Genomic DNA, 280164 nt, shown 5'->3' on the forward strand with positions numbered 1-280164 from the left:
GTCACCATTGGAAATGTCTCTTCACAGAAACAAAACCTTTCCCCATGTGTTGCACCACTGTGTTTATACGTAGGCTATACAAGATGTAGAGGGGGTTTGATTTCGTTGTACAAAACCTTTGTGCAGGACCCAGCTAGCTAACACCAGAACAAAGCCCCAGAAATCTTTAATTTAGCAGTCTCCAAAAACCAAGGGAAATGATTCTCAAGTTTCAAGCTCTCTGAACTGCTCTTTGATTGCTAATTGACTTTAGTGGGGCTAAACCCAAGCAAATACTCAAAGATTTTGCTGAATAAGAGTCTGAGGAATGTTAAACTACCAGCTGGTTCTAATCTGAATTACTGTCTTAATTAGTGACTTTTGGTACATCTAAAAGGTGTCCCCACTCCAAGTAAGCTTTCACTTTCTTCTGACTGGCCTCCGTTTCTCAGTCCTCCTCCACAATTTAGCCTGTTCTTCAAACAGCAGTATTAGCACAAGAATGAAGAATGCTCTGCCCTTATCAAGACTGAACTCTGTATTATTTTCCTCCTTTCCTGAATCATTTGTTAGAAGGATGCAAATCTAGGAAGTTATTTTTAAAATGTTGTATCCGTGATGGAATATGGCATCTTTGATGTGGGTGACCCATTCAAAAAATACATTCTGCTGGGAGATTTCAAGCCTTTTATTAAAGTTTAATCGTGACTTCCTGATATAGATGTCAATACACTTTATTTTAACTTAAATGTCATAGATGGTTTAGAGTTAGAAAAGTAGCTGACATTTCAATGGTCACATGTAACTGTTCTGGGAGAATAAAGCTCCAATATTTTATTCTGCCACTGTGCAAGACTGTGGCATAACTTCTGGCTCCTGTTCCCCAAAACTCTGCATGTACTTATGTTCCCTGATGATGGGAGAATCTATGTTTTGTTCTCTTGCTACCCTGGTGAAAATTCTATGTGATTCTTTCTGAGTTTATTTTAATTTTGTGTTTTGTGAGCTCTCTTATGTCCCTGAAAATTTCAAAAGGCAATGAAATAAATGGGATTTATTCTGGAGTTAGACGAACCTGTTCAGAAGACAAGGTATAGGAGAGATGAAGCCAACCTCTAGCACTTTTTCTCAACTGTTTGTGTCTCAAAAAATCATAGCACATCCATGATCTTTAATAAATTCATGATGACCATATGTGACCTCCTACTTAGCACAAGTCACAGGATTTAACCAATCCACTTCTGTCTTCAGCATGCAACTTCTGTTTCAACTTGGTTGTACCTGTCTGAAGGACCCTGGTGAAAAACTTCAAGTAACATAGAAACCAGTATTCCTACAGAAATTGTTCAGGGAGTTAACTACAACTGCTGTTTTGGCTAAACTCCCATAGTTAACTTTGAGGAGATATTTTTCTGTTATTAGATATGTTGTGAACAGTAGGCTGACAAGACCATGGTTGAGTTTCCAATACTGTGTGGTCTTCCCTGTGTTGCCTGACCTGCTAGACTATTTTGAAGCCACCTTTTTAGTTTCACTCAGTAAATCCTCTAGGTGAAGTACATGGTTACAATTCATTACTAGATTAACTTCATACAAGTAAATAGAACTACACTATGAATAAATTCTAGCCATTGTTTAGTTTTTAAAAACTTTACTCCTCTTTTGGTTAAGCACAAAGTTCACAAGGTTGCATCACCTCCAGAAAGAGCAGAGCCTGAGATTCCTTACATTGTCAAGTGCCAAGGACCCTGCAATGGGAGACAGCTTAATAATATATATGTTTTCCAAAAATCCATTTGTTAACTCATTTATCATCGGTTGATCTCTACTCCAATTTGACTGAGTCCTAACTGAAACACTTTCCTAATGTTCCCTTATCTCCATGAGCTTTGGACTTTTAGCCTATGTGGCCAAATTTAAACAGAGAAGCTCGAAAGGAAAATAGTTTAGTTAGTAGATTAAGTTAACATGCAAGAGTAGGAAGAAGCTGTCATTTTATTTTGTATTTTTAATTTATAGCCATATTCCCAAGAATAAAACCTAGGTTTCACCAATAAACTCATCTGGGGTACATGTGTAAGCAGTTAAAAAAGAATGCTGGACTTTGGCAGCACATCTGTCCTAAGTAGTCAAGCAACAGACTGGGAGTTGCTTTTTATTCCTTTCACTACAAAACTTGTGGTCTCAGAAGCCAGAGGAACAGTCAGAATATAAATCACTTTAAATCTCCTTTTCCCTCTAGTCGCACTGACAGTATGATTTCCAAAAAGTCACCTCCAAATGCACCATTTGAAGTAAAATTGTGTTTACCAGATTCTTAGGTATTGGGAGTTGTCCTACTGAATTTCAAGAAAATGATGGTTTTGGTTTTAGGTTTTGTGGTTTGGTTTTTTTTTTTTTTGTTTTGTTTTTTTGTTTTTTTTTTTTATTGTTGTTGTTGTTGTATTTTTCTGATGAGTTTATTATTGCAATATACTTCAAAGAATAAAATGTACTTGATCCTGTGATCAAGGTGAATCTACTAGTGTGAACTAGGTATCCACATTGAAAGACAGAAGTTTAGTGAATTCAGATCACGTTTGTTTTGTCCTTTCTTACTCCAGTGGAGTAAGACCAAGCTGTGCAAGCTGCAATGTATTCTCATGGACTTTTAATGAAAAAAATAGTTTTTTACGAAAGACATATGATAGTTCTCTTTGCATTTCTGCTAATGCTTGGTAATTAATGCTTTCTATTCCATTAATCTGTCTAGTGTTTGTATAGCCTGTGTTTTCTAATGCTGGCTTTGATCATGCACCCCAGTAAGGAATAGTTACAATAGGAAATATAACTAGTTTGGGGCAGGGGATATTGTGCTTTTCATACGATTTTAGAAACTTTAATCCACAGAAATAAAAAAAATTACATTGGCAATTCTGAAAAAAATTAATACACAAATCATATGGCGATCATTCACTATAATATGTATTAAAACATTGGTAAACATGAGCCAGTGCCATATAAAAGGTGGTTTTAGGGCTTGACAGACCTCCTTATGGCTCACTGAGCCACCAGTTTTCATTTGTGCCTGCCTAGTCCTAGGTGTGCCACCATGTTTTGGGAACAAGAGAGATGCTTGGGAGACTCCTCCATCCTACTTATTGTTGAAGCCGGTTTTTAAAACAGGCATCTGAATATTACAAGTGCTTACATCAAAGCAGCCTGCTGGGTCCCTGGGTTGGAAGGCAAATTAGAAGGAGGTGACAGTGCCTTTGCCTCATCCTTTGTGAATTCGGAAGGTTGTCACTGTGCTTCCCTCGAGGTGGGTGAGGCCAGGTATTGTCTGGAACAAAGGAAAAGTGTTTAAATGGCCAAACCCTTTAAAGCATGGACACTGAAGTCACATGTGAGATAACAGCAGTTACCTCCGTGCTTTTAGTTCTGTTAAGTGAAATTCTAAAGATTTTGGCTTTGATGCATGCTGCCTTTAATGAAGATTTCCCTCTAACAAGTGCTCTGTGATAGGGATGTCTTGGGAAGGACTGTCATTAAAATCTCAGTACCATGCTGAAAAGACCTGGGTGTAATTTCTGAAGATCTGATAGCAGACACCTGATCTCTAGCTACTGCTGGATCAGTTGCCCCACTGAGAAAACTTTTATCACTGACATCTATAACATTTCTTTTCAAGACTGAATACTTTGCAGGCTGCCTTAAATAGCAAGTAGCTTAAAAGCAGATACTTGCGATTGCATATAGGTACAAGGTCTTTCAAGCCTCTACAGGCTCAGCATCGAACAAGTCAGACTGTTACGCATATTGCTACAAGTAGCAATATTTTTGGACGGGATGCTTAACAGGAATGCGTTTGTCAATGGGTTCTGGTTCTTGTTTTACCTAAAAGGAAGCTACTGCCTTTTTTTTTTTCTTTTTTTTTTTTTTTTTAATGGGACGAAACAACATGAGGAGGCACCCTTTGCAACTTCTGCTTGTCTAGATAAACATCTCTGTGACTGAGGCTGCTTCTGCCCCTTCTGTCGGGCCTCTGCTGCCACCCACCGTGGGTTGTGGCAGTGAAGCTCCAGGCGCGTGGTCAGCTGGAAGTCTTTTGCATCCGTTACCCAGACAAATTGCAAAATGAATCACTAAACGGTATGATTTACTCAATATGCAGGATTTTGCAATGGAAAATTCGTTTTTCTATAAACAAGTAAATCTTCAAATCTTTTTTTTTTTTTTTTTTTTTTTTTTTTTTTTTTTTAAAGGGCTATTTGCATTCAGAGGAGTTGCTGGATAATAATGCTTAAATCCTGTAGAAACAGAATTTGAAACCTGCTAAACTGAGCTTGAATGGTGATATCTAGAAATATAGAGTAACCGGGTACAACTTTTTCTTACTTTAGTCTCTGAAATAGTGTAGGCACCTTTGTATAATCATTCTGTGTTAAACTTCCATCAGCTGTCCCTGCTTGTTGGAGGGCTGATGCAAGTCACCACTCTGCTGTGATAGGACTCAGGACTTTCCAACTTGAAGCATCACATTTGGATAATGACTTAAAATCATTCATGTCCAATAGTACTCAGCCAATTACGTTAGTTACTTAATTATTAACCCAGCAGTTGATCCCAGCCTGTTCCTCAAAAGCAGCACCTTGTTTTTTACAGGCAGGACACTGCCTGCACCCAGCAGAGGCAGGAAGCAGTTGTCATCCTGTCTGCAGTGAGCCTTGGTGAGCTTCCAGGCTGGGGCAGGGCCTCTGCACTGCTTCTGGGGGCACCACTCTCATGAGCAGGTCTCTCCAGAGCTGATTTCCCAAACAGTAAATTCTTCTGATATAAACCAGTGCCCTGCAAATTTTATTATCTTATGTCACTAGTACATGCCAAAATGGTGTTAGTGATGAATCAGTTAACAAAATCCTTCACCCTGTCCTTTTAGCATCCCATCTTACATGTGATGTTTGGTTATATGGGCTTTTTAAAGGCTCCAGTGATAACTCTCATGAGCAAAGACTTGTGTGGAGCCTTAGATATGTGTAGGCAAGAGAAGGTCACTGACATGCTGGGAAAATCTGCTGTCTCTTCACAGAGGGCTGTGCAAAAATAGCATCCTAACTGGTCTGTATTAACTCTTTCATGTCCTCATCCCTTCTCTTGTGCATATGCTTGGACTGCCTGTTTCAAGTGAGTGAACATCCCATTTTCCCTTTGAACATCCCAGAAATGTGTGATCTCATGGATTTTAGCATCTTTAGTTGTGCATTGAAGTGCAACACTTGATAAAGAGCTGTCACGGATGTTACTGGAAAAGATGGGTTCTGAACTATTCATGTTTCAAGTTCAAACACCCCCATCAAAATAAGCTGTGGTCAGAGTCCTTCAATGCCCAGAAACATGACAAGGAGAGGAGAGGAGAGTGGAGAGGTGAGTCTCCTTCTCTCTGCTAGAGGACTGCTGGGTAAAGGCAGGGCTTTTGGGCAACCTCTCTTGCACCCCAATGGCTTCCACACCCATAGCTAGGGCAGAGGAACAGCAGTACAGCTGCACACCATAAAGGTCCTGCTGGGAGGTGATGGTACACAACAAACATCCTATTGAGGTTGGCAGAACTCCACTCTTTGACTGGAGTTCACCTTAGACAAACATGACCCTGGTGTCAGGGAATGGAGCTGTGCCAGGCCATGCAGGGCAGGAGTGTCACACTGCAAGCTTTTCTCAGGGTGATCAGCAAGCACTTGGTTCTGCCCCACGGTGCCTTTCTGGCCTGCATCCTAGCTGCATCCACTTCAGCCTCTACAGCACAAAGCAAGAAAAAAGAACATGATCCACAAGGAAACGACATGATCACATATTTCTCAGATTGCTTCTAACAACAGTTTTATTAAACAACAGATACATCTTGCAGCACAAGGCATTACTGTGCATACTGAACTGAGAGTATGAAGGTCACTTGTATGAAAAATGGATAATAAATACTTATTGATAGGTTGCAGGCAACCACAGAGAAGAGTGAAAAGCTCTCTGTGCTACTAGCATAAAACAGAGTTTTCAATCCAGTGACAGCATTAACTCTTTTGAAACCCCTCAGGGTCAATCCTGTAAATGTGTCCTCATATGCCCGGGATTCATGTGTCTCTCTCCATCTGGCTCTTCTCTCAAAACAGTTTTATATTGTTCTACTGACTGCAGTGCATGTATCTCCCTGCTCAGATCTGCATAAGAGTAGAACTGAGTCAAGGGACTTGAAGATGAACTTAGTAAAGTTTTGAGTGAGACCAGGTGACAGGAAAGCATCTGAAAATGAGCGTTTTAAAGGGAGTTAGGGAAGAAGTTTGGGCAGAGAGGAAAACATTAGCAGGGCAGAGAAAAATGAAAGTTGTTTTCAGGATCCAGAATTAAGCCAGTATAGAGAAAGGTAAAATTACATCCTTCAAAATGATGCAGAGCATAAAAGCAAGTGCTTGTGGTTTACAAGTTCTAGATAGGGAAAGGGGAGAAGGCAAGTGATTTATCTAGAATTGCTAGTGGGCTACTAACTGTGATCTTTGAAAATGAGCTACTATTGATCATTTTAAAAGCTGGATGGGCTTTCTGGAGATGTAATGCGGCTTAGAGCTTAAGGAGAGTTTAAGACCTGTCATATAGCAAGACAGTAGGAAGTGGAAAGGGGCCATAAAAACCCGAGGAATCTGTGTTATATTCATTTAATATACCTGGGAAGCATTTTGATACAGCTCTGCTGTACTATGTCTGTATACATAGATCAGCAATGCTGAGCTCCAATGTTTAAAAGAAAAGGCCTTTTGTCCTAATGAGAAGCCACCCAAATTCTGCGCCAAGAGTCAGAACCTCTTCATCTCTCCTGGCTGAAACTCAATTTTTGGGTTTTAAGGGAGGAGTCCACAAGGCCAGATCACCAGTCATGACATTGTTATTTTGCCTGTGGATGGGCAGAGCTGGCTTCCTCAGGCAGGGCTGAGCAAATCCTGAGGAGCAGAGGATGTGGGCTTTGACGTGTTGGAGAAGGGCACCAGAGCTATTCTTCCTTGAGAATCAGACCTCTGCAAGTCTGAGCAAGAGCTGCTTTTCAACTATCTGGGTTATTAATAATTGGTGACAGGTAGTTGAGTGTGCTGTTCGTATTTCTCCTCCCTTTCTTTATCTATTTACCTATTACCCTATTACCTATTACCGTTACCTATTACCCTCTACTCTGCCCTGGTGAGGCCACAACTGGAATATTGTGTTCTGGGCCCCTCAGTTCAAGGACAAGGAACTGCTTGAGAGAGTCCAGCGCAGGGCCACAAAGATGATTAAGGGAGTGGAGCATCTCCCTTATGAGGAAAGGCTGAAGGAGCTGGGTCTCTTTAGCTTGGAGAAGAGGAGACTGAGGGGGCATCTCATTAATATTTATAAATATGTAAAGGGTGACTGTCATGAGGATGGAACCAGGTTCTTCTCAGTGGCATCCAATGATAGGACAAGGGGAAATGGATATAAGCTGGAACCTAAGAAGTTCCGCTTAAACATGAGGAAGAACTTCTTCCCAGTAAGGATAACAGAACACTGGAACAGGCTGCCCAGAGAGGTTGTGGAGTCTCCTTCTCTGGAGATGTTCAAAACCCGCCTGGATGCGTTCTTGTGTCATCTGATCTGGGTGGTCCTGCTCGGGCAGGGGGATTGGACTAGATGATCCTTTGAGGTCCCTTTCAATCCCTAACATTCTGTGATTCTGTGATTATTTGGCCTTAATGAAGGAGTGCTTATCCTCTATTGGCTCTTTGGTCTTTATCTGACCATTCCTATCTTCCATATGGTAAGGAGCCCCTCACAACTGTTGTATTTCACTCCCTTTGGGGAGTTCTCCTTTTCCTCAAGAGAAGGCACATCCCTGTCCTACAGAGAAACGATGCTACATAGGAGACATGCACAGGGCCATCATGGTGCCACAGAAATGAACTCTCATGTTTGTTCATCCTTTTTGTAATAAGCAAATTCTATTTGACTTTTGTAGCAGCGGTGCTGTGTTCTCACTGCCTCCCACTTGAACATAGCAATTCTCAGTTGGGTACAGCATCAGATTGCAGCGGGGTTAGCATGTGGTAGCAAGAATGATGCTGGGGGGCCTGAAGGAGGGAGAGCATTGCTCTAATATTAAATCACTGAACTGGCAGCTTCATCTTAGATCAGCTTACCCAGACTCAAAGGATATTGCTATGATCTATTTAACTGAAATTAACCTCTACTGATACAAGGCAATTACATTCCAATATCAGCAGCGAACTTCTGCTAATCAGTCCCTGTTTGACACTATCCCTAGGTTTAACAGCATTACTTTCTAGCTGTGAGAACAGGTTTTTAAACCCAGCTTTGGGACTTCTTGAGTCTCAGCCAATGTGTGGGCAGCTGAGTGTGTGTTGCACAGTTTTTTAACTGGATATTTTCTGCCACAAGATGGTTCGCAAAGCAGACTGAGCCTGGCTTGTGACTGAGCACACCTGGCTCATGGGCACCCTTGTCCTCAGGAGGGAAGAGTAAGGTAAGAAGCCTTCTTGTGTGTCCTCTTCCTGTGTGCAGTGAGATCACCCACCTCCCAGAACCTCTTCCCTGTGTCATGCCAGTGCTAGCATGGCCTCCAAGGTCCTGGTCCAAAAAAAGGCAGGAAGAGACTGGGAGAGGCCAGCACAGGGGACACCTATTTCTGGAAAAGGGCTGAATCAGCCATCAAAGCAATTCATGTTCATGGGTCATGAAGAAGGACAGAAATAGGAAGCCACCTTGTTCACGTCTTCATTTAACAATGACTTATGGACACAGGAGAGGAAACAGTTATTGAACTGCAACAGCAGATGCCAAGTCAGGTTACTCTGCTGAATGAACAGGTGAAACCCAGTGGTTTCATTCAGAGGGTGGTAGAGTGTCCTAGAGAAAGGACATGTGGAGGAGAAGAGTAAGCAGCTCTGCTTCTCACCCCACACCCTTTCCCACAAGCCTCTGTAAAGAGACCTTCCTAAAGAGTGACATTTGGACATTAAGATGTCTGGTCACTTAGAATCTTGTGAATTTGAGAAATCAGCCAAACTTATTGATATCTAACTATATCTAGTTATCTAGCTCCACAGTTAGACAGTCATCTGGGTACAGAGATGAGTCGGTGTTTGCATGGTCTCCTGTTTTATTTTAATGATTTTCCTGACTGGCAGGTCTTCTGAAGATACTTTTGGATTGAAGCTATATTTCCCTTTGCTAATGTTTACACTGCTGTCCTTTTGCTTCTTTTAATATCCTGTGACAATTTACAAACTTCTCGGTTTTCTTTATGTGGCCCCGGAGTCCGCGTAGATTTCTTGTTGTATCTTGTTTTCTGATTCTCATAAGTAGTGTTTCTTAAACTGTATTTACTGAGGGCTTAGTGCTACAAACTCTACTGTACTTTCAAGTGAGGACCCTGCATGACTATAACGGAAGGTAAGTGAGAAGAGAAGGTAAGTATTGACTAATAAAACTTCAAGTTGCTAAGCTGCCTCCATTTCACCTCCATGCCCATCACCTTGACTCACTGTCAGACCTCACAGGTGCTGGCAGTGGTGAGTGCTTTGCAGGCTTCTCTCTGGGCTGCTTCAGAACACTTGCTTTTCTCTTTGAAGTTTCCTTGGAAGTCCCCTTACAAAGCGAGCCTCAACAAATCTGCTTCTGCTTGCGTCATCTTGAGTCCAGGTTCAAATTCTGTCCAGAAGCAACTCAGCATTGCATCTGCCTCAGCCCATTTAGGTAGAGCAAAGCAGCTTTCTGAAGTCAAGACCAATAACCAGACTTCTGCATTTCTACCGAAAAAGAAATGCTGTAAGAAAAGATCAGGCTTTGTTTATTGAGGGCAGAGAAACGATCCTGTTATTGCTGAGACAAAAGGCAGCAGGATATATACATCTAAATGTAATGCTACTAAGGTGCTTGTAGAAGCTCAGAACTGCCAAGCGTGCTGATTGCGTTCTAGTGCCTAAACCAAACACAGTGGAATAGTGCCTCTGTGCTTTAGTGACCTTTCCTGGGATCACACTCTAGTCCCATTCGTTTGGGGATTGAATCTTTTTTTTCTTTCTCCTTTCAGCAAATGTTTTGATGTCAAAATTCATCATGACTCTTAGATGAATTTCTGTGCCCTTCCCAAAACCCTTTGCAGCACTCCCACTTCTCTGCTCCCTGTCTGCTGATGCTGACCTGCTACCTACCTTATTTTTTGTGAATTCTCAATTAATGACTGTTTTGAGCTGTTGCTGCTTTAAAAATCACAAGAGCCTGGGTAGTTATTGCTCTTGTAGGACGAGACTCCTGTGTTCTCAGCCTAGTTTGCTTATTGACTCATTGAATGACCTCGGAGAAAGTGTACTGGAACAGGGATTGACTTCATCAGGCTGGTGACTAACTCATCTCAGCCTTGTACTGGTAAAAGGGCTTCTGTGTCAAAGAGATACCCCCACCCAGGCCCTATTCAGCTCTTTTCACTGTTCATTGGACTTTGAGTTTTCTTTGAAGAAAACAATACCATCTTTTATGGATGAGAGGAGCAGAGTTTGTCAGAATGGAGTGATATAACAGAGAGGCTTGCATCTGCCAAAGATTCAGTCTAACATTGATGGGAAGATCTAAAAGAAGCTCCTCCAAATGTTACTGATTCATGCTGTAATATTATTTGAAACCAGAAATATCTGCATGTTCATCTCTTGTTCATGTTCATGACAGACTACCCTGAAAGTTCACATCTCTTATCCTCGATTACGAAAGAAATATCAAGTAGCTCTTTTCTATGCCATATTTTGATAGAGAGCTTGGAGAATGCTTGCATTGGAAAACTGCCCAGAGAGCATTTTATTGGTCACATTCAATTTTAAAATGGTTTATATCTCCCAAAACCCCAGGTTTACAGTATTTAATATTACTAATGGGATGGTAAGATTGCCAAGCATTTATCAGCGTAGAGATATCAGAATGGAAATAGTAAAACGACACATTAATCTTTGAGCTCTCAATATGTCGCCACAGAAACATCCACTGCCCATTATCCAGTTGTTATGAAAATACGAAGTTCATAATAACAGACACATTGGAAGAGAGGTAGAAGTGCTGGGGAATGAATATTGCAGTTGGCTCAATCATCCCTTTCCTTGTTCAGCTTCAGTCACAACCAGTTTCATCTTGCAGGCAGCACTGCCTGCCTCCCATGGAGCTAGATCATTGCCAGGCTGTATTTAAAAGGGAAGATAAGAGATAGTTTGTTTCCTTTTTTTTTTTTATTTCTTTTGCCTTTTTTTTTTAAAAAAAAAAAAAAAAAAAGCCACACTCATTACTCTTATGCAGGGCACTTGGTCTGTAATGGCAGCAGAGGTCCCACTGACTTCACTGGTGTTAGTTGAAACTCTAAGGGACTTTACATTTATTGCACGCACTGGTTACAATTTTAAGGGTGTGCAGGGGACCAAATTGTGAGCTGCTCAGTGGAAGGGCTGTGATTTTGCAGCTAACACTACTTCCAGGCTTAGAAGCCCCGCATCACGCCAGGTCCTAACAGTAACCATAGCCTGTTCTCCAGGGTATGAATTGAAAAATGGAGAAACCACACATTTGACATTCCTGGCTGCCATCTTTATCTGATGAGAGAAGAGTTAGCATCAGCACCATTTGGACCTCAGCCTGTATGAGCCTAAATCCTCCTTCTTGCTCAAGCTGCTTCCCACAGCCATTATTGGGTAAATAAAGTTTAGTTAACTGTCACCTCATTAAACAGCCAGCTTCTCTCTGGATGGTAAAGGAACTGGAACTAAATAATACATGTGTGATGGTGCCTTTTACTATAAGCAAAAATAAGTGGTCTTTTTGTAATAAGCAAACTCAAAGGAAATTTTTTCCCTTATGACTGGGAAGGTGGAAAGTCTGTTTGGCACCAAATCTTTTTGGATATACTAGGGTGATAATCTTGCCTTGGAAAGAAGGCCTCTCTGGTACATTCTCTGGCGTACTCAGGAACAGGCAGTCCAACCTGAGTAGCTCAGCTGTTTTGTGCTCCATTTACTCCTTCAAACTAACCTCTAGTGAAGGAGAAGAAACAACTATTCCCCAGCTGGGATCAACCTACTGCCCTTGCTTGGACCATAAACCGTTCTGGAAAGAGCAGTGCATTGTGCAGGCTGATGGCTCTGGGTAGAAGCAGAATCTTATCCACAGGTTATGGTACCAGTATTTTCAAGAGGGTCTTAATGAGCAAAGAAACTGCTGCTTTATAACTTATCTTCACACAAGTGTTGATGATTTAATTTGTGGAATAAGCAATGGGATAAAACAGGTATTCTCTTTTTTAATCCAAATGTTCTCAGGAATAGAGAGCAAAGGAAGCTATATGTGGGTTTTGTCTCCTTTAATATGCAGCCCTGCTTTTCTCTGAAGAGTGCACACAGGCACTTTCCCTAATCAACAAGAGATTTGATGTTAACTGGTAACTATTCAAGCTTACAGTTCTTTGGCATGTCTCTCTAATGGCACTGTTGGCCCATCTCTTCCAAAATCAGATCCCCTCCACAAAAGCATATTTAAGCCAAACTTTCTCTGAGACATTTATTTTAAGCTCCACAGAGGCTTTGCAGGTGTGTCAGAAACAACCAGAGCTCACATAGCTGCAGGGAAAATAAAAAGCTTTGTTCATTCACTTAGTGATTTGGCTGCTTGTGTCATCCACAATGTCAGACAAAAAGTCAACACCTCTGATATCCTTAAGTAGAACTGAAATCTGCTGTACACCTTACAAAGAGTCAGGAGGCTTGTCTGAAAATCACAGCAGCCGTTCTATAAGAGATCTAAGTGTTCATTCAATGCCTGTGTTGGGGTCTATCCCACGTAAGCACGTGTACAGATAGTAACGATCTTTTGGATGCATTTTAGAATGGAAAAAAGCCCCAACTACCAACCTTGTAGATTCTTTGATGTTACTTGCCCAGAGCATTTTATTCAACCAGAACAAACACTGTGCTAGGATGATGACCTAGTGGAGCACACTGCAGGGGAAATCGTTAATGTCCACACATCTGTTCTGTTGGGCACCATGGCCTAAGAATAAAAAGTCATCCATAGTGATGCATGTGCACTTTGCAGGGATTAGTCCATCTGTATCTTTCCATTTTTTAATAAAATGCCAGCTACGTAAGTGTTTCAGCACTCGTGATGATTACTATGTTGTGCATCTGCTAAAACTAATGATGCAAGGAATTTCCAAAGTTCAAACACTTTCTTCATTTCCTAAAGCTCAAAGCTAGAACACTTCTGGGAACTGAATGCAAATTTCTGAATTGAATTAGGAGAAAAAAATGGATTAGGAAGGTTTTTTTTTTTTTGTGTTCTAAGAAATGAGAGTTAAATGTCCTACCACAGTAAGTCTACACACTGTAGACAACACATAGTAATAATTCAGAACTAGATAAACAAAAGGCTTGATTTATATTTATTTTTAGATGCACAGAATGAGTTAGAGCCTCATCTTCTCACTGAAATGAATAGAGGTTTTTTGGGGGTTTGTTTGTTTGTTTGTTTGGTTTGGTTTGTTGTTTTTTGGTTTTCTTTTTATACTGTGGCTATGGTACCTGTTTTTCTCTCAAATAATCCAGTCTGTTGTTGTGTATGTATATATGTATTTATTTAATAAGGATTAACCTTGCATTTTAAGCATACATCCCTGTCTAGACCTGTCTCTAGCCGAGGACTAGGCTGCTCTTGCCAGCTCTGTAGTCAGTCCTACAAATCAAACAAACAAATCAGTTTGTTTTCCTGACCTGATCACCTTTTCTAACATAAGCTAACTGCTGAGGCTGACTGCAGCAAGGCATCCATTTCAGGTCCAGGCAAGAGAGATACTGTGTATTGCAGTAGTGTGTGATTTATGCTGCATTCCTGCTCTGCATTAGCTGTCCATGGAAACGTGCTTAGTGAGTGTATGGTGTGGAGAAAATCTCCACTCTGAAAGTGCCAAACATCATCTGGCTTTGAAAGAGAAGGAATTTCCTTGTGTTGACAACTGCAAGGTTGCACTAGGGCTGATTTTTTCCTTGGTAAGAAAAAAGTAACTGTTCCCTGTCACAGTACCCTAAAGCAAACTCTCACCCATCCATCAGCTGACAATTCCTCTGTGATGTCCAATAATAGCTGTTATGGCCCAAAGATCTCAGACCCTATAGCTGCTTGACTGTTTTCAGAATCAAACTCCTAGTCCAGAAGATCTCCTAGTCCTGACTTACTCTTAGGAAAGATTAAATTTTGGGATTGCTCCAGCTGTTAAAGGAAGATAGTGTTCCAGACAGCTGAGGCTTAGACCAAGCTGGATGGACAGGTTCAAAGGAGCACCTTGCATACCTGCACAAAGGAAGTAATGTCAGCCCCTGCGATTGCAGTAATGTGATCCTCCCCAGTTAATACCATCTTACTGACGTTCAGACACAGCTGGATGAAAAGAAATTTTGGCTAGATATAGCATTTGAAACTTTAGGAACAGTTGCTGACTAAAAGACATCCTAAAATACTTTGCTTCCCTCCAGTGAGTGCAGCCCAGGTTCAGTAATCCTCAGAGTTGACTTCCTGATGTCCTCAACTCCTCTCTGCTTTCTTATTCTCCTTCTGCTTTCAGCTTTCCTCTCCCTATCCCCATCTCTACTATGGCCAGAGCTAAAAAACCTGCTTACTTGTCTCTGGGAATGGTGGAATCACAGCATTAAGTAATTGAAGGTAAAACCTGCTCATTTTGGAAGCACATATAGTTTCATATTCATTTCCCTTCCAACAGAGTGGTGCAAACTACAATGTAGGGTGAATGAAGCTGGACAAAAAATTTAATCATTGTCTTACAGTATTCACTTTTCTGAAACATAAGTCCTAACTAAAGAGAGTCCTGCAAACTTCTTTGATAGGAATATATTCCTAATGATGTGGATTTTCCACTTAGGTTCAGAAGTGCACCCAGATGTAGCACGCACAAAGCCAAGTAATAACACACTTTTAGATCATGCCCTAATGTAGAGAACAAGTTTGCCCTACATTTGGGAACATCTGGAATGATGCGGTGAGACTGTCACAGTACACCCATGTCTCTAAGGAAACAGGTCTTCCAGTTCTCTTGGCAGAAGGAATATCTGAAGGATATGAAGGCAGGAAGCTGCATGCCTGTGGCATAGCTTCCCCTTGCTCAGCGGTGTTTCCCCACCACAGCTTTACTCTGCCCTGGCAGGCAGGAGCACAGCAATTCTAAACAATGTTTTATAAAGCAGCCCCTGGGGTCCCGGGACGGCTTGAGAAGGAAACTAGGATTTACAAGATCTAACTAGGACTATGAATGCAGATTAGCTATGGCTCTTTCAGCCTTGCAGGCATTGCTGCAGAGAATTTGTTCATCTGCATTTCTGAGCTTGTGGTGCACATGTTTTTAATGGTCTGAGTTGCATTATAGACTGGACATCTAAACAGAGGCCCGGACTGGCACATCTGACTGCATAACAACAGACAGATGTGCACCAGTTCCAGAGGGCACATTGTCCTGTGCTTGGAGGTGGCTGCCATGTCTCTACAGGCCACCTCGGTAGCAGGCGGCCACGTGGGCAGAACAGGTGGTTGTGGGTGGCAGTATCATTTACCCACTGCCATCAGGATGGAGTCACCACACCATACAGTGAACAGTGTCAGTAGCAGTTGTCTGCCCAAGATTATGACCCACACAGGCACGGGATTAGGGCAGATTGCTGGTCACAGCCACCTGAGTCCATTAGCTGCTCAAACGTGAGTGTGCCAGGAAGTCGGCTGCTGGTTTTGCCTTCCCTCTAAAAATAGTTATATTTAGTACGCTTCACTTAGCACAGCACAGCAGAATACAAGCTGGCAGTGATGAAGAAACCTAAGGAAATGCTTTTAGGGTGCTAATAAATACATACACACTAAAGAGGAAACAAAAGACATTTCAGGGCCAGCAAAGATTGCTCTGCAAACATCTTTAAGAAAACCAAATCCAAAAATATTTTCCATATAAAATTCTTTAAAGATGGAAGGGAATAAATTGAATACATCTTTCCTGCAGGAAAGAGCTCTGTTGCACGTATTTCAGCACAGTGCAATATTCTATTGACTGCAGATGTAAAAGCAAAGCTGGTGGCTGGGATGTACCAAGCTCTGGAGCTGTACTGGACAGACATAAAGGTACCCCAAGAGCTAGCAAGTGACAGCAAGAAGAGGCAGTACTGCCAGGCCCTCAGTGTGAGCGCCACCACTGTAACTCCAGGACCACGAGACTAGGGATTTCCGTGAGGTTAAATCTTCTGCTCGCATGACTTCACAGAAAATCTGGGTTTAGCTAAATCTGACAACTTGTAAACTCATTATTTCATCTGTCAGAGTGCTGGGGACACTCTTTCAGTTTGAATCCTATAAACGTAACCCATCGAGTGATGGTCACTGGGAAAAGCCAATGCTCAGTAATCAGCCTACATGTGTTTGCTATGAACATCAACAGAAATGTTACAAGTACAGGATGTTGTAGTACCAACCTGCTTTTCCTCTTAACCATGTTTCTCTCCATCTTGGGACTGACAGTATGTAACTTTCATTAGGAACCATGTGATAAGACGCAAACCACTGCTTTTAAAGTTTTAAATGGAATTTAAAAGTGTCTGTACAAAAGCCCGGTATAACTTTCATTATCCTTGAGTAGTACAACAGTGATTTCAGTTCACAGGTTTAACTTAACTGAATAATTTTCCATGATGCTTTATGGAGGAGCCACTTTTGACTGATTAATTCAGCTTTTCTTTGTTTCATTTTTATAAAGCGATCAGCACTTGAAGTGCTTTTCATAGAAGCTCAATTTTACAAGGGGCCAAGTATCTCCAGCAGGCTACTGAATACTATCAACTCTGTGTTTTAACTATAGGTTTCCAGTAAATAGTACCTTGCAGAATCGAGTTCGAAATGAATCTTATCAGGGAACACAGCATGTTGGCTCTGAACCTGTAATTTATGTGAATTTTTGCTACTTTCAGTGAACAGAAGGGTGCTCCGTACCTTCCAGTATTGAACATTCAAGAAGAGTCTGGACAATCCTGTCAAAAGTGTTTCATTATGACAGTCTTTCTCTATCAGAGGTTAAGGATACTGAGTAAATTGCAGAACTGACCCTGAACGTGGATTTATTTCAGAGTCTTAAAAGAGATCGGTGACACTTAACAGCCTTGTTTACTGCAAAAACTGTTTCAAATGAACACTTATCTAAATGCATTTGTTCCTGAAGGTCAGCACAGAGAAAGGAACAATATGTCCACTAATGACATCTCTCAGATATGGTTTCTGCTGTTGATTTTTGCCTCATCCAGACACTGTGCCTTCTATTAGTGGTGAACCACAAGAGAAAAGTTTTTCAGAAGCAGTGAGCAGTCTAGCAGTCTCCCTCACTGTTCTAGGACTGCATGGCCAGTTGATGGTGCTGACATAGGTATCTGCAAAGACCATCACAGGGTTAAATTCTACCCTTGGATAAATAGTCTAAAAACCAAGACAGTGATAGAACCACTTGACATTCAGCAGAGCTTCCACAGTTAAGCTAAAAGATTTTAGCTCTTTTATTTGTGGTAGGTAGTAGAGCTTGAGGATAACTACAAAGCAGCCCCAGCTGTCAGCAAAATGAACACTGTCATTTAAATGCAGTTTGGATCTGCCTTCAAACTCTGGCCCAGGTGAAAAGCAGGTGTGCTATCTCAGTATTCATGGCTTAACAGCAGCAGAAACGTAGGTAATGCACAGAAACCTGTTAGTTATGCCATGTATTGCAAGAGTTGCGTCAATTTTGAAGGCATTGAGGATTCATTCATTCATAGATTCATAGATTTCTAGGTTGGAAAAGACCTTAGAGATCATCGAGTCCAACCATCCCTGATCCCCATTAAACCATATCCTCAAGTAGATCATCCACCCTATTCTTAAACACATCCAGGGATGGGGACTCAACCACCTCCCTGGGCAGCCTATTCCAGTGGCTGACAACCCTTTCAGAGAAGAAATACTTCCTAACATCCAACCTGAATCTCCCCTGACTAAGCTTATGCCCATTTCCTCTTGTTCTATCACCCATCACTAATGTAAAGAGCCCTTCCCCCACCTCCCCACCATCTTTTCTCAAGTATTTCTAGGCCGTAATCAGGTCTCCCCTCAGCCTCCTCTTCTCCAAGAACTTCCTGAGAACTACCAAAAGTTAAGTGCTTCAGACTCCAAACTGCTGCACTTCCTCTTCATTTATCATATATGCAGGGGACCTGATTCGAAACTGGTGCAAGTCTCTTGATTTTTTGGGATGTAGCTGACATACACTTTGCCTTTTCTACTCTTGTTTTCGTTCCAAGCTATATTGAAATAATTTGGTCCTGTGTAGTTTTTTGTTACAAGGAAAACATACTTGCTCTGCACCTCTTCGTGTCACCGTTTTGATATACCAACCCTGTCTTTTCTCTCCAGGCAGTCTCTGGAGAGCCTGGAAGAGCGTCACAGCTCATTGACTTGCAATGTGATTAATCCTTGGATTAGTCAAAATATGATGCAAACAGATCCTGACCCAATGCCGAATGCTGTTCTTGCCTGTGCATGCAGTGTTAGGTACCTTACAACTGTCTCGAATTGATCAGGACATCCGGATTTTGTAACCTCATTTTATAACTGTTCCTCTCTCTCTAATTCCATCCTGTGAAGTTCTGAGGATATGTAACAAGAAGCCACCCAGTTACTATTCCCTGCAGCTATCTGCCAGTGTCACCTGCTTCTCTGGCATCATCATGCAAGCATGCACTGTCACACTCCCCACTGGAATCTCAGCTCGCGGGTTGAGATTCACACCATCACTCAGCCTGACAAGAGTGTTGACTCCTGGAGCCAGGGCTGTGTTTGGGAGCACATAAAAGCACCGGAGTCCCCTACGTCTTGGCAGGACTTCAAGGACTATCCCAACGAAGAGATCTTGACAGCATAGTTGTAAACTCCACAGGCCCCAAGGGCTCAGACACCATGATATTTATGCTGCAGACTGGATTGCCAAGATAGTATCGCTGTTATGCAGACATTGGTCTCCGGGTAAGAAGTAGCATTTCTCACACCTGTTAATTGGCATTTGAAAAAATTGAGACTGACTGGAGTGGGCAGTGTGGCTGAGAAAGACAATGCATGCAAAGGCTGTATCCGGTGTTTCTTCTGTTCTCTGTTCAAAGAGCCTTCAACTGCATGGGTACCACAAATATTTGTGAAAGCCAGTATTAACTGAAGGGATTGCATTCTGCATTATTGACATTCCAGATGTATTTAGGACTGTGCTTTTATGCTCCTTTCAGTCTTTATTACAACCTCAATCTCTGCAAAAAGGTAAGAAGTCCAGAGCTCTTAAATTAGAAACGGGTTTAGGAAGCACCTAATTGTACAATAAACTACTGTGAGATTATATGCAGGCTTTCAAATTAAGCATAATCCTTCATATTTTGCTCAGCTCTATCCCTGACGGAAATATTGCATCCAGGGAGGTAGGTTCTCCACATTTCACCAGACTGGTCTGATTGTCAGGTATTTTTGTATTAGAGGCAGTAACTATAACATCGAAGATCGAGAGGTGAAGTTGGACATGTTTTGGGAGCTAGTGCTTCCGGCACTTCAGCCAGTGTGAGGTACTTGCAGTTGCTGACTATTTCTTCTAAAACAGCCAGCACTGAAATTAGTTCATGAAGCCAAGTTTTGACAGCAGATTTCAGACTCAGCCTGTTGAAGTAAATAGACCAATTAACACCTTTGATAACTAATTTTTACGTCAATTGTGGGGAAAAATCCTTAAGAACTTCTGAAGACATCATTGCGTTACTCAGCTCTGAACGTCAGTATCTTTCCTGTGAATTGCAAGGATTATATGTTAATGTAACACTTAAAAAACATTGGACCATGGAGAGCATAATTCTATGACCCAGACAAACTGCTCCATAAGCAGAACAACTGAACAGAATGCACAAAATCCTGCTAATAAATTTTAACTCTATTTTTCTGGTCTAAAGACCTGATTTTCTTTCTGAACAAACTCATTTTAATTTGGAACAATTCCATTCATTTCAAACAAGCTATAATGAAAATAAGGCCCATGTTGGTAATATGAGAATCTTGACCATGTGAAGTCAAACCCCAAACCATCTTGAAATTATTCTGCCTCATGTAAAATATCTGGAAAGTGCTCCCATCTAATAGTCAGAAGCAATTCATCAAATTCTTAAGAAAAAAATCTCTCCTAACGAATGTAAGAAAAACGAGAACAAAGGGTAAAATTTTTACAAGTAGCTAAAAACAGGCATCCTAAAACTTAACATCTGCAGGAACTCTGTAATGGTACTCCTGCTTAGATTTTCTCCTAGTTTTGTCTGTATTTCTAATGAAAGTGGAGAAAACAGCATTGAAAGTGCTGTGTATATATATAGAGAGAGATATAAACTGTTCACCCCTCACCCCTGTTCGGGATGTGCCCTCAGACCCATCGCTCTTTGCGACTGTTTTATTTCAGGGTCTTCCACCTTTCTACTTTCTTCACATCGCCTTTTTTTTTTTTTTTTTTTTTTTTTTTTTTTTTTTTAGTGGCTTCTCCCACCTCATGTAGCCCTCTGGTTTTCGAGGGTACGTCCCAGCAGTTGAAACCTGCACAAACAGACCCTCCCTGGACTTTGAGGGGGGAAAAAACGAGCCTGAGCACGGGGAGGGGTCGTGGAAAGGGGAGGACCGACCCGGCGCCGGCGGGGAGCGCGGGCCAGCGGCGCTCTCTGGCGGCCGCCGCCCGCCGCCCGCCGCCCGCCGCTCACGCACCGTGCAGGCACGAAGGCCGACCTGGAGCCGCCTCTGCTCGCCGAGCTGGGTGCTGCGGACCCCGCGGTGGTTGCCGTCACTCGGTGCTATAAAGCTGCGTGGGCGCAAACCTGCTTACGCGTCTCTCTTTTTTTGAGTCTTCCATCTAACAGTTTTCCGTTTCAAACTCGTTTTCCGTTTCTTTGCCAAGTCCGGTGCTTCTCCTGGGTTATATAAGTGGCTTCGGAAAATGTTGGCTCTGTTAGTGGCCAAATGCCTGACGTCAGAATTTAGAGTGCAAAAACGTTTACCTGATGCTAGCCTACTATTTCAGCTGGTGCTATTTTAAACTTAGAAATCCCCGTTTATTGACTGAATATTCTTGCCATAGCATGCTTGCATAGATTTTCACAGTGAGGGGAAGTACTGAGAGCGTCTCTGGCCAAAGCTGTACTCAGTGCAAGCCAAATTCTCAATGCTGATTTCAATTTCTTGGGCAGCTCAAATCTTCAGCAGTTGCTGCAAGTTTGTATTGAGCCAAAACTTGGGATACTGAACACAGGAAATGTTGACCTCGATCTGAATTTTTGTTCCTGGGCTACTTTGTCTGGTAATATATTAACACGGGTGTTTTCAGCCTTTTCTGATATGTGGAACTTCTCACTTGCAACTCAAACCCACCAGCAACAGGCCGGCTTTCCTTAGTGGTCTTTCAACAAAATGCAAGTCTGGAATGCTGCACTTGCTGTGATTAAAGTTATCATATTGTACAGGTCGGTCTTGTTACTTCTCCAAATCGTACAGTTTGTAAATTTAAAAGTTTTGATATCATAGTAGTGCATAAAACCATCTCAGTTTTTTCCAAAGCATTGTAAGAGAGCTCTGATTTTCCATTCTTGCTTAAGCTTTATCAGCAAGAATTGTCCTCTGCACAGGGCTCTACACAAGGACCTCGTCATAGTTATTTGAATTCATCTCAGAGTTGAACATAAAATATTAGACAGATTCCTTTAGCAGTGCTGAAATAGCATAAGTGGGCATATCTGATGCTGACCATGCATGTGATATTCCCAGCAACTGACTGACATGCCTTCAAAAGATCAAATTCAGCCTTCGTTGCATGGTATGAGATAAAAATCTGGCTTAGGTTTTAACTGTACCTGGTAATTAAGTTTAAAGAACAATAATGCCTCACAAACCTCTCCAGGCCTACAGCAAGCATGCTGGAATCTTGGTTGCCATTTCTGCAAACTGTTTACAATACACATACCTCTGCAAATTCAATCCCGATCTCAAATTGCTGCTCATAAACAACATAGCAGAGATTTGATGTACGAGGGCATGTTCTGAATTCCCCTTCACTAGCAGTATCGTGGCTAACTTCTAGCATTAAAAAGCCCTCTTATGTCTCTTCTTCTTACAAGCAGTGCTCTGTTAACTACTTGAATACATCTCTCAGCCTTTTTTTTTTTTTTTTTTTGCGACTGGTTGCAAGAAGGCAGATATAACATGCTTTATTCTCCTCTTCTTCTGCTAGCTGTCTGTAAATGAATATTTTTCACAATTGGAGGCAGGGCAGCCTCTGTTAACTGTCCCAGAATTTCTCTGGCAGTCCATCAAAGCCAGATGTTGTTAACCTTCAAAGCATGATACAAAGCTCATCTTTCAGGCTGTGCTCTTAACACATCAGATGTTTATTAGTGAACCTCAGTAGTGCAGTGGTAATTAAAAATGAGGTAAACTCTCCTGTTTCATGAACTGTATTGTTAAGGGGAGGACAAAAGTCTTTGCAGGGCATATTGTTCAAATAAGAAAGAAATAAATTACTTGCCTGCATTTACTTAACAATATACACAAAAATAAGGGTCTATTCCCAATTATTAGCTGTTTCATGAAGAGAGGTGAGCATCCCAACACATAGGTTACCCTGGGAAATTCGAGAAATTTTGCAGAAGTTCTAAAAGAATTGTGTTCAAAGAGAGATTTAGGGGCAGGAGAACTGTGCGAGAACCGGAATATGCAAGACTGAAAGGAGAATTGTGCAACATCAAGAACAGAAACAGGGCTCCCTCATTTTACCTTGCTCTCTTTCACCTGTGTTTAACCTGATATATGTTTTATGAGCTCACTGAAATCATGGGAAAGGCTCCTGTCCTGAGCTGGGATTGTTCCCAGTGGTCATTGATTTAATGGTAAGTAAGAGACAAGTGATGGGGGCATTAAAAGAACCAGAGGTATATAAAGGATGCATTCAGACAGGAATACCAACCTTTAATGCAGTCCAGTCTCAGTGCTGTAGAAGCTGGTTGTTGTTGATCCTCTATTCTTGGATTCTTATGTCCCCCAAGGGTGGGTTTGCCCTTGCCTGGGGCAACCACTGTAGATGAGGGATGACACAAAAGAGTGTGACAGAACAGAGAGCGCAGGGGAGTTTGGTCCAGCCTCCACAGCACAACTGCAAAATGTCCTTCATGTTATTTCTTCTTCACAAGAACGATGTTGTAAAGGCAGGACTTCTTCATCTTCATTATGTCTCTCATGTTCATGTCAAACTCATTTTAGCATAAAAGACATGAAGCTTAAACTTGCATGCCCTTGGGAAGTGAGTAATTAACCACACTTCATGGGATACGTGCATCTGGCATTTGGGAAGCAAGTTAGCTGCATGGCACAGAAACCAAGCAGCTAACAGAGCACTGAGTCTTAATAAGTCTTATCGAAAAAGTTGGTAGACCCTGAGTTAAAAAATTAGATCTGGTAGAGACGTGGATTTACATGTGATAGTGGAGAAGGACAAGTGTGACTTTAAAGGAAGAAGTTAACAGCTCAGGAAAGTGTTGGAAGTCTTTGAAGAAGCTCTTGGTTATGTGATATGTGCTCATCTCCAGAATACTTTTGACAAGATCCCTCAGAGTATGAAAAACCACCCTAATCTATGACAGAATGAGATTAAAGGTCCTTCATGGATTAATAACTGGTTACAGGTAGAAATAAAGAGTAGGAATAAAAAAGTTATTTCAGTCATCAGAGGATCTGTCCTAAGACCTGTACAATTTGAAATATTCATAAGAGAGTGAGAAGGGGATGACAAATTTTGCATATGATAATAAACTACTCAGGACAGTAAACCCGAGAGTGAGCTATGACGGATTATTTGCTTTGCAGAAAGATCTCATGCTGTTGGTAAACTGGAGGATACAATACCTAGTGAAATCCAGTGCAGCCAAACATGAAACGATGCATTTGGAAAAAAAAAAACACCAGGCACAATGATGGATTCAGCACTAGTTATTATCTCCCAGGAAGGAGATTCATAACATATTTCTGTGAAATATGTCAGCTCACTTTACAGAGGTAGTTAAGCATATAATAGTAAGAGTTACTAGGAAATAAAAGGTAAGCAAAAAACAAAATACTATTATGCTACTATGGAAATTCATGGTGTGAATGTATCCTGACCACTGTTTCCGGTTTAGAATTCCTGTCGCTGAGAGGGCACAGCAGAACTGAAAAAAGGTATTTTTAAGGGTGGCAAAGATGAGCAAAGATTTGCAACAGCATCTGAACAAGGATCAACTAAACAGCCACGGATTCTGCTGCCTGTGAAAAAGATACATTAGAGAGGAGAACAGGAGAGATGGCTATAAAACTGTGAGCGATGCAGAGAAGGTATATAGACAGGGAGCCCGCTCTTTTTCATGATAAAGCCGGAACTGGGAGACGTTTGTTGAAACAAAGTAGCGCCAGACTTGAAGTCAGAAGGAGGTATTTTATCACAGGCACTGACGTGTGGAAAAATTGGCATAGGTTTGTGAACACCAAAAGTTAGCATGGGTTAAAAAATATGATTAATAACTTGAATGGAGAAAAATGCTGCCTGACACAAAGATAACATTTCTGACAGAGGGGGTTCTGGGCCAGAAACTACTGGAGGCTGGGAAAGTACTCTTGGAAGGCCTATAACTCTTCAGGGACTGTTTCCGGAGAGGAATGCTGAGCTGAGTAAATCTATAGTGTGACTCACTATAGCTTACTTACATCCTTAAGGCCAGGATAAGTAGCAACGGGAACAAAGAGGAAAAGGTGAGCACAGACTATGAGCTGTAGAAGACTCTGGTAACATGCTGGAGTCGTCAGCCCATGCTGGCATTTGGGCTGCTCTACCTTCACCACTGTTTTTACCCTGTCACAACGTGCAAGATCACAGCTAGCAAAGGGAATGCCTCTTCTACTGCACCTGGGCTGCCTGACTGCAGCAGAAGGGCAGAAAGAGTTTGTGCTCTGGGTAACACACTCGAAGCAGCAGATGACTTTTCTCCCGGGCACTCAGGTGCAAGGACCCTTGTGTTTCTCACAACAGTTTTGCTTAGTGTTATTCTGTTTGTATGATTTTCTACCCCTTTGTATTTGTGTGTGTCTGAGTAGCTGAACACCCATGACAATGGCCTTTTTTTTCCACTAGATGTCTCACAAAGCCGGCTAATGCAGTCGTTCTGCTCAACAGACTCTTTCACCTACAAAAGTTTGTTGTCTTTAAAGTAAAGGGTTTTACTGAATATAAATGCTTTATTCATCTGTATGCTGATGCTTGAGATGATACTGTATAGTAAATTTAGTATCCCAAAACACAGTTATTAACCTAGATTTCAGTGGGAATTTATTGTTGCAAGCTGGACTTTGAGGATCCGAGTCAAGCAAATTCTATCTAACTGGTCTGCAGGGGACATGAGTGAACAAAGCAGTTTAGGAGCTGGTCCTTCTTGGGCTGTAACATGATTCTGCACAGCTCACAACACGACTTTTCAGAGTCAGTCACAAAATCTTGTTATTGATGATGTTTGGGGTTTTTTGTGGGTTTTTTTGGGAAACTGCCTCGGTAAGGAAGGCTCTTGCTTTCAAACTTCCAACTCTTCTCTCTTTACTTAAGGTAGAAAGATGTGCGTATTAACCCTTCCACTGAGGATGTGGAGATTTTGTTGTCTGAGTAGCAGTATCTTTTCATTATTCTACCCATAGCCAAGAGCTGCTGCTCCTGCTTCAGGAGAGATGACAGTGCTGGATGCATGAGCTAAAAGGTGTTGCAGTTACTGACTCTACAGCTAACACAATGACCTTGAATTCCCTTCCTGTGGTATCTAGGCAACTAAATTTGGGAGCCCCTGCTCTAAAAGTTGATAAACTACCTTTATAGTGAAAAGATAGATTTTTTATTTTTGCAGTAGGAATAATGCTCAAGAATTGGCTTAATAAGAGTGGGGTTTTTTTTTGTTTGTTTGTTTGTTTTTTGGTTTTTTTTATAAATGCAAAGAGCCAAAAGACCATTTTATCTGACATCCTTTACAATACAGACCAGATATACAGCCCATACAGTTGCTAATGCACATATTCAGAAAGGTCTCTAGAGCTGTTGAGTAGAATGCTTGTTTGGCCAGAGCGGCATAGTTTCTAGAAAGATACCCAATCTTCAGTGAAAGACTGCAAAATCCACTATGATCATAGATGTGTTGCTTAGACAACTGATTACTCTCATTGTTAAAAACCTGTGGGCTTCTCCGCATTGAATTCATCCAGCTTTACTTAGACACTGAATCTGATTATACTTTTCCATGTCAGGCTAAAGACTACCAGAACCGATACCAAGGCCTAAGAACAAGGTTACTGTATTTGCTGTACATGGTGACACACTTTAAGACCCACCATAGTATCTACGTGGTACAAGTTCATAAAGAGATGTAGAAAAGAGACTGCAGCAATCAGATTTAGATTACTAGGAAGAAACTTATGTTCAAGTATCTTGACTATCACATTCTTCGGAATGGTTGTCCCTCCAAGTATCTGTCCAGTTGAAGCTTGAGAAAATAATATAAAAAAAAAAATTTAGAGTAGCATGTTTTAGAAATACATTTTGCTGGGAGGGGAAGCCTCTGTGTTTTCACAGCCCTGGCTGGTAGAGCCTTCAGTAAATTTCAAATGAAGAGTGAAGGTTGTCTTCTCCAGTCAATGTTTCTCTGAAATCACAGTCTCCTTTTTGGGGGTGGCTGGCTGTGTAAACCCAGATAAACAGTTAAATCCAGATTTAACTGTTCAGCCTGGAGAAGAGAAGGCTCCGGGCTGATCTTATACCAGCTTTCCAGTACCTAAAGGGGGCCTACAGGAAAGCTGGACAGGGACTTTTTACAAGGGTGTGTAGTGATAGGACAAGGGGCAATGGATTTAAACTGAAAGAGGGCAGATTTAGGTTAGATATAAGAAAGAAATTCTTTACATTGAGGGTGGTGAGGTACTGGAACAGGTTGCCCAGTGAAGTTGTGGCTGCCCCATCCCTGGAAGTGTTCAAGGCCAGGTTGGATGAGGCTTTGAACAGCCTGGTCTAGTGCAAGGTGTCCCTGCCCATGGCAGGGGGGTTGGAACTAGATGATCTTTGAGGTTCCTTCCAACTCAAACCATTTTGTGATTCTATGATCCAGATGATTCAAAATAACTGCCAAAGAACTTCTATGGCTGTTGCAGTGTTAAAATAAAATAGACTAACCAAGCTTGTCTTCCTTGTTGGTAAAAAGATTTTCAGTGCTCTCTTTTTTTCTCCAAGCCTATCACAACATTGTTTTTCCTCTGGAGAATGAAAATCCTTTCATATTTTCAGCATGTTCTCAGCAGTTACTGCCAAAACCTGGGGTTCTTTGACTTCATATTTCTACTTGCTCCATGTCTCAGGGGAGACTTTCTAGCAGACCCAGGGTGAAAGAGGCACTAAAGACTTTGGCTACACAACACGTACTGAAAGGATATTTGCTGTGTAGTGATAAGAAATCAGTTGAGGAAGTTGTTTAGATACTGACCTTCAACTCAGAATGAAGGAAAATCTGGGACAGCAAAAGGAAATTCGGGAAACAGATGGAATAAAAGATCTTGTGAAAGATGGTTGAGACAGGAATGGAAAGACAATTTTCTTGAAGTTGGGAATGTTTTGGATAGACCCAGGTGGGCTAGTTAGTTCAGCAGTATTTTAAGAAGATGGGACGATGGCAGGAAGGGGTTTTATAGGGCAGTAGTTCTGGCCTCCGATGAGACACCATCTCACCTAGACCCAGTCCAGATTTATTCTTGCCCTGTGATTGGTCCTGTTAGAGGACTTGCTCAGATATTAACTCCTTTGGTGATTACTAGTGTTCTGATTTTCAGATTAAATTTGCTCTGACGCTATTTGCAACCATTTTTTCTTTCCCTCATTTTTGCCATCAGAATATATTCATGGACAAAAATAATTCCCTCAGCCATCATTTTCTTAGTTTTTAGTTCACTCCTGTAATGTAATCTCTCTCTCTTTTTTTTTTTTTTTAATCAAAAATGTCTCTTCCTTATACATTTTCTGTTTAAATCTAGTACATTCATAAATGTTTGGAAACCATTGTTGATTATATATGAAACCATCATAACAAGTTTAAAAAGAAATGCATTTATATTACTGTAATTTTCTTTTAAGTATCTGTAAACATACCTGTTCTGTCAGCTAGCAAACAGAGTCTATCTCATGCCTCTGTGCAGTAGATTTGCAGCTGAAATATGTTAGTTTAAGGATAATACTTCCACCACTTGTTTTTATTCTGCATTCTGCTCTGGTGTCTCTCTATGCAAGTATTTTGTTTGTTGTTTTCCTCCATAACAAATAGATCTTTTCCCATTGTATGTGGAAGACTTGAACTTCTGTATCAGAAAAAAAACATTGCCTAATGGAAGTAATGCGTCAGTTAGTCAACTACCTCAGTTACTGCATTTTGCATTTCAGAAGAACCTAATAGTTTCCTTTTTTTTCTTCTTTTTCTGAGTTTCTTTTTTTTCTTTTTTCTTTTTTTTTTTTAACTAAGTTTATTTTACAGTTTGAAACCCCATTTTCTTTCAAGTATCTCATGAAATCACACCTGAGTAAAAAGTGCTAGAAAGGTATCAAGTTTGCAGAGTTAAAAGAGTTTTTCTCTTCCTTTGTTGATTTGTTGTCATTGTTGAAAAAGACCTTTTGGGGTTTTGGTTTTTTGATATAGAGATCTAGATGAAAAAAGGAAATTTATATTACTGGTTTAATAAGTACACTCAAATCTGATCCAATACACAGTGAAAGCAAAAGACTTCCATTAGCTTTTATGGGCCTGACTTGATACCCTTTAAACATCAGAATATCCTCCAGTGCAGCAGTTGATAAACTGCTGCTGATTGTGGCCTTTGAAAATAGAGTATGTTGGGGGTTTTACCACTTCCAACAGCATCCCACCAAGTTAATCATTATGTACCAACATCTTTTTATAAAGCTAAGTAAGAGAAACATTTTCTCTATAGCATATTAGTTATGTTTTTCCCCTTACCAGTATGTCTTTAATTGCACTCTCCCTTTATTATTTATCTCTGTAATTTTATTCTATTGGGATACAGTTGGTATGAAAGGTACCACAGGAAATAAAGCTTTATAGCACAAAGCATTGTTTTAAAATGTTGGACATATTGGCCATTGATTTCATTTTTATTGTGTTCCAAAATCATAAGCCATTTCAACAGCAAACTCTCATATTCTGAACAGCAAATAAGCAAGGAAGAAATGAATAATACATTTTATTTATGTTGCTTCCTGCAAGTTCTATCTAAGCCCATCGGGCGAAGATTTAATTTTCATTGCACTGTGTAGCTAGCAGTCGCACATCCATAATCTACCACAAAGTAAATAATATATTTTTATTGCTGCATTAAAAAAAAAAGAAAAGTGAGGAACTGTGCTCTCATTGAATAAGCCCCTTCTTTTTGTTTTTGAGTTCAGTTTTTACCCAAAAGTCCTGCTATGGACAGGTATGACGAGTTATGTTCAAGTGGAGGGGAGTGAAATTACATTATATTTAGGCATCCAAGAAAATGGTTTTGAATAGCTAGACAATTAATTTATGTATCCAGCTTAACTAGATTTGACAATGAGGCTTAATGTGACTTCTTCACAGATGACACACAAGTGTTAGAACAGCCTCTTTCTTACTTCTACCTCAGTCATCGGGTATATGTACCTCATAAGCCTTAAGAATTCAATTTGAGTGTCTTGCCAGCACTTAGATAGCTATCTGAATGTTAGTAAATGAGGTATCATTCTCCAGCACACTCCCTTTCTAATCCATCCTTCTTTTCCATGACTTGCTTCCTCTTTGTTGTTAGCAAAATGACCTGGGGATAATTTGAGCTGTTTTTTTGGTTTTTTGTTTTTTTTTTAATTCTTCTAAATCTTCTTGTACATCTACTCCTTGGAAGGGGGTGAACTTTGCATCTTGTACAGCACTCTGCCACTGACGAGCTCTTACACCATTGGGGATTTATTGCCAGGTTCCCTCGCTGACATACATGTTTCGCTTGCATGTTGTAGCAGAAGTTAGGATACAGCTTTGCTGATCGAGCAGTGATATTGAAGAACAACAGCACTATACATGATCAGAAGTATTTTTCCAACCAGCAGCTCTTGGCAGCACAATGCCCCCTCTCATCAGGCAATGCCTATGGATGTGCAGAATACAAAGTCAGACTGTGTGCAGGCACTGTTTAATAGAACAACGCTATGCACTTTACCAACTATAGGCGACAGCGGAAAGGGGAGCAGGGCATGGAAAGTCAGACTGAGAACAAAACTTAGTTCCTAGATACAGAGTTCAAATCTCATAACAGCTAAGCTCATCACGCAAAGACCCATTTAGAAAGAGCACTCCCCTGAAAATGCATGACAGGAGGTGTTCTGACACAGAAAAGATATTTATCTATCCTATCTACCCCATAGTAAAGTGGATACAGCACAGCTTTTGATCCTTCTGCAGGAGGGAGGCCCTGTACTATAGCAGAAAAGATCATCAAGTAGTGCCTGTGCAGAGATTTCTGAGAAACCAGCTCTGGAGTGATGGAAGGTTATAGAGTGGCTCCGAAGTGCCTTTCTTGGCAAAGGCAATCGGTCCCTGGGATACACAGGGATATAATATAATATAATGCCATATTCAACAGCAGGTTTCCACACATACCCCGCAGAAATCTCATTTGCCTCTACACCAGAGCTACATAAACTGTATGAGAAAGGTGATATATTTGGGAGCCTCCTTGTTTTTTCTCTAAGTCTGGGCAGGTGTCTGAGACTAAAGACCTCAGAGGCACCATCCTTCACAACAAATGGTCCTAAATTCCTGTTATTATTTAACAATTTGCTTTCCACATGAGAATCAGTCTATTAGATCCCATGCCCCTCCTCTTTCTCCCAAAGCTGGACTAGTTATCCAAAGGGCCCAAGGCGAGAGGTGATGTGCAGAGCTGTTGTGAGATGTTCTCTGATGATGATGGAAGCACACCTAGCTGAGTAACATGGGGATTTCTCTGCCCTGCACGGTTGTATTTCAATGATGATGAGATAACACATTCATGTGTTCTATTTCCCCACAGGCATTAGATGAGATGAGCACCCAGCGGGGAGTTAACATGAGATAACCAAGACACTGCAATTTCCTCACCAGGTAGTGACCCTCCTGGGCAGACAAACCTTCCTCACAGTGTGGTCTTAAACCAGGGCAGTGAAAAGTTTGTGTAGGACTGCATTGCTTTAAACCAGCTGTGTCCGCTCTGCCAGTAAATGAGGACTGCTTTAACAGCTTGTGTGGAACAAGCCTATCCTAGACTGAAATACGAATGTCCACAGAGTACTTTGCTTGAGTGTGGCTGAGAAGGGCCTGTGTCTGTACAAATCCTGGCAGCAAAGGACCGCTTCTTGGAGTCCTGGTGTGGTGTGGCTGTGCAGTGTCTTTGCTCAGCTGTAACAGCTGGGGTCATCTGGGCAGAAAAGAGCCACATCTGTGAGTCTAAAACCCCACCGGTACTCCAATTTTTTCAGCCCCTAAAACAATTTTTTTTTTCTAGAGCTCATGAACAATGGATTTGCAAATAGCAGGAGAAGTGGTTACAGCATGTGATTGTAACCAGCAGCTGAGCATGTCTGGAAGGATTGTCGCAGCCATCGTGACACTGAGTCTTTTGTACTCGAAGGTGACAGAACTGCCAATGGGGTTCAGATGCCCGTGTTGTCACAACTGCTTCAAAGTTAGGGGCCTGATCACAGAACAGTTTGCTATGTGTGGGAGTGTTTGCATGCAAGCTGTGGATTGTCTGGTGTGGGCTTTGGGCTTTGGCAGCAAGTGGTGCTGCAGCGCGGCTGTGAGCCACAGCCTGAGCATCCTGGGGAGATCAGGTACTCCAGGTCTGTGAAGGAAACTTCCATTTCTATATGCTGGGCTTAACATGCAGGTTTTTCTTTGTTGCTCATCATTACAGCACAGAAACAGCTGCACATAGCAACAAATTCAGCCACCCAGCACCTGTGTACAGAAGGGCAGGACCTTTTTGATGCAGTACAGACATGCAGCCCCAGGCTCATGCCCTGTGTCTTTAGGAGAGCAGCAGAGAGAGGAGAGAGAACAGATGTTTCCCCAAGTACTGAAGATGCTTTTCACATGCATTTTCCAGTAGTAACATTACCTGTTAGCTTAGTGTATTTAAATTACTAGAAATTCAAAGAATATAACAATGATGCACTGACAAAAACAATGACCCAAGAGAAGGTGAGTCAGCTGGAGCTGGTACTGCTAATGCAGGAAAGTATTTTCATCCTTTATTGTTATCATAGGCTGTTGTGTATGTTTGTGTGTGTGTGCATTTTCAACAGCTTGGGGGTAGAATAAAACTAACTTCATTCCTTTGAAGAAAAATATTAACCATCTGTGACAGAAAGTATATGTTCAGCAGTTGCATTCCACATCTATTTTCTTTGCTTTTTAAATTATTTATACAATTACACCACCCACAGCTTCATGACCCTTTGCACTCAATGAAAAAGTTTATCTGTGGCTAGAATTCACTCTTTTCTCTCTGTCTCACCTAATGTATGTGGGAATCGAAGAATCTAGCATATAAATACAGTGCAGTAACAAAAGAAATGACAATTGATGGTATGAGACAGATGAGATTTATATGACACGAATACCTCCGAAGGAAAAAGAAAAGAGTTTATCTTGAGAGGAAGGTTAAACAAAGAAACAGAGAACAATAATACAAATGCAGAAATAAAATGCAGAAATAAATCATACTCCTAGACTCACTCTTCTGATTAATTCCTAATAAGAAAAAACGTAAGTTTTTCTAGTGATTTAAATCCAGTAAAAATAGTAGTTGTTTCTCATTAATGAATTCACAGTTTGATGGCCTGAATTTAAGAGAATAGTGGAATCTGTATATCTGGTGCCATCAGCTTGTGAGTCAGATTATGTTCAAACACTTGGCTGAACCACACTGGCAAAGTAAAAATATAAAGCCAATGAACCTGAGGCTGCTCCTTGTCTTATCAATACTGACAGCAAACTCCCCACTGGCTTTAATCTAAATCTGTGTTTCTGTGTTGAGTTGGAGAAATTATTATTAACTTTATAACTGTGTAATAAAAATGTTAGAAGGGAATAAAGAAATAGCAAGGACACAAATTTTAACATGAAATCTATTTATTATGTATTACAAAAACAATAAGTAAGTGTTCTTAAAATGTAGAATATTCCTGTAGTTCACTCTTTAGCACATTTCTGTAAAATCGAAGATCGAGGAAAGATTTTCATTTTCTTTGCTGAAATTTCCTTGTTGCATTAAAGAAACTTAAGACAGATGAATGATATGATTTTGAGTCTTGAAAGATTTCCAGGGTTTGCAACAATACAGTCAAATTTTAGACTGATGCTGAGAAATATGTCCTTTGAAGAGTATGTGTTTCCCTCTAGTTGCTACCAACCCTCCTCCAGAAATGTTACTTTGGACTGAAAACTTTTACTTTAAATTGGTATTTCCTTGCACAGTGATATTTAGATGACAGTCTGAGTCAAAACAGCAATTCAAAACTATGCATTGACATTTAGAAATTAAGGACTTCAGTTAGTTTCAAAATGTTGTTTTGGAAAATAGAAATATTTTCTATTTCTAGAGGTGGATGAGACTCTCTAAAATGAAAACGCAGGAAACTTTTCTCCTATGCTAATTCATTTACTTGACTTTGGAATTTGAGAATGAAGCTGAGGCAGATCGTTGAAAGAAAACTTAGGGGCTAGAAAGAAGAATAAACTGCAGTGTATCTCTCCATCTGCACAATGTTATTTCATATTGCACATTTTCAGCATTTTGCAACATTTTTCAGAGTAGAAATGGAAGCAGACTATATGTGTGCAGTGTTAAGCATAAAGATATCCTAATTTCTGCCACAGTACAAACAAGAATCAGAACAGCTTTGTCCAATTCATTGAGCATTTAATGAGCCAGCATACAGGGCTTCCACCCGTGTCCAGGTGGCTTAAAACACTCATTCCAGCCTCTACAATTTTTTTCTGAATACTTCTTAAGAAAGTACTAGTAGCTCCTGCTGCTCTGTAGCATGTTCCAGGCTGCTGCAGTTGTAGCTGTGTCACTCATCCGTCTCAGAGTACTGATAGGTCTAACAGGTTTCAGCTCTTCCTTCAAGACCATCACTCCACTGCACTGAGTCTGATTTTATGGAAGGTTTCTTGAGGTGGAAAGAAAGCTCCAGACAAACTCAGCCCCCTTCTGTTGGATTCAGAGCTGATACCAATCTTGCTAATCTTAGAAGCTCAGCTCTGCCTGATATGGAAAGTCAGTCTCATCCTGCTCCAGTTTCACAGCTAAAGATATGATATTTACCCTTACATGATGGTTTTCACAGAATCATAGAATCACAAAATGGTTTGAGTTGGAAGGAACCTCAAAGATCATCTAGTTCCAACCCCCCTGCCATGGGCAGGGACACCTTGCACTAGACCAGGCTGTTCAAAGCCTCATCCAACCTGGCCTTGAACACTTGCAGGTATGGGGCACGCTCATTTTCTCTGGGCAACCTGTTCCACTGCCTCACCACCCTCAATGTAAAAAATTTCTTCCTTATATCTAATCTAAATCTACACTCTTTCAGTTTAAAGCCATTGCCCCTTGTCCTATCACTACATGCCCTTGTAAAAAGTCCCTCTCCAGCTTACTTGTAGGCCCCCTTTCATCTGGAGGAGCCACTTGTTTCGTCTGGACACACTGAAGACACGTCTGAGATGAGCAAAAGCACTGAGACAAGGTTAATAATGACTGGCAGTCAGAGCTGTGCTATGCTTAAACTCACTGTCCCAGCCTCAATGCTGACAGTAAAACACTATGGCACCAATCATTCTTATCCAGCTGGACTGAGTTGAGATAATGAACTCCTAATTAACTACTCAACTCAAGGTATCTATCCTGCCCACAAGAGGCAGGCCATTTCCTCCTGGCTGCGGAGGATGCAACAGCGTCCCTGGTGCCGCAGCCCAGGCTGGTGAGCAACAAGACACAGAGATTATCCTTGTAGTAAGGACTCCACAAGGGCTGACTGTTTAAAAAAAAACCCAATAAATGACAAGCTAACTCAGCCCTTCCTTAACTACACTGCTTCGTGTCTCTCCTCTTCCTAGTCTTGCCCTAGCAAAGAGATGCAGGTAGCCTTCAAATTTGGCTTTCTGGCCTGCTCCAGTGCTCTCCCCACCACGCTGCAACATGATCTGCACCAGGCTAAGCCCACAGCACAAGCAACATGCGCTCTTGCTCATTCTGCTGCTCTTCATCTCCCTGTTCCCTACACCTGAGCACGCTAGTAGGAAAGAACGGTATGTTTCAGTATGTTATGGTTTGCTGTGCTTCAGATTCTGCTGCAGCCAAGAAGCCAGTACTGACTCTGGTGCACAGAAGCACCCAGATTTCCCCTGGGATCGTGTGCCTCTTCCCTTCAGGTGCTAGCTTGCAATATTTGCACTGTCACAGCACAAAATCACAGTCTGGACCTTACTTCGATTTTTCATTAGTAGCTAGCCAATGCTGGTAGCCAAGTAGAAAATAAGACTTATCCTGGAATACACGGAAAAGTAAATTGAATTGACAGGTGTTGCAGATACCTTGAGTTAGCTTCTCATTTTCTCAGGGAATGGGAGAAAGTTCATTTTTCAGGACTTTGCTGTCATCTTGCCCTGTGAGCAAAGGCAGAGTGGTGCATCCACCTCCAGCTGTACAGGTGCCAGACAGAGTACTCCAGTTCACAGGGCTCCCTTGCATGAGCCAAGTACAGTACCTGAATATCTCTTTCTTAATCACTCATTCTCTTTCAGTGATTTTGTTATAGCACAAACACCTCCTTGTAAAGCCGTAAGGCTTCCTGACTTGCTGGTCAGATTGTACTGGATAAGGGAGAACCCAACATTTGTAGAACTCCTCACTTCAACTCCCAGGTTTCAAAGTCGTGTGTGTGAGAGGTTCTGTTATGGTACTCCCTCCCCTCACACTGAACAAGTGGGAAAACCTCAGGAATATAAGTTCACACACAGATGCTATAAAATCATAAAATCATAGAATGTTCCAAGACTTTTCATTTTGCTCTTCTCATGAGGAACTTCTCACTGTCAGCATGCTGAAAAGGCTTTTCAAATACAGGTGGCACAAGAAAGATCAATTTCTTGTTTTACATGTTTAAGGATGGGACTTTACACATTTAAGGTTACCCCGTAGTACTTATTGCTTCAAAAAGTAATTTAGAAAGTGAAATTCTTTAAACATCTTGAGAAATACATGTAATAGCAAGTAGGGTGGTTCATCAGAGAATCAATAGGCAACCCTCCACACTCTGCAATTTTAGGGGCATTTTAAAATTTACAAATATGCATGAAATTTGGGGATTATCTATCTGTATAGATTTTATATTTCATTTGCAGTAAGAGAAAGCCAGCTGTCAGAAGTTACCAGGATAAGCAACCTGAGACTGGCCTTGCAGATAACATCCAAATAAACTTCTTGCTGGGTGTTCTACTTGATCAAAGATGAAGAACTTGATGTCTTGGTTTACTTTAAGATAGCTCCAATGTTGAGCTCAGCCAATTACACTCCCCTTCAAATGGCATTTCTTATATGGTTTCCCCGCCCATGGCAGGGGGATTGGAACTAGATGATCTTTGAGGTCCCTTCCAACTCTAACCATTCTATGATTCTATATGTCTTACAAAACAGACAACCAGTGAGTGTTTTCCAATAGAAGTGATATGTCCTGAAAAAAAAAAAAAAAAACAACAAACAAACAGAAAACCAAAAACCATACCAAAAAAGAAACCAAATTTATCAACTCAACATAGTTTTTATAGGTGCTATTTTTCTAGTTGGTGTTGTGGCCCTTCAGCATATCCAATATTTTTACCAAGATAATTCCTTTAACATATATATTTTCTGGTTCCAGTGTAAAACACCATAACACTTATCCTTACAACATCAGGTGAGACTGTCTCAGTCATTGCTGGGCTGTGAGGGGATATAAACAGGACTGGAGAGATTTCTTCTGACTCCTCTGAATGGCTGTCCTCAAAGTGAGACTGGGGAGGCAGGGAGAAATAATAATAATAATGTTCAGAAATAATATTATTGGCTTGAAAATCATGTAAAAAATACCCAGAATAATAAATTTGCTTCTCACTGATTGCCTTTTGCTGTTGGATTCCTTAGGATTTGTGCAGAACACTTTTTCTCCAATTTAAACCACAGAAAATGTGTTTTAAAGTGAAATCCTTAATTCTTCACATGATCATGTAACTCCAGGAGCTGAAGCTTTACAGTGCACATGAACAAGGGGGGTAAGCTGACAAACACACAAGGCATACTTCATTTTAAAAACCAGGAAAATCTCTTCCCTCCTCTCCAGACCACGCAGCCGCAGAATTGGGACTCAGCCTTGGGTAATGAGTTGGTCTCCACTTTGTTCTTAGAGCAGAACAGCTGTCTCATGCTTCCTACAAAGGAAAGAGGGATAGTGAACGAGTAGCCCAGAAAATGGTGGGTGAAGAATGCTGTTATTAGGTCAAGGCATGAGGAATGTTAGAAAAGGTTCCCACAGAGTCTGTTGCCTCTCTACCTGAGTATTGCAGTGTGGATTGGCATTGAGCCTTTCGCTGTACCAAAACAGTTATCTCTCAGGTAGTTAATGCCCACCCTCCTGTGCCAAACGTGCTATTTTCTCTTCCCATCCAGATCGATCTCAGGTCAACTGCTGAATGCTGCTCTCCTTAGGAAGCAGGAAAATAAAATCACTTAAAATCTTTCATAGAAAGTGAGGAAAACACTAATTCACTGCACTGCATGTGCTCCTTTCCTTTGCTGAAATATGTATTAAATCCACACCTTGAATCACTTTGATACTCAGGCTTTATGGTGACCTCAAATATTTCCTTTAAAAATTGGGAGATCCAGAGTTTCTCCAGCTTTTCAAGAGAACTGCAGTTCTGAGCTGGTTGCTTTACCTTTGTCTTTGACTTCCTATCTTCAGCACTCTCCCAAATCTTGCTCCATGTCCTCTGACCTTATGTACCCTACATGCTTGCAGACTTGGCTCTAGTTTTTCCCCCTGGAGTTTGCTCTTCACTGGTCCTGCTCCATCTAGCATTCGCTTCCTCTGTCTATCAAGACGTATCCTCTCTTTTAATGCTCCTCTCAAATCTTCCTGTTTGCAGTTACGCTAAGCTAATTTCAGGTCTATATTCACGTACTTTCATCTTTGCCTTGCAAACGAAGTGGATTTTATCTTCTCTGTTAGTTTATATTTTCTTTTATCCTCTGTATTTGTACAATTTCTCTGTTTATATTCAGGGCTGCACTAAACTCTGACCAAGCACTTCTCTCTGACCAAGCATTTTCTGACTCTTTGGGTGATAAAGCCATATTATTACGTTGTGAATGCTAGTACCACTTTCTTGCATGCGACCCTCACTAATATTCTTTTTTGTTGTTCTTTCCTCCTAGTGATTCATGTTAGGTAATTATCTTGATTAGGCATTGACCATGCACATGGCTAATTAAGCATATTTGCATGCACCATTTTGGCAACTGCACAGTATTAATCTTGCTTTGAAATGATGGCTCTTGCTATTTAATAGATTAACTCATTCCACTGAAGATCATGTCATTCAGTCACTAGAAGTTATCTATTTCACATTCACCAACTGGAAATATATCCATTTTTACCAAACAGAAGTTACTGAGCTACACAGACTTGCAAGGGAAGAAATGGAGAGCTGGGTCATGTGGGTGAGGTCAAGGACATCTCATAGACCTAATACCCTACGAGCATGGCAAAATTTTGCAAGAGTCTATGTCTAGTCTGAGTCATGATTCTCCCCTGTTCTGGGGAGAAATGAAGGAACAATACAGCCACTGCTGGTAGAGAGGCCTTTCTCTTTAGAGCTTCCTTAAGTTCAAAGGGGAAAAAGTTAGCTGTGGTACCCTGTCTCTGCCCATCCTTTCTCTGTCCAGTTACATAGAAGGAGAAGCAACCGTCCTAGGGAGTAGTTTTATGTGTCAGACGGGGCTTTAGTGCACCAAGGTGGAGGTCAGGAAGGACAGTAACAGCTATGCCTACCAGATAATGCCAGACCATGAGGGAGGGGGAGAACTATAGCCTCCCCTTTGGTTTATTTACATAGGTAGGTTTGAGCAGAAGATTTCGGTCCCTTTGTTTATGAGAACTGTTCTTGAAAAGGCAAATGTCCCAGTTGCTTGCAGCTGTCCTTCAATTCTGCTGATTATCCACGTGCATTTTTCCTTTCTGTGCCAGTCATTTTCCAGGGGTTATTTCCTGAGTTTTCCAGCCATTTTATCTTCTCCAAGATATTCCAAGACAAAGCGTAACTGACTCATCAAACCTTGGGAAAGAGAGCAGTCCCCTAGGGTAAGCAGAGGTGGACAGGAGAAGCAGGATCACCTTGGGTGGAGATCAAAGGGTAGGATTTAGCCTTACCTCCTGCCCCTTCCCTTGCTCTGGAAAAGCTCATATCTCTAGCCTACCTAACTTCCCCCTATTTGCTATCAGCCCCCAACAGCGTCTGGCTTCCACAGGAACAGGGCAAACTTGTTTTTCTCCACTCTACCACTGCCCGTTTCCTTATGTAAGTAAGGCACCGCTTTTCTTCTCATGGTACATGGAGAACGAAAGTCTTTATTTCCTTTGCCCAGTAAGTTGGAGCAGTGTCAATTGAGTTCTCAGACAGCATGTCACACCAGCAAATAAATAAATAAACCCCAATGATCCCGTACAGCTTTCACAGGACTGCACTTTAACATTTGATTTCTGAGGCTCCTGCTGTAGCTAATTGAAAAGGTCTGCTTACATGCTGTTTCTAAGTGCTCTGCATGACATACATACTGTCTTGTGTGCTTACAACATGGCTAGGTACTCATAAGTGTTTAAACAGAAATAGAGTCCCTGAGCCCAAGCCCCCAGTGCATGGTTGCATTTCTGAGTCCCATTTTTTGTTTGAAATCTTCTTGTTCATAAGAAGACAATTAGACAATTTTTTCAGCCCCTAAAACAATTTTTTTTTTCTAGAGCTCATGAACAATGGATTTGCAAATAGCAGGAGAAGTGGTTACAGCATGTGATTGTAACCAGCAGCTGAGCACGTCTGGAAGGATTGTCGCAGCCATCGTGACACTGAGTCTTTTGTACTCGAAGGTGACAGAACTGCCAATGGGGTTCAGATGCCCGTGTTGTCACAACTGCTTCAAAGTTAGGGGCCTGATCACAGAACAGTTTGCTATGTGTGGGAGTGTTTGCATGCAAGCTGTGGATTGTCTGGTGTGGGCTTTGGGCTTTGGCAGCAAGTGGTGCTGCAGCGCGGCTGTGAGCCACAGCCTGAGCATCCTGGGGAGATCAGAGGAGGCAGGGCACTGCAGACACCCTCTTCCTGCTGGGGCTTCTTGTCTGTGCTGGACAGAGAAAATAGTAGTTATTTAAGAATTAAAGTCTGCGTCCAGTCAGTGTCACTTCAATGGTGAGAGGAAAGGTTACAGTATTGGTTTTCAGCAGTAAATATTGATGTAAAACCTCTAGAAATGAAGATAAAACCATTTTAGGCTTCTAACTGTGCTCCACACAGACATCATGCAATAGATTTGGTTAATCAAGATCTCGATGAACTGACAGGCTATGGAAGAGGGAAGCGGTTTATTGGACGGGAAGGTTTACAGAGTGAACCTGGAATAACTGGAATTTTACTGCATGCAAAAAAAACAGCATTAGACGGATCCAAGTGACTCTCAACAGAAAACAGCATGGCTTACGTCTGGGATTGGTACAGGGATAGAAATAAATCAAAGAAAAATTATTCCCAGAAAGCGACAGAACAATATTCTTGGGGAAAGAGACCTAAATATGACACCAGCAAAGCAGGGTTCAGTACATTTTAAATTGTCTTAATCCAAGAAGCATCATGATGTCTCACAGATCTGACGTAACAGATGCAAGCTTCTGTTATTTCTGTTAACAAAGTGCATCTGGAAGGCTGTAAAGATCTGACAAGTTTTTATGAGCTTAAGTTTACTCTATACTTCTTTCTTTTGAAAATATTTTTTTTTTTTCTGAAGGTAGCCAAAGGGCAAACAAACACATATGTATCTTCTCTGTGTAAAATAAAAAAAGAAAAAATAATTTGTAGTGTTAAATATCATGTTAGAACACTTTTACTTAATAGGAACACTTGATCATCATTGCCTTTTATCTGGATGAGGTGAGAAAAAAAGCCTTGAAGATGTTTAGAAAGAGTTTGGAAAACTTAAGCAACATTAACACTGGAATCTTATTTCATGAGTAGGCTGTTTGTCTCCACTCCCCATGCTGCCAGACCCTCAGTGACTGTAGGAGGCTGTGTTTTTCTGAAGCTGATACAGTCTTCAGGGAGGTGTCCTGATTTAAACCCACAGTGAATCTTACCTAAAATATTTCAAAAGATAATATGGTTGATGTAAAGAGGACATAAATTTACATTATTATTGGCCATCTGTCTGCTTGGCACCAGCAATGTTAACATCAGGAAAGGTGGCTGCAAAACAAGGACATTGGTGGCATTTGTCACTATGGCAGGTCCAGTTAAAGCCATGAGTTTAGAGTTACGTACCAAAAGATGACTCAGTATCTCCTCTTTATAACATCCTTGGATTTCCTCCATCCCATGGCTATGAGCTTTGACTCTTTTATGTGGAACATCCTCTTGTGAAAAAATAAAAGTAAAAAAAAAATATATAATACTCTACTTTGTAACTAGGATACTGAAAAATAGTCCGGTTCATTCCACTTAATATGTAGTTATTTATATACCCTTTATCACTGCTCTGTCTTGAGCCTGATTCTGAACTGAAAAATGGTAGTATAAATGCAGAATAACTCCACTTATATGGGAAGAGATGAATAGATTACTCTGAGTATAAGCTGGTTGTATTTTCATTTTTCAAGCTGTGTAAAGGTCAGTATTTACTTCCTTCTCCAAAGAAGGTCATTTATCTGATTTTTGATAGAAGTCATCACTTACTAGAACATAAATGTGAAGTAAGCTGCTATTCGACATAGTTAGAGCTATTTGTCTGGGTTTTCTTGGGTCTGGAAATTTTGTCTGGACAGAAGTTAAGAACTTTTGCACTTTTGCTAGGATTTCTGGATATCAGCCTTAATGCAGCAGCATGTCTGATGATGCTGATTAAATATTCACATCCCACCAAGTACACATGGTCTTTATACAAGCAGAGCAGGCACTACGCAATGCACACGCAGATGTGTTACTGAAAGGAAAATCTGGACAAAACCACAGTAGTACTAATGAAATTACAGTATTACAGAGTACCGTAATCCAAAATAGCTTTAAAAAGATGTGGCATATTGTAAAAAAGTCCCTCAAAAATGTGAAGTCCTTAATTCTTATAATATAGAACCTTTAAAAAAAACAAGCTTAATATTTCATTTTTTCATTTAGCTCTTTATTTTCAGTTTTACAGCTGATTTAGTTCAGCCTTAACTTTATCATCCTTCTTGCATCATATCTGTGCAGATATTAACACTATATAGGAAATCCTATTAATCTGTAGCTTGTGCACCTGAAAAACTAAAGAGAGGAGTCTCCAGGGGCCTGGGTCAATGTCTTACTCACTCTCCTGCCTTGGTAAGCCAAAGCATAATTTGTTGCTTCTTAACTTTTCATTAGAAAGTAAATTTGATGGGTTCTTCTTCCAGTGTCCACATGAGATTTCTGGACTCACTAAGACTATACAGAGTTTTGCAACTTGCTGTGTTGAGAGCGGTGTAGCTCAGAGGCCTTCATATGGTTCGTAGCTGAATAGAAAGTCCTACATATGTGCATATATCAGAATACAGGAAGGGAAGTTTCCTAACTACAGCAGCCAGCCTGTCTGCCTTGAGTTCAACTGCAATAGGAACAGAGTGGTTGCAGCTCATGTAGCCCCAGGCAGACTGGTGTTACAAATTATGCCTAAACCCCTCAACGTTCACCTGACAAATGCAAAGTCCACTGAAGTCACTAGAAGTCTTTCTGTTCACTTTAACAGCTTTGCATCAAGCCTAGTAAGGCAGTCGCATTAATAAGGTTTGCAGAACTATGTGCTCCAAGTTACAAACAATGTGTCTTAGTCATTTCAGATCGATAATAACAAATGTTAACTCAGATAAGGGAAGAACTCACATTCAAATTGCAAGCTGAATATACCTTTCTTTTCACTTTCTCTGACAGAAGTAAATCAGCAGGTCCATGGCAAGGAGACAGCTGGCTCATTGTGGCCCTCTTCATATCCTTACCAGATGAAGAGGTCTTCAGCTGTGCTTGGTGGCATCACACTCTGCTGTGCAGGATGAGGATGGACAGCAGGTTGATACTGGAAGGAGACAGCATGGTCTTCTCCAGGAATTTCATACATAACTTTGAGCCCAAAACTACTGTCTCACAGTAACTTCATTGCTCCACTTGGGATGCCATGTTTCTCAGCAGTGAGTAGCAGAGAAGCCAAGGGCAAGATGGTCAGCATTGAAAATGAGTGTTAATTTTGGGAAAATGAGCTCCACATGGATCAGGGGCAGTAGCACACTGTCCTACACTCCACCCACTCCACACCATGACGGGAACACTGGGTGGAAATGTGTGTGTCAAAACTAATCCTTGGCATTGGGCCACTACGCTGGAAAACATCTGGCCTTGTATTTCAAAGTCAAAGGAAGCTGAGATGCACGAACAAGCCAGAGGGTAGCACAGCCAACTGACACTTGAGGTAGCTTGAAATACACTAGCATGGATATCACACGTGAGGTGTGTACAGCTGCCCTGTACAAAAGCCATCAGCCACCTTCAAATTTAGGATTAAATTAACAGAATGATACCCTCATCTTCTGAAACTTTATTACAGATCATCACCATTTTCCTTGTAGTGTTTTGCAACCTGTCAAAAGAACAGCCGAGACCTGAAATATGAATCCGCTAATCATCATTATGAATAAAAGTGAAGCTGGATTGTGACTTTTCCTAGGCCATAAAATCTGCTGCTCTGTGACTACTCAAAAGTTCATTGGGTCTTGTGCTCTCTGGGAAACAAGAGTCTCCCAGCTCACGTATATTAACACGTGCTAGCAGTTGCCTCCAAACAATCATGCTTAACAACCACAGATAAACTTGTCCCTCAAGAATTTGGTGGGACCTTGGTATTACTCTATGCAGATCAAGCAAAGGGAAATTGCTACATTTTGTAAAACATCTTTCAGCCTAAAGTATAAGAATCATGGTTTTATAACAAAATGAATGCCTCACTAACCCACTAGTTTCATATTTATGCAAGCAGGGTGTTTCTCTGATGACTACAAAGAGGTAAGATTATTACAAGTTATGCTTATGAAATAAATAATGCAAATGTCTTGTGTTTTCTTGACCAAAAAAGAAAAAGTTAAAGGTTTCACAATTTCTTCACCACGTAATCCTATCTTGGTGTCATCAGTATCTTAACAGTGTATTGATTTGAACTTGCCACCTGCTATTTTTCAAGAAGTATTATTACTGTGTTAGGGAAAACATGAAAACCTGCCTTTAAAGATCTTTTAAAAGTTTTATGATTTTTCAAAAGCTTCTTAAAAGCTTATCAAGCTCAAAGACAGCTGGAATTAACTTGACAGTACTCTCTCTGAGTTTCTGAGACAGTCAATCTGTGGCAAATGAAGTTTTCAGTGATCTTTGGAAAGAAACAGAGGAGGAACATCTTAGATAAATCAGTGCACAAAGTTAGTTTGAAACCTCTTATCTTTTACATTCATCCCAACTGGGAGACCACGTGATGCCTACAAAGTGGCTTTTCTAATGTTAAGTTCCTGAGGTGAACTGGTATGTGACGGAGTGTGTTGTATCCAGGGTGATCAGTTGAAAAAATGAGACTTCAAGAATATGATTGGGCTCCTGCAAGGTATGTAGTTCTCATTCTGTGATTTTCTCCTTGATCCTCTGACTCAGGAAGAAAAATTCAACTTCTTAACACTTTTGCCATTTCCTCCAGTGCTTACATATCCCGATGGAAGGAGCAAAAAAGCCTGAGTCAACTAGCAGATCTTATGATTTTCCACTTCTCCCTCAATAGCCTTCCCAGAAGTGTCATTCCTTCTACAAACCAGCCTTTACTGCTCTTTCCTGCAAGTAGGGAGGGTGGTGGAATTAATGGAGAGTCAGGTAATTTACTGGGGCACAATGACTAGGTATTAGTGAGCAGGTCCCACAAATGACTAAAGGAAATGAAGATACATATGTTCCTTCTCCCTGCCATTTGCCTCACAGGAGTGTCACCAACATGAGGGCGAAGTGGTAAAATGGGAGCAGTATCCTCCCCTTCAGACTTCACTTTTCCCTAGCAAGAGGTCAATGGGAATCATGTTTCTTCTGCACATAGAACAGAAGCAGACAATTGTGTACTCGCCTCTAGTGTATGGATATTTCTTCCAACAGAATGAAAATTAACAGCAAATTTGAAAAAGCCATGAATTGTGGTACTTTTAAAGTGTTATTTCTGCAGAATTCATCCCTTCTTCCCCTTATTTATTGTAAATGATTGATACAAGTCCAAAGATGCATGGAGTTCGCTGTAAAATCTTGATGGTTCTTTGTGATCTTTTTCCTTATTCTGAAATCCTGACCAGGAAAGCGGAGGAAATACCCCAGGAGATTATATCACAAGCAGGAGCAATGTACCAGTCTGTGAGACTAATAAATGAGAGAATGGGAAGAGATACATATTACATTAAATAGAAAAACAATGAAAGTCAATCTTTAAAGCCACACTTTTTTGAAAACAGCAGAAAAAACAAAATGGGAAAACAAATATGAAGATGGTGTCCTGAATGACCCAAAGCACTGTGGATCATTCGTTTCTCTTTATATCGTCATCATCATAAACTTAAAAGAAAGAAGAAAATAAGTCTTCATTGGGCAATATATTGTTTCCCCATTGCCTCCTGCACTTGCAAATACCGAAGATGTAATATTTGGTGCAAGCAAATTTTATGAGTGTCTAAAACAACACCTTGGTTTTTAAAGGAACTCACTTCTTCCTTCTGCTGATTTTCCTTACATTTAACATAGGTCTGAAGTCTGACAAGAATGGACTTGTTAACAAGAAGCAAAGAATGTGCTTCATTAACTCATCAGGAATAAAACTGGTAAATATTGACCTATCTGAGACGACACAAGAGGTGAGAGAGATGCATAGCAGTATACTTGGATTCTTAGCTGGCATTTTTTTTGAATTTGGTTCTTCATGCTTACGCTGTTTCTTTGTGAGGTGAGTAAGGGACGATGTAAAGAACTGAACTCAAAACAATGCTTTCTTCACCTTATCAAAATCTCGTCATAGAAGATAAGAGGAGAAGGAAAATAAAGTTATTAAAACTGGAGCCTATAAATCCTCAAACAACTCTTATAGAAAGAATAACTAAACAACTTTCTCATAAACCGTGAGTGTAAGGTTTGGTTTTGACAAGCTACCACTCATGTTGCTAGCCCTATTTCCAAGGGGCTTCTCGTGCTTATAAATCTGCCCATCTTGAGGTTAAATTTACTCAGATTGAATGATCTTTGGAGTTTACCCTGGGCATTTGTAGCATACTGGCATCCTAATCCATGACCAAAATACTGTAAAATTATTTGCTATACAAGTAATAAACAGTACTACTTACAAAAAGAAGCTTTCAGGATACAATTTTTGGATTTGAACACAGACTACCACATCCGTTTTGAAGTCCTGGCACAAAGGATGATTGTGCTCATTGCTAATCACATTTATTTTAAATTTTAAACAAAGTAATTAAGTTGGCCCACAAGTGGAAGAAAGGTACATTAAATGTTTATCCAGTATAATCCTATTGTTTTAACAGTGTAATGCATGCTAATTCTTAATTATAAATATACTGCTGATGCTTGGCAAAGTGTCATCCCATGACTAATAAAAATGTATAGTGTGTTAGGAAAAAGCACTTTATAACACGATAAATACTAATGTGACATAAAAAAAGTGAAAATGAATAAGCAAAAAGAGTGAGACAACAATGAGGAATGTAATGGTTTATACCGGCCAAGTGTCTGCAAGGCTATGGCTATTACGTATTTGGTTGCTCATAATCCCCCCATTCCTCCCTTTTGTTTGCAGCATTTCCTAGCAGCATGGTTCAAAGTTTTGGGCACAGCAAGGATTTCTATGTTATCTATTTGTCTCTGTGTGTAAAACTAGGAGTCATGACTGGGGGTTCTAAGTCCTGATATAGTACTTAGATAAGTACTTAGATAAGCACTTAGATAGTACTCCTGATAAGTAACTGGTGAAACGTAATTAACAAAAATAGGCTGGGAAACAGTAGGAAACAGGGAGATTGGGAGACAGAGTTGACAGCATGAAGAAAGAAGACTGTAAAGACTCTCATCTGGTGCAGATTTGGTCAGTAGAGGCCCTTCGTTCCATCACCGTTGTCGCTTGCGGATGTATGGGCTACTTACATGTATTGACTCTCTGGCTATGCCATAGCCGATTCATAGAAGAGAAAGTCTGTAAGTCCTTGGAAAGGATCATGGCCTTACATATTAATTGCTGTGACAAGACAGAAAACTGATGCTGCAGTGTTTGGTTTGTATTTTCAGCATTAATATGCGTAAATGTGTAGCATGTCTCTGACGTATAGTTGTTTCTATATTAAAATATGAGTAAACGGCAAGCAGAGTTTGTTTCAGTTTTTTTCCTCAAATGAATTAAATCTAGGCTCTGTGGACCGTCTGATGGAAAACAGGGAGAGGACAAAGGCCTTGAAGGCTCAGTTCAGACCCAGATCTAAAATAAGTAGATGGTGTCAGAAGTTAAGAACCTAATAGGATAAACTCATCCCTTTACCATTTCAGGGTAGCTTAAATTTACATTAACCTTCATGCGTTTCCTACTGATACCCTAAAGAAGAAACCCTGCCAACTCTGCAGTGAAACTAGAGTTTCCATGACCCTTGCTTCTCAAGTTTGTTGGACAGCCTGAACTCCCTTCCTGATCTGTTCAGATGTACGCTGGCCGTAGGGCCACTTTTTCAAGTGGATAAAGCGGAATTTTGAGGGTACTCTAAGTATGTGTTGTTAACATCCCTGGTGCCTTAGGCAACAAAATGCTCGATTACCATCTTCTGTGCAAATCCAAAACACATCTATCTGAGACAGGCTACTCAGTTAAGCCAGAGGGAAACAGCATATGCAGAAGAGTTACGACTTTAGATGGCAGATTGTAATACACACTCTATGTACATCCACAACATTTTGTAAGTGATAAATGAAATAATAAATGTGAACAGCTATTATATTGCAAGGTAATTAATTATTTTTCTAGCAGTTAGACAATTATTTATTATAATGATTAGTAGAAGCAACAAATATATACATTCATGAAGCATTACTGTTTCCTAATTAAATTATAATAAGATATAAATTACTGTGATTTGTTTGTTATTGCTATAAAACTAAACATGGCCTGCTAAAATAAAGTTTGTTGGTTTTAAGTGACACTTACATTTATGAGGTTTGTATTTGAAAACTGGTGAGTTAATGAACCTTCTCTTTTCCAAAAATTTATGAAGTTACTAACATAATAAAAAGATTCTCACTTCTATATAATTCTGTATATCACATATATGGATTGGTATAACTCATAGTCAATATCTCATATTGGAATTAATATCAGGATGGTAAAATAGGTATAACGGCCTTGGTATATTTAGGGGACTTTAAAAGGTCAATGGTTTATGCACTTCTTTCAAGAGGAACATATGAAAAATTCCAAACAAATAACTATAGCGGATTATGGATGAATTGACGCCATGCCATATATTCATAGATTTCATAGATTTCATAGATTTCTAGGTTGGAAAAGACCTTAGAGATCATCCAGTCCAACCGTCCCTAATCCCCATTAAACCATATCCCTAAGTAGATCATCCACCCTATTCTTAAACACATCCAGGGATGGGGACTCAACCACCTCCCTGGGCAGCCTATTCCAGTGGCTGACAACCCTTTCAGTGAAGAAATACTTCCTAACATCCAACCTGAATCTCCCCTGACTAAGCTTATACCCATTTCCTCTTGTTCTATCACCCATCACTAATGTAAAGAGCCCTTCCCCCACCTCCCCACCATCCCTTCTCAAGTATTTGTAGGCTGTAATCAGGTCTCCCCTCAGCCTCCTCTTCTCCAGGCTAAACAGCCCCAACTCCCTCAGCTGCTCCTCGTAAGTTTTATTTTCCAGCCCCTTGACCAGTTTAGTTGCCCTTCTCCGGACCCGCTCCAGGAGCTCAATATCTGTCTTAAAGCGAGGGGCCCAAAACTGGACACAATATTCCAGGTGCGGCCTCACAAGTGCCGAGTACAGGGGCAGGATCACTTCCCTGTTCCTGCTGCTCACACTATTCTTGATACACGCCAGTATCCCATTGGCCTTTTTGGCCACCTGGGCACACTGCTGGCTCATATCAAGCCGGTAGTCAACCAACACCCCCAGGTCCTTCTCCACCAGGCAGCTCTCCAGCCACTCTTCCCCGAGCCTATAGCGATGCTTGGGGTTTTTATACCCCAAGTGAAGGACTCTGCACTTGGCCTTCTTAAAGCTCATGCCATTGGCCTCAGCCCAACGATCCAGTCTGTTCAAATCCCTCTGAAGGGCCTCCCTACCCTTGAGCAGATCGACACAGCCTCCCAGCTTGGTGTCATCCGCAAATTTACTGAGGGTACATTCAATCCCCTCATCCAGGTCATTGATAAAGATGTTAAACAGAACTGGACCCAGCACTGAGCCCTGGGGAACCCCACTGGTGACCAGCCTCCAGCCGGATTTAGCCCCATTTACCACCACTCTTTGGGCCCGGCCATCCAGCCAGTTTTTAACCCAAAGGAGGGTGTGCCTATCCAGGCCAGCAGTTACCGGTTTCTCAACCAGAACATTATGAGAAACTGTATCAAAGGCTTTTCTGAGGTCAAGGAAAACTACATCCACAGCCCTTTCCTCATCAACCAGGCGGGTCACCCCATCACAGAAGGTGATCAGGTTTGATTGGCAAGACCTGCCTTTCATAAACCCATGTTGACTGGGCCTGATCACCCGGTTAACCTGTATGTGCTCATTAATAGCACTCAAGATAACCTGTTCCATGACTTTGCCCATCACCGAGGTCAGACTGACAGGCCTGTAGTCCCCCGGATCCTCCTTCCGCCCTTTTTTTTCAGAATTTGTCTTTTTAAAAGTTGCAGATTATTAAGGAAAAAAAGAAGAAGAACAACAAAATTTTTGAGGCTTTAGTCAAAGAGAGAAAAATCTTTTTCATAATTTTGAAAATGTACAGATTCCTAATTTCCTGAACTGACCCCCACACTGTCATCATAAAAAGAACTATAAAGGCATAAAATATCCCATTTCATCATAGATGCCTCCATTTTTATACTTCTACCTCAAAAGTCTTCTTAACTCATTTTCTTTTAATCTTATTCTGGAATAAATGTGTCCACATGTGGAGTTACTCTGGAAAATGCCATAAATTCACACGCCCCTTTTATCTCAAATATCTTTCAAGTGAGGACAAGCCCCAAGGCAAGATGTGGCTTCTTCTCTCCCCCTGAATCACAGTGGAAAAGCCTGCTAACCCCGCTGGCCAGACTCCTATGCTTTCCAGTCTCTCCATCTGCTCACTTAACTGCCCACAGAGAAAGGCTTCCTCACTTTTACCAAACAGTTTGGGTTAAACATCCTGCTTTAGCTCCTTAAATTGCAAACTGCTTCCTCAGTGATTTATTGTAAAATCAGGTGTTAAAAACAATTGTAGGGATGTATTTTTACTATGACTGAATAATGGTTTAGATATCCGCTAAAAATACTTTGTTTCATCATGAGACTTGATGTCCCAACTGTGAAGTTTACCCCAAAAATGAAGCCATGTTACGCTGGACCTTCAAAACCTGAAGAGGAGGCTATGGCCACATTCGAACATTTGGTGCCTTACATTCATTCTATTTTTACCTGTTGCTTCTTGAAAAAAAAAGGGGTGTCTCTTGATTTCAGCACTTGCAAATCACATGTTACATACCAGTGTAATGTAGCTGTAAGCTGAATCAAGTCAGCCCTTCTGGATGTAGAGCTTTTAGCGAGGTCTGGGTACACAGAAGTATGAGAGAGTGTTTCTGCTGTCTGACCAGGACATCATTCCTGGCATTCCTATTCCTGTATGCACAGAGAGGGGCCATATGTTGCCTTTTAGAGAAGAGATAGAAGGGAAAAACTCTGTGCTCTGTTTTGTATCCCTGTGCTTCCCAGGGTAAGAAACTGCATGGACTGGAGCCCGATTCCCTCCTGTAGCTGCAATATGGGAGAAAGGATGGAATATTTGACCTGAACACAGGTCTAGTGTTTCCAAATTCTTGTGCTGGCTTAGTTCGTGTCTTCCCCAGTGGAGTACATTCAGCAGACAATGACGGAAAACTTCCCCCACCACCACTAGACACTTGGACTTATGAGGCCCTGAGCAACCTGATCTAGTTGGAGATATCCCTGTTCCTTGCAGGGGGGTTGGACTAGATGACCTTTGAAGGTCCCTTCCAACCCTAACGATTCTATGATTCTATGATTCTATGACTTGAGAAACATCGTGTCTCAGCCCTTATCAACAACTACATACAACCACTGGTGAATGAGGCACATGATGGATAGTTTACAGATCTATCTACTCTTGATGGCAAAAAAATCTCGTCACTGGCATGGAGATGGCTCTGAGGCTGGATCCAATCAAGAAACACTGATTAAAGCCTGATCAGACAAAACAAGTTTCATGAGAGGACAAGGAGAAGCAACTGGATGAGTACACAGCCATGGTGTGTCATTAGTGCTCCTCTGATACAGTAGAGTCCTCAACGATAAAAGTAATTTTTCATCTATAAGAGGATGACGTGTCTCAGAAGCTGGTCTGAGACTGGCTACCTCCCAAAATTCAGGACTGTCAGAACTATGTGGTACAATTAATTCATCTTGCCTTCTCCTAGATGAATGAACAGTAAGGCATACATTTACCTTTTAAACCAATTCTAAGTATGAATTCTAGATACTGAACTAGAATGCTTCTCCCTCTGGAGAGAGGTTGCAGTAACAAATGTGCGCCAAGGGTTAATCGTGTTAAAAAGTATGCTAATGGAAGACAGCTGAGGACTCTGCCAATGAGAAGAGTGTAAATACCTTACCAGTGAGAAAGCCACTGGGATTTGTGCTGTTATTTAGAGGAAATTCAATGGGCTTGTGGTGGATTACCTTTGTTGGTACAATTTTAAAGAAGAGCACCTGTCCATGCACCCAGAACCGAATATCCCACTCCATCCTAGCAGAAGGCAAGTTTCCAGCTTGCATGGCTGCAGAGATAATCTTCCGAAACTGCAAATAAAATTACAAAACCTGTCTGAGTCTCACAACTCCCTGAAACTCAGTGGTATGAACTTCTGTGATCCAACCAATTTGGCCTTAATATGTCCAACTACTACTTCATTACAGATTACTTTCAGTAGACAGGTGTATGCAAGAGAGAAGACAAACTACAACAGTGGCCAAAATGAGTGCTGCCAGAAGAGAAAATCAGAGGAAAGAATACACTAGATAGAGAGTGAAAGAAGGAAGGAAGGAGATCAAGGAAGAAGAAAAGCAGAAGTAGCAATGTATTTGATGACAGCATGCTGTACAAATAACAATTGCTTGGCCCATATATAAAGGACATTAGCTTCTCTCCACGCCTTGCTGTGATCTCTTTGCCATCTTAGCGACGAGCAAGCAGTCCCATGTGATTTGTGGGCAAATGTGGAGTCCAGAGTTCAGTCTCTGCCTTCTGAACTGCAGTTACACAACTCACTGCAGTCCCTGACCAGGAATTCCTGCCATGGGCCCTGCACTTCTCCCACATGTACTGCAATTCCTTCAGCTCTGCAAAGGCAGGCTGATAAGGGTCTGAGATACACCACTGGCATCTCAAATACGCTAACTAGCTACTCCTCATCTCTAATTTCTACAGCCTCGAGCGTGCTCTCCCAGCGAGGATTACTCTGAAACCTGCGTGCTGCCCTTTCTAAGGGGACCAGGTTTCTGTCTCCATGGCTTGTCCCTGAGAGACACAAGGGCTGTCTTCTCCATCGTCTCCTGTGAGGACTTTGACTTCCTGCTCCAACTTCTTCCTGAGGTACTTGCAGTGCTTTTACAGGATATAGGCTCCAACTCCCTTTCTCTCATCTTCTGTTGAGAAGGACTTCATCACGATTTCCTCGTTGTCTCTTGTACCCCAAAAGGTTTCAGCTTTCCTTATTTTCCTGTCTCAGCACTGTTCCCGCAGAGAGACAGCTTTTCTTCTGATCTCCTCCTGTTTTTTCCCCATGTCATAAAATTACAGCATGGAACGCACTGAACAGAGTATCAGTGTTACAGATTTAATAAAATTCAAAAAGAGACTGTACAAACATACATAATTTATACGGACATCAAAACCACTCAAAGTTATCAAAGTGAACAGCAAAACAAACAAATAAAGCTTATTTCCAAAAACAAAGCCCACACAAACCCTCGAGACAAAACAACTCTGATGTTTCAGGGTTTAAACTGATCTCTAGCTAACCGAGATTAGGATGATACCTAAAGTAGAGGGCAGATAATCCCACATCTGTCTAATACGAAGTTTCTTGCACCTTCCTCTGTCTGTTCAATTTCAAAGATGGCATACTAGACGAAGCAGATTTGGTCTTTTGTCCCACCAATGCCATATTGCTCTGAAGGGATGTTTTGGGCTCCTTCTTGCTTGTCCCTTCCTGTTTTTTCATGGGATAAATTCTACGGATTCCCCTTGTTTTTCCTCTCCCAGCCCTCTCCATCCCCTCTAATCTCCACAGGGGTTTCTATATTAGTCTAAGTGGCTGGATAGGTCTCAGCCTCCATCTGGGGTGATTAAACTTAATTTATCCTCTTAACTCAGCAACAACTTCCTCATCGAATCATCTCCCTAGCTTCCCCTTTGCCCCAGCACTTGGCTACGACTTCAGCCCCGTCCCTCCCATGGAAACAAGGGGAAAAAGGAAGAAACCGTGAACCCAAGTGTCAAAGCCAATGAGTCCTGAGGAGACAGGGAGCCGAGTTGGGGATCCGCAGGACAGGAGGGACCCGAGGACATCCCCTTGTGCAGGGGAAAGGCAGGGATGGGCAGGGGGTCCCCGCTGAGGAAGGGGTGACATACTGCCCCAGGGTGCCGGGGGGTTCCCGAACGCCCACCCAGCGGGCAGGGCCGTCCTGCCGAGAGCCCACCGCCGGCATAGGGCTCACCCTGCAGGGGACGCCCCGACCCCTCCGTTCGGGCTGGGCCGGGCCGGGCCTGGGGCCAGGGCCTCGGGGCGGGCCGGGGCCGGGGGCTGCGGCGCGGCGCGGCGGGGGGCGGTGGCGCCCCGCGGGGGAGGTGCCGAGCCGTGCCCAGCGCCGCGGCGGCCGCCCCGCGGGCGGCGGTAATCCCATCAAAGGGCCGGACCCAGCCTCCTCCCCGCTTCCCTTCCCTTCCTTCCCTCCCCGTCCCTGCCCGGCGCGGGTACAAGCCCCGCCGCTCCGCTCCGCGCCGGCCCCAGCCCCGCTCCCCGCCCGGCGGCCGCCCAGAGGGGACGCGCGGCGGCGGCGGCGCCCCTCGCCCGTGGCCACCGGCCCCCACCTCCCCCGCTCGGGCGGCGGCGGGGGAACGCGGCGCACATGGAGGTGCCGGGCGGCTGCCACCGCCGCTGCCGCCGCCTCGCCTCGCTGCTGCTCCTGGCTTCGTGCATCGGGTGCGCGGCGGCGCCGCGGAGGAGCATCCCCCGCCGGCAAGGTAGGGCGGGCGGCGGTGCGCGGGTGGGGGGATGCCCTCTCAGCGCCGCGCCTGCACCCAGCAAAAGTTTCGCGTCCCTTCAGAACTGGCGTTGCTGCGGCGGGGGCGGACTCCAGCCGGGCCGGGGGAGCTCCGCCGGCTGGGCAGCGGTGGCGGGGCAGCGCCCGCGGACGGGCGCTCCTGGGGCGGCTTCTGGCGCTTGGGGTGGAATGAACTCGTCCGTGAGCTCTGGGGGCAACAAGCCCCCAGCGGGGGCGGCCGGGGTGCCCGGCGGGACGGGCGCTGGTCCCCGCCCTTCTCTGCAAGCCCCTGCGTTGTCCTCCCACGGCCGAGTGGGAGAGGATGCCCAGGCAGCGGCAGGGAATGTGCCATTGGAAGAGGTGAAGTTGCAGAATCGGTGTACGATCCATTTTCTCTGGCGTTTTACACCCGATGCCCGTGGGTTACAGACCAGGATCCGACTGCTGCTACTGCGGAAGGAACTGGCAAAAATTTTACCCCTTTTTCCCTGGAGCCTGTAACTTGTGCTGCGTAAGCGGAGTTAGGAGCCAGGTGAACCTCTGTGACAGCCGGAGGTTTCCTGTCGGCAAGGCTGTGCTTTGGCTGCGACGTTTGTGTGTGTGGTAGTGAGTAACGTAAGACATAGAGTAGTAAATGTGAAAGGAAAATGTCTAGGGAAGCATTCATTCGATCAAAAAAATGAAGTTATTATTTTCCAAGCATGCTGTGGGGTGCTTCAAGGTCCTGCTTCTGGCTGAGCGTTGCCTGTGACCTGCAGGAGAGTTCCCACGGCGGTTGCGACGTTTTGCCTGTTGATCAAGGTGGGGGTACGTGGTCCTTACCGATCGAACGTTAGAAACCCGGACTCTGAGCAGCTTTTGCAGACCCTGCAGTGTATGAAACAGCAAGGTAAAATGTAAACAGTGAGATGGGACACAGTGCGTGGTGAAGTTTGACATTCTGCATGCTTGAAAAATGTGGTGCTTAGACAAAATATGGGGCTTAGACAAAATATGGGCACCCAGGACCGTTTCAAACACTGAGGCTGTCCTGGAGTTTTTGAGACCAACACCAATATTTTATTGCTAACTTCACTGGTATCAGATCAATGGGAAATATAACAAGTTTAGTAAATCTGCCTCAGCTCTCAAAAAGTTTGCAGGATCAGACCCTTTTTGTATATATTCCACAGTGTTTAAAGATTTGTATTGCCGTTTTTTACAATCAGTATTGTGTATTCTCTTGCTTTTGTAAGAGATAAAAAAAATGCCTGTACAGTTGGAAACTTAATACTTAAATACTGGCTGAGCTTAAAGCCCTTACTGGACAGATGGCTAATTTTACCAGTCTGACCTTGTCTCTTAGGGATCTAGTCCCATGATCCTTCGTTATCATAACAGCTACCACTAAATACTTGAGGAAATTAGATAGACAGTAGTTGTGAATGAGATGATTAGTAGCTTGCATTAAAATACTAGATATGTGAAGATGGGGATGGAAATGTGTAAATATTTTTAAAGATTCCTCTACTGTACTGGCATACTTGTTTTCCCTAATCATGGCAGAATGACAGACCTAGTGAAAATGTATTCCTACGCATTGAGTTAAAACAGTTTAAACTTGGAAGCAAATTATTTGTAGTACTGTGGAGAAGATGAATTAATTTGATAACATTGTGTGTACATTAGTTTTGTTAGCTACACGTTTTACGTTAGTTTTCTTATAACTTATGTTATTTCAGGTTCACTGACTGATTCAGTCATTCCTTTCTACTTTTTTAGTGTGTAAGAAGTAGCCAGTTTTATATGGGAACAATTTTTTCAAAATCTGTGCAAACATTTGAAAATCCACTTGTAGCAAGATTTGAAGAGGGAAATCCCCCAGACAGTTTGTGTGCAGCAGTATATGATTTAAATCCCATCTGCATTCTGCCAAGGGCTATTGGAATTGCCGGCTTCCAAGAATCCCAGGCTGAGTCCCTGCTGTGAAGTGTTGCTGTCAAAACATTGAGAACAGGTAGAGTTCCAGACAGCTCGCATCTCTGTCTTGTTCTGCAGCATATCACATGCTGAGTAGTTAAGAGTGAAAGGGGACTGTCATTTACTTGCACATCCAGAAGTGGTGCGTGAAGAAGTGATAAGATACTAAAAAGTTCTTTAAGATTTTTTTTTTTTTCCACTTTGCCCTTTTAATAGCGATAGAAGTGAGACTTGTACAGCAATTGTAACTGAGGTGAAAGCAAAAGGTTGTATGGAAGGAGAAGTGATAAAACCAGTTCGTCTTCAATAACGAGAGCTGACTGGGAGGTCCTGTGGGTCAAAAGAAAAAAAAGATAGTCAAATGCATCTCTATTTTTCCAAGTTTTTCGTTCAGGGCTCACCTTACAAGGATCAATTTTGTAATCTCAAGAAAGCAGCAAAGTGAGAAGTCTGTCTGTGAAGCTAAAAATAAAGTATATAGTAAAATGGCCACAAATGCAACTTCTTAAGTTAAACTTCAGGGAAAAAAAGCTGTTGTGCTCAAATTTGAAACGTCCTGATGACTGCTAAACTCATTTGAATGGTTATTTACAGTTACATGATACATTTGCTAGAGGCAAGGAAATGGGATGACAGACACTTTGGGAAGGGCTTAAAACAAATCCTTAGACACCGTGTGGTGAATAGCATAGTTGGGAACAGATTACGCTGGGATTCTTTAAATCTTGTACTCCCAGAAGCTGGCACTTGTGCTGCTGCTTTTGTATTGTTTTCTTGCTTTTGCCTTCTCCAAAGACACAGATTTGCACTACCTCTGTTTCAAGTTTCAGTCAACTAGTTGAAGTCTGGAATCCTAAAGCTAGCCGCCAATGTGTTATACTACTACTAATATAAACACAATAATATTGAATTTTAATGATTCTATGATTTTAGAGGATTATAGGGAAAAGAGATGACCACTTAGCTGATTTCCCATGGATGTTCGTGGCATGAACTTGTTGCACTATATTACGTTGTTACTTTTTTTAGTATCAAAGTGTAAAGTTGCAATGCCATGTAAAATGTTAAAACTGTTGAGAAAATAAAATATTCCTATCTGATGCCTAGGAATCCTTTTTTTTTTTTTTTTTTTTTTTTAATATATATGTATTATGCTTGCCAACTAATATAAACAAAGAATTTGGCTTGTGTTGTATCTATTTCCCAGATGTCCATAATGGTAGACATCACTGGCTTTGTGTGTAAATGCCGGAGGAATCAGACCAGTTAAAGCCTGAAGACTTTACAAGGGTGCAGCACTCACTATTAGGGCCAGATTTTCAAAAGAGTCCAGCTCCCTGGTCAACACTACAGTAAATAACTTTTTTTCGCAAAGAACTTGGCACTGTGATACTTGAATTCTTTAGAAAATATGGCTATAATAAAAGCTGCTGGATATGGAACACTTTTAAAAGTCTAGCCCTCTTTAGGTATCAAAATAGGTCAAACTATCTTGAAAATCAGGTCTATGGATAGGGAAAATGCAGCAGTCTTTGGGAAAGCAGATGCTTATTTGAGTTTTTTAAATATTAGGTTTTTTTTTGAACAACGTTAGAATAAGCTATAATTCACTGCCATAATAAATTCCGCACGTGAAGTGCGAAAGGATGAGGTTAATCTGCTGCTGAATGTGAAGCGTCTGAGGAAAGGAATGAGTTCGAAGCTGAATGATTCCTAACATGAGGGCTGCAGAGCTGGCAAAGACGATGCCTATCTGTGAGCTAAAACTAATAAAGAAGATGTGAATAATTTATTTAGGGGAAGATTAATATCATTCTTTTATTGTTTCAGACATAGGCCAAAACATGGGCTATCAGACTGTGCTATTCAATGTCTTCAACATCAATAAAATCAACCAAGCACTAATTATATATATGTGTTGTTTATTGCATTTGAGTGTAAGATGTGTCACAACGTTGTGTGATATTTCAATTTTGATTGGACTTGCTCTCATACCTTTGGTGCCCATCTCCTGGTGAATCCTGCTGGCACTGATCAATCCCACCACCACCTTGTGCAGATACGAGTATTCCCCTAATACCCTCTGGAGCACCAATGGGAATGCGCTAAATCATTTCGCTTGAGCATGTTTTTTGGTATGTCACTGCTAATCACTCATTTTGAAGTATATTTTCTCATTTTAGTTAGTCTTGTTCTCAGCAAAACATGTTCTGGTCTTTCCAGCCTGAAATCACTATCTTTCTCTGTAGAAGGAAACTTACGGTAAACGTTTTTCTTGGATACACTTTGCCAGTGCCCCCTCTAAAACTACTACACAGAATTCCGTCAGTGTTCAGAAAGCTAAAATTAGCCAAGAAATTTTTAAAAATCAGTGGAATTATACCTATATCAGATATTGGGATTCCCAGTCATGCTTTGGAGAAGAAAGCTTGTTTTGGAGTTAAGGCACTAGAGTGAGCCTTGAGAAATCTTTCTGTCCTGAGGCTGTCAGAGACTTGCTTTGAGGGTTTGCCAGTCCTTCCCAGACCAGATTTCCAGTTTTAATAATGGAGTTAGAGTGATTTTGTGCTTTTATGCTTTTCCAACCATGCCATATTAGACATTAATAGGACTTCTGTAGGGTGCTCAGCACAATTGTACCCCAATTTTAGTCAAGACTGCTAGGCAGTACTACTAACAATGTGTAGGTGAATGCCTCCATATCTTCTAGTGTGCCTTGCAGAAAAAAACCACCCCCGTTTTCTCCGGCAGACACATAGTGACACTGGACCAGACAGGGCACAGCATTGTGTACTATGTACAGCTCTTTAGGAGTGAGCATATCCAACAATCACATTCACCTTCTTAAACTTAATGGCAGGAATTCTGAGTGTCAGTTATCCCAAAGACATTCTGAGGAGCAGGAGAGTATCCTGTTGCCTTAAATCAGAAGGCTTTAGTGGATGAGTTCTCTTCAGCGCCCCGCTAACTCATCGATTAGCTGAGAGTATACTTGGGAGTTTCCCATTCCTCAGATCATGCTTATGTTGGGACTCAACTTTATGCCTGATTCTGGTTATGTCCCTTTAATGCAGTCTTACTGAAAATAAAAATTAAAAAAAAAAAAAGGTGACCAACACTGTTGCTTCGTGATGGAGATTCAAAACAGGACTGATAGGACCTTTTCACAGCTTTTCCACCACGATGAAGTGAAACACTAAAATAAATGGTTAAAGAAAGTTTTTCTCATATTAAAAAGTTATTGAAATATATCAGAGATACCTGTAACCTGAGTAAGTTACCATTACCATTTATTATTTCGTATATTAAAAAGTGTACAATTTGGTGCCATATTTATTGATCAATGTGCAACAGTGGCCTGTGTTCATGTAATAAAAGACTTTCTAAACCACAGGCACACAGGAGACTATGTTAGCTATGTGATCTTGAATAAAGTTTCCTAATGATTTTCTGTGTGAACAAATGATCTATGTAAAAAAAACCCCACAAACCAAACAAAACTCAAACACTGTTCTTCATAATCAATTCGAACTGAAAAGACATGGGCTAAGAATAGGCAAGATTTTAGCTCCTTTTATTTTTGATTTTTAATGAAGATTCTTACACATGAAAACCAAATTGGTTATTTCATGCAATGTGAACATTCAAAACTAAGCAAAAGATAAACATTATTTTTCCAGACTTTTCAAAGTCGCTGAGCTGAGAACAAGCTCAGAACAGCCAAATTCATCTTTGAAAGTAACTGCTTCAGGAGGGCATAAGCCTGTGAAAATTAGAGGCTTAGGGGGAAAGTTCTGCCTCAACCAGGTGATTTGACTGAAACCTAGGTAATGATATGGTGTGAGATGATCCATAAAACTCTTCAGGTGAGAGGCATATAGTGTGAAATACACCAAGTTCAGACCAGTTCTATTGAGTGCAGTGTAACTACACCCAGGAGTAATGACTACTCATGAGTAAAGCTCCTTGAGATATTGGCCTCCAATGAAAGAGAAATTCACACAATATTGATCCAGGGAACCTTTTATTCAAAAGCAAGAGGATAGCTATGGGGCCTCGGAGAAACCCTTTTTTCTGTTAGTGACTTACTGACCATGTAATTGAATGGTCAAAATACACCAGCTTTGTTTTCTTAAAAAGATCTTTCATTTGAGCATTGCCAAAAGTTATCTGGATAATTCTTAGACCTAGAAGAGATAAACCATGTGCAGGTGCTAACATATTCTGTAGCTGGCTTTCTCAGTGTATCACCAAGTGATGATAGGGTGTCTTTTTATTTACATAAATTAACCTTATAGTAAATAAACACTTTTTAAATAACAGTGCAGTTAACGGTCATGTTTATCTGAGAAGGGGACACTGAGCATCTGTGAGTTTCCCCGTGTCCTCAGAGGACTGTCAGAGTGGTGTAACTCACACAGAAACCTCTCCAAGGGTGGAAGAGTCCCAAGCCAAATTACTCTTCACGCCTCTTGCGAATTTAAAAGTGATTTAAAATTGCCGAAACTTGTGAAAATGATCGTATAGTCAAATATCAACACCTGTGTACAATTGGAACTCACGATTTGAATTGTCTTTGTAAAACAAGGGGGAATTAACATCTTCTGAATGTTGAGCATGCCGCTTTCAAATACAGAAAACATTCTAATGTGTCATAGGTATTATTGCATATATGAAGTTTTAAACCAAGACTGACTTTGTGTTGCTGAGCTCAAAAATCTTCTGAAAAAATCCCAAGGGCAAAGATTATAGAGAATTTCACTCAAGTTAAATTATTTCATGCATGAGAAATTTCGACTAGAAGATCATTTTAGCAAAAAAAAAAAAACCACGAACAAAACCTCTCAAACTGCCGATGATGGAAAGTAAGTGTCTAGGACCAGAACTTTTGTGGTTTAATCAGAGAGACCAGAAGCCAGAATTTGATACTTGAAACAGAAATGTTTCAGCTCAGTTTCATAATCTGCTTTCTAGATAATCACAGAAGACAACATGTTTCTAAATATAAGCAGGCTTTTTATGAAGATGACTATTTACAGAATTGGTGGCATTGCAGCTGGTACTCCAGCCATGAACACAGAGACCAAGGTCCTGCTGGCATTTTTAGTTCCCATTCCCATTTCATGATGTTCTCATTCCTGCATGAACCTGTTGCGTGTGGGTTGTTACTGTTGTCATCTTAATTGAACAGTCATATTGTCAGGACTATGGTATGGTGAACTATACAGTCAAGAACTGCAGTTCTCTCTGTATATATATGCTAATGGACTTAGTAGGCTGAGATGAGAGCGTTGGAGCCATTTACCTCTGTGGAGGCATACGATGCAGTGATCATGGGGAACATGGAAGAAGAATCCTGCAGACTATAAGGGAAGGAAGTCAGTGCTGCACGAAGGACTAGGCAGCACCTGAAATGGGAAAGAATGAGGGAAAGAAGGAGCTGTTTAACCAGCTGATGCTGACTGAGGGGCATGGCTTGTGTGGTGAGGCAGCCCTGGTAATGGTTTGGGCCAAAGAGTTGGACTCTGCAAGCTGTGGTGGAGCAGGGAACGCTCTGAGAGGATTAGGGAGTATTAGATGCTAGATTTGTGGACATTGTAACTGTGCCTGAGTCATCTGCTATTTGTTGCCTTATATATTTGCTCTTTATTTATGCTGAGATATGTTTCCATGTCTCATTTACCCTCACAGTAAAGATTTCATCTCTCCCAGTCATTCTCCCAGCTTTCACATGCCACTGCTTGTTACTGGCTCTTTGGATACGCAGTCATGTCCCACACTATGTTAGTGTGGGGATTCAGGTTTAAAAAACATGTCTATTTCTGTCACTTACTAGAGACAAAGAATTTCCTCTGTGGTTTGTACTGATACTGCTGGTGAATGGAGAGACTTGTTGACTGCAGAAGGTAGTGAAATTATCCGGTTTCTTATGGAAGAACTGAGTCAGAGAAGAATTTCCTGCTCCTTGAGAAGATGCCAGATTTCCTCTCTGACCTGGCCTTCAACAGCCTTCAATAAAATCACAGTTGCACAGCTGGCTTCTCCAGCCAGGTTAGGATCACTGTGCAGCAGCAGCCTTGGTGGATATGTCCTTGCAGCAAAAAGGCCAGCAGCATTCTGGGCTGCTTTAGGAGGAGTGTTGCCAGCAGGTCGAGGGAGGTGATCCTTCCTCTGCTGACCATTGGTGGGACATATCTGGAGGATTTGGTTGGCTAAGAGGAACAGTACAGCCTGCAGGGTAAAAGACTCAGTATCACTGTATATAAATATCTGATGGGGCCAGTAATGGAGATGGAGCCAGACTTTTCTCAGTGCTGCCCTGCAACAGGACTGGAGGCAATGGGCACAAACTGAAACACAGGAAATTCCATTTAAACATAAGGAAAAATTTTTTTACAGTAGGGGTGACAGCACTTGCCCAGAGAGGTTGTGGAGTCTCCATCCTTAGAGATATTCAAAACCCAACTGGGCAAAGTCTTGAGCAACCTGCTGTAGTTGAGCTTGCTCTGGTTGAGGGTTTGAAGTAGGTGATCTCCAGAGGTGCCTTCCAACCTCAGCTTCTCTATGATTTTGTAAAGTGTGACAAGTATCTTTTGAAACTGTGTATTCCAGCTTTTGCATCTAACTTCCTTTGAGCTGTCGTCTGTCCTGTCATGGCCTGAAAATGTCAACAGGACTTTCTGCAGAGAAAGTGGGTGTTTGATTTAGTTGTGATCAATACAAAGATGTTTAGTGGGAGGTCACTACCATTTCAGGTGGTGTAGCCATATGGGGCCTGTGCCGAAACCTTAGGGATAACCAACTCACACATTTATCTGTGTGGTACTCTCTGGGGCATCACCAGATAATTTGTGTCTGCCAATAATGAGCTTCAAAACAATTACTCAGGACTTGTAGGGATTCGTGAACCCAAGATGCTGCGTGTCCTATCCTCACCCTGCACCCTTCTAGCTTGTCACATGGTCAGTTTTGGCCTCTTTAATCTTTCTGTATGTGTGTGTGTGTTCAAAATAAGTGTATGATTGTCAAGTTTTTCTATCTGACCACTCTTCCAGAAGCTCCTCTTGAATTTTGTTTCTTATACTAAGGAAGTTATTTCTTCAAGAGCTCAGTTTTGTATTGTGTATCAGCGAGAGAGAAATTTGTATCAGATAAATCAAGAGATTAAGAGACATCAAGGAGAACATTTTTCAAGTAGCATGAACAATTTTGACATGATTCCCATTGAAGATAATAAGCTTTGGATAGCGAACATCTGGAAAATACACCCTTAAGTGATATTGATTGATGAGAAAATAAATTTTCAAGTTATTTATTTGGCATTTTTATAGCTTAATTGCCCTTTTTTATATATATACTTTTCATATATAACAAATTTATATTTTTTGATAATAAATACAAAGTGTTTGATATGTGGTTCTCTAATGTATTTTTCCCGTGTTATAAATGCTCAGAAAATGTAGCAGGCTGAGTTTTATCATTGTTTTTATCATTTCATTTCAGAACAGTAATAGCCTGCTTAGTAGAGTTTTTTTCACCAGCAATGCCTAAGACTCAATTAGGAACTTTAAGCACCATATGATCAACTTTGTTCATGTTTCCCTATTTCTCCTTCCAGTAGTGTTTGTAGTGTTATGTTTTCTGGAGCTCCTCTGATGTTCGTGCTTCGTAACTCCTCAGATGCATAACCCATGAGAGGAAAGAGAACAACCTGTTTTTTTTCTGGTGGAAGTGGGTTGAATTCTCTTACGTGGCATCCGAATCAGTGCGAAAGGAGAGGGAGAAGCCCTGGGTTAGGAAGGTGGAGGTAGATATCTGGAAAGAGAGGGATGGAGGAGTGGGGAGGTGGCAAGGCAGGAGGAGACGTGAGACCTTTCCCTTGCTGTTGGCAGTGAGCTGCTGCTTTTGCTCAGCGGTGGGATGAAACTGCAGCTCTGGAAGACATGGTTTTCCTTGAGTGCAAGGTCTCCTCTGTGGCTCACCGGGTCTGTCTCACCTGGGCAGCATGTGTGAGGCTGGTGCTTGGCTGGAAAGCTGCTGCTGCCCATTGACTGAGCAGCTTTTTAATGGATTGCTGTTCCCGGTGTAACCCCAGGATAGAAAACCATGGAGGGGGATGGGGCCGGAGGGTATGCCAGGGGATGCACTGGGCATGCTGATTCTTATCCAGCCCATCCTATGGATTATTAAAGTCTGTTGCACAGACATAACATGCTGACGCTTGTTTTCAGCTACTCTCCAATACTTCTTCTGTTAAACCTCCCAGAGACTTTTTTTTCAAACCATTTGAAAACTGGTGAAGCAGCCGATGAGAAGGCAGGCAGTAGCAGGGCAGGCAGGGCAGTGGTAGCAGCCAGGGCCAGCTGCAGGCTGCGGCTGCTGGACACATCTGCAGGGACAAGGCAGGTCCAAGTCTAGCCAGGAAATTCCAAGCCAGGAAAAATGTTAAGCTTTGTGTTCAAGCAGCTCATAGGCTGGAGCAGGGAGAGGTGAGCCTCAGTCCTTCCCCTTCTCTGGGAACAGGGACCTGGCTACCATTTTCCTCTGCCAGGCCAAGATGCTGCGGAGGCGTCAGGAATTAGGGCAGCCATGCCCCAGCACTGGGGCTTCGGCAGCTGAAGTGCAAGCCTGGTTTTAGGGGCATGAGCACTAGATTTTGGCTTAGGCTTCCAGGAATGCACCTGAGGTTAGGCAGGTGGAGTGTCTTGGTGGGGCTTTTTACAGGCATCTGTACTACAGTTAAACTGGAAGTTGAAAGCCCTTCTGTTAGGAGAAATATTTCACCAAGTTACCTCAGATGCAGATACAGTCTATGCACTTGTGTTAGTCAGACTGGCCTCTGGTCAGTAATTATCAAAAACACAAGCCTGTCAGAGGTACCCAGAGATTGCCCTGTCTGTTCCTCTTGACAAAGGCGTGATGGGTGTAAACTAGACCTTTGCTCGGAGGTAATGGTGTCCCCTGCTTTTAACAACCTTCAGTAACAGGAATTCCCCAAAAGCAGTTCCAGTGCCTAACCATCAACAGCTAGATGTTTTTTTCTATACCTAGCTCTTAAAAAAATTGTTTAAAAAATCAGCCTCTGCTTTTCCTTCTCACACCTGGAAGTCACTAGGCACTATGCGGAGCTCCCTTCCTTTCTCCCTCCCTTCTCTGCAGTTGGAACCTTCCTGGGAGCAGAGCCTTGCTCTGGGGAGGAGCATGGAGAGAGGAACAGGGCTTCTCATCTCTGCCCTTCTCTTCTGCGATCTGCAGGGCCAAGGGAAAACAGGAAAAGCTGTGACAAAGTCACTGCTGACATTGTGCCTGTTCGTTTTTAATGGGATTTGCTGAGTTGCACTGTAGCTTAAGTTCTGAGCTTTGCCCCCTTCATTCCCCTTCCTTGGGCTATAAATACCCTGATGACCATCACCTCAGATGTACCTGGGGCAGATAACAGATGCTATATACTGCATCAGAAAAACATCACGTGGGTCCAAGCCTGCTCTTAACAGAACGTTGAGGTTTTTTTTCATTGTGTTTATTAAAGTATGTTTAAAGGACTGACTGAGATTGGGTTAGTCTCTCCAAAGGTTTGTGCACCGTGGTCTGGGTCAAAAATCGTGATGTCTCTATAGGGCCCTACTACCTGCAGCCTCCACACCAGTGCTCACTGTGGCAGCATGCAGGTGATTCAGTGAATTTCCTCTTGTGGGGATCTAGTGCACTAGCAGTGGTAGGTGACTCTTTCAGAGAAACAACTATCAAGATTTCTCCATTTTTTGATGTTTTCCGTGTTGATGTTGCTACTCAGGGTGCAGGAGCAGGAGAGACCAGCTCAGATTTTCCAGTTCCAAGTCATTGTCCTTTGTAGTTGTTGCGGCTGGGAGATTCTTGCTCTCTTGCGTACTGCTGCTGGGCAGTGGGAGCTGGAAAACACTTCAAAGAGATTAAAAAATGACACATTTTTTTCATTTAGGATTTCCTGACCTTCTTTGGTTTGTCATGCTGTCCTCATTCCACCGTGGTGTTTGCATAACCTCGTTCAGTCTGTAAAAAGAAGGGAAACAAGAAAAGACCCTATTGCTGTTTATTGATTTACGAATGAGAATTCCCCTGATGTTTCAATGAGAGAGTGAACGGGCTGTAATACACTTTGTCTCATCTTTTTCCTTGAAAACAGCTTTTTCAATGATAAAATGCTATTTCAATAAAACTTTTTTTTTTTTTTAATGAATTAGTGAGCTGAATTAAATAATATTTGAAACAAAAGAAATCCAAAGGAATTTCTCTTTCTGGAAAATGTTTTGTTCTGAAAACTTCAATTTAGAATTGGTTTGAATTATCTGTCACACGATTTTTTATTCCAATTTCCTTATATCATGAACATAGTAGTAGTAGTGACAGCTGACATTTCGTCAACAGATTTCTCTTGTTTCCTGGGACACAAATAGGAGAGACATACCAACCTGGAAAATAAGGAGTCCTTCAGTCAGTACCTCTTAGCTACTACTCACAAAGACTTTAAAGTGAAATAATGAAATGGTTAACTCATTTCGTTCGCCTATGCTCTATCAATAATAATAACATAGAATATGTAGCATAAATATACTAATTTTCCAAGCTTAGGGGAAGGGCTTATGTATTCTTTAACTCACTTGGAGAGCTTGTTTGGTGGCTTCTTCACTGATTTAGCAGGTTTTGCATTTTTTTAGAAGTACCGAATCAAGCAGATCTATAAACAAGAAACAAAATAGCTGTAGACAGAAAAGTAGATACAATGTTGGCAGCTCAACCTTGTTTATCTGCAGCCAAATCCTCATTAACATCTTACACTTGATATACTTTTACAATGTATAGTCATGTTATAAGAGTGCTCCCCCTTGATTAATGGCTTCTTTGCATGGGACCAAAGTCATTGATTTCATTACCAGTTCCATCAAAGCCTTTTGGACAATATCAAACTTTCTGTGCCTGATGGGCTGGAAAGGAGAATGACTGTTTGTACAAAATGTGTTTAATTTTATTTTTATATAAATTGGTTCTTTTGTCTTTATGATCAGAGCTAACCTCCATGCCTTCTTAAGTATTCACCAGATCCAACTGCAGAGGACATTTGCAGGTGGGATCATCACCGAAGCAGGTCTTTGGAGTATGTACAAGTAGTAGATACAGTATTATCTACTGGTACAGATCTGATATTAGATTACAGTAGCAATAGTCGCACATCCCCTTTCTGCAGGTTCCCATTCAGCAAGCTGAAGAGTGGAGTAGGCTCTGTTTTGATTTTGCACTGTATAAGGTGCTACCAGATTAACAGAGATTTCATGCTAAATTTTGAGAAGAGAGGTATTTCTGACCTGAATTGTAAGAGGAACTACAAATACCCGAAGGGTTTTACTCTCGAAAACTATTTTTATTTTTTATAGTCTAAACATGACCTTTGACATCAAGACATAAATGTTTAGACCAGTTTTAATATCCATTTTTAGTGTGCCTAATACATGATGTTCTATACAATCTTGCAAAATACCTCAAGAGCACATTTATCTCAAAATAATTTGTTAGTAAAATAGCTGACAAACCATTTTGATGTAGTGTCGCAGCATGACTGTTTCAAAGCCATGACATCTCCAGCATCTCAGCAGCATAAACATCGCTTGTGTCAGATCGTGCAGTCACTTTGTCATGCCTGCGAAGGGAAAGTTCCGTCCAAAACTGAGCATTTTTTTACCTTCTGCTGGGTTATGTGAAATTCGGACTCTGGCAACCAGAACCGACTCGGAATCCCCAGACGCACATCAATAAGCTGCAAGGTCAGTCTCAGTGACAGTGGAGCACTGTGGAGACCACCACAATGCATGAGATATTCCTCTCCGCCTTGTCCTCTATCCTTCACCAAAAATAACTCTGTGCATGGGACAGCGCTGGCCCAGGTTTTCCTTTTCCTCTTGGTGCCCGATTTAACCAGGAGGCAGCACGATCTCTGGGGGGATCAGCGCCATGTGCCTGCTTGTCGCACGGTTTGTTACTGGGAGGACAGGGTGCAGCGGTGCTGTGAGCGGATCCTGCAAGCTCCCCAAACCAACGTTTGACCACTGAGCATCACCTGAGGCTGCTCACAAAGACAGTGGCAGGTGACAGTGGTGCTTACACCTGGTTCCCAGGCACACCTCCTGCCACTGTCTTTGTTGCCATTAGGGGAATTCCCTGACTTACTGGGAGAATTAAAGCAGTATGGGAATATAGACCTCTCTGGCTCCTTGCTCTCATTTTCCCTGGCTTAGGGTTGTATTTACTCCTCCATTGACAATTGATAGGCCAGTGTAACTGAGGTCAGTATTTGGCTCTCTGTGTTTCTTTCATCATCTGCAAACTGGAGATAGTAGTGTTTATAAGGGCTGGGTGAATAATTCATGGCGTGGCTCCTTATTAAACAGATGTTGTCTCTCTGTTTGCAGATAGTCTGCAAATGGATTGCATTTTTTTCAATCTATTTGTTGTTCCAAATTATTCACCAAATACCTTCTGTAAATAATTTTATTGGCCTATAGTGCATTCAGAATATGAATTTGAATCCTACTTTATATGAGTATCTGTTGTTGCTCGTAAAAATTTTTTATTTCAACAACTATGCTTCCCAGCAAACGCGTCTCATAGAGCCTTCCTGGAAAGTAATGCAAGGATGGTATGAATATGTCAAGAGGGAACATTTAGGGGGTGTTCTTCTTCCTTTACTACTGATGCAGGTCTAATACCAATCTGCCTCACTGGGTGTTGTGAGGATTGGAAAGGTGTTTCCTGAATGTGAAATGCTTCTTAAGTAGACAGTGATACCCCAGCCCTGGCTGTTCTTCCCTGCCTCTCCTTTCGGTAGCAGGTGGTATGTGGTGGTGCTTGGTCCAGCTACTGTTGAAAGCAGGGCAGGAGGAAAGCGTGAGAGGTTGTACTCTGCTGTGCTCAGAGTACAAGCGTGGATCAAGCAGGAATCCATGAGACTGAGTCTGTGCTAATAAAGAAAATGGACGAGGGTCCAGAAAGCAAGCAGCATGGCGTGGTTTGTCTCTCATCCATATGACTGATCTCCTTTCCTTCCCAAAAGATGTTCGTACCAACTCACAGACATGGTTTGTGGGCTGTGCTATTCTCCAAATCATTCTGGGAGGCTTTCCTGGGAGGCTTTCCTAGGAGTCTGAAGCTATGCCACAGACTGTGCAGGCAGTACGGATGTGTGGGTATCCCTGTCTTTGGGTCCTGGGTGGTCTCCAGCATCTCAGGGACACGTTTTAAAGCCTACAGGTTGCTCAATGGCATTACTTGAATCACTGTGTGGTTATTTGTTTATTTGAAGAGCCATTTAGGATGTGCTTAGCTCCTACGTGCTCCTTCCCTGGGAGCTCAGGAAGGGGAGGTGCTGGTGGCGTCCCTGGAAAGGGACTGAGAGGGGATTGCAGCTCCCTGTTTTGCCGTCTGGGAAATGTGACAGGATGGGAGGGAAACTGGGAGTCAAGCTGGCAGCTTGTGTTTACAGAGTAGGAGCCTATTAGGGCAGACTGTAATTCTTGTTATGCTCCCATTGTATCAGGTTATATCATTACAATAATGAAGACAATTCATACAGGTAGAGCCCTAAGTATGTTTTCCCTCGTTAATATTTAAGTGCAGCCCCGTCCTTTTATAGCAACACAAAATTCTTGTGGAGGTTATAATAATGCATTAGTCTTCAGAATTTCTTTGAAGTTGAACTGATAAGCAAGATCTTTGGTCTGTGTAGAAAATAAAAACCTCTAGCATACAATTTATACTCCCTTTTTGTGAAGGTGTACTGTTTTTTTTTTTTATCCCCCACTGTGTTGTTTCAACAATAAAAGGAAAAAAAAATGGTGAGGAGTCCATGGCATGATACAGTCCTTCTGTAGCCTTGCCCAGGACGCAGTCTGCTGGGAAGTTTTTTAGGGAAGAGTGACTGAAGCTTCAGGCATAGGGACAGAACAGTGAGAGAAGTTAGGGTCTCTTAAATCTCATTTATATATTTATTATTTATTTATATAATAAATTTATAATATATAATGCATTTATAATTATAATATATTCTATATTTATAATGTATTTATATGTCTACTTATATCATTTATATTTTTAATATTATTTATATATTTCATTAATGCATATAGCACTGTCCAGGATTTCTTTTAGTGTTGAAGAGAAACAGATAAAAGGGCCAGGAAAACAAAGAGTCATTGGTGTTAACTGAGAGGTGTGGACCCCAACTGGCCACACTTGCTCACTCAAATTGAGAAACATAAACCAAAAAGTTCCTTAGTAGTGAGAAAATGCAGGGTCAGTTTGAAAAGGAACAGAATATTGGTTCTGCTCTTGTTTTTAACTACTCAAGTGTCAATACCGATTGATACTGCACAGATTTTGTAAACAACTGTTAAGTTTTGTATTAGGTTCAAATCAAATATTTTGGTGAAAGTGATAAGTTTAAATCTGATGCAGGTTGGCTTCGCAGCTAAAAATACCATGACAGTAGCTTGTTTTCGCTTGATATTTTGTCAGACCTAGCAAAAAATAAAGTTGGGAAAAAAGGGTTCTCTTAGCCTTTACTTAAAATTTTCATAGCTAAAGGCATGCAAAAAACTAAATATAGTAAAACTGTTGCCTTGAACAAAAAAGAACTTGTTGTTAAAGTGTCTGAATCAGTTCTCTGTTACAGTTGTTTGTTAGGTGGGTTTGGTTTCAAGAGCGTGGATGATGGTGGTTTGGGGAAGTTGTGTTAAAAATTTTGCTTGGGTTACGGAGCAGACATGCTCCTCCACCTGCCCCTTCCAGATAGTAAATTCAATCTCTAACGTGTTACTAGAGATGCGTATCTCAGGCTTTCCTTCTTCTCCAGCCTTTTTTATTTGCAGTAGTTGAATTAGCCGTTGTACTGAAATGCCAACCTGTACCATGGGAAGAGAAGGAGATGGATCGGTGCCGTCAGACCAGTATAGTTGTATAAAAACACTGTCCTCCTGCTGCAGCTTGTGAGAGATGGGTTGGTCATGGCAGCGCTGAAAGCGTGACAGCAAGAGATCTCATTGCCGTAACCTGCACCTGGAGAGGAGCAAGAGGGAACTGAGAGGTCCTTTGTGCTCGTCTCATCAGGCTAAACCTGTTTCTTACTTAAATCATTGTCCTTTCCATCCATAGCTGTTGTGAAGGAATTGAGGTTGCAGAGGCCAATGGTGATCAGGAGACCTCTTGGTGACCCACGAAGGGGGTGTCTTGGCCTGTGCCAAAGCAGCAAAGGGCTGAAGGGAGGCATGTTTTGGGTTTTGTTTGGTTTTCCTCAAACGAGGGTGTTGCTGTTGGATGTGAAGCCTAGGGAGGTTGGTGAGGGGGAGGCTGAAGGTGTCCATGAGGTGTCCTGAGCTGATCAACAGCTCCTTGCCACTGAGAAGGGATGTCCTCCTTCACCCCCTTTCTCCTGGTACTCCAATGCTGCCTTGGAGGGCACATGGGGAGAGGGAAAATGTGCACTGAAGTCAAATCTGAGTTGTGGGCTATGTTTGACACTTTGGAATGAGAGCGGCACGCATCCATTCTTCTTCAAAGTCATACCTATCAGGTGGCTAAAGGAGAAGTTTTCTGTCCTATGGCTTCTTATGCAGTGTCATTTTGCTTTGAGCAGATAGGCTGGGGCCTCCTCTGGACATACTGCTGGATTCACTGAACTGCACAGCATTCAGCGTGCAATGGAGGATGCCAAAGCAGCACACGAGCACCATCACGGGGTACACGGTAAGTGATCCTCCATGCTGCTAGTAGAGAATTGCAATACTCTACACAGCCTCAGACTACGCAGGTGACATGACAAGGCAAGCAGGAGAGCCCGCACTCACAATGAATTGTGCCGTTGCCCAGAACACAGTCAGGGACAGTGGCCTTGAATGGATTGAGCTGTGACTTTAAGAAACGTGTTTCAGAAGCAAGGAATGGGAATTTGGGTTGGATGCCAAGGGCTTGGAGTAGATGTAGATTGCTTTTCTGTTGTGGTTTTCATGCAAGGATCTTGGTGTTCCCTGCAGCTGATAAAGCAATAAAGTAGAGAGAGCAGGTCGATATTACACTGTGCAAGTGAAGGGAGATCCATGGTGATTTCAAGGCTGTTCAGATCCTTTGACTCGTACTTCCAGCCTGAGGGTTGCTTTAGCAGGAATAGCTTTTCCAAACTACACCTCTAAGCCTTCCCACAGCAGCAGCATATATAGAGGAAGGAGAGTTTCATAGCGTCTCTTCCCTTGATAGATACTGTACTTCATAGCATCCCTGGGAACCCAGACACAGCCTTAAATATCAAGACTTTTTTTTTATTGCCTTCTACTTCTGTGGTGAATTTCCCTTAAAGAAGTCCGGTGATTTTCCTGTTTTTCCCAGTAATTTTGTAGGGAAGGCTCTGACACTTTCCAAGCCTCTGCCACATCACCTGCCTGTTGGGCAAAGTGGAGGGGCTAGCCTAAACTGAGTGTTGTGTTTTGGTGTGCAAGCAGAAAAACAGTGAGCACAGATCTGCCATTTATTCATGTTTATTAGATATTGTTTTAACAGGTATTGCATGGCAATGACACTCAGTCCCAAAATGGAAGTTAGTCACTGGGGAATTAGCACCAAACATGTGGGATATCGACTAGAATCAGTTGGTTTCCTCTTCAACAAAAACACAAGTAGCAGTTGTTTTTGTTAGCATTTTCAGTGGCAGGATTTGAAATCTACAGAAAAAAATAATCCAAAATTCAGTTTTATGTAGAAAGATGAGACTCCTCTGACTACTTTTAGCATTAATGTACACTAAAAGAGTGAGAAAATTCCCTGAAATAGGTATTTCTGATATATATGCCCCTTCATCCTATTGTCTTGTAAATTACTCTAATGCAGCCCAGCTGCAGGGTTGTTTTTGTTGTTATGAAAGTGTTTGTAATCTAGGACAGCAAGAAGCACTTGCTGTGGCCAGAACATGCTTCAGCTGGGCTCTGTGTGTAGTCGGGTCCATTCTACTGTGTGAAAACAAAGGTGCAGTGATTAAGTGGCTTCTCTATTGGTCATGATATTTTTCAAACAGTTGCAATTCTTTATAGTTACAAATCATAGATAGTTTTCACTGTTCATGCAGTACATTAAGCATTAAAGCCCCATTTTATGTTTAAGCCTTGAGTTCATGTGTGGCATGATGGTAAAACCAATGACAAAGAGCGTTGATAGTGCTATACCCAAACCGTCTTCACATTAGCTTTTGACCCTCTGCCATCTCAGGGTCTCTCTGCACAGGAAGTCAGACTTTTCCTGGCTCATTAGTCTCCAGTACATGGCAACAGGCATGCAGAGACATTTATGATACAGCAATTTTTATAGTGACATAATCACGTAACGTCAATATCTTCCTTATAGGAAGTAAAATGCCTAACTTGTGCAGACCAGCCCCACAAATCTTCAGCTGTCTAAGCTGACTATGGCCAAGTGATGCACAATTAAAGTTGTCAGTTCTAGTCTGTCCTGAAAGCTAGGCTGTGTTTCACCTCGGTTCACTGTATACACCGTAGGATGATGTCCTTTGGTCATACTGACAACTTCGAGCAAATGTGAAGGAAATGTTAAAGGGCATTAGCTTTTCGTGCTTTTGAAAAGGTAAGGGATCATAGGCTCAAATGCTGTCCACAACGTGGTAACAATGCACTTGTTTTTAAGTCATTCTCAAGCATTGCCTTACTGCTTTAACTGGCTTGACTATATCTTCTTCCCAAGGTCTTTTACTCAGAGGTTGAAGATGACAAAGCAGTTAAACAGCGCTCACACGATGTTCCCCTGAGTTTGGATATGCTTAGCATGGTGAGTATTTCTTTTCATCAACAGTCAGAGGACTGGAGCGGGGCTGGCAAGTGGGAACTTAGAACTATCTACTTGCTGCTGGTTTGTGAATTATGCCAAAGATCCAAACCTCAGATCTGCTCTGGGTATTGAGCAAGAGGAAATCACAATGTTTTTCTGTAATCTAGTCTGTGAGCCACACTTTTGCTCCTTGTTTTCTGATTAGTTGATCATGTAAAACTATTGAGACCTGCTTACATCTTCCTAGTACTGACCTTGGGCATCTACTAAAAGAGTACTTTTAATTTTGAATATGCCTTTTCTGTGCACTTCCACACGTAAAAGGGGTATTGCACAACTCTATGCTCAATCAGAGTTGCAATATCAGTGCATATGTGTTGCTGTGTCTGACACAGGTGAGTGCGTGAGTTAAAGGAGATGGAGTTTTCAGTGTATTTTTGTCTCTGTGAGACTGTGGCCTCCTGAAAGATGGAATTTAAGGTTTAATAGTGCTGCTTTAGTTGCATTTGTGCAAGTCCAGCTCCTAGAAGATTCCCTTAACTTCTGGTTTTTTGGTTCTTGAAAGCACTACTTTTCCTCCTTGCTTCCCATTTTCCCCGTTTCCTTTAGTTCTGTTTTTCCTTTTATTGCTCCTTTGTTTTCTTGCTTTGCTTTGTTTCATTCTCCCCTTCTCTTTCTTCCTTCCCTTCTTCTGTTCAATTTTCCCTTCCTTTTTTGTTCGTGAGTGAACACTGCCTATCCTCTTCTGCAACACAGCTGAGCGATTAGTGCTGAGGTTAAAGAAATTCCTCCGTGCTTCTGGGTGGTTTTAACATGGTCTGCTTTTAAAGAGTGTTCTCGAAATGTGCTAGTGCTTCCTCAGTGCAGAGAAGCTGCTTTTTTGAGTTCAGCAAGGCAGAAACAGAGATTTTCCAGCCTCTGCTCGGGCAGAGAGCGAAGGAGCATTGCAGGATGGGTGCTGCAAGGGGAGCTCTGCAAAGAGCAATCTGTCCGCGAGACAGCAGCCTTACCAGCACAGGAATCAAAGGCTTGTAGGTGTGCACAGAGGAGGACTGCAGGCTTTCCAGACTTTATTTGGTGATCCTTCTTCACAATTCTGTTTTTTCCTCCTTTCTCTTCTACTCATCTTCATTCTCCTTTATTTCCTCTCCCCTCTTCCTTCAGGCTCCTCACCTGATGTTCAGTGACGTGCATTCACTTGTATTTCATGGTGCCCGCCGGGCAGTCCTCAGAAACCTTTCCTGTGAGAAGCATGAGTGAGAGGGATGCTCAGATTTCCTGCAGTTTTCAATCACTCTGGATTTTGGTTCTGACTCCTGCAGGTTTCTGGGATCACGGCAAATGAAAGCATACCATTGCTGTGATACATTATTTCTTTATTTATACATTATTTTCTCCTTTCCGATCTTTATCTCTGTATTCCTCACTTGCTTTTTTTTTCCCTGAAAAAAATATTCTTCCTAGTAGTGCCAAACAAGATCAAACAGCACATTGCTGTTTTATTTTAATCCTGAAAGCAGTAATTCTTACTCACTAGGAGAACAGAGTCTGTATCCCAGTACTCACGCAGATGAATAACCACATAAACTACTATATGCTGCAGCATTGGCCTTGTTTTAATTCCCTGATCTGTTATTTATGTGGTTTTGCCATCACTTGTTAGTATCTTACTTCATTAACAAGCCCTGTTTTGCTTCTTCCCAGGGTCAACTTGAAGGACAAGCAATTTTTGTAAGTATTGCTTCACATGAAACTTGGTTGCAGCTGTGTTTTAAAATGAAATTAAATATTCCTGACCTGGTCTTTCCAGATTCACATGCAGAAGTTGATCGCAAATGTTAATTCTACTTAATGCTTATACAGGATCTTTTGTAGTCAAAATGTGGCAAATAGTAGCAAAAGCTCAAAATCTAGATGTGAAGAAGGTGGACAAGTGTAGGTATAGTGACTCCCTTTTTAGCAGTGGATAAACTTTCCTGTCGGTTATCAAAAGTATTTATGGATGTCTTGATTCACTGGAGGAAATTTGTGAAAAAAAATTAGCTACATCCAGGCAGTGAGGACTTACGGGGTACAGGGAGAGCTGGGCAGTCAGGCACAGAGTGACAGGGAAGAATAAAGCAGTCTGGCAGTGGGAGGAGAGATGGAGAGGAAAAAACCTGAGCCAGTGCAGCGACAGCCGAGGAGGAGGAACGCGGGAAGACGCCAGCCACGGAACGCCCAGGAGGAAGGAGTGGGAGACTAGCAACTAGTCTGAAAGAAATACCGTCCCTCTTAATGGCTTTGCAGCTGGTAGATTATTTAGATTAATTGTTTCCAATTGCGCACTCGGTCCAGTCTGCTTCCTATCAGCTGTAAACAGGTCAGGCTTATGGTGAGAGGGGAAGCAAGCAGGAGGTGCTTGGGTTTGGGTAGGATGAGGGCAATGATTTCAGTGTTTAACTGAAATCTCTAACATCAACAACCTTTTGCAAACTTTTTTTCTCTGAGATCTGTTCTAGGAATGGAGAAATCTCAGAAAGTTGGTGGATGTCACACAGCTTTCATGGTATGAATTAAAGGAAGTTTGGTTGGACTGTAGGAGGCCAATAGGTTTGGATGAGACCTCAGGATGCACTTGAACTCAGACTATCTGGTTCAATCCCAGCTGAGCTGAGTCTGAATTATGGCATTTCAGAGTTGAGGTTCCATGCTGGGCTCTTTTTCTCTGCTTGATAAAAATAACACTTCTGAGGGGTACTTGTGGAGAAGTATGACTGACTGGGATTAATCAGCTCCCAGCTGTCATTAATCCTCAGGAAGTGGTGTTCTCGCTGAAAAGCATTCTGTTATATTCATACCAAACTCAACAGAAATCTGCAATAGTTTTGTGGTTAAGTCTGCATAGTTTGTGTTTCCGTCACTAAGCCTCCTCTCCTGGTGCCGGGTACAGCCCCGCTGCTTTCTCAGAGGCTTCTCTGGGCCGTGCGAGGCTGTCGTAGCAAGAGCTGAACTGGGTCACCTGTTTCTATGTGTGCATGTGTGCATGTGCTTGTGCCTTAGCAAAGTGGATAATGTATTATAGCTGTATTATGTCATCTTATAATCGAGAACACGTAAGTGAGAGCAGCCAGGAGAAGTGCAGATGCAGTACTGTTTTATAAGGCAGTTGTTCTACTGGGCATAATATTCATGAAGTTGAACACAAATTGAAAAAAAAAAAAAAAAAAGCAAGAAAAAATAGCAGGCTTGAAAGGTGAGAGGTTTTAGGTCAGGCACAGAGCTCTGGAAAACAGCAGTACTCCCTATCAAATCACCAAACACACCAGTACAAAAATGGGAAGTGACCAGCTGAGACGAGCAGTGCAGGGAAGGAATTGTCAGGGGATCCAGTGTCATTAAACCCAGCTCAGTTTCTGCAGCTGCGCTGTAATCCAGGGTTTGATGTTTTTTTGGATTAAAACAAACCAAGACAGAAAACAGGTTTTCTTTGGAAAATAATTTGTAATCCAGGTTTCTATGAGGTGGTTTACTGTGCAGCCTTACAGTTTCGGCACACTTGCATGGAGGGCAAGCTGGGTGGCAAAGCAGTAAGGGGTATGCAGTTTCTACGTACATCTGACTCCTCTGACAAAGAAGGGGCATCGTGTTGCTTCACCCATTCAAGAGCATGAGATTGTAATGCACATACTAAATGTCGTTTTGCAGGGTTTTAGCAAGAGTGTTGTGTAAAACAGGAAAGGGAGGTTGGTGCCCAGCAAAGCCTCATCAGCAATGTGATGTCCAGTTTGAGGTATCATACTTCAAAATATAGAGGCAATCTGAGTGGAGAGAAAGAGTACAAAAATGATGGGGAGCTGACTCTTCCACATACCACCTTAATTCCTCAGTTGTTAGTCCACTGTGTCTCTTCTGAGATGGAGAAAACTTGAGTTTAAGATCCTTCTCCTAAGTACAAGTGAAAAAAGAGACGAAATATGTACTCCCAGATTCCTGGACAGTGGAGTACAAGGAAATGTGTTTCTTCTCCAGAATCTCATTTGAAAATGTTCTGGTGTGAGATGGGTATTCTCTGAGATTGCCATGGGTCAGGGTAGCTTGATGATGTCCTGAATCTTTACCTATTTGCTAATGTCTTGATCTTAGCAGACGAGAAGATACTTGGTCTCAAAAGCACCCACTGTATGTCCAACAGTTGTGTGTATAGAGATGACATTGCCAGAAGAAAGAGGCAGATAGCCATGCATGTAAGGCTAGAGAGAACCTTCCTGAGGTTTTGAGGGTGCACATGTTGAACTTAAATACCTTGCAGTCAGAGACTCATTCTATTTAGTTTCTTGTAGTCTTGAGTCTGCAGGTAATAATATCATACAAGTACATATCCCATAAAATATCTCACTTTCTGCACAGGCCAAGTTCCTTGATAGCGTGAAAGCAATGAGACACGTAATGAAGGATTTTTTTGCATAAAAATGAATGTAATAAAGAGGGATGCTGGCACGAAGAAATGCACACAGTTTAAACACAGACGGCCAGTATGTTATGCATAACGTGGAGGGTGGAATGGCAGGAGCAGGATCATCAGTATTGTCATCAGGAGGAGATGCTGGGTTTTCAGGAACTGACTTTTCAGATCACATTTTGAAAGATCTCACTCACTTCAGCTACTGAGACTGAAAGGCCCAGATAAATCTTTTGGTGTGACTGTGCTTACTGCCTCTCTCTGGGCAGTTACTTTTCCAGCATTGCTATGATCTCTCTCAGATGAGTCCAAATCATTCAAGCAGATCAAGAGTGAATGATGGAAAAACGAGACAATGGTCAGGTCGTCCATGTTAATAGGAAATCAGTGATGGATCTCCAAAACCGCCACTAGAGATATGACAGATGGTGAGATGTTGCTGAACAATGTTGTAGTAATAGCATAAGTTCTCCAAAGAATAGAGAGGGAGAGTTTGTCCAAAAGACTGTCATAAGGACATTTAGCAGTTAATAAAATTTTGAGATTGTTTACTATTTTACTGCAACTGGAAATGCAGATTTAAAGTCTGTTCTAGCATGAAAAGAAATGAGATCTCTACGTTTTCACATGCACTGTGAATAATGTTTTTAATATCAGGGAATGAAAAACAGGAAAAAAATTCCCGTACAATAGTTTTTTATAAGTGCTTTTTTTTAATACCAAAACAGTCTGTGTTGTAGAACCTGGTATTTCTATTTACTTGAATATGCTGTCAAAATTTGTAAATCTGGGATTTGCATCTCTCTACAGATAAGCTGCAGGTGAAGAATACTGAATTTCTATACACATGTAGATATGTTCCTTTCAAGAGCAGATCTAAATGTCTGAAGCTGATCCATGCTATATGTGCCAGCCAGTGAAAAAATGTAATTTTTCGGTGACATTTGCTAATTTCTGGAAGATTTGAGCAGGTTCTGAATACTCTGAACAGTATTCAGCAGAACAAGCTCTTCACATGAAGTTTGGCATTGTTTCCCTCACAGTAGTTGTCTATGGGTTAATCTTTCTGTATTTATGGCAGAAAGACAAATAAGGAAAATGCTCGCTTCAGGTCGAGGCTAGGAAAATTGTGAGAGACGATGGGACTGGTCTCTGCTCCGTGAGAAATTAAAGATCGTCAGTTCACACCGACTTGCTGCTTTCTCAGGATCTTCTATGGTCACTGGATTTAAAAGAAAAACAAACCCAAAAACAAATAAAATAAGAATGCACCAGACTGATACTGAATGCCAGCAATTGGCTCAAGGGAGGGAATAGAATGTGATTTTGACTTCACCAGCTAAAAAGCCAGACAACAAATGCAAATGATCTGCAACCTTATGAGTTATGCTGAGAAACGGGTCCAGGTCATCCCTGTGGATTCCCCCGGGGCGAAGCTGCAGCTTGAGAGGAAACACGTGGTGCTGTTTGTGTTTGTTGCTTCTGAGCAGGGCCGGGGACAATCCTCCTAGGAGGATTACATGGAAATCTCCTAGGAAACCTCCTAGGAGGTTACATGGAAAATGCCGTGTAAGGTCCTAGCTCACAGCGCCGTCTCCAGTCACATGGAAGACCTTTCACAATGTTCTGTTCTTGTCTGCTCTTGACTCTGGTAGGAGGTTGTGATCGGTGATCTAAAGCCAGGCACTCCACACCGTGTTAGCGTTGGAGCGTACGGCTGGGCAGGGAAAGGACGACCCAGCATGCCCAGGGACGTGACGACTTTATCCCAAGGTAACGCTGCCTGAGTGGCTTTCTATCACAAAACTGATGGGACACACGCCTGTAACATGGCAGGTCATGCACATCTAAATCTCTGTCACGTGCAGTATCATAACATTTTACTACTACTTTTCCAGAAGTATGGGGTTTTAGAGGGGCAAGAGAAGCCTCTAAATTTGATTCTCAAGTCTGCAGGTGTTGGGTTTAAGTGTGTGTTAGCCTGTCCACTTCTCTGATGCTGTTCCTTTGCTTTTCTTCTGGCTTAGATAAGTGCATGCCCCCTGCACCACCCTACCAGCCCCAGATCGTTGTAGTTTCTGATTCAGAAGTTGCGTTATCCTGGAAGCCTGGAGTGAGCGAAGGAAGTTCTCCCATCCAGTACTACATGGTGGAGTTTATCAGGCAAGTTTGCCAGTAGAGTCTGAATGTCAGTGTTTGTGCACTATGGGTTTTTTTCACCTAGCTGCACTATTAAACAGCATATAGATTCTTCTCATGATTTATTTGCTTGTTGTGTATAGTACACGTAGTTTTCTTTTTGATATGTGTTGAATTACTATTAAAATTTAAAAATAAAACCAGAAAATAATCTACTTTTTTTATAAAGTAACCAATAAATTTCACCTTCTGATTGGAGAAAATAAGGTCTCATTTGATCTGTTCTCTCTAAAAAAGGCTGGATAAATGCATTTTTAAGTTTCTCCTGTCATCAAACACTGTCGAACCATGCTGAGCGAAGAGTCTGTGGCAGAGCAGTTCTCTTGAGCAGGAATATCCTGGGCTGCTATAGGAAATAATCTGGGGATCACAATCTCAGTTTGTAGGGCAGTTTTACCTGACAAAAGTCTTTTGTGTCTTGAGTTTGCAAGACTCAGACTTGCTTTGTTATCCTAATGCTAATCAAGTTTACATTAAATGTTATCCTTTCTGTTCAGGTTTTTTAGGTGGGGTGTTGGTGGTTTTTTTTTCTTCTTTTATGTTGAACTCTCTAATATTTGCAGTAACAGAACTGAACTGTAGAAAGTCGCCAATCGAATTGTTTTCATAGGACGAATACAAAGGGTCAGGAGGAGGTGGTGGTATCTGCATGCACAAACAAGCACTCGTACCTGACTGTTCGTGTGCTTGCGTAAGCTAAGATCTGCATACAAAGCTGTTTATTTTCATGTGCTTGCGCCTATGTTTACCCTTACAGTGAAGGCAAAATTCAACCTTTGGAAGTTTAATCCTTTGGGTGAACACTTGATGACAGGTTTTAGTTGAGGTTTCTGGATAAGAAGAGAGTACTGCTTCTTTAACTGCTCCGAGCTGGTAAAGGTCAAAAAGACATTCTTCAGAAAAACATACTCATTTTTAAAAAAGGATTGTTTTTGTTAAAACAGACAGAAAGAACTATCGGTTTTCAGTGCTTGAAGTATGGTTACAATCTAGAAGATATTAGTATAATGAAAAGAATTCCCAGGCCGAAAGCCTGCTTGTGAACTTATGTTGCACTTTGTGTTTGAGTCAGAATGCCTCATATTTAGCAGGAAGCCGTTACAATGTTGGTTGCACTGGGAGGCAAGATACAAGGGCTGAAAATACGTTATGGCCGTCACGTAAACTCTGCTGTAGTGTCACCGTGAAATTTCTCCGATGTCTATTTTTCATGCACAATAGTTATCCGAGCCCTTCTCTCCTCTCCCCATCTCTTCTCTCTCATTTGCTTGGTGTTAGACAAGGGATTTTGTTGGGTTCTGATTGACCACACTCATGTTGCCTCTGTGCTGGAAAGTGGAGCCTGCAGGTTTATGTACACCTCTTCAGGGGACTGCTAATGGAAGAAGAAGTGGGTACCATCATCTCCATCTGACACTTTGAAAGTGCACTCTTGAATATTTCTGTTCAGCTAGAGAGTGGAAACAGTGCCTTCACTGTTTAAGTTGAAAGACGCAAGTAATTGAAATTTCAGTGTTTCGTTGGTTTTAGACTTTGGGAAAGAATTTGCTAACAGCACTGTGTTTTGATTACACTGTTTAGTTTTAGGTTTAAAGCTAAGCTTGAAGTGTATTTGTTAATTTTGGGATTATGCTCTCTCAGACTTGGAAGCTTGATTATGTATTTGGAGAATGTTCAATGAGCCATAAGCCCTAATGGCAGTTATAGGTAAAGATTTAACTTCAAACTTCGTTGTATTTTGCTGCATATAGTTTTAATTACTATAAAATGTATTAACATGAGTGAAAGCTGTTAAACTAAACCTATATAAAACTAAAACAGAACAGTGCAAATAAATTTAGAATTAAATCCTCTTATGTCAAAGAAATACAATATTATCCTGTGCTTTTGCAAAATGAGTGACTTATGCAAATCTGTAATTTCTCTTGGGGACATCACAAACCTCAAAAAATGAGATCATTTAAATCATTTCAGTCCCCTTAGAACTAACTTTGTGACTTTAACCCTAGAAAAACCATGCTAGGAGAATGAGATGAGGGAAACTCACTCTTTTCATTTGCTGTGATATGCCCCATTCCCAGAAGCCGTCAGGGTCAGGTTGGATGCACCTATGAGCAACCTGATCTAGTGCAAGGTGTCCCTGCCCATTGCAGGGGGGTTGGACCTAGGTGATCTTTAAGGTCCCTTCCAACCTGAACCATTATGATTCTATGATTCTGTGATATTAGGGATTAATAATCCCATGCATCATGGGGAATAAGCAAGAGGAGTTAGAAGTGTATGCGCGCCTGTTGGAATATGATCTTATTGACATCATGGAGACGTGGTGGGATGAATCCTATGACTGGAGTGTCAGAATAGAAGGGTACAGGCTCTTTAGGAAGGACAGGCAGGGGAGAAGAGGAGGAGGAGTTGCCCTCTATGTTGAAGACCAGTTGGAGTGCACCTGGGGATGGATGAGGTCCCAACTGAGAGTTTATGGGTTAGGATTAAAGGGAGAGCAGGGACAGGGGACATAGTAGTAGGGGTCTGCTACAGACCACCTGACAAGGAGGACCGGGTGGATGAGGCCCTCTACAGACAGATAGAATCTGCCTCACGTTCACGAGCCCTGGTCCTCACGGGGGACTTCAACCAGCCCGATATCTGTTGGAAGGACAACACAGCAGGACATAGGCAATCCAGGACGTGCCTGGAATGCATGGATGATAATTATCTTCTCCAAGTGGTAGAGGAACCAATGAGGAGAGGTGCTTTGCTGGACCTTATTCTCACAAACAAAGAAGGACTGGTGGGGAACGTGATGCTCAAGGACAGCCTTGGCTACAGTGATCATGAAATGATGGAATTCAAGATTCTTAGGGCAGCAAGGAGGGTGCACAGCAAGCTCACTACCATGGATTTCAGGAGAGCAGACTTTGGCCTCTTCAGGGATCTCCTCACTAGAGTGCAATGGGATGAAGCTCTGGAAAGATCACCTCCTCCGAGCTCAGGAGTGGTGCATCCCAACAAAGAGAAGGTCAGGTAGGAACACCAGGAGGCCCACATGGATGAACAAGATTCTCCTGGACCAACTTGAACACAAAAAGAAGGCCTACAGAGGGTGGAAACAAAGACAGGTAGTCTGGGAAGAATACAGAGCAATTGTCCGAGCAACCAGAGATCAGGTTAGGAAAGCTAAAGCCCTGATAGAGTTAAACCTGGCCAGGGACATCAAGGGCAATAAGAAAAACTTCTATAGATATGTCAGTGATAAAAAGAGATCTAGGGAAAATGTGGGCCCTCTCCGGAAGGAAACAGGGGACCTGGCTACCCGGGACATGGAGAAGGCTGAGGTTCTCAATGACTTCTTTGCCTCAGTCTTCACTGGCAAGAGCTCCAGCTGCACAGCCCAAGCCACAGAAGGCAAAGGCAGGGACTGGGAGAATGTAGAACCACCTACTGGAGGAGAAGATCAGGTTTGAGACCATCTAAAGAACCTGAAGGTGGACAAGTCCATGGGACCTGATGAAGTGCATCCGCGAGTCCTGAGGGAACTGGCAGATGAAGTTGCTAAGCCGCTATCCATCATATTTCAGAACTTGTGGCAATCTGGTGAAGTCCCACTGACTGAAAGAGGGGAAATATAGTCCCCATCTTTAAAAAGGGGAAAAAAGAAGACCCAGGGAACTACAGGCCAGTCAGTCTCACCTCTGTGCCCGGCAAGATCATGGAGCAGATCCTCCTGGTGACTATGCTAGGGTACATAGAAAATAAGGAGGTCATTGGTGACAGTCAACATGGCTTCACTAAGGGCAAATCCTGCCTGACTAATTTGGTGGCCTTCTGTGATGAGGTTACAACATTGATGGATAGGGGAAGAGCAACTGACATCATCTACCTGGACTTATCCAAAGCATTTGATATTGTCCCACATGACATCCTTATCTCTAAACTGGAAAGACGTGGTTTTGATGGATGGACCACTCGGTGGATAAGGAATTGGCTGGATGGTCACACTCAAAGAGTTGTGTTCAACAGTTCAATGTCCAAGTGGAGGCCTGTGACAAGTGGTGTTCCTCAGGGGTCAGTACTGGGGCCAGTGCTATTTAACATCTTTGGTGGTGACGTGGACAGTGAGATCGAGTGCACCCTCAGGAAGTTTGCAGATGACACCAAGTTGTGTGGTGTTGTGGACACGCTGGAGGGAAGGGATGCCATCCAGAGGGACCTTGAAAGGCTGGAGAGATGGGTCTGTGAGAACCTCATGAAGTTCAGCAAGGCCAAGTGCAAGGTCCTGCACGTGGGTCGGGGCAATCCCAAGCACAAGTCCAGGCTGGGCGGAGAATGAATTGAGAGCAGCCCTGAGGAAAAGGACTTGGGAGTGCTGGTGGATGAGAAGCTCAACATGAGCTGACAATGTGCGCTGGCAGCCCAGAAAGCCAACCCTATCCTGGGCTGTATCAAAAGAAGCGTGGCCAGCAGGACGAGGGAAGTGATTCTGCCCCTCTAGTCAGCTCTTGTGAGACCCCACCTAGAATATCGTGTTCAGCTCTGGAGTCCCCAATATAAGAAGGACATGGAGCTACTACAGGGGGTCCAGAGGAGGGCCATGAAGATGATGCGAGGGCTGGAGCACCTCTGCTATGAAGACAGGCTGAGAGAGTTGGGGCTGTTCAGCCTGGAGAAGAGAAGGCTTGAGGGTGATCTTATAGCAGCTTTCCAGTACCTAAAGGGGGCCTACAGGAAAGCTGGAGAGAGACTTTTTACAAGGGCGTGTAGTGATAGGACAAGAGGCAATGGATTCAAACTGAAAGAGGGCAGATTTTGATTAGATATAAGGAAGAAAGTTTTTGCGTTGAGGGTGTTGAGGCACTGGAACAGGTTGCCCAGAGAAGTTGTAGATACCCCATCGCTGGAAGTGTTTAAGGCCAGGTTGGATGAGGCTTTGGGCAACCTGGTGTAGTGGAGGATTTCCCGGCCCATGTCAGGGGCGTTGGAACTAGATGATCTTTAAGGTCCCTTCCAACCCTAACCATTCTATGATTCTATGATTAAAACCTCATGAAAACTCAATCCATGAATTGTTTGTATGTACTAGAATCTAATCAGAACTAGGGTTAACCTGTAGTCTGTTTCTACTTGTGGTCTGAATTTGGCCCTCTGTTTAGGCACTTGCATGGATTTCCCTTGGGACCTTTTGGTATGCTGTAGGTAGTGGAGGGCTGCAGATCATTTCAGATGTGAGACGGGCTGGACTAACTCACGCTCTGCTCTGCTGATGACCGTAAGGGAATGCTAAGGAGACCACAAGCCCAACTTGACTAAATGCTGAAAATCAGGAGGGCAAATATAGGTCTCACTGCTCACTGCACAGTTCATGGGGAATGTGTAAAAGAGTGTGTTAAAGCTAAAATAGCTGATGGGATCTGTGGAAGTTTGCAGGCTCAGTGTTAATAGTCTGCGGATTTATGCTGAGAAATATTTTATGACAAACAGCATTCTTATGAAAGACTCAGGATTTAAACATACTAGTTTGGGTGCTTTTCCTAAAGATGCTGTATAAAATTATTATTTTTCAAAAATGTCTTGGATATTTTCACTTGAGTACTCCAAATACTCAAATTTTTAATCTGTTGAAGGCCTACACAATCATCTATCATCTACACAATCATCACAATTCTCTGGAGGTGTTCAAGGCCAGGTTGGATGGAGCCTTGAGTAGCCTGGTCTAGTTGAGAGGTGTCCCTGCCCATGACAGGGAAGTTGGATTAGATGATCTCTGAGGTCCCTTCCAGCCTATGCCATTCTATGATTCTATGATTCTATTATCTAAACTTGGAGACTAACTTATTCACGTTTTTATAGCCAGCTAGCTTCTACATAACCACGTTTCAGCAGTATCCCTTAAAAGGAAGTTGATCACTTTCTTTTCCTCTCCTCAGTACGTAGATGGACTCAACAGCTTTCAATATTAATCTTGACATATGGGGGACTGCTGCAATGAAGTAGGTGGGTTCTGCTGATAAAACTGGGAAGATTTATCAGTGTACAAATGTTAGGATGGAGTAGATTCAGCATAGTGTTGTGGGCAGATTAGTTTAAAGCCTTCCCCCTAAAAATAAGGTGTATCCCTGAATCTATTCTGTGTAAACTGGTGCTTCACTGAGCCTGGCAGTCGTATTTGCTTTTGTTTGCTGGGAACCGCAACCAACAGATCTGACCAGGGAAATGCCTCCTCATGCCCAGTAAAAATACCTTTAATACTGCTTTCTTGATTAATGCATGAAACAGATACATCTGCCTAAACATTTACTTTGCTCTTTATGAGGGTTAAATACTTGGAAAGGTAGTTAAAGAAGAAAGAGGAGTGGAAGACATAGAAATTAAGAAAAAATTCTTAACAATATTAGACAGCATCAGAAAAATATTTAACAAAAGAATAAGGTTAGAAAATTATCTGCTTTCCTTTTTCTGAGTTGAACAGGCATATTGGTTGACGTATTTTACAGAAAGTGTCCCAATAAAGCTAAATAATAATAATTACTAAAAATAATATCCAATAGCGTGTTATTTTCTGCATTGAGTAGTTTCCGTAGCGAATAAGAATGCATTGTGCTTGTTGCCATATTTATTATTTGTACGAATATTTAAAAATAAAAAATTAGTGAAGTTGAATTTACCACTTGAGATGAGTACAAACAAGGCACAAAAGAGCAATCGAAAATGGTATAAAAATTGAATTGCTAGCCGGTGCTTTACTCTGTTAAATCATTTCCAGGTGATTTTAAGAAGTTCAAGTGAATATAGAATTCTCCACATCAGAAAGATTTCCTTTCCTAAATCGAGTCAGTCCCCAAATTATAATGTAAAGCATTGATCCAAATGTTTTGAGTACGTCTGGGGCAGAATTCTGCTCTCAGTTTATATCTGTCCAGTCCTATTGACTTTACCCATATGTTTATTATCTTAAAAACACTCTGACTTTGTCACTGGCCAGATTCTTACTGCATGGCCTTTCTGCGTTGGAGATGCACAGCTGTAACGTCAAGAGCAGAAAATGCCCATGGAAGTTGTCTGATTTCCCCATGCACAGATATATCGTCTGGAGCAGCCCTGCGACGTCCCAGATGGAGACAGAGATCTGCGCTGGTCCAGGGAATGTAGCTCTGCAGAAAGATGGGGAAAATGGCATCAAAATGAGCCCTTCCAGTGTAAAAGTTGACACAAACTGAATTTTGATGTGAAAAGGACCCTGTAGTCAATTTTCAACAAAATGTTTCCAGCTTAGAAAACACAAGAGCTGGCTGGCCTTGGACACCATCACCAGCTGAGTTTATTGTGTTCCTCTCCCCATCTGTTTGCCATTTTTTCATCTTGTACTGATTTGTTCACACAGGGAACGTTCTGGAGAAATAGCAAAGGTCGAGTGATAAATCTCCCTCTTTCCCTCTCCTTCAGCTGCAGATGCTTATGCATTTGCAGGCATTTCCTTTATTATTCGCTTCTGCAGAAGGAAGTTTTGTGAGAGACAGTGAAGCCGTAGGCCAGCCTATGGTTTGTGTTGCCTCCTAAATCCTCATAGGGTGCAATGCCTCCTTCGGGTCTCTTCCTCAGAGGCATATGTTTCCACTCGGGCACAGACATCAGCAGGGTCTGTGCAAAGAGACTGGGAGGCAGCTCTTGAGCTAGCAGGGATTCCCTGGACTGGAACTAGAGCCAAAAAAAGATGCGTACAGGAAAATTTGAAAACACTACTAATGAAGCATGTGGAAGGAAGCGATGTTAACAGCTTTCATTTGGAAAACGCTGTGCATTTTCATTTTGGCCCAGGCTCAGAGAAAGGAGACAATGAAAGAGTAGCCAAAATAAATGCCCTGCTGTCTACCAGGAAATGGTGGTGGAGGGTGACTTAAGATGGTCTGTTTAGCTGTCATTGCATCTTCTGCGTTAGTCTGGTTTTATTTTTATTTTTAGCAAGACAATGAAATAGTCACACCCCATGTGCCGTGGTGTAAGGGAGCCGGGCAGCTGGGAGCTGCTGCTTTGTGACTGCATTGGCCCTGCTGGCACACAGCAATGAAACCTTAGGGGTCAATAAATCTTGTATTGACTGGTAAAAGAAAACATACATTACCTTTGGCATTTCCTTCCAGCTGCAAATAAACAAATACAAAATGCCTGCCTTGTGCTATAATTTTCATTCAAGACTGTTGGAGACATTTGCAGCGAGTCCTATGTAAACATTGGTAGATTCAGGGAGCGCTTGGAGGTTATATCCTGTAATAAATATCACGAGGACCTCTTAGAAAAGGACACTGCAATAATTTTCTCTGAAAGTCATTTCTGTCCCTAATTTGCTTTCATAGGCTTCAATTTGAATATTTTGAGTGGCCTGGACTTAACATTTACATTTTTATTTTGTTTGTATTTGTTTGTTTACCTTCTCATTCCATTCTCTTTTTGATAAGAAGAGATGAATTGTAGAGGGAGTAAAAAATCATCTCAATGCATCAGAATACTCTCTCAAAGTGTTTGAAATAGCCCTCCCCTTTTTGATGTCTCCCTGCATATGAACTTAAACATTTCAACCAACTTGCCATGTGAATGGTTGTACTGCTTTCAGATGGACTATAACAGCACTTAGATCAAGTGTTTGTTGGCAGTTGGCTTCCAGTATGAATCAGGAGTTAACCAGGCATCTTCCAAAAGCAGATGTGGGAATTCTCATGCAAAATCCACATATACAGGCTAGATTCTCTGCATTATTGTTCTGTTTTGGTGTTTTTTTTTTTCTTGAAGAGAAGAGTTTGGATCCAGATTTTTCAATGTGAGTGGATTAACCTGATTGCCTGGGACATCAAGTGTTAGATTCTCATCCTGCTAATGCTTGCATATACTTGAAGGCACTTAGTGGTGTTAGAGCACAAACTCCTAGAAATAAATCAAGATCTTTCCCTCCATTGCAAAATACTGCTTTATACAGCCAAAAAGGAGATAGAGAATTCCTAATACACCTCCACTTGAAAACTGTGAAGCCAAAATCCATGAAAACAGATAAACAGAACTGAGTTTGTAGAAACTTTCCACTAAACAACCTCCTTGACTTTATAAGCAAAATCTGAATATTGGTTTTGTATCACTATAGAGTTTTGATATCACAGGCTTTGCAGCTTAGTAATGGTTGCACAGTCTGGCCCCTTAAGAGTGAAGGATTTCAGTGATGATTTAGCAGGCTTATCTCTCATTTGTTTTATGTATTTCCCAGGAAAGTTTAAAGGTAATTAATTTATACAGCCAGCTTTAATTATTTATCATCTTCGGTTTTTTTGATCCTGAAGGCCAGACCTTGACAGCAATTGGACAGTAATAAGAGAGCAGATCCAGATGGAATCCATGGTTCTCAAGGGACTTCTCCCAAATACCAAGTATCAGTTTGCCGTCCGAGCAGCAAACTCCTACGGATCCAGCCCTGCCAGTGTGCCAAGCGACATCATCCAAACGTTCAGTGAGTAGAACCACCATTTTGTAATTAAAGCTATATAAAAATAAAATGTATCTGTAAATAAAGTGTATCTGGGGTAGCCTGTGGAGGGCTGCTGGTGGAAAGAGTCGTTGCCCAAGCACAGGCACCCCCGGTCTGACACCTCTGGGTCCTGTCCGTGGAGCTTGCAGCATCCTGTGCAAGTCAAGCCGCAAGCAAAGATTTGAAAAGCTGCAGTCAGAAGTGCTCTTCTGCTGTTTCTCTGCTCTGGAGGTCATTGCCAGATATTTTTGGATCGCTACTTACTGACTTTTGTGCTGACTTCCTGCAGAACTGATAAGTGAATCACAGGGGGAGAAATGAGAGACACAAGTCTATCATTCATCTTTTTTCTCTATTCTTTGAAACTGAACTGTATATATTACATTTATAATTTAACTGGAAAAGACTAAAGCAAATCTATACTGTTTTCTGAGGAGTATGGCTTTTAAACTATTAAGCACAATCATGAAAATAATGATATAAACAAGTAAGCATCCCTTTTTGATCAGAAGTTTTGTAGCAAAAATATTGGGTGAAAAGGCATTCAAACACACTTGAATAATCACAACTTCTTAACGATTATATTCACATTTTTTTAGCAATGTAAGCCATGAACATTTCAATCAGGGGTAGGTCCTGCGCACATCTCCTGATGGCCTTCCTCAGGATGTCATCCTCTGTCAGTGCTAGTGTCTCTGTGGGCTGATTTTGAGGTGCTGCTGCTCCTCATCACCCCCAAAGTTGTAGCTGAATGTGAGAATCCTGATCAAGCTGACACAGAGCACTTTGGGAGTTGTATGAATCACGTCTCTCCCACAACAAAATACCCAATGTCACAAAGAGTGTCGGTGCAGGAGGCAGAGCCAAGGCTGGCAGGGTATGGGCACTAACTGAACTATATCCTTAGTGTGCCAAACTTTTTATTGTGTTTAAAATGTTTCAGTACTTCTAAGTTCGAGTTTTGAAGGCATTTATAGGGGACAGAATACCATGCAAGAAAATGCCTGGATATAATTTTAGCAGATTAATGAACTATAAAATAGAGCAATAAACCCGACTTTTTTTTTTCTTTTCTCACCTGCGTGCTCAATTGCAAATCATCTTTAATTAACTGGTAGAAAATGAACGGCTGATATTCAGGTAGGATTGTGAGCTCTGCAAGAAGACATTGCATGCCAGTTTAACCTGCTAGGGGTTTATTTCTAAATTGCCTCCCTATCTTGGAATCTCTTGTTTTCATTGACTCTTATATGACATTTTCCATTTTTTCCCCCCTCTGTCATAAATTCAGAGCCTTGAACAGTTTGCATGAAGTTTGTTACAGCTGCTGAACTTGTAAGTTTAACTTCTGAAGCAAATGTGTGTGAAAACCACACAGGTGCAGTGCGCTCTGGGGTTCCTTAGCCCCTGGATCCTCAAGGGTCAGCTCCTGCTGCCTCAGGAATGCTTATGCGCTCCTTGATATCCTGTTTAGCTTTGGATGTGAGTGGCAGCATTCTTTGGTCAGGGTGGACTAGTCTTCGTGCTGCGCTTATTACTGCGGTACTCTAGGAAAGTCACTTTGCCTTTGGAACCCACCTGTTCTGCAGAGACCTGTCAAGATGGCTCTATTTTTTTGTCAGTAGAGGTTGGAATAGAATTCACTCCCAGTGTGTGTCAACACTGGTTTCTGGAGAGGTTCACAGAGGACATGAGCTTGGCTCTCTCTGCCTGGATCAGAACTGAAAAGTGAACGTATTATGTGTGTTGCACTGCTCTCTGATCAGGCTCTGTGCCAGTCTGTGGTAGGCACATGGATGCTGCTGTGGCTCAGAGGTTGGTCCCCCTGCACCAAGGGACTGGTAGTGCTTGGGGGAGACCCTGATGAGCGGGCAGAGCTCCCACAGCCCAAGGCCACGTTGCATCCGTGACGTGCTCCAGCCCCACACCTGTTCACTTGTGCTTAGGGCTACTTTGGTGAACTCTGGGTCCTTTGGCAAATGCAAATGTGGTTCCTTTGCCAGTCTGCTCTTGGTTTTCGGGGTGGATTTTGCAAACAGGCTTAAAAACTACATATAGCCGCTACCCATGAAAGCCTGTGTTATCTTGAGGATACCTGTCTTCATAGCAACCAGCTTTTTGCAGAGCAAGGAGTGGTGTTGAAAGGCAGCAAAGGATGCGTGCCTTTAGAAAAAGAGTTCTGTGACATTCTGGAAGCAGGAGTGTAACTAAGTATAGCAGCACTCACTTGGCTTTAGTGGTGATGTCTGTGTAAGAAACTAGTTTGATGATAGCCAGATACACAAGTACATTGTGCATTAGTAGAAAAGCTAAACTTCTGTTGTAAAAAAATTTCCTGATTAAAGCCATGCATAGCCTGAACATTTATTTTTCCCCAAAACAGTAAAAAACCCTGAAGAGTGATTTAAACTGTTGACAAGTTTAACGTAACAAAAAAAAAAAAAAAGCATGCTATGCTTAAGGGCAACCAAATAAAACTTACTGGTAGTTCACATTATGTATCTGCAGGTACTTTCCCCCTTCTAGTAGCCAGCAAGCCAATGATTACCCTCTTTGGCCCAGTTAATTATTCACTTCTGTTGCTCAGATGTAGATATTTGGTGGATTTGAGGTCCGCTAGTTCCTGTGGTTTTCAGCTGTCACTGCAAGAGGACACGTGCCTCCCTTGCATCTCCCAGACACCTGATGGTCCTCTGGGGGTGTCTCAGACACTGTAATGCATCTCAGATGGCACCAGATGCCTGAATCTCTCCAAGTGCCAGAACATAACTCTTAGTCACCTATGGGTGCTGGAAGGGTGACAGACAGTTGACGTATCTAAAAATGATGCACCTTCTCTGAGGTGTGCTTAGTAGGAATTACTTCTTTCATCATTAAAATGATACCTCCTCCCATGTAAACAATGAAACATGCCACAGATGTTTGATGCTATTTTCTGAGTGCCTGTATATTCCTCAGAAATACCTGAAATATCTTAGGAAGCTGGCAGAAGTCCATACAATGTCTGGCTCCTTTGCATTACACTTAGTTCACATCATGCTGGCACTAAGGTCCTTAGTGTGTTTGGATTTTTAAAATTTGTAGCTTTATGCTTGTATATCCTGCATTTTTATACTTGTTTTGAAATAATTAGAGCTTTTCTGATGCTTATTTTAACTGAGGCAGAAATTCACAAGATTACCTCAAATGTAGAGGATATTCAGCGTCCGTGCTGCATTGCGTAGAGTTTCTCGCAGCTCTTGTAGGCAGGCTGAGACAGAGATGAGTCCCGCAGACACGGAATCTATGCTATTTGGGGATGTTTTCTGGTGGGGTTTATCTTGTTCTTGCATGTAATTGTCTCATTTTGATTTTAAAAGGTGGCTGTCTTTGCAATACACTTGACTGCATTGTTTCAGGTCAGCATAGAAAACTATTGTCTTTATTTGCTAAAATGTTCCTTTGAAGGGTTGCCGATGGTATCACCTCATGTGACAGACCTCCCAAGGTCTGTGCAACTAGAACATGCGGCCTTGATTATAAGCAGTTACCCTCTTACCTAGTAAAAAACACATGCTTGGTTTATGTTACATGGCTCCGTTTTCAGGGAGGAAAGAGAGGGCAAGTTCCCCCAGGGGTTCTCATTTATTTGTGATTTGATTTTTTTTTTTTCTAACAGGAAATGATGTAATAAATCAATTTTTGTTGCCTTTCTTAATTATTGATGCAGGTTGCAGGTATTTCACTTATACGGTTGTTTTTTTGCTGTATAAAATCTTTCAATGTGTCATGGATAGTTTACTTGAAAAAAAGATTTCACATGTCAAGTTTAGTAACGACAAAATAAACTGTCCCAAAGAATCAAACAAAGTGTCATCACCTGCATCGCTTAAATACCCTTCATCTCCTGGGGAAACAGATGGGATTTGCACTGTGCCTGGAAGGTCACCAGCCTTGGGCTTTGCCAGACCAACAGAGGAAGCGTCTTCTGTTAAAAATACCCTCCACAGCAGATGTGACAGAAGTGGCTGCTTAATCTGGGTACATCCTTTCTTCTGGTCCTGGCCATCACCGTCGGGCTCCTACTGAGCACTGCATTGGCACAGGTGCTTAAATATGCTTCACAGTGCTTGAATGTGTCTGCTGAGGCTCAGACATCAGAAAATGCCGGTTCTTCGGGCCCAAATCTTGTAAGTGATGTTGATGTGTTCTGGAGATAGCAAAGGGAGAAGATTTTCTGTTTGTGTTGCAGTTCCTGATGGTCTTCCTCCTACGCTTCCCTGTGTCTCCTGAGCAGTACGCTGGTGGCCACCTAATCAGCAAACCAAAAGTTTGTGTGCCTTTTTTTTTATTTTGAGAAAGATTTCTTTGGTATAACTTAATCCCTGATTATTTGGAAAGAAGCTGTCTAAAGTTCTTGACACCCCCCCCCCCCCCCAGGTTTTCCAATTAATTATAAAACAGGATTATAGGACCTGGTAAAGGGTCTTAAACTGTCTTCATCTCCTTGTACACTGAAACACTGATTTAATGAAATATAGCACACTTCTAATCTCTGTAGTCATTGTTTTGGTATTTGCTGAGAATCACTCTGCTTAATTGTCCCTGATTTGCTACCCATTATGAGATGAGCTCTCCACCAAAGCTACACTGTGCTCTTACGCGATGGGCTTGCATGAGGGTTTCTCTACAAAAAATCGTGGTAGCTTCTCTGCCTTCTGTTATTTTGCAGTTTTGTTGCATCATGTCACGTGGGTATCATGTCACAGCCAGCGAGCAAACATTGAATGTAGGGCAGAGTAGGGTGACTGAGAAGCCAGTGGGCTGTTAGATGGTCTCATGATTTGTGTGTGTACTCACCTGTGTGAATTCGGGCACAGTTAGAAGAGAGTACATCTCCGTGTGCTCATTGCTCCTAGGGGTGTTATGCGTTACCAGACTTGCTCACGGATCGGCAGGTAGAGTAACGCAGCATGTGCAGGCTGAAACTCAGATGGAGCCAGGGGGAGCGAAAGCAGACATTTGGGGCCATATGAGAGACCTGTGGATACTAGGACACCTTCCAAAGTTACACTTTTCCTGGTGATGCCAATCTTACATCCTGAAGGTCTTTGAAGAAGGACCTCAAAGCAGTCTTTTCTACCAGGCACAATAAGCCATAACTTCTTTCATCTCCTCAGGCCCTAAATGTTGTACCAGTTCAATAGGGTGAAAGGAATCATTGTCTGGTTTAAAATAGTGCGTACATTTCATCTCCCAAGGTCCTCCATTGGAAAAACATGGAACATTTTGCTCTGATAGGTCGAAGAGGTACACCTTCTACTTGGGGAACTGCCTGTCTCTGCTAAGTTATGAGGTCTCATTGCCTGCTGGTGGTTATTGATGTAATTTAGTGATAACTACACTCTATTTAGGACAGTTACACTTCTATAAAACTGGCATGGCTTAAAACCATATCTATACATGCAAGCAAATGTGCATCTCTGAATGTGAATTCAAGACCTAAGATTTTCCTACGTGTGAATATGAAGATACTTCATTCTCTGTATTACTTCATTCCTGCCATCCTATCGAACCTAATCCCCATTAAGCCAATAGAAAGTTTGCTTGAGAAGAGAAAAAATGTGGCAGAATTTGGACTACAACACGTTTGTTTTGTAGCTTGTGACGTCTAAATTAGAAAATGGAGTTTGTGTATCACAGCTTGTTTGAATACAGATTAGATTGTTTTCCCTGAGATGCGATTGTGATTTTTCCTTTCCTTTTCCCAGCTTAACTTTATGACATCTGTTACTGTTAGGTAAATTACTGTTTCATCAGTTAGAAGAACTAAATTATTTCTGAAATAGTTTCAGGCACACAGTAGAAAGGCAATAAGTAATATTACAGGACTGACTTAAAAGCAACAGTATTCCGGTGAGCTGAAAATTGTTACATCTGCTGGGAGCTGAGTTGGTGCTCGGCTCTGCTTCATTTGTATAATTTCTGTTAAACTGCAAGTCACATTTGTAATGTTTGTGTTTGAGATTTTGCACACTGAAATTATTTTGTATAAATGCATGTCTTATAAAATCATTGTTGCCAAAGAAGGAGATTCTGATGCAGTGATAGATGGAAGAGGTCAACCTTGCAGTTGGATTGGATGATTGTTGTAGGTCCCTTCGAATGGAGCTATTCTATTCTATTCTATTCTATTCTATTCTATTCTATTCTATTCTATTCTATTCTATTCTATTCATTCCGTTCTATTCTTCCTACCTGGAGCAAAATCATCTTGTGATAATGATTAACCAGAGTGACCGTACAGGTGAATACTAGTAGTAAGAGGCTGTGCCCACGTTTTGATAATACCTATTGTTTTCCATAATGAATGCAGGACTGGGACCAGTTCATAAATGTGCAGTCTGTTTCTACAGTAGTAATGCTTTACCTGTACATTCACAGTCACTGGCAGACATAATCTGGATATAGTTTGTCCAGTTGGCCTCATCTCATCATCAGTCTTAAAGCTGTGAGTTCTCTGCTTAGCTCAGTTGGTAGAACTCTGTGCTGAGTAATTCTGTTTAATATACAGTTAAATTGTGTTATTTACAAATGATTAGGTGTATATGTTAGAGTGGAAAGGTTAATACACATTCTCTCCCAGCCTACCATGTTATTTTGGTTGCAAATGTGTGTGCCTCATTAGCTCTACTCATTTGTCTCTGATTTTTCAATATTTTAATGTACCATGTAAAGCCCATTGATAAGTAACTCTCACAGTGTGTATGGTGGGTGGCCAATTAGCCATCCAGGGCACGCGTTCGTGTCTGGTGCATGTGTGCTTGATTTCTTAACTGCCTGCCAGGGTTTCTGGGTTGCAGTCAAGGCAAAAGAAAAGAGAGTACAAGATATAGACAAGTGGTCTCCTGCCTGAATCAGATCAGTGAGATATTTTTCCTTTATTCTCCACCTAGGCAGGAGATGGCTGACCCCAGTTTGACTGGCTCAAAGAGCCTCATAGCACCGTGCCCATGCTGCTCCCTCTGAAATTCTACTGAGTCTCGTTAGCTTTCACTGTTTTTTTTGGGTTGTTCAGTAGTAGTAGTGAAGCTCTTGCTACGATCAAGTGGCATTTTCTGGCTTGTCAGATCTCCCTTCCGCAGTCAGCCACTATCCAGCAAGACTTTGTGTCTCTGCACATTGCAATGTGAAGGACCTGCTAACTTACAAGAAAATATGGGCAGCTTGTGGCTGCTAAAATAAACAAGCACACATGGTCAGCCTCTACAGAGGCTTTGTAAAGCAAGGATTACCTATTCTGTTTTCAAGTGACTGCAAAATATTTTATGGAAAAGGCAAATGTATCAAGTGTGTTGTTTTAATGGTTATTGAATGTTTGTTCTTAACCTTGCTGAAAAGACAAGTAACAATAACAATGCAGTTACTTGTATTGTCTTTCTCATGACTTCTTGTAAATTTTAATAGCTAAAAAGCATAAACCATTGTTTAAGCTATGTAAAGTGCAGAAAAGCACAGATATTTTGTATGAGGACCCTCTTACTATTTAAACTGGCCGTTCCCAGCCTGGAGTCCTTCACAGCACAGTTCAACTCTCCAGGGAGAGGCAGAAGCAGATTATGCACATGAAAAGCACATAATGTTTGTGCATGTTTCTTTTTTCAAGGTGCAAAATTGTGTTTCAAAAAATAGCCTAAAAATACACTTAGGATGCTAATTTCAGGAGCATTGGAGCCAGTGGAGTCAGATGAAGTCCTAAGCAGAGTGTACCAAACAAGCCCTACCTAGACACATCTCTTTTGCTGTTCCAGTTATTTGATTGCCAGTAGGGCAGATGTAAGACTGTGTATTTATAAAACGGAAAAGTTTGATCGAAAAACAATACAGTTATTAAAATGTTGTCCACACTGAAAAATTTCAGAGCCATTCTCCTGGAAGAATGATGGATGAGCTTTGCCTGCTTTGTTTGAGAATCACAGTAAGTGACTAAATGGAGGTCTTCAATTTGTTTTAAGTCGAATGTGTATCATCTGGACAGTGTCTCCCATCTTCAGGCTGACGCTTGCATTGTCTGTACAGGATGAACATTAACACCACTTCAGATTTCAGTGTGGTGAATCAGAGTGCGGTAAGATCTGAGTTGCTGTGTGTAAAAAGGAAGAAATGTATGAACTTAATATGCCAATTGTGTCTTTTTAGGCTCTGAGGAGTTAGGAAGTGGAAGCTATGGGCATCGATATATCACAGACACAGTGACTGGTGACGATGATGGGTTTGACATCGATGACTCAGACTACGACATTTACATAGAAGAGGTAAATTTCAAGATTCCGCTTTGGCATTTCTGTTTCCTTTATAGTCTCGCTATTTTAAAATGTCTGATCTCATCAGGAAATTTAATATCTGATATTATATGTTCAAATATAATAATGTAGTTGTTTCTTTTTCTTCGGTGAGGATGAATTTGTTACCTCAGATCTGTATCTTGAAAGGTATTAATTTAATTTCAACATAGCATTTTAGGTTTTACTTAATTTATGTTTCTTTATTTCCTTTCAGTTCAGACCACTTCCTGCTATCAAAGGAGGCAACAGAAAATTTCTGGTCGAAACTAAGGTCACACCAGGGGCCAGTTCCAGGCTCCTGTCACGGGTTCTTACAACCACTTCTGAACCTACTACTTCCACTCCCACCACCACACGGCCTTCAACCACAGCGAGGGCGACTACGTCTCGGGCAGCGAGGAGGGGCAGCGTGTCTTCTGCGACACGCCTCTTCGATCTCTCCTGTGATGAGGCTGTCTGTTCTGCAGACAGCTTTTGCGTCAATGACTATGACCGTGGCGGCTCACGCTGCCACTGCAACTTGGGAAAAGGAGGAGAGACGTGTGCAGAAGGTAGGTTTCTGCTTGCCCGCTGCTGCTGGCTTCTCTTTGTCTGGGGCAAGTAGCGGCTTCGCGGTGAAACAACCAAAGTGAGCTTTGGGAATAGCCAGCTGGGCTTGATGGATCCCTAAGAATAGCAGCAGCTTAGAATCCCATCAGGAGATCATCAGCATCCCAGCTCAGACGCCGGCCTCTCTGCTTCTCTGTCCTCAGCTAGGTGTGAATAAGTTATTCTTTAATAAAGCTGAATGCAGATGCCGTGTGTATGTGCACAGGGGAGTTTAAACCTCCTTCCACCTCCTAGGAGTGGGAGGGTGAAGGAGCCAGGTGTGCTGGTAGGCATCCAGGCCTGACAGGGTTCAGCCGTGTTATCCACAGCTTCTATCAGGGACACTCAGCCCCTCTTTGACCCTTGCCTTTCGCCTGCAGCTGAAGCCATGAACCACCCACATTTCCGGAGTGGTCCATCAGGTGATGATGATCCTGCAGCAGGTCTGTGAGACAAAGTTCCAGTTGTAAAGCTATCTCCAGAGGAGGCTTTCCCCGTGGTCTGCAGGGCAGAAGTGTTGGAGTGGTAGACCCAGCACTTGTGTCGGGTAGCCTGGGGCAAGGGAGGAACAAAACCCTCTCCCCAGTTCAGAAAGCATGACCTGAAGCCTGTGTCAAGGTAAGGAGATGTGGTTGTCCCAGTCAGGACTTGCCACATGTCCTGTTGCCTCTCTGCAGGGTACATGAGCCAGGGCAAGAGCTTGCTGAGCTGAAGGAGGCCATCCTGCTTCTCCTTTTCTTGCCATCTTCCTGTCCTCTTCCTCTGCAGTCCTAACCTTGCCCTTTCATTGAGTCTGATGTTGAGCTGATCACCTGGTGAGCCAGTTCAACTAGCTTACCAGGCCATAAGTAGGCCACTTTTATTCCTCTCTGGAGTTTTCTTCTGGTTTGGTGACCAAGGGATCAGATGAATGCCAGAGCTCATGCAAAGCAAATATCCCATTGCTTGTAGTGGTGCTGTCCCACCAGCTAAGAAAGAGCTGATCTGCCCCTCTGCATGCTGATCTGATCTACCACGGCCCTGCCACACAGCAGAGCACCAGGCACACACGTTTGCAGGCTGGTGTTAGGCGTTTGTGATGCACAGTGTCATGCATCGAGGATACAGACATCGAGGGTGTTTGATCTTCTCCTCTCAGTGCTGGAGTAAAGAGAACTCATCCTGAAAACAATCTGTTGTGACTCAGCCACATGGAACAGCTGCAGATGTGATTTTGGACCTTGATCAAGTATGAAGAGTTGAGGACTTATTTGAAGTGACATAACTGTATACAACTTGTAGAACGGGTTTGTTAATGTCAGTCCAAACCCACCATTTTTCACAAGGGAGTGTGTTATTCCTTAGCAAGCAGTAGCATCGTGTACCAATATTCCTTTGTACTGAATTTCTCCATAGCAGCCAATATTGTTAAATAGTGTATTAATCTGAATGAAAACAGACTTTTCTCTACGATCAACAGCTGCATGACACTCCGGTCCAGTCAGTTCTGCTTGTGATCAGGACATGAGTTAATTGCTGTCTGCTGCAGTCACATCCAGGTTTATAGTACACTGGTTCTCTTCAGCTCAACCTAAAAGGTATGCCTGGAAAACAAAAAGGCTGAGAGCTGTATCTACATCCAGATATGCAAGAAAAACTCACTCACTATTCAAATAGCAAAGAGGAATAGGACTCCTCATCCTTCCTTCCTCATTAGACTCAGATCCACTTCAAAAATAAGAATTCAGTCCTGAAACTATGTCTGTTCTCAGTGTTTCTTAGGAAAACAATCTGCAAAGGTAGCAGTGAGACTTCTCTCTGATTTTCTTCTGCTGTGCTGAAGCCGGGATGGTTCTCTAACGTAAGACAACAAATTGATAACACCAGCTGACAAGAGCAATATGAAAGGCCACTGTTGCATCCAGGGATGGAGAGCTGCCTGCAGGGACACTTTTCCCCATCACTCCCTTTACCTTCTGCCCTGAGCTGACTTGAGGGAAGTGCTGCGAGCTGCTGGGCTCTTATGAGCCATCCAAGGATTCTGCAGATGCTGGACACAGCAGCTATGGAGCAGCAGTGACTAGCACGGCGTGGAGTCTGGCCACGTTTCCCACATATGTTTTTTGTAATCCTGCAAAACAGAAAATTACTTTATTGTCTCTGTGTTAAATGAATTCTTAAAAGGAGATAAATGCAAAATAGATGGGTTCTGTCTTCTGTAACAAGGATGAAAATCTGGAGAAAGTTCCATTGAAGCCAGCAGTTAAACTGTTGAGCAGTATTTGGCCCTCAGTATTGTGTTTCTTTCCAAGTTCACCAGGTCTTTGGGAATAAAAGAATTAGTTGTGAAAGGTGATGGGAAGACACGGCAGAAGGTTAACTGATTGTTGACAGCTGCTGACTAATGGTTGTCTCTGGAGGAACTCTGCCTTGCATTTTCATGGGATGTTATCTAGTACTAAATGTGTATATTGATTTTTATATGGGAGAAAACTGCTAAATAACATGCTTCTGTCTTTGCTTTTCAGATATTATTATCCAGTATCCTCAGTTCTCTGGCTACTCATACATCACCTTTGAACCACTGAAAAACTCCTATCAGACATTTCAAATTACCCTTGAATTCAGGGTAAGTTTAAGCAATTCCGAGCTCACATAGGAGCTTTAAATTTGATTCGCTTGTTTTGATGTTGTGGACAATGGAACGATAACTTAGCTTCGGTATAGCTTATAATGTAATTGTGGTGAACCTACACATAAGCTTCACCTCTAAAGATCTGGCTTCACTTTCAATGAGTGTGAATGAAGCTGGTAATCTGGGCTGAAATGTTTGCATTATTGGTAGGCAGCGCATGAGAAGATCACTGGGACTACTGGCATTGCAGACTAGCAGCAATGTACATTGGCAAAGTCATAGCCATGTGAATGGAATTTTTGTGAATTACAGTTTGGCAGTGGCATGCGGTATCTTTGCACATAAGAAATTGTGGTCTTCTTGTACTGAGCAAAACACTGCTCTGTATTCAGAGTTCCTTTCCTATCATGCAGGGTTTAAGTAGACATTATTTTCCACTGTTTGCTGACATTTGGGACAGTGACTACTACCACATGCAAGATATTGGACTACTTAAGCTACAGTTCTGCAGTGTACATCCCTCAGTGACTTGTGTTAATGCTGTCTGTGCATTACGGACAGAGCTGGTAGAGCTGCCTGTAGGGAGGGTGGCCGAGCTGTCTGATGCAGCCCTGCGCCCAGGTAAGGCAGACTTGCCAGCCTCACAGCCTGGGAACGAGACTGTCAGAGCAGCAGCAGTCTGTTGCCTCAGGTGATGATCTGACACCCCTCTGGCGGTTCGTCAGCTGAAAACCCAGGATGGCTGTGAAAAGCTGCTGTGTCTGCTGCTCCGCACATATGGAGAAATCCTGCCTGCACAGGGTGTTCGACTTGAAAAGTGTCAGGCTCACTGCACGCGTGAGGTGGGGTGTGTGTATTCGTGTGCAGTGAGTCCAATGTGTCTGCACTTAACAGACTTGCTAGGACATCCTTGCTAGACTGTAAGCTCAGAGGTCTCATATGGGACATGTCTGACAGTCCTTAATTGAAAGCATTAGGGTTGTTTTTAGGTCTGATAGCATCATACTCTAAGTAGAAGAGATGTTCTTAAACCATTTAAGCATTAAGGCAATGTTTTTCTAGGTTCTTCAAATGCAAGATTCAAAACTGATCAACCGATTTCTGATTCTGCAAGTTATAAACTCCAACTGAAAAATGCTGTCCCTTTTATGGAAAAAAGTCCCCCAGTACTGCTTGTGTTTTTCTGTCACTGTGAGGCTCAGACTTTGATTTTTCATGTTGATGCTGTGATTGCAGGCTGAATCAGAAGATGGTTTGCTGCTATACTGTGGAGAGAATGAACACGGTCGTGGTGATTTTATGTCACTAGCAATCATCCGACGTAGCATCCAGTTCAGGTAAAACCTGCACCCTAAATCTAATGAAAAGAGAAGGGGCCTTTGCTGCCTTCTGAGACTGTATAAGATGAATATCTGTTGTATCTTTGACTTCTGCTCCATGCAGTGCACAAAATGGACAGCGTTACTTCATTTAACAATTCTTCAATATTTTTGTCTCTCATCCTTTTTAGTGTGTGGACATGTGCCCTGTTGAACTCTTTTTATCGTGGTTTAGAGGCAAAATAGTCAGTTTCCTTCAAGACATTAGTCCGGGGCTCATTGCTGTGTTATCAGAAACGCAAGTGAGGCCACCGCATTTGCTAAGCTTATGCTGTATTGAGGTGTGCGTAGTCAACGTTTTTGCTTCACAGCAAAAGCACCTGCAGATAGCATGGCAAAACAAAGGATTTAATGCCAGCTAAGGGCCTGGAACTTCATCTTATATCCCTTGTTTAGATGGCAGTTGCAGGTTTTTTAAATGCGGATGGAGGGTGTTTCTTGCAGTCCCATAGGTATGAAACACATGAAAGAGTATCTCAATGATCTCCTTACTTGGGAGGGTGAGTCCTTTGAAAGTGGGGAATAAGAAAGTGAAAAATGTGCCTTAGTTGTGTTTCTGTTCACCTGCAGTGAACGCAGTCAGAGAAAACAGCACGTTTTGTACACATTCAGTTCCACAGAGACTCTCCTGGAAGTTTCCTTGCAAATCAGGACTCAGTTTCATGTAGAATCACAGTTATTAATGTAGTACTGCGTTTCACCAGGAAGCTAGAAAAATTCCCAAGTGAAATTACTGTGATAGCAGAAACTCAGATTGTAATACCCTCCATCTTGAAACAGTTTCAGCTGTTGGCAAGCTTTGCAATGCACTTGGTATGGCTAGAGAATGCAAAACCTTCTCTGTGGGAGAAAGATAATGAAGTTTGAAACTTAGAACAGATCATATGTAGACCTGCTGTCTAATTTTCATGTGGCCTACTAATATGCCATGTGAAACAGAGAGGTTCCCAGGAGTGAAGGGAATATTCGAAGTCTAAAGCTGGCTTTCACTTATTTGGTTAACGTAAGATTGTCGCTTTACGCTCTCTGTCTCACACTCCCAGGTTCAACTGTGGCACTGGAGTTGCAGTCATAACAAGTGAAAATAAAATCAAGCTGGGGAACTGGCACAGTGTCACGTTGTTCAGAGACGGCGTTAATGGCTGGCTCAGGATGGACAGCGATGCTCCAGTGACAGGAAAATCTCAGGTAGGTAGTCCTGCAGCTTGACCTTGGGCTCTCTCGAGATTATGATGGCATTTTTTCTTGCCTTCAGAAGTCCTATCAGATTTAAAAGGTACATTATTATTTATCATTGTTGGGCCATTTAGTGAACCAGGATCGGTGTACAGATGACTCTTCCACATAAAAAGAGGAAGAAAGAAAAAGTTCCACAGTCTAAAAATCATGTAGATAAATATCCCAGTGCTGAATCCCATCACATCCCAGTTGTCCTCCATCCTTGGTCTGCCACCCTCCTGCTACACTTTGCTAGTTTCACAGACAGGCTGCTGTTAAAAGTTTGCCACGTTTTACAGCTGCTGGCCCTGATTGCTTTCTTTTTTAAGGCTCAGAATGCTGCTCTGCTTCCTCAGCCAGAAAAATTAGATGCCTATGTGTATATATTTATGTATAATGTGCATACAGCCACACAAGATTTGTATACAGAAGTGTAATTACATATATAACGTGGACATAGATTTAAGCACAGTAATGGAGACAGACATTCTGCTCTTACTTACGTTAACACCACCAATTTTGAATGAGGCTGCCAGGATACAATATAATAGAGGAAGATGTCTTGACTTGCTCATCTGTTGCCAGACTAGGAAAACAGAAGAGAAATTAAGGCACTGGAAAAAAAGACAGTTGCAAATTGTTTCAAATGTCTTTCCTCTTCCCTTTGATAGACACCATTAGCATGCCATCCCTAGCCCTGAAAAAAAGCCGCTTCAGACATCTTAGTAACTTGCGCTTTCACGCGCAGGCACTGAATGAAAAAAAATGGGGCATGTTGAGTTCTCATCAGGTGGAAATGACAGAGGAAAGGATTTCAGTGTCTGTCACGTGTTACTATATGTTACCAAAGCTATGAGGCCACACAAAGGGCAAATGTCAATCAGGAGAGATGTGTCCAGTAAAGACTAGTGCCATTGTGCAGCACTTTGGTAAGACTGCATCTGACTGCGCATGGCTGTGATCACCCATAGCTGAGAAAGATGAAGTCGAAGAAGTAAAGGTGCAACAAAGGGCTAGTAGGATGGTTATGGTCCACAGATTCTGTTACAAGAAGATTTTGACAGTGGACACACATTTTTCTAGTTGCAGCTATACCAGAGAAAAAAGTTAATTGCTCCAGGTCCTGCTCTCCCCCAGAACTTGCTGCTCCTGTAGTATTGTTTGCTCCAGTGGATCCTTCTGAGCCCTTCCTACTCAGAATGCCCTGGATTAGTCTCAGCAAAGCAGTAGTCTTTTCTGACCTGGTGCATTTTGACTTGAAGAGTCTTAGAGAGTGCCCAAAAGAGAAGTGGGGCTTGACAGACTGAGGGCAGGAGCATCAAACATGATGGAAGATGGCAAGTGGATGGAGACGGGCTGGAGAGCTGTATGCCCACAGCCCGGCCATATGCCCAGTGTGAAACCCTGTGGATATCTGAACTCTCTTTAGCCACAGGCTCCACCTGAACTATTTTTCTCTGTGGAAATTGAGATCGGTTTGATGTATTTCTGCAGTGCACTATGCAGTGAACACCCATGGACTCAATAACCTTCGTTTATTTAGCCTGACAAAACATAGGCTATGGGGATATAATTTGTTGTTATAAATAGCAAGGAGACAGGGCAGGGGTGGAAAATCCAGAGAGCTTTTAGGCTAAAGGTCATAGCTGGCAGAAGGACACATTGGCAAAAACTGGCCATGCATAAATGTGGGAATTTTTAATGTTTTCTTCTAAAGGGCGGCAAGGTTTTGATACAGCCTTTGAGTAGGAGGCAGAAGATTTATTTTGATCAATTTATGAAAGTATTTGTGAATTCATTGCCCACAAAGCATGGAGTTTGATTCAATGGTCCAAAAAGTTGTGTTTAGTTTGGTTTCGGTGTTTTTTTACCTGCATGTGCAGTATAACAGTATTAGTAAACATGTGTATATACATTTCTAGAGGCAGGTTAAGGTCGAAAAAAAGATGGGGAGTAAAATTAGTGCTGGCAAAGTGAACAGAACCCCACTGAAGTAGTAATTGTGTCAGTTTATGCCTTGTCTTTTATTTTACTGTTGTTTTTTTGTCATTTTATTATTACTCAACACTAAGCACTTGTAGGGTTCTGTTCAAAAGGCAATATCCCATTGGTCTGTGTCCCACAGGGCTTAGAGTTTAGAAAACAAACAATTTTGGCAAAAGTAAAGGAAGAAATTGCAATAAAAGACAGATCACAATCTCTCCTTAGAACATAGTGATTTTTAAGCTTTTTATTTTGCATTAAATAGTCCATGTTATCATGACGGATACGGGTGCAAAAAGTAACATTTAAAATGATAGACTGAGTAGAGGGATGACTAATGGAAAGGAATTACCAGTAAGCAACCTGCATATCCCCTGACACAATTCTTTGTGGAGAAAAAAAATTGATTATACTTGATTACATTTGATTATAGCGTGGCTTAATTAGTCATCCTGTGCTATATCTGTTCTACATCATGTTGTCCTCTGTTTTCCCTTCAGGGCCAATATAGTAAAATTACATTCCGGACTCCCTTCTACGTTGGTGGTGCCCCCAGCGTGTACTGGCTGGTCCGAGCCACAGGCACCAACCGCGGGTTTCAGGGCTGCGTTGAGTCGCTCAGCGTCAATGGAAAGATAATTGACATGAGACCCTGGCCATTAGGGAAAGCTCTCAGTGGTGCTGATGTCGGTAAGTGTAATGGCATGGGGTCTTTAATCAGCGATAAAACAGTGGTTGCTTTTTTATCCTGTTGAAAAAAATTGAGCAATACTCCAGGTTTGTGAGATGGATGGTGTGGTCTCTGGCTCTGGCATAGTATTTCTTTGTGCCTTTGCACATTGCTTTTGCTGGGTCTGTAGTAGGAGAGTTTTATCACGTTGTACAAACAATCATCACTATAGTATATCAAAAACCCTTGTGGATACAGTTATGCAGATCAATAGTAAAATTAGTTCTCATGAGCAAACAGGAAACTTAGTGTTGCCCATATTATTACATCTGCATGAGTATTTCTGCCAACATCTCTCAGGATGCCTCTTCATGCCCCTGACTGATACAGTCATATAATCAGAAATCAATACCATGCACGCTGTGTTCGTATTTAAAACACTATGGACACAAGATGTGTTTTGCCTGAAGACATCATTGCACTTGTCCAAAGCAATGCAGGGATCTTTCACACCCACAGCAGTGCTGTGGCCATTACAAAGGGCTTCTCCCCATGAAACCCCGTTACTGCTGAGGCAAATAAGCTTTCCTGTCGATCATCCATTGTTTTCATTTCCAGTGTGTTTTAAAATTACCATGGAATAAATTCGTTTGACAGCTTTACGAAATGGTATTATAACATTATCTCCCCTTCACAGATTAAAAGATGGAGAAGTAGGGAAGTTAATTAACTAGTCCTGTCTTACTTATTCATCTCTATTTCATACATGTAATGGGCACTTGAAAAAAAGACAGAGCAACAAAATTCTTGCTTTAATGACCTCCCAGTCTAAACAGTTTAAGAATAAGAGTAAACCCAAGTCAGAAAGCAAGTAGTAAAGGCAGGAAATAGATCCCATATTTCTGAACTCTCCGTCTCATGCTTCAGCCACAAAGTCATCTTTCTTCTCTTCCATAGCTGTGCGTTTGGCATCCCAAGAAGGAAGTGATTAATGAAATACTTCCTAACAATCACTCTGTATTCTCTAGATAACATGACCAAACTTCTGTGCAATACAGAAGGGGAACAGAGTGGCCCAAGAAGCAGATGCTGAAAAGAATAAGACTTTGGAAGCAGCAAGTAATTTCACACTAGAGTGAGAATCTATGGAATTTAGATAGTTAGATGAAAGCCCTGCTGAAGTTCGCCGCGTCTGAGTCTCTGTTGCCTTTTGGATTGCAGCTAGCTTTGTTCTCATCCATGAATGCTCCACATACTACTGCATTAACAATCAACATCAATGAAAACAAATGCTGGGTCTCTACCCTATGTGGCTCAAAACTGAACAATAGAGGTTTATTGTCCTTATGTGACTGCACACACTTACATGAAACTGTACCAAGAGAGACTTGCAAACAATCATAGAATCCTAGAATGGTTCGAGTTGGAAGGGACCTCAAAGATCATCTAGTTCCCCCTGCCATGGGCAGGGATACCCTCCACTACACGAGGTTGCTCAAAGCCTCGTCCGACCTGGCCTTGAACACTTCCAGGGATGGGACAATGTGCCACCTAAGTTAAATTTAAAATAAGTAAATTGCAAGTGAACTCTACTAGGGTTTAGGGATGCTTTTTGCTAGCCTGTCTTTTATTTGTTTCCTATTGGCACAGTACATAAATCAGAGGTGCTGTGATCCACGGACCTCAAAACTGAGGGTGAGGGGGAGAGAAGTCCATCCTGTCCCTGCTCCATCTCTGCCATCTGCAGTAGAAGTCCCACTGGACCATGAGCTAAGGGGCTGACAGGGGAGACAGTGCACGTGATTTGGAGCAGGCACAGCAGGACCCTGTACTCTCGCTGCAGCTTCCCTCCTTCCTCATCTGCCTCTGCATCCAAGCAGTCGCAGCCTTCAGACCTGTGGTTTGCCTTTTTGGTGTAGCCACCTGTGCTACCAAAGGCTGCAATAAGTCACTGAGACATTGTGAGAGCAGCATGTCCTTAAATACTGAGACTGCCCCAGTTCAAGCTGTTCCTCAAACCAGTGAGCTTGCGACTTGTCTCCTAATTGTTATTTTCCTTGTCGTTTTGTCTTTCTCAAAGACTTTGTTTAACTTTGCTCTGTTCTAACATACTGCCAGATTGACTAATGGAGCAGCAGATGCAGTAAAGACGAGCATTGTTTTAGTTTTCTACTTCTGTCTCAAACTCGACACATCTAGATCCTTGTTTACCCACATGTCTTTGCTCTATAAAACAGAGACAGTGCTACTCGTTTCTGTCACCATTGTGATAATTGAGGAGTATATGAGGGATCTCAGAGACTAGATATCCATCCTGTTCTGGTTCACCGTGGCCATTACAATGCACCCTAGAAGGGGAAAAGATGGCTCAGAGAGCCCTGTGAGCACCCCTGCTCCCACGGCGGGATGTAGGGCAGCCATTTGAAGGGGACAATTATGTCCCCTTCCATGTAGAATTGTTCCCCCCTCCCTTGTTTCCGTCCAGGGGTCCTGTATATTTTGCCCATGGTCCTTAGGTGAGACCTGGAGTCCTGTGTTATGACTGCTGCACTGGGACCTTCCCTCTCTACAACGAAAAATGGGCCTGGAAAGAGATTTGTAGACGTGCAATATGAAATAAGTCTGTTCTGGTAGGCAGTTGTGCCAGATGACTCAAGAGTTGTTACTGCCTCTGTCCTGAGTTGGTGACAAAAGGTTATTTTCCACTGGAGGACAGCAGAGTGATCGGGATGAACCAGCGCATCAGCTATTTACATCTGCACACTTCTCTGTGCTTTTCTTTCTGGCTGTGGGATAGGAAACCAACCTGTGGAGCTGGCGCTGTACTAACACCAGTATCTCATTGAAGATTTGTAGAGTCCTGGTCTGGGAACTGTCTTTTCAGTAAGAATGCTGTATTTAAACAAAACAAAAAGGGCTTATCCCCTTCCTGCAGTAGTTTTGTGAGACTTCTCCCAGTCACCTCAAGTAGCAAAACTGTGCTCTGGTGTTTATTGTCAGAGCTGCCTCACAACACCTGTGTCATCTCAGAGGCGATATTCCAATGTGCCTCAAAGTAGATGTTCAGTTCTTAGTTTGTCGTAAACGCTTTGCTCCTCCAAATGACGTGCTCACACTTGTACTTCACAAATGTCTTATTCAGGATTTCTTAGTGTATAAGATCAGTTTGTTACTATCAACGAGAGGAGAAATTTAATCAGAAACTAAAATAAGGGAGAAAGTAAACAAAATCAACAAGATCTTCATCAGATGTACATTTGACCTTTGCATAAGCCAGCTTTATAGATAGCAGTTTTAAGAAGTAAATGAGTAAATTATTTGTTCTAAAACAATTTCAGCTTAATTCCAGCAAGAAGTTGATGTGCCAGCATAGCAAAAATGCCTCTTAAAAAGCCCATATGCTGATGATATTGATCCTTTTCAGTGCAGACAAGTGAGCTGACACCCTCTTTTTAGTTAATAAGATTAGTTGATGATGATTAACACCTTCTGTGCTAACCATGGCATGAATTTACAGCGAACAAAGAAGCACTTAAGGTAATTGAGATTAAACAAGTCACAGTGCTTGTAAACAATCTGGAGAGATTTCTATTTTATGAGAAAATAAAGATAGGAACAAGAGCAGAAGAAAAGTAATCCAGGGAACGATTGAAAGCTACAGCTGTCATGGTTTGTTGATAAGGGCTAATTTTTGCTATTTTCAAGGTCTCTTCCTGGTCTGATACTAACAAAAAAAAAAAAAAAAAAGTGCTAAAAATCAAGTTACCTTGTCTAAATTGCACAGCATTTGACAAATTGGGACAGAATCTAGGCAGGAGAGCAAATCATATTGGTTAGTAGCAATGATCAACAGCCAAATAAATCTTCTTTGACAAACTTCTCTAATAAATCACTCTTCTGGCTCTGTGTTTAGGTGAGTGTAGCAGTGGCATCTGTGACGAGGCCGCCTGCATCAACAGTGGTACCTGTACTGCCAGCAAAGCGGATTCATACATTTGCCTTTGTCCTCTTGGATTTAAAGGTCATCATTGCGAAGAAGGTGAGGGGATACTGGGATGCTCGTGTTTGTATGTGTTACTTAGTGTTCAATGTATTTTCACATAGTGATATCCAAGGAGGTCTTCTGCTGTGACACTGATAGAAGAGAGTGCTTGTTACTTTGTCTTTTTTAAAATCACATAGTGAAACTCTCCCCAATCATTCGCTTTAGGGCTACATCCAGCATCTACATAACCAGTGATTCTCAACCCTCTTTGTTTATTTAAACTAACTATTTAAGCATCTCAAACTTACTTTTCAGCAGTTAAAATAATGTACCACTCCACAGCTGCACATTAACTTTTAAAAAAATCCCCACTTTTCTCCTAAAACCAGTGTCAGTTGTATATTCTGAAATGTAAAGGACCCGATATCATTTTCTTGCTGAAAACAAATAGTCAAATACATACAGCATTATTTTCTGTGCTGCAGAACTTTTCATGCCCGCCACCCTTTGTGTTCATGCTTGCTACTTTGAAAGACACTACGGTGAATCACTAAAGAAAAGGAGCACAAGGCTTTATGATACAAATACATCCCTGGCAAAGGAAGAGATTAAGGAGAGAAGCAGTGTAGGCTAAGATAAAAAAATATTTTTAACTTAGAAGATGAAATTTTTAGGTTGTTTTTCTTAACGTTAGCTTTAAGTACCTAACAAAGGGAACTGACACTGGTTGGTAGGAGTCACTCCCTTACCTTTGAGCCTCAAGTGACCTGCTTGTGTATTCTGGATTTCCAGCACTCACCTTGGCTATACCTCAGTTCAACGAGTCCTTAAGGTCATTTGCTAGCACACCCTGGCCCTTGGAACCGCAGAATTACCTTTCCTTCATGGAGTTTGAGATGACATTTCGTCCAGATTTAGAGACTGGTGTCCTTTTGTACAGCTACGACACAGGCAGCAAGGACTTCCTCTCCATTAACATGGTGGCTGGTTACGTGGAGTTCAGGTTTGACTGTGGCTCAGGAACGGCTGTTATCAGGTAAATAGCATTGCTTGTGTTTCCTTTCCAACAGTGCCATGATGCTGATCCAGGAGAGGAGTGGGCTGGAAAGAGTAATAGCCTATGATGAGGCATGGGAGACCATCAGTGTCTAGTGCCTACTTCTTCCAAGGAAAAGCAGAAACACTAGAACTGTATTCAGGATATAGGATTTTTTTTCCTACATAAGTTTACATTTCAAAGCTTCGTTATCAGTGTTACCATGTCATGCCGCCATCCTGATGCAGATGTTACTTTTGTTTCTGTATCATATTGCAGAAATTCCCTTCTTGCCTCCATGACATTGTACTATAGCTAGTTAGGGGGTCTATACATATTTTATGCATATACTTCAAGCCACAGGTTTGCACAATATCAGCACTTTTGTGAGCATCCTCCTCCCTGGTCCCCAATTCCAGGCAGTAAGTGCAGGGCTGGAGGTGGAACTAGAAGATACACCTCCAGGTCTCCTCCTTCCTCACAGTGCTGTTTTTTTTGAGGATCTGAGGCTAATAACCAATTTACATAACTTAAGCAGTTTAAAAGATAAGTATGTAGTTTAAACGAGTCATCCGTGCTCCCAGACAAAGACAGATCTTCTGAGAATGATTCATCACATCCTAAAATTAATGTCTAGGATAGGAGCAACAAAATACCTCAAAAAGGGCTGCTCACTCTCTCTTTCTCTGTAATTTAGTGCCCGATCTCCAGGCAGCTGTTCCCTGGGGTCTTCTGAAAAGGCTGTGGGCCTAACAGAGGCACTCAGTACCTTGGATGTGTTCCAAGAGGCTGCCAGTTTGACCAGGCTGACCTGATATTTAGAAAAAGAAAATATATTTTACATATATATAAAAAGATACAAATATATATAAAATATATAATATATATAAAATATATTTATATAATATAAATATAAAATATAATATAATAAATAAATATAAATATAAATATAATATAATATAAAATATATATTATATATATATAAAAATATCTATATAAAGCTTATGCAAAATGTGTACAAGGCCTTCAAGTCTCACATACTGTATGTTTCTGGTGGATGGACATCAGGACTTTTGGCTATAACCATTAGGAGAAATGTACTAATCTTCTACTGAATGAGGACTCAAGCAAACGAACCTGTTCAGATGGCAAAGAGAGAGATGAAATTTCAAGGGAGCAAATGCAAAACAATGCACGACCCTAACAATCCACATCTGTGGCGATACAGTTGGTGTTGTCAGACAGAGCAAGATCCTGGAGTCATCATGGATAGTCCTGTGAAGGCAACAGCTAACTGCTTAGAGACAAATACAGAGATGCAAGTACAATGAAGAGAATTATTGGGAATGGAATAAGGAACAATGCCTTTGCAAAAACCAACAATGCACACTGTCTTGAAAACTTGCTGCCATTCTAGTCACTTAGTTTCGGAAGAAATTAGCGAAATTAAAAAAGAAGAGTAGTGTTGATATGCAGGGAAGGGAAAGAAACAGCTTCCACAAATACAGCAGGACCCTTCAACCTGGAAAAGAAAGAGTCTGGTGGAAGTATGATACGGGTTTTTAAATTGTGAATGACATGGAGAAGTAATGATTATTCTGTATTTTTTCAATATGGAAGAATTAGTAAAACTAATTAGTGGGAAGAATTAGTAAAACTACAAACCAAAAAATGGTGAACAAAGAAAATAAGACTTTTTTTTTTCCAGACAGCACATAAATAAGTTGTGGAAACTAATTTTCATAGCATGTTACAGATGCCAGAACTATAAATAGTGTTTTTTTAAAAAAAAACTTTAGACAAATTTGAAGAAAGCTCCATTGAGGGAGATCAAACACAATTGTACGGATGCAGCCTCTGACTCAGGAAATTGCTAAATGACAAGTTGCCAGAAGCATGGAGGATATATCAAGGAAAGGATCGCTTCATACTTGCCCTGTTCTTTCCTCTTGCTGAAAAGCAGCAGAAATAGCTAATGTCGGAGACCTTTGCTCCCACCCAAAATGGCCCTTCTTACAGCAGCCTTCAATCTTTTTCTTATTACAGCCGCCTAATTCCTATTACTGCCAACTATAAGGCATTAAAGTAGACATCATTTTCTTTCCCTCAACAATATTGTAGCGCTTCAGAACACCTTGGGCTAAAGTTTAACTGAAATGTAGGCTTGTAAAATGTGGCAAGGGCCACAAGCACATGCCTGGTAGTGGAAACTGCCCCTTTCTGTTGGAAAGCAGAAGAGTGAGCAGGATGCCAGCTAACACCTGGGTCATGTGCACTGGGGAGTGTGGTTTGGTAGCTGGGAAATGGAGGAGACCCATGAGACCGGCAGGCTTTGTTGTAAGTTGTCAGGATGTCCTGTTCAGCTCCTTTTTCTAGATAAGGCATGCAAGTCCTACCCCGTCATCAGATCTGCTGGTGATTGAATAAGATAAGTAGATTCCCTGTTTTTTGCGCCTAGTTAGCCAATATCCATTTAAAAGTCTGCCTTGATCTTCATCACACCACTTCAAGCCTACCTTTTGTCTTAAAGAGAGATATAATTCTGGTCATCCTGACTATCTCTTCCAGGGGACCAGGCTGTGAAATATTATAATATAATCAGAGCACAATTATAATGTCTTTATAATTAAAAAAGCGGCAAGCTCATTTACTTACGTTGGCAGCAGCAGGAGGAAAGCTGAGGTGGGTGAAGCTTGAGTTTTGCCTAAAGTGCCCCAGGATGGAAGCAGCACGGTGTATGCAGGGGGCTCAGGAGGGAGCAGGGATGCTGAGTGGAAAGATGGATGCAGAACCTGAGCTATTTGCCAAAATGTCTGAGAGGAGGACTTCTTGTCCCCTGGGATTTCCCTTGGCCAGGCATTGATAGGATCAAGAACTTCATCATTTGGTGTATTTTTTAAGATTTTGTTTATGCAGGGAAAAGTAATCCTTAACCCCACAGCACATGAAGAGCCAGAAGTGTTCGAATGCCTGCAGAAAGTGTTACCAAACACATGCTGGTTTCGAAAAGCCTGTGAATCCGCAAAATAGCGTGCAACTCTAAAGTGATGACTCTGCAAGGCTTAATCATCCCTAATTATAATTAAATCTAGTAGAGCAGGAGGGTTAGTGTGATGATGACCTAATCAAGCAGAGGAGATAAAAATGTATGTATTGCTACTTATTAGGTAGCCAAACCTATCTGGTTCATTTATATGTATATATTGACTTTTTCAAGGTGATTAAATTCTGTTACTTATTGATTTGCCTAAGGTAGTTAAACCCTAAATGCCACTCCCAATGAAAAAGGACAAGCGAATGTCATTGCTCGATGATATTTTTTATGGAGGTTTTCTGAACCAAGTGTCAGAGTAATATTGCCAGCATCCTCTAAATAAATGAAAATAGGCTTTGAGAAAATTTGGAGGAGCAAAATAGATACAAGAAAAAGATTTCAAAGCTCATGTTGACTGTTCAGAGAAAAAGAACCAATGAAATTGTTATTTTCACATTTTCAAAATTATGTACCTTTTTAATCAGCATTGAATCACTGTTGACTCACTATTTCAAATCACAATATTCTCAGTTCTTTCATTTTGAAATGTATCTTTTTTCATTTTTAAATGGAAGTAACCTGAAAATACAAAACATTATTTCACCTAAAACGATTTCTGTTTTTTCACTGGAAGCTGGAAAGTCTTCAGCTGTCCCAGATAACACAGTTTCTGACTTTTCCAGCTTGACCAGTGAATCAAACACAAGTTTTCATTGCTCCTGGAGGAAAGGCTGCAAGGCAACACTTAGACATAAAATGTTTTAAGCAGCATAGTAAGACGACGTTTGAAAATAAGATACAAAGTTCCGTAGAACTTATAAAGGGGAAAGTGTTTTGCGCTCTGTACAGACTGCTATTCATATTACTGCCGAACTAATAAAGATTGCAAGAACAGTTTCAAAATGCTTCCTTTGAGACTGGTGAATGCTTTGCACAACTGGCGTTCATTGTTCCTAGCCAGGATCTGATCACATCGTTAGGACTGTATTTTACTTACTGCCCCTCAATGCTCAGCAGCCGGGCTGTGTGTATGTGTGTGTGTGTTTGTGTGTGTGTGTGTGTGTAGATGTCCCTGTAACAGGCTGCATAAATAGAACTGATAAGCCATCACAAAGTACTTCTGTTTGAAAAGAGGACAAAGAATGTGGGACTAGACTGACCATTAAGTAGAAAGCTTTGTCTCCAGGCTTATGTCATTGTGAAATGAGGATATACAGCTGAGACAAAAATTTGTCTTTATGCATTATGAAAGACTGAGAAGAAAAATTAACTCAGAGGTAGATGAAATGCATGCTGATTATAGAAAATTTTCATTTATAGCTAAAAGTAGAGTGCTTGTTATTTACTATAGAAACATAATCTTATTTTGCGCTGATGGAGCTCAGAAATTATGTTAGTTCCTCAGAAGGAAAGAAATACAGTGATTTATTTTTATTTTATATTGAGAAAATCATTCCAGAGGACTCGACTTTCTAACATGACAACAACATTTGAAAATATCTGAAAGGCAAAAGCGTAAAATACTTGAAAATTTTCTTCCCCTTAAAACAGGAGTGAAGAACCTGTCAGTCTGGGTCAGTGGCATGAGTTGCGAGTGTCTCGCACAGCGAAGAATGGTATCCTGCAAGTGGACAAACAAAAGCCAGTGGAAGGGATGGCCGAGGTGAGCATACGGCATGAGTCGTCATGAATATGGCTGTTAGACTATAAAATGATTGCATGCTAAACTACACAGGCTTATCTGAAAGCTCTTATGAGCTCAAAAAAGTGTACACATTAGGGCAATGTTTTCTTAAGCCCAACACTGGAAATTGGCACATGAAGTCTTCCCTCTGAGAACAGGGATCCTTGTAAAGGCAGCTGAAATCACAGCCCTGTCTGCTTTTGCCATGTAACTGAACTCATGTTTTTTGTGTTCAGTTCATAAATGTTCTTGAGATTCTTTTCTTGCTATTTACTAGTTGTGGCTAAGTCCATTGAACAATTTATGCACTACAAAAAGCATCGTCTGGAGAAAGATGAAATCAAAAAACGCGCACAGAGTCCTGGTTTTTACCTCTCTCTGAAGATTGCACTGGAAAGGCAGGCCAGAAAAGAATTGTTTCTTTGTTTTCTTGCAAAAGTAATTTTCAAGACAGAGTAAAGGCTGGAATATCCAGACAGTTGATGACTTGCATTTTATTCTTCCCTCACCAAGAGGTCATAGGAAATCAAGTTTTTAATAAGGCAAAATTTTGCTTTTACAGAGCAGGGTATTCTCTCTAAGCTCTCAAATGCATACACAGAGGTAGTTTTTTTATCTCAAGAACCTGTGGCTAGAATTGCTTAGAAAATGTCTTTTATTCTTTCCTAGTGGAAAGTCTGGCCAGAAAACCAGACTCCAGATTCTGTTAACAAAAGAATCTGCAGTATTTTCTGCAAACTGGGAAACTTTTTAAAGCTTAGACTTTTCTAGAAAAATGTAAATAAATTGAAATTCCAGTTGTCTGTCAAGAAGCAGACTGAGTGGGAAACACTCAAACAGAGCAGTAGAGACTTCTTTATATATACGATGAGTAGAGATGAAGACTCCCATTTCTTCTCTAAGTGCTGCAGTGCAGCTGCAGAAGGATGTTGGCTGGGAGCTGCCAGCGAAGAAATCACAGGAGCTTCTGGAGGACTGGAATTGCCCAGCTCTTCTGTCCTTAGCTGTTAAATATCTTCCAGCTCACTCCAGGACCCCAACTAGTCCTATCAGGTACCCTGAGGAAATGTTTCTGGTAACTAAAGCAAACTCAATGTTTCTTATATTTAGACCGTATCTTGCTATGGATTAGCTTTTCAGATGTTGGAAACATTAAATGAGTCTCTATTCCATGGACTTGACTCTCATTTTAAATTTATAAACCTCATTCTGGTTCTAGATTCACGTCAATGCACCTCAAGCCATTGCAAATAGAGCTAGATGGGCAGTCAGCTATCAGAATGAGTTGGTCCTCTTTCTTTCTTCCTTCAGTATTCTCATTTTTAAAAACTTGAGGTTTTTCAGACAGATATGATTAGGATAAAGCACAGTCTCTAGAGAGTGTCTTACAGTGGCATTCTTGAGAGAATTGTACAAAGAAATGCAAGTAAGAGAAGTAAAGAGGACTTTAAGCTATAACATCTAATGTAAACTAATCTGAAGATAGAAACATGGTTCCAGCTACTGTAATAAAATGTTATTTCTATGTTTCTTGCAGGGGGCTTTCACCCAGATTAAGTGCAGCTCTGAAATATTTATTGGCGGAGTCCCTAGTTATGATGATGTGAAGAAGAACTCTGGGATCCTCAGGCCTTTCAGTGGGAGCATCCAGAAGGTACGTGCCCAGAGTAACACACTGCAAGCATTTATTTCCGTCTCATTGAGTGGACACTTTAGGTGAAAACCTACCCTTTTACCACTGGCAATGTTCAAAATAATCCAAGATTTCACCTCAGGAGCCCTCCACAAAGTGCTTAGACACATATTTCACGCTAAAAAATTGTTCTAACTTTAATATCAAATAAGTATTACCATTGCCAGTCTCCCTATTAATTTCCGTGCTGTACTAATAAGTGAGCAGAAGCCATATAGGACGGAGTTCAGAGTGATACATAAAGCTACGTCAAGAAGAAGAGGAGGAGAAGAGGAGGCTCAGGGGGGACCTTATCGTTCTCTACAATTACCTGAAAGGAAGTTGTAGGGAGATGGGGGTCGGTCTCTTCTCCCATGTTACGAATGACAGGATGAGAGGGAATGGCCTCAAGTTATGCCAGGGGAAATTTAGGTTAGATATCAGGGAGAATTTCTTTACAGAAACGGTTGTGAAGTATTGGAACAGACTGCCCAGGGAGGTGGTGGAGTCCCCATCCCTGGAGGTGTTTAAAAACCGTGTAGATTTGGTGTTGAGCAACATGGTTTAGCGACCTTGACAGTGCAGGGTGAATGGTTGGACTTGATGATCTTGAAGGTCTCTTCCAGCCAGACGATTCTATGACTCTATGATTCTAAGATTAGAGTCCTCAGAGTGCCCTTCAGCATCATATATAAATAATGAACAGGAAGAAATGCTCAAACGCTTCAAGATATGCAGCAGCTAAATGTGTGATGTACCCAATGCAGTAATGAGCGAAAAAGAAGGTACAAATTAAAGCGGATCCTTGTCCAGCTAACGTATTCTTATACTATACAGCAGCTACACACCTCACTGCCTTCCCCTCTACCATTTTATATGGGGCACGTGAATGGAGATCTTTTTCATTGTTGGCAGACTTTAGAGGTGATGTTCCAGTGGGGTCAGCTGTGTGTGGATGGAGTTCTCTTCTGGAAAATAAATCTGTAAATTCATAAAGTAGTCCTAATAAGTAGTCAAAAGAAAGTTAAAACTGAACTAACGTTTTCTTTCCCTAGGCATTTTTAAAATAATTTGAATAAAGCTGAAGGCTTGGCCCTGAATCCTCAGAGTTTTAAATGAGTGAATTATTGCATCATATTTAATTTAAAATTTAAAATTTAAAAAACTCTAACAGTGCATCACGTAACAATTGATCAAGGGCAGAAAGATATTTGGAATTCAGTGTAAATGGTTTCATCGCTTGGTCCAACACTTTTCACCATCTTGGTCAGCTGTCTAGCAGAAAATGTGAAGTTCAAGAAAACTGAGGGAGAGTGCAATAGTGATGGGAACAGGCCAGTCTCGTGAACACCTTTGGAAAGGTGGGCTTAACTAAATACGGTGCATTTTGGAGTGCAAGAAAGGGCGCCTAGGAGCAATTAACACAGATCACATTTACAAGGTGAGAGGTTGTACCCGGGAGTACGGAGGCACTGATAAGGACTGGGGATGCTGAGTGTGAGCTTTTACTTCTGTGATGTAGTTGAGAACGTGGATTTCCCTTCTCGGAGACCTGAGTGGGATTCAGGAAAGGGTATCACCTGCCTTTTGGGCACTAGGAGACTCTTCGTTGACTGCTGTGTTCACACGTAGTAGGATTTTGGAGAATTGCATAGAGGTAAAGCTACAAACATCACCAAGTACTGAAAAACATGCCAAATATAGGAAGACCTAAGATCTCAATCTATTTGGTTTGCTCAGATAAGGTTAAAAATTTATTTTATTGTTCTCTGCTGATTTCTACATGACAATGAGATTTCTTTAAGTACCTGGTTCTGAAATGATGCGAAAAAAGGCACAATGAGAAACAGTACCTGGAAGCTGAAGATAGTTTAAGCCTAGAAATAAGATACACATTTTTAAGAGAGGGACTTGTTAATCACTGGAATAACATAGCTGGAAGTCAGAAAAAGCTGAAAAGGTAGTGGGGTCTTCACTGGTCCATCTTTATGGCAGAACTGGATGTTTTTCTGCTGTTGAACTTGTCTAACACTGTTTCAAACAGAGCATGTATGCTTGATGCAACCCCTTCCCTCAGTAGGCACCCTTAAGGTACATTGTCTGAGTAGGACGCCAGCGTAACTATTGCAGGAGCCAGCGTAACTATTGCCATTCTCACTTAGTGGCCTCAAAATCTGTTTGTTTGTGAAAATGGACTTGTTTTGATGTAGCTGAGATCAGAAGCTGTATCCACATGTAATCTCTTTGCACAGTATCAGCTGAGATTACACAAATGTTGGTTTGTGTCAGAGAACATATGTTGCTGACACATTGAAAAAATCCCAACATTTAACAATTCTCTTTGGCTTATATACAAACAGTTTTGTGAAGTCATTAATTATGTTTTTCATCCATTCTCTAACTCTAGCTTCTTTCAGACAAGATGAGATACTAGAAAGCAATAGGAAATGTGAAAAACAAGCTGTTCTGCTTAGTATTTCTGTTGTCAACACTCATCTCCTGGGGGGTTTTCTGAGTTCAGAAATGCTTTTTTGCAGTAGTGCTCATCTAATTTTACAGTCCTAGCTCACAGCTTCGCTACAAAGTGTTTGCTGGTGTTCAGACACGACTGGTAAATCCTACACAGCTTCACCCTCATGGAGGTTGCCTAAGTCTGTTTCACAAAATACAAAAGAAATCCACCTTCAATGGTTCAAAGAGAGAAACAGAATGAGTTGGAAAATGCTCATCACAAGATACATGTTTTTGGCCAAGTTTTGAAGCTTATCTTTGTCTAAAGTCGTTTAGAGACATCTTCTGACTACCATTGCAATACTGAAAATTTGAAAATTTCAGTATGAATTTTTCGTCCCTTTCTTTCTTTTTTTTTTTTTTTTAACACATAGATTATCTTGAATGATCGAACAATCGATGTGAAACATGATTTCACTTTTGGAGTCAACCTAGAAAATGCTGCCCACCCTTGCGTGAGCTCACCATGTGCAAATGGAGGCACCTGCGTTCCCAAGAAGGACAGCTATGAATGTGATTGTCCCCTGGGCTTTGATGGGCAACATTGCCAAAAAGGTAACAATGGCTGTGTTTCAATCCAGAGATCCAGAGTTGATCACAAAAATGAGAGAGGTTTAGCACCTACAACTGTTGTTGTACACATCCCTTGAAATAGAAACCAGAGTTCCCTTTACATCCGTGTGCATCCCACACATCCAGGGAAGAATTTGTTTTGTTATTTAGGAACATCGTAACTGTTATTCTAGCACAGAGCTATGATCCACAGATAGCAGCCAAGTATCTGGTTGCTCTTGGTGGCCAACACTGAGCACTTCATACACCTCCCTAATTATGCAGTGCTATACAAAGAGGGAATTCCTGCCAACATCCTCCAGCCAATGATTATGTTACATCCTAAAGCATGCACATTGGTAACCCTTGTAATTTTATCTTACCTAGGGCTCACAACAAATCCTGTTCTCCTGTACAGAAAGGTCTAGTCCTTTTTTAGACACTGTCAACTCTGATGGTAGTTTCAACAGCTGCACAGACCCTACTTTAGTATGGTGATGGACCCACAAAGGAGGAAAACCTGCCCAGAGGCACATTATTATTCTTTCCTCAGAGCCACTGTAATAGTTCAAACCTTAGATTCAGGAAAGTGTTCAGACTGCCTGAGCTGTTGAAAAAAAAAAAAAAGTGCTTTGCGTTGTTCCACTAGATGGAGATGTTTCCCTTCTGCCCGGCTTGATCTTGGAAAATTCCTAAGGGAAGGTTTTGTAATGTAACGGCGAACTCAGTTCAAACGAGCTGACTGACATTGCTGTCTTCACCCACTCCTTCATTTCTCACAGGCACAAACTTCAAAGTTATAAGTAGTGGTTTTGGTTAAATCATAATGAACAGATTGGCCTTCTCTTCCAAAAAAGACAGTATCTTAGAACAAAAACATTTTATTAACATACAATGCAAGAAACCCCTTCGCTTACGTTGTTGTGGTCTAACTAATAGCTGGAGCGACGTCATTTATCCCAGCTTCTCTGCAGGGAGGAGGGAGAATTGCGATTTTGGCTTTCTAGGTATGTGCAGGGTGGTAAGCTCCTGACTTCAAGATGGTATCTGCAGCAGTACTGAGGTCTCCAGGGGAGACAAGGCAAGCGAGTGCTTTGCAGCTTGGGTGTGTGACTGCCTGCCCCTTCGTCGGGCTCCTGCGCGTTGGTTGGGCCATGGCTCCTCACCGCTCGTCGGCTTTCGATGTGTGCTGAGCCCCGGGAACAGGGTGCCGAGCTGCCTGCTGCTGCACCAACGCTGCTCCGCTCAGCTGGCACAGCACCGCGCTCCTCCCTCTCGCGACCTGAACGGGCGCCCAGGCTTTCAGAGGCAGTCTGATGCACCTTGTGTCTTTGGCTTAGTCTGAATCCTGGATGTTGCTTCCTATGTGAATCCAACCTTAATTGGTGTTTAAGAGTGTCCAAAAGTATGTCATCTGTCTTCTGTTCCTACTGCCTGTGGCTGCTGTTCAGGTGCCTTCTGATGCCCTCTTGCACTTGTGCAGCCTTGGCTGCCGTCGAAAATCCACATTTTTGCTGATGAATGTGCTAAGAGCATGGAAGTCCTTCCTCCTGAACCTCAGTCCAGGACAGCTCTGATGAACCTGGAGCAAATTTCTCAAAATAATCCTTACCTGTGTCTCTTCAGTAGGGTGTAGACACAGCTAAGGCAGTATGATAGAATCATAGCATGGTTTAGGTTGGAAGGTACCTTAAAGATCATCTACTGCAATGGCCCTGCTGTGCGCAGGGACACCTTCCCCTAGATCAGGTTGCAAGATGATCATGTGTGCCTGCTTCTCCTTCAGAACAGGGTTTTAGTTAGTGCACTTGGAGGGTATGTGAGAGGCTGAAGGTGCAGCCTCCATCCTGCTGGTGGGCTACTGTAACCCCACGTCTTGAAAAGACAAAATACTTGTGAGAAACTACACCTCCTTCTCCAAAATTACACACGTCACTTAAAAAATTCAACTTAAATGATGCTGGTGTGAGGTATATGCGATATTGATTCATGTCATAATGGATGATAAATAATATTGATTTATATCGTAATGGATATAAAACCCAGCTAATATTGCTGGGTTTTATATCTTGTGTCCAAGCTGCGAGGAGTGTTAAAGGTATTTTTATATTTAACTGTAAGACAGAGTAGAACAGCAAACTCCTGCTTTCACCTGGTTAGAGCTGATCCCCATGTAAACCATGGCAAGCCACTGAGATTTGAAGACTAGGACTAGTAGATGTGTTTGATGCTGGTCCTACCTGTCTGCACCTGTGTGTGTTTTGAGCAGGCAAATATAAATAATTGGGCAAAATACTAATAAAAGAGTGCGACCTTCGTAGCTGGCTGTAATTGCCTGTGTAAAAGGGAAGAGGGCATCATGCATTTGCAGAAAGGTGGGCATGAAACTGGGCAGCCATTGGAAGAGAGACTTTTATGCTATAGAAAAATAAAACCAGACTATTCTTGTTTTGTTTTGTGCTGACTCACTGCAGAGTGTGGAAGTTACTGCCTAAACGGTGAGTACTGCAAAGGATGTGAAAACTGCTCTGTCATTGCGCGTCTGTGTCTGCTCTGGCGAGCTGGATGCCGGATTTCCATTAAGCCTGGGCGAGCTTCTGTCAAAGCCAAAATATTTTCTGGGATTATACAGTACTTCCTTAAAGCTCATCCTGTGGATGTTTTAGACTGCATCCAGAGCACCTGCCAAGTGCAGAGTGGTGGTTGCAGAGGTGGTCTATTTGCAAAGCAGCAGGGCCAGGCTGAGTGCTTTATAGGGGTAAAGTGTGACTTTGGGCTGCCCTGCAGTTCAGAGCTCACTCCCGCTTGCCATGAGAGCTTTGGTGCCTCTCTGCCAAATCATGATGAGCAGAGAGTGAAGATGTTTAGTCCTAGATCTCCTTACTGGCCCTGTTCCCTGCCAGTTGCAAAGATCCTGTGTGCATGAAGGATACTGCTAAAATTTACTTGGTTTTCTGTGATCAAATTCTGTGCAGCAAGTGAAAATCGTAAGAAAAAGCCAGCAGAGATAAATGCCCATCAAGCTTCACAGAGGAAATCGAAGTGCTAAAGCAAGGGCATGGGCACCTTTCCCTGCCGAAGGCAAGAGCAGCGGGGCTGTAGGGCTGGTGTGGGATGTGACGGGGGAAGAAGGTCTCCTTTCACGCTCCGCCACTATCCGCCGTGGTCAGAGACTGTCCAGTGAAGAAAGTGGCAGACCTGGCAGGGAATGTCTGGCCAAGTGTAACATGTCTTTTGCAATCTTCCAATGATGCTGGCAGGCTGCAGGCTGTGGACCGCCCGTGGTGCTTTCTTTAGATGCATTAGACAGCTCTCCTGATTTCAGTATGGATGAAAACAGGCGTTTGTCGCTATCTAAAATTCTCAGTCTTGGCACTTGAAGACAAATTTCATATTGCTGTTGTTGGCTGCCAGACTACGCCAATTGTTGCATATCTGTGTTGCAGTGAGCCCTTAAAGCCCAGCCAGCCTCTGCGTTGCACAAAGAAAGCAAGCATCCATGCCCTGAAAACCTTGAAATATATACAGTACAGATGGGGTTAAGCTGTGGGTTGAAGGGATTAGTTCTCAGGAAGAAAATGGGATGACGGCAGCTATTTTAAGGAATTTATAAAACTGGCTCATACTAATGCAGCAGGCTGTTATGAGAGATCAGCAGCGAACTGTAAGATGTTAACTCAAAAGAAAACGTGTTCAGGCCAGTGCTCACAGCCTACCAAAGGCTGTATCAGGGCTGTTCCCTGATTTATATCGCACATCTGAGTTATTTCACTGAAGTTTTCTCCACGGGCAGCAGTACGCCAGCTCCATGTCTGGTTCAAATGCATGCTGCCAGCCCAGCAGCTGTTCCAGGGGCTGGCCCTGGAGGAATGGGAGATGCTGTGTGTGGGACACTGGGGAGTGCTGGGCCACTGGCAGGTACCTGCCAATGGGGGAGTAAATCAGTAAAACGGTCTTGTCTGTTTTTTTCTTCCATTTCCATGTCTGCGAACTGACACTCGTCTTTTTTTTTGATTACTTTTCAGCCATTACAGAAGCAATTGAAATCCCACAATTTATTGGTCGCAGTTACCTCACATATGACAATCCGGATATCCTGAAAAGGTAATGTAACTCCTGTGAACATAAATATGCTGTTTGTTAACCATTTTAAAGCTAGGACCCTCATGTGGGAGGATGTTGTATATTTAAGCGTTTTAAGCTGTATTTGCCATATTTCTAAATTTCAGGAAAAAACCACACATTTTCTATGCATATACCTACAGCTTAGTTTGTTATAATATCCGATGATATTATAATGATATCAACTGTCAAAGAAGCAGTATGCACATCGTACATCTGACATGAAGAAGGAGTGGTGTGTGCTTTCTGAGAGCTGTTGTTCTCTCAGAGGATTCACGTCTTCAAACTTCTTTTTGGCTGCTCTGTTCCCCAGAAGATGCCCAAATTCCAGAAAATTTTGGGTTGTTTTAACAAATTCACTCATCTCCTATATTTCAGCCACTGGCTAGGGGAGGCTTTGCAAACATCCTCACCTGCAGCTTGGTACCTCTGACCTACCAGGACTTTCTGATTTGCCCTTTCCTATGCTTCTTCCACCGGCTTCTCAGGGCAGCAAACCTACTGGACATTCTCAAAATTTACTTGTTGTACTGGATTTCACACTAGGCTTGGGGAGAAAAAATGTTTTCTCTGATTTGTATAGAGTAACTCAGTAGCTATTGTGTTTGGGGTTCTGGAGGACCAAGTTCAATTCTGTTGCTCCGAAATGCTGGAAATGGGGATGTGAACCAGAGTCCCTCACGCATCAGCACACAGGCAAGTTGCAAGACAGTAACCAGCAAGACCAGTGGAGAAGAAATAGTGCCATCATCTTTCAAGTTTGTTTGAAAAAAATTGTGCCAGTTCAATATTTTACTACTATTTCCTTCTTCTACATTAAACAGGGTATCAGGATCAAGAACGAACGTGTTCATGAGGTTTAAAACCACAATGAAGGAAGGCCTCTTGATGTGGAGAGGAGACAGTCCCATGAGGCCCAACAGTGATTTCATTTCTCTCGGCATCCAAGAAGGAGCACTAATATTCAGGTAAACTATCACTCCCTTGTTTTCGTTTGATGCAGTACAGTCAGCACTGGAAGGAATCTCCACAACACATCCAGTGCGCTTGTCCTTCCGTGTGGCGTGAGACAATGACGTCCTCAGGGTTTTGTTCAGCAGTCGGTCCTGTAGCTGTCCGGGAAAGGATGGGCTGAGGGGGTTGTGTGCTGCCAGCTTTGCATCATTCCCACTCCTTCCCTCCCAATTCTTAAAACATCATATTTTTAGCATGGCTTTCTGAAAGTTGCGCCTCCGGAAGCCCTTGCTGTCTCAGTTGAGCAGAGCCAGAGGAGGGAGCGGGGGTCACCCACAGGAGCCCTGCTGACGCCTGTGCTGACTGCCAGCTCAGGCTGCTGGCTCGCTCCTCACCGGAGAGTGCACATGGGAGTGGGGCTTCCACCTTCTCTGCCCCCCAGACACCCAGCCCTATGGCACAAACCCAGCCGGCACCAGGGGTTGCTACTGCCAACAGCCACAGAACCACTTGTTTAAGGAACAAGTAATAGTACTGTCAGAAAGCTGAAACTGGGGAGTGTTGGGGAACGGCTGAACTCGTGTCCTCTCTCTGCATAATCTCTCTCTCCCTTGCAGACACTGGGGTAGACACCGTGCAACTTTTTGCATGGTGCTTTTTGGGACTCTTGCCTTTTGAAAGCCCTGTCTTTCCTCATGATACCCTTTCAGGTTGTGTAAGACAAATACTGAAACAGCAAAATACAAATGCCAGAGTTTTTACGGACTGTTGTGAGAAACTGTTGATTAAATGGCAAAGATCTTGTTAATCATTCAAGCTACTTTGAAGCTATCTTGTACCTGGTCGTCGTTTGCTACTGTGGATGCATAGACAAAGTTGCACTTTTCTATTTACATTAATTTCTTTAAAGCATTTTTTAATGTGTTGGGGTTTTTTTTTGTGATTGCCTTTGCAAAAACTCAACTTTCTCACTGACTCTGCAGAAATAATGCATTTTTAAAATGTCTTCAGGAGAGCCTGTCTTCCCAAGATACTGGGTAGTAAGTGGCCAGTCTATTCTATCCGTTTTCTAGGCACAGTGCATTTTTATTAGGGTTGTTGCTATTCCCAAAAGCTGAAGATATGCAAGGGTTTTAGACTGACACAGCTGAATTTTATTGAGATACCTCAATTCCTCATGAATTTAGGAAGGTGTAAAATTTAAGATCCCAAATGAAAACGCTCATAAACACTCACTGCATACAGAAAGGGAACACTGAAGAAAATGGTGAAAGAACAAATGCAGAAAAAAAGGTATCATCTCATTTTCACAAAGAGTCACCCTCATGCTACTTTTGCAACTTTTGACAGGTGAGGTCAGGAGAGTATCCAGGGCCGTGAATTGATCAGAAGTACTTCCCTGCAGCCCAAAATGAGATATCTATGTTCTGGTTCAAAAATTCAAAACACACCTTTTCTTTCCCATAGCAAAGTGTGTTCCCTGTACTGTGTAGCTACTGCTGTCATTCATTGGTGTTGCTCCCTGCTTCTGCAGAAGATTTTATCACTGTTGTAGAGGATCCCCATTCATGAGGGATATGACTCTCGTTCTGGTAACCAAAGGTCTAACACCTAGATACAATCGTGAACTCCCAAATCCTTCAGTAGCTCTCAATCTAGGCTAGTATCTGCATCCTGGGTGAAAGGAAATGCTTGTTTGAGACTCACTTAAGCCTCTGGGGAGGAGTCAAATTTGGGATAACCATTTTGCTCTGGGCAGCTGACAACTTAACATACTGTTCTCAAGTGCCTAACCCGGGCCGTGAACTTAATTCCCGGTTCAGTCTTTTCTGAAGAGATAATGATATTGGCTTTAAATTCTCCAGCTTGGTACAGGCAGAAGGCCAGCAGCAGCAAACCAGGCTAATTCATCCTGCTTATTTAGGCAGCTGGGCACCCAATAGCTCACTGTGTTGTAGCATCTACGTCCCCTTCGTGAAAGTTGGGACCCAGCAATTAAGATGCCTGGAGTGTAAACATAGTGGGGATGTTGTGTCTGTGGAGTAATTTTAGTAGGAGCAAACACAAAGAAATAATGTCAGAGATGCAACTGAAGCAGGAAACTTCGTGGTTATCTCTGCATTTATTTATTAGGCTTCATCCTTTCTAACATCATAGGTCTCAACTTTCCCTGTAATTCAGATGATTTGTAGATCTGTTATAGGTCATGTACTTATTTGCTCTTGTAATAGTTTATTTGTCAACCATGTTTAGAACCTCCCACTGCTTTCTTCCATTAAGCCAAAGATCTGGAGGTCACTGACCTCCATAACCTCCTCTTCCGGGAAGAAACTGCTACGCAGAAGCCTCCACCTTGCTCCCATGGGATGATGGTGGTGGTACCCCCTCTGACATGGGCAGCAGGGATTTTTACATGTTCCTCCGTGAGCCTGACTTTGCAAAAGAAGTGCATCACTGGTGGGCTTCCAAAAGACTCTACTAGTCCTTCCAAAGTCTGAGCCGTAAGGGTTGCTCTCAAGGCTGAGGCGGTGAACACAGCACAGAGTAAGGACATCTGAGCAATTTTGCAGGCAGATAGTCTTTGCAAAGGAGACAATAACATTTTAATTTGTTTTTAATTGTAGCTACAATTTGGGCAGCGGCATTGCTTCCATCACAGTGAACGGCTCTTTCAGCGATGGACGATGGCACAGAGTCAAGGCTGTTCGGTAAGTGGCCGTGCTTCACCTGGGTGGTGTTTTGGAGCTGCCTTCCATTAAAGGTGATGGCTGGTGTGTCTGGAAGCCAGTCGGATGTGAATCACTGCGGCTCCACACTGTCACACCGCTTACGAGTTGAACTGTTAGCAACTTGGCTGTTTCAGGACAATGTACACAGAGGTTGTTGTATTAGAGGTGACAGTGCCAACTCTGAAACCCAGCATAGCTCAAGGCAGGCTGCCAAAGTCACACAAGGCTATTCTGGGGCTGCGACAGACATTCTCTTAAACCCATACCATTTGGGTTAAGAGTATTTTTCTTTAATGTCTGCATTTTGAAATTCCCTAGCGAGCGTTTTGCGGGCTGGCACAAGCACTGCAGCACAGACAGTGCATGCCTACTTATTCTATTTGGAGGAGGTGCAGACATCTTGCAGTGTATATATAACTCATATTTATAACTCATTACCTCATGGGAGGCAAGCATGCCCAGCAGGGAAAGCACGCATCCCTCTCTTCATGGGATGTCGGCTCCCTGGAAATCACAGGCTAACATTAGCACAACTTGTCACCAAATTCAGTGAGAAGAAAAGCCCATCGAGTGGCTCTTCTGTCAGTGCAGATATTGACCGTATATGAAATGGAAGTGGCCTAAAAGATAAGAAACAAAATTTAAAATTTTGTTTTACCTTAGCTGGTCTATTTCTTCCCTTCTGTTGAAGCTTCTGCTGTTTACTTTTTATATTACATCTGATTTTTAACAAAACGTCAGAACCTGTCCATCCTCCCCTCTCCCCCAGCTGTGCAATTAACTTCTTTCTCCCCAATAGATGAATCCCTCACCCTTTGCAGGTCTCCGATGTCTTAGTGTCTGGAAAAAAAAAAACACCCTGAAAGGTCTGGATTGCCATAGCACACTGCTGTCTGTGCTGGCTCCCCAACATCAGCCCCAAGTCTTTGCCGTGAACCCTGCCGAGCAGGAGGTTGCCCTGGTCTCCTGGCTAGGGGGAGATGCTGCTGCTCCTTCTCCCATACGGTTGTAGGCTGGATGCATGAGAGCGGTTTGTTTTCCCTTTCAGGGATGGACAGTCTGGCAAAGTAACTGTGGATGATTACGGTGCCAGGACTGGTAAATCCCCTGGAAAGATGAGGCAGTTGAACATCAATGGAGATCTCTATGTAGGTGAGTGCTCACCATGCAGGACTCAGGCGTAATTTTGTGTTTGCGAGGTCAGCTGAAGGGCAAGGCATCCCAGCTCCGTCCATATCAAGGCAAAGGCTTCAGGCAGCAGCCTATGGTCCTCTATAGCCTGTTTTTTGGGGAGGGCCTCTCTGGGTGGGATGGAGGGACTGGTATGAGAAGGGGCCAGCACCATGGGGTACACTGTGCTACCCCAGCAGGTACACAGAGAAACAGCGAAGGGCAGCTGTAAACCCCACATCTTAGTGGGAATCTGGGCATAAGCTTATTCTGCTCTTACTGCAATAAATAATTATCATCCTAGTTTATTATGTCTGCTTATCTCCTCTGTACTTGCAAGTGCTTAAAAGCTATATTTAAAAAAACGCAGAGCAACCTGTAAATTAAAATCCACTTCTGGGATGTGCTAGTGGCGCTGCTGGGCGTGTGGTCTGCCAGGCAGGCGCGGACAGCTGTGTCTCATCGCTGCCTTTCCCCAGGTGGCATGAAGGAAATAGCCCTGCACACCAACCGGCAGTACCTGCGGGGCCTGGTGGGATGCATCTCCCACCTCACGCTTTCCACTGATTACCACATCTCGCTGGTGGAGGATGCCGCTGACGGGAAGAACATCAACACCTGTGGGACCAAGTGACAGGAGAGGAACCCCAGTGCCGAGGACCTGCCGTGTGCTTGCGTGTGCAGCTGAGCGCGAGCTGGCTGCCACAGCCCTCTGCGGCCGGACCGCATTTGCCATCTGGGAAGGTGACGGACCCAGAGGGAAACATGAGAAAAAAAAAAGAACATTTTCCCTTCTCCTTTCCTCTCCTTTCCTGACCAAACCAAACTGAGTATTTCGTGTAGGAACTGTCCCTTCTTCCCATTAAGTGTTTAGTGAACGCTAAAGGTCGTGCACCGGTGCAAACAGCAAAGAAATGTGTGATGTTATGAGTAGCTCAATGACTGTGTTGTGGTCCTTAGGTTATCTTTTGCAATATCAGAGAAAGCAGTCTTGAAACATCTGCATCCATCCTACCCTGCAGTGGTACAACAACTGTGCTCTTCAACAAACACACCATCAGGTATAGTAGTGTATCTATGCATTCAAACATATGTCTTGGAACAAGCAATTCTCCTTACTGCTCTCTGATTTAGCTAAATTATGTTTCACTCTGTGTAAATAACAGCTACAGTGGCTGGTTTCAGAATACTGTTGTTTGTTGAGGAGGAAAGTTCTTAAAGTCTACTTTTTTATTACAAGCAACAAAATCAATGAACCAATTTTGTAGAAGTAATTTTATACTTGTATATTTTTTATAGCAGCAGCAGACCTCCTTACACGGTATAAATTTTAATGTTTAGATGTACTATACAATTAGCTCTTTGCACACTTTCTTAAAAATAGCAAAGTGACCTGTGGTTTAAATTTGTTATACAAGAAGCTTAATGTCTGTATTATACAGTTTTGATGGGGATATTTGTGAGTTATAACCAGTTTTAAATCTCACTCTTTTTGTTTTGTAAATTTTGACAGTTTAAAATTGTATGTTATAAAGCTTTCCTGGCTTAAACAGATTAAAAGATTAGGAAAAAAAAAAGAGCAAACGCTTGCTACCGTGGTATTATAAATCTTTTTTTTTTTTTCTTCTGAAAAATAGGAAAAGGAATGTGCAAGAGACCATGGTGGGTCACAGCCCTCTTAAAATAAAATGTTCTCTAGGCAGTGGACCAACACTTATGCAACCTTGATTGCCAAACTGTAATTTAAGCAGGCGAACAGAGTCCTGTTGAGACAATAAGGACAGGGTCCAGAATTTCATAGTTTGGAGATTGTTCTTCCTTAACTCTTTGTTTGAAGTAAAAAAACTTCTAAGTACATTCTAAGGCTGATCCCACCTAGAGCTGACCATGAGCAGCTGCAAGCTTGAGTGGAAAAAACAGTATCTGGTACTAGATAATGGCAAATGCAAAATAACTGCAAAGGAGATGCCAACCCTTCTTCTGCATGCTGAAAGGGACACCCTGATCAGTGAGGTGAAAGACCTTGTGCTCCTTGTAGACATGGCAGCGGCAGTCAAAAAGAAGTAGTGAGAAATAGAAAGGAACAGAAGAATACATTGCCAGCATGTAACGTGTGCACCTGTGCCCTGCCCTGTTCAAATCGCACCGCAGAAACACTGTCTGTAGAAGTCACAGGCAGCTGGCTGAGGAGCTGGCAACAGGCATGGCTCTTTGTCCGGGAGACGTGCCGTTTTGTTTGAGCCCCACGGGGAGAGAAGAACCTGTGTGCGGCCGGGAAAAAGCAGGATAAAGTATATGATTAAGATGTGGCTTTAAAATGGGATTTGATACCTTGGGGTGTAAAGAAGAAATGTGCGGAGTGTGAAAAAGGGTAAAAACTAAAACCTCTGGAAGCTGAAGGTCTAGCTGGCTGCTCGCCGCAGCAGCCCTGCGGCAGTGGCCAGGCACAGCTTGGCTCGGGCAGCATCTCAGCTGTTGGCTGCTGGAGAGGGAAGACTCACGTTTTATGTGCTTGAGGGGCACTACAAACAGCAGTGACCTGACCTGGCCTGGTGCAGGGTGGGGAAATCCAGCCGGCTGTACCATGAGTCATGAGGACCTGCTGTGCTGCCGGTGACTGGGGACAATGCCGGTCCTGGCATGGCATCAGCCTCCGCTCCATCACATGTGCCTCACCTTTACCATCCTTTCTTTTCTGTCGCAGGTTTTGGAGAGTGGCTCCAAGACAAACGTCTGGTAGGAGAGGTCTCTATTTTTAAGATAATTTACTGCAGAATAACAGGTGTTTTTGTACAAGTTCTCCAGAACAAAAGCTGCTCTTTGAAATGCGGGGCAGGAGAAGAGAGGGTAGGAAATACCTCCGTTGTTGTTGTGGAAAAGGAAGAACAACAAATGGCAGCTCCTCCAGTGCCTGTTTCCAACTGTGCGCATCACCGTGGGGGAATTTGGAGCTGGCGGCATCACCCTGCACGGCGCCAGCTGAGCAGGAGCGGCACAGCTGCATGGTGCCGGTCAGGCAGCGCAGAACAGCACAGGTGCTACAAGGTTCCAATCTTTTAAAGAAAATAAAAAGTCTTTTCTGCATCCTTTTAAAGATAGTCTGAGAAACTTCCAAAGAAGGAAACATCCCGCATCCACATCTCCAGTCTCCCTGGCAAAGTTTGGGGCTGAGAGTGAGGCAGGGGTTTCCTCTCAAAGGGCTGAGAAGGAATTAAGTGCCAGAAACTCAGGAACATCTGACCAGATGTGGTGGCTCGGCCACCCTCCACTGCCCTGATGCTGGGCCAGGGAAGGATAAGGAAAAGGCAGACAGTGCATGGTAGAGTGCTTAGTCATTTTCCCAGGAACTGGCCTGAATGTGCTGCTCGCTGTCCCCAAGGCTGTTTAATAATCCCATTATTTATTGCTTATGTGGTATTGGATGCTCAGCATGATACTGGTGCTGCTGCAGGAGGAGCTCCTGCCTTTTGACAGAGCCATGTCCTTTTTGCTGCAGGTACCTTTGCAAACCAGCAATGAAGCCAGCAGCCTCAGGTGCTTGTGCCTCTCTCTGCCCTTTAATCTCCTTCTTAAAATTGCAGTTCTCAGCTTTCTTCCTAATTCTCCAAATCAATCCCAAAAGACATACCTTTCCACTTTCTAGGGCTGAGGACCCCCTTGGTGACAGCCTGGGGTGTGCCAAGCCAGGCTTTGTGCTGGGCTCGGGCTGTCGGGCAGAGCTGCTCCCTGCCTGCCCCTCGCCCTGCACAGGGCACAGAGTAGCTCGCTGCTTTCCACCACTCCTCCGTATCCCTGGGGACCAGCCACTTGGGAATCAGCAGTTAGGTTTACTCAGATCATCCTAAAGGAAAAAAAAATGGTGGAAAACCAAACCAAACCAAACCAAACCAAACCAAACCAAATCAATAACAACAAAAAACCAAACCACCAAGCAAGAAGAGACAGCAAGGGAAACTAAAGCCAGATGGGACTTAGCAATGGTTGCTATGGTAGGGAAATTCTTGTTGCACTGGTGTGGCCTAGATGGTCAAAGGTGAGGGGCCAGGAGCTCTTTTCCACCCCACTCCTCTCAGCCTGGCCCTGGGCAGCAAAGAGGCGGAGGAGCTGCCAGGATTGGGAAGATGCTCATTCCCCACCAGTGTGTTAGCCTGCCACAGGTGCCTGTGAAAAGTTACTGTTTTGTCAGCCAGGCTTTGCTTTTGAGCAAAGGTTTTCATTCTGTTGATAAAGCAAAGTAAGGCAGGTGGGAAATGCATCGTCCCAGCTCTGCACATGCAGTGCCCTCCACAGCAGCATCACCCCTCAAGGGGCAAACCTCCTCACTCTAAAGGACTAGACAAAACACGGCTGTGGTTTACTCGTGGAGAGCAGCAGCCACATCCCATCAGCCAGATGCATCTTTTTATCAGCATTTTATTTCTTGGGGGGGAGGTGTGGGTGGTGGGGTGTGCGTGCACACAGTGGAGGTTTCCCTCCTCCAAAGCAACATCTTGCTCTGACGTCTGAGCGGGGCATCGCCTGCTCTGTCGAGCCCGTCCCTCCTCCCACTGTGTTCTTCCATCGGTCAGCATCAGGGTGGGCACCCCAGTCCCCTCGTCGGGCAGTGATGTGTCCTGGCCCCTGTGCTCGGGCATCTCACAGACGAGTAACAGCCCAGTGCTGGCACCTGCGGCCGTGCAGTGCTGCGGGGTCCTGGCTTTCCGCCCCTCGAGACATGACCCGGCTCGGCTGTGAGGGCCCCGTTCCCAAGCCCCGGTGACAGAGACTGCCTGGCAGCGCTGCGACCGACTGCCCTTCTTTCTCTCAAATACCAGTTCACTGTCAGAGAGCATTTTTGTTTATTGTGCACAGAACAAAGACGACGTTGTTCCTCTCCCCTCGCTATTTCTGTTTCAAGCTCCCCTCAGTCTTCCTTTCTAGGAAAACAACGCGGCCAGTTCTTTCAACACCTGTCCCCACAGGTTGTGTTTTCCAGCACCATATGCTACTGTGACGTATGGGGGCAGTGTGGAAGGAACGGGGCTCCTGAACACAGACACTCCACGTTCAGGCTCACAAACCAGCAGCTTTCCAACATTTTTTTTGTTTGTTTTGCAGATCCTCAAATAGTTGCTAGTGGAAATAGTGGCAGCATACACGGTCACTTTTGCAGACACAGTGGAATTTTCCTCAATTTTCCAGTCTTTTGAAAGCACCAAAGAGGCAATATTTAATATTTTCTTTACAATTTCTCTTGCTTCCGTTTTTATTCCTCGCCACACTGTTTAATGTTGATGTCAACAAAGGAGAATTCAAAAATTAAACCAATTTATCATCATGCTTAGGCAGTTTTCATTTGATTTTCTGACTGCTCTTACCAAAACACAGAGGGTTTTTTTTTAACCACTAACAAACATCTCACACACAGGGACTCTGTAACATTTATTTATGCGTTGAGAGTAAACTTTTGCAGTTGCAAATGCGGGGAAACGGTGGACGCTAATGGTACAGCCAGGGTCGCGTTAGCCACAGCCGGCACTGTCAGCGCAGGGAGTCAAGCGGAAGGTAAGGATGCATCGTGCTGGAATAAGCCCAGGAAACAACGGGCAGTTTGAGTCCCTCCCCCAGATTTCCCGGGTTAAACGGGCACACCCTGCCCATGGGCAAGGCGGGCAACAGGGCCGTCAGCTGCAGCGGAGTGTCCTGCACCAGGGCAGGGAGGGTGGTGGTGCCCGCAGCAGGGTCAGTCCCAGCTCACCTTTCCCAGGGCCAGAGCTCTCAGATGCTCTCGCACGTTCGCTCTGCAGTGGCAGAGCACAGCCCAGGTGAGTGGTCTGCACCCACTGTGGACATGACACAGCTTCGTCCCTGCAGAGAAACCTGCTGCTTCCATGTGTCTCTAGTGCTGCCAATGGTCGGGGAGCCCCAGCTGTCCCTGAGTTGTGCTAGATATCAAACCCAACAGGATTAGTCTGGTTCTGCCAAGGTTTGAACGAGCTATATCATTATCCTTTTACTTCTTTTAGACCCGAAGCGAAGATGATGGAGAGAGACTTGTCTGGAACTCATCCTTGGTGTTCTTGCATGAGCCAAAGCAGTTGCAGGGTTGGAGAGCAGAGCTTTGGGATTTTGCCTTTGGAACAATTGAAGCCTTTCCTCATTTTCACAGCTCTATGCATTTCAGTCTTTTCAGAGCAGTACTCTTCAGTCCTGCTTCAAGGACTTAGTACCCTTGATCCCACACCTCCCCAGAGCTCAGTGGAGCTCACATGTCCTGCCTAGCTGTGGTCATGAATCTGTCTTTCCAGACTGCCTCCAAAAAGATGGAGAGCACAGTGCCAACACGCAATGATGACTGCACATGACATGTTGTGATGTGGCATCTGTCTGTCCACACACTGCTACACCTGTGTGTCACTCCATAGTTCAGACGCCATGGTTAGCGGAGCAAAAAAATTTCTTGGCTGTCGCCAAGACAAGTGTGTGCTGTGACACAAACAGCTTCAAACGTATGGCCCATGTCACAGCCACCATAGAAGCTGACCATCTCCATGCCACTATGAAACTGTCCTACGTCACCCAAACCAACCCCACGGTGTGCAGCCTGGGCCCCTTCTTCCTGCTGCCACGTCTTTCATCCTGGAATAGAGTTGTCCACCACACAGACCTGTCCACCAGCCGCCTCTGGCTGCTCATCTTGGCAAGCCAGCAGGACAATCATGTCTTGAAACCCCAGCTGTGTTAGAGCCATAAGCCGAGGAGGACATGGGCAAGTCAACTGGCTTTCTTCCTACCGTCACATCGCATGGTGGGAGCAGGAGGGCGCCAGGGAACCACGTGCGTATGCACTACCGCATGCAGCGCTCAGGAGAAGCTGTTCAGAGGATACCTGCATTACTACCCGCTCTGCCGATGGAGCAGCCAAGGCTAAGCTTGCCAGATCCTGCGGTTATTTACTCTGGCACAAAATTAAAATAACTCTGTTTGTACTGCAGCACGAGCAGAATTTAACTCTTACTTAAAAATAAACATGCAAGCAAGGAGTATCGAAACATGTAAGAGTGTAAGAAAATATATTTATTAAATTCCATGGCAATACTATAGCAAAATCGTTAAATACATGCGTACTTTTAGACACCCAAGCAATACAACAGGAGTTACAACAGCCAAGCAAACTAGATTTAAAACATACGCAGAGTTCATATCTTAGTGTTAGGTTAGTCTTAAATGCCATCTACCACACTGGAATATAATTTCCCCGACACGATCCCACGCTTCCTTTTTCAAGCATGCATTTGTTTAACTGTTTAGCTAACAAATTTTCATGTTAATACAATTTGTTGAATCAGTATTTTATTTGGTACACTACAACTTCATTAAAGTGCTGTGTGATGATTTTGCTTGAATTGTGAAAGAAATATTTTTTCAATAGCAGATTTGGAAGCTGGAAAACTTCAGTATCATTCAGCAACAGAAATACGTTAAATGACTGATTAGATTTAGTGTGTTAGGAAGACTACTTATCAGCTTGATTTATTGATTTATTTGCAGAATTAATTTCTATAGATGACTATTTTAAATTGGCAAACAATATTTTCACTAGTATTAAACAAAATTCCATTAAAATCTTTGTAAAAACACAACATAAAAACATTTCTAAACAAATTATTTACGCTGTAAAAAATATGGTATAAAAAGAGCTAAAAAAACCCATTGAACCTGTTCACAGTATATATTTTTAAAGTTACAGCATTATAGTACAATGTGGATTTCTTTTCAGGTGACCTGTATGACTCCACCAGCTCCACTGCTTTGTGTGCCATAACAGGATCAAAGTTCAAACTACTGTTACCTTTGGGTGGAATTTCAGACATGAACCGATTCAGTTATCTTCTTTTTTTGCTATCCCCTTTTTTACAAACTTTTCAGATATGCTACGAAGAATAAAATGCTGTTCATCCGAAGTCACTCTTGAACCACATTAAGGAAACACTGACAAAGTGACATTCAAGGATTCTTTTTTTATTGTATTACTGCTACAAAACGTGAGACCTTACCAGTTTCTTACCAGTTTTACTCTGCCCTGCTTGAGCTATTTCTTTTTTGATTCTTCTCAGCCCAAATAATGAAAATCAGAACATTTCATTTTTTCTTTTGTCCCTGGGTAAATTTTACTTAATACATTTTGCACAACATGAGACCAAATGAGTTGCAAAGGTATTGAACTTTCCCATGGAACTTCCACTGGAGCTTGCTTTCATGTAAAAACAGTCGAAGTGCAGATCAGGGACTGTTCAAACGCCTATCTAGAGATTCTGCTGGGTATCACATTAAAAACTAAGGACGTCATCTGCTCTGCTGCCCCACAAAGTCACTGGCAGCCCTGGCACCAAGAGAGAGTGAGTCTGGAGAGGGATGAACCCCATCCTCTCAGGCAGCACCCTGCCATTACACCCACTCACCTGTACTGGGATGCACAGCCCCTGTCCTCTGAAAAACCGAAGTTCTCTGGACACTTTTTTGTTGTAAAAGTAGAAGGAATTAATAGACATTTTTTGTGGGGAAAAGTATTGTTGTGCGCCCTGGGACAACTTGTAAAGTTACAGAAACCCCTGCCAATATCGTCTGAGGTTTGTTTGCGTAACACGCAAAAAGGAAACAAACACAGGCTATCTTAGAAACACTAGGGAAAATCCAGAGTTATATAAATGGGGGAGGAGAGGAAAGAAAATTGTTATGGAAGAAACTGTTTTCCAGCTTCTAAGGGGATATTTAAAAATTTAAGACAGGCCTATGCATGAGGAAATTAGTTTGTAAACACTCCAACATTTCTGAATCCATGTCTGGCGTTTGGGGTCTGGGACTGTGCTTCCAGGTTTGCTAAGGAAAAGGAAAAGGAAAAGAAAAAGCCAACAAATCTTGTAAACTGCTGACAGCATCTCTGAGCATCAGCCACAGCGGGCACCACTTAACGCACAGCAGCACAAACTCTGGGTGGTGTGTTGGGAGCAGCACAGATGGCAGCTGTTTCCTCTAGACGAAACTGCATCTCAGAAGGCATATGCTCAAGCACAGGGCTCTGAAAAAATCGCTTTGGGAATTGCAAGCCAACTTCCTTAGAGGGCAGATTTAGATTAGATATAAGGAAGAAATTTTTCACTGTGAGGGTGGTGAGGCAGTGGAACAGGTTGCCCAGAGAAGCTGTAGATGCCCCATCCCTGGAAGCTGTTCAAGGTCAGGTTGGATGAGGCTTTGGGCAACCTGGTGTAGTGGAGGGTTTCCCTGCCCATGGCAGGGGGTTTGGAACTGATGATCTTTGAGGTCCCTTCCAACCCCAACCATTCTATGATTCCATGATTCTACGATTCCTCTGCAATATGCACTTAGGTACATAATGATGTAAGCACATACGTGCATAAGGGGTTAGGATTTTTCTTAGTGTCAAAAATACTAATGCCATTTGCACTTGAAGTCTTCATCAAAGTCTGTGGCAGAACAGAAGAAGTTATTTACATGGGAAGCTCTTGATAGATTCATGGAACACAGAGCCTTGTTAGCAATCGGATTCTTTAAATGTTACATTTTTCCTACACATTTCAAGTTCTTTTACTATATTTCTATCTACTTGTAGGTATACAAATATTCTATTTACAAAGCAGTATTTGTCTAAAAATAGAAGACACAATTTCTCATTGCCTTTTCAGAGTGAGGTCTAAACACCTTCCCCCTCCAATGCATCCAACTGTCTTCATTTTTGTTACTATTCATGTTCAACCGAGTGTCCTGAAGGACAAGATCACAGGAAACACAACAGCCCTAAGCTTTACCCAGCTGAACGTATTTAAAAAAAAAAAAAATTCGGCTTGAATTTGCCTCTTCAGAGCAGCCTAAAACTCGAGGTCAACAGGAGCTTGCTGCTGCTGTGTTCCCAGCAGAGGAAAGCTCTGGTCCCCCACATAAACCAAAGATGAAGGAACACGTCACATTTGCCAATTGTGCCATGACGGACAACATGGCTACTGGTTCCCTTTGGAAATGGTTACCCATGAAAGCAGCAACTACAGATAATAAAGGCAGCTACCACAGCAAATGTCAGTCATTGGGTCCTAGGTCTGCCTATGCAGCCACTGCATAGCAGGGGAGGTAATTCACTAGCCTGCCTGTAATATTAGCTTACTATTTTGTTGATATATTAACTAGTAGTTCTGTGAGGTATATCACATGCAGATCTAATATCCCCAAATTTAACACACAAAACCGAGATCCCAGATCTCCCTGCATGCCAGAACAACAAAAATAATGAATGTGTCAAATACGAGAGTGTACAATGTTACATCAAATGTGACTGATGTTCCATGCATACAGTGAATAGTACAAAAACACATTACAAAGCCCAAATTGTCACATATGACAGGCATGGCTCAAAAATAAAAAAGCAGCAGCACCAATGATTTGCTTCAGAAAGAAATTGCTTGGCATTAACACCCTACATCTCCGAACACTGATCCAACTGGTGGATTGAAGCACTGAGTTAGGAGTAACAGTGTTTTGGACACAATCCCTTCTGGTCATATCCCTTCTGGAAGTTTTTTTGTTTGTTTGTTTTGTTCTGTTTTTTAAAAAGCTGAACTTTCTATTCTTATAGAAAAAAAAAAAGAAAAAAGCCAAAAGAACTAAACCAAATAGATGTTCAATAAAGGATTAAGATCTTTCAGAAAATGATGGTTAGGAAATGCAGTGCTTTAAGTTTCCAAAGACATTTTTCAGAAACAATTTGACAGAAGAGGCTCACCAGGAAGCCCAAAGGCACTAGTACAAGGAGTCTGATCCCCTCTGAAGCTCAAAGTTTTAGTCTTACAATTTTTATCAATGCATTTAGAGGCTTGACAGCATCATGCTTTGAAAAGAGAATTTGGTAAGAAGACATTCCTAAAGACTCTTTACTGGTTTAACATGGCACTTGGGCTCAAAAAGCAAGTCCTTTCCCTGACAGTCCTTGTCATTCATTCTGACTGCTCCATGCACCTAGGGGTGTCTTTACACAGTCACTAAATTAGCACACACCATCTCACTACCCATCTGGTATTCGGATTTTCTGCTGAAGATTTAAGATGGGCATTTGAAAGGAATCTGCGCTGGCAGCACTGAATAGGCTCAAAGGAAAGCACAGAGGTGAAACAGCTGGGCTTTCAAGTGCTGGAATGAAAGCTGCTTACTGGTTCATAACCACTAGGCAACAGGAAACAATGCCACATATGCTGCTCCAGCCTGTGTCTCTTCCCCATTTGCCCCACTCTCCTGCTACTGACACAAGATGATGCATATGGTAAGCCATTGCTATTAACAGGACTCTTCCACCCTACATCCTGGAAGCCAGAACACCAGCCAAATAAAATATACAGTCAAAGTTAAAAAAAAAAAAAGATATGGATAATTAGATGAGAGCACTTTGATAACATCAAGGCAGACGCTGTATTTGTGGAACCTTCCCCGACCTAATCACTGAGAAATGAAGCAATTTAAAACCCTGTTGCATTTTACTGAATAGGAAGAGCTGCACTAAGGAAAACCAGAGTATGTGATGGTTGTGTTTGTGATTCACGGTGGGAGCACTGCAAAGGGCATTAGGCTGCTCCCTGTGAGCTCTGTGTGTTCTCTGCAGTTGCCCTGGCTTCCAGTCTGTCAAATTAAAAATTGCTAGTGCTCTCAAACTTCAGTTTGGTTTTGTTTCTTGCAATACACAGCCATATGAAAGCACAGTGTCTCTTCATGATCAGCTGTTATGCTACAGAGGGGGATTTTGTCTGGTTCACCATACAATACTGATTGCTTCTCTCCGTTGAGAAACCACTCTATAAAAAACCCCAAACCACTACCCATACACTCTGTCCTTGACATCTCCTGTTTTCAATTAAAAGCATATGGCAGCACAATCTAAAATTCAACTTAGGAGATAACACATTAAGCCAAACCTGCACTAGTAAAAAGAAATCTGCTCTAAAAGAGAGGGTCGTTACTATTAGGATTTAGCCACCTCACAGCTATCAAGCACAAAGGGCAGAACTGCTTCCTTTCACGCATTAATTTAGCATTCTGAATAGCAGGCAGTAATAGATTAGCCATGAAACTTTCTCTTGTGGTGATGTCTGGTGACAGATGGACACCAGCTCTTTTCACTCACAGCTCTGCCAATTCCAAGAGTCAACCTTTTTGAGAATCCTATCTGCACTTTCTCTTCTTTCAGACACACCTTGCACTCTGCCAGGTCTGCAGACAGATCTATTTTTGTTGTCTTCACATTTCATTCTTCCACAAGGCACACAGAGGCAGTTGTTACTGATGATGACTTGGATGCTATTTAGTGTTTTGTTTTTTTGTCAGTTTTGAAATCCCTCTATATTTTCATTCTACAGAGATGGCAGAGACATACCAACCTCTGAAACTGCACCATCCGTTGCTGCGATTAGGTTTAACCTAATGCTTGGTTTTTCTTTGATGGCCAGATCATGTGGTTTGGAGACCAACTGTCTGCCAAGCTAGCCATCCTCCTGGTCTGCTCTCACACCTTCACAACCAGCACCTTAGCAAATTCAGCCTCCTTATCTGTTTTGAGATCTTGTTTAGAAAACCAAACCTCCATCTTAGTTATTCAAAAAAACCATAAAGTAGCTAAGGAAATTGAAATCTAAAAAAAAAGATTTGGTTAGGACTTGATAGAGACTGGTTTTGATCAAGCTGTTTAACATTTGACCTCCCACCACAGTGTTTTACAGTAAGGAACAGGTTAAGTTAGAAAGCACTTTCTCTTGCAAGCGAGTGAAATTCATGTGCGCCACAGTCAGAAGTTTACACAGTGAAATATTACAATTACAGTTGCCTAGAGATGCATATGTGAAAATAAGCACTTTCAAAGACGATTGTTCTGAACACTCCTTTAAGCACACAATGTACATCATTTAAGCTTTCTTTGCATCACATGTCTGGTAAAGGAGAGGTAGAATTAGAGGCACTAAAATCTCCTTGAGTTTCTCCCTGCCTCCAGAGAAATCTCATCTTGTACTCCCAGGTAGGATTCATAGAGAAGGTCCTGTCGGGTAGACACTGGAGAACAGCCAGGCAGTAGGTGACGAAGCTAATACAATAAACACTACTCAAAGAGCAATTTGTTTTCAAGGAGCTAGTACTACTTTCTCTAATTTCACGTGCCAAACTGCTTGAACAGCTAATGTTATTAGAGATTTCGTGATGGCTTACATCACTATATAGTGCAGAGATTGCTAAAACACTGGGGGCAAATCGAGTACTGTACCACATTGAAGCAGGAGATCTGAAGCTGAAGCTATGAAATACAAAACGCATTAGTGCAAAACATTAGGAAAGATTAACTCCTTAACTAAAGGATAGAAAAAATATAGAGCATTCTAATTTTTTTTTTTTTTAAGTTTTAAACTTTATGCAGTTCTTACTGAGGTTTAAATCAGTGTTACACTTTTTCCCCAAGTTTGTACCCCTGAGTCAAACATTGAATAAACATTGTACAGTAGGTACAGAAACTAGTGTCTAGTTAAAAAGCAACAGATTTGAATGGCCATTGCTTGAAAGTGTTAAACAGTGACAAAATACCTTTCTGTATGGGAGAAAAAAAAAATAGCACTCTCATTTGTTCTAGGTTTATAACTAGGTAAAAGATCTCAACAGTTTCCAACCACGTCGTTTCCATGTGTAACACTGAGGTTTGTGATAAATGAAACCTTCAGTACGGAAACCTGTTGGGGCTGCATCACTTGAGTATGCACGGTTGAGAACAACTACAACAAAGCGAAGCAATCTTTCCAAGTTATAAGTTGCACAAGATCATATTAATCCTGGAGCACTATGTGAAGGCAGGCAGAGTTCTTTGACTACGATTATCAGGAGCTCTGAACTCAACACCCCTTATATCCAATATATTTTGCTAGAGTAGTAACTAAACTGCTATAAATTTGGCCTCTCAGCCTCTATTAAAATGGAACATTAACACTTTTGCTAACTTAAACATAACATTCAGCTCACTAGAACCTCTGCTGACCGTCTCCAAGAATAATTCATGCCCCTTGCAATTCTTCTCCTCCTTTCTTTACAACATCGGGAATAAGAGCTTATTTAGAAGGCAGGTTCAGGTGCAACAAGGGCTCACTGTTAATCATTGGGTTTGTTCTGAAAAAAGTGTGTGAAGGACCACCCTACGTTACTGGGTTTGGGAGAGTCTTCATCATCTTTTGGGGGAAGCAGAAACTGTCGTGAATTAATGGAGCACGGGCTCCCAAAAGATGCATTTTCATTGTTGCTTTCAACTGATCCAGGCGAGTCCGGAGTGTCCATATTCCAGGCATTTGCGTTTGCCTGAGGTCTGTAACCTGCAGTTTTATCCAATTCTTCCTCTGCAGGTGAGCGACTCTCTGTTTTCAGAGCACTGATAGGCAGCTGCATTTGTGGCTTATAGCCTGCTGTAGTCACTAAGTCTATTTCTGGCTCCTCCTCTGGTTTAATCTGAGGCTGATACATTGACTGTATGTCAATGTAAACCACCTGAGATGACCCCATAGGCTCATCCATAGGGGGATTTGAGATCTCCTCTTCAATGATAGGAGGGCAGTAGGACACAACCACATGGTTTTCTGTTTCTGAGTCAGAGCCATCTTCCGGCACAGTGGTATCTGCTGCTGGGGACATCATCTCTGTGTCTTCAATCTTAGGAGCTGCAGACCGTGTTTCCACCACTTCAACACTATTGGGGGTGCAGGGGTTCATTTCCAGTGTTTTAAGTGTCTTATTCCCCTGAAGCGAGAAAAATGAGAATGAGGAGAGACTAAGCCAAAGACCTAGAAATCCTGAAAGCAACAACTTGTTCAAATTTAAACCAATATGTTGGCTTGTGGCTTGCACTCATCCCACTGCCATTAGTACAATACAAAATAAAAGTGGCCTAGTTCTCGTTTTCTGTCTCATCATATACTCGGGTTAAAAGTATTTTAGCCAACTTAAAGAGACTCCAGATCTTGCAGTAAGTGTTTGAGAACTCTTGCCCCAAATCTTGTCACTGTATAACCCATTTCAGAAGGTTATTTAAATGTCAGGTCCAGTTCCAGCTACTATGTCTACCAGGAGACTGGGGATAAGGCAGATACACTTCTCCACATTTTCTACTTCTCCTAACACTATGAGAAAGATGGGAACATTACTCCCACATCGTTATCATGTACTGACACTTCCCAGCAGTGCAGGAGGAGAGAAATGCAGCAGTCCTTTCCTAGTTTAAACTTTGCAAATAACTACATCAACAAGAAAGCTCTAGACAGCACATCACAAAAGTTACTCAGTAACTTGTCCTGTTCCCCCCGCCACAGAGATTTTTCTACAACTAGAGCAGAAGACTCAAAGTTTGTAAAAGAACTCTTTACTCGCAATACCTTTCAGAAGTTTAAAATACCAAATTTAAAATGAGGGTTACCTCACAGATGTTCTTCTGAAACTGCAGGGCCTTACTGTTCTCAGGATTCGGAATCTCTGGATAAAATGTTTCTTTAATCCTTTAAAAAGAAAAAAACCAAACTTTTAATAGTTACCAAGCCCTGAAACAAATTGTGAATACACCAGGACATTTCCCTTTAATTCAGAATACTGAAGACATCTGCCACAAAGATTTTGTGTGTTTACACTTCCACTGTGTATTTAATGGAAAAAACATCAAACCTTTTTTTATTATTAAATTTAAACTAGGGAACTTGATATGCCACGTTTACGAAAAGTTGAAGATGGGATGTCTACCTGAGAGTTTGTAGATGGCTCACAAATTATAGCATGTCGCCAGATTCTTTCCACTTGGGAACTATTTATACACGGTGCTCACTGTGAGACGGGCTCCTGCAAAACCTTTTTGCATTCCTCACTCTGACCTCTCCCCAACTCCATTTCTCCCTCACCTTCTACAAAGTGTTTTTGCTAACTACCTTTAAACAAAGCCCACTGACATGTTTGGGTACTCGGAGAAAACAAAGAGTAACTAAAATAATGGAAAACTCCACCATGGAAGCAAACACATGCAGGAAAAGATCAGAACCGAATGCAAGCATTTACCATTCCCTCTTTCGGTAGCAGAAGATGCTGGCCACCACACCAAGAAGCACAACCACTGCCACGGGGATGAGAATTGCAATGATTAATCCCACAGCTGGGGGACAAAAAAAGACAGTAAATCTATATCCAAAGTTACCAGCAAGTTTTATGCCTTTTCTAACATTCCCACATTAGATTAGAGAACATTTCATCAAACTCATCTAACAGTGATCTGTAAACAGCGACAGTGAAGTGCATGTATACCAGACACTTTGATGGAAGGGCAAGTGCATTCATAAACAGAGGTGATTCAATGATAACTACAGGAATCAATAGATACTTCTCTCTGTTTAATTGCAAAAGGCTTCATGTGCAACACAAGACTGATTGCCACTGTAATTCTGTCCCCATTAAGCACTGGAATTGCACTTTCAGGTTACTTGAGCTGGGAAAATCTCTGGTAATGGCTCTTATAGGCCAACAACTCATTGGACGAACTGCAATGTGTTTTATATGGTTTACAATGCTTCTAATCCCCAGGGTTTAGCTCTGATACATTCCCACTGTCTTCTTCCATTGATGTTAAGTGCCTCAAGTTTGATTTTTCATGTATTTTAGTTGCATCCCAGTGTTTAGTCTTTCATATGAAATACTTCCCTCCACCCTGCATTCCCCAAAGTCAATCTCTTGGGTTTTTTTAACTGTCTTTCTGCATTTGTTTCTGTCAGGGGATTGATAAAACTGAATTCAAAGCAGAGAGGCATCTGTTTATAATTCTGAAACTGGTAAATATTTCCACAATGTCTTTCTTCCCACCATGAATTAGTAGATATTCATAATGGGAAACATGACAAAAACAACTAGCTGCTTGGAAAGACTAAGTTCAGACTCCACCATATTTAGTAGTAGTTTAGAAGCTATTCTTCTTGCATACATCACCATGAACTACAAGGTAGCTGTAATATGAAAGGATCTTTCACTCAGCCTGAACTGTACCAATTTTTGTATCCAAAAATAACCAACTAAATAAATTAAAAATTAGACTGTAGGCCCAAATGACCTAAACGGACCAGAAACAAAAAAAAAAAAACACCAAAATGAACTCAGTTTTATACACATTGTACAGCCCCTATGCTGAAGACTATTAGTGAACAGGGATATTCAACTTACAGTCCTCCTTTGTCACCACATAGAGGCTGTTTGGAGGGCTCAATCCACCAGCAGTATAGGCTTGTAGGTCCAGTTGGTAACTTGTTTTGCCTTGAAGATCAAGTATTTTCAAAGACTTCTTTGTTAAGTCAGTGATATTCTTAACTTTAAGTTCTGGATTCCCTGTTTGTTTGGAAGCAGTAAGAAAAGCATAACTTTGTAAGAAAGGATTCACAGATATAGCCTCAGCTTCAGCAAGATTTTCTTGAAGTCAGCATATGAAACTGAAGAACAGTCTGTGTAAAGGAAAACTGAAATAAGGAATCCTAGCAATGCTGCTTGCTCACACAGCACCAAACAGCGCATAAGTATGTCGTTGCTGCAGATTGACTTTAGTTTCTTACATTCCTGCTTGTCCTCTTATGTTAATGTGAGTCAGGCTTCAGTTCTGTACAGAGATGTCTTTACAAGATGGGTACTGGAAGAATATACCCAATTAAATATAGCCACATAACCTCCCCCATGTCTCATCTACCCGGGGTATCTGTACACAGGGCAGTGTGTCACGTCATCACTTAGTCAGTGCACAGCTTTACGGCCTCAGTGAGCCAGGGTTTTCTTCAACTTTTGCCTCATATTAAAAAACAACTGTGCTAACCACACAAGGAGCTGATTATTCCAGACGCCTTTGTCACGTATCAGGGGCCAATTACGACAGTGCGTAATGCAACTGAATTATGATAAAAGCATCTTTTCTTAAAGTGAAATTAAATTATTTTAAAGAAAAGAAAAAAAGGGCAAAAAAGATTGAGCAAGGAAGTTGCAATCTATAGATTCCATTTACCTGATTCCGAAAGCCTAGGCTTTAAAGCATCTTTTTCACCTTTTGCAAAGGAAAGTCGATATCCCTCTAAAAACCCCTGACAATCTTCAATAGGAATGTCTTCCCATTTTACCAATATAGAATCTGAAGAAGTTTCTTCTACAGTAAAATTTGGTGCACGTTTTGGAGCTGTAGGGAGAATTATGAAGGAGAAAACTAGTAAGAAATGACCCTATCATTAAATCCTGAATCCATGTAAAGGTTTCATCAGTTTCATTTCAGGGCTGGCATTTTCAATTTTTTCCTGAATACTTTTCTCTCGTTCTCAAGAACATGTGAAAAGACTTAGCAGGTGATACTACAAAGACACAAGTATGTCAGTCTCATTACTATTAATTACTGCAAGATTATGTACTAACACAAGCTGGAAGCAGAAACTCTCCTTGGGCAGCCTTCTTACAGACTCACACATGTAAATGTCCTCTTTCGTGCAACAAACCCCAAAAGATTGCATAAACATTCAGAACATACAAATTACTTAGCTTTTAAAGGCTTTAACTCCGTGACTTCATAGCTCGTCTTCAAATTAAACAAACTCCACATTCCTATCATGGAAATCTATCTCAGCTTAAAAGAATCACTCTTAGCAGGCATCACAAGTCCTTATTCCAGTATCTGTAATCCCACTGAAAGTGCTACAACAGACACTGTGTAAAGTCACACGCATCAGGACTTAGTCTGACATTTGGCATTGATCTGCAATTATCTACCTGCACTGAACTCGTGTTTAAGAATGGATCTATTTTTGTCTTGATGGTTATCTGTCCAAAGGTAAATTCGAAGTTTTACAATGAATCTATGCTCTTGTGCAAAGTGAATACACTTCTCAGTTTCAATTAAGTTTCTTCTGCATGTTGAATGCATTTTTAGTCCCCAAAGCCTTCATTCTTTTCCCTTGAAAGCTTCCAATCTGTCAGGAACACATACGGAAAACCTTAAGGGAAACTGTTCAGGATTTTTACAGAGATACAAATGGCTGAAAGTTGAGTTTCCGGTAAAATTGCCTTAACCTCACCTTCAACCTTAGCAATGAAATAAACAACGGTGTTTCCAAGGGCTGATTATGCCAGCAGCTCAGTCTTTCAAGCAAACTATTTTAGCAGAAAAGACATTAGACATTAAACTTCAAAGTGAAATGGGTGCTGTAGCTATAATACAATACAGTTATGATGTTAAAGAGTAAAGCCATGTTTAGATTCCTGGGAATAGAAAACATTCAGACATCAATGCAAAGCTCAGCCCTGGATCAAACCGCAGTTTCCAAGACAGGGTTGGTACAGGAGGCAATACAGTACAATTCTCAAGTGGCTTGTGCTCTAGGATCTAGTTCTGGTCTAAGAAGTGCTTTTAAACAGAAACGTTGTAGGCACTTTTTGTATTTGCTAAGCTGTACCAAAGGTGCTCAGAAGTTTACTCTGACCTTGGCAAATCAAAAGAAGTTGCCTCCTCTCCTGAAGAAGTGACCCCAGCCCTGTGGTTCGAACTACGCTTGTGCCACTGTCTTCAGAGCAAACTTCTGTGACACCCTCTGCCACCACACAAGCTGGAGACCCCAGTGTTACTACACACTGGGAACTGGAAGTGGCTGGAGAAATGCATTACAATTCTATGCAGAGAACGAGCAGAAGTCAGTAGTACTGTAGGGGGATTCTGGTCTCAATCTTCTTCTGCCAACGCTGAGCTAAAAACAGACACTGTTTAAATTCACTTTGTAAAGATCCTGAACGATAAAGTGCACTTACGCAGCTCTTTCGTATATCCAGTTATGTTTTTCAATAACTGATATCCATTGGATTTGCAGCCATATAGTGAAAAGTTGTATCTCACGCCAGGTCTAAACAGAGCTGCAAGAGAAAATTGCTGTAAGAGTATTTCACTTATGAAGAGCGATGCTTTTAGCTTTCACATGATACAGACTTACATAAATACTTATTAAAAACCGACAAAGCCTTAGACCACAGTGATTCCTATAAAAGCTGTGCCATCAGATGCGGTTTATAAGCAGTAAGCAAATCTAGCTCCCGGAGAAATTCTGGTTCTAAACAAATAGGATTCAAAACAAGCTACTCAAGTTGCATAAATTGCTCTTTCCATGGGGAAACACAAACTGAAGTTACCAGAAACAACCCCCTTCCTTTCCTCCCACAGCAGCCATGTAGATCCTCCCTCCTCCTCAGAAATACAAATGCATTTTGAATACCCAGGCTTAACACAGCAACAGCACAAAAGATTTTCAGAGAACTCTCAAAAGTGATAGTGAAGCACTTCAGCAATGAACTGCAGGCCTAAACTGACTACAAAACACAGATAGTCACCAAATTTCCACTTCACATGTCCTTAGTGGAGGCATAGGTATTTGAAACTACAACGTGTAAATAATTTAACGCTTCCTTGGATTTTCTGAAGTCAGAAGTGTACGCTACTTTCAAGACTTTTTTTGTAAACAAGATGCCACTGTGAAACTCTACAGAAGTCAAATGGGTTTTTCAAGAGTTCAGGTCCAGCCTGAGAGATTCTCCTGGCAGGACTAAGTGCAGAGGCAGATTTGCCAGCTCGAGCCCAGCCCTAGCAGCCTGGTAACTCCCACAACGTGCTGCAAGAAGCATCCCAGGAGAGAGCTCAGGAGCGGAGCAGTGCATCGTTGGACAGACATAGTATTGTCTGCTTAGAAAAAGCAAGCTCTGGCCAGCACAAACAAAAACATGGACACAGTGTTGTAATTACAGGCAGGAAAACATATTGCCCCTCCTCAAGGTCTCACTCCCCCCAACTTTCCTACATACACAGGTCCACATCGTTTTCTCTAATGGAGACTTTATACACTAAACTCTTCTAAAAAGCAAATATATACCTTTTTAGACAGTAGAGAAAAATCCTACATCTTTTACGGGTCTGCTCTTTCCTCTTCTGCTCCTACTACTCCCACCACAGCTGAGTTTCATTTCCCTGATCTGCCCACCAGCATCTAGAGACCTGGAATGTGCCCTGTTCCAGGAAATTTCAATTGCTGACAGCAAGCCAACACAAGGAGGTCACACTTAAAATAATCTGCCTCATGTAAAAACAACGGATTAGTCTTCCCCCCCATCCTGAGTAGTGCTGTTTATGTTTAGGATCCAAACAAAACCCCAAACCCTAGATTAATCTTTATGCATTAGGCTGAGTTAGGAAGTTGCTGGGTGTAGCTAGAAGAGGTAATTTCAAAGCAGTTAATAAACATAGGATGATAACAGTTAAGTAAAGACTCATATTTGGATCGGGCAAGGCTGTGTAAGAAATTAAAATAAACACAGTACCAAGAGGAGGTTCATTTATATACACAAACACAAAGCAATGCAACCATCTTCAACCTATAGCATTGGTGCTGCTCTCATTCCACTCGCTGCTCAGGCTTTCAACCAGAAAGACTCACAAAAAATTATTTCTGACTTACCAGACTTTATCACTGCATCTGTTGTATTTGAAGGAAATTTCTGCCAGTCCACACTACAGGGTTCAGACCAAGATGAATGACACCATTTTACTATGTAGCCACAGGTCATGTTGGGGTAAGAATTCCAAGAAATATAAATTCCATTCCCCATTGCCACGGCCCGATCTGTTTTGACATTGTCTGCAACAAAGACGATACAAAAATCCATCAGAGAGCAGACACTTATCTATAGTCCAAGCTGGAAGAAGGCCTTCCAGCCACAGTATAAAGGTTTTATAAACTGCAGTCATTTCTAAGAACACGAGCTGCACTCCTGGTACTGTGAAATTCGAAGCGGTGCACTCAGCTACGCTTTCTGAACTGCTGGAAATCAGACGTAGCCTGCAGCAAATCCCTTAGCCAGCCTTAAGTACGATGACGAGAAGTGCTGCAGATCAGGACTGGCTTAAAAAGCACTTTTTCAAGGTAAGGATTTACAGCAGATGTCAGGTTCAAATCTGACGTGACACCAATTTGGCAGGAGCCTCCAGCTATAAATTCCTGCTGTCATTTCATCAAGCAGTTTGCTTTGTGTTTCTTTCAAAGTGACTTGCTGTCACTCGCCCGACCACAGACAACCATTTTTCATTGAGAATCAACAGTGAAAGTCAGGACCCTGGCGAACTTCATGGAGGCTCAGCCTACCAAGGGTAAATTAATAAAAAAAAAAAAAAGCTTTGTCTTTAGTCTATTTTTCTTGGGTTTGATTATCAAAGGTTTAGCTGCCCTTGAAGTGATCAGATCTGGGAAAGACTTCTGATTCCTGCAGCTTCCCTCCACGACTGTCCGTCAGATGGGACCCCGCTGAGGTAAGGGACATTTTCCAAAGGCCACCGCAACAGCTGTGAACCCAGGACAGATCTGCAAAAACAATCTCAGGGTTTCAGTTTTTCCTTTTTCAGTGTTCTCATTTATGCTCCCTATTGAGTCTATTATTTCATGCTATTAAAGCCATAAACTATGGAAGGCTGAAGGGCAAGGGCAGTTTTTAAGAAGCAGTGCTGTGAAAACTTTACTCTCATAGACATGCTGTGAATGTTGAAGGACTGTCCATTTCTAAATAATCTTAACATACAGCTAAGTGTACAATCCTTTTCTAGCTCACTCATGGCAAGACAGACACGCATGATTAAAAAAAGTCAAGACAACTCCAGAAGTCTTTCAGTACTTTTCCCTAAACAACTAGTACGCATCCGGTTAAACCACACTTCTACGATGCTGGAAGAGAGCATATTTCTAATTAGACTGGTTTAATTTCCGTATTTACAGGAAAGACATTTTACTGACAGTGAGCACACGCTCTCTAAAAAAAATGCTTAAATGTACCACACTCAATTTTATTTCCTGAGCCAGATGACTAGAAATTCACCCAGGGCAGTACTGCTCATTTTGGTGTATTTATAGCTGGAATCTAGACTAGTAGAAATAACTACTAGCACTACAGTACTTGTGTGGTAGAGGAGCCTGTAACAGCCAGATTATATGCCCCAACACTCTACTGAGCACTTTTCAGAGACAGTGACAAATTAATTAAGGTAGAGTACCCTTGGTTTGTGTTTTCAGTTTTCACAAAGCCTCAGCAGATCTCAAGCTTCAGAGCCACCACTCTCTTACTGACACTAAAAGCACTTACAGACTGCACACAGGAAGCAGCCAGAAAAGATGTTTGGGCAGAAATGTCATCCAGTTCAGTGAATGAGTCATCTTTCATGACTCCAGTCAGTGACTCAGATAATTCCTATACCAACTTGGGAGCAAATCTTCAACGAGTACAAGTTGGGTAACACCAAAGGGAACCTCAGACATCCAAGAGAAAGCTATAAAGGAACGCAAAGCTCCAGCTGCCATCAGCTGTCCCACACCACAGGCTTATTACAGAGACCTCTGTGAGTCCCAGAGTCTCGTTCTTTCACTGCTGAAGGACAGCTACAATAGCATTTTCATTCATTCAACTGTCCTATATGATTACTCTTCCCTCTAAGGAACAGGTTAAGAATATATTTTAAATATTGGTGTTTTGGAGAAGCACAAGAAACATTAAGAGGAATGGTTTCCTTCACATAGAAACAAACTCGTCTCCGTCAAAACACGTTTCTTCCTGCAAGAGACAGCACTGTCTTATCAGAACGTGAGTTGCAGGATGGGAGACTGTGATACCTGTTCTCTGTGTGGGAAAGGAGAAACAGTACCACACATGCTCCCCGCAAACCAGCAGAGAAGGCCTTGCTCTGTAAATCCCTTCTCCTTGCAGAGCATCAGGCAGCCTTCGGGAGATCACACTCTTCCTGGAGCGCAGGGAAGGATGGACTCTTTTATCTTCTCCCCAAGCTCAGCATTAGGAGCAGAAAATCATTATCTGGCTCAGCTATTTCCCTTTACAAAAGTCCACAGCAAGAATGGCAGTGTTTTAATTGCTAAAGTCTTACCTCCTTTTCAAATCCCAGCTCCTAGCATAAAGGATGCCAACGCTTTACCAGCCAGCCCAATTAGTATTCTACTGCAGAGTTCACAGGCACTGAACTGACAACTATCCCCTTAAAAAGCCACACAACATTGCTAAAACTTTATTCTGATTCTCTTTAGCATATAACACTTTTCAGCATCTCAACAACAACACACAGAAATAAACTGATCTCCCTAAACATCAGAGATCGACATTAATGCTTTGAAACCTCATCCTTCTTGTTCCTGGGAGGTCTCCAGAAAAGTACAATACAGTTGCAGAGACTGCACACTATCATCCTCTTTTTAAGCAGAGAACATAATTAATTGGTGAGATGCTACCCTAAAAGCAAAGCAGCAATTTTTTTCCTTCCCCCACCCAATAGATTTGGGTGGGGAAATAAACCAGAAACCAAACACAAACAAACAAGGCATGTATCATCTTATTTTTCAATAAACAAACTAGCTCAGGTATTCCCCGAGCTTGGAAGGTGTTTAGCTCTCTGCTGGGAGCACTCACCACTTGGAAGTTCCATGCTTGTTATCCTTGAAGGAGGAGAAGAGCCTGCATGGTTTTTGGCTACAACACTAATTACACAGTCATTTTTTCCAAGTTTTATCTCAGTACTGTTTGAGGGTTCGGTGACTTCTTTATACGCCACTGGTGTCTCTAGCTGGTAGCAGGACACTTCATGAGACACTATTTTTCCATTGGCTTCAGAAATGGATAACGGCTATGAACAGACAAAGAGCGCATTAAAACAAAAATGGAATAAACAAAAGAAGACATAGGATAACACAAATTTAATGTCCTGATCTAGTTTCATGACTGTATAGGACTATGAGGCAGAGAAGACAGTTACTCAAGTGTGACTTTGAGAATTAAGACATAACTTCATAAGTTTTTAATTTTCAGCTGGGATGTATTAAAAATTCGATTCATGTGAAATGCTTCTAAACACAAAGTTTAAATTATAAAAAATTGATAATATTCTCATTTAAAGAAAAAATTTGTCTCAATAGATGGTTCTATAAAAAGTAAAGCAAAGCAGTAAGATTTATTGATTATAAACTTCACTCATTTATAAATGTGTAAGGAAATAGTTTTTTGTAGAGTTACATTACATAATATTTTAAAACTTCAAGTGTCCTATCTACCTTCCAGAAGATTTTTAGAGTTTTCCCTGAAGGACTTCTCTCTCTCCAGATATCTGGTCCTCGTGCAGGAGCTAAGAAAACAAAAAAGAGGTTGTGTTTTTTCCAAGTTGCAGAGTAGACAACTTACTACCTATCAAAAAGTTAGCTTTTTAGATGGCTCATTTTAAAATATATGGCTTCACAAGTTCAACACTTTATCATCAAATCATAGAATCATAGAATCATAGAATGGTTAGGGTTGGAAGGGACCTTAAAGATCATCTAATTCCAAGCCCCCTGCCATGGGCAGAGAAATCCTCCACTACACCAGGCTGCCCAAAGCCTCATCCAACCTGGCCTTAAACACTTCCAGGGATGGGGCAGCCACAACTTCTCTGGGCAACCTGTTCCAGTGCTTCACCACCCTCAATGTAAAAACTTTCTTCCTTATATCTAATCAAAATCTCCCCTCTTTCAGTTTAAATCCATTGCCTCTTGTCCTATCACTACACACCCTTGCAAAAAGTCCCTCTCCAGCTTTCCTGTAGGCCCCCTTTAGGTACTGGAAAGCTGCTATAAGATCACCCTGGAGCCTTCTCTTCTCCAGGCTGAACCCCAACTCTCTCAGCCTGTCTTCACTGGAGAGGTGGTCCAGTCCTTGGATCATCTTCATGGCCCTCCTCTGGACTCGCTCCAGTAGCTCCATGTCCTTCTTATGTTGGGGACTCCAGAGCTGAACACAGTATTCTAGGTGGGGTCTCACGAGCGCTGAGTAGAGGGGCAGAATCACTTCCTTTGACCTGCTGGCCACACTTCTTTTGATACAGCCCAGGATACGATTTGCTTTCTGGGCTGCCAGTGCACATTGTCAGCTCATGTTGAGCTTCTCATCCACCAGCACTCCCAAGTCCTTTTCCTCATGGCTGCTCTCAATCCATTCTGTGCTCAGCCTGTACTTGTGCTTGGGATTGCCCCGACCCACGTGTAGGACCTTGCACTTGGCCTTGTTGAACTTCATGAGGTTCTCACAAGTCAAGGGACCTGTCAAGGTCCCTCTGGATGGCATCCCTTCCCTCCAGTGTGTCCACAACACCACACAACTTGGTGTTGTCAGCCAACTTGCTGAGGGTGCACTCAATCCCACTGTCCATGTCTCCAACAAAGATGTTAAATAGCACTGGTCCCAGTACTGACCCCTGAGGAACACCACTTGTCACAGGCCTCCACGTGGACACTGAACCACTGACCACAACTCTTTGAGTGCGACCATCCAGACAATTCCTTATCCATCGAGTGGTCCATCCATCGAAACCATGTCTTTCCAGTTTAGAGACAAGGATGTCATGTGGGACAGTATCAAATGCTTTGGACAAGTCCAGGTAGATGATGTCAGTTGCTCTTCCCCTATCCATCAATGCTGTAACCTCATCACAGAAGGCCACCAAATTAGTCAGGCAGGATTTGCCCTTAGTGAATTAAAAGAATTAAATAAACTTACGGGCTTCCAGTGTTGTGTGCTCCTCTATACTGCTCCAGTCACTCCATCTCCAGAAGTGTTCAGCAGCCGAACAGCGCACCCTGAACTGGTATTTGGTATACGGGTGTAATGCATTCAGCTGAACCGTGTATGTTGAGAATCTTCCACCAGGCACGGAGACATTGTGCTGTTAAAAATTCACAGAAATTGACATGATACATATATATCGTTTGCTCCTAGATTACGCTGAAAGTCAACATCTAAAAAGGTGATATTTTTCCCTGTGAATACTGACACAGTGAAAAAACAGCTGCAGTCCAGCAATAAAGAAATCAGTGAAGAAGAAAAATATTTCCCATGGATTCACCCTAAACAAAGGAAAAGTTTTCAGTGGTCTGCCAAAATCAAGTCATATATATCACAGAAAGTCAAATATCACAGTAGGGGGCACCTTTGAGATGTAAAGCATGAAAAGGACAGATAACACAGATGAGCTGTTGATGCGATTAGCTCTGCATACAGTAGCAGGCTGTTGCTTCCCATCTATCCCATCCAGTCCTCCCCTCTCCCATACAGCAGCAACACTTCTGCTCACATGAGGCAGGCCAGGATTTCACCTCTGGTATTTAGAACCTGCACTTCCACTGTGCACATGCACATAAAACTGGGTGGACAAAGGCCTTTTTCCTAAGACATATGCACAGAAACATGCTAAAGACAGCCTGAGCAAGGTGCTTATCATGCAGTCTTCTTCCTAGGTAATCTTTTTGCCTTCAAAAGATAGTATCCAAGATAGTATCACCTGCATGAGCAAGGTGCTTATCATGCAGTCTTCTTCCTAGGTAATCTTTTTGCCTTCAAAAGATAGTATCCAAGTCTTACCCAGGTGATCTCTGTTCACAGCTCTTACGACAGGACTAGCCTCTCCTGTTATTCTTAACATGGTGCAAGGAGTATTTCAGTTTCAAAACTACTTAAAGCAACCCTAAGCCTGGGAATATTTTTTACTGAATCTAATTGTAACACATGTGTATCATAGCTGCCAAAAACTGGACTGCAACTGACTTTAAGCTGCAACTAATTGTGCATTTCTAAAGCCAAATGACAACTTGAAAAATATTTAAAAGGCCAACAATCTCTCATATGGATGGAAAAGCTTCTGAAAACATCATCAAAATGCCATGTAAAACCCCACAACAATTTCACAGCTACTTTTGTTTATTACAGGGAACCCTTGGAAGTTTTTTATTATGCAACCAGAGACAACATAACAAGTCCGTAAAAGCTTCTACCAAGCTGTTCGCTGTGTTTCAAAATATATCTGTAGCTTTGGGCTCTGATACACGTGCAGTGAAACAAACTGCTGTGGCAGCGTTAAGATCTTACCATCTCCCACTGCCCCAGATGACTGACCTGGTAGCGGAGTTCACGAGCAAGCGCGTGCCCCAGGCTTCCAGCAGACTAACTCTGGCTAGACAGAACTGTGCAAACTCACTTTTTTAGCAGGTTAAGCTAATTGAGCTGGGAGCAGGTGACATTTGGGTGTTTGTTTCCCCTGCTGACTGCTCCAGAAGCAGCAAATGTGTTGGGAGCAGAGAAATGCAGACAAGGGTGGGTGATTGGGTATCAGACGATACACCAAAACCCAGCACAGGTCATCTGTCAGAGCTGTTATGTACATCTAAAAGCCAGTTCCTTCTGCTGTTGATTCCAAAGAGATCTATGATTATCTTTGCACTACCTAATCTCAGGGTACTACTTAACACATGTCAGTATTGAGAAAATATAAAAGCTTAAGGCTTCCACACTCAGTAAGTGCTCTGAAAGTATTTTTAAAATACTCTTACAGTTAACGCATTAACTACCTTATTATTTTAGAAGCAATGATTATCTTCAGTCTTAGCTGCAACACTTCTGTGACTTGAGTGACTCTGTTCAAGTCTGTGCCCAACTGGCAACTAAATGCAGTGGGTAATAGAATACTTCTGCTAAAAATCAAACCAGCGTTGTAAAAAGCAGTGTTAATGTGCTCAAATTACAAATTCAGGCTCTGTGCATCAAGACCGGTAATTCAGTGTGTGCCTACCCAAGCTGGTCAGAGATACTTCATCTGAACCCACAAACACAGAATTTGGGGTTAAACCTCGGGTCAACTGAACATGCAGTTCTGCCATTAGGCTTCGCCAGTGACACAGATCACCCTGCACTAAGTTAGGCAATACGGAAGAAGAGGATATATTCCCATCACCTACACTCAGTATCTGATGTTGATGTCTAAATTAGTATCCTAAGCTCCTTTGACAGTCGTCAGCAGAGTAAATATGTGGCTCCAGTGGGTGACGCAGAGCACCAAAGCCTGGCAGCAGCTGGAAGCCTGAATGCTGGAAAATCTGAACCCCGCACATAAACAGCACCTTCTCTCCAGCTGCAGAGGTCTTTACTGGGGATTATCTACTCATATGCTCAGTGGGAAAATCCTTCCCTATCCTGTCGCTACCTCACTGACACACAAGCAGGTTTACTAGCTCCCTATTACAGCCACGTGCACGTCAACTGCTGACAGCAAACAAACGAACTGTTCTCTGAGGGGAAAAGAAGAGGCAATCTTAAATAACCACTGTGGAAGTCTGCAGGGCAGCAGCTCATCCTGGAACAACAATGTGTTAATACAGTTTGCATCAGGAAGGGCAAAACACAAGGACTGTTACCTAAAGGGTCAGCATAAAGCACTATGCAACATCTCCACGTCTCCAAGTACCAAATAACATGTTGAGTTATTTGACTTTCCTCTATACTGTTTAAAACCAACCAAAAAAAAAAAAAAAAGAAAGCAGACAAGCAGAACTTTTTCTGATTTTAGTAGATGAACTTCTAGTCATTACTACATTAAGCATTTAATAAGATGTTCAGAATGATGTTTTTATGGAGAAAAGAATTTAAAATGTGAGTACTTCAGTGAAAAAGATCAATATTTGAGCCCTCACCAAAAAAATCCATTAAAAGCAACACTTACCAGTTTTCGCTCAGAGTGACCACTGCTAATTTCAGTTTGACACAGAAGCGTGATCTCAGCAAAGCTGCCATTTATAAACCAATGCAAACGGACACTTGTAGAGCTGTTCCCAGAAACAGTTAACTTTTCTGGAGTTTTTGGATGAACTTAAAAACAAAGAAAAAAACTCAGTTCTAAGAAAAAAACATTCACTTTAGTTCAGAAAAATCTGATTTTAAAAAATCAGAGAGTCAGAAGGATAAATAAGTGATTCAATCAGCAAGGAGGACAGCTGGTGCTGGGAAGGCACCTGCAAGCAGTCTCATTCCTGATGGTCTTCTCAGCTATCAAACATCAGAACAGATTTACCTAAGGCGGAGTGCACTAGCATGTATGATAAGGAGTTGGAGACATAGAAAAACTTTTCCCCTCCTACAGTCTTCATCAAAAAAGCAAAACATGAGCTCTTTCAGAGGACCACAGTGATAGATGAAATTCACTCAACTTTGCTCACCTTCTGGTAACTTTTTAAGTTAGAACTTAAAATCTGCAGACTAGGACAGGGTAGGACTCCTGAATGACCTCTCCCTCCCCACAACTCCTAAAACTTCACAGAATTTTTCAATAATATTCAGTACTACAATTCATGGCTATCGGAGAAAAAAATCTCTACTGTTTCATAGAATCATAGAATGGTTTGGATCCGAAGAGACCTTAAAGGTCACCTAGTTCCAACCACCCTGCCACAGGCAGGGACACCTTCCACTAGATCAGGTTGTTCAAAGCCTCATCCAACCTGGCCTTAAACACTTCCAGGGATGTGGCATCCACAACTTCTTTGGGCAACCTGTTCCAGTGCCTCACCACCCTTGGAGTGAAGAAGTTCTTCCTTGTATCTAATCTAAATCTACCCTCTTTCAGTTTAAAGCCACTACCTGTTGTCCTATCACTGCACACCCTCGCAAAAAGCCCTCTCCAGCCTTCTTGTAGGCCCCCTTTAGGTACTGGAAGGCTGCTATAAGATCACCCCGGAGCCTTCTCTTCTCCAGGCTGAACAACCCCAGCTCTCTCAGCCTGTCTTCACTGGAGAGGTGGTCCAGTCCTCGGATCATATTTGTGGCCCTCCTCTGGACCTGCTCCAACAGCTCCATGTCCTTCTTGTGTTGGGGACTCCAGAGCTGAATGCAGTATTCTAGGTGGGGTCTGACAAGAGCAGAGTAAAGGGGCAGAATGACATCCCTCGACCTGCTGGCCACACTTGTTTGGATGCAGCCCAGGATACGGTTGGCTTTCTGGGCTGCCAGCGCACATTGCCAGCTCATGTTGAGCTTCTCATCAACCAGCACTCCCAAGTCCTTTTCCTCAGGGCTGCTCTCAATCCATTCTGTGCTCAGCCTGTACTTGTGCTTGGGATTGCCCCGACCCACGTGCAGGACCTTGCACTTGGCCTTGTTGAACTTCATGAGGTTCTCACAGGCCCACCTCTCCAGCCTGTCAAGGTCCCTCTGGACCACACCACAGCTTGGTGTCGTCAGCAAACTTGAATCGGTCCAGTTACCCTTAAGGAAATATGTACTCTATGTTGGGAATTAAGTGGACAGTGATGGAAAGAAAGGAAAGGAAACAAACAGGAAATTTCAGTTGTATTCATTGGGTGCAAAATAGCCCAGTTTATAATTAAGAAAAACAAATCATGCTTTTTTAGGACCTGTCAATTTACTCTGAAAATTCTAATCTAAGGCTAGTTGAACTGGCCTGGACATGAGGCATGGACAAAAAACCCACACCATCTTCAATTTCAAATTCAGTTTTTCAGAAAGAATGGCAGAATGCTATGACCATTAGGAACTCCCGAATCTTCAGCTGTGGTTGTAAAGGAAGATGGAAAAGGACGGGGAAAACTGCACTAGAAAGGTGGTCATCTTCTCCCATTCCTCGTTTAAACTGAAGATCTAATGAAAGAAGTAATTTCTTTCTACAAACCACGACAGCAGCTTTTACCAATAGCATGTCAGAGTTCTTCAAACCCAAACCAAACAAAGTCAGCATGCAGTAAACGTATTTTTTTGCCTTTGTAGTTCTTAAGACTTACCCCTCTGAGTTAAATCGACCAAAAGCGATGACTCCGTTTGCCCAATAGGATTGGAGACACCTAATATGAAATCGTAAGTTTTTTGATCAGCCAGTACTGGAAAGCCACAGACACGCTCTCTGTTCATTTCATTGACTTCGCATGAAACATTTTTACCAGAAATTCTACAAAGTAAAAAGGGGGAGAACAACTTAATTTTTGAGTAAGATAATTTCTAGCAACACTCAGAAGTTGAGACTGTAAACACAGCAAAGAACAATGGGTTCACTGACACATGGCTTACAGAACGATGTGATTGCAGAGGCATATCTAACACCACAACACAGGTTAAAGTGGCATCAGTCATGACTTGCCCTGTTCTCACGTGAAACTCTCCTCTTCCACTAGCATAACATTTCCATCCTCTCACTTCTCAAAAGCCTAGAAAACAGGTAAGTCCTGTAAAACCACCCCACAAGTCACAACTAAGATTCTAATTTAAAGTATCTTTGTTCAGATCAGCATACATTTGCATTTAAAGAATGTTCTTAACTGCTTTCTGAACCAGGGAGACGCTACATACATTACGTCTTTCCATCAGCCCTGCCGAATCCAAACTAAAGTTTGTTACCTGAGATATATCCACTAGTCCCAGCCGTTTTTAAATCAAAAGCAGGAGAGGCAATCTGGTAACAGACAAGACCCCAGTTACATCTTTAGGGGTAAAATGTGAAGTGTGCATCTGTATGTGTGTATGTGTACAGAAGTTGCTTTAATTAAAATCTGTGTAAACCTCTCATTCAGTAGCACAAGTTTAATTGCTTCCTTCAGGTATTTTTATTGTGTTCTAGCTGAGTTCTGATCTCTCTCCACACTTTACTATCTATTTCAATAGCACAGTGTGGGCTGAGAACAAGGATGAGAATATTTACCCTGAAACACATCACATCTCATAGCTTTGGGGTGAGCGAAACAAGTCTGAACTACATCCTCATTTATGAGCTGGATATGGGCAGCCAGTGACTGGAGCTCCCTTCCTTTCCTTCAAATACCTGCTCTGTTTTGTCCATCTCTTTGCTCCCTACCCAATGGCTTTTTTAGCACTAGCATCCTGGACGACATCTGTGACCATAACTCAACCCGTGTTGCGTCTGACTTGCTTCAAAGCCACCATGAGACTCCATTTCCCATCAGTTTGTGTGACTCAGGCCTCTCCTGGCTCCCTTCCCTGACTGCTCCTTTGGCATCTCGGAGGAGCCTCCTCACCACGGGAGGAGTTTTGTTAACTCCTCACTAACTTCTAATTGCAACCACCAAGGAATCCCATTTGCAAGCGCTATTCCAAAACAACAGTTCTTCACTTTTAAGGCTCTACATGGCCTACGATGTAAGACAAACTAGTGGGACACCAGTCTTCACTTCTTTCTGTGGATGATGCCAGTATTATTAGTTCCTTTCAGTGTTTTCTAGGTAACATGCACTTTGCCTGCTCTACACTACCTAGTTCTCAGTGCTGGAAGAAGAACAGATGTAGGCTTATTGCTATTTTCCCTAGTAGTATTTGGGAAATGCCCCATGACCTGTCTTACAATTGTTCCTCAGTGAATTTTTGTCATCCTGCATAGCAGAAGCTCAGTAAATGTCTGACAGATGATCTGACACAGGTTGTACATTAAAAAATTTTAAAACATTCGTGAATGACTCCTACTATCTCCCTGTATTTTCATGTTGGTCTTATTTACACGTCGGCAGCATTCTGACACACTAAGACCTTTATTTTCTCATGTGCTCATAACGGCTTAATTCTTTGGGAAAAGTCATCCTTAGTTCCCACTGGAATTTTGCAGAGATAGACAAGGCTTCTCCAAGTTTAGTTTAGTTTCAACTTTCACGAACTCTTGAAAAGTATTTTAGGCTCTAAACAGTGGAGACTGATCATTTAAACAGGCATGCTGCAGTAAGTTACAAGTAGCAAGGAATACATTCCAGTTCTACCTTTTTACTTCTTTTAATGCTGAATTGGTTTACCTCTCAAATAAACTGTACTTTGTTCTTCGTTTTCCGTATAGTCCACTGGATCTGCCTGGTTTCCACGTGCATTTTATTACCAGGAAGTTGGATGTTTCACAGCTGAGGTTTTGGGGAACATCAGGGGCATCTGCAGCATGAAAGGAAAACAAAACAGTTAGCTTATGTCTTGCCATCCTAGTGTGACAGTTGGGCCACTAGCTTCCTGAAAGCATCACCACTCATTTTTGCTGGTACTAGATTGCGTGCCTCACAAATACGTGATAATAGTTATGCTCCAACTATATAAATAATAAGCTTTTAAAAAATCCCAATAAAACAGATGGATAATTACTATCAGTCTCATCTGACTAACACTTGACTTTAGGCTTCTAAGTGGGTGGGTAATCTGATAAATCACATGCAAATATGTTCACAAGCTCCAAGCTCTGACCTGGAAGTGTTTCACTGAAACTCTGCCAAGACTTTTGCAAAATTCTGAGCATCAGTTTAGCCGCTGAGCAATGTAGGAATGCTGTCATATGCGCATCACATTTTCTTACATGTCAGCCCCACCACTGCTTTGAATTCTCCATGCAAGTTGTGTGAAGGAGATGTGCCCTTTAGCCTGAATTCCAAACTGAATTTTAAAGTTTAAGCAAGTCCTGTATGCCTCATCCTCTTCACCGTTGCTCTGGAGGTGCCCGTCTTTTTGTTTTAAGGCCTGTTCTTTGCTCCCATATAGAGCAGTGTTGAGTGCCTTCCTGGAGAAGATGGGCAGTGCTCCCAAGAGAGGGTGACCACACTAACAGGGGACTAAGCAGAGCACTTATTTCAAGTCTCATACACTTTTCTTCAAAAGGTAGCAGAACAATATCCACGTAGCTGCCCCAGAGAAGGGACATTAACATCAGAGTCAACAGTGGTAGGCTTAGCTCAGATTATGAGCAGAGGGCTGAACACTTATTTTGCCAGACCTAGGCTTAACCAAAGTGATGTGCATACACATTTACTTCCCAAACCCTTTCTTCCCCAAATGTCTCTCATCAGCAAGAGCATCATGACAAGTCCTCTCCCTTCCCACTAAGTAGGTACCACTAGAAGAAATACTGGCAGGAAACAGATTTCACCACATCCCAGCTCTTCAAAAACCACTGTATGGGAAAAACCTATGGGACTATCACAGCCTTCGTTCATGAACCAGACATACTTACCTGGAAGATTCTCTCACAAAAGCAAATACTGCATAAGTAATGTAAAAAATGGCATCTCACTGAGAAGTTATAAAAGGTTGGATTCTGTTTTGCATTTGCTATCGCATACTTAATACACAAAGTCAATGACAGGAGGCACAGGCTGGAGTTGGAAGCACACTTTTAAAGGGAGTCCAGTCTCTCCTCTCCTTTCTCTCAACCCCAAGGACCCTAAATTCAAAGGCAGGCATTTGTAATGGGAAACAGGAGTCTCATCAGCATCTATTGGAGGATGATAACTCTCAAAACCCCTCTGGGGAAACCACACAAAGCTCTGAAGTGACCAAGTACTTTCAGTAGTTTGTTTTAAGAGGTATCTGTATGTGGAAGACATTTCTGAGGCTGGCATGGTTATACAGAGAAGATAGACAGTGCTCCAGTATTTTAAAAGAAGATACTAAAAGAATGTTTAGAAGATTTTCCAGGAAAGAGGAACTGTCAGCTGGGTTCATTTGCTGCAATTAGCTTCCTGCCCTGGGTGAGGCATTTGTCATTGTTGCAAGTCTAACAACTCTTCTATTGTCTTCATTTGACTAGCTGGTAAATAAATGTTTTCACTTACAATTCTTGCTCTTACTCTCGCCTTGTCATGGACCAAACTAGAACAGATGTAAACCTAAAGTGATAGAGACTAGGGACGAATCTTCATATGGCACTAAACTACTAAGTATTCCAGGTCATGAAGAAGTGCCTTAGAAAAAGAGATCAAGGAGACAGGTACTGGGCTAGGTTCTAAGAAAAGAAGGCTTACATAGGTACCTCTTCATCCTCTCAGCCTTGGTGTCTTCTCCATGTGCTGGAGTTTCCAAAGTGAAACCAAACAAGCACAATCCCAATGGATCCTCAGAAACCAAAGACCAGGAGGGAAAAAGGCATGATAGAATTTGTTTCCTAGCAGAACACTAAGAGGCTCAAAATGATTTTGATTGGCCTAAGATTAGTAAACATAATGATACATACATCCTACGAACAAGACAGTTCCATCCATCTCATCTTCAGACAGCAGGCACACTACATTTGTCCCACTGGTGTCTGAAGCACTGGCATTTAGCACTCTGATTGCACTGCTCCGACTGCTCAGACGTATCATTGGGTATGTTTCTGGTCCATAAGTCATCCGTTGTATCTGCTGTCCTTCTTCATGGACACAACAAATTGTCACATCTGAGCCTACTGCCACCACAGTGTCCTGAGGAAACACCCCACTCCCTTTGGGCTCGGTATCTTTTCCTAGAGAGAAGGAAGAACAGAAAACAAAAAACAAACAAAAACCTTGACATGAATAATTTGCTCTAAACATGGTTCTGATCAGCTGAAATGTGACTGAGGAGCATTCCAATGCATACAAATCAATGCTTACTAGGTTTCGTTAACTAATGATTGCATTATTTCTCTAATCAAAACACCCCCAAAAGCAGCAGCCCATCTCTGCCTAATGTCTTTTCCTCTGATTTTGGCTTAGTTTTCAGAAAGCAATCAAAGTCTATGTGGTGGCAAAGGAACAAACATACCAGGAATCTCTGCTACTGGGCTCCAGTCACTCCAATCCTTGGGGCCAACAAACTGTGTTACATTAATATAACAGCGAATCTTCACATAGTGTGATGTACACTCCAAAGGCATATCTGATGTCCAGTTCCAAGAAAGAATGATGTCTTCATGAGTCAGTTTTGAATAGTAAGTTACCTACAATAGTTCCCCCCCAAAAAAAAACAACCAAAAGAGAGTTTATGAACATCTGTTAGTAATGACATATAATATCCCAGGTGTCAACAGAATGGCAAATTAAGTGACGTAAATCATAACAGATGGTTGGAGCGTCGCACCTAACTTTCGGTTGTGTTGTGAATTTAATTGGACAAAAGCCTAAGATGCTAAACATCCCACCAGTCAGGTAGACTGCCAGCCAGAAATAGCAGAGGGTAGATATTTGAGGGAGAGCAGGAAGTTCACCAAGCACTTCGAAAGGTATATACTTCATCCCGGCACCCCGGGCCTCTTCCAGGCAGGGAAATGTTCCAACTTTTCCAAAATGAAACTCTTCTAATATTAGTCCCAGGATGCACACTTTATCTTTACTCCATTCCTAAAAATTATAGAACAGAGCTACAAATTGGCCTGGAATAGCTGTGGTTACAAAAAGTAGCAAACTGAACATTTAAAGGCTACCAAGACTTGAGACACTGTTAGAGAAGTAAAGCAGAGATAATGGTGTAAAATATCTGCCAAATTCACAAGCAAGTTCTAACAAAAAAACCCACACCTGTAATAGATCAAAAAAAAAAAAAAATGCTGGGACTATGATAGTACTTAGAGTATAGTAGTCAGTGTCCTCACAACTTTGAAACTTAACAAGAAGTTACCCATCAGAAGCATGACTACACTCAGCTTCTGCAAAGCTCTATGTCCTGGTTTCACCTGGGACAGAGTTAATTCTTCTTTTTTTCCCAAACCAGGATACTCCGCAATGTTCATTATTCTCAGCTTCCTTCAAATGGCCTCCCAGAATATTACCAAGGGAAAAAATTGTATATATATTTTTCATAGAGGAAGAAAACGACTTACTTGAGTGACTTTTTCCATTGCTTCTTTACGAAGTATCTGAATCTGCCAGAAGGCATCCAGTCTGTATGGAAAGACTGATCCATTATCACTCCACTTCAGATTTAATGTGGAAGTTGAAAAGTCAGGTGTTAAACTAAGAATACGTGGAGCGAGAGGAACAAACGCTTGAAAAAGAGAGGGGGAAAAAAGCCATATTCAAGTCATTAGTCAGCAACATCAGTCCTACAGGTGCTTAACAGCCACATTTCTCTGCTCTAACTGGCTAGTAGCCACACAAACATGTAACTCAACCTCTGTAATTAGAACAAGATGGGCTCTGTCATTACTTGAGCATGAGTTCCCAGGAAAGCACAGATGCTGATGAGTCACCAGGTAGCATTTTCTTTTAACATCTCAGCATACAGATGTGTAACTGATCATGAATATGACTCTTCATAATGCATAGTAAAGAAGATATCCTATCTTTCACAACCGTCATTCGATGCCACAGAGATAAAGGAAACATGGCGACAGTCTTTGAAGTGTACATGAGAATGCATCTAGGGAGGACAATGGAAAATCCCCCAAAGGAAGAAGTGGGTTTTGGAGACCAGCAGGGAAGAGGGGACTTGCAACAAAACTGAGAGTAGGGAGAAAAGAGAGCAGAAGCATAGCATGGAAGAAGCTCACATAAGGCTCTGAAGAAGATCACAGGGAATGCCATTTTAAGCTAAAAGAAATATTAAAGGCCTGACATGGTGATGGGGATGGGAAAGGAAGATTAAATACACGCATCTCTTCTGTGAATGGCTGGCGGTGAAGCAAGAGGCTGATTATGGTAGTACAAGGGAGCCTGGTGCAGGATTTTTAAAATATGTGATTTATCCAACTTTGGTCCTGGCCAAGGCTCTGAGAGCCTGCAAAGTGTTTAGCACAGTCAACACACTACCTGGGATAACCTGTGATCGACCTGAGAGACCCGTCCTGCCCGGAGTCAGCAAGACGCTGGAGAATCCAGTGTGTTGCCCACGTGTTTTTGAGTCGTGTTTTGTTAAAGTTCTTGAGCTGGTCTCAACTGAAGAGAAAACTGAGCCATGGATAAGAAGTGCTACTGACTTTAGATTTTGCCTGCACTGAAGGAGTAAGCAGGCAAACCAAAGCAAAGACTAAATTATGAACAAGCATGACAGATGGTGTCAATGCCACCTTCAGCTTACAACTTTCTCCTCTGGGAGGAAGGAATTGGGAAAAAGTCTAATTTATCTATATCTAAAATATGATGCAGCCTACCTCCCACTTGAAAGAATGGGTAAGTTAGGCATATATTAAGAAAACATGATCCTGTCAGGAGTGACATATGATATAACTTCCTTGAAAATGTTGTGAAACTGCAGGAATAAACTACTTCGTTCTGTAGCTGTTCATCATTTAAAATGGGAGAACGGGCACTAGGAAGTTAACTCTGCCTTTCTCAAGCCAAGTCTGACCAAATGCACTTTATGCCTCATGCAGGTACCTCAGTATGTAATAGAAACTCGATAACAAATCCTTCCTAATCTGCAATTAAGGAAAAAAAAAGGGTGAAGAGTGATTAGAGGGATGTAACAGTGTTGTACTTCATTTTCCTCATCATATTCTGCCCTTGATTTCTCTGCTATAATCTATGAATAAGTGGGGTTTTCTGTCCCTTGCAGGGGAAGATAAGACAACCTATTATGTATGGTAGATTCATATGGCCTCAGCACATGGACATTTCTCATACAAGAACATTGCCAAAGAAAAGTGCATGCATATACACTTCTGGATCACTGTTAATCATAGTATAAAGGCCTTATGTACATACATAAAATCTGATACTTACAGATGTCCTTCTTGTGAATTTCAAATTCTTTGGTAGCAAAAGCAGTTCCAGAAATGCTGTTTGTGGTTATTGTCACCGTGCTGGAGCTCTCTGGGACTGGAATCTCAACCCTTTTCTCCCTAGTTTTAAAACAGACTGGAGGTGGGAGGTCACTGAAAAGACAGAGAGGATTAAGCAGGTATTTCAGCTGATAGGAAGCTAAGGCAAGTTAAGTCCTATTCCTAGGACACTAATAAAATGCAAATTCTCTGTAATATAACAGAGAGCTCCATATCAAGTTTGTGAGGAGTAAGACTGGCACGGGCTTTGGTTAGTACCAGATTAACAGGCATTTCCTCATCTTTCAAGTCACTTTTATGGTAGTGGTAGGCTGTGCAGTAGTTGTGTCATGCAGCCACCTAGTTGTTAAGAGAACACTTCAAAGTGAAAGACTGACTTTTTTAACCAAAAGACACATTTCTGAAACCTACAGTCACCATGAATCAATATTTCAAAATAAGGAAAATAGAAAACCTTCAAAACCCTCTCTCTCCCTTTACGTTTTCTGATTCCATCTCCCTCCGTTTCTTCTCAAAGTGATGGCATATGGGTGCAAAGAGCAGGTTTACCCATCTGTGTTCCCATCTTAGAACAAATCTTTTCGGTCCCTTCTGCTGCTCAGTTCGTGGAGAAAGAGCAGAGGACAAGGGAGAGAAATGCTAAGATCCCAGATGGAAATACAGTCTGCGTGTACTGTTTGTGCAGTGCTCAGCACAGTGTGATCTGGCCTTTGTCTGGAGGTCATAGATACATACAGGAAACAACAATGGATGGGTCAAGTCTCTTTGCTCATTATCATTGATATGCAACCAGAAAGGCAAAAAGTTTGGAAAAATCCAGACCTTCCTCTTGGGGGAATGATGGGAGGAAGGAAAGCAAAGAGAACAATGCCAGACTTCCTGCTGAGGGACTGTTACTCACTTATGAACTGGAACAGGACCCTGGAGCTCCCACCGGCTGGAGTCAAGAGCTTGGGTTGAACTTTTAAGATTCATGCAAGACTCTGGGCTAGCGAAGGCCAGCTGAGACTTGAGTGCTCAGAAAGGCTATTCCTCTTCTGTACTGAGATATTATTAGAGGATGTTTGGACAACTGAAAAACAAAATCTCCTTCCCTTAGGGAGATCTGCACTAAGCTCAGCCCTCAGGCTCCTCACTTTGGGGAACCAAGCCTGTTTTGCTTTGCTAAGGAGAAACAGCAGCAGCTACATGGCTGTTCTTGTTTAGAGGGCAGTACCTCATGAACTCCACATTCCTGAACTCTGGCTGCAATGTCACATATATGCATTTTTTTGGTATAGAAATGATAGCTGGTAATGCAGGAGGAATAAGTAGACAAGGAATATCAAACATGTAGGTGGAAGAAGTGCAGCCAAGCCCTGGGACCCCAAGGACAAGTCTGGGCTGCCTGCAGAATTTACAGGAAAAAAGACAGTACAAGTATCTGGATTGGGGGCAGGATCAAGATGCAAAAAGGATTTGAACACATCCCTAGCACATGATAAGTATTTGGCAGACCCATAGCATGGGGAATTGAACGTGTAGTACTCATCAGTGAAAAACACACTGAAGATTTAAGTTTTTTTAACGTTTCTCAAAATTTTCAACTTGCATTCACATTAGAAAAGCTATTGTAATTGTGGAATAATTTTTACATTTCCTCTAATAATATACTCTCCAGACAACTTAAGATTTATAAAGGTTGTAAGACAGCCACCAAGAGATTTTTCATGTTTTTCCACATGTGAATCTCAACACTTATGTCATATATTCTACCGCTTTGGCCCATAACACCAGGATGTGCTTCTTCCAACTATCATTTCCTTTTGGACTGAACCTGGTATGAAGATGTCCCTCATGAAAACTCTGAGTGAGCGCTAGGCAGACACACAGAGAAGTCTGAGTAAACGAGAGCATCTTCCAGTCCTTTGAAGAGAGCAAGCAGGAGATTTTGGCAGGAGAATTGTTAGCATGAAACAAGACTTTGCCAGAAGCCCCGCCATTGCCTCAGTTAACCATGCCTGGAGGGAGCACCACCCAAGGAAAACTGATGGGGAGATGCTGGGAAACAACAGCATCACAAATTCCATGGGCAGTGACTGAGGAATAACTATATTTTCATCACTATTTGGTAGTTTTCAACCAGGTATACAGGGAACTTACTTGGTACTGTAGCAAAAGTCAGTTTGTCCATGTCTTCCTTTAGAAGAGACACCCCAAGTACAGATCATTTTACGTAAATCGTGTGTTACACATTTCAAATTCTGGGGGTGCCCTGGGGAACCTGAAATCATATAAGAAATACAGTCAAAAACTGTGGGTCAAAAATGATCAACTGTAAAACAACTGCTATTGCTCATATCTGTAGCCATTCTTTTTACATTTTTATTGCATGCATGTCTGGCCAGTATTTTAAATCTGTTGAACTATTTGTGTGCCTGATTACAGACAGCCACAGGCTGCCACATTTCTAGAAGTACCTAAAATCTGGGTTTATACTTCCGTGCAATGACGCAGGCAGCTGTCTTTTTCCACAATAACCATTCCTAGCCTAGTCTAATAAGGAGGCTTGGGCCAATGGCAAAACAACAAGCTTTAATGATAAACTTGATGAGTTTTTTGCTCTGCTCCATTGTCCCACATGGAGGGCAATTAATGACAGAGGGCAATTAATGATAATGTGTGAAATTGTCACAGAGAGTCAACATGTATAGCAAGAAGGCCTCATGTGGACATTTACACCAACTGCATATGCAGATTATCACAGTTGCATTACAGACCAATTTTGCACTGGTTTACAAGATGCCACTGGGTGCTGGAAAGCGGAGACGAGGCCTGGGAGAACCTCCATCCCTAGGATGGTATGGAACCACAAAGGCGACTGTTTTTGAACATAAGTATAGTAGGAAAGCAATGTAATTAAATGGTATCAGTACAGAAGCTACAAAGAAAATGTAATTAGTGAATCACATTGCATTAAACTCACCTATCTCTTGGCTATATATTAAGCTTCTTAAACATAAAATAGCTAGTGCTAAAAGGCAGCGGAGGCTTGAATTCTTCCTCATTCTTCTGCTGTTTGTTTTCAGAACAGCAGCTTCAAGCAGGAATAAACGTCATCTTCCAACAAGCTGGTCAGTTCTAAAATTAAAAACAAAACCAAAAAAAACTTTGACATTCCCGAGCTGGTACTCCAGAAATGCCAATTTTGTTTCTTCTGCTTTTCTTCTTCAGTGCTGCTCCCAGGCACAGCAACTCCTTTTTCTTCGTTGTCTGGCAAGCAAACCTTTTCACTGTACTAACCACTCCTTGATGCAACGTTTTCAGAAACACATTTCAAACATAACGTCAAGAATCACAGACATGTAAAACTCAACTGTCCGCAGGCCTCCTTCAGGACTGTCTGAGGCCAAAACAGTCTAGCCATGGCAGGGTATTCCTCTAGAATAGGTGTCTTCAACTTAGATGAAATGTCATATTCACAAAGGGTCTTGCATACTATGAATGGAAATGTCCCCTGCCTTGGATAGGGGTTTAAGAGGATGGGAGAGCCCATCTGTTTTCCTCTTCCCTCTGCTCTCTTTTCATATTGCTGCTACTATTATGGAATGCCCAAGACACTGCAGAACCAGATCTGATCACCCAGGATCACTGGTTCAATCTAGTGTTAAGTAATAATTTCTGGAGGAAAAAAATGGAAAAAAATGAAAGCCATTTCTCTACCAAAAGATACTTATTGCTGTAAATATTGACCTTAAGGTAAAAATTATCGAGAATATTAAGTTTAATGTGTTCTTTGAAGATTAATGGGTTGCAGGTTTTCCAAAGAGAAGTCAACTGTTCAGTGGGATCTGGAGAACATATTCAACTTCACCCACACACTGGCCACCATCGGGTTTTGTTCTCAAAAAGAAAACTGCAGGAAATCTTATTCTAAAGTCCAGTCAATCCCTGCTGCATTGATTCCTCACTACCTGAAAGCTCTGAAGACTTGAGCACCCTCCCAGAGACCATAACTCCCATGTAGCACCAGGCCTTTTCTCAGGGACCAACAGCAGGAGTGGGGTCTTTTTCACATAAGAACATAGCTGAGCCAGCCTCCCCTATAGAGCAGTTTTATAAAATTCTCATTTTGTTCAGGCTACTTCTTTTAAAAGTCTGAAGCGGAGAGGCTCCTGTCCTTATCTTAGAAATCTCTTGAAAGCTAGATGTACATCATTGTCAGAATAATGGATTTTGTCTAAAAGCCTCTGTAATTTTAAAAGAAACTTCTCTTCACTGAAGTCCTCTGCACCACCAGGAGTATCATCCCTGCAATACAACTGTATATTTTTATTACATTTTTTTTTTAAGCACTTCTCCCTCAGGGATCAGTTGGGAATGCCTGAAATGCTCTTCTGTCCCTCACCAATCCGCACTGTGTGAGGAGAAACATATCAGCACTATGTCAAATAATCCAGAGCTGTTCACAAGGGGCCACTTCTCTTCTTTCTCTTGGTCTGCAGTAACCTGACTGAGGCAATAGCCCAGGCAGCACAGGAGCTGAGAGAAATGCTATGGTAAAGGCCAGTGTTACATCTGGAGGGAAGAAACATCCTTAAAACTTCACAATTATTTTATTTTCACCATGTTCCCATGTCGTCTGAAAACTTTGCTAAAAGCATACTAAATTAAGCTATACTACTCCCAGACATATTCAGTTGTTCCTTTTATATATTCCTGAAGTGTAATATCCATATCGTGCAACTTGTTAAAGGCCAAATCAAGAGTGAAGTTTGACAAATCCATGATCAGGTACCAGCACATAAAACACAATAATCTCCGTGCCAAAAGTCCCTCACTGCATTTTGATGTCTCTCAGGGTCTTCATATCATATCTGTCCCTGTTACTAATGGATATATGAGATGTTACTTCCAGGTTTAAACTCAGCTTACAAATCTCCAACTTCATCAAAAACATGAAGATCACTCAGAAAGACCTGGGAGGTACATGAATAAAACGACTGATTTCAATTTGTAATGTACATGTGAATTATATCTGTTTGTTTATAAGTACTTGTTCAAAGGCCATTTCTGGCTTGCAGAAAAGTCCATATCTAAAATTTTAAGTTCTATCTATATCAAAATCACTTGACAGTCCCCTATCAGCTAGCAGAAGCCAAGGAAAGAATAAAAAAAAAAAGGGAAAGCACTGATGCCACTTGAAGGAGGGAAAACTGCATTGCAAAGTTACTTAAATCCCAAGCCTCTCACTTTCTAAACACAGGATTGTGCAAAACCTGTTTGGTCATGCCAGGTTTACAAGGCAGATTCAACAACTAAATGTTGAATGTGTGTGGTTCAAGAAAACACATAGCCTACTGAGCCGTCCCCCTGCAGTTTAAAAGTAACATCATAGTGAATTACAAGAAATTCGAGTCATACCAAATTCTCCTAACTCAAGCAGAGTTTTAATTTCTGTTTCAGAGTCTGGCACTGAAGGGAACCTATGTACTTTCACGCAGAGCATGTCTTGTAAACCACAATCTTTCCTAAGAAGTGTGGACTCCCTGGCTCTTCTCTTCTCATACACCTTTTACAGCTTGCTGAAAAGTTGGCAATTCAAAGCCTCATGTCACATAATTGAATGCCATTAGTCAAGAGAAAAGATTCCCATTTACAGGCTTGTTTTAATTATAAAGTTACAAAATAATTGAAGTCATTTACAAATAGGAAGTTCACTTTCTTTGGATGAAAGCTGCTTTCCATCAGTTCAAGACTAATTCAAACAAGGCATGGAGGTTTTTTCTTACCCTGGAGAGATATGAAAAGCATGTTGCCCTCTAGGCAGACATACTCTTAAGATGGATAGGACAATATAAGAGTCAAGAGATACTTAGTTAGGACAAGAGAGCTCAACGTTCTCAGAGGAAGGCAAAACCTTGACCAGGGCTGGCTGGAGTGCAACAGGAGCAGTTGCTACTATGTGTAAACGTCCTTAAATTGTAAGTTTCTATTTTTAAAAAGCGGTATGAAGAGGGTCAGCCCATTCTCTCCACCAGAAAGAGCAACTGCAACTAAATCATCTTTAACAGTAGTTCATCTTAAGAAACATCAGCAACAGCACATCCCATAACAATCTCATTTCCTTGGGCAATCTACTCGTGTCACTTCACCAGCACAATCACAAGTGGTCCCGATGTGCTACACAACTATCTCTTGCTCCATTTTAAGCACGTTACCTTGTCTTATCGCCAGCAGACAAAGAACAGTTTATCCTTTGCCTTGCAGCAGCCTCTTACATAGAAGACAACTGATACCAGGTCTCTACTAGCTCCTCCCTTAAAAACTCCAATATTTTTCACCATTTCCCAGTCTTAGTTTCTAGATTTCTGATCATTCCTGGAACAAATATTTCTCTGTGGACCAAATCTGCTATATCCTCAGCTTTTAAATATTTCTGCCCCCTGAGGCCTGAGCACTATCAAGCACAATGAAGGAACTTTTCTAAGGCAAACCTATGCATAGTATGTGTTTACACAATCCATCCCATATTTGCTTTTCTCCCAACATTCAGACCTTGTTGACTCAATTTCAGCTTGTGATCCAGCTCTGGATACTACTGTATAAAGCTGCCACGTCGCTGTTTATCTCGTACTTCAGACTGCAATCTCATCCTCAAATGAACTGCAAACCTTCTGACTTAGTGTGAGTGTATTTGCACAGCAAATTCGTCTTAAAGGCCTTGCCTGAAAAAGTCTTTCATATTTGAAACTTTAAAATAAGGGAAAAGCCTTCCGTAAATCTATGCTAAGGAACAACGTCATGCATGTACCCAAAAAGTATTCACATACAAAGTCATGCCTATCAACAGCAAAGGCATGGCAGGCTTCAGTATATAACTGCCCATATTTAAGAGCAGCTACTAAAAGCATGATTCCACAATAACTGTTGGAAGCTACAGTACATGGAGATGTCCTGACTTCTGCTTCGGGCTTTATGTTTTGCAGAGGAACTACTGTTGTGCCTGTGATCAGAAAGAAGTCATTTTAAATCGCCTTTTATGCAGATAAGCTAACACAGGAACAATGAGATTCAGATTCTTAATCACTGAAGCCAACAGATTTAAAACAGCTCAATACCAGGCCGTGGACTTCTAAACGACTTTCAAAGATGCTTTGACGCATGCAGTGCACCTACTGGTCATGAGACAGTTAAGAGAGGGAAAGTACTTCAAGTCAATAACGTGCACACGGGAAGATATCTGTGGATAGCTCTCCTTCAAAACCTCGTCATCTGTAAAGAAGGTTAAAGGTTTTGTGACAAGCTGAAAAAACGAGGGTAGCACCAGTCATTCAACAGTGACATGCTAAGACGTTACCAGCCTCTTTAGACTTAACCTCTCAAAGGGAAAACCAGAAGATAATTGGTATCTCTCCCACTGGCTGTGTTTCGTATTATGTATTTCTTGGCTTAACTGGTTCTGTGTATCTTTTTTTAAAAACATAGCTGACCAAAAGCTTGATTCTCTCTAAAGGAAAAAAAAAAAAGTATTTTCTTAGTCAGTTGTAACAGATCAGTTCTCTAGGCACAGAAGTTCTCCAAAGCTCTGTTCTACTTTTGAGTTTTCTGGTCTTTGAATGTATATCACTGTCAAGTGCTTGGAAACCACTTCGAAAACAAACAAACAAAACTAATTAAAAAATTAAAAATCTTTCTGGCCTGCTTTCTGCCTGCAGTCTGATCTGCCAGTCACAACCCTTCAGATTTGGTTTTAAAAAGATCTATTAATTGAAGATCAGTGGCTACACTTTTTACGGCTATTTTTATGCTCTACAAGCAGATATCTAAAAAGAAACAAGTTTAAAAGTCAGCTTATACAAAAGGTTTAGAGACACTCTAAGTGGAGTATACTAGATGGAACCATGAAACCAGTAAAAACATATACTAAACATAATAGAAGAAATCTGTTTGTCATATTTTCTCAAGTTATAATCTATTGTTTTTTCTCCAGTGTTAAAGGTATCATCAGAATAATTTACCACCAAATGGAACATTAAAAGCTCTCAAGAAAAATTATTATATAGCATATCACCAAAAAATTGTAGGCACTGATGGTAGGCTGCATTTTTGGCAATACTGAACAGCCATCATCCCAAATACAGCCAGGCAGAATGAAGGTGCTAAGTATGTGTCTAGATAAAAACCTTATTGCTGGAAGGAAAATTATTCTCCTTAGCAGGTGGAGAATGCTCATTTTACTTGTCTCTGCCGAAAGATACTGATTTAACCTTCAAAGTGAAAAAAACCACATCTAATACCCAGATAAAAACGCATATATCAAATTACGCATCATACTATTGCCAAAAGAAGCTTCCAAAAAAATTCCCCTATCTGAAAGTCCATGCCAGAAGTACACATTTCTGGGAAACCAAGCAAATTGCCAATACAGCTGACAGTAAAGACAATGAACGCATAAACAGAAGATGAACTGGCTTTCTTGCTGATCCCACAGCCTTCAGTCTTTGACTTTAGAGCTAGCTGAGTAATAAAAAAAAATGGAAGTAGAATTAATAAGATTTATTTGAGAGGTTTGGCTGTTTTTCAATAGAGTACATTCTTCCACCTCCTTAAAAAGATTCCCGAAGCTGAGACAAAAATTTCTCTTTAGTAATCTAAATGCAGGCTTTCCCTCTCTGTTTTATAACATGGCACCGTTCCACATTATAAAAGATTCGCAGGACATGAATCACTAAAACTCGTTTATAAATGAAGGCTGAATCCCATCTGGGAATCTGGCTTTCCCCAGTTCTGAGGAATTAACATAAGAATCCACTATTTCGCTTTCCGAAAGCTGATAAAATAATTCAAGTTGCCTATCTGCATCAAATGCACTCTCCTCATCTGCAGTGGAGGAAAAGGAAACAAAGACAAGAGTGTTAAGATACTATATAGTAAATGTGCAGGAGTGCACAAGGCCAAATTTTCAGCCCTTTGAGACAAATTTTGTTTTGCTGTTTTTTTGCTGTTGAGCATGAGGAGAAAAATTCCCTCCTTACTGCCTCCTCTAGCTGCCAAACAGCAGCATCACCTCTGAGATGCCGGGAAGTCACCACAGTTACTTGCAGCCACCTTGGGCTGCTTCGGCTCTGCAAGGTGACATGAGATGTCAGGATGTAACACACAAGATCAACACAAGGATCGACATTTCAACAATTCATTTTTGAAGCTCCTGGTCGCAAGCACCATCTACAAAGTCAAGCATTTTGGCAAGAAATTTTACCAACAAGAGTAAGGGTGCACCCCGGCTGAAGTAAATATTTCACCCGGCTTAGAGTCTAAGGCACATGCAGCAGCTGCACCTGCTTTCCAGTATTTCCAGTTCTTCCTTTCTTCCGATCCCACGATTTTTAAACAGCATGGAAAGACAAATAAGCAAGCTGCAGACAGGGAGAGCTGGTGGGTATTTCCAGGTAGCAATTAGCATGAGAAGCATCCTCACCCAGCAAGGAGATGAGAGAAAATTCTTTGCAAGGCATTTCCTGACTTGGGAAGGGTGATGCATGAAGACTACCTAGAGGATAGGGATCAGAAAGGTTTGAAGTCTTGTGCTTAAGAAATCCATGAAAAAGCACCACAATTCAAGGGTGATTTTACAAAAGCATTTAGTACCCCTCAGACAGCACAACGCACAGAAACACACACACACAGAAACCAAAACCCTTAGGACTTGCCTTTAGAAAGGAAGGAAAACACACAGAAGAAGCAGATGTCAAATACTATAATCATAGCAAGGCATGCAATCTTGAGAGGGAGTTTGAGAAGTACAATGGAAGACTCCTTCAGGTTACTCATGTCAATCAAAGAAAACTCACCAAACAAGCAAAAAACAGGTGGCTTCTAGAGAGAATCGGGAAGAATACCCCCGCGCGGACAGCCAAGCAGGAGAGGAAAAAGCAGTGCAGTGACACTAAAGAGGCAGAGCAGTCAGCCACAACCGTGGGCTGGAAGGGTAGAACAAAGCAAAGCGATGCTGTAGGAATCGATGATTTATCTTTACCACAACTAAAACTGAACTTATTAGATGACATTTTTTTGTTTTTTCAAAAACTTCTGCACACTTTGCCTTTTGTTCTCACTGAATTATGCCTGTTTTTAATTAAGTTGTATGATGATGTGGAAACTGTTAGTCCTATTGGAGTCACTTGCCATACATTGCCCAGCATACACCATGCAGGAGCAGTCCCCAAGCCAGACATTGTATTTGATGTTCCCAGCGTGAGATTTTGAGAAGAACACTGACACTTTCAAAAGGAAATTGAGTGTCTAACTCCCCTGTTTGGAAGTCTCTGCCCATATCAATTAGCCACTGAACTCATGGTTAAATGAACACATCTGTCACTACTAGGAACACAGCACTGCTCTCCAGATGGTAACAATAGAAGATAAACTCTTCTGAGAAACACAGTGAATCCTAATACTACCAAAAAAAGACTAAGCATGTTCTGAGATATCTGCAAGTCTGTTCACCATTTATTGTTGTCACATATTAGGCAAATGTTACTACAGATTACTGCCTGAGCCTTATTAGACATCAGAGAACGCACGCTAGAGAGGCCTGGATTGCAGTCCAGTAAAGGTTGACTTCACTCTGCAGCTATTTCCTCAGTGAGGTCTCTCTATCCAGCTGCAGTTTCATCAAGCTCGTAAGGACATAGTATGCTGAGACCTCACCTCCTCATTCTGAGTGAACTGAACCTGGGCAGCGTGTTCAAAGGTTATTGTAGGGGTAAGAGGACAGACAAAGCATTATCAGATAAGCCCAACTTCCTTAGGAAGTCAGCTCAAATTAACAAGCACAGATTCTTCTTCCATAGCAGTGCAGATGGAAAACACCTAATCATTTCAACAAAGAACAAAGCAAAGGGGTGAAGGTTAAGGGACACTACTGGCCAAAAGAGCAATTTTGATCTTCTAGGCTATTGTGCTGTGCAGAAGGAAACAGCTCCGAGTCATTTACACACTCCTATTTTAACCCATTCAAAAATTCTCTTGATACTTACTACAACTGGCAAATTAATAAAGCAGTAAGGTGAAGTATTCAACTTATGTATTTGCGTAAAACTGATACAGCTACACACATTTCCTGATATGCTTGAATTTGATGACCTCATGGTCGACACACTTCCTTGAATTCTTGCACTTCGCAACACTGCATGGAACAACTACACTGAGTAAAGGCACATAAGTCCGATTACTTTGCATATATAAAAACAACTCTTATCATGAATGCTACGGCTACACACTGTGCCTTTTCAATACTTAATACAGGTACAAAGCACAGAAACAAATGTACTCACATTTTTTGCAGTACATAAACCTAGAATCCTATGAAAATACACTGAGAAGGTTTCCCACTTCTCCAGTGTGTGCTGCATTTTAGTGATACGTAACTGAACTAAACCACAAACTAAATATTCCAAAGCACATTTCATTTTTTGGAGGTAAATAGTCTCCATGTAGCTTTCAAGGCAGCGTACCTTCAGAGGAAAACATCATTTGTTCACATTGTCAGTTGCACTTTACCCAATGTGAGGTTCAAGAGCCAGACCATGTCGCTCAGACTTTACAAAGAGTGCTGCACAAAAAAATTGCTGTGCCTCAGAACAGTCATGTTATCTACGTAGTTCTGTCCCTGGCAGTTCTCTTCAGCTCGTATGTCCTTATGAACTAATAAACATTAAAGAAGTTGACCTTATTAATGAAAGAGTTTATTTTCCTTATCTGGCAATGTCCAAAAACTTATTTTGAACTATATGACCTTTAATCTTCTTTCCATCACAGGAAAAGCCTATTTAGTTTTATAAGAGAACACTGATAATTACTGAAGCAATTCCAAGTGTGTTTTTTTTAAACAACCGGCAATGACCTGAGGGTTGGAATCCCTCATTGTTTACAATGAAACCTGTGGTATTCGAATTATTTTTAAGATACAATGAACCAAATCCAAAGAAAGTCTGTCTTCATGTGTACAAACAGCATATAAATAGATCAAATGCTGAAACGCGGCTTTCACATTAAATAATATATTGAGAATAACAAGCAACAGTTATGCAATATCCTTTTGGAGTGAATGTAAGGAATGAGAGTCACTTACGAGAAACCAATTGATTTTTTAGTAATCGAGGGAATGGGCAATTCCTGAAATTATAGATCTGTATTTTCTGATACATTCCCATTGTATTAATCTTTCTCGAGACTTTAAAAGCTCTCATATCCTGCTGTATTTCCACTCTTAGTAAGTACCAGACGGTCACATGAAGACATCATGTGTAGGCTACATGAAGACATCATGTTCAAGGCCAGGTTGGATGAGACTTTGGGCAACCTGGTGTAGTGGAGGGTTTCCCTGCCCATGGCAGGGGGGTTGGAACTAGATGATCCTTGAGTCCCTTCCAACCCTAACCATTCTATGACTCTATGACTCTATGATTCTACCCTTCCACTGGAATAAGCAAATGCTTTCCTCTTGCTCCACTCCCAAGTGGGCCTCAAGCGCTGCTATTCCCCTTCCAACCTCTCCAAAGAAGGAAGGTCTACAGTACAGTGTGACATTGTCAGAACAAGTCTGTCCATGTGTAATTACATAGCAGCTGACATTTATTTCTTTCACTTACTGTTATAGTTGTTACCTTATTCCCCTCTGGCTTGTCATTTACGCATATACATGCATATGCTCCTTTTAAGGTGGCAAAGTGTAGAATTAAGTACTCAGAAACACAAATATTGACCTCTACAGTTGGTATGCATCAAAGCTGGTCTCTTTCCTAACTAACTTTCATAGACCCAAGAAGGACCATTGCCAGGCTATAAATACTAACCCTTACATTTGTGCACGCATGTACACGGACACAGCTACTGGAAACAGAGACTCACTTTCTCTGCCACACGCATGCCTGCTCATGGTACCAGTACCCTCTCATTCTCTTGCTGTTCACAGCCTTCGCTGTAGCCATGGACCCAAAAGACACACAGGCACAACTCATCCTGCTGTCTGAAGCTAATACTACTCTTTCTTGTCTGCTCTGCTCCTCTCACAAAGGTCTCCACATCCCTGCAAGGCACTTATGGCCCACTTGTGGATCAGTTCTAATAACAGCACAGCTAGCAACCCAGTGCCTCAACATAAACTGACACATTAATGTTATCCTTTGTACTCCCCTAATAGACTTTGGCACCTCCAAAATACTGCCAGCCTCAGCTTAGTTTTAGTGTACTCCTCCACGTTATCCCCAACTCTAGAAACATGTGCATCTTTCTTAACTGAAATAAATCACTTACTGCAATGCCAAAGGTACAAGATGTAGTTGTTTTACAATTAAATTAACACCAGGTTTTCCATTTCGAATAATTTAGGCTGAATATTCAGTTTAGGCAGAACATTGTTTCAAAACAAAACATGTAAAAAGTTCAAATTTTGTTTTCAATTTCTGCTAAATGACTTCAAATCCAATTCAAACATAGACTGAGATCTCTCAGTTCACAAGACTGAAAAAGATGCTAAAAATTCTTAAACTCATTCAGAATACTCCATATTACAAGTTTAGATCTTTTCTGTTGGTTGGATTTAATCGATCTGAGAAAGTTTCATGATTTTGCTTGAAGTAAATAAACTAGCAGCTCTTTAGCTGTTTCATAGAGGATCTCCGAATGGAAAATACTGCTATAAAGTACTTTGCAGGGGGATAAAACACTTGAGCAAACTCTGCCCATTAAAATTTTACTCAGTAAAAGAAACAAAATAATGAAGAGCTGAATATTTTAAAACAACATGCAAGATGGATAGGACCCATATGTATCACTTTTATTGCTGTAAAATCAAGCAATGCTTTTCTGTCACTCCTTTTAGAACTCGGCAAAACCAGTGAATTGAATCCCTGTATATAACCCACCAGCAAGTGCTGAGACAGCAGCGTCTATAAAGCTGATGAGGCCACACCTCATTTAAAACTGAAAGCAGCTCCTAGAAAGTTGACACTGCTGCTAATGGAACATATAGTGAGCCAGTTCCACAAATCTCTCCTGACATGATGCACATTTAGAATAAGAATATAAACTAGAAATTTTCAAAGCCACAACTGCACTTCATCTCACATCTTCACATCATTTTCACATGACCATCACTACATCATCCGTAACTTGCATCTGCCTCTTCTCCCCCAATCCTCCCTTGAAAGCAAGATTCTTCTCCTTAAGATCTCTTTTTTTTTTGCTTTCTCTTCTCAAGAGTGACTATAAAAAAGGGCTGTGGATAGGGAAAAACAACCTTGGATTTTACACACAAGTCATTCCAACTTTGCTATCTTTGTTTAACAGGGTTCTTCCTTCCTGCTATTATTAGTAAATCTCACGGTTTACTTCTCTCAGTACTGAGCTGGCAGATGATGTACAAAAGAAGGATTTCTTACTTATTAGCTTCTGTCACCAATAAATCCTGTATACCTACACACTGGCATGGAAAAATCTCTTCCTGTGGAAGGCTGTTCATCACATTTTTCATGCATTGTTGCTGATATGTTTAAATTTTTTGTTTCACAACTCAGCAATGAAGTGGCTATTGTTTCCAAAGTGCTGAGCAAGTCCAACTGTGGGAACGAAAGACGTGCGACAATTCTCAATGGTCTCTCTGGTGGCTGCAGAGTGAGGTGCCCAGGCACAGGGGGGAAAGGTGGGGGCGAGGGGAAACCTAACTGCAGAGAAGACAGAGTTAATTGGACAACTAACCTCTTGGTGCAGTTATGAGAACAACACACTCTGCTTCAGTTTATCTTTAGCTTCTGTTCCAGTCTTCTATTCCTTAGGAAAATTTCAGCTCTTTATGCATCTAATCAGGTCCATCCAGATATATAGTGCAGGACTCGCAAGGCTAAGCACGTTCTTATAAGCTTACCTGCCTAAATCCAGAGACCTGCAAAACCTCTAATGTAAATTTCATGGTACGAAACACCAAGGTCTCACTTTTTCTTCCTTTCGTGAAATTCTCTTCTACAAAAGCTTGTGCCACTCTCACTATAAAGTAAGTCATTAGAACCCACAGAGCACTTAAAAATAAAAGCACTTCAAACGTCTTTGGAGAGTACTCTGCTTTTCCCATTTCTGCAATTTTCCATAGTAAAGAGCTACACACTGAATCTGTAAAAGGATTTGTATTTGCAAATCATATTTAGAAGACAAAGCATGTGCCTCAGGGACATCAATATTTTACTTTGGAATAATATATACAGAAAGCTTTTGTGAGCTACAGTAGAAGAGATTAAAAAGATCAGAGGTACACAGACATATTAGGAATCTTTTTTTTCCAAATAAAAAAATTTAAAAGAAAACCAACAACACTCGACTGTCATTAAAGATGGTAAAAAATAACGCACATTACTTCAAAAGAAGAGATCGACTGCAGGCGATTATTACCAATACTTGTTAAATTCTTATAAAAGTGATCAGTTCATCAAATATCTGGGTTTAGATTGCTGCATCTTATTCATCTTAATTCTCAAGTCCCATGAAACAAGCAGCTAAATGGTATCAGAGATCACTTGTGCCCTCTCACGAGAAAGTATTTCAAAGCTGTGGAGTGCTGCTTGTGACGTGACTAACTGCTGATTTATGCAAGATAATAAGCCTCAGTAACCACATATATACACATACTGCTCACGAATTTGCAAACACGTAAGCATGTGATTAATTCTATCTTATGAATAGAGGTATGCATAAACCTACATTTGTGCTGCTGGCAGGAGCCCAGCTACAGGAGTCTTCGGTACGGACGAGCTGAATGCTGAGGTGGGCAGTCACATTAGGTACCTGAAGTTAAAAAATTCATATATAATCCATCAGGAAGGACGCTACACTAGAGGATCACTCAGAAAATGTGGAATTATAAATATGTCTTCTGTGTTTAAGTGTGTAGAGAGGAAAATTAATGCTGTTTTGCTGAAAGCCTGTTAGTGACCTAATTCTAGAGGCAGCTATTGTAACAGTGAGTGCTGGCTCCCATTTCTGTCTGCAGTAATCACTGCCTGAACTCCAACACAGAGTTACCTACTGATTAGCAAACATACATACAACAGCACACGAATCTAACATTTTCAAGGATACATTTATCGCTTATTAACGCCAGCTGCACCACTGATTAGTTGAAATATGTGGAAGCAACCAGAAAACATTCAATTTCCAAAGTATCAGCTAACACAGCTCAAGCAAATAAATACATAAAAGTTGCTGAAAATAAAAGTCCTCACAACTTATACTATACGGACAAGGCTACCTTACAAAAGCACTCAATCCAACAGCACAAGAGAAAAACCAGCCATTCATTAGTAGTGGAAATGGTTTGATCCAGTACAAAGTCGATTTATACACAGGATCAAATGATTATTTTGAGCAGTTTGCACCTGAGAGATCGTCTGTTGCTGCAAAGCCTAGAACAATGCAATTATTTAGTTCAACAAGGTTACTTGATCACAGTTCTCAATTACCTACAGAGAGAAAGGATTTGAACGTAACCCACAATATATGAGATACAAGAGTCAATGCCATGGAGTAGACCACCACTGAAGAGTGGACATTGTGAAAAGTAAACCTAACTAAGTATGGGCAAATCTCTTCAAGAATGAGGTGAACTGACCGAAATAAAAAATAAGATTAGATGCATTCCTAAAAAAATTTAAATATGAGCTCAATACAAGCCTTCCCAGATGAAAGCCTTTGGTTCACATTACACCAACATCAGACTAGATTAGCATAAATCTTGCATAAATGTCACATTAATATGAGTTTTAATGGTGAAGGAAGACAATATACAGGGGATAAACCACAGATTTTGAGGTAAGATATATGACATATAACAGCTTGCTGGATTTGCATCCAGAATGATCCTGTCATTTGAAACATGAGGCAACATTTGGTCAAAAATATCTTCTTTCAAAAAATAGCTAGCATTTTGAAAAAGAAACAGGCCGATCGCATTTAATTTGGAGGAGAAGGCTGTTCTATATTGGGAATCATGACAATGCTGTTCTAGCAGATGAATTATGAGTTACGTGCCTGGAGACCTGTACACTAAAGACTTCTCATAGCCATGACCTTTGGAAGAGTATGGAGCACGGGGAAGGAGGGGAAAAGGAAGAGGAATAGGTAGACTCTAGGGAACAGATATTATTATCCTCAGAACCAGCAGAAACCCTAGCAGAAGAGTTTGATGTTTATATCCACCTCACACACACACAGTACTTCAGTGCTTGTTGCACATAACTCAAGACAACATTGAAGTCAATGATACAGATAAATCAAAATTCTGTTTTGTTTTTTCCTCTCTCTCCCCCCTTCTCTCTCTCTGCCTAGGATTAAACATTAAAAGCTTATCTCCTTGGTTTTAGCTGCTGAGTAGCTGTAAAACCTCAGAGGTCAAACATCTCTTTTGCCACAAGTGCTGAACTTGATCCAAAACATGAAATATGGTGAAAATTAGTTGTAGTTGGAATACTTATAACTTACATTCACCTTTGGGCTTCAGAGCCTGCAGACGCCCCACCTATAATACTGACCACCATAATTTTCTTCTAAAGTTCATTTGATTTAAGGAGCATTTTTGCCCTGCAGTAATATTAAGACCAATTATTTGAGAAAGATATTTTGAAGCTCTGTCCTCACTGATTTTATAGTTAAGAGAGGCCATTAGATCACTCAGTTCAAGAAGGGCAAATCCGCAGTCAGCCATACAAACAGAGTTACCTGACACAATGCACAGCATTGCCGTCTTGGCACAAGAGCTTGAGTGACCACGTTAAATCCTGTCTGGAAGGAAGAAAGGCTGCCAGGCTAAGGCAGATACCACCAGGCAGCCCCAAGAGGCAACTGCCTGCCCAGGCCAGCCTCATGATACGCAGAGTCATGCGTCGTCTCCCACTTTCCAGATCTCCCTCTCCTCAGGGATCTCCAAGATATGTGGGACGTGCTGTGCAAGTCTGAAACACGCAAATAATTTGAAATGCAGCTTGTAAAGTTACAGAAAGCGTGAATATCAGAGGTACCCAGACTACCCTGGTGGATTGCAGTGTGGAGGTATCTTCACTCCCAGCCTAAACGCTGCAGACAGGCTTGCCTTCACACTATTCGGGACCAACATGTCCAAGCCTGGACTAGACCACTTTGCAGCAAGTGGCCCAGGTCAAAATTTGTCTCCAAACCAGCTGCTTCTGTGCTTCAATAATCAAAGTGCCTTAAATGAAGAGAAAGTAGCTTTTAAAGCTATAGGCTGAAATGTGTGGCATGTCCAAGGTCACAATGTGGGGGGCATTGCAGGGCATACAGCCAGCTGGGATAGAGCTGGCTTGCTTGGCTCACCACTGGCTTACCACTAGCCAGGCTTGCCACAGGCCATATCAACACCAACCAGAACAAACGTTTAACCATGTCAACTGAGTCTCGATTTCCTCTTGGAGGGACATAATTCATTTATTCAGGGAGCAAAACCAGTTTAGATGGATAGCTGAGGCCCAGAAGTAGGATATGAACCATTTCTGTGCAAGATTAACAGTATAAACCACCTTTGGCCACTCCTGTTACTTATACTTTTATTATACCTTTAAGAAACTTGTGCAAAAATGATAAAATTATGCAAGCACAAGAAGCATTCCAGCATACTTTTCAGACAGCGTTTATCACCTAAAGAAATCGTACAAATATATTGCTTTATTTCAATTTCATGATTATGCATTACAAACTACAGGCTACCTTGATATGAAGTTATCAAGGCTCAGTCAATATTACAAAGCTATCACCATGCAGCTATAGGTACACAGCAAGCACAAATATATACCTCTATTTTAGGAATATATGTATATTTCTAAAGAAAGTGCTTTTGACTAAAGATCAAAATGCAGTAAGCTAGCCTGGCAGAGAACACTGGTATAATGTTGCTCATCAATATAGAGGCATCCTCCAAAAAAATCAAAAGCCCACAGTAATTTTCTAACCAACGTTACTGTATCAGTGAAACTATGTGGCTGGTGAGGAAAGTGCTGCAGCACAAAGGCAACCCAAAGAAAGCACTGCTTTACCTACTGAGGACTTCAGGAAATTTCAGGAGGCCAAGGCTGGCTGAAAGGCTGTGCTTTTTGGTTTTGCAGGAAGCTGCCCCTAAATTGTCGGGTTTACAGGTGAGAAGGGACACTCTGCTCCCTGACAACACATGGCTCAAGAGAGGCGGGAAGCCATCCTGCTCCCAAGTGCTCCCCTAACACCAAGCTGGCAACACAGGCTGTCCATCCTCCGCTGTGGGCTATGCTGTGGGTCTGATTTTTGTCAGGGTAGGAAGCAAGGCAGAAGGAGCATGGAATTGCTACAGTGCTGTCCTTGTTTCCATGACACGTGCTTTTATAACTTCTGCTCCCTGAGGTAAAAGGCATAATTTGGACTCAACAGCTGACAACTCAGCAGTTCTCTGCCTGTGGGATAAGGGAAAGCTGCTTCTGTTGTAGCAACAGTCTTTGACCTCACTCCAGTGCCAGCTCCAGACCATGCATGGAAAGGAGAGGAGACATATGCCCTTCAAAACCTTACACCCTGACCAACATTCATACCGAAGGATTAGGAGTTATTTTTAGTTTAAGCACTTTCTGCTTGCAGTGTAACCTGCTACTAGGAGAGATTCCAAGAGACGGCGACAGGGAAAGGCAGACAGCAGTAAAGTGGCAAAAGCCCCTGCTGAGAGCTTCTGGTTCTTGCAGGAGGTGGACAGATCTTATCCATGCACAGGAGGAGGGCTTCCACAGTCTGCAAATTTAGGGATTGCAAATTTTCCAGGGAGGGAAGTAAGCAATCATCAGCAAAAAACTGATGGTGCATATGAAAAACAGTTCCTGGATATTCTTCTCAGTGTCAGAGCAGAACCTTCAGACATCATTCATTCTAATTACCATCCGCTAGTTTGTAAGTCAGTAAGTAAGGCAGGCAAAGCACAAAGGAACCTCTGCGCTTGCTGGTGATTGGTATCCTAGCTGCCTCTCAACCCCTCAAAAGTAGGTAAGAAACATCTCTGGCCATCTAGGAATTCATACGGCCCCCATCATTGCCGCAATAATGACTCTGGAAGAAATCCATCAGATTCTGGAAAATGATCCCTGGAGACATTTAAGCACCTATAAAAATCAAACTTTTGATGATTAAACCTAAAAGAAACACAATCCAAAATCCCATTTAGCTGCAGCTAAGTACTAGTGGCAGGAGGTGGGGGAAAGAAAAAAAGAACAGAGAGGTGACAATAAATTTTGTAGGCATCAGCATGCGCAGATGCGCAGTCTCATCTTTGACAGGACCACACCATTTGCCTGATGCTTAGGCACTCAAGATTCACAAAGCAATTACTCCCTGCCTGTGTCTGCTGATAAAATGTGCACAGACCACAGAATCACATTCCCCAGAAAAAGCAGAAGCCATGGCTTTTGTTTAAAGACAGTCAGAAAAAGAAAGCAACAGTGGTTCTCCCTTTTCTAAGGCAGCCCAGCCACTGCAGCACTCGCTTAGGTGTTGCAAACACCTCTGACCACCACAGAGACTACTGGAAGTAACAGACAAGTCTGGATGTAGACTTCTCCAGCCTTTCTGTAGACGGCATTTCTCTCTGGAGCTTAAATAACCACTGACTCGGAGCAGGAATCCGTGTCCTTGTGAGAGGGCACTCACTGGAAGCAAGGGACCACGGGCTCCAGGTCCAGCTCTCAAGGATTATTTATATCTTTTACATTAAGCTGTTTATGGAATGAAATACAACAACCAGCTTTGAGGCACACAGCACAATCAATCACCTCTCAAGCCTTATCCACAAGTAATTTATTTTTTTTTATTTTTAGACAGAAATTTGATGCCTAGCGGTCAAAAAGGAGACAGAAGTAAATCTCACGGGAAAAGTTGCCCCCAAGCATGAATAATATCAAATAATTCTAGCTAGTTAAGGTAGCGGGAGTAAAATTGACTTTCATACCTGTTCTCTATGTCTCCCTGTATATGAATCAATGTCTAACTCTGAGCAATAGCATCCCCTCCCAAAGAGCCATCAGTATCTCATTTGAGTTCTCAATTCTTCCACCTGTGTGACTATCTTTAAACCTCTCTTATCAGACCTTTTCTTCTAGTGCTAACACCCTTTCACTTGAATCATGTCTGTATTTCAACATCAACCTGAATCTAGAGATCCCAGTGTTTCCATTGTAACTGTGTTCTAGACCAATACCTATTATTGGAAATGCAACAAAACTAATTCCGAGAAGTTTGCTCATTTCTTTTTTCTGTTTTCTCTTCCATTATCCAAAAGCTGCCGTTAAACAGCTCAGATACGCTCTTTATAAGATAATATAAACTATCACTTAAAACTGTTTCAGATCATTTTTGCTTTCATCCAAGAAATATGTCAACAAAACAGGAACTGTTGAATTAAGCATCCTCTGCATTCCTCTGAGCACTAGCACACAGAGTAAGTGGAAAAGAACCTCAATTACCTGGTCACATCATCTGTTGGGTCATTGCAGAACAACATAACCCATCTGCATCAGCCTTGTGATGCACTGCACTATGCAAGGTAGACTCAGTATTTATAAATGTCTAGATTGTTTAAGACCGCCAGACACTTTCTTCTTGAGGTACTGTTTCATCTTTCAGGTAGAATTCTTGCTAACATACCAAGTTTAAATACAGCTTCTCATAAGGCACAAAACTTGCTCTCAGTCAGCCATTGGATCAAACAATCTAATATTCATGCTCTAAGAGAGCTGTTTCTAATAGATTTACAGACTCTTTTCTAGCATTGCCTATGGATATTAATAAATACAGATTTTTTTGAGTGTTTACTAAAGACCTGAACAGCACAAGGTTGAAAGAGATATGACCTTATAGCCATAGATTGTAACTCATCAAGCACTTGAAAATTAAAGCCCCATGAATTCATGGGGCTAAAGTAGCAGCAGCAGCTTTGCTATCTGTGAAAATGAATTTCTCTTTCTTTCTTGGAGAGCATCTCCACCCATATGGCTGTTCCCACGTATTCCTGCGTTGCCTTCGGCAAGTCTGCGAGAATGCCCTCACCTAAAGGTTAAGTCTCTTCCTCTCCTCAGCACACCTGTAAAGGGATTTTGCACAATCTAACTCCTAGATAGTGCTTGCCACTGGTTGTTCTAAGTGACTAAAGCAATATGTTTGAAGAGTGCACAATGGAAACTGTTATCACTTAATAACGCTGATAAAAGTTTGAATAGGTGAAACAGCGATAAGATGAAAGGATGCAAAGACTCAGTAAACAGAAAGAAAAATCAAACAAAATCAGGTGATCTACTGACTGCTCAAAAGCTATATTCCAAACCAGTTCCAAGTTAGTGATTTGTCGTAACTTCTGCAACATTTTCCAGTTTAGATATACAGTTCTGCAGCCTACTGACACTAGGTTGTCTTTTCTTAGTAGCCTCAGCAGATCTCTCAGAAGTAACCTGCAGGCCCCTATCCAGCTAATGACAGGCAACCCGTGCCAAGCAGTACCAACCAACTGCAGATATGGCACTACTCATTCTGTGGATCCACTCCCTGCATTTGCTTCTGTCTCTTCCACATCCTAATCCTTCCTCTCATCAAACACAATTTTTACTTTGATGTTGATTCATATTGGGACCAAATCCAGAAGACTTCTATGTGCACGCTTTCCTTTATCACCAAAACTGTACAGAAATCAAAGCTTATCTTTATCACCAAAACCATAGAGCATACAATGGTTGAGAAGTTAAGGACAGACACAGACTTTTTGCAGATCAAGGCATTCATGTATTCTTCCCTTCAGGATGTGCCAAGCTTTATATATAAAGCATATGTGCACTGATGGATCTACATTAAACAACATACTGTCTCCGCTGGCATTGCCACATGCTGATTTGAGAGGGAGCATGGCATGACAAGGACTGTAATTTTTCCCACAGCTACTAAAACTGCTAAGTCTGATTAACAACCTGGATTCGTGCTGCAGAGTTGAACTAAGGGTTTACGAAGAATGTTAAGAATTCTTTTACAGTGAGAAAAAAAGGCAGAACGGACTTCCAGGTGAGATGTCAAAGGCAAGTCACACTGTCTTGGGTAGCAAGCTGGCTTTCAGATACAGCAGAAAGCTACTCAATGCCCATGCTTCCCTGAAGGGAATTTGACAGGACGTGGCCCGCTTGATTATGGAATATGAATATTTGACTATTTTTGCAACGGAGATTTGAAGTGTGAAAGTCTGCGAAAAAGAATCAAAGTGACAATTCCCACACAACAGCTCACAGCCTAAGTCTCCCTGGCATTAGAAGATTATAATATCTATGCAGAGGTTTACTCCCATTTATAGCAAATTTCCCAGCCATTCACCACCAATAACAATTAAAAACCAAACCACATCTATCACCATTTCCTACCGAAGCAACACATAGCATGCCAGCACAATATGACCAGTTCAAATTCACTTACACACATTGAATTTTAACAAGGGAATGACGTTCTTTCCAGAACTACCTCAAAGGCTTAGAGAGATCTTTTTTAAAGGCGATCTCTAAACACATTAGAAATTCAATCACTCAAAACAGACACAGCAAGCTGCCACTGCGCCGGTGCCCCTGTACAGCCAGCGTGCGCGAGGCGCGCAGCCTGCCTGGATGCTCCTCAACCGCAGAAGGGGCTTTGGACTCCCCTCCCAAGCGCCCCTTTTGCGGAAGGGTGCTACTTATTTTCTAAAATTCTAAAAGAACGAAAAGAGGCATAAATATTATTTACCCGCCGTTCAGTCCTCGAATCCGCCGACCTGCCGGCCAGCAGAATGAGCTGTTGACAAAACACAGCCTCTATTTAAGCCGCAGGCTCCAGGCAGCGGCAGAGCGGAGCTGCCGGTCTCTCCCCCATGACCCCGGGGGAGGCTGCCGCGGTTTGCGCCCGCACCGGCTGCGACCCCCGCCGCGCCCCCGCCGCCGCCACCTGTCCCCCACCGCCGGCCGCGCCCCAGCAGGAAAGCAGGGAGGCAGGCGGGGGGCTCGGAAAGCCCCCGCGGCCCCTGCCCGGGCTGTCGATCGCCCCCTCGCCCCTCCTCGCCGGCACCTCCCGGGGGCGGGCGGAGGGAGGGACAGAGAGATCGCGGGGGGGGCATCCATCGTCGCGCCCCTCGGGCCGCCCCCTCCCAGGTGCGAGCGGAGCCCCGCCGCGGGGCCGCCGCCGGCAGAAGGCGCCCGGCCCGGAGCTCGGCACTCACCCGCCGCCGCCTCGCCGTGCGCTGCGGCAGCCTCATGCCGCGGGGGGTGCGCGGCGCTGCCCGCGGCGCGGTCCCGGCCGGCCCAGCTCCAGCGGGCAGCAGTGCGCAGCGCCGACAGGAAGGAGGGATGGTGCCGGGGCGGGAGGGAGGGAGGGAGGAGGGAGGGAGGGAAGGAGGGGAGGGATGGAGGAGAGGGGCTGGCGGGCTGCCTGCGGGAGGAGCCTGCGCCGCGCACCGCCCGGCGCCGCCACCACCCCGGCTCTGCCCCCGGGGCACCGCCGCCTCCAGCCGCCCGGCCCCAGCACTGGGTGGGAGGCGCGCTGCCGGTAGTCCTCGTTTTATCGGGGCGAAGCTATCCAGGATTTCAGGCAGACATCCGCCCTTAGTTGCGTTGCCGCGGCATGGCCGGGACTGAGTTGTAACAGATACTTCAGTGGCCGGTGGTTTCGTTTGGTCCCCGGTGGGCTGTTCAGAGCGTGCTGCGGGGGTGGATGAAGTCATGGGTCTGATCATTTCAGGTTTCCTCTGTGACACGGTCAGATATCCTTTTTAGAAAAGTACGTTGAATATCTCCAATGCTGCCAGCCCTCCAGGGTTTGAAGAGGTCGCCTGGCCCTCCACACGCAGGAGATGCTGGATTCGTTTTATCTTTGTATTTGCCTCCAGTTTTTGAGGTCTGGGACTTGACCTCCAACATTTCTTTGAAGCCACAACAGCTACATGCAAGCCTCTCTTTTAAATTAAACTTGAAATCTTCAGAATCCCACAGTCTCAAGAGTCAGGCAATTAAAAACATATACCATGAGGCCCATAAAATCAGAAGAGTTGGCAAGCCTGTGGCTCCTCTCTTGTGCCCCAGTAAACCGCAGTAGAACAGGGAGAAAAAGTAACTGCTTGGTTTTCCTTGCATTTTCCTTCAGAGGTTTTCCAAATTGCTGTAGTTTGTTTTTCTTAGAACCTAGATGATAAAGAACTGCGAAGACTTGTATGGAGGTCCTGGGCCAGGCTTGTGTCTCGTCTCAGCTAACTAGATGATTTCAGGTCTCCAAGGTCAGAGTCTACCGCCATCCTGCGCATTCCCTGCTCAGACTAAGTGAATACAGGCGTTTTTGTAGAGAAGAAATCTTTCACCATTTCCTCCCCTTTCCGGTGTTTTTGCTTATGCAAAGAGAATTGGAGCTTCAGTAGGCCGGCAAGAGGTGCATGAACCTTGTGGTTAGGTCATGCACCTGAACATGAGTTCAGATCTCTTCTGGCTCAAGAGCATGCTTGACTTCAGGCTTTGTATCCTGAGACAGTTTTCTATCCGTTGACCTGTGTCACCTTCTCAAGAGGAAGGACTGAGTCTCCTTATACACATACCATTTTTGAGAATGAAGGAGGTTTTTTTAAACAGCATGTGGAGAGAAGACCTGGGCTGTGAATCCCAAGCAGAAGATGATGTCTTCTCTTGGTGCACATTGAAACATTCGTAACTCCAAGGATGGACAGACTTAAGGGGAGTTCTCTTAGGAGTTTTCTATCTAGTAAGTTTAAGCAGTTACCTTTCCAGTGCATCAGTCAGCTCTTGACGGTCTCACATCTCTCCCCACTGAGAAGGTCTGCTGGATGGCTAATTCTGTGGTCTAGACTTCACTCCAGGCACCAAGAGGTTTGGTATGTCAGCAGCCTAAGACCATTTTTGCATTTAGTTCTCTGTTCCCATTCTAGCCCAGAAGCCCTCCTGCCCTCTTTCCATGCAACAGCAGCCAAATCACAATGAAACTGGGAATATCCATAGCACCAGAAGGCTTGGGCGTTTCACTGTATGTGACTTGTGCAGGGAAAGACTGCCTTTGCCTTTCTCTGTTTGCAGACCTCATGAATTGGAGCCTGGTGCACTCCCTAGTCTACATCCAAGGCTTGGAAGGATGCACCTTGTCCCTGTGCCATGGACGACAGACCCACAAATGCACATTTCCATCCACAAACGCAACACAAGATCTTTCCTTTGAAGACACTGAAAATGTTAAATGAAATCTTGCTTTTCTGCAGCTCGTGTTATTTCACCTTTAGTAAAGGCTTACAGGCATCTTACTTGTCAGGAAGCCCTGTACCATGTACATGATGCCATGAGTAATTGTGGAACATCTGGCTCATTTGCTATATGACAAAATAAATCAACAGTAATTTTTACTATTTTCTCTTTTTAATTAGCAAGGCAGCTTCCCTGTAATTCACAGGCATTCCATACAGGAACTGAGGAAAGAGATGTGGGATTTTTTTTTAAGCTGAAAAATGTGATTGTGAAATTAGAAGTTGCCAGGAGAAATCAGAGGTAGGGGTAGTTCCTGAAGTTATTTTAAGGTTTTGATATTGTATTAATGACTCAGTTTTTAATGATTCAGTTGAAAGTTAAGAAACTTTATAGATCTGATGCCGTTTAAGACAAGTCTGTATAGTACAAGTTTCAAGGTGGTAAAGCTACAGATGGTTGGTATCTGTTATCTCTTTTTTATATAGTGAAATATGCTGATTTTAATATAAATATCCCCTAGAAAAATGACTGGTCTAATTACCCTGCTGCTTCTGATCTGCAGAATATATGCTAACTATTCATCCTGTCTTATATAAAATACCCTGTAAAATACTGTATCTGCTATATTTTGTAATGAAACTTATCTGCATGTAGTACCTATATGCGGGCCATTTATTTTGTTGACTGCCTTATCTCTGGTTTCCAGAAAACTAGGACAGATGCTGGAAAGCTTTCTATACTCACTGTAGGATTTTGTCATTGATTTTAACAGCAGCAGGGCTGTGCCTTTCAACATGAGTATTTTGGACAGTGAGAGGGAAAAGTTTAAGTTTCTCCAGATACTAGGCTACTTTTAGTTTATCTTAGTTTATCTCAGTGCTTAGTATTACTTAGAGAACAACATATCTGCTCTCTAGGTCAGAAAAAACTTCTTGGGGCGCGTAAACTCCAAATGAAAGTGAGAAGCCCAGCTAGGACGTTTTCATTAATGAGAGTTTCCTGGAGCCATTTAGTCTTGTATTTAAGGGTGTGTTGGTTATTTATGGCAGAGAAAAGGAACGGATGTGTTGATGTTCTGGAACTTTTCCTTTGTGCATTGTTTCCCATTTCACAGTTGTATTTGGCACCCACTTTCCTCCAGCCAATAAAGAATATTAAAGAACTTCCTTTGCTGAGAAGTTATGTGCACATTTTACAAACCATACAGTTTAACCAGAAGTGTGAGAGGTAGTACTTCTACTAGCATTTATGAACACCAGAAATCGTAAATATATAATATTGCCAGCAAAGATCTGCCAATTATTCTTTTTATGGACTATCTATTCCTGTTTTCTTAAAAAAAAATGATTATACAATGCAACCAACAAAGCAAATTTGGATCTGTCTGAATGTATTCAGGAAAGCCAATAACCAAACTCACACTGGCTGTGATAAGAGCAAGAGTAGCATCTGTTCATGCCAAGAATAATCTTGAGTACTGTGGATAGTGCATGTGTTTTGGTGCGCTCACAAAGCAACAGCTCTTTCCTATGAAGTCTCAGTGGAAGCATCTCTGTGTTGTCAAGTTGGCACAGAGCTATTCTTGGAAATGAGTACACTGACCCCAGAGAAATAAACTCTTTGTAATTAGTGTTTTTCAAATACAGAGAATTTTCTTCATCATTAGGACCTATGCCTGTAAACCCAGTGACATGTTGGCAATATATTGCTAAAGGGCTTTGAAAAACTCCCTAGTCTCCCGTATCTGGAGGAAAACCATACGGTCTGTTGTGGTTTTCATGTTTACAGGGAGAAGTAATGAAGGACCTCGATCTACTGACCTGCACTAACTTAGATAGTGCCATGAATTTAAAAATAAAGGGAAAGAAAAACACTACTAACCAAACCCAATTAAATTGAAGGCACTTGCATTCCTTTCACTGGAAAAAATTCTACCTCAGGTGCTTGAAAAATACATGGTATGGAAATACTGGATTTACTACCAGTAGTAAGACCCTTATGGTCAGCAGTGAAGGAAAAGCTTCTCACATGCAACACAGAGATGCTGGCAAGTAAATCTCATTACCACACACTGCCAAGTGTCAAGATCTTTGTGTCCAAGTGGTCTAATCAGGGTCATTTGTGCATAGGACAGAGGACAAGGGCACCAACTGTTGAGTCCTCACTAAGTATGTTGAGTCTGTCTTGACTGATTCATAGATTCATAGATTTCTAGGTTGGAAAAGACCTTAGAGATCATCGAGTCCAACCATCCCTAATCCCCATTAAACCATATCCTCAAGTAGCTCATCCACCCTATTCTTAAACACATCCAGGGATGGGGACTCAACCACTTCCCTGGGCAGCTTATTCCAGTGGCTGACAACCCTTTCAGAGAAGAAATACTTCCTAACATCCAACCTGAATCTCCCCTGACTAAGCTTATGCCCATTTCCTCTTGTTCTATCTCCCATCACTAATGTAAAGAGCCCTTCCCCTACCTCCCCACCATCTTTTCTCAAGTATTTATAGGCCGTAATCAGGTCTCCCCTCAGCCTCCTCTTCTCCAGGCTAAACAGCCCCAACTCCCTCAGCCGCTCCTCATAAGTTTTATTTTCCAGCCCCTCCACCAGTTTAGTTGCCCTTCTTTGGACTCGCTCCAGGAGCTCAATATCTCTCTTAAAGCGAGGGGCCCAAAACTGGACACAATATTCCAGGTGCGGCCTCACCAGTGCCGAGTACAGGGGCAGGATCACTTCCCTGCTCCTGCTGGTCACACTATTCTTGATACATGCCAGTATCCCATTGGCCTTTTTGGCCACCTGGGCACACTGCTGGCTCATATCAAGCCGGTAGTCAACCAACACCCCCAGGTCCTTTTCCGCCAGGCAGCTCTCCAGCCACTCCTCCCCGAGCCTATAGCGATGCTTGGGGTTTTTATACCCCAAGTGAAGGACTCTGCACTTGGCCTTCTTAAAGCTCATGCCATTGGCCTCAGCCCAACGATCCAGTCTGTTCAAATCCCTCTGAAGGGCCTCCCTACCCTCGAGCAGATCGACACAGCCTCCCAGCTTGGTGTCGTCCGCAAATTTACTGAGGGTACATTCAATCCCCTCATCCAGGTCATTGATAAAGATGTTAAACGGAACTGGACCCAGCACTGAGCCCTGGGGAACCCCACTGGTGACCGGCCTCCAGCCGGATTTAGTCCCATTTACCACCACTCTTTGGGCCCGGCCATCCAGCCAGTTTTTAACCCAAAGGAGGGTGTGCCTATCCAGGCCAGCAGTTACCAGTTTCTCCACCAGAACACTATGAGAAACTGTATCAAAGGCTTTACTGAGGTCCAGGAAAACTACATCCACAGCCCTTCCCTCGTCAACCAGGCGGGTCACCCTGTCATAGAAGGTGATCAGGTTTGATTGGCAAGACCTGCCTTTCATAAACCCATGTTGACTGGGCCTGATCACCCGGTTAACCTGTATGTGCTCATTAATAGCACTCAAGATAACCTGTTCCATGACTTTGCCCATCACCGAGGTCAGACTGACAGGCCTGTAGTTCCCCGGATCCTCCTTCCGCCCTTTTTTGTAAATGGGGGTAACATCCGCCAGCCTCCAGTCCAGCGGAACTTCCCCAGTGAGCCAAGACTGCCCAAAGATAATGGACAGGGGTTTGGCAATGACATCCGCCAGCTCTCTCAGGACTCTCGGGTGGATACCATCAGGCCCCATAGACTTGTGGGCATCCAGCCGAAGGAGCAGATCCTTGACCCGTTCCTCTTGGATCACAGGAGCTTCGATCTGCTCTCCCTCCCTGCACTCAGACACCGAAGGCCAGCTCACCTGGGAACTGCTGACCTTATTATTAAAGACTGAGGCAAAGAAGGCATTAAGGACCTCAGCCTTGTCTTCATCCCTAGTGACTAACGTACCCCCTGAGTCCAGTAGGGGCTGGAGGTGATCTTTAGCCCTCCTTTTGTTATTAATATATTTATAGAAAGACTTTTTGTTGTCCCTTACGGAGCAGGCTAGTCTAAGTTCCAATTGGGCTTTTGCCTCCCTGATTATCTCCCTACATGCCCTAACTTCCTCCCTGTATTGATTCCTGGATGCCTGCCCATTCTTCCAAGACTTGTAGACATCCCTTTTTCTTTTGAGATGTTCCCAAATCTCCTTTGTTATCCAAGCTGGTTTTCTACCCCGGCGGCTCGACTTCCGGCACACAGGGACAGCTCGCTCCTGTGCCTCCAGAATTTCCTTTTTGAATAGTAACCATCCCTCCTGCGCCCCCTTACCCTTGAGAGCTGTCTCCCATTGGACTTTGTTAACCAGACTTCTAAACAGCCCAAAGTCAGCTCGCCCAAAGTCCAGCTTGGCCGTTTTAGTGTTCCCTCTCCTAACTTCCCCTAGAATTGAGAATTCTATTATCTCGTGGTCACTAAGCCCCAGGCGTCCTCCAACCTTCACATCTCCCACAAGACCTTCTCTGTTCACAAACAGCAGGTCTAGGGGAGCTCCTTCTCTAGTCGGTTCACTAACCAGTTGTGAGAGGAAGTTGTCCTCCACACTCTGCAGGAACCGCCTAGACTGTTTCCTGACTGCCATGTTATACTTCCAACAGACATCAGGCAGGTTAAAGTCACCCATAAGGACAAGGGCTAGTGAGCGCGAGACTTCCCCCAGTTGTTTAAAGAATAGCTCATCAGTCTCACTGTCCTGATAGGGTGGCCTGTAGCAGATACCCACTACAATATCCGCCTTCATAGGCCCCTCTTTGATTTTCACCCATAGACATTCTACTAGGTCATCCCCAACATTTAACTCTAAACAGTTTAGATCTTCTCTTACATACAGGGCAACCCCATCACCCCTTCTACCTCTCCTATCCCTCCTGAAGAGTTTGTAGCCATCCATGGTAGCACTCCAGTTATACGAGTCATCCCACCATGTTTCAGTGATGGCAACTATGTCGTAGTTTCCCCGGATAGCAAGAGCTTCCAGTTCCTCTTGTTTATTGCCCATACTGCGTGCGACTGGCAACAACAAACAATTTTTGAACGGGTCTTTTATATCTTCCTGAGTCAAGAAGTTGTTATGCACTGATTTTGCCTCAGATGCTTGCTTGTCTTATCCTCCAAGAACCTTTGGAAAAGTTTCTGCCCATTGCCCTATTCCTTCATTTTGCCATCTTTATGGTTACTGACTGTCTTCCTCTTGGGAAGATGTTATATGAGCCCATGTTATCAGAGCATGGTTTGGGGTGGGGGACATGAGTTGCCTATGCTTTGGCTTTATCAGAGCATTTGAACTTTTGGTCTTGTCTTGTGGTATTGATGTAAACAACACACTCCTCACTGTTGCTTAATTTGACTGCTGCCATTCGTGTGATCATGTCCATTAATGCTCATTCTTTCCACCCTTGCTCTGGTGCGTCTTCTGATGCTTCCACATACAAGCATTTCCACTCATACTTCATCCAGATGAGTCTTAATATTTCAGTTACAACTACAGTGGCTACAGTGAACTAATGCCTGAGAAGGGACCTACTGCTGAAGTTCCTCTGCTAAAACAACCTATGTGCTGTAAACTGACAGGCCTGCTTCCCAATCTAAGCACTTGTGCCATCCTGCGGTTGAATATACTGGCAGTGTAAAGTTCAGCACATGCTTAATCATCATATTGGGTGCATCCCATTGCTGAGTCCCCTACAGTAGCATGAGAAGTCAGTCCTCAGGTCAGTGAAATAAGATACAGCATAGTTCTTGGAAAGAGATGAAGCTAAATATAAATTTCTGAAGAAATACCAACAAATGGTAATAATCTCACGAAGTGTGAAAGGGTTAGGGGAACCAGACCTAGAACTAAGCCTGATTTATGGACATGAGGCTTACTTTGCACAGTAGTGGAAGGGCCTAATTACATCATGAAAAAAGAGGACTTATGAGAGTCAGAAGCTAATTTAGATTTGGAATAGCCAGAAAAGCACAGAAATCTGCAAATAAAAAGATACTGAGAACATCTCAGGCATTCATATGCTCTTAATCTGTGATCTGGTCTAGGTGGTCCGGCTCTGGCAGGGGGATTGGACTAGATGATCCTTTGAGGTCCCTTCCAATCCCTAACATTCTGTGATTCTGTGATTAATATTGCAAGTCCCTCCAGTGGCTCCCCAACATCAGTGTATCACATTCAAACATACTGCCTAGCTCTGTGCAACTTTCTACTATGCTCCTTGTATAGCAGTTCTTGTCACTGTGGTGTTGGCTTTGTTTTCAATGCAGTGCCACTCCCATCAGTCGTACCTTTCCACTCACCAATTTATCTGCTAGATATTTCCATGCTTTCTCTATTTCTATGAGATCTCCCACAGAAATGTCCCCTGCACTACAAAGCTTAGTAAGTTGATGCTTCATGTTTTATGTGCTTCAGTCCATGGCCTGAACATATCCGATGAATGTCAGATGACTTTGAAGCACTGTAAGCTGTTACAAACTTTACATGTGCTCTAGAGCTGATCTCTACATTAGCAGAAGTCGTTCGACAAGAATTCATGTAATTCAGCTGAGCTGCCAGCTTCAGTGAATCCTGAATAAGTGGCCAGAATTTTCAAAATTCTCCCTGCACAAAGTTTCCAGGCAACACCCTCTCCCCTCGCTGAACCGTGTCTAGGGAAAGAAATACGCCTTCTCTCATACTATCCTTGGTCTGCACTGTAAGCCCACTCACTGCTTGGAACCAAATTTCTATGCATCAGCATAAAAGTAGCAAGACGAAGACAGCTCAGCCAGAGAGGAGGTGGAGATACGTAACAAATGCTTTTCAGAAGCATGTGAAGTTCTGTGTTTACATGGTTCATGGCATCCCTCCTGTCAGTCTTTCCATGTCAATTTTTAGATGCATGTTTCAATACCGCTTAACACAGTGCATCATGGGATAGTACAGTATTAAATAATGTGCAAAGAAGATACCGTAAGGTGTGGCCTTGGAGGACACAATGTCAAAATGCGTTTATTAGAAGCAACTTTATCCTTTCTGGACCTGACTTCAGAAATATTATTGTTTGGTGTGTCTCAGTCACCCCAGTTAACCACAGTTCTCTTGCAGGCTAATAACAGGTCTGTATTTGTACATAAACAGAAATTCTAACTCTAGTAAAGAAGATAATCCCAGCATATTTGAAAGTCAGGTTGAAAGGTGTTTTCATAAAAGCAGGCAATTTTTTGCACTAGATTAAATATTGTGGCAAATTCTGTATCCATTCCGGGAGTATCCATCAAGTCAGACCTATTTTTGTCCTCTGCTGTGTTTTTATTTTTGTACAAAAACATCTCTACCAATGACGTACAGTCCTAACCTAGTACTCACTTAATTACATATCTGCGTACATCCTCCCTTCTGGTGTAACAAGCACCTTTGCTTTCACTAGTTTGCAGATTGACAGCAATCTCCATCTGCCTCTGCATATCCCTAGTAAAGCCAAAGGATCTGCCCAGCCAGGGAATGATTTGTTGTAGCATCAGGGCTGTAAGATTAAGCTTCTTCAGGCAGAAAGCTATTTTCTGTAAAATGCTTCTTTGAACGTGTGTGGGCAGCACTGGAGATACCAGAAGTGCACATAAATGCTGAAAATTGTGCGACTGAGCATGCTCTGTCTTGTTGCCCATCTTTGCCAAGCTGGATGTCTAAGAAGCTTCCTTCCCTGCTTGGGTCTCCTGAGACACAGAGAACAACCATCCCTGTGTCATAGAACCCCATTTGTCAGCACTGAGCTAAAACTGATTCACATTCACGCTGGGCTCTGTTCTGTGCTCCCTGCTCTGAAGGGAGCTCACCAGGGAGACTGCAAAGCACGTTCTTGAGACAGACACTCTTAGAGCATGTGGTGCAGGCTGAGGTAACACATATATTGGCTTTCGTTAGGGTTAGACAGATACTTTTTCTGCCAGCAGTATGAACTTGAGCATCCATTGTATTGCTTCTTCTATGATTCTCTACTGCGTTGTGTTAGCCTAAATCTTTGCACACATCCACGCAGTAAGACAGATCAAGGAAACAATTCCTTTTATTTATTATTTTTTAAATTAACCTCCCCTGAGGTATTTTTTAGCTGAATAGTTTCCCTGCTATGACTTATGCTGAGCACAAAAATTTAATCCACTGGAAGGCTAATAGGAGATAGGAATAAACAGGAATAAACAGCCAAGGTCAAAGGTTGAAGGGCTGTAAGGCTGGAATAAACAGCCAAGGCCAAAAGTTGAAGGAGCACTCCTGCTGTGTGTCAAACCACAGTCCTGAGCTCTAGGCTGTCCTTAGTCTGAGAGAAGAGGTGAGTTTAGCCTCCAGATATGTGCCTTAGCCACTGGACCAGAGTGTTTCAGGCACGGCCAAGGACCACACTCACAAGAGCAAGACGGACTGACAGTAGGAACCTGAGGAAAACAGGGAACTTCCCTTTTGTCCATTATCTGAAGCAACACAGTGACAGTTGAGGGAGCAGAGCTGTATCCCTGATGGCAAAGATCACCTGGGCTCTTTGTGAGCCCACATAGAATCATAGAATCATAGAATGGTTAGGGCTGGAAGGGACCTTCAAAGGTCATCTAGTCCAACCCCCCTGCAAGGAACAGGGATATCTCCAACTAGATCAGGTTGCTCAGGGCCTTGTCCAACCTGGCCTTGAACGTCTCCAGGGATGGAGCATCCACCACCTCTCTAGGCAACCTGTTCCAGTGTTCTACCACTCTCATAGTAAAAAATTTTTTCCTAATATCCAACCTGAACCTACCTCCCTCTATTTTAAAACCATTACCCCTTGTCCTATCATAACTGGCCCTCCTGAACAGCCTCTCCCCATCTCTCCTGTAGGCCCCCTTGAGGTACTGGAAGACCGCTATAAGGTCACCCCGGAGCCTCCTCTTCTCCAGGCTGAACAGCCCCAACTCTTTCAGCCTGTCCTCATAGGAAAGGTGCTCCAGCCCTCTTATCATCTTCGTGGCCCTCCTCTGGACCCTCTCCAACTGGTCCACATCTCAGCACGAGAGCAATGCGCTTCTTCCACAACCCTCTATAATCAAGTCATTTGGGTACCCACTGGAACATGGAGACTACCTTGCCTGGAAGGAGTATCTGGCTTTCAGGAGAACATACTTCCAGGAAGGCCTTTTTTAGGCTCTTAATTCCAATTTTAGAGGCACTTCAGTGAAGGCCCTGTAAAGGTATTTGGCTTTGGCATGCTGGCAGTTGCAAGCTCCAAGTGCTGAATGCCTCTTCAGCCTGTACCTCTTTCCTGTTTTATGCATGGTGCTGCTGTGGAATGCAACCTGGAGCTGAACATGCCTAAGCTATGGGCACTGCGGCACCCAGTGTTTTCTTGTTCCTCATAGTTTGGTTAGGCTGCTAGTTCTCCTTCATGTAAAGGAAAATTGAGAACTCAAAAAATCAAAGCCCAGACACACTCTTTGCTGAATTTAAACTATAGAATTAAAAATCCACATAGACATCTAGTGAACAGGAGAAAAGGCTCACAGGAAGCAACCTGCTGAGCACAGGGCACTTGTTCTGGCCTAAAGGAAATTTGTGTTGTCTCCTTTTTTTTTCTCAGTTTTGCTTTCCTACATAGCTCTGTAAGCTGAGGTTTTGTTGTCTTCTCTCTTTCGATATGCATCAACAAGCAGCAATTCCACAATGCCTTATTCCAGACCCGTGGCCTTACATGTATATAGTCTTCCTTCTCATGCCCATAATTAACAAGATCAATGCTAAGAAAGACTCTCTGAAAGTCTTGACCTTTAAGATGTAGAATATACGTACTGCATGAAGTCACATTTAGGTGGAATCTCTTCTGGCTTTGGAGATGATGCCAGTAACATTCATCTTTTGTGTTACATCTTGTGCTACCTACTCACAATCCTGAGGCCTCACCAACTGGAATTTCTGTCCTGAAACCCTCTCTTGGATTTAAACACTAAAGAATTTTCTCTCTCGGAAGTGATATGGGAGAAGCAACAGATGCCATCATATGTCGGTGGAAACATCACCTCTGGCTACATGGGTGGTTAAAGGCTTGTTTGGGAAGTTGAGGAGCTTGGGTGCAGTGGGCAAGACTGCTCCAGAGAATGTTTCCCATGTCCACAGGATGCTCTGACCACCTCATTAGGCTAGAGGGCACTGTCCACTCTGCTTTTGAAGCTTGGTTGTCCCTTAAAATACAAGTAAAGCTGTAGAAGCAGAAAAGGCTGGAGCAGAAGTGAAGGTGATTATGCAAACAGTAGTGCCTGGGTAGGGAGGGAGAAGTGCAAACTTCTGGTCCCCACTCCAGGGCATGCGTTTTTTGTATATTCAGGTGCAGAAGTCATGTGTTTTTCACACAGAACTGTTAGGCTTGCTGAGGAAGCTGGGGAGAAACTTGTATTTACCCATGACAGTCACACTATGATTCACCCTCTCCCTTATTGCAGGCAGCAACCTTGACCCATCTTGTGCAATCCTGCTACTTTCCGGGACTTCAGAGGAACAACTTTTGGTGTTGAGCTGTTCCAGAATGGCCTGATTCCTCCCACAGAAAATCCACACAAGAGAGCCCTGACAGAAAGACTTGCTGAAGTTTCCACTTCTTCTGTAGTTTAACATAAGCTGTGCTGGTAACAGATTTTTCTTTAGGGTCCAAGTGGTAAAAACTTCCCCCAAATATTCCACATCTGGAGGAGGCAGGAGCTACAGTAGCCATTGGTATGCGCCAACCAAAACTCAGCGGCAGTGAGAAAAGGTTACTCTCAGGAAGTAAGGGCTGATTATACTGTTTTGAGCTGGGTTTCGGGAGTAGAGAGCAGCACTGTCCTGCAGTGATACCAAAGCAGGCATCTCACTGCTTCCATGCCCACAACTCTAGAATAAGACTCTGGAATAAGGAGACAAGCTTATTTGCTCCACAGATTCCCATGGTTGCGTAAGTCATGGCTTTTTTTTTGCGAGAAGTGGTTCCCAGGGAGACTGCATGCTGGCTTTTGTTATTGCATATGGTTGTAAAGTCTGTCCTGGTAGTGCAGCTGGCTCTGGCTCCAGAAAGAGGGAGTGCACCAAAGGCTTCGGGGAGAATTTGTACCAGTTCACCTGTGGGATGAGTTCCCACAGCTGGCAAGAGGAAGAACAAGAATAAAGTCTGCTTCCAATAGGAACTACTCAGCACAGTGTCAGACTAACCCAGAAACAAGTATTTCAGTTTAAGAAGAGAAAGTTTGGGGGACAGTGCTACCTCAAGTACCAAAGAATGTCTTGCTACAGCCCTACAAATGCTTTTGCCTCTCTCTCTCCTTGTTTTGGTTGCTTTTTTTCCTTTTTGTTCTCTTTTCCCCCTCCTATTGCTCTTTCCTGTTATTATTCTGAAGCTGGTTAAAGGGCTACTCCTGCACTTTCTTACCGAGGGCTACCCTCTGTGACTCCAAGTGTCATAGAAATTTCCAGAGAGCTAGCCGTCATTTCATACCGCAGCAGTCACTGACCAAATGTGATGCTACTCCTACCTTTTGAGATAAACCACAAGCTGCAGAACCAACCCACTAAATATCCTCCCAGAGATGCCTTAAATTTTCTTCTCTAATTGCAGCACTGTATAGAGAAATAACTTTCACAGGAAATCTCTGTACTGGAAACAAATGGGAAGCATGGGACTCTAAAGATTAGAGAGGAAAGGTTATCTTTGTGTTCAGCTAGTCATTTGCAGATTCCAGCAGTTTGGAAAGATAAAGCTACGTAACTGTTAAATTTTACTAAGAGACATAAAACAGCTCTATATTTGTTAGCATGAATGTTTAATATCAAACTTAGGCAAAGTGAATATGAATCCCTTGGTTTTGATGTATGCAGGAGCAGATCAAATCCATGTAAATCTTTGCTGCTAGTTTTAGTGAGAAAAGAATTGAACTCTCTACCATATGACCTATGTCTTCTCAAAGATTTTCCTGAAGAAGATGAATGAAGCAGAGAAGATGACTTTAGTGACATTATCATTAGATTGATGTTTTAGCACTGTGACTCATTCTTCCCGCATAATTTTATTCCTAAAAGCCAATTAATGATGTTTAAAATATGTGTGTTAGTGCTTGCTCTTGCAAACAAATGTAATTAAACATAATCTGTGATTTTTTGCAATTTTACTTTTGAATTTAGTTAAACACTAAATAATCCTTACAAGTTTCAAGATCAACACATTTTGCATTTTCTTGAGGAAGGATTTTATGCATGAAATCCTTTTTTTTAGGCAAAAGAGAAACATTGGGCAGCTCCTGAATAATCTCAATACATTAGCATTAATTGCTGACCAGGCTGTGTACAATCACTATCTAAATTGCATGTGTACCTTAAATTGCAAAAGTTAGCTTTCCTTTGATTTCAGGCTGGTACATTTTATATATTATTTTGCTTTATTGGTATAAAGTATTCAGTTTGGTTTTACGAAACTCAGAAAGAGCGGCAACAATTAACTCTACCAAGGGAATGCATTCCACAAAATATTACCTTTCCAGTCTGCATTTTTTGTGACCTGCAAAATCTCCTATTTAATCCTAATCAGTTCAGAAGAATGAATCTATAGCATCTGAAATAATCCAAAATTCCTTAGATGTTGAAAAATCTGTGATATTCCTGGAGAAGAAAAGGATCTCCATTACACTATTTTTATATGACTCATTCATCCAGCAAAACCTGAGATGCTGATGGCTTGTGAAAAGTAAGACAAGACATGCAGATCCAGACCTAGAGAAGAGAAAGCGTGTCGAGCTGCCTTAGGCATCAGCAATCTCTGCCTTTCCAGTGCTCTTTGGAGTATGAGTCTATTGACATGATTTTGATGACAAGAACTTGGAATCTCTACAAAGCACAGCTTTCAGTGCTGATCTCACAGTTTGGCAGAAGACATACAGAAGACTGATCTTCATTTCCAGGTGAAATCACAGGACTGTCTTGGGGTGTTCTAGCATCCTTAAGACATTTATCTGGTTTCCCAACTCTTCAGAATAGCAGAACTGAAACAAAAAATTGTCCAGGGCAAGTTATTTAATAACAGTCTACTGTTATTTTGTAAAAAAAACCCCAGCAGAATGTGGTTCCAACCGAGGCATGTTTTCCCTATGCCAAAAGTTTGTTAGGAGGACTCTTCTGATATATATTTGTAAGGGCCTGAATAGCCAACAGACAAAGAAATGAGCAGGAAGAGAAATTAGCATGGAACTACCAGATCTCACTACAAGAGTACTAGTCAGAAGCACCTGAGAAAGTTAGATGAGAGCTTCTGTGTGCGTTGGCTGAAAGAAATAGGGAATAACAAGCAGTGGAAATTATTCCAGCTCTTAGAGTCTCAGGGATAAAGGCTTACTAAGTTCTTTGCAGATAAACTGGAATACATCATAAAACATCTGAGTCTGTCACTGCCTTCTTCTCTGAATGGGAATAATCTACAACAGCCTGCGTTCTGTTAGTAGCTCAAATGAAATAGGGGGCAGGAGAGGCGCTATTGCTTGGAAGGCTCATACAAAACTATCCACAATGATAGCATACGTGCATCTTAGAAGTACCCTCCATATAAAGTATAGCTACTGAATACTGAACAGTTGCTCAATGTCCAAAGTGATTTCACTTTTATCCTGAATCGTTACTACTACAGCCTAAAGAGCACGCAACCAACCTGAAAACTTAAATACACAAATAGGGTCCAGTCTTCATCTACAAATAAGTCTTGTGTAAGTGTGCAGGTCTGAAGACGTTTGGAGTTTTTTTTATTCTTCACTCAAACAATTTAGAAGATTGAGTGTATATGGCATGAGAAATAATTTCCACAGGTGATTTCTGAATTGGAAACTAATGGAAAGCATGGATGGTTAAGGCAGAAAGGTGGAGGATTACTCTGAGGATAATTGACAGGGCTTTGTAAAGTCAATGGTTCCTAAATTTTGGCATAAAATATTGCTGTGGTTTTGTCACTGAGCATAGCCACTGAGCATAGCCACAGGCATAGTCACTGTAAAGACAAGGAGAAGAATTTTAAAGGTGATGGGCACCCACCATTCATAATTGTTTCTGCAAGCACAAACCAATAGTTCTGAGTTGATATCCTCCCTCTGAAATAATGTGGAAATTCTTGCACAAGAAAACCAAGTGAGAAGAAACAGATAGGGAACAAAGGAGAGGCAAATACACCCGAATGCCCTTGTCACAACTTCTGAATACAACCACTTTCTTATTAGAATATGGTAAATGTATTTTTAAGTAATTTAATGTCAGTATTGAGTTACAGAAACTGCAAATCTTAATGTACCCTCTGGAAATGTCGCTGCAGAATGAGGGATAAAAATAATTTATAAGAATAAGTTGAGGTGCTTTGGTCAGTTAAAACTTTTTCAGCAATAATCATACTTATTATGTCTTCTGTTTGTGAATTTTGAAGAACACTTTATCATTGGCTTCTCCTGAGAGACATCATTTCATCATGATAGACTTGAGCTTTCAGCATTTGGTGATACCCATATGCTTTTTATTGGAGTCAAGAAAAGAATTACACTGGTGGTTTTCATAAATGAAGGCTTAGAATAAGATAGGAAGTTTTGAATCATTTCAGATTTAAAGACACAGACAGACGCCAGCTTCAATGCCTGAAAAGCCACATGTGGAGCTGTGCAAAAAGATGAACTGTGGCCTTATAAAAATACTCATACATGAAGATTATCAGCAAGATTGTTATGGTCAAAGGTTTATTAAATTATGTTTATGCTATTTCTTTCCTTTAAAAAATAGATAGATGTGTGGAGCATATTTTGTAAAAGCCTATCAATTCACACAGAAATCATTATTATGACCTGATCTTGAACTTCTAAAGAGGTGAAAAACCTTTTCAGAAGTCCAAAATCTGAAGTTGTTCAAAGTTCATTTGTTTGAAAGATGATGCCTGCAGCAGCAGATCTAACACAGAGGGAACCTCCCGAGGAAGCCTGAGTCTATTCAAGCTTCCGAATGATTCCAGTAAAAGTCCTTGTACAGAAAGTTCCAGCTCACTTCTTGTTTACTTCGTTAGCTGCTGTGGAAGAGTCACATAGGATTTCCCTAACAAATCACACGCTCTCATATTGCAGCATCCCTTGAGCCAAATGCATAGAAAACCTTGGGTAACCTTTTCTTCCTCAATATACACAGGGAGAAATAATCTGGTTTCAACATTTTTGGCCCCTGCACTACATAGATAATAGCCAAATAATGACCTATCTCAGCGTATTTCCTTCTCTACACTAAACGGCATCTGTATCATTTTGTCAGTCTTATCCTTAACAAATGGTACTTTATAAGAAGGTCATACATGTAGTAACATTATATAAGTGTAGGTTTACAATTTTGAATATTAGTTTGCAGGAAGTTACTTCGTTCCAGCTATTTTCCCATGCCTACTGAGGTAAACAGACCTGGGGCTAGAAGAGGCTTTGAATGAGTTTTTGGGAAGCCTGGCTTCCAATATCTGCTTCTTTCTTAGGCACTTCAAAGTCACACATTGCCTCGCCCTTGAGTGTTTGGCTTTCATAGCTGATTCTCCGAGCTCGGAGTGCAAGGAACCGCCTTAGGCCAGTATTCTTTTTGCAAAAGATGCCTAAAGATAGCCAATATGAACAACACAGACTTGTCCAGATTTCTAATAAAATGAGGGAAGATTATGAGAATGACATTTTAAATGTGTTAGGTTGGGTAAATCCGAATTCTAACCCCTGCTCCAGGGAGGGCTGTATACACTGAATCCAGTTACTGTTTCACATAAACAGCCATTTAAGCAGGACCAGAACTCAGTTTTCCATTAGTCCATGAAAGTGCCTCAATTACTGCATTAAGGATTCAGGCTCCTGCTGTCTTTTTCCTGCTTGATGAGACTTGAAGTCTTTCTACAGAGTGACTTGGCTTTCACAGAAGGGGTGAAAAACATCTATTGCCCTTGTCTCACACACTGCTTAAGGAATTACTTGTCTCATGTATGCAGTTTCCTGGAGCCAAACATGTAGGCCACTTTAGGTTATTCTTCCTTTTTGCAGTCTACACAAGAGAGGGATGCACTTGTTCTTTTAAGTATTCATGGAATTGAAAATATGGTATATGTTCTGAATGTTAACAATAAAAAATGCTGAAACATAAGTTCCAGTTCACACTGTCTTGGTGAGTTACTGAGAAAAATTTTTACTGTTTTTCTGCTTATGCAGTAGTATCTGTTAAAGATTTTCATTCCACTTGCGAAGAGAGGGGATAGTGCACTAACAGCTCAGGCAAATATGTGAGAATATGATGAGAACTTCCATTGATGTTTTAAGGGCACCAATTTTTTTATGACATCGTTCATTCATTTTCATTGCTGTCTTCATCACAAACTTCTGTTCATATCACATGTAAAACAAAACCTGCTTAAATGTAATTTTGGGGGGTTTTTTTAGGAGAAAATTATGGCAGGCTTTTTGTTTTCTTCATTTCATGTAGAGTAACTCAGAAAATATGTTTGTGATGGCTTTCTCTCCAGTCTAATTCCACAGAAGGCAATAAAAATCTTTTAATTGACATCATGTTGATACTGATAGAATATGCCTTTAAGAATAGCAACAGTTCTCCTCAGGATTTCATGTTAGTACTAAAGACTTTGTTTAAATCCTCATCATGGAAAAGCTCCCTTTTGAATTCAATGAGCTTTGGATAAGCTGCTTGGACTCTCAGGCCAGAAATTTTTCTTCACTAACATGGATTCGTTAATTTTTATAAGTACCAGCAAAGTAGGCATGATGTGTTCTCAGTAGGTGAGAAAAGTTGCACAAAGAGACATTTTAGTTATTTATTGAAGATAACAGTCTGATAACAAGTCTGTGGCCACAGCAGAGCTCAGCACTGCCTGGTGAAAACTAGGCACCTAATTTGTATGAAATTATTAAAATCCTATCATCTCCTCCATCATACTGTATCTTGAAATCCATCTGGAAAAGAAACTCTGAACTATAAAACCAACCGTGCTGAAAAACATTGATTGTCTTGAACTAATACTTTGCAGTCCAGGCCCATAGTTCAGACACCCGTTTCCAGGGTGACCTGTGTACAAGCTTTTCAGTAGTACATATCCTTCCCAGGCTAATGGTACCAAAGAGTTAATGTCTTCAGTAACTTTTTCATTTTTGCAAAGCATAAACTTTGCAAAAACACAGCATTTTGCTTAAAGGATGTGTTTAGTTCCCCTAAACCAACAGAAATTAAAGGTTTTGGAAACCATGTCAAGCTCACTGTATAGACTGCACAAATTCTGTGGTTAGTTTTGCCTTTCCAGTGACTCATCTGGAGTTGTTTTTGTATTCTTAAAATATAGATTTAGCTTAAAATTCAGTTCATCTTGTATGGTCACATTTGCTGTACTCTGTTTTCAAATCTGGAAGATATTTGTAAAATAATTTCTCTTCTCTCTGTGCCCCCAACTCTTCCCAGAAAGCATTAGCACATCTTTTATTTCTGTTTTCAACTGTAGATAGAACTTAGAAGAAAACTCCTAGTTGAAAATAATTCTATTATAAAATCACTTAGAGAAGGGAAATACTCATCTCTCGATTTCCAAAACCAAGGGTGATACTTTCTTTATGGCTCCATGAAATCACACAGAATAAAGATTCTGGGAATTGCCAGTGGTTAGTTGTGTCAGAGTGGATGAGGACAGCTTAAGCACACTTGCTTTAGATACATTGGGAAGCATCCTCAAGCATGAGTGTTCAAAACTTAGACATGGTCTTCAAGGAAAAAAAAAAACAACAACTATTTGTCCTGATTTCAGGAATGTGGCCTTGTTGTATTAGAAAAACTAAAATGTAACTGCTTTTGTAATAGCTCAAAATTGCTACAGAAGTATCATTTGTCTCCAGGAATACTGTTTTAAATGCAAGAACCAGGAGCACTGTTATTCACTCCTGTGTGTTTCAGGGTAGCAGCAGGTGCATTTTCAAATACTTAGGCAAAAAGATAGGGCTCCAGAAAATAAATGGAAAAGATTTTTCTTTCATAATGGCAGTTAAATCTGTCTTGAAATCCACAGCCTGCTTGATTATTCTGGGAACATTAGCTCCTCACACAACTTCTGCAGCATATTACAAAAGAGCTGTAAGCTACATTTCAATTTTGTTATTACTTTCAGTATCTGTGGGGCCAGCCCAGCAATACAGTGTGCATTATAAGCACCTACATCCCAGCTCACTTTCGTCTCAGAGGCACTGTCATCAGCGGCAGCTGGACATTTCCCATATCTCTTTGGGCTCGGGAAACACGTTCAAATTTCTGTTCAAGTTGAAGTAGTACCTCTTAAAATATGAGGTTCATCTTTTGTTTATTTTGAAATCTAGAAGAGTGAACTCAAGAATGATGTAAATGGTGATAAGGCTTACAATTTGGTTTGCTCGCCATCTGGCAGACCATAATCGCAATGTACTTGTCTGTTATATGGCTGTCTCTTATTGGATGTGGCTATGCCTGCAAAGCACAAGTCTCTGCTGGTGGTCCATTTCATTCCCATGTATTTGCTTCCTTCCCTGTGTCGCGGTTGAGCCCCAGCCGGCAGCTAAACATCACAGTCCCACTTGCTCACTCCTCCTCCCCCTCAGTAGGATGAGGAGGAGAAAATGTAATGAAAGTCTCGTGGATCGAGGCAAGGACAGGAGGGGATGACTCACCAACTATGGTCACAGGCAAAACCGACTTGACTTGGGGAAAAGATCAATTTAATTTGTTACCAATCAAGTCAGAGAAATAAAACCAAATCTTAAAAACATCTTCCCCCCTACCTCTCCCTTCTTCCCACTTTGCTCCTGATTTCTCTGTCTCTTCCTCTCAGTGGCTCAGGGGGACAAGGAATTGGCGTTGTGGCCAGTTCGTCTCACGCTATTTCTGCTGCTTCTTCCTCCTCAGGGGATGGACTCTTCACACTCTTCCCCTGCTCCAGCGTGGGGTCCTTCACAAACCTCTCAGATGTGAGTGCTTCCTACAGGCTACAGTTCTTCAGGAACGACTCCAGCGTGAGTCCTTCCCATGGAGTCCTAGCCTTCTTTGAGCACAGCCACCTGCTCCGGTGTGGGGTCTTTCATGGGCTGCAGGTGGATCTCTGCTCCACCGTGTCTCTCATGGGTGGCAGAGGAACCACTGCCGTCTCACCACGGGCTGAGGGGAATCTCAGCTCCAGCACACCTCCTCCCCCTCCGTCTTTGCTGATCTCGGTGTCTGCAGAGGTGTTTCTCTCCCATCCCACTGCTCTCTCCTGACTGTCCCAGCAAACGCTGGCAGCCCTGGCAGGACGATGTCTGCTCAGCAGGTGCTCTGGGAGCTCCAGAGTGCTCCCCAGGCTTTAGCTGAGGACAACGAAGGCCCATGGCCGATGTTGCCGAGCTGTGGAGAAGCCCTCGCGGGCCGGTGCGCAGACCCACGAGGCAGGCCAGCCGCAGCCGCAGCCGGCGCCCAACCACTGGGCCAGGGGCAGCAGCCAGTGCTGCAGCCCCTGTGCGCGGCAGGAGCGAGGCCGTGCCTCCCACCTCTGCCTGCTGCAGGTTCCCCCAGCAGCCGAGGTGTTTTCCTTTCCTTTCTTGAATATGGTATCACAGAGGTAGTGCTGTGCTGCCGTCACTGCTTGGCCAGAGGTGGGTCTCACTCGGTGCGGGGGAGGCTTCCAGCAGCTTCCCGCAGGAGCTGTCCCTGCAGACCCTCCCTGATACCAGACACCACCTCACAAAGCCAACACATCCCCCTTCATGGTTTTAGAGACCATAACGACTCATGGCTCTCAATTTGCCCCCAAATCCTTCTGTTGGAGCACATTTTTTGCATACGAGGTCAAGCGTGTTAAGAACGTTGTTTCAGCTCACAGTTTCCACTTCATTTTGATTGACCAGCCTCAAGCAGCAGTTGAAGGACTTGCTCAGGATGCTTCTTTGTCTGTCTTCTGTCACCCTAAAAGTACACTTTGCCTGCTGAAGCTATGAGGATTAAATTACTGTTCCTGTCCTTCATTGACTCCCCTCCCCATCATTCCTAAAGAAATCTTACTCACACATCCTTGAGCAGTATTTTACTTCTGAAGGTAGTTAATTTCTTTCTTTGTCGTCACTAAGGGACTAAGTGTCACTTCTATGTAAACCAAAATACATTAAAATGGTCTGATATGTCCTAAACTCTGGTCTTCTGATTTTAAAATAAAGGAACACACATTCCCACTCCTTTACCTTCTCATATTGGCATTAATATCAGCGTTCGCACTGATATTCTGATTGTCAATGCTCTGAGGTACTTCCACCACCAAAGTTTTGGTATCTACAGTTATCAGCTTCTAGAGAAGCTTGTCTAAAATCCTCTTGTCAGATTAATGCAAATAGTTGGGTTTATCTTTTTTTATCTCAAGTCTCATTTTTCTTTCTACTTCCTTGAAGTCTCCAATTATGCTTTGTATCATATTTTCTTTCTTCTGTAGGCATCAAAGTTATTAGTAACATCAGAAGGACTGGTGAAAACCATCTAATTTCAGTCACTCCAGTAAATTTTTATAAATGTGTTATGACTCCCAGGGCACCTTAAGAAGACAAGGAGTTGTCAGTCTTTCTGTCTACTCCTAATTTTCTAGAAACCACATTGCTATTCAGCTGTTACCTCTTCTGTGTAAGAGATAGGTATATAAAATGTCACAAATGGGAATTTATAAACTGTAATGAGCAGAAATTGCTCATTGGGATGCTTATAACTGTCTATTTCAGCACTTCTTAAAAAATGTTGGAGAAACACTATTTTCAGTCCAACAAAGTCAATTTGCATAGTCTTTAAGATATCTTATCCCACCATCCCACAAAGTTCTTTCCATCATCTCTCTGGTTTCAATAATTCAGTTTTATAATTCCCAGCGTTTTATTCTTTGTTGTTGCTGAGAGTTCAAACTGCCTCTTAAATCTCGTATAAATTTATCTTCTACAAACAGCTCAGCTATCTGTAACATGTCATACTAAGAAAGTCACTAAAGAACTCCTTCCCTCTGTCCATAACTGCATTCTTGCATTTTGTCCTTTATCACACCCACAGTTGATCTTCTTGTCTTCATGTGTTGTAGCTCTCATAAAATACTCCCACATTATATGCATTTTCCTCTTGCTCCGTTTGGTCCACCAAATCCTGTAAACTCTGCACAGTCGTACCATCCTTTAGGGGTGTTTTTTTTTGGCCTTATCACACTTAGTGTGAGACCAGCTGGGACATTATATTCTCACTGTTGCATGTCTGTCTCCAGTGTGGTTTAGCCCAGCCAGCACTCCTCACCACACCACCACCACCACACCCCCCATCTCGGTGGGATGGAGAGGAGAAAAATGTAACAAAAGGCCTGAGGGTTAAGATAAGAATAGGGAGGGATCACCCACCAAACATGGCCCTAGGCAAAACAGGTTTGGCTTGGAGACAGATCAATTTAATTTAACAGTTACTTGAGAGGATAATGAGAAACAAAGCCAGATATTAAAAAAAAAACACCTTCCCTCCACCCCTCCCTTCTTCCCATCTCTGTCTCCTCCCTGAGCAGTGCAGGGAGATGAGGAATGGGAGTTGCAGGTCAGTTCATCACACACTGTTTCTGTCGCTCCTTCCTGAAGGAGGAGGACTTCTTACACTTTCCCTGCTCCAATGTGGGGCCTCTCCTCTTGGGAAACAGTGCTCTGTGAACTTCTCCAGCATGACCTTCCTGCAGTATTACATCTGCAACTTGTCTGCTGAATTATCTTACCACTTTTGTACTATCACTCTACGATCAGCTCTTAGGCTTCCAATATTTGGCTTGCATCTTGAGACAAAATACGCAATCTGATTAGTAGGAACCATCTCTGTAGATAAGTGGATATGCCTGAGAACATTTTTATTAAGAAACTTTCTGTGCTATTCAACTATATCCTTAACTATGATGATTAATTTCATGTCATTGTTAATTGTTACATGATAAACAGTAGATCCCTCTCACTGTCTTCCACATCTTCCTTTCTACTTCGGTATTGCAGCCATCCACCACTATTTTGATGCCACGTTTTGCAAGATTCTTGAAGACTGTATTACAATCGGCACAGAAGTCATGTTTTATATTGGTATTTATCTATACATATGTATTTCATTGCTGGGAGCACGTTTATTTATTTCTGATGTACTAGATGTTCCACTAGTTTGCATAACAGTCAGTTTGCTCATTTTTGCCTTCAAAGCTTGTAAAATTAGAGACAATCATTTGAATGGGTTGATAATATATCAGTAGAGATATAGAGAGACATGATCACATCCTCCTTGACCATCTTGCAGCACTCATGCTGCTAAATAAACAATGATACTCCTTCCTGAGAAGCAGAAGTAGCTTTGGACATCGTTCTTTCCATTTGGTATAGCCCTTAAGGACTTGCGAACGACAGGTCTCTTTCCATGTCCATGGCAGCACTCACCATGAAGTTTATTTCCATTAAACTGTTTATTGTCTTTGAGTAAACCAGCATGGATTTCATAAACTTTATTAGCAATGCTATCACATGCATGTCATTCTATATTTGCTGCACTATGTTTTGGAGTGTTCCTGGCCTAGGTAACAAAATTCCTTCTATGTCTGGTAAGGATTACCATGCAGCAAAGAGTATTTTTTGCAGCAAACAGTAAGTCTAAGCTTCAAAGCACCTAAAGAACAAAGGCCCAAACTTAAATAGAATTTGAGTATATAAGTCCTTCCACTCCGTTCATAATTCCAGCCCAAACACAGCACTGAATGCAGCTGTCAGAGACATCTCACAGAAGATACACTTCTATGTTCTTTTCTGTCAGCACTTATTATGTCAGGATAAGAAAGAGAGAGATTGTCTTTTAAAGCAGATGTTATTCCAAGGTTCCTTTTTCTTAATAAAATCAATTGAAATTGTTTAGGCAAGAGACAGCATGCTCTCATCTATGTCGCGTCTAGAAGTCTGTGCGAATTCCTGTAAAGCAAAAAAACCCATGTGTCCTTTCAAGTGACAACAGCATCAATGCCTTTTCTCTGGATATCTATCTATAAATCTGTGCCAGACTATGCATATCTGCAGGCTGGTATTGCCGCTGAAGGTCTAATTTAACTATTAAAAGGAAACTGTGACTTAGAATTTCTCCTCAGAATGTTTTTGTCTCTAATTCCATTGTTTGTAATACTAAGAAACAGCCTCAGGGCAATACTTTCCTGCTGTTGAGGTGCCCGGCTCATAGCTACAATGAAGTAGGAAGGAAAGCACTGTGAAGAAAAAGCAGGTCACCTGCAAATGACTGATTCAGCAAATTATATAAGTAAGTTTTAACTCAAGCATGCATTTATTGTCTTTGTTGAATGCAGTTGGATTTGGGAGTAGAATTAAGACATAGCCCTATTCTGAAATGCTCTGTTGAGTCATTGTATCAAAACTGGTAATGGTTCTGTGGGAACAGAAGACTTTGCAAAGTTCTCCTACAAAGCATTCAGTAGCCTGAACCAAATTAATACAGAAAAGTTGCACATGGATAGTGTCTCTATGTGTTTGCCTCCTAGACTTGAATTGGAGAAGATATTCAAGTGTTTCCTTGGCTCTATCCTGAACTGCCCAACTGTGCAGAGTTTTGCAAGACTCCTACAGGTAAAAGTAAAAAGAAATGAGGTAAAAAGGCCAGTATTAGCAAGAGGGGCAGCAGAAGGAAGAGCAATACTCTGGAAAAGACCTTACCTCACATGCCAAGATCCTGAAGCACCCATGGAATATGTTCTGTTAACGTTCTGCACTACAAAACCTCTCAGATTTTAAAGGAGAGAAACCAGTGAAACTGAGGAAAGTTCTGAAATGGGTAAGTATTTGGGACACTTCCTATGCCATTGTAATAGGTGGATTTCTAATGGATTCTTGTTGTATATTATTATACATTAATACAACCACAGAATATACTTGATTGCAAACCTGGACCCACCAGTTTAAGAATCATTTCCATGGGGCAACAAATGAGTAGAGACAAAAAGACCTTGTAAAGATCAAGACACTAGCATGGAAATCAGGTCTGGGCTCAGTTTTACATATGTCCACAGCTGTTAATCTCTGAGAACATTGCTGATAGTGAGGACTACCACACTCATCATTGAGAAGATGTAACTCCTGCTTCATCTCAACAGAAATAACAGGCTTTGGTTCAACATCCAACATCTTTTGCCTATATCAGACCTAAGAACTGGAGGCCCAGAAGCCAACACAGAGACCCAGGAGTACTGGAGCTACTTAGAGCTGACTAAGAGGAAACCATAAAAGGACGTGTTATTTACTGGGTTGATCACAGCCTCCGTTTCCCCTACATTGGTAACAATTAATGGGAAGTGTTTCCTATCCCATGTGTATATGTACCTCCTATTTCTGCTCATCAGCTTCTCAGCTGGATCCATTGGTGGTCAGATCAGCGGTTCTCAAGGAAAAATGGTCTTCATTAATAACATATTAGCCTGTTAATTAAGGCATTCAGACTGTGATCTGGGATCTCTGGTTCAAAGTTGAGAGCGGATCTTTCTTATGTCAAATGGGACAAATTTCTTCCATTTCTCCTGTAGAAGGTATCCATTTCCATATGGATTATTGAAATAGTCTTTTCACAAGAAAAATAGAACTTTCTGTCTCTTGATGCATAGGACATTATTCTAGAGCACTGGGATTCCTGTCCCGGCTCCAAGCAGTATTTCAGCATTTTGCAAGTAGAAATACTTGAACAGCCTTAAGTATCTACCAGTCTAAATTATCTACTTTAGAGGGCAGTGACAAGAGTGCTCAAATGGGAGATGACAGGAGTGGATTTAAATTCTTTCTTCTTTAAATAATTTGGAGTAAGGATTAAAAACAAATTCTTTCAGAGAGACCTCCTCATGGTGTTTGACTTCTGACCGAAGCCCTATGCAGAGGCCTAATGCCTAATGGTAGAAACTTCATAAATGTTAAAGGCAGGAAGTCAAATATAGAGATTTTTATATAGAGAGAGATTTTATATAGAGAGATATTTTATATATAGAGATATTTTTTTATAGAGAGATTATCTGGCACCAGATAGAACTTGTCTTTCTCAGAGGGGAACGAAGGTCTTAGTGCAAAAGCTAGCAGGGCTCATTGACAGGGCTTTAAACTAGATTTGAAGGGGGCGGGGGGAATATCAAGAATGATAAAGATGTGCTGGAAGTACCTGTAGAACAGAAGAAGGGAATTCCAGCTGCTCCAGCTAGGAAGTCAGATTCATCTGGGGCTCAACTTAAATGCCTTTATGTCAATGCACGCAGCATGGGGAATAAGAAAGAGGAGTTAGAGGTGTGTGTGCGCCTGTTGGGATATGATCTTATTGGCATCACGGAGACATGGTGAGATGACTCCTATGACTGGAGTGTCAGAATAGAAGGGTACAGGCTCTTTAGGAAGGATAGGAAGGAGAGAAGAGGAGGAGAGGTTGCCCTCTATGTCAAAGACCAGTTGGAGTGCACCTGGGGATGGATGAGGTCCCAACTGAGAGTTTATGGGTTAGGATTAAAGGGAGAGCAGGGACAGGGGACGTAGTAGTCGGGGTCTGCTACAGACCACCTGACCAGGAGGACTGGGTGGATGAGGCCCTCTACAGACATATAGGAGCTGCCTCATGTTCACGAGCTCTGGTCCTCATGGGGGAATTCAACCATCCTGATATCTGTTGGAAGGACAACACAGCAGGGCATAGGCAATCCAGGAGGTGATAATTTCCTTCTGTAAGTGGTAGAGGAACCAACGAGGAGAGGTGCTTTGCTGGACCTTTTTCACCAACAATGAAGGACTGGTGGGGAACGTGATGCTCAAGGACAGCCTTGGCTGCAGCGATCATGAAATGGTAGAACTCAAGATACTTAGAGAAGCAAGGAGCGTGCATAGCAGGCTCATTACCCTGGATTTCAGGAGAGCAGACCTTGGCCTCTTCAGGGATCTCCTCACTAGAGTACAGTGGGACGAGGCCCTGGAGGGAAGAGGGGCACAAGAAAGCTGGTTAATATTCAAGGATCACCTCCTTCAAGCTCAGAAGCGGTGCATCCCAACAAAGAGAAAGTCAGGTAGGAACACCAGGAGGCCTGCATGGATGAACAAGGAGCTCCTGGACCAACTCGGACACAAAGAGAAGGCCTATAGGGGATGGAAGCAAGGACAGGTAGCCTAGGAAGAATACGGAGCGATTGTCCAAGCAACCAGAGATCAGGTTAGGAAAGCTAAAGCCCTGATAGAGTTAAACCTGGCCAGGACATCAAGGGCAACAAGAAAAACTTCTATAGATATGTCAGTGATAAAAAGAGATCTAGGGAAAACGTAGGCCCTCTCCGGAAGGAAACAGGGGACCAGGCTAAACGGGATATGGAGAAGGCTGAGGTTCTCAATGACTTCTTTGCCTCAGTCTTCACTGGCAAGAGCTCCAGCTGCACAGCCCAAGCCACAGAAGGCAAAGGCAGGGACTGGGAGAATGAAGAACCGCCCACTGTAGGAGAGGATCAGGTCCAAGACCATCTTAAGAACCTGAAGGTGGACAAGTCCATGGGACCTGATGAGGTGCATCTGCAGGTCCTGAGGGAACTGGCAGATGAAGTTGCTAAGCTGCTATCCATCATATTTCCGAAGTCGTGGCCGTCTGGTGAAGTTCCCAATGACTGGAAAAGGGAAAACATTGCCCCCATCTTTAAAAAGGGGAAAAAAGAAGACCCAGGGAACTACAGGCCAGTCAGTCTCACCTCTGTGCCTGGCAAGATCATGGAGCAGATCCTCCTGGCGACTATGCTAAGGCACATAGAAAATAAGGAGGTCATTGGTGACAGCCAACATGGCTTCACTAAGGGCAAATCCTGCCTGACTAGTTTGGTGGCCTCTGTGATGAGGTTACAGCATTGATGGATAGGGAAAGAGCAACTGACATCATCTACCTGGACTTATCCAAAGCATTTGATACTGTCCCACACGACATCCCTGTCTCTAAACTGGAAAGACACGGATTTGATGGATGGACCACTCGGTGGATAAGGAATTGGCTGGATGGTCACACTCAAAGAGTTGTGGTCAACGGTTCAAGTCCACATGGAGGCCTGTGACGAGTGGTGTTCCTCAGGGGTCAGTACTGGGGCCAGTGCTATTTAACATCTTTGTTGGAGACATGGACAGTGGGATTGAGTGCACCCTCAGCAAGTTTGCAGATGACATCAAGTTGTGTGATGTTGTGGCCACGCTGGAGGGAAGGGATGCCATCCAGAGGGACCTTGACAGGTTGGAGAGGTGGGCCTGTGAGAACCTCATGAAGTTCAACAAGGCCAAGTGCAAGGTCCTGCACATGGGTCGGGGCAATCCCAAGCATAAGTACAGGCTGGGCAGAGAATGGATTGAGAGCAGCCCTGAGGAAAAGGACTTGGGAATGCTGGTGGATGAGAAGCTCAACATGAGCTGGCAATGTGCGCTGGCAGTCCAGAAAGCCAACCGTATCCTGGGCTGTATCAAAAGAAGTGTGGCCAGCAGGTCGAGGGAAGTGATTCTGCCCCTCTCCTCAGCTCTCGTGAGACCCTACCTGGAATACTGCATTCAGCTCTGGAGTCCCCAGCATAAGAAGGACATGGAGCTACTGGAGCGGGTCCAGAGGAGGGCCACAAAGATGATGAGAGGGCTGGAGCACCTCTGCTATGAAGACAGGCTGAGAGAGTTGGGGCTGTTCAGCCTGGAGAAGAGAAGACTCTGGGGTGATCTTATAGCAGCTTTCCGGTACCTAAAGGGAGCCTACAGGAAAGCTGGAGAGGGACTTTTTACAAGGGCGTGTAGTGATAGGACAAGAGGCAATGGATTTAAACTAAAGGAAGATAGATTTAGATTGGATATAAGAAAAAAATTCTTCACTCTGAGGGTGGTGAGGTACTGGAACAGGTTGCCCAGAGTAGTTGTGGATGCCCCATCCCTGGAAGTGTTCAAGGCCAGGTTGGATGAGGCTTTGAGCAATCTGTTGTAGTGGAGGGTGTCCCTGTCCATGGCAGGGGGCTTGGAACTAGATGATCTTTAAGGTCCCTTCCAACTCTAACCAGTCTATGATTCTATGATTCTATGATTTTAAGCAGCTAGACAGCTACACGGTAACTCACTCTGCTGTGGAAGTTCTTATTGGTAACATATTTGTACTGAACGTTGGTACTGAAATATGGGCCCTAATATATAGTCATTTAATTGTCCTCATAAATTTAGTTGCTGTGATTTTAGAGGCTGTGCTGAGACCTTTCCCTTCTCTCTCACTGAGATTCTGCATTGTCACAATCGCATGACCTTTCCTATTTAGATTGAAAATTTCCCTGGCAGCACTGGCTGTTCAGTGGATCCCGATCAAGGCCTCAAGGTGTTGCTGAATGCAAAATAGTTGTAGGGAATGAACGACACTTATTGCCTTGTGTGGCAGTTCTGGGCAGGCAGACTTGAAATAATGGAACTGCAGCTTGTGTAAGTATGCTAAATGCTTTCTCATGTACAATATAACTGAGACATATGTAGTGTTAAGGCTGTAAATAGTTTTATTATGTACTTCTTGGTCCAAAAGTTTGAAGGTAAGGTTTTTGAGTGGAGCTATTCTTGTTACGTGCCCAAAAAGCTTATCTGCTTTTCCCAGGCTGAATCAAAATAAGACATTACTTTCTCCTACAATTCTTGCCCTATTGAGTTTAAAAGTTCTATGACAACTAGTGATGAAGAATTACAGTATAACAAACTGTATTATAGCTTTTGGAACTGTGTAGAAGGAATCATTAGGAAATATCTGAGCCTTCTTTACCACCGAACCTGTTGTGCTAAACAGGGTGTAGCAAAGTACTTTTGAAAGTCATCACATCTGAATAGGCTTATCTGATTAAAACAAACTTTGGAAATGGGTTTATTTACTGTCTAGGTCATATAAATAAGCATACAGTTTTCATTTTCCTTAGCACTTTTCACAAGCACTAAACAGAGAAAACAAAAATTACAAAGCACATCTGTGCAAATCTTCATCAAGTCAGGTACACTATTGTTTAATACAATTAGCACTTAAGGTAAATAGGTAGATGTGGTTATGGTTCTCACCTTGCTTTACAACTGCTTTTTAGAGATATGTTTACTGTGTGCATGCTCCTAATGCTTGTATTCACCTCAACAACCTTTACATGCTTTTATCAACCTCATTAAGAGCTGCTCGTAACAAAAATGTACTCGTGATTAGTTATGCTTTAGAAATACACTGGATTCAGTGAGTCTACCTTATTAAGCACTTTAGTATCCAAGTACCAAAAATATGTGTAGGCAATTGCAGCTTTGAGTCTTCTTTACTTTGCTGCCCATAAAGAAACCTTGCAAGGGAAACCACTTTTTAAAGGCCTAAAAGATAATATGAACTCAAAATGTCATTTGAGAAGCTTTCATTGCTTCAGAATAGTGCAATTATGTGAAGTGAACATAAAAGAGCTACAGCTAGTACTTGTATGCTGTTTGACTCAAAATATTTATTGAAAGGGATAGGGTAGGGAGCTGGATTTGATGAGGTTGGATTTATGGCCAGTAAACAAAATAAGCATTCACTCTGAGAGTCCATGCTTTCTAGAGAGTATCTCTGAAATAACTAAGGGAAAAGAGAAATAGGAAGAAAAGGGAGCTCTTCCAGACATGACAAGATTGTTTTGTAGAAGGAGAAAACAGGATTAGCTATAATAAGATTATCAGCTAATTCTGTGAGGCAACACCCACATAAATCAACAAAGGGGAGGGAGCTGGGCTCTGCAGTAATTGTTAATAGCAGCATCTTATTAGTAATAAGAATAAGGCTTTTCCCCACCATAATGAGGAATACTGTTCTAGTGGTAGGACTGTGATTAAAACCATAATTAAATATGGTGCCTGATAGCAAGAGTTTTTCCGTTCAGCATATGAAGGACATCGGAGCTCAAAGCTCTGAGTTTGTAATGGAATTTTTTTTTTAAAAGTAGCCTGAATTATCTTTTTACCAACTTTTACTTTGTCAATGTGTTCAAGCAAGACAGCAGGACAAAAAGTGTTCCCATGTTGTCACTTTTCTACAAATCACAGTTTGCTTTCTGCATATCTCTCTGGAAGCATAGTTAAAGATACACATGCAGTAAGTCATCAAAACCAAAGTAAATGTGGTTTCTATCTTTACCACAGAAACAGCTCCATAAATAGGAGATTATAACCCATAGTGGTAGAATCTCCTCTTTATTAGTGAGAATCTACCTGTATCAGGGTCAAGCATGTGATAACCTCTGGAGAAATAAATTATCCCATCATCACTCCTGCTACCAAACTTATCTGATCTCTGGCTTCCCCCTTCCTGTGTTGTCACTGGCAGACTCAGAGTTCATCATATTTCCTGTGCTATTCAAAGAACTTCTTGGGCTGGTACATTATTTTAAGCTTGTCTGTGTTCTTTAAAATACCAAAAGGAAGCATTTACCCTACACAAATCATAGTAACTTTACAGTTCTCAGTTCGTATAGAGAAACTAGATTTGGCACATTATATATATATAAACAAGACTAGGTTTGAAAACAGAGGACTGTGGACCACATAATGTTTCCTTTTTCTGCCCACTCTTCAAACACACTTTCCATATTAGGGTAACCTTTCAGAACTGCTTGGAAAGGTCTTTGAATACAACTTGGGATATGGCATGTGTACCATGTTGAAAAGATCCTGTTGTTGCAAGGGATATGGTGAAGGAGCACAAACCCTGTAACTTCTGAGAGCAACTGACTGTGAAAGCAGTGTTGTGTTGTGCCAGGACCATTTGGGTCCAACACTTGCAGAGTTATTTCACCCGTATACACCTGAGATATTCCACCACATTTGTTCTACTTCTGCTCAGTAAGAATACTGTTACACCCTCATACCAGGGCCCCAAAAATGATTTAGCCAGAGGTCCTTTTCACATGGTCTCTTCTCTCCTGTTGACCCTAAATAAATAGAATGTCAACTTATTTGAAAGTTTTATGAATATTATTTTTTCCTGTCAAATAGGCAGAATTATGGCTTATTATTTATCTGATGAACTTGCAAGGGAAAGGCAATGGAAAGGATCTAAGGTAACTCTCAAAAGCCAGCAGAACTTCTTAATGCTGTGTTCCCTGGATCACAGGCTGCCTCTTTTGAGAAATATGAGCAACCTACGTGCATAGGATTTCTTTTAAGCGTGATGTAGTAGGAGGATATAGGCCAGGTGTTCATCCTACATATGAAAGAAAATCTACTTAACTCTTATTCATCCTTGCTATTTAATTTGTTATCTCCTTTGCTTTTTTAACCTTCTGGGTCTATGACATTTAAAATAAAATGTAAACAAAAGATCAGCTCATCCCAAACTGAATTGCTGGCAGTCAGGTCCCAGAGTTGGAAAGAAACTGCGGCAAGCTTGCTCATGGGTGTGCAAACAAGTGTCGGTAACAATGAAACAATTTTTCTCAGCTATTCCTCTTGCCTAGGTGGCATGTGGCTCACCTTGGTCCCCAGGCCCACCTCCTGCGAGCGTTAGTGCTACCATGTGTGTTAATCCTGCAACAATTTGCCGGGACAGTGAAATGCAAGGACAAACTGGAAGTGATCTCTTCCCCGCTAACATCCTCTTACATGTGCAAAGGCCACTTCCTTCCCTTGAGCTTTGACAACTGCAAACTCATAGATGTTCTCCAGGCCCATGTAGACAGAATCTCAGAATGGCTGAGGTTGGAAGGAACCTCTGGAGGTCATCTGGTCCAACGCTCATGCTCAAGCAGGTCACCAGTAGCCTAGGACCGTGTCCAGATGGCTGTTAAAGTCTCCAAGGCTGGAGACTTCACCATCTCTCTGGGGAACCTGCTCCTGTGCTCAGTCATCTTCACAGTAAACCAGGTAAGTGTTTCCTGATGTTCAGATGGAACCTCCTGTGTTTCAGTTTGTTGCCCGTTGCCTCTGGTCTTGTGACTGGGCAACTCTGGAAAGAGCCCGGCTCCATCTTCTTTACAGCCTCCCTTCAGGTATTGATGAGTTCCCTCCCTGAGCCTTCTCTTCTCAAGGCTGAGCAGCCCCAGAACTCTCAGCCTTTCCTCATGAGAGAGATGGTCTAATCCCTTAATCATTTTAGTGGTCCTTCTTTGATGTCTTTACAGTAGCTCTATGTAGGTTATGCAGGCTATTGCACAGGATTTCTTTTTATTCTCAACAATAGTAAAGAGCACCCTGTGGAGTCAGTGAAATCTTATTTCCCATCATCAACATGCTGAAAGAGATAGGGTTTCTAGAACTCCCTTGTAAATAATCTTAACTGCGGAAGAGAGGGTTAAAGAGCCTTCCAATCTCTGATGGAGTGGTCTACTCTCCAGCACTGCAGAACCCCTTTAAAACACTAACCAGCCAACACACACCCCTCCAAACCCCACTGAACAACCCCACCGAAAAACTCATAAAACTACTTCTGAGAATATTCTTGTTTTGAAAAAACTGTTTTGCAGAAAGTTCATCTACTTCCTCATTCTAAATGTTCTTTACAAAATCTCCAAGAATAACAGAGAATCATGCTGCATGTTTCCAAGTAGGATACCTCACCCTTTTGATTGAAACTGGTTATAAGATTTATCGAAGGAGAAAAACATGTTCCTAGGTCCAATGCACTAAGTCGTGCCAACACAGGTTTCACAAGTCAGTTTAGTAGATGTGACAGAATCTCCGTTCTTTGCAACATTAGCCAGGGCAGCATTATCTTTATTTTTTACACCGTACCAGTAAAACTAGAGGCATGAAAGTAGGAACCTGCAGGTTTGATCCATGCATTCCCAGTGCTACACCTTCAAATTTTCCCTAGTACCTGCACCAGGCTTGGTCTAGTGAGCTGGATGACATGGGCTTTTTTCCAGAGGACAAAGTACTTGCATGTCATGCTTCTCTTTTCAAAGGGACAAAAAGTTTTCCCTTTCAAAAGCTGATTCTCTCTCCTTCCTTTCTGTTTAGGATTAATCCATTCCTGCCTCCTAGCAACCACTTGTCATTACAACTCCAGTCAAGACAGCCGGTAAACATCCGCTGTGTAAGTACCTAATGCAAGTGGAGTTAATGAACTGTTCGTAAGTACTGTTCTCTCTAGCTAGCACAGCCTGAAAATCTACACCACGTACCCCTCTGTCAGCAGTCTCAGGAAAGAGATCTTGAGATTATCAGCAAACACAGCAACATGCTGCTGACTGATAAATCTGCTCTTGAGTAACTAGGGAAAAATATGCTCCTCTCTTGCTACACTAAACACAGATCTAAATCTGGCTTGCTGTGGACCCTATGAATGCCATGCAGTGACTGCTAAGGAGCTGACGGGAATAGCACCTACATTCATCCATTTAACCAGAGCACCCACTTTTGGTGCTTAGTTATTCTGGGATCCTCTGTAGTCAATGGAGAGAGGTGGCTATGGAGAGCAATTTAAATCTGAATCTGAATTGGTCCCTGGGGGTGCCCCTTTCTCTTTCACCACTACCTCACAGAGAGCTAAGACAACTAGACTTCTGACTCTGGCATCTCAACATCTGAAGCTACGTAGGATGAATCTGGGTATACCTCAGGAAATCCCTGTGTTTCACCTATGTCACCATTTCTATGATTAATAAGCAAAAGATATATAACCATGCTGATGTCATCTGACGTTTTCTCTGTATAATTTGAACTATCCTAAGCATCTCAGAGATGCACCTTATGAAATGCAAAACTATGGTTAGTGTAGATGCTACTGAAACGTGAACAGTTACATTATACAGTTTATTTACCTCCTCCTGGGGTATGCCCTCTAACCTTCTAGCCAGGTGTGTATGCAGGAGACAGGTATCTACTCTACTTATTTTATAGATGAAGTAAACTCATTCAGCTTGTAACAACTGTGTGCCAAACCACTCCTTCACACTTTCTCTCCTAAGACAGGTTTTAGGAGAAATATTGGCTTAAAAGATTCCTGTCCTTTACCCTATGGCATGGCTCAGAGCTCTCTTTATTGTGCTAACTCTACTGTCTGTGTGATCATGTTGCAATCTAGATCAATAAACAAACTTAATTTGAAAAAGAAGCATCCAAAAAATGAAGATCTCTTAGACTTGCTTGAGAAAGCACTACCAGCTAATAAATACTGGTGGTGTTGAGTGAAGAAACCTGTTATAATTCTCAGCTGGATTCAGATCAGGTTTACTCATTGGCTTTTGGCAAGTGAACACTTGGGTCACAGAAAAAGCATTGTAAACAACATAAAATATGGTAAACTGTATGTGGAATACTCTGGAGAGCTCAGATAGGAAAGGTGGGATTTATCTCACTTCATGTTACACTTCTGCAACATGGATTTTTGCAGCGGAAGAGGTTGCCCTATGCTCCTTTACAGATAATGGAGAGAAACAGCCTTTTAAAAATGTGATTAATTTCAGATGATAAAATGGATTGTGCTCTGCTAAGTGCCTGTTTCTCACCACTGACTGTAAGGAACTGTCGAGTGTCTAGCGCAGCTGTGGACATCTGTATAGATATCTGTAGATAGCTGTGAACTCCTCCCTGGCTTTCCTTGCAGAGACATTGTCACACTGTTGCTTTTATGTGTGTACATATATACACATATGCACGTGTGTGTATGTATATATATATATATGTATATATAAAAAATAGAATCATAGAATGGTTAGGGTTGGAAGGGACTTCAAACATCATCTAGTTCCAACCTCTCTGTCATGGGCAGGGACACCCTCCACTACACCAGGTTGCTCAAAGCCTCATCCAACCTGGCCTTGAACACTTCCAGGGATGGGACATCCACAACTTCTCTGGGCAACCTGCTCCACTGCCTCACCACCCTCGGGGTGAAGAAGTTCTTCCTTGTATCTAATCTAAATCTACTCTCTTTATGTTTAAAGCCACTACCTGTTGTCCTATCACTACACACCCTTGCAAAAAGCCCTCTCCAGCTTTCTTGTAGGCCCCCTTCAGATACTGGAAGGCTGCTATAAGATCACCCCAGAGCCTTCTCTTCTCCAGGCTGAACAACCCCAACTGTCTCAGCCTGTCTTCACAGGAGAGATGCTCCAGCCCTTGGATCATCTTCACACCCTCCTCTGAACCCACTCCAACAGCTCCATGTCCTTCTTGTGTTGAGGACTCCAGAGCTGAATGCAGTATTCCAGGTGGGGTTTCACGAGAGCAGAGTAGAGGGGCAGAATCCCCTCCCTCGACCTGCTGGCCATGTGTCTTTGGATGCAGCCCAGGATATGGTTGGCTTCCTGGGCTACAAGTACACATTGCTGACTCATGTTGAGCTTCTCATCCACCAGCACTCCCAAGTCCTTTTCCTCAGGGTTGCTCTCAATCCATTCTCCACCCAGCCTGTACTTATGCTTGGGATTGCCCCGACCCACGTGCAGGACCTTGCACTTAGCCTTGAACTTCATGAGGTTCTCACAGGCCCACCTCTCCAGCCTGTCAAGGTCCCTCTGGAGGATGGCATCCCTTCCCTCCAGCGTGTCCACAACACCACACAGCTTAGTGTCATCTGCAAACTTGCTGAGGGTGCACTCGATCCCACTGTCCATCTCAACGACAAAGATGTTAAATAGCACTGGCCCCAGTACTGACCCCTGAGGAACACCACTCGTCACTGACCTCCACTTCGACATTGAGCTGTTGACCACAACTCTTTGAGTGCGACCATCAAGCCAATTCCTTATCCACCGAGTGGTCCATCCATCAAATCCGTGTCTCTCCAATTTAAAGACAAGGATGTTGTGCGGGACAGTGTACACACACAAACAAAAAAATTAACTCCCAGATACCATACATGTCTGTATGTACTAGTTCTCATGTATAAGCCCATTTCCTTCTGATCTTCCTGCCAAAGATTTCTCTTTATGAAGTGACTGTGATACATGTGGGTTTTTCAAAGCTGAGAAGAAAGGCAAGAAATAAGGCTTCCTTCTCTGTCCCAAGCCCTCCATCATCCTTCTAACCAGCAAACAGCAGAAAATTCAATTGATAGCAGCAGCTGTCTCCTTGCAATTAATTGTTCGGACTGGCTAAGCACAAAACCAAAGCAGCACGAAGTGTTTAAATTAGCATTAAAAGCAGCCAGTCTTTGGATGTCCATGCTCTGTAGGCAGTTTTACCACATCTCTTTGCAAGCCCTGTTAAATGATGCAAGAATGTACAAACTCCAGATTTCCCACATTCTCCCTTTAGCTAAGTGGAAATTTTAAGTTAAAGAAGTTAGCTAATAACCATATAATGAGTCAGAGGTTGTTTGCTGTGGACACTGTGTTTGCTGTGTATTCTCCTTGCACAAACATTCTTATCTCCTACACTATACACACTACAGTGAACTAAGTACCCTTTCCTATGCCTTGTGAATTAATCCGCTTGTTGCAGTCACATATACCAAAAGAGGTGAAAATGCTAGGACTTAGCTACCATTGATACCTAGAGATGCCTCTTCAATCTGCATTATTCAGCCTGAAGTTCACTGTTGCTCCTCTCTCAGCTTGTAGACATTCAATGTGTTGGATCTGCAAGAGTCAATGACATGAGAAAAATTCCAATACAGTTTCAAAAACAGCAACTAAGCACATTCACAGGTTGTCCAACATCTAGAGATTTCTGGGCCCATCTAGCTGCATTCTACATGGACCAGAAATACAGAGGATTAAATAAAATCCCGGCCTCCTTCCTGCTGCTTTTCTGTCTCTTTGGACTAACACCAAACTCTGCAGCACACAACATATTGCTTGTCAGAGTGCTTTCCTGCCAGAGCAATCTACAAACTCAAATCATGCATCACAATACTCTTGCAAGGTGGAAAGGAAATTAAAAAGCTGGCAAGAAACCATCACTTGTTGGAGCAATCTCATGTAGGTCAAAGCTCACCTTTGGGTCTAGGGATTTTAAGTAACTAGCCGTGGGAACACTGAGGCAGAGGACAGAATCTCCATACCATCACCAGTGTGAATGAGAATGGAGGCTACCTAGTGCTTACACAATCTTGGGCATCCTTCAAGTTTAATTGTTTCATTCTTCAGTGAAGCCAAGTGCTTTTGAGAAACCAGTCTCAAAAAGCCAGACTTTTACAGTGTTTAAAGCTTCAGAGTGGTAACTAATAAGATCTCAAAAGCACCTACATTCCCATCTCCCATCTAATATCCCACAAATACTAAACTGACTCTTCAGATACTTAAATAATTTTTAAACATGGCCTTCAATGAGGCGCATCAAATACAAAACTCAGAGGCTGTGATCCTCCATCCCCTGAAGAAATACCTTGTCTCCAGAAATGATTTCTGTCCTCTTGTATTGTCTCCTATTGTCTCCCTGCAAAGTCTGCAGACACCGTGGCACCATTTGGGCAATATCTAGTGGTCGTCTTCTCTGCCAGTTCAGTGTTTGTAATTTCTATTTCTTCCTGTTTTTGAAGTGGCTTATCTGGTACAATGTGATTACAATGTTATTACTTGCTGGCCCAATGAAAGTATGATTAAAGCAAAGAATATAAACAAGCTTTGGAAAAAGATGTAATTTAAATCCTTGCTGATTAATTTCATTCCTTTGTAGACTACCACTGATTTTAGAACTAGAGGTAGGCCTCCCTCAACTGTAACATCTGGATTCAGAGCCACGAGATAAATTCACAATAATTCCTGCCTTTACAACAGAAAAAAAACACTCACTTCTTTAAACTTCCCTGAAATTGGCACATTCAGACTCCAGGGAGAACTGTTAAGTAAAACTCCATCTCTGTATCAAGGAAGAGTCTGGAGCCCTGCTGCTTTGCAGTCATATGATGCCTCAGCAGAAGCCTTTACCTCCTGAGAGGACCCTGGGTGATGATGCTTCCCAAAGTTAAGGTACCTTCTGAAGGCAGGTACCTTCAGCCTGCCACCACAGTGATAGCAGGGGGTGGTATGTGTAGTAAGGGGGAACACACAAGTTGCATTGAGGTTAAAGAAAATCCCATAAATAACAGCTTAGGAATTAAAGCTACCCCCCCTAGGGGTGCGATGGGGTCGAGAGCCCAACTTACGTGCTTCTATACGAACGCACGCAGTATGGGCAATAAACAAGAGAAACTGGAAGCCCTCATTAACCGGGGAAGCTATGACATAGTTGTCATCACAGAAACATGGTGGGATGACTCGTATGATTGGAGCGCTACCATGGATGGCTACAAGCTCTTCAGGAGGGATAGGAGAGGTAAGAGAGGTGGCGGAGTTGCCCTTTCTGTAAGGGAAGGTCTAGAATGCTTAGAGTTTAATGTTGGGGATGACTTGGTGGAGTGTCTGTGGGTAAAAAAGGGGAGCCTATGAAGGCAGATATTTTAGTGGGAATCTGCTACAGGCCACCCTATCAGGAGGGTGAGGCTGACGAACTATTTTTTAAACAACTGGGGGAAGTCTCGCACTCACTAGCCCTTGTCCTTGTGGGTGACTTTAACCTACCGGATGTCTGCTGGAAGTATAACACGGCAGTTAGAAAACAGTCTAGGCGATTCCTGGAGTGTGTGGAGGACAACTTCCTATCACAACTGGTCAGTGAACCGACTAGAGAAGGTGCTCCCCTAGACCTGCTGTTTGTGAACAGAGAAGGTGTCATGGGAGATGTGACGGTTGGAGGACGCCTGGGACATAGTGACCACGAGATAATAGAATTCTCAATTCTAGGGGAAGTTAGGAGGGGGAGCATTAAAACGGCCAAGCTGGACTTTGGGAGAGCTGACTTTGGACTGTTTAGAAGTCTGGTTGATAGAGTACAGTGGGAGACAGCTCTCAAGGGTAAGGGGGCGCAGGAGGGATGGTTACTCCTCAAAAACGAAATTCTGGAGGCACAGGAGCGAGCTATCCCTGTGTGCCGGAAATCAAGTCGCCGGGGTAGAAAACCGGCTTGGATGACCAAGGAGATTTGGGAACACCTCAAAAGAAAAAGGGATGTCTATAAGTTTTGAAAGAATGGGCAGGTGTCCAGGGAGGATTACAGGGAGGAAGTTAGGGCATGTAGGGAGATAATCAGGGGGGCAAAAGCCCAACTGGAACTTAGACTAGCCTGCTCCGTAAAGGACAACAAAAAGTCCTTCTATAAATACATTAATAACAAAAGGAGGGCTAAAGATCACCTCCAGCCCCTACTGGACTCAGGGGGTACATTAGTCACTAGGGATGAGGACAAGGCTGAGGTCCTTAATGCCTTCTTTGCCTCAGTCTTTAATAATAAGGTTAGTAGTTCCCAGGTGAGCTGGCCTATGGTGTCTGAGAGCAGGGAGCGAGAGCAGATCAAAGCTCCTGTGATCCAAGAGGAACGGGTCAAGGATGTGCTTCGCCAGCTGGATGCCCACAAGTCTATGGGGCCTGATGGTATCCACCCGAGAGTCCTGAGAGAGCTGGCGGATGTCATTGCCAAACCCCTGTCCATTATCTTTGGGCAGTCTTGGCTCACTGGGGAAGTTCCGCTGGACTGGAGGCTGGCGGATGTTACCCCCATTTACAAAAAAGGGCGGAAGGAGGATCCGGGGAACTACAGGCCTGTCAGTCTGACCTCGGTGACAGGCAAAGTCATGGAACAGGTTATCTTGAGTGCTATTAATGAGCACATACAGGTTAACCGGGTGATCAGGCCCAGTCAACATGGGTTTGTGAAAGGCAGGTCTTGCCAATCAAACCTGATCACCTTCTATGATGGGGTCACCCGCCTGGTTGATGAGGGAAGGGCTGTGGATGTAGTTTTCCTTGACCTCAGAAAAGCCTTTGATACTTATAAAGTCTCTCATAGTGTTCTAGTTGCCAAACTGATAACTGCTGGCCTGGATAGGCACACCCTCCTTTGGGTTAAAAACTGGCTGGATGGCTGGGCCTAAAGAGTGGTGGTAAATGGGACTAAATCCAGCTGGAGGCCGGTCACCAGTGGGGTTCCCCAGGGCTCAGTGCTGGGCCCAGTTCTGTTTAACATCTTTATCAATGACCTGGATGAGGGGATTGAATGTACCCTCAGTAAGTTTGCGGACGACACCAAGCTGGGAGGCTGTGTCGATCTGCTCAAGGGTAGGGAGGCCCTTCAGAGGGATTTGAACAGACTGGATCGTTGGGCTGAGGCCAATGGCATGAGCTTTAAGAAGGCCAGGTGCAGAGTCCTTCACATGGGGTATAAAAACCCCAAGCATCTCTACAGGCTGGGGAAGAGTGGCTGGAGAGCTGCCTGGCGGAGAAGGACCTGGGGGTCTTGGTTGACTACCAGCTTGATATGAGCCAGCAGTGTGCCCAGGTGGCCAAAAAGGCCAATGGGATACTGGCGTGTATCAAGAATAGTGTGACCAGCAGGAGCAGGGAAGTGATCCTGCCCCTGTACTCGGCACTGGTGAGGCCGCACCTGGAATATTGTGTCCAGTTTTGGGCCCCTCGCTTTAAGAGAGATATTGAGCTCCTGGAGCGGGTCCAGAGAAGGGCGACTAAACTGGTCAAGGGGCTGGAAAATAAAACTTATGAGGAGCGGCTGAGGGAGTTGGGGCTGTTTAGCCTGGAGAAGAGGAGGCTGAGGGGAGACCTGATTACGGCCTACAAATACTTGAGAAGGGATGGTGGGGAGGTGGGGGAAGGGCTCTTTACATTAGTGATGGGTGATAGGACAAGAGGAAATGGGTATAAGCTTAGTCAGGTTCAAGTTGGATGTTAGAAAGATTTTCTTCTCTGAAAGGGTTGTCAGCCACTGGAATAGGCTGCCCAGGGAGGTGGTTGAGTCTCCATCCCTGGATGTGTTTAAGAAAAGGGTGGATGAACTGCTTAGGGACATGGTTTAATGGGGGATTAGGGATGCTTGGACTGGATATCTCTAAGGTCTTTTCCAACCTAAAAAATTCTGTGGTTCTATGATTCTATGTTACAGAGTGTATCAGAGGGGCAGTCAGGAATTGCCCACTGGTGAAGATGAAGTGCAAAACACCTGTTCTCCTACTACCACTACCTCACTTGAAACTCCTCTCTTTTAGTGGGAGTTTGAAGCAGAAGGAAAAACTTAAGAGTTCATTGAATACAGTCCGCTGGGAACTACTGCATTTATTTGTTAGGAGTTATTCTCAGCTGCCCATCCTGGGAGGAGCAGAAGAGAACAACCTATAGGTTTTCTGTAATTGATTTTTGATGGGTGAGGTTCACAGAGCATAAAATAAAGAGCCTTCTCTTAGGCTGAAGCAAGCCAGTCACTAGTGCAAGGAAAAGCAAACAAAGAGCTTCCCTTAGCTCAAACACTGCGGTATTCTCAGCCTGTGAACACTGACTGACTTGATACTGTGCACATATAGCCAAGCTCTGGCTTTCCCCACATTTGCCCTTTCAGTAGCCACATCCTGGCTAGCCCACAATGCACAAGCCCAGCATGGCCACCCAGGCTGGGAGTGTGAGAACGGCAGATGCAGGAGGGAGAACAGCAGCTGTGAGCAGCATGGAGAAGCACACACTACCAATGGCATAATGTGCCGAACAAAAGATGCAGACATGGAGAGAGTTGGAATCCTCCAGGTCGAGGGAATTCTCTCCCCACCACCTTGGCTGGAAGCCACATTCCTACATTCCTGGCCCTGCCACAGAACAAGGCAGTGTTTTAGATGCAAAGACCGAATGCTTTGTTGTGGGCAATGTACGCCAGGACAGCCTCAACAGAAAGCCAAAGTTTTACAGTTCCTCCGCTGGCCATATCCTGCGACCTGAACTCAAAAACACTTAACAGATGATTACTAGATTAAGATGTTCTGTAGTATCTTTTGATACAAACCACTGTATTAAGAGTTTCTCTTACGCTGAACTGAATTTGCTTGGATTAAACTACAGCCTTCCATCAAGTTTCTGACTTGATTTAGAAATGTCAAGACACTAAAGCATCAAGAATCATTTTCTGCTGAGACTGCTAAAGAGGTTTTACCTTGCAAATGGAACTCTAAGAATCACAATTGCTTCACACAAAATATGACAGGAGACTCAGGCTTCCATCAGCAGTTTATATGCCATTAAAGCCTGTTTCTTTCATGTGCTGAAACAGCAGAACAGATAAGAAGTAGGAACAGACATAGTGTTCTGGTATTTACTATATTTTAACCAAGCATGTCTTAGGTGATTTACTCACCCACCTGTTTTCCAAGGGGTGAGAGACGTAGGAGTTTGACATTTGGGAACAGAGTTTTCATGCATTGATATGGTGGCTCAGACACATAGACAAGGGAAAAATTTGGAGTCTGGACACATTGCTTCACTATCTTCTCTAAAAAAGGCCTTTCCCTCTTCCTTTATAAGCCATGTGTGCACTAGGGCATACAGAGCTTGCCACTACCTCCCCAACATCCTGCCATATAGGTCCTTCCCTGGCTAGGTTTGTGTAGAGAGAAGAGGAGATACATCAGAGTGTCAAGTTGAGACTTTTGATTACCACGTGGAGATCCTGGAACTGAGAATATTTTATAATTTAAACTTCTATTGCACTTTTGGTATAGTGTTCATAGTGGTTACAGTCCAGGGCACAATTAGGTTATGTTTATACTAGTAAACTACCTAGTGCCAGGAAACTTGTGTGCACATTAACAACTGCCTTCACCGTTCAACTGTTAAAGCAGTTGAACGGTGGTGTATGGCTTTGGCCGAGGCCAAACAGGGCACTCTCAAACAATTTCCAGGCATGCTTCCAGGAATCAGTCCCAACTGGTAGTCTGGATACAGCCAACCCATTTTGGAGGGCAAAAGAGCTTAATAGCATGGGTGCAACTATTCTGCGCCAGTTAAACTCAGTGCCAAAGAATAGTTCTTATATCCTAGGATAGGAATGCTCTAGTATACACTTAGCCTGAGAAGCCTGGCTTTGCCATGCTAAAGATAACTGATAGAAATGGAACATTAAAAGGTTTGGCTTTCAGCTGTGTTTCTCCTTTCCCCAATTCCTTCTATCCCTGTCTCTCTCTGCAAAATCCGTCTCTAGGCTAGTGCAGTGATCTCTAATACATTAAAATCTTGTGTTATTTGGGTCCTGATGAGAAAAAGGAGGTAGGTTTAGGTTTGAGGTAGGGGAGAGAGGGGAAGAGAGAGAGAACTGTTGATCGTGGCAATTCTGAAAGAGCATGAGTGACAAACAGCAAGAATCAGAACGGATGTTTCTGGGTGTGTGAGCAGTACAACTGCAGTTTCTCTTTAGAAACATATCCATCAGAGGCTCATTTACCATGAGCCGAGCCAGTCAATTGGAAATATCTATAATAACTCATTTTTGTTTTTCTCATGAAGTGGACAATACAAGACAACTCCAATTTTATTTTTTTCAACCAGATTCCCTTCAGTTTTTCAGTCTGAGTTGACAGGATCACAACTTTTGAAGAAAGTTTGTTTTCCAAAACAAGATCTGAACCAAAGGCTGTTTAAGACCCTTTTCTTCATGGAAACTGTTCTATTTCTGTTGAATTTGATAACAGCTTGTTTTTACAAAATAAGACATCAATGACAAATTGGAGCTGGCAATATCATCTAAAGAAGTGTCACCCTGGATATAAACAGGAAATGTTTAGAGTGCTGATCCAGTGATTAATGAATGTTTCCATATCCATAGAGCAGCCAATTTTCCCTTTCCTTGGAGGTTACTCCATTACATAAGCTACAGAAGAGCCAGAACTTTAGTCCCACATATTGAAGTATACGAAAAATAGCATTTCTGTGCAAATGCTGGCATGGTTTTCTCCCTTTGAAATCCATTACAGGCATTCTTACTTACTCCAGTGGGAGTGGGAAGCAAGCCAACATCTGAAAGGTTTTTTGCTCACATCTCTTTTTTAGGGCCAAAGCAGTTTTCTTCTGTAAGATATCTCAACCTTCTCCAAGTTCATTCATAGACACCACTCCTTAATAGTCTGACTATAGCTTAGTGAGAAACTTCTCACTTTCCTCCCTCGTAGACACCCTAGTATTTTCCTAGCTGGGTGAAAAAAAGTGAATTTCACTGAACCCTATTGTATGGATCTAGCCAGACATCCACAGTAGTCTTTTTAGGCCTCCCATAATCTAAATACATGTTAAAAGGGAGCCTAACAACAGAGCCCTCTAATTGCCTGATCTAATTGTCTGACCAAAGAGTATCAATTTAGGATAACAATAGCACAGGGCAGAACTTGTTAGCCAGTACATGCTGTCCCCAGAGCAGCAAACCAGTGAAAAGAGAAAAATAAAGGACTGTGTTATTTATGTCATCTTCTCTATTCTTTTTGCAAGGACATAGAAACCTCAGGCACCCAAGGGAGCCCAAGACCTTCAGGACAGCTGCTTAACTTGGCACTTTAAGTTGCAAGCCAAGCGTATCAGCATTTGTTTGGTGGAATTTCTGAGAAGCAGAATCTGCACTGACCAGAGCCTTTCTAGGCAAACTGAGAAGAAAAATCAAGTGGAAAAAGAAAAACATGCTAGTGAACTCATAGACAAGTTTAGACTTACCCTTGAGAGCCAGCCAGGTGTTCCTGAGCTTCTGCAAGGTGTCAAGAGATCTCTGCTTTTGCTGGAAGCAGCAGGAATGAGGAGGGCTTCACAGGAGACAGGATTAAAAGTCAGCATTTGGTTTCCTTCTCTCTGTTCTTTTTAGAGAGTTGTTTCTTTGGTTTTATCAAGCATAAGACTACCTTCTTCCTGCTTTTGCCATATGTAGGCATCTGAGGTTTCCAGTAGCCCTTTGTTGTGTGAGGAGCAGAAATGTCTGCATAAACATTCACCTACAACATAAAGACCATCTGAGGTAATAACTTGGCAGAAAGACTCTCTTATGTAAGAGGAGTTGTCCCAACCTAAAATGTCTCTACCACATAGCTTTCAGGGATGAAGGGTGTTTAAAGTTAATAACTCACTGTGTAATAGTTAACTTGCAAAAATGTGATTGTTCCTATCTGAAACAGGTTGCCTTAGGGGGGAAAAAAAAAAGGAGATGTGGCATTGTGGCATACTTAACCCTCTTTACTCATGTTTAGTAGACAGGGAAAAGCTGTGTGTAATATATAGCTTTATTCTGTAGAAATACATACATCACATACATATATAGTGTATTTGTTGTGTATATGTACATAGCAACTAAACATTCTCATTAAGGACATGACCTCAAGTTTGCTGAAGTCCATGAAACTGCTATTGACCTAAATGACTTTGGATAATTACTAGACTCAAATATGTAAATTTAGGAGTCTCCAGTAATGCCCATAAAATAAGAACTTAATTAAGGCTTCAGGCTTAAGTAAGACTTAAGTGGGTCACAAGCACTCTGAAAGTCTGTCTCATTTCTTGAGGCATATTGTCTTGGACCACTGCTTGTCTTCTAGTTCTAACCAAAAGACTTCTATTGGAAAAAAAATCCAAGGCTCATGATGTTCTTCGCTGTGACACTAACTTCCATTCACAATCAAGTAAGTAAACTGAACTCAGTATTTATTCCTTTCTATTTTTCCCTGTTCTGCTTGTGTGTGGGGGAATGTGTGTACTTTCCTTTCTTTATTTATTTAGTGATCACCTCGTGCTCCCTGAAGCCACAGCTTTCAGAGTCAAACCTGAGTATTCCCAGTATTCAGGGAACAAGCAAGCTTTTGCTTTCCCTTTTCAGAGACATTAACTGTGCTGTCATGTTTCTGTATCATAATTTCTTTTTCAAGTACAGACAGTAGTTTGCTCGACCATTTGCCAGTAGAAAGCCATCAGTTTAATCTCTCCCTTCTCATTTGAGCAACTTGTGCCATCCTGCCAGCGTAGTTCTTGCTATCACAGATGTAGGAAAGACTGCAGCTGTAGGAGTCTGTCTGTAAGAATGGCGTTGCATTACTATATGCATGGACATACACAAAGTTACATATTTTGGGGGAAAAAAAAGATAAAGCTCTTCATCTGTGCAAAATTTATGACCAGGCCTCAACTTTTCAATATATTTAGGAATTTAGGCACCAGTTAATTCCTTAACAATGCCAAAACCAGGCAAAGGATGTATATATATGTGATAGTTCGATGTGGGAGAGGGGGTTCTGGTGGTAGGAGAGGGGATTTACTCCCTGTGCCACCAGATTGGATTCCCATCCCGCTCAGGGTTGAGCCAATCATCATCGCCTCTGCGAATTGCCCTATTTAAGTTGGGACAAAGAAACAGAAAAGGGGCTTTTGCCCAGGAGCGAAGAGAAGGGAGGAGGGCACTGCCCTCGCTCCCTGGTCTCTGGCTGGGCGGCTGCCTGCGCTGGGCTGGCGCCACGTCCTCAAGATGGTGGCGACGGAGCTGCTTGGGGAACTTGGGGAGCGCCGCGCTCCCGGGGTGCCCGCTGGGCCGAGTTCACCCAGAGAGGACTGAGATCTGAGAGAAACAGCCACACAGACACCAGGTCAGTGAAGATGGAGAGGGAGGAGGTGTGCTGGAGCTGAGCTTCCCCTGCAACCGGTGGTGAGATGGCAGGCGGCCCCCCTGCAGCCAGGATGGACTCAGCAGAGCAGAGACCCACTCGTGGCCCGTGGAGAAACCTACATTGGGGAAGAGATGCCTGAGCCTTAGAGAGGTCATGGAGCATGGGATGCACGATGAGTAACTGTTAATAATGGAGCTTGGGATGCATGACGAGGTCGTGAGGCATCTAGGGTCCGTGGGACGATCCACGTCGAAGCGAGTGGCCACAGCTCCCTAAGAATCCGAGACTGTGGTAAAGCCCGCACTGGAGTGATCCGATAGGGAAGGATTGTGTCCTGCAGGTAGGACTCACGCTGGAGAAGTTTGTGGAGTTTTCCTTGTGAGTAGGGGATCCATTGGAACAAGGGAAAATGGTGTAAGGACTCCTCCTCCTTTAAGAAAGGAGCAGCAGTAACAACATGGATGAACTGACCTGCACTCCCCCCTTCCCTGTCCCCCTGCGCCGCTGGGGGGAAGGTAGAGCTGGGAACAAAAGGAAAGGGGAGTGGGGAGGTGTCGTTTTTAAGATCTGGCCTTGTTTTCTCTTTACCCTCTCAAGTAACCGGTTTTGTTTCCCTTTGTCCTTTTTAAGCAACTGTTAATAAATTGTTTTAAGAAAGCCGAGCCCGTTTTGCCCGGGACCATGGTTGGTGGGTGCTCCCTCTGTTCTTATCTTGACCCTCAGTCCTTTTATTATAAAACCACAACAATATATTAAAATTGAACTAATTTATTGGAGTCTTCCATAGTCTAATTGTAGCTCAATGAAACTGGAAGCATAGACTGTAGAGGAATGGCATAGACTGTAACAGTTTTATATTTGAACAATTAAAAAAAAACACTACAAACTGTTTGCAGCCTTGCACTTTATGTGAGATCTAATAAAACTTAGGCAGGTATTTTATTTTTTCATTCATTGCTTAAGACAATGTTAAACTGGATTTTGTTTTGTGCGGGCCTCTGGTCAACTATTTAACTTTCCTTTCTTGCAGGGGGTTTTGGAAACCTTTCACCAATAATAGATCTATCTTCTAACCTGAACAGAGGCAAAATCGTCTCTAAAGTTATGTGCTTTTGGAAATGAATGAAACTTTCTTTCACTCATGAGGAGTGAATCAGGATCATTCACTCACGATACACACGTAGTGAGGATCCATACAGGTTGCTCTTCACCGCAGGAAGCTCTCACTCACGTCCAAATCTCTACATCAGATTTGTCACCAAAGAATGTACATCACAGCAAGCAAGTCCTCCCTGTGTAAACACATGTGTTAGTATAACTACATAGAGACATCTTCACACTAAAATACTGATCTGACACCTATGTCTATCAGTAATATAGAAGACCTGGGATGTCAAGTTTGCACAACACAACATACTGCTGGAGACCTAAGCTAGTGCCATTGAGCTGATACATCAAGCCTATGTAAAATCATTGTGGGAAACAGATTTGCTATTTTCCTATCTCTTAGCAGAGTACTCAGCCCAAGAGTTAGGATACGCCAGTTTTAGCTCCATATGAGGTAATAAGAATACAGAAGTATTCTACATTGGAGTATTTTAATGCATTATCAAGAATTAAAGTATTCCACAATAAAGTTTGTACAATACTTTGTGCAAAAAAGAGCTTGACGCCACACCATTTTAGAGGGTCTTTGAACTGAGCTTTCCTGTACCCTGAACAGAGTCGTTTGAAGAAGTAACAGTGGTAACAGTGCTTTGGATAGATTTTTCAGAGTACAGTGAGGGCTGTCAGCTCCCTAAAGGAAGGGGAGCCAGGAGCTGAGCACAATAAAGGGATGGCAAGACAGGGTCCTCATCAGCCAGAGTCCAGACCCTACACTGCCCAAGAAAGGTGAGTAGGACAGACTCAGAGAAGGCAGACAAGTTCCATAAAGGGTCATTATTAGGGGAGTTCATGATGATATGGTGGGTCTGAGGTCAAGCCAGGAAGTAAATCCACAGGTCAGGACGAAGATCAGATTTGATGAGGGCAAACCAAGGCGAGATACTTGCTCAGTGATCATGGAGCAAGTCCACAGTGATAAGACAGGTCTGAGAACAAGCAAGGAAGTCAATCTGCAGATCAGAAGCAATGGGATCCACTGCTAGGCTGGGCTGTTGGCCCGCAACATGTCTCCAGCAGGAACTAAATCTCTGACATGAGCTTAAAAGAGGCATCTGTCTCCAAGGGCAGGGTGTGGGTGGAGGCCCCAGATGAAGCTGGTGAAGGCAATTAAGGCCTATGGGTACACCAAGAGGACAGACAAGATCCAGTCTCAGTAGCCAGGGTCTTGAAGATTAATTGAGTAATTCAGTCTCTTACTCCTGAATCTGCATGCGTGAGGAGCCATTTCCTCCTAAATCTATCATCTGCTAGTATGGTATTTTGTATATAAAATGTATAATATTTAAAATATGTGTATTATAAGTACTCATATAATGAAATTATAATGTAATTTTAATATAATAAAAGTGTGATCTAACTTTTACTTAACTACTTTTGTACTACAGCTTTACTCACTGCTGCTCTCTCTGCCTCCTCCTCAGCCTTTATTCACCCTGACACTGACATTATTGGAAGACAATTCATTTTCAGTAGCAAAAGAAAACATGTTTTTCTCCATGCCCTTATAACACTGTTCTTAGACCATACCATTGTTTTCAGTGCATTAAGCTTATCTGATGTATTACTCTTCACGGTCAATCAGCCATGCATTACATAAGAAGGCTCTTCAACCAGTGAATATTTGGATGGAGGCTCCAGCCAAAAACTATTTCAGAAATAGAGATGTTACAACTGATCAGAGCTATTGCATGCTCTGGTTTTGACACATGTTCTAAAGAAGGGGATAATGAAGGTATTCAGCCATGACTCTGATAATGAAACAGACTTTCTGAGACAGAAGCACCACAAGTAACACTGCAGTATGGACAAACAGAAGAAAATGAGGTCTCAGAGGGAAAAAATTGAATGAAAGACCAGGATTTTGAGAGCAGGTTTTGTGTGTACAGCTTTGTAACCCTTGATCCTGTCTTCTGTCTAGCATGTCTGATTTGAGTCTCCAAATAATTAAACAACCTGATACTTTACAGTAGCATTTACACTCAGCACTCTCATTTCAGGCTGATATTCAGATTTAAACTGAGAATCAAGAATGTACAATCCTACTTTGGAGTTGTTACAAAGATCCCATACTTATTGACCTACAGATATACTCCAAGATACTTCCAATTATACCAAGCTCCATCTCTTTTTGGGCCATGTGTTTCTATGATACATACACTGAGTGTGCCTGGCATTGGTCTAGAAGACTCCTGGCTATGCCAGTATGCGTGTAGGCTGAACGTTAAAGGAATGGGAGAACTTGCAGATGTATAAGAAGATATTTTTGACAAGATAAATAGGGAACTTGAGGAGCTACTCTATTCTTCTGTATGGGCTTGCAGCTGCTACACAATCAGAAGGGGCACAGTGGAAAGGATACTGACCTAAATCCCTATAAACCAGTGTTAATTTCCATTTACACCACACACAGCTGCAGGAAGATAAGCCAAACAGTGTAAGTACACCTTGATTGGCCATAGTCAAATCTCTTCCGTGATGAATAGGACCATCATTTTCATGGGATGGTTTCAACTCTGACAGCTTGTTACATTTTGTATGTCACAGAGATCATTAGTTCAGCAGCTTTCTGTTGTTAATACATCCCTGAAGTAAAAGTATGTCCCTGATTCCTTGTTAGGAAAAGATCCAGAAAGCTTGTTTGTTCTGGCAGTGCTTTGCATGCAAGTTAAAACTTAGCTACCCATCTCCTCACCTTCCTGTCTCAGCAGATTCTGTACCTAGTAAGAACAATAGCCTGTCAGCTGCTACAGTCTGACAATCTTTTCTAATCTGAAGAAATTAAACTTGAACCCATCAGCAGAATGCTTTTCCCACAGCCACGCTTTTTGTTTCTGTACTTAGTCTGGTGATTATATTTTGAGCATGTCCTTTCTTATTAAGAACAGTTAGTCATAGAATCATAAAATAATAGAATGGTTAGGGTTGGAAGAGACCTCAAAGATCATCTAGTTCCAAACCCCCTGCCATGGGGAGGGACACCCTCCACTACAACAGATTGCTCAAAGCCTCATCCAACCTGGCCTTGAACACTTCCAGGGATGGGGCATCCACAACTACTCTGGGCAACCTGTTCCAGTACCTCACCACCCTCAGAGTGAAGAATTTTTTTCTTATATCCAATCTAAATCTATCTTCCTTTAGTTTAAATCCATTGCCCCTTGTCCTATCACTACATGCCCTTGTAAAAAGTCCTGTAAAATGACTGCAATAAGATCAACCTGAAGCCTTCTCTTCTCCAGGCTGAACAACCCCAACTCTCTCAGCCTGTCTTCAAAGCAGAGGTGCTCCAGCCCTCAGATCATCTTCATGGCCCTCCTCTGGACTCGTTCCAACAGCTCCATGTCCTTCTTTTGTTGGGGACTCCAGAGCTCAACGCAGTATTGCAGGTGGGGTCTGACAAGAGCAGAGTAGAGGGGAAGAATGACCTCCCTCGACCTGCTGGCCATGTGTCTTTGGATGCAGCCCAAGATACGGTTGGCTTTCTGGGCTGCCAGCGCACATTGCCGGCTCATGTTGAGCTTCTCATCCACCAGCACTCCAAAGTCCTTTTCCTCAGGGCTACTCTCAATCCATTCTCCGCCCAGCCTGGATTTGTGCTTGGGACTTCCCCGACCCATGTGCAGCACCTTGCACTTGGCCTTGTTGAACGTCATGAGGTTCTCACAGGCCCACCTCTCCAACCTGTCAAGCTCCCTCTGGATGGCATCCCTTCTCTCCAGCGTGTCCACAACACCACACAACTAGTGCCATTTGCAAACTTGCTGAGGGTGCACTCAATCCCATGTCTCCAAAAAAGATGTTAAACAGCACTGGCCCCAGTACTGACCCCTGAGGAACACCACTCGTCACAGGCCTTCACTTGGACATTGAACCGTTGACCACAACTCTTTGAGTGCGACCATCCAGCCAATTCCTTATCCATCCAGTGGCCCATCCGTCAAATCCATGTCTCTCCAATTTAGAGACAAGGATGTCATGTGGGACAGTATCAAATGCTTTGGATAAGTCCAGGTAGACGATGTCAGTTGCTCTTCCCCTATCCATCAGTGCTGTAACCTCATCATAGAAGGCTACCATATTAGTCAGGCAGGATTTGCCCCTAGTGAAAACATGTTGGCTGTTAGCAATCACCCCCTTATTTTCCATGTGCCTTAGCATAGTTGCCACGAGGATCTGCTCCATGATCTTGCCAGGCACAGAGGTGAGACTGACTGGCCTGTAGTTCCCTGGGTCTTCTTTTTTTCCCTTTTTAAAGATGGGGGCTATATTTCCCCTTTTCCAGTCATTGGGAACTTCACCAGACTGCCATGGCTTCTGAAATATAATGGATAGTGTCTTAGCAACTTCATCTGCCAGTTCCCTCAAGACCTGTGGATGCACCTCATGAGGTCCCATGGACTTGTGCACCTTCTGGTTCTTTAGATGGTCTCAAATCGGATCTTCTCCTACAGTGGGCGATTCTACATTCTCCCAGTCCCTGCCTTTGCCTTCTGTGGCTTGGGCTGTGCAGCTGGAGCTCTTGCCAGTGAAGACTGAGGCAAAAAAGTCATTGAGAACCTCAGCCTTCTCCATATCCCGGGTAGCCAGGTCCTCCGTTTCCTTCTGGGGAGGGCCTATATTTTCCCTAGATCTCTTTTTATTACTGACATATCTATAGAAGTTTTTCTTGTTGCCCTTGATGTCCCTGGCCAGATTTAATTCTATCAGGGCTTTAGCTTTCCTAACCTGATCTCTGGTTGCTCGGACAATTGCTCTGTGTTCTTCCCAGGCTACCTGTCCTTGTTCCACCCTCTGTAGGCCTTCTTTTTGTGTCTGAGTTGGTCCAGGAGCTCCTTGTTCATCCATGCAGGCCTCCTGGTGCTCCTACCTGACTTCCCCTAGTCATGCTTTGTCTATGCTTAGTATCCCAAAGTTAGGAGAACGGTTTCACCTATGTGTATACCTCAGTGTCTTATTAGTATAAAATTAACAAGGAATTATGTTAGTGATGCATAGACAGAGAGAGACTGATTGTCAGGTAATATATGTATTCCACATGGAGGTTAAAAATAAAAACAAGAAAGAGATCAAATACTCATGTTTGTTTGCATTTCTATGAAACAAGAAGAGGCGGGAAAGGTGAAGTTTTTTCCTCTCTATGCTGTTGAGAAAGGCACTGCTGTTGAACATCCAGAGAGTATAAAACTATAAAAGTAGCAATGATGGACTTTAAGTTGCAGCTGCAATAGTGAAGCTTAAATCTTAAGAAAAATTTTCTTTTAAGAAAAATAGTGAACCTCTAGCATGGCACGGTAACAGAATCCAAAGGCAGAGTCTCCACCTTTGGAGGCTCTTAAGAATAGGTTATGCAAATACCTGTTAAGAATGAAAAATGTTCTGTCTTGAGGAAGGAGATGATCTTACTCTGGGAAAAGGAGATGGACCAAACAACCTTTAATGTCTTTTTGTGGAATTATTTTCTGATTCTTTGTGTTTCGGCAAAGATGATTCATGGCCTGGGAAATCTGGCTTATTAACAGGGTCACTGTCTTTTTGTATACACCACGGAAGGAGAGTTTGCCTTTACCAAACTGGCAATTTAATCTTTCAAGGGTCCTGGCAAGTGTTTGTGGTGGGAAGCTATACTTAGAAAAAATTAAAAATAAAGTGTGATATGTACGCATTAGTCGTTAGAGAGCTGATGGCACATCTCCACACTAGCGCTTCAGGTGGCAATTACTTTACCATTATTGCTTATGAAAATCTGTCCTCAACTAATATTCTCTCAGTGGGGACAGACAGATGGCTCTTGGAGGTGATAGACATTCAGCCTGCAATGCCTATTTGTGTGTTGACTGGAAAGGGAACCTACACAAACATCGAAGACTAAAGCTGAAATGATGTGAGACAGATTTCACCCTTCAAGTCTTTACATAGATTTTTTTTCTGAAAAATAGGGTATACTTCAACTGCAAGGAAGATTATTTGTTTTTCTTTAACTGTATGGATCAAAATAAATTCCCTCTGGTCTTGGAGAGCTTCATATATCATTCAGTCTTCTGTAAAATATCAGATTAAATAATTACCATGATCCCATCCAGACTTGAATTCTATTAATCAAAAAATTTTGCAGAGGCCAATTAGATCTCATAGTTTATACAAATGGGAACTAATGCACAGAGATATTAAAGATCAGATAATCAAATAAAAAAGCCTACATTGCCCATAAAATTTTTGCATAACCATAGAATTTGTGTGTGGTAATAGGCACTAGCATACACAAAAGGTTGACTATATATTTAAATTTCATGGGGTTGACTTAAATAACGCATTATTTGAAAGAATCATTATTCATATTGCCTTCTTATACAAATAATAGAGCTGAGCAGTGGTGCAAGATACTATAATTTACAAGAAGAACTTAAAGTGGCTAAAAACGTCCAAAAGGCTAAATTTAAAGACTCTAGAATCATAAAATCATGAATATAGAGCATTTATATTAAAAAAAAATCATGAAATAAGCTCATAAGAAGACATCTCAGTTTTTTTCATTAAAAAAATAATTCAAAATGCATATAGAGAAGACCTGCCGTAATGGTTCTGATTTATAAACACATGAAAATGAGCTGAAACTTTGCATGTTCATTACTTCAGTTTCTTCCATTTTGCCTGTTTCTTTGCTTGTGAGTATTGATATGTATGCTTGGAAACAAATGCTTTTAAAATACATTTCTGTTGTTTGTTTTATGGACCACAATCATAGCACTGGAAGGAGGATAGGAAGAACTAAAACAATATGAATCTCATGCAGAAAGCTGCTGAGAAATGCTCCTTGATAGTGAACTCCAGCATGTTTGGCTCTCTCTTTCTATATTAATGAGTTACATGAGATAGTAAGTATTGACAGTGTCTATAAGCAACTGACAGCTGTCAGTGAATCCTCTCTCATTATTGCTCACAGTCCTGTCTCACAAATGCACCAGCTAATGACTTATTGGATTAAATCAGCTGAGGCTGAAGAGATGATTACTCTCAAGAAGAATCTAGCAGGTATTTGGCAGAAGTTAGTATCACCAGGTTGACAGGACAGTTTGTTTTTTTAAGAGTATATTTGAAAAGACATCATATACAGCTCACCATACAGAATCTGAATGAAAAAGACTTCATGCACCATATTTTGTCCCCTCAGAGTCAGATGTGCAGTAGTAATGATTAAAACCCATCTAGGGTTAAATGCCATCTGAGACAACATGCCAGTGACACAGAAGTGTGAAAATCCTACAGCAACACCTCTCATGTGCTCTAAGCAATGCCTCCAAAGTATAAAAACCCTTTTGGCTCCATGACGATATTGTCTACAGATTTCCTGACCCTGAAGATGCAGGTATCTGGACAGTGAATACCACGCAGCGAAGGCTGTGGGCATATGGTCGGAGTGGAGGAAGTTTCCCAATGTTTCCCAATGTTTCCCAGCCAGCTAGTCTCAACTGACATTTCCAGTGCTAGACCATAACACTGCCTTTCATTCACACTATGAGCAATAGTTTATTCAGAGAACAGTTTCCTCATTGCACTGTTTGAGGCCAGCATAGGACAGAACTGGCAGAAAGCACTGTCTGTATGGATGGACAGGCCTCCTTCACAACCTGTCCACCCAGGCACACACAGAATAACTGGAAACAGCAAGGCACATGTGCTGGGGCCTGTCAAGAGGTCGAGGTTGACAGGGTACATGGCAGAAACAGGACAGATTTCATGTGAATCATGCCTTTATTTCCCTTCATGGTGAGGCACATGCCTTACTAGAATGTGGACTGCTTCCCTTCCAGCAACCAATGCTTCTTAAGACTTGCTGATGAGAGCAAGTTTCTGTTATGGAAGAAATCGGTAAAAAAGATGACAAGGTGGCATACTAATTATCTCAGCATTTTGCTTGGCTTCATTCTCTATGGGAGACCTGTTTTGCTCAAACATTCAGAGATGAAAATAAAATGCCTTGCTAGTACTCTTCTTTTTTTTTTTTTTTTTTTATTGTGGTCCCTCGAGAGAGCTGTACTGCAGACAGAAACCAGCTAGCAAAGGGCAGAGACAGCAATCAGGAATGATTACACCATACAAAAATGTCGGTGGCATAACATGACTTAACTGTGATTCCACAAATTATAGATGAATGCAGAGCAGAAGAATCAAAAGCAGAAAACACACTGTACCCTTTATATTCAAATCCCCCACATTTTACCAAACTCCTTGGACCAATTCCAGACGTTTACAGAAACTAGCTGCTGCTTTTTGTACTTCATGCCCTAAGAAATGGGCTTAGGGTAGAAAAGTTGACTGTAGAACTTGAGATTAAACATATACTCATCTTAAAAGTTCAGATAGGTCATATTTGCTGAGACTCAGATTGCCGATTCCTACACCAAATGTGCTGATGGAAACAGGTTGGAAGCTGTGTGCAACGAAGAACAGAGTTTCAAAGGACAGACAGAATATTGAAGTTCAAAGGGCTAGATCAACATGACCTCTAAAACTCTGCTCCTGCTGAAAAGAGCTGTGTGTGCAAAGGTCTGGAGGAGGAAAAAGGAGACATGGAAGCGTGCTCTCAGTGTTTTATTAACTGCCTCTTCTTAGGGATGGACTATCGGCATGTACTTGAGCTGACCCACCCAAGTGCCAAGGGTAGTACCAGAAATACAATGCATTCTGCTCCTGCATGCATTTACCAAAGCCTAGGGAGAGCTGGAGAGACTGCCTCTGCTCTGAAGCAATCTTATGTAAGACAGGGCAGAAGTTTGCTCTTGAATTCATGAAAAGAGCCATCCAGAGACAGAGTGCCTAGTCCTTAGTATGTGCTGGACACAGTTCCTGTTCTGAGAAAAAATCCTGGAGCCTTTATCATGTGTTTTTGGTCCATCTAAGAAGGAGAACTAGACTGTCATATTTTTCTTATAAAAATAATTAAAACTAGCAAACAGCCTAACTGAAACACTAGCGAATGCATTTCAACTTCTCACTTTGCTTTAACTCTCTTGGTAGAGTTGCTTTATGTTAGGTCTGTCAGCAAAGCAAGAGCAGCCTGGCCATCTCGCAGTCCGGGGTGGGGTGCTGAGGGGGAAGTCTGCTGTGCACTCCCATGATCAGAGTCAGGCAAGACGAGTACGTGGTAGCTCAACCGTTCTCCTGTTTCAGGTTAAGATTTTGTCTGGCCTCATCCTGGACTATGGCAGAAGTTTTGCCAGTTCAGCTGAACGGCAGCCTTTGCCTTTAAACACTGCTATTGCCCATCCAAAACAGTTTGCTACTGCTTGAGAGAGTCAAGAGTAAATCCTTTTTTAACATTTTCCCAGGACCCTGCACGGGCACGCTGCAAAGCATTTACATAAAAGGAATGGATGTTTCCTCAACAATGCTACTAAAATGTAGAACAGCATTGCAATCTTTTGTGTTCAGATAGGGAAAGGTGCGGTGTGTCAAGCGGTAGTAGAAACATCACCTCTAGATCTGTATATTATGTACCACGAGAGGCTTAGATATCTTGCTCTGAAGGCAGTCAGGTACTACTGCTGCAAGTGCCTCCTTCCTATACACCCTTTCATGTGAGCGCTGATACACACAGGTATGTTGCCTCCTTCAGCTTCTCCATGTCTTAATGAAACCAGCCTAAGTACAGAGTCATGTATGTCCTTGCCAGAAAACTTTCCAAGCTCAAGGGCTTGAGGTTCTCAGGTAATGGACAAATCCCAGACGGTTCTAGTCCTTGGAAGATATGTGCAGGTTTCTTTCGACTCTGTTTCACAATGGAAACAATTCTGAAACTGTCCTCTGGAATTCCCCAGGAAATGGAGAAAACAGTTCCCACTCAACAGCAGAGTACACAGGATGTCTAGTAAAATGCTTCGCAATCCCTCAGAGTCTGCATAAAAAACACATACATGATGTGTCCCTCCACATCCAGGAAGGGACATAACATGAAAAGGTATTAAGATTACACAGCTGCACATGACAGGACTGTAGTTTCATAAGCAAGCTATTAAAATTGTAAGGTCAATGCATGTCTCTTCATTCTGTTACGTTGTTCTTGCCCTCCAGTGTTTTGTCAACTGAGCCTTTTTTTCTCTTGAATAATCTTATCAAAAATATAATGCATGAAATCTAGGTGTAGCCTTGTCTGCAGCTTAAGAACACCTTTGAAGAGGTCACAGAATCATATTTCATTAAGAACTGCAGGAAATGTCAAGATCAAAAATCCTTGGCCAGCCCAACAAACCCAGCAAACAAGGGTGATGCCACCAGCCAAAATATATGTAGTGGCCCATCAGGTTGCTATGGTAACTGTTAGATTTTTTTTTTATATATTTTTTTTTAGCACTTGGCTCCCATACTTTTTTTCAAAACCACCACTGCAACTGCATGACACTCTGTCTCTCCAGTGATATATAAACTAGTCTCAGTCCACCAATCCTGCACTTTTTCCTGAGAGGTTCAGAGCTGACTGTAACTGGACCCTTTTGTCAGCAGCAGGGTGTGTGATAGATGAATGGTCTAATTCTCACTTGTACTGAAGTGCTTATGCTGATATAGCCCCTAACATAAGTCTAAGGATAAAGCTACTTACAATGGTAGAACATTGTCGCCTTCTAATACAGAAACAAGTCTTAACGATACAGCTGCATTCACCCTACAGCCAGTCTAAACTTGGAAGCTTTACTGGCAGAGACACGCTGGTTAAGAGTGAGGGGAAAAATCATCACACACCTCTCTGACAACTGCGCTGACAGACACCCCAGAGGTGTCCCTAGATAGAAAAAAAACAAGTTTCTGCAGGATAACTAGCTGTCTGTGTATGCTGTGCCCACATGAGAAGCAAGGTAGTCTGAATTAGCTTTCACTGAGGTTGACCCAGAGTCTAAAGCCATAGTTATACCAGTCTAAAAGTCAGTAAAGCTATTGAATTCCAGGAACTGCTAAAGGCAGTAACAGCAAAACAACTCTTTAACCAGTGTACATGCATTTTCCCAATGAAGGAAGTGCACCAGTATAACTACTGTAAATAAGGCCTGAAGAGCCTGAGTGATACCTCTTCAGTTGCAACAGGAAAGTTAAAATACCCCAGAAGTTTGGGTAGTCTGAGACCACTTTACTCTCTGAGTAAAGGTGACTGCAGTAAGAGACGCTTTAGGACAACGCATCAAAACAGTTATTAAGCAGAGCACGTAGATATATTAAGCCATGGGTATTTATTAGGTGGTAGCAATAACACTACTGTAGGAGAGAGTAAAATTGCAGGCTCAGGCGATGCCAGGGAAGCTGTACTTGAACAAGGAAGAGGTTCCAAAAAATGGCAAATTTGGACATCTCATTTGTGACTCCGAAGCTGGGGAGGCTGTAAAAGCCTCCCTATTGCCTCATGTACGATACTCTGTCATGTACATTTTTCCTCCCATTGTTTTACAGGGCTAAAATTAGTGCAGAGAGTGACTGTGGAAAACATGTATGGAAATAAGGAAACTTGGCTGAACATGGCTTTGTTTTTCAACCTATGTGTTGTGCTTTCAATGAAACAGAATAAGAAATGTTAACTTTACTTCAGACCTTGATCATCCTACTAGACATTCTGTATTTCTGTGGCATCTCCCGGCACAGAAGAGGGGTAATCTTTTCAGACCAAAGTCAGTCAAATAAGATGTCCAGTGTAGAATATCCATAAACTTTATGGAGGTGTTTCATCTAATATTCCACTGATGCATTTTTATAACAAGAAGGTGAGCAACTGAAGACTGCAAGCTCTCAGCATGAGGCTATGTCTTCCCTCCAGATCTTTCCTTGTCCTATTGCCTGCCTTACACAGCACTTACCAAACACATCACTTTCCTTCTTCCCAACTCACTCTTTGCCTTCAGTGCCGCAACAGTCTCACACAGCTCCTTTCTCCTCAGCAGCACTCACCACTACTACCATAGTATTCCTGGAGGGCTCAGGGCCATGAGTGCACCAATAGGCCTTAATTAGCCTGATCATCAGGCTTCATTCACTTCCTAACAAATACATCTTTCCCTTCCACTCCATCTTTTCAGTTCCTATAAAGATGCCTTCATCGTCAGATACCTTCTTTTCCACCTATCCCAGTATCCTCAAATTCAATGTTTCCTTCTTCTTCCCAATCCCAGAGCAGCCAGATGTTGAAAAGCCACATTTGTTTTCCTCACAAATGCATGCATCTTAGTTTGCCTGGCCATCCTTGGGCTAAAGTTAAGACTCTTTCATGGACCTTGGACAACACTTGCTGTTGGCTAGCTGCACAGTAACAGCAGTGCTACCACATGATTCTCTTTTTGTCTGTCTTAGCACATCTAAATCCTACAGACAGGAGCAGATTAGATCTTCCTACTTACTATCGTCACATACATCAGGATGATAACAGAGTGGGCCTGCTTCCTTTCAGCTGCCTCTGGCTTTAAATGTAGCAGTAATCCGTGATAGAGTGTCATTGAAGACACCTGTGCAGCTAGAAACATATGAGAAGTAGGTATGAAGGGACAGCAATCACAGTGCACTTATTCGGAGGACAGGAATCTTGCCTTCCTATAGAAGTGCCTAGGCTGTATGCAGTTGTTGTGGTTTTTGGACTGAGGGTCGAGACAAGAACCGAGCGGGAGCACCCACCAACCATGGTCTCGGGCAAAACATGACTCAGGCTTTCTTCATAAAACAAAACAATTTATTAACAGTTACTTAACAGGAGACAAGGGGACGAAACTGGTTACTTGAGAGGAGAAAAGAGAAAACAAGGCCAGATCTTAAAACAACACCTCCCCACCCCCTATTTTCCTTTAGTTCCTGGCTCTGCCTTCCCCCCAGCGGCGCAGGGAGACAGGGAATGGGGGAGTACAGGTCAGTTCATCCATGTTGTTCACTGCCGCTCCTTTCTTAAAGGAGGAGGAGTCTTTACACCATTTTTCCCTTGCTTCGGTGGATCCCCTACTCACAAAGAAAAAGTCCCCAAACTTTTCCAAAGTCCTGCCCGCAGGATTGCAATCCTCCCCATGGATCGCACCAGTTCGGGCTTTACCAGTCTCGGCCTCTTAGGGAACTGCTGCCACTCGCGTCGGCGTGGGTCGTCCCACGGTCTCCAGATGCCTCCACGACCTCGTCGTGCATTCCATGCGCCATTATCAACAGTACCTGGTCGCGCATCCCCTGCTCCACGACCTCTCCTGGGCTCAGGCATCTCCTTCCCGACGTGGGTTTCTCCACGGGCCACGAGTGGGTCGCTGCTCCGCCGAGTACACCCTGGCTGCAGGGGGGCCGCCTGCCATCTCACACCGATTTGCAAGGGAAGCCTCAGCTCCAGTACACCTCCTCCTGCTCCATCTTTGCTGATCCGGTCGTTGTGGTTGTCTTCTGTTAGATATTAATCCTCTCTGGGGAAGCTCGGCCCGGTGGGCACCCCGGGAGTGGGGCGCTTACCGAGTCCCCCATGCGGCTCCCCCGGCGCCATCTTGAGCACATGGCGCCGGCCCGGGCCCGAGCGGCCGCTCGGCCGGGAGCCGGGAGCGAGGGCAGCGCCCTCCTGCTCTCTCCTCGCTCCTGAGCAAAGAGCCCCTTTCCCGCCCCTTTGTCCCAACTTAAATAGGGCAATTCGCAGAGGCGCCAATTTGGCTCAGCCTCCCCCGGGGGGGATGGGACTCAGATCTGGTGGCACAGGGAGCAAATCCCCTCCCTTGCCACCAGAACACCCCCCCACACATCAAACTATCACAGCAGTGTTGTCTACTCTGCCTTCCAGTAGAACAGAGCAGAAGATAATTTTCTGATCAAAACCAAATAAAAACTCAGAAGGGCCTTTTCAACAAACATTTTCATTTTTGAAATCTGCCAGGTTTAGAGCTTCCAAACTGATTATTACCCGAAAAGCTGGAGGGTTAGAAGAGGAGATATTGTTACCAAAATGCCCTCCGCTACTAGAAAAAGAGGGAAAAGTCCTTATATTGTTGTTTCACTATCCTCCTCCTCAGTCATTTCCTTCTTGCCCTCCACAGTGAAAAACAGCGGAATTTATTTGTTGGTCTCTGATCAGGACTGGCATAAAAACTACAGTTCAAGAGTAACACATTGAAAGCCATTCTTGGACAACATGGTATAGCAGTCCAGGAACGGCCTGCAATATCCTATTTCTGGGGAACTCCACAGTTCGTAAGAAGGCTTCTGGACAATGCTCTTAGTCATATGATTTAGTTTCAGGTAGTCCTGCCAGGAGCAGGGGGTTGGACTCGATAACCCTTATGTGTCCCTTCCAGCTTGAGATCTTCTATGACTCTATGAAATACAGAGACCTAGGAGTTAAACACTCTACTGCAGAAACCACACGGGCTAAAAGGCTCTGGGCAGCCTCTCACAGTGATTGTAGGTGCGGACTGGGTAAAGAAAAGGAGGAAATTAATGATTGCACAATCAATCAAAAGGTGCCAGACTAGCTTTCAGGGAAAACACAAGTCTGTTTTACAGCTGTGTGTTACGGCTCTGTGCACACAAACCAGTGGAGACAGAGAATGGTTTCTGCAGCGTTTCGCTCCCCACAGCCCTCAGCTCCCGAAGGCGAGCTTCACTGGGAAAAAGCTGTGTCACAAAGGACACAGGGGTTGACTGTCTTTCAGCAGGGATTTCTGTGAAACTATCTGCAGCAGACAAAGGAAAAATATGCAAGAGAGAAGCGCAGGAGGAGAACGCAAAGTCAACATTAATTGTCTGGGGGGCAGGGTGGGAGAGTGTGTGGTTTATATACTAAAGTCTGCTCTTAACTGCTCAACAAACACAGGAGTGCAGTGCTTTTGCATGCTCTTTTCCCAGTAAGTGTGACAACCAGGATGCCATGTCGCAGAAGGGAGGCTGAATATATATTCTTTTCTTTATATCTAGCTGATGGCTCTCTTGCAAATTACGAGAAATGCAGCGCTTTCCTTTAAAAGCAAAAATGGAAATGGGCTTCTTGTCAGCATAGAGACACTAGAACTCCCATTAATCTCACTTTCTTGCCACTAAAAAGCAGAGTTCAAGCATCCTGCAGCCTCTACTGATAGCTAATAACTTGGCTGTCAGAGAGCTAAGAATAAAAAAATAAGAATTCTTACTGGAAAAATCAATGTGGCCCTTCCACTTAATTGTAGCTTCTGTGCAATGCATGTATTGAATGTAAAGATTTTCACTCTATTCTGACAGCACTCCGTAAAGTAAAAAGCCGACTGTAGACATCTGCAATACCTAGTGCTAGGTAAGTAGAAGAGATTCTGTTTTTCATGTCCTGCACATTCCTAGAGAAGAGTGTCTCCACTGCTATTTTGTGTGCCTGTCCAGTTGTTAAACATTATTCATTCACACTGAGCATTTGTGAAGCTGATCCAGTGACAGACAAAAATCCCTCAGTCTCACTGTGAAAACCGTTCCTCATTACTTTTGTATGTACTTTCTCCAACAGAAAATTTTATCAGTGAACCTGAAAAATACACATCTGCTCTAAGTATGTAGGAAGACAAAATATACCAGTAATTATTTATAATTCATATGATACATTTAACTTTACAAGTATAACACAGCACTCTAAATACCCACATAATTGTTTAGAAAATAGTCAGATCAAAGGATGATGGTAGCAATGCATGAGAACAATAATAAGTGTATATGCTGACACTACTTCCATAAAAACAAATGATCAAATGTTCATAGGAAACAAGCATCATAGTCATGGGAAGGTAGCCTGAACAAGGCAAAATCATTACAACCTGGAAGATCTTGACTTGTTGTTAATTGTTCTTTCACCCGTACTGCCAGTTCAGAAAAGGCAGATTTTCTGATAGCATGATTTAATACTGATTTGTGATGTGTGCCATGACCCACAGGATGCACATTGATTTGTAACTCTGGCTTCAGATTTGCTAGCTCTTCACACAGGAAGAGGTAGGTGGTCTGACTGCCACCAGTGGTACAATGTCTTTAAATTAGGAACAGTCACAAAAGGTCTGTACACCCAGAGCATCAAACCCATTGATCTGTGTCTCTGGTAGATTTTCATCCCTGCCAGATGGGATTGAAGTGCATTTGCTGAGCAGGACTAGTACTCTTTCAAACACACACTGGCACCTGTATATGCTTACACACATTTACCATGCTCTCTCCTAGGTATCACATCTAAGCTTTGAACTGAAGGCAGATACAAGGAACCAAAATAAGTAATCAGAAATAAAATTTGTGGTGTTTTATAAAAGCAGACCCACTCAGCCTCTCAATGCTACACAGTCCACCCTTTCCATATGATGTCCCACAGCCCTGCTCCTGCCTGGTTCTTTGGCTAGGCATGCTGTTTCCTTTCACATAGCCACTGGTCCTAAGGTCTTTCTGGAGGAGAAACATTTGCATCTGCTCTGCACTTGACCTGGATTTAAGAAGTGCTAACGTGACGGTGCTAAGTGCCTTTCAACTGTGTTGCTGGAGAGGACAGTTTATTTAGAGGCACACCCTGGAAATCCCACCCTTGCACAAGATGTCAAAGCAGGTCTCAGCCCCTCAGTGGGAGCCATGGAGCTAGACTAAGCCAGCTTGTTCAGGTCTCCAGAAGGTACATTGAGGCCCTGTAGAGAGTCACAGAATAATTCCACATCTGGAACATATTCCATAAACACTAGGAAAACAAAATTGTTTTCCTTCATTTTTAGGCTGCTGTGTTGCCTCATGCATCCTATTGCCAGTGTACACTGAACAGCCTCACCTGGCTGCGTGAATGCTCAGAGTATGTAAGAAGGATTATGCAAATTCTTAGCCTATACCATTACCTCTCCCTCCCTCTAAAATTGAGTTTTAAAGTTTAGCCAAGCTTGCCTAAAAATCAAAGTCATGCTGGTGCAAGTTTGATTTCGAAAGCCTACCTTGTTATCAGACATCTCTTTCATTAAGACAGCTGTAAACTTTAACATAAATATCATTGGAAAGCTCATTCCAGTGCATAGTTTACTTGTTTCATGTACTTTTCATTTTATTAATCTATATAAAGTTTGTATTTTCCTTTATATGTTTAAGAAATATGTGTTTCTTTTTGCCTTTCCCTTCACATGAGGTTATACATACACTTGTATAATTTTTTATAATAGCAATTCTTCTCCCATTAAATTCACAGAATCATAGAAGGTTTGTGTTGGAAGGGACCTCAAAGATCATCTAGTTCCAACTCCCCTGCCATGGGCAGGGACACCCTCCATTACATCAGGTTGCTCAAAGCCTCATCCAACCTGGCCTTGAATACTTCCAGGGATGGGGATTTGCACTTTAAAAATGAGAAAAAAACATTGAAAATAAGCTTTAAAATATTTGGAAATAAATGGTTCTTTTATCATATGAAAGCATTAGAGTGTCTCCAAGGTACTACTAATAAAATAATTTATAGTAAATGAGATTATTGTTGCTGGGAAAAGGACCACTTAACGCCAGTTTTCTGTGGGAATCAGAGTAACCCAATAGGGGTGCTCAGAAACATACAGCGAATACTTAAAAGCTTCAAGGATCTAAAACAATAAGTGAAAAATACATGCTGAGGCAGCAATTTGGAACAGGATATGTTTGTTCATCCTTATCTTAGGGAGGTAGTCTTAGTGTCCCGAAAATGACAATAGGAAGCATATTTTATCATTGTGTTCTTCCAGTTTTACACCAACTTGTACAAAGGAGTTCTACCAGCATAAATGTGGAGTAATGCAGTGTTGAACCAAACCTGGATGCATGGAGCTGAAATAGAAAGTGTTGAGCATCAGGAGGATGTGAATTACTTTCTGGAAATCCCATAAACAGACCTGTGTGGCTGCCCTGAGCAAATCAGTCATGTCAGAGTAAATATGGCTCAACATACTGCTGTAGCAATCAGCTAGTAATGGCTCGTCTTCCGAAGATAGCACTACTACAAAATTAGTAATTCAGCTATACAGCCACAGAGATGAACTGTTAAAAATCCAAAATGGGCTTTGAAAATGACAAATAGCTGCATAATATCCACTAGATAAAGACATCAATGAATGCATTAGAGGTTGATCTGTATTCCCTGCACTTTTTTCTTTCAAAGTACAACAGTCTTCTCCTCTTCTTCCACAGATGCTCTTGGTGCTCTTGCCAAATGCCACAGCTGCAATTTTTAAGTCAAAGGGGATGACGACATTTGGAATTTGCAAAATCAATAGTGCAACAAGTTCTGTTCCCCGGACATTGAGGATCATAGAATCATAGAATCATAGAATCGTTAGGGCTGGAAGGGACCTTCAAAGGCCATCTAGTCCAACCCCTCTGCAAGGAACAGGGATATCTCCAACTAGATCAGGTTGCTCAGGGCCTCGTCCAACCGGGCCTTGAACGTCTCCAGGGATGGCGCATCCACCACCTCTCTGGGCAACCTGTTCCAGTGTTCTACAACTCTCATGGTAAAAAATTTTTTCCTAATATCCAACCTGAATCTACCTCCCTCTATTTTAAAACCATTACCCCTTGTCCTATCACAACTGGCCCTCCTGAACAGCCTCTCCCCATCTCTCCTGTAGGCCCCCTTGAGGTACTGGAAGACCGCTATAAGGTCACCCCGGAGCCTCCTCTTCTCCAGGCTGAACAGCCCCAACTCTTTCAGCCTGTCCTCATAGGAAAGGTGCTCCAGCCCTCTTATCATCTTCGTGGCCCTCCTCTGGACCCTCTCCAACTGGTCCATCCTTCTTATGTTGGGGACTCCAGAACTGGACGCAATACTCCGAGTGAGGTCTCACGAGGGCAGAGTAGAGGGGGAGAATCACCTCCCTCGACCTGCTGGCCACGCCCCTCTTGATGCAGCCCAGGATGCGGTTGGCTTTCTGGGCCGCAAGAGCACATTGCCGGCTCATATTGAGCTTCTCATCCACCAGTACTCCCAAGTCCTTCTCCTCAGGGCTGCTCTCGATCCATTCTCCCCCCAGTCTGTATTTGTGCCTGGGATTGCCACGACCCAGATGTAGGACCTTGCACTTGGCCTGGTTAAACTTCATGAGGTTGGTACGGGCCCACCTCTCCAGCCTGTCGAGGTCCCTCTGGATGGCATCCCTCCCTTCCAGCGTGTCGACGGCACCACACAACTTGGTGTCATCAGCGAACTTGCTGAGGGTGCACTCCATGCCACTGTCCACGTCACCGACAAAGATGTTGAAGAGGGCCGGGCCCAACACGGACCCCTGAGGGACGCCACTCGTGACCGGTCTCCACTTGGACATCGAGCCGTTGACCACTACTCTCTGAGTGCGGCCATTGAGCCAATCAGTCCCTACCTGTTACAAAGTGAAATCAGTTTTATCTCATGCTTCTGCTCTCATGTGCTCTGTTCTGGCTCTTTTGGAGGGTTCGTGAGGCTTTGTGGGGGTTCAGGCTATTTATTACAAAAAAATACAGATCTGTTAAGCTTCACACATAGAATCATAGAATCATGGAATCATAGAATCATAGAATGGTTTGGGTTGAAAGGGACCTCAAAGATCATCTAGTTCCAACCCCCCTGCCATGGGCAGGGAAACCCTCCACCACACCAGGTTGCTCAAAGCCTCATCCAGCCTGGCCTTGAACACTTCAGGGATGGGGCATCTACAAATTCTCTAGACAACCTGTTCCACTGCCTCACCACCCTCTGAGTGAAAAATGTCTTCCTTATATCTAATCTGAATCTGCCCTCTTTCAGTTTAATGCCATTGTCCCTTGTCCTATCACTACACGCCCTTGTAAAAAGTCCCTCTCCAGCTTTCCTGTAGGCCCCCTTTAGGTACTGGAAAGCTGCTATAAGATCACCCCGGAGCCTTCTCTTCTCCAGGCTGAACAGCCACAACTCTCTCAGCCTGTCTTCACAGCAGAGGTGCTCCAGCCCTCAGATCATCTTCACACCCTCCTCTGGACTTGCTCCAACAGCTCCATGTCCTTCTTGTTTTGGGGACTCCAGAGCTGAAAGCAGTATTCCAGGTGAGGTCTGACAAGAGCAGAGTAGAGGAGCAGAATCCCCTCCCTCAACCTGCTGGCCATGTGTCTTTGGATGCAGCCCAGGATACGGTTGGCTCTCTGGGCTGCCAGTGCACATTGCCGGCTCATGTTGAGCTTCTCATCCACCAGCACTCCCAAGTCCTTTTCCTCAGGGCTGCTCTCAAGCCATTCTCCGCCCAGCCTGGATTTGTGCTTGGGATTGCCCTGACCCATGTGCAGCACCTTGCACTTGGCCTTGTTGAACTTCATGAGGTTCTCACAGGCCCACCTCTCCAGCCGTTCAAGGTCCCTCTGGATGGCATCCCTTCTCTCCAGCGTGTCCACAACACCACACAGCTTGGTGCCATTTGCAAACTTGCTGAGGGTGCACTCAATCCCATGTCTCCAAAAAAGATGTTAAACAGCGCTGGCCCCAGTACTGACCCCTGAGGAACACCACTCGTCACAGGCCTTCACTTGGACATTGAACCGTTGACCACAACTCTTTGAGTGCGACCATCCAGCCAATTCCTTATCCATCCAGTGGCCCATCCGTCAAATCCATGTCTCTCCAATTTAGAGACAAGGATGTCATGTGGGACAGTATCAAATGCTTTGGATAAGTCCAGGTAGACGATGTCAGTTGCTCTTCCCCTATCCATCAATGCTGTAACCTCATCATAGAAGGCTACCAAATTAGTCAGGCAGGATTTTCCCCTAGTGAAAACATGTTGGCTGTCACCAATCACCCCCTTATTTTCCATGTGCCTTAGCATAGTCGCCAGGAGGATCTGCTCCATGATTTTGCCAGGCACAGAGGTGAGACTGACTGGCCTGTAGTTCCCTGGGTCTTCTTTTTTTCCCTTTTTAAAGATGGGGGCTATATTTCCCCTTTTCCAGTCATTGGGAACTTCACCAGACTGCCATGGCTTCTGAAATATAATGGATAGTGTCTTAGCAACTTCATCTGCCAGTTCCCTCAAGACCCGTGGATGCACCTCATGAGGTCCCATGGACTTGTGCACCTTCTGGTTCTTTAGATGGTCTCAAATCGGATCTTCTCCTACAGTGGGCGATTCTACATTTTCCCAGTCCCTGCCTTTGCCTTCTGTGGCTTGGGCTGTGCAGCTGGAGCTCTTGCCAGTGAAGACTGAGGCAAAAAAGTCATTGAGAACCTCAGCCTTCTCCATATCCCGGGTAGCCAGGTCCTCCGTTTCCTTCTGGGGAGGGCCTATATTTTCCCTAGATCTCTTTTTATTACTGACATATCTATAGAAATTTTTCTTGTTGCCCTTGATGTCCCTGGCCAGATTTAATTCTATCAGGGCTTTAGCTTTCCTAACCTGATCTCTGGTTGCTCGGACAATCGCTCCGTATTCTTCCCAGGCTACCTGTCCTTGTTCCACCCCCTATAGGCTTTCTTTTTGTGTCTGAGTTGGTCCAGGAGCTCCTTGTTCATCCATGCAGGCCTCCTGGTGTTCCTACCTGACTTTCTCTTTGTTGGGATGCACCGCTACTGAGCTTGGAGGAGGTGATCCTTAAATATTAACCAGCTTTCTGTGCCACTCTTGCCTTCAGGGCTTCATCCCTTTGTACTCTAGCAAGGAGATCTCTGAAGAGGCCAATGTCTCTTCTCCTGAAATCCAAGATAATGAGCCTGCTGTGCACCCTTCTTGCTTCCCTAAAAATCTTGAACTCCACCATTTCATGATCGCTGCAGCCAAGGCTCTCCTTGAGCGTCACGTTCCCCAGCAGCCTTCTTTGTTGGTGAGAACAAGGTCCAGCAAAGCATCTCTCCTCATTAGTTCCTCTACCACTTGGAGAAGGAAGTTATCATCCATGCATTCCAGAAACCCCCTGGATTGCCTATGCCCTGCTGTGTTGTTCTTCCAACAGATACCGGTGTGGTTGAAGTCCCCCATGAGGACCAGGGCTCGTGAACGTGAGGCAGCTCCTATCTGTCTGTAAAGGGCCTCATCCACCCATCTGAAGTTCATGCTTCCTTGTCATTGCTCCTCTGTCTTAGGCCTTTGCCTGAGCTATGTTCTTAGTGTACCTACCTTCAGTCCCATCTCCTAGATGACTCTTGGATCTATGCTGTAGCCTTGCCTCCAGCCTTGTCTCTGGTCCCATCTCCTGCTACTCCTGACTAGACTCCCTGGATGGACCCTGTACCTCATTCACCACCTGCCCTTGTGTGGAGGTGTTGATGGAATCAGTCATCAGCAGTCTTATTCTGCCCAGCCTGTTCAGCTGTGATGGGCCTGTGAGAGCATAGCCTGTGTTGTGGTTGCTCTTGTTTTTTCCTACCTTGTAGAGTGGCTTCTTCTTGCTGCTACTTGACATACAAGACAGAGCCAGATTTTAGGGATCCTTCCCCTACTCGAATGAGTGCATGCAAGATCAAAATCAAAACTAGTCTTTTTTATAAATATTTGCACATTCCTATTCAATGCATTGGGCCAAACTGCAATCTCAGCATCTGCATTGTGAAAATAGAGGAATTTCCTGAAGTTCTCCTGTACATAATGATATCTAAATGAAGTCAGAATTGGTCAAGAACAGCATATAATCTTATGGAAATGATTAAATGAACAGGAAATATGTCTCTGATAAAATAAAAACTAACAACTTTATTTTGAAGACCTATGATACAGCTTCCCCACATGTTGGTTTTGGGTTTTTTTTCAGATAGAAAGATCTGATAAAAGCTTTGGGAATATGCAGGCCATTAATATATAATGAGAAAGTACTCTCTGTTGATTACACAGTTGAGAAGAAAATCAAGATAGTAGGTAGAAAGCAGAGAAAAGAAAAGCACTTACACAAAAATGAGATGCAAAACATGATCAGAAAAACTGAAGGCAGTAAGTAAATTAATAGAACCTGCCACAAATGAACAAAGTCAAGATCCAACTATGCAGGTGGAGATGGTAGTGGAGATCGATGCAGTACATCAACACTTTCTGCCCTATCCACCAGAGCATGCAGTTGGTGGATTGAAATTCAACCCATGAGGAATGACTAGAACATTGGACATAGTAACTGCAAAACCTGCAAACTGTGTTGCAATTCTTAAAGACATATAAGGTAAAAAACTTAAAAAGAAAAACGAGTTCAAACACCATTAGAAGTACATTTTCAGCTAAGAGCATGTGAGAATTCAGCTGCAGAACTTTCATTACATTTAATTGGTGTCACAGCGTAAGTCTCTGTGCATTAAGTTGCTAATGTACTCTATGAAGAGTGGATTTGTGCTTCTAAAAGTGCATTGAGGAAGAGAGCGAATACAGTGAATTCAACATATTATGGGCTTTGAACATCTAGAATCTTTTTTCTTGCAGCATATGTTATTACTGTCGGTCAGCTTTGACTTGCATGTTAGCAAATGCCATTTGCAGCAGAGGAAAATAATCCGTATGTTGTTAACCATTCTGAACTAGGAAATGAGTCAAGAAGAAAATACTACTTTTGTCCCTTTCAGTTTTTACTCCGGGGATTGTATTTGCCTTTTCTCATCATACTCATGAATTTTATTAATGTTCTCCCTATGAATATTTCCCATGTGGAATAAAAGCTCAGCTGAACACTTCAAATTACATGCCAGTTTGTCTAGCTAAATTCAATGTATTGACTTCTCAGTTGTGACAACCCAGGGGGCTAGATATTTACTGGCACCACAATATGCCAATGGAAAAAAGGAACCCTCCCAAGTTAGCATTCCATTGCATTCTCCACAACAAATTGATGAAGTGTTAGAAAGCACTCTGACAGGGTTGTGGATTCAGAGAAAGAGGCATTCAAAGTGATTTATAGGGTGAATATATTTAACATCATCAAGTTTTATTGTTTATCTCACGTTACATATCTCTCTGCCTGTTTTCTTCTATCCTTTGCAGGAATGAAGTGGCTGCTGAGAAGATGAATGATAAAGTGTGAATATTTGCTATACGTATGCCCTGTATGTAGTGCTTTCAGCAAATGTTTCTTCTCCTTTTAAACACTTTATGTTTCTTGTGCTTTCTTTCTGTTCTGAATATTTCTTTTTAAAGAGCTGAGAAATCAACTTTTATAAGATCAATTATGAAGGAAAATATATTAATTCAATGACAGAAGATGATATTTCCACAGGAATTTCTGTCTGCTGAGAGATAACTTTTCCATTTCCAGAAAAAACATACTCAGATTTTTGAAAACAAGAAACCGAAAGAACTAGCATGATTTTAACTACATGTAGCTAGTGCTAGCCAGAGGGAACTGTCTGGAAGAGATGTAGTTAAATTCAGTGTGTCAGACTGAGTTGTCCAAAAATAGTGTTTAGCACATCTTGTTTGAATAGGATTACAATGATAGATAATTTGGAAGACCAGTGCCCTTTTGAGAGGAAATGTATGCGAGCCCTTTATGGCCACTACACTTGTGATGAAAGATAAGATTTAATTACCAAGGTTGTGTGGCACAGGCCGTATTCCCAAGTACCATGCTATCTAAGTTTGATGACGACTAAAAGGAAGTAGTATAGATGACAACTTACACAGAATGGTGACTGTAAAATTTTACCAAATATTTTTTTCTGTGGAACAAGGCAAATGTTCTGTTCAAGATAGCTGAAAGGTACAGCTTGAATGAGTGTTTTATGAGTGTATCAGAGCATAGGTCTAAGGGAGGCTCTGTGAAGGCTTCAGTAGTTTGCATTTGGCTAAGCTTTGACACCTTTGACATGAAAGGACATAAAGTATGAGAATAAACTTATTTTAAAGTAAAGAAGGTCATCTTGAGACAGAATAGATATTAAGGTTTATAAGCCTCCTAATCATCTTGCTGTTGGATTCAGGCTTACTCTTACTCCAGTAGTGTACTGGATTTCTGTCATGCAACCAGTCCCACACAACTCTTCAGGTTCATAAGAAGAGCACTGTCACCTCTGAGGTCTGGCTGGGGGTGTGCTTCCTGCTTTTCTCATCAGCTTCCTAGTTTCTCTGGATCTATTCATTCTGTTAAGTGACACAAGGGCAGGGACTGTTCCCATGCCCTGGGCCAAATGGCAGTGGCCACACTGTACAGAGCTGGCTCTGCATTTCCTTTATGTTCCATGTGATGATTATGTGGCTCTAAAACATTTTTTGCATGTTTTTTCTTTCAAAATCTCCAAATTAAGATGTCTAAGAATAGAAAAAGGGCTGTGTCCAGGAGAAGGGTTTCAGTATATGAATGCCTATTGGGAATAGCCTGGCACATGCCATCGCCTGGACCATACTCAGGCAGTATTTCAGACCTAGCTGGCACAGGCCAAAGCTGTACCAGAGTGTACTAGTAATTAAGCAGCAGCTCAGTGTTTGAGCTCCTCTCCTAAACTGGCCTCATTTAGAAACAGAAATACAGCCTTTGTGCCTCTCTTTTCCCTTCTCCACCCCATACTGTGGAAGGTCCTGTTTCCCCACCTTTCTGTCCTGCTCATGGTAAGCACATTCAGGTACTCTTCAAGAAGGGGCCATCAAAAGCAGACATCCTCTATGTTACCTGACCTGCTTCTCCCATGAGAATGCACAGACGAAACATAATAAACTCCAACCCTGGCAGGCTCTTGAAAGGATTTAAGAATATTACACTGAATCTCTCAGTGGCTGTTGAGCACTCTCCAGATGCAACCACAGGCTCAGGAAGTCATTAAGCTGCCAAAGACCAACAGCTAGGACAGTATACCAGACAGTATTATGTTGTTCTAGCTCTTGCTAGGCATCTGTTACCAGTGCCTGTCAGGGACAGGATACTGGGCAAGAAATCTTGCCTGCTTGACAGTCTCGTCAGCATGACAGTTCTTATTAAGTGGTCAGAGTAATGATTTGACTTCAAGGGAAGAGGAGGAAGAGGAAAAGATAGTCTTTATCTTGTCTACCATGTTGGTTTTGGGTAGCAGAATGCCGAAGAGGTGCTCCGTGTTGGGAAACCTTGGCTCCCAGTTTCGCATAAGAGATACCATATTTAGATGTAGTCTTATTATCAGACACATTCTGGGAATTTTAATGTGTTTATAAACACTGGCTTCTTAGGAATAAAAAGGGTTTAAAAGACATGACAGCTGCAATCTTAAATTCTCTGTTATAGTCTTATTATTTCTAGCTGTTTTGCATACAAAGGATGACTCAGGTTTGGAAAATTATAAGCTTTTTAAATACAATCCCTGCCCAAAGGCAAAATACATCAAAGATATTACCTGTGATAATTTTTACTTGCATGCACTCATGTAATGATTCTATAATATTTACTTGACACTGGGGCACGGCAGAAAAATGTGCATAGAATCGTCTTTCAGCATTTAATAGTGCATACATTTATTTTCACACAGAGATATTCTACGTTTTTTTCACCATTTTTTTAAATGGTCACTTAGAAAAAAAAAGACATGAGATCCACCCAAAGTGACATATTACTGTCAATTTATAATAATTTTGCCAACACAAGCTTAAGAAAATCTGCACCAGAGCAAGCTGAGGTTTATTTATTTGTCACTATGTAGTTGTACTTATTTAGCTGTATAACGTTAGGCTGCAGGAGTTACAAGCAAAACCTGTGTCTGACACAGCCCATGAAGCTCATATTTAATATGGGAACTTAGTCCACTATGCAACTGACTTTGCAAAGTCAGAAACTGGTCTTACCGAAACTGTCTGAGAGAAGAAAGGAAGGACTCAATGTTTAAGAAAATCAGTTGTTCACCACAGGACCTTTGCAGACCTTGCAGGTGACTTTCTCTTTGATATTGGCAGATGGAGGCACGCTAGGACACATGATGGGAGTATTTCCTTTAAAAACAGGGGTCAACATGTGACACAGTGGGGCAGGGACTGTCTGCAGTTCCGGCTGGGCTCTTTTACTTCACAGGCAATGCTGTGAGGTACAGACAAACTCTTCATTCTTCTGGCTGCAACACTGTAGAACAACCACTGTCCTGCTCAGAGCCACATGTGCAGATGCCATTGATTAAGGGAACACAAATGAGGCCAATCAGCTGCATCTGGTGTGTGGAGCAGGAGAAAGATCACAGTGCTAAGCTCAGTTCTATGAGAATATATTGTATAAAACCCATGTGTCTTTCTGTAGTTGGGAGACAGACAGCTGTGTCCTTAATGAGACTGGATAGCCTTGATCCCGCAGAATACACCAAAAATGGAAGAAACTTGAGTTAGATTTAAAAAAAAAAATATTTGGTAACTCACTTTCCTGGTCTTCTGTATTTTTCAGAAGGTGGCCATGCACTGTAGTCACCTACCATGCTCCAGTTCTTGTGCGTTCTAGAAGTCTAGGTGCACATTTCATTGTCCCTTTGGTTTACTTTCTCTTTTTCTCTCTCCTTTCTGAGTCATACTGCCGTAGGAGTTGCTTTAGGTTTTAGAATCACCAGCTGCAAAAAAAGGTAAAAGGAATTGCACTTAACCTTTTAACTTTTTGAGGCTAATGATTAGAGAGGAATAAAAAGCAAAGGTTAGAACCACAAATAGTGTAGGCAGGCATTTGCCAGATATCATGCCTGTCTATCTCCAGCACCTCCAGCTCCCCTGCTTTTGTCCCCAGATTATCTTAACCAGAGGTCTCCAAATGTGCCAGCTACTTACTTTGCTAAGAAGGTATGCAGGAGAGAGCCAACTGATAACACAGTGCATGCCACTAGTCAGCCCAGAACTGGAACAACATTTTCAAATACTTTGGTATTAATAAGTTCAGGTTGCCTGACTGTTACAAGAAATGCAAAGGTCATACCACATTCAAACCTTACTTTTCAATGGAGCAAAGTACAAACTTGAAGTTAAAAGTTACCAACATTTCTGAAAACCGGAAATCAATTGATTCATTATTGTCTTTTCTCTATGAAATAAAGATCTTAAATGATACTGACCATAAACAAGACAGCTGGCAATATGAAGTTGTTATTTCAATTCACGTATCTTCATTTTCTTTTGCCAAAGGTTAACCATTCGAGAAGTGTTGCTACACTGTTCTGGTTTGTTCCTAGTTTTGACAAAAAAAACCCTCCATTCCTGAGAGTAAAATAAGGAGAAACCAGACTGTATTATATTTAATAATTCATTTTAAAAATGTCAAGATTTGGACTAAATCTTACAATATGATAATGGGACAATTTGAGAATATGTGACCTTGCATCGCTTGCATGAAAATCTGTCCAGATTTGGCCAAATCACAAACTAATAGAAATACAATTTATAGGAAAGTTTAGGAACACCTAAGCTAGGCAGTGCCACACAAACATGGTTATTTGGGTCCCAGTCCAGTGTCTCTGAGTGGCACTGCATTGTATTTGCACCCTGTGATTATTGTAAATTTCTGCACAAGCCAAGAAAAGCAAGCAAGTGCTTCCCCATTGTACGCCTTCAAGCACTTCCCCTAATCAGAGCTGGCACAGAGCCTTATTCTTAACAAAAATTCACACTATTGATTAAAAAAGTTTCATAAACAGACACAATAGTGTCAGAAGGGAAATGGAGAGACAGTGTCACTTGAAAGACCAGCTAAATACAGGAGCAGGAAAAGACTGCAGTGAACAGTTGAGAGAGCTACTGCTCTCTGCTAAAACACTAACAAGTAGTGATAAGTAAGCTGTCAGTTCTGTACTTTTGGTATGTTACTTTACTACAGGATTAGACAGCTCCTTAACTCCCTGATTACTCTGTTCCCCGTGAACCTCTATGCATTTAGACTAGCTGCTCTTGGTTGGGCTTAGATGAGTCTTGACTATAGTAATGGCATGTTTGTTTGTCACATACAGTCCTAAGAATCAGAAAAAAAGCTGTTATAAACTACAGTTAGTGATACGGTGCGATGAACACTTTTCAATGTTTTATAAATAAAAGTTTCTTCTGAGACTGGCTTCTCTGCTTTGAACCTGGTGACAATGCAAGTTAGCAAAACAAACTCAAGAGACTGCAAACACAATGAAAGAAAAAAACCAATACACCTCTTTTATCACACGAGTACTAAAATTGCAAAGAGCTGCCCCTATTCCCCTCAAATATGGAATGTTGAAAAAAAGTTGAGAGCGGAAAAAATACCGGTTTTCCGCACAAAATCTTCAGTGCAACTCTCTAAAATCAAGCAGCCCTAAAGATTAGGAGAGGCCCTTCCTAAACAGCTTCTAAAATACATAGCTTTCTGTGTATTTTGAGTACACAGAGATACCACAAAAATTACTGAAACTACTTCCAGGAGATACCACAAAAATTACTGAAACTACTTCCAGGAGGAAGCATGAGGTCATCTAGGTCATCTCTCTGCCCATTTACATTATCTGTGTCACTCTCAGAGATAGCTATTTACTTCATTCTTAGTTTCAGTGATCAGGATTTGACAATATCCCCAGTAACTTTATCCAGAGATAGACTAACTAAACTTTGCTTAACGCTTCTATCACGTATCTCCATTGTTGCAATTCTTACCCACTACTTCCTGTCCTTTCTGCAGCATTTTATTCCTTTCCTCTTTTTTTGCAAATTTGAAGATATACCATGCCTCCCCACAGTCTTTTCCCCACCAGACTAAACAACCGCCTTTCTTTCCATCTTTCCTAACAGGTCGTGTTTCAAACCTTTTGACCTGTAACTTTATTGCAGTAGAAATCACTGAAGGACAATATTCCCTGAAATGATGCAACTCAGATATACTAAGTTTAGGCAGGTTGCCCAGCAGAGGCAACTAGTCATTAGGTTAAAACCATGCTCATGTGCTGCTCATGCCTCATCCCCAGCCTGTCAATTTGTTTGTTTTAATCATCTATCGCATCTCATCATAAACTTCTTAATCCTCATCTCAATACATCTGAGTGGCGTGTAGTACAGTGAGGTCACACACCTCCTACTAGAACTTCCCATGGTCCTTTGTGTAGACATCCAATAGCACTCAGAGTTACAGTTGAAGCACTTTGCAGTCTTGACAAGTGCCAAGTATGTCCTGACCTCCAATGGACCTGGATTCATATACCATTTGTGTAAAAGTGCTTGGCAGCAGTCAGGTGGAAAACCTGATCAAAGGATCTGTTTGGGTTTTTTTTTGTAATTTCTCCTTGGCATCTGCCAGCTCTCCAAGAGATGAGTTGAACCTCACTGTTACGGTTTGTCAAGTTCAACAGCTGTTCGTGCAACCCTTGATCTTTTCTGCATTAGCACAGTGACATTCCTCATCAGGGGTGGAGATCAGAGGTGATCACTGCAACCAATGCTAAGTAGTTCTAGTTGTGCACACAATGAGTTCAAAGGGGTTGAAGAGGGGAAAGACAAACACACAGAGTTATGAGGATGAAGCATAGGTAGTGCTGTGTGATAATGAACGTAATGGATTTGTGGGGAATATTGGATTTAGCCCTTTGGCTGATCTAACAGAAAAAATACTAGAAACTATGTGCATAGAGTAGAACCAGGGCCAAGACATGTGGAGGCTTTCTGTTGTTTCAAACACTGCCTTCTGACTCATATATTTTAGGCTGGCCGTGCTTTCAGAGAATGGGAAAGCTTCTCCTGACTTCGGTGGAGGAAGACTTTGAGATCGTTGGAAGAGTAGGTGGATAGAAGACATTTGCACCTCTGTTACACAAGTGAGATCTTGTGCACTTCTGTGTTGCTGTACACAATACAATACAATGCCAAGTAAAACTGCTCTGAGACACTCAGCTTCTTTTTCTTACCACTCACTTGCACTGTAACATTTTCTAGAGGAAAGCCAGACCAAAGGAAAGGAAACGTATTATTATGCATTAAAACAGTGTTTTCTTTCAGTGGCTGGAACAAGTTTTTCCCAGGAGACCTTCCCACGAGCTTGCTTCTCTCTTACAACACTCATTTACTCATGACTTTCACTTGCTTTGTCTTGGAATTTCTAAGCAAATTATTACTTTCAGGTGTTAAAAAAGAAAATTTGTTTCCAAAGGTCATTTTACTTCAACCCTTAGATTTACTGCTCTGGTAGTCCAGACGCAGAAGAAACATGGATAAAACTCCAGTTGTCCTAAAGGCAAATGAAGATATTCCTATATGATAGCTACACCATATTAAAAATACTTAATCATATACTGTAAGTTTTATGTTCAGCAGAAAATACTTGCTGGTTTAGGGTTCTGAATTTTTCCTAGAGGAACAATAGCCTACGTGTTTGATCTTTCCAGAGAAAGGAAAGGGTATTGAAAAGCTCTAGATATCTTGCAGGCAAAGCTTGTCCTAGTTTTATGTGACAGCTCTGACAATCTTGCTTGAGAATAGTTTATATGTTTGGGAAAACACCTGAAGCTTCATGTTTTTGAAGGGAGGAATATGTTCATGGAATGAACATATGAAGGGAGGAATATGTTATAGAATCATAGAATGGTTTGGGTTAGAATGGACCTCAAAGATCATCTAGTTCCAAACCCCCTGCCATGGGCAGGGAAACCCTCCACTACACCAGGTTGCCCAAAGCCTCATCCAGCCTGGCCTTGAACACTTCAGGGATGGGGCATCTACAACTTCTCTGGGCAACCTGTTCCACTGCCTCACCACCCTCTGAGTGAAAAATGTCTTCCTTATACCCAATCTAAATCTCCCCTCTTTCAGTTTAAAGCCATTGTCCCTTGTCCTATCACTACACGCCCTTGTAAAAAGTCCCTCTCCAGCTTTCCTGTAGGCCCCCTTTAGGTACCTGAAAGCTGCTATAAGATTACCCCGGAGCCTTCTCTTCTCCAGGCTGAACAGCCCCAACTCTCTCAGCCTGTCTTCATAGCAGACGTGCTCCAGCCCTCAGATCATCTTCGTGGCCCTCCTCTGGACCCGCTGTAGTAGCTCCATGCCCTTCTCGTGCTGGGGACTCCAGAGCTGAACACAGTATTCCAGGTGGGTTCTGACAAGAGCAGAGAAGAGGGGTAGAATCCCCTCCCTCAACCTGCTGGCCATGTGTCTTTGGATGCAGCCCAGGATACGGTTGGCTTTCTGGGCTGTCAGCGCACATTGTTGGCTCATGTTGAGTTTCTCATTGACCAGCACTCCCAAGTCCTTTTCCTCAGGGCTGCTCTCAATCCATTCTCTGCCCAGCTTGTACTTGTGCTTGGGATTGCCCCGACTCATGTGCAGGAGCTTGCACTTGGCCTTGTGGAACTTCATGAGGTTCTCACAGGCCCACCTCTCCAGCCTGTCAAGGTCCCTCTGGATGGCATCCCTTCCCTCCAGCGTGTCCACAACACCACACAACTTGGTGTCTGTACACTCTGCAAACCTGCCGAGGGTCCACTCGATCCCACTGTCCAAGTCACCAACAGAGATGTTAAATAGCGCTGGCCTCAGTACTGACCCCTGAGGAACACCACTCGTCACTGGCCTTCACTTGGACATTGAACCGTTGACCACAACTCTTTGTGTGTGACCATCCAGCCAATTGCTTATCCACAGAGTGGTAATTTTGAAGAACCGTTTCATTCTCTGAAACTTTTGAAGCCTTCTGAAGCTGTTTAAGGGCAAGACAGGCATTTCTGGAAGTTACTGGTCCTCTAAGCATGTTCTGACTCTCTTGGATATGGTAAGAAGTGTTAAATTTAATGTTCAAGTGGGACAAGGCAGTGATGCGAAAGGACATTGCATTTGGGAAACAAAGCAGAAGTCAAAAATAGATCAGGAATCAAGTACAGCTGAGAATTAATACTGGAAACTGTTGGAATCTAATGAACAGTTCTACTTCTAAAATAAAAATGGAAATATTTCAGGGTTAACTTTTATTTTCACTATATAGCTCTTACTTCTCTGACTCAATAGCAAAAGAATTTGCGAGTGTCTGAGAATCGACCCCTTTGTCTTTACCTGCTGAGTGGAAAAAAGCAAGAAACATGGCTTACAGAAAACACCAGGACAAGGAAGTGAAACCTGTATTAGTAGCTGATGGAGGGCTCCAATATGCCTTGGAGGAACCATGAAATGCAGGATTTTCTCAGAAACCTTCAATTGCTCCCAGGTGTTTTCTGGCACAGAGAGAAGCCTGTAGGGATAAAAGCTATGCAAGTGCCTACGTGTCATGGGAGGATATGGTCCTAATTATATCTCTTCCCTGAATTCATATACAGACTAGCATCACCAGTATTAGCTGGTCTGTTTTCCCTTCTATCCTTCACTAGGGTGGAAAGTGGAATCCAATAGAAGACAAAGCAGGCTCTATTTCACATGTGTCCCTGGAGTGAGGGAACATAAGCTCCCACTTTTCTAAAAACAAACAAGTCCTTTAAACAAAGCCATCTCCCTCCAACAAGGGGCTTCAATATCTCATTGTGACAAATTCCCTGGGGTAAATCAGTTAATGTTAATGCCAGATCAGTAAGAAAAAGGAGGGGGTACCTGCACATATCAGCTGTAGTTTAATACGCTGCAACAATACTTGGAGAGCCTCTGATTAACTACAGCCAAAAAGTGCTCCAAGAGATAAGTATCATTATTTGATGTTTCTGCCAACCTCTTTCACTTTTCAAAGGCAGTATGTAGAGGCTTGCATTAGTTGTGCTCTAACATGGGATCAGGTCTGTCATCCTGGGACAAAGCGCTCAGAAGTACTTAAGATTTGTCTAATTATACTTCAGATGTTTGAAAGATGGAAGTGGCAGTTATCCCTACACTTTGCATTATCAAACTATCATTTGGCAAATTAAAAGTCCCCTTTCTTGTATCAAACATTTAGAGAGAGATTAAGGCACTGTTATTTCACTGTGTCAACAGTAGCATTACTGTTAGTCATGGCAGTGAAAAACAGATTCTTGAAGGTCTCCTAAGACTCCTAAAAGTGCTTAACAATCTCTCCAAAATGGAATATTCTGTGCAATATCTTCCCTAGATTGTGCTGGTTCGCTATAATTTAGCAGGCCCGGAAAACAGAGACCAAAATTGGTGTTTAGCCCAGCAACTAAAAAGTCATGAGCTGAGCTCTCAGGAGCTTTTGAAGGTAAGCTGCAGGGCAAGCTATTGGTGTTCAATCAACTCTGAACACTCAGATAGCAGTCACGACCTTGAATATGTGGTTTCCTTCCTGGCAGAATATCACAAGCAAGGACTCCATCTCTAGAAATATTATGTGGGAAGACAGAAAGCATTTCTAAGCCACCAGCCCAAAAGAAAAGACTCGGTTCAGCTCCAGAACAAAATTAAATGTAGACCTCAAGGTTTGTTTTAGCAAAGTCTCTTGACATGGCTTCTCAACACAGCTTCAGTGGTCAAAATACTGAGGCTGGTACAGCACTCTTAGCAGTTCTGTACACGAAAAATCAGATTTCAGAAGTAATTCACATGTTTTTTTCTTCAATGCGCTCAACAGAACTGTGGAGCTGCTGAAAGCCCACAGAAGTCCCATGTGTGGGTCATGTAGCAGACCAATTCATAAAATTTCCCACTGAAGCCAATGAGACAAAATAGCTTCTATGGTACTGTAGCATCCTCACTGATGGCATTAATTCCTCCTATTTATATGGGAGGGCTTCTGTATTTCAGATGGGCATCAGTGGATATGGATTGTATAAACTTGGAGGTAACAGAAGTGCAAGTGTCTTCAAAGCTCGTCAAAGCTCTAAATGAGACATGGTGATTTCAAGGAAACGTTTGATCCTATGTTAAAAGCCTGAACTCCACCTTCTCAAACCAACTGGGGAGATAAATTACATTCCTGCACTGAATCCCTCCCTTCAAAGTCAGTCATGATTTGCCCAGAAAGAGCTGAGGGATTTCAGCAGGTCCCACAGCCATAGCCCTCCCTTCACTTCTCTCTCTGGTCTTCTTGGGAAATCTAGTTAAGCTCCTGAACATTTACCAGATTGTTTTTTTGTTTTGGTTTGGTTTTTTTTGCAGGCTAGTGCATAACACTTATCCTCAAATGCTCAATCAATCCTGAAATAGAACAATAGTATAATTTTACACTGAAAGCTTAAATTGAAATATTACCCCCTTGTGAAGGCCCGGTCTAAAGCACAAACCACTGGTTGACTGTGCCCAAAAAGCTATATCACATCTCCTCTCATTCACGACTTTGAGGCTGATGATGCTACCTGAATCCCCAAGCAGGACAGCCACAGCCTCCAATAAAAGACCAAGAAAAGAATCATTTTCTTCAACACCAAATAAAGTTGACACAATTAAAGAGAATTCTTGTCTTCGTGGACAAGAAATTTTTTGCTTCTGGATGCCAAGAGTAAATGATGAGGCATCTTACTGCCTGCAAAAGTAAAACTCCGCTCACTATCACTTGCAGTCTAGCTTTGCTATCAGAACTAAGCTGCTGTATCTTCTAGATAGTGTTTCCTTGTTCCCCTTTGCATATCATGTCCCATTCAATATTATTAAATTGAAAATATACCATCTTCAGAGAGTATCAGCAGAACTGGCTATTTTAAGTAGTATTGTTTCACTCCACTCAGGCTGAGCTCCTGAAAATCTGAAGTGTGGTGTGTTTACTGGCATTCAGCTAAGGCCCTGTGAAAGTGACATATGTCCTATTTACTGACTAGCTAAGAACTCAGAGTCAATGTCAGGGATTCCAT

At 42.4% G+C, this 280164-nt stretch overlaps 2 protein-coding genes across 5 annotated transcripts; one reads left to right on the forward strand and one right to left on the reverse strand.

Moving 5' to 3' along the window:
- The first annotated feature begins 72783 nt into the window (after positions 1-72783).
- EGFLAM (EGF like, fibronectin type III and laminin G domains) lies at positions 72784-131977 on the forward strand. 4 transcript variants are annotated; one of them, XM_086629315.1, is made up of 23 exons: positions 72784-72891; positions 74890-74973; positions 76678-76704; positions 81070-81187; positions 81442-81577; positions 90934-91100; positions 99297-99412; positions 99657-99993; positions 102538-102638; positions 103881-103981; positions 105067-105211; positions 107725-107914; positions 111808-111933; positions 112672-112915; positions 117501-117612; positions 119171-119287; positions 122191-122371; positions 124843-124866; positions 126394-126472; positions 127315-127458; positions 130069-130152; positions 131222-131325; positions 131823-131977. In XM_086629315.1, exons 1-23 carry the CDS (start codon positions 72853-72855, stop codon positions 131975-131977), a joined length of 2931 nt encoding a protein of 976 aa, XP_086485441.1. In that variant the 5' UTR covers positions 72784-72852. The 4 variants fall into 4 exon arrangements, with proteins under 4 accessions (XP_086485441.1, XP_086485442.1, XP_086485443.1 ...); XM_086629316.1 differs by lacking the exon at positions 124843-124866 and having other exon boundaries at positions 72790-72891; XM_086629317.1 differs by lacking the exon at positions 76678-76704 and having other exon boundaries at positions 72790-72891.
- A 13523-nt stretch (positions 131978-145500) lies between these two features.
- LOC104382894 (LIF receptor subunit alpha) lies at positions 145501-241627 on the reverse strand. The gene is made up of 20 exons (XM_086629600.1): positions 241564-241627; positions 173730-173884; positions 172907-173027; positions 170706-170857; positions 168866-169029; positions 167812-167986; positions 167261-167530; positions 165069-165198; positions 163062-163225; positions 160991-161136; positions 157999-158164; positions 156522-156592; positions 155884-156097; positions 152883-153062; positions 151192-151293; positions 149411-149578; positions 148588-148749; positions 147439-147532; positions 146813-146891; positions 145501-146139 (listed from the first exon to the last, which is right to left on the reverse strand). The coding sequence occupies exons 2-20, from the start codon at positions 173809-173811 to the stop codon at positions 145501-145503; spliced, it is 3279 nt and encodes a 1092-aa protein (XP_086485726.1). The 5' UTR covers positions 173812-173884; positions 241564-241627.
- Between the last annotated feature and the right edge of the window lie 38537 nt (positions 241628-280164).

This window comes from Tauraco erythrolophus, chromosome Z (genome assembly GCF_009769465.1).
Source record: "Tauraco erythrolophus isolate bTauEry1 chromosome Z, bTauEry1.pri, whole genome shotgun sequence".
Lineage (NCBI taxonomy): Eukaryota > Metazoa > Chordata > Aves > Musophagiformes > Musophagidae > Tauraco > Tauraco erythrolophus.

Bases quoted from the DNA above. Each gene is read 5' to 3' on its own strand.
- EGFLAM (XM_086629315.1), top strand. From the start codon at position 72,853: ATGCCAAAGCAGCACACGAGCACCATCACGGGGTACACG. The intron at 99,994-102,537 runs GTAGGTTTCTGC...TTTGCTTTTCAG, and splicing joins AGGAGAGACGTGTGCAGAAG to ATATTATTATCCAGTATCCT. The intron at 102,639-103,880 runs GTAAGTTTAAGC...CTGTGATTGCAG, and splicing joins AAATTACCCTTGAATTCAGG to GCTGAATCAGAAGATGGTTT.
- LOC104382894 (XM_086629600.1), bottom strand. From the start codon at position 173,811: ATGAGGAAGAATTCAAGCCTCCGCTGCCTTTTAGCACTAGCTATTTTA. The intron at 170,858-172,906 runs GTAAGTTCCCTG...CTGTCTTTTCAG, and splicing joins GACTTTTGCTACAGTACCAA to TGACCTCCCACCTCCAGTCT. The intron at 148,750-149,410 runs GTAAATGGAATC...CCAAACAAACAG, and splicing joins GCCTAGGCTTTCGGAATCAG to GGAATCCAGAACTTAAAGTT.